Source organism: Panthera onca, chromosome E2 (assembly GCF_046562875.1).
Source record: "Panthera onca isolate mPanOnc1 chromosome E2, mPanOnc1 haplotype 2, whole genome shotgun sequence".
NCBI lineage: Eukaryota > Metazoa > Chordata > Mammalia > Carnivora > Felidae > Panthera > Panthera onca.
The window spans coordinates 34,267,381-34,525,020 of NC_138353.1; the positions used below are offsets into that span (position 1 = coordinate 34,267,381).

General features: G+C 52.7%; 6 protein-coding genes across 32 annotated transcripts in view; 5 read left to right on the forward strand and 1 right to left on the reverse strand.

The window, feature by feature from the left end:
• The window catches only part of ADGRG5 (adhesion G protein-coupled receptor G5), a 21,500-nt gene extending 13,633 nt beyond the window's left edge, over nt 1-7,867 (forward strand). For all 4 annotated transcript variants that reach the window (XM_060650683.3, XM_060650685.3, XM_060650684.3 and 1 more), the window contains 3 exons: nt 2,815-2,932; nt 5,574-5,851; nt 6,234-7,867. In XM_060650683.3, the coding sequence (XP_060506666.1) occupies nt 2,815-2,932; nt 5,574-5,851; nt 6,234-6,334 (497 nt within the window). In that variant the 3' untranslated portion in view covers nt 6,335-7,867. The remainder of the gene's footprint in view (nt 1-2,814; nt 2,933-5,573; nt 5,852-6,233) is intronic.
• Nucleotides 7,868-40,802: 32,935 nt separating this feature from the next.
• ADGRG1 (adhesion G protein-coupled receptor G1) lies at nt 40,803-80,173 on the forward strand. Of its 10 annotated transcripts, none has more exons than XM_060650675.3 (14): nt 40,803-40,912; nt 68,551-68,648; nt 69,403-69,840; nt 70,470-70,602; nt 71,175-71,322; nt 71,865-71,996; nt 72,354-72,470; nt 72,681-72,726; nt 72,970-73,073; nt 73,849-73,967; nt 75,576-75,844; nt 76,802-76,910; nt 77,307-77,575; nt 78,789-80,173. In XM_060650675.3, exons 2-14 carry the CDS (start codon nt 68,585-68,587, stop codon nt 78,917-78,919), a joined length of 2,079 nt encoding a protein of 692 aa, XP_060506658.1. In that variant the 5' UTR covers nt 40,803-40,912; nt 68,551-68,584; the 3' UTR covers nt 78,920-80,173. The 10 variants fall into 10 exon arrangements, with proteins under 10 accessions (XP_060506658.1, XP_060506663.1, XP_060506657.1 ...); XM_060650680.3 differs by having other exon boundaries at nt 40,810-40,912; nt 69,418-69,840; XM_060650674.3 differs by lacking the exon at nt 40,803-40,912 and adding an exon at nt 41,829-42,089.
• Nucleotides 80,174-83,526: 3,353 nt separating this feature from the next.
• On the forward strand, nt 83,527-113,439 carry ADGRG3 (adhesion G protein-coupled receptor G3). Of its 4 annotated transcripts, none has more exons than XM_060650667.3 (13): nt 83,527-83,700; nt 88,239-88,398; nt 100,165-100,300; nt 101,848-101,994; nt 102,852-102,986; nt 103,526-103,565; nt 103,762-103,835; nt 103,969-104,081; nt 105,228-105,443; nt 106,135-106,415; nt 106,611-106,704; nt 107,994-108,277; nt 110,148-113,439. In XM_060650667.3, the coding sequence occupies exons 1-13, from the start codon at nt 83,640-83,642 to the stop codon at nt 110,258-110,260; spliced, it is 1,854 nt and encodes a 617-aa protein (XP_060506650.3). In that variant the 5' UTR covers nt 83,527-83,639; the 3' UTR covers nt 110,261-113,439. The 4 variants fall into 4 exon arrangements, with proteins under 4 accessions (XP_060506650.3, XP_060506649.3, XP_060506651.3 ...); XM_060650666.3 differs by having other exon boundaries at nt 83,528-83,700; nt 103,735-103,835; XM_060650668.3 differs by having other exon boundaries at nt 83,528-83,700; nt 103,735-103,835; nt 105,258-105,443.
• Nucleotides 113,440-114,347: 908 nt separating this feature from the next.
• DRC7 (dynein regulatory complex subunit 7) lies at nt 114,348-135,995 on the forward strand. 4 transcript variants are annotated; one of them, XM_060650663.3, is made up of 18 exons: nt 114,348-114,420; nt 117,914-118,145; nt 118,545-118,719; nt 119,741-119,866; nt 120,626-120,820; nt 122,760-122,918; nt 123,763-123,981; nt 126,685-126,813; nt 129,112-129,184; nt 129,997-130,125; nt 130,311-130,439; nt 131,696-131,916; nt 132,703-132,918; nt 133,496-133,606; nt 133,696-133,806; nt 134,703-134,897; nt 135,482-135,621; nt 135,714-135,995. In XM_060650663.3, the coding sequence occupies exons 2-18, from the start codon at nt 117,949-117,951 to the stop codon at nt 135,805-135,807; spliced, it is 2,619 nt and encodes an 872-aa protein (XP_060506646.3). In that variant the 5' UTR covers nt 114,348-114,420; nt 117,914-117,948; the 3' UTR covers nt 135,808-135,995. The 4 variants fall into 4 exon arrangements, with proteins under 4 accessions (XP_060506646.3, XP_060506647.3, XP_078294940.1 ...); XM_060650664.3 differs by having other exon boundaries at nt 114,364-114,405; XM_078438814.2 differs by lacking the exons at nt 117,914-118,145; nt 118,545-118,719 and having other exon boundaries at nt 114,384-114,420.
• A 3,145-nt stretch (nt 135,996-139,140) lies between these two features.
• KATNB1 (katanin regulatory subunit B1) lies at nt 139,141-160,295 on the forward strand. 3 transcript variants are annotated; one of them, XM_060650660.3, is made up of 20 exons: nt 139,141-139,272; nt 140,421-140,725; nt 144,877-145,007; nt 148,306-148,423; nt 153,645-153,745; nt 154,359-154,400; nt 155,035-155,118; nt 155,340-155,455; nt 155,883-155,954; nt 156,116-156,266; nt 156,367-156,557; nt 156,672-156,802; nt 157,214-157,264; nt 158,131-158,198; nt 158,338-158,457; nt 158,548-158,697; nt 158,982-159,058; nt 159,139-159,213; nt 159,472-159,588; nt 159,891-160,295. In XM_060650660.3, exons 2-20 carry the CDS (start codon nt 140,686-140,688, stop codon nt 160,021-160,023), a joined length of 1,968 nt encoding a protein of 655 aa, XP_060506643.3. In that variant the 5' UTR covers nt 139,141-139,272; nt 140,421-140,685; the 3' UTR covers nt 160,024-160,295. The 3 variants fall into 3 exon arrangements, with proteins under 3 accessions (XP_060506643.3, XP_060506645.3, XP_060506644.3); XM_060650662.3 differs by having other exon boundaries at nt 158,389-158,457; XM_060650661.3 differs by lacking the exon at nt 139,141-139,272 and adding an exon at nt 139,287-140,293.
• Nucleotides 160,296-161,288: 993 nt separating this feature from the next.
• KIFC3 (kinesin family member C3) lies at nt 161,289-238,558 on the reverse strand. Of its 7 annotated transcripts, XM_078438816.2 has the most exons (24): nt 238,354-238,558; nt 236,591-237,098; nt 200,419-200,623; nt 197,714-197,856; nt 193,721-193,859; nt 190,481-190,683; nt 173,534-173,605; nt 173,329-173,394; nt 172,657-172,800; nt 172,280-172,519; nt 171,582-171,755; nt 170,773-170,920; nt 170,561-170,691; nt 169,299-169,410; nt 167,675-167,856; nt 166,759-166,863; nt 164,928-165,058; nt 164,252-164,375; nt 163,912-164,041; nt 163,592-163,821; nt 163,236-163,370; nt 162,761-162,869; nt 162,183-162,211; nt 161,289-161,993 (listed from the first exon to the last, which is right to left on the reverse strand). In XM_078438816.2, the coding sequence occupies exons 2-23, from the start codon at nt 236,819-236,821 to the stop codon at nt 162,207-162,209; spliced, it is 3,159 nt and encodes a 1,052-aa protein (XP_078294942.1). In that variant the 5' UTR covers nt 236,822-237,098; nt 238,354-238,558; the 3' UTR covers nt 161,289-161,993; nt 162,183-162,206. The 7 variants fall into 7 exon arrangements, with proteins under 7 accessions (XP_078294942.1, XP_078294941.1, XP_078294944.1 ...); XM_078438815.2 differs by lacking the exon at nt 162,183-162,211; XM_078438818.2 differs by lacking the exons at nt 162,183-162,211; nt 236,591-237,098; nt 238,354-238,558 and adding an exon at nt 204,473-204,580.
• Nucleotides 238,559-257,640: the final 19,082 nt, after the last annotated feature.

The following is a 257,640-nucleotide window of genomic DNA, read 5'->3' on the forward strand; positions in this document are numbered from 1 at the left end:
CACCAACACCTCCATCCCCTCCACCTCCACACCTCCTTCACCTCCGCACCTCCAACATCTCCAACACCTCTATCCCCTCCACCCCCAACACTTCCATCCCCTCCACCTCCAATGCCTCCATCACCTCCACACCTCCATCTCCTCCACCACCAACACCTCCATCCCTCCACCTCCACACCTCCTTCACCTCCACACCTCCAACATCTCCAACACCTCCATCCCCTCCACCCCCAACACTTCAATCTCTCCATCCCCAAAACCTCCATCACCTCCACACCTCCAACATCTCCAACACCTCCACTCCCCCCACCCCCCCAACACCTCCATTCCCCCCACCCCAACACCTCCATTCCCCCCACCCCCAACACCTCTATCCCCTCCACCCCAACACCTTCATTCCCTCCACCTCCAACACCGCCAACACCTCCACACCTCCAACATCTCCAACACCTCCATTCCCTCCACCCCCAACACCTCCATCCCCTCCACACACAACACCTCCATCCCCTCCATCTCCAACACCTCCAACACCTCCACACCTCTAACATCTCCAACACCTCCATTCCCCCCACCCCCAACACCTCTATCTCCTCTACCCCAACATCTCCATTCCCTCCACCCCCAGCACCTCCATCCCCTCCACGCCCAACACCTCCATCCCCTCCACACCCAACACCTCCAACACCTCCAACACTTCCACACTTCCAACATCTCCAACACCTCCATTCCCCCCACCCCCAACACCTCTATCCCCTCTACCCCAACACCTCCATTCCCCCCACCCCCAGCACCTCCATCCTCTCCACGCCCAACACCTCCATCCCCTCCACACCCAACACCTCCAACACCTCCAACACTTCCACACTTCCAACATCTCCAACACCTCCATTCCCCCCACCCCCAACACCTCTATCCCCTCTACCCCAACACCTCCATTCCCCCCACCCCCAGCACCTCCATCCCCTCCACGCCCAACACCTCCATCCCCTCCACACCCAACACCTCCAACACCTCCAACACTTCCACACTTCCAACATCTCCAACACCTCCATTCCCCCCACCCCCAACACCTCTATCCCCTCTACCCCAACACCTCCATTCCCCCCACCCCCAGCACCTCCATCCTCTCCACGCCCAACACCTCCATCCCCTCCACACCCAACACCTCCAACACCTCCAACACTTCCACACTTCCAACATCTCCAACACCTCCATTCCCCCCACCCCCAACACCTCTATCCCCTCTACCCCAACACCTCCATTCCCCCCACCCCCAGCACCTCCATCCCCTCCACGCCCAACACCTCCATCCCCTCCACACCCAACACCTCCAACACCTCCAACACTTCCACACTTCCAACATCTCCAACACCTCCATTCCCCCCACCCCCAACACCTCTATCCCCTCTACCCCAACACCTCCATTCCCCCCACCCCCAGCACCTCCATCCCCTCCACACCCAACACCTCCATCCCCTCCACACCCAACACCTCCAACACCTCCAACACTTCCACACTTCCAACATCTCCAACACCTCCATTCCCCCCACCCCCAACACCTCTATCCCCTCTACCCCAACACCTCCATTCCCCCCACCCCCAGCACCTCCATCCCCTCCACGCCCAACACCTCCATCCCCTCCACACCCAACACCTCCAACACCTCCAACACTTCCACACTTCCAACATCTCCAACACCTCCATTCCCCCCACCCCCAGCACCTCCATCCCCTCCACGCCCAACACCTCCATCCTCTCCACACCCAACACCTCCAACACCTCCACACTTCCAACATCTCCAATACTTCCATTCCCCCCACCGCCAACACCTCTATCTCCTCTACCCCAACACCTCCATCCCCTCCACACCCAACACCTCCATCCCCTCCACACCCAACACCTCCAACATCTCCAACACCTCCATTTCCCCCACCCCCAACACCTCCATTCCCTCCACCCCCAACACCTCCATCACTTCCACAGCTCTAACACCTCCATTCCCCCCATCCCAACACCTCCATCACCTCCACACCTCCAATATCTCCAACACCTCCATTTCCCCACACCAACACCTCCACACCTCCACACCTCCATCCCCTCTACCCCAACACCTCCATCACCTACACACCTCCAACACCTCCATTCCCCCCACCCCCACACCTCCATCACCTCCACACCTCCAACACCTCCACACCTCCAACACCTCTAACAGTTCCATCCCCCCCACCTCCATCACCTCCACACCTTACCTCCAACACCTCCAGTCCCATCGCTTCCAACACCTCCACCATCACCTCCACCTCTAACACCACCATCACTTCTTCCATCGTCTCCACCACGTCCACCTCTAACACCATCAACTCCACCACTGCCACTTCCATCACCACCTCTGACTCTAGCATCACCTTCACCACCACCTCCACCGTCACTACCATCCTCATCCTCGTCTTCACCACCATCTCTGGCGTCACCGTCACTGGCATCTACCACCATCCTAGCCCTTCTTTAGCATCTCTTGTTTCCTCACGAGTTCTCCCAACCCTCTGTCCCACTAGCCCGATCTCCCCACTGCTACTGCCATTGCCATCCCACCCTAGAGCCCTCACTAACATCATCTTGGAGAGCTGTCTCCTCTCAGACCTCCAGGTTACGGGCTTTGAAGCTGGACAATATGGCAGGGGCTGGGGGCTCAGAACAGTCCCTTTCCCTCCCCACTTGCTCAGTGGGATTCTGTCTTAGCAGCCCCAGGGACCCATGACAAGCCTTTCTCTGGGGTCACCTGACAGATGCTGAGAACTCTGTCTCATCCCTCAGGGGTCCCAGCCCTCCTGGTGCTGCTCCTTCTTGTTGACCAGAATTCAGTGTATGGACCTCACACAATCCCACTCTTCGACAGCTGGGGAAATGGCACGGGCTTCCAGAACCATTCCATGTGAGTACCTTCAGGGCTGTGGCAGGCTCTCTGGCTCTGGTGGAAGGACCCAGGGGCTCTGAACAGGGTGTGCTGTAGGCAGGACACTGGCTGTGGGGCAAGCAGGGGACCAGGGCTCAGAGAGGGGGTGGTTTCCAGGGGCCTTTGCCACACCTTCTGCTGGATCCCCGAAGCCTCCCGCAGAGGCAGGCTCTCGTCCTAGGCTGGCTAACCCTAGAGAGCCCTGGCATGAACTCTGGTGCTTGCTCATGGGCCTCCCAAGCCAGGGTAGCAGGCCCTCCACCTCCTGGCAGCACAGAGGTCGGCCCAGCGCCCCCTCCCGCTCTCAGACCTCACTGGGGGAGCTCAGCCTGCGCCTGACTCTGCTGTCCTTTCCCACCACCTTGCTGTGCTCACTCAGCCTCCTGCACCTCCTGATCTGTGCCTGGCATAGCACTGCCAGCCCACAGACCTTCCTGGTCAGAGACAGTGCTGCAAGGGCTGGGACATCCCAAGGACAGGGCTCACGTGTGTGTGTGTGTGTGTGTGTGTGTGTGTGTGTGTGTGTGTGTCGGGGGGCCTGGGGGTCTGGGGGGGGCCAGACTCTGTTGCTTCTTCCTGTGCTCTCGGACACTAACCTTTCTCTTGCTATGAAGTTTCTAACAGCCAATGTAGGGAGAATAGCTTAATAACCTCCCGTTGACCTAGCTCCAGTATTCGGCTGTCCATCCTGCTTTCTTTCCTGGCTGACACAAGCTCAGGACTGCTGAGGGCCAACTCTGTGGCAGGCCTCATGAATTATCCTGTTTAAACCTTGCAGCAAGGAGTGGGTCCTGTTGTCAGCCTCTGTTTACTGTTAGGGAAACTGAGGCACAGACAGCTGATGAACCCTGCCCAAGGAAACCCAGATGGTCAATGGCAGAGCTGGGACTTGGCCACAGGCAGGATGGCTCCAGAGCTTGGCCCCCCAGCCTCCAGGAAGTGAGAACTCTGGGCACCGAGTGGAGGCAGAGTGGGGTTTATTCCTCACGGAAAGGGTCAGGCTGCTTCGTCAGAGGAGGTGTGACTTGGGGCTCCTTAACCATGTAGTTTTTTAAAAAAATGTTTTAAGAATTTTTATTTATTTTGAGACAGAGAGAGAGAGAGAGAGAGAGAGAGAGAGAGACACACAGAGCACGAGTGGGGGAGGGGCAGAGAGAGGAAGACACAGAATCTGAAGCAGGCTCCAGGCTCTGAGCTGTCAGCACAGAGCCTGATGCAGGGATTGAACTCATGAACCACAAGATCATGACCTGAGCTGAAGTCAGATGCCTAACTGACTGAACCACCCAGGTGCCCCTCACCATGAGTTTTAATATAATATGTGCTGTGTGCCCTGCAGTGGGGACAGGAAGGACATTATTGCTGGGCTGTCAGAGCACTCCCCACTCTAAGGACCAGCTTCTCCCAAAGCTTCTTCCTTCTTTCTCCTTTCCCTCTCATCTGGCTTCGTGACTTTTATTCTCCTGCATTTAAAAGACCCTTCCTATGTAGATATGTGTTCCTGAACACAAAAAGCAATAACAAAAACCAACCTTGAACGTACTCCAGTGCCCGCTGACGGGACACTGGTTAGTAAATTGCGATAGAGCCACCCCTGCTGGATTGTCACACTGTGGTGAAAAGGAATGATCCATGACCACACTCAGTCCCTTGGATAAATTCCCAAGATCACATTCAAGAATGGTGGCTGCCGCAGCAGGGGCTCGAGCAGGCGACTGTGACAGGGACACAGGCATTGAGCCTGGGACTTCAAATCCCACCTTTGCCTCTTACTAGCGCATGTTCCTAAGCCAGAGCCTCAGTTTCCTCATCAGCAGGACGGGGATGGTGATGCACCTGCCTCATGGGGTCATCGTGAGAACTGAATGGGCTAATCCACGGAAAGTATGGGACACGGTGTCTGAGTGGGTAAAAGGTACCACCTGTCTTGCAGGTGTCCTGGGGAAGCAAAGGGCATGAAGCCCTCAGGGAGGGTCTAGGAGCAGGGCTGGGGCCACTGCCAGGCCTCTGCTCTTTCCTCAGTCCTCGGTGGCATCTTCCTGCTGTTTCTTCTCTGCTCCTCGGTCCACACGTCGCCGTGACTGCCCCTCCACCAGGCTGCCCCGACTTGCAACAGCTTGTTTGCTGCTCAGAGCCCAGCATGTCGGCCCAGTCTAGGTGGGGAGGGGTCCACTGCACAGAGATGCTGATTGGATGGTGATGACCTTGTGGTGGGTGGGAGGAGGAAAGAGGGCCCCCAGGCCAATGATCTGACAGTATCGTACAAGTTGGCAGTTTGGCTGGCCGTGGAAGGGGAGAGAGGTAAGACGTAGAAAGGAGAGGAAGAGTTTTCAGGTGGGCTAAGGCATGGAGGCATGAGAGAGCCCTGTGTGGCTGGAAAGGAGAGCTTGGGGGGCTTGAGGCAGGAGGCTGAGGTGGCAGGTGGGGCCTAATGTGATGGCCTGGCTGGAAAGCTGGGCCCAGAACTTCACCACACGTGTGGTCGGAAAAGAAACAACGGGTCTGGGCCAGGAGACAGGCCTAGGTTCGGGAGCCCATCCAGAGGCCCAGAGACCAGGATCTCCTCCCCACGCTGGCCTTGGGAGCCACACCGACCCTGAACTTCACCCCTCCTCTACAGATGCTGGGTGCGGAGCCGCTGGGTGCACAACATCTTGGTCATGGGCTATGGTGGCCTCACATCCCTTTTCAACCTGGTGGTGCTGGCTTGGGCGCTGCGGGCCGTGCGCAGGCTGCGGACGCAGGAGAAGGTGCCGGGCACCCGGGCCTGCCGAGATAGCGTCACCGTGCTGGGCCTCACCATGCTGCTGGGCACCACCTGGGCCTTGGCTTTCTTCTCCTTTGGTGTCTTCCTGCTGCCCCAGCTCTTCCTCTTCACCATCTTCAACTCGCTGTACGGTAGGTCCTGCGGGAGGCGTGGAAGAAGCCCCAAGGGGTGTGCACAGCTGCAGGTAGATGTTTAGCCCGAAGGGCTTCAGGCCAAGGGGGCGAGTCAGGGGCAGAAATCCAGCTCCCCTGCCAAGCTGGTTTGGGGGCTCCTTCTGCCCATGGGAAGGAGCATGTCCTTCTAATTGGCACAAAGGCACCTTCTGGCCTAGTGGTGGCTGGTCCTCCAGCTTCTACGCTCTGCCCCTTCTGGCTTCCAACAGTAAGGGGCCCTAAGAATGACTCCTGGGCCTCAAGGAAGCTCAGCTCACCCCCAGCGAGGAGATCCCTGGATTCGGGGTGGGGCGCCACGTTGCTCCTGCCAGTGTCCCCCTGACCAGTCTTTTGCTTGCAGGTTTTTTCCTCTTCCTGTGGTTCTGCTCCCAGAAGTGCCGCTCAGAGGCAGAAGTGGAGGCAGAGATGGAGGCGTTCAGCTCCTCCCAGACGATGCCGTAGTCTGGGCCCGCTGGCCCAGAACCCGTAGCCTCTCTGGCTGCCTGCAGCCCGAGACTCTGGCTCCCACCAGAGAAGGTGGCAGGTCAGCTGCTGGACACCAGAAGCCCCTGTGCCCTCCAGGGAGGCTTCCCTACCTCCATGGCTTCCCCGGGCCCAGAGGGCAGGGCATTCTGCCCCGGGACAGGTGCAACCCCGCTGGGGGTCAGCAAACTTTACTGGGGTGCCTGGGCCCAGGGTACCTGGTCAGGCCCATGGGTAGAGCACTGGCTTGGGAGTCAGGAGGCCATATTTCGAGGCTTGGCTCCGAGTCTTACTGTATGACCTTGGGCCTGTCATCTCCCTGACCCTGGTTTCCACATCTGTGACATGGGGCAGATGACTTCGGTCCTGCCTAGCCCAAGAGCTTTGTGAAGACTGAGTAAAACCAGGGAAGAAGGTCTTAGTGGGCCCCGTTACTTCCAACTGCCTGCTGGGGGCGGGGTCTCTGCCAATCTGCCCTGGATATTTCCTGCTGGGCCCTGCCACCTTCCTTCTGGGGAGGGCCAGACCACATCTTGGCCCAGGGTCCCCAGCCCAGAGCTGAGTCACACCCAGTGTCTGAGACCTCACCAGCTTATGCCTGAGGCTGCTTTTCCTTCAGTCCCCCCAAATTATGATGACCCACAACTCCAGGCCTGTTCTTAAAGATCAGGAAGTCCAGTCCTTCCCAGAAGCTCCTCCTCCAGTGCTCCCAAGACCCCTATAGGCCATGTAGAACAGAAGCTGGCGATAGGGCTTCCTGGGGATAGGAGGGCAGAGTCTCTTTCCCCTCCACCTGAGCCAGCTGGGCCTGTGACCTGGGTATTTGATGATCGGTTAGGATCGAATTTCCCCTGGTAGGCGTGAGGGTATGGATTCTAAACCCAAGCTAAGGCCACAGTTGTAGAGACCTACCTTGACCTATCTGTCAGACCAAGAGGGAGAGGGCTCACGAAGCCAGCTGCATTCCCAGGATGTACACCAGAGGGCACTGTTGGCCTGTGCTCAGAGGCCGTTGGCTCCAAAATCCATCTGGAAATGTCACCTGTCTGTGGACTTGACACACACGAGCTGCTGAGGTCCTGCTTCCAGAACTGCTCCTGCTGAGGGACCAAAGAAAGAGTTCTCACACCGTTTACATGGCCATTTCTCTCTTTTCCCAACGCAGCTGCCGGTTCTGGCTCTTCTGGGCATATCCGGCGCTAAAGCCGTGGCCTGGGGTAGGCTCTCAGGGCGCCGCCCCAGGCCGTCAGACAGGTAATAATGGCTGTGGAGGGCGCGGCGAGGGAACTGGAGCTGGATCCCTTTTCTCCCGGGGGGATCTTCTGCCCTCTGCTCATTTCTTGATGCAAATAACCCTTCTCTGGGTGGTGAGTACTGTGGTCTCTAGAGCCAGACTGCCTGGGCTCAGATGGCTCTGCCACTTGCCAGCTATGTGACAAGCCGCTCAAGTTCTCTGTGCCTCAGTTTTCTAATCTGTAAAATAGAGGTAGTAGTAGGGGTGCCTATTTTGAAGATGAAAAAAAAAAAACCCATATAAAGAGGCTTAGCGCGTAGTAAGTGCTCAATAAACGGTTATCATTGTTATCATTAGTGTTTTTGCTATTATTATTAACAGAGTCAACTGAGAGGGCACGCCATCACTAGGCGCAACCTGCTGTCCCTCAGCTTCATCACCTCCTCCCCCACTTTCCCTAGAGTGGCCTCTGCTCCGACTTCAGAGTGGCCCCCCACCTCTATCAGGGTGATGTGGGTCTCCATCCAAGTCCCCTGCCTGGGGTTGGCCCAGTCCTGAGTGGTACCAGGCTCCTTAGGCCTGGGGGAAGGGGGTCTCATACTAATGAGGGTGCTGAGGGATCAGGGCAGGTTCCCACTACTGGTCTCAGACAATTCTGGGTCTGTAGCCCAGTGAACAAGGGCCTTGCCTGTGACTTGGCCCACCCCACTAGTTCAGGCCCCACCTCTAGACCCTACCAAGCCCAGGGCTATATCCCAAGGGAGGATGTGGCCACAGTGACAAGGGGTCATTCTGGTCGTTCCAGAAAACAGGCCCAGGCATGTGGCCCTGAGCACCATGGGGATCAGTTCCCAGAAAAGCCCCTCCCGGGTGTGGGGGTAGGGATGAAGGAGACCTGCTGGACCTCCCTGCCTTCCCCTCACTCCCAGCAGGGTCCTGGCCTGGCCCAGCCTGGGGACTGGGCTCAGATCTCCGGGGGCTTGCAGGCCAGTGGGAAGATGGACCGGGTAGGATGACAAATGGATGCCGTGGGGCCGCAAACTAGAGGTGTCTGTGTTGTTTAGATGCTGCCGCATCAGGAAGGCACAGTGTGTGCGTGACGGGGTGGGGTTTGAAAGCAGGGTTGCCAGATAAAATACAGAATGCCCGATTTAAGAGACATATACTAAAAAATTATTCACTGTTTATCTGAAATTCAAGTTTAGCTGCGAATCCTGTAACTGTCCGTCTATCATGCTCCCCCTTTCTTTGGCTGTCTGGCAACCCTATTACAAAGGAGCATCGGCTTGGGAGTGCAGGGTATGCCCTCTTAACCCTTCAACTGTACCCCAGATGTGCTGACTGGGGAGCCCCTCTGCCCACTGAACACACCCTGCACACTCGGGCTGACTCAGCCAGGCTTCTCCTCGGTGCTCCCCTTACCTGCCAAGGTCGCCGAGAGGGCGCTCAAGGAGTCGGCCTTGTGCTGCACCCCTCCCCCGCTATCAACCTTGGCCCAGCCTCCATCCCTGCAGAGCCTCCTCCCCGGCCTCCCTGCCTCCCCATTCCCATCCTCCTTTCACTCAGAAGCCAGAGGGAATTTCCACCCTGCAGCCTGATCACGCCCTTCTATACTCTGTTCCTCCTTTTTGACAAACTCCTCACAGGAGCTTCAAAAGCCCTGGGGGTCTGCCCCTTGCCCTCTTCTCCAGCCCATCACCCACGACTCCTTCCTCATCCTCCTAGCAGCTGCCACACTCAACTCCTTTCAGTTCCTCGAACAGGTTCTTTCTCACTGCCAGGCCTCAGCACAAGCTGTTCTCTTTTCCCAGAACACTGTCCCTCAGTGCTTTCATTCGTGGAAAGATGAGAGCCCAACCCTGAGATCTCTGCTTTGCACCCTCCCCTGACCTCCTGGAGTCTGGACTAGGAAGCTGGCCCTGCCCTCCAGCATCTAGGGTGGGGTCTTCTCTCGCCTCCACGGCCCCTGCCCTCTCCCCTTAGCAGTAGTTACTTCTCTGTCTCCTGGTCTGTCTCAGCTTCCAGATTGAGAGCAGTTGGGGGACAGGTACTATGCTTCATTCACTCCTTCATTTATTATATGTCCATCACGTAATTGTGAGGCACAATCCAGACACTGTGCAGGTTGCTGACGGTGGCATATAATAAGCCATTTAACAAATAAATAGGATATCATTAGTGGGAACTCATGCGATTAGAAAAATAAAGGAGGGAGAGGGGATACAGAGGCCGGGGGCTCGGGTTTCAGCAGAGGGGGTTGGAGAATGAATCCAGAGGTGCTGGGGTGGGTAGGAGAGAGTCAGAGAGCTGGCCTGATTGGCTGGTTGCCTGGGGAGCCCCAAGGCCAGAGTCCTCTAGAGGTTTTGCCACACGGTGATAGTGATCTTTGGATCTAGGGATGGGGAAGATGGGAACTTGTATCTGTTGTGACGAAAAACTCTAAAGGGGGGCTGGTGAGGTGGTCCCAGGTTGGGAAGCCCTCGGCTCTTGGCAGGAGCAGAAGTAAACTCAAGGCAGAGGAAAGCTTCCCTCAGGTGGGCCAGGAGGACCCCTGCAGAGTAAGACTCGCTGATGAGCTTAAATACAAAACTTACCAAGTCACAAGAAGACAAGTTACCATGAGTGACAGCAGAGACAGGAAGCAACACACGAGTCCTCCAGGGTCAGAATACAGAGTGGCCACGTATGACATGTTTAAAAAATAGTTACACAGAGGAGGTTAAGCATCCGACTTCGGCTCAGGTCACCATCTCACAGTTTATGAGTTCGAACCCCACGTCGGGCTCTGTGCTGACAACTCGGAGCCTGGAGCCTACTTCGGATTCTGTGTCTCCTTCTCTCTCTGCCCCTCCCCTGCTCATGCTCTGTCTGTCTTTCTCTCAAAAACAAATAAACAAAAAAAAAAAGAAAGAAAAGATGAACATATAAACAAAGAAGGGTGAAGAGAGAGAGATTTGGGGGAAGAACATATGGAAATTCCAGGAGTGAAAGACATAATTTCAAAATCAAAAATTTAATCAATGGTAAACAGTTGAGTAGAGAATTTGTGGACCAGAAGTTGCATATAATGAATGCAGGAGGTGGATAATATGAATGAGAGATTAAGAGATACAGAGAATTGAATGAGAAGATCTTATATACTGGAGTCCCACAAGTAGAAGAAAAAGGGAATGGAGGAAAAGCAGCATTTGAAGACATTAATGGCTGTAAATTTTCTAGAAGCAGTGAAAAACAGATCCACAGAACCAGGAAGCTCAAAGTATCTCAAGCATAATAAAAAAAAAGAAATGTAAGGGTTACAGACATTTTATTGGAACCACAGAATGCCAGACGCAGAGAGATGTTGAACGCAGTGGGAGAGAAAGGACAAATCATCTCCAAAGGGATGACAGAACGTGAGCTGACTTCTCAACAACCAAAACAGAAGTGAAAACGCTGGAGAAGATGGCAGAACAGCATGGAAGTTGGGTTTTTTTTTTTTTTTTTTTTTTTTTTTTTTTTGCGTCTCGCGTCCATGAAATATAGCCAGACCAAGACTAAACCATCCTGCACACCCAGAAAACTGATCTGAGGATTAACATAACAATCTGCACAACCTGAACCACAGAACTCAGCAGGTACACGGTGCGGAGAGGTGAACTGGGGGAGAGAGAAGCTGTGGAGGGCAGGGAGCTGTTTTTGCTTGCGGAGAGAGGACGGAGACAGGGGAGGAGGATACGGGAAAAGCACCCCTCCCCAAAAGCAGCTGGAGAGAAAGTGGAAAAGTGGAAACAGCTGCAGGGACTGAACTAAAAAGAGAGAAAGGAGAAAGGAGAGGGTTTCAATTCCACTAAGACTCTGTAACAGGGGGAGCGCAGAGTCGGAAACTGCGCAGCTGATACCTGGCGGTGCTCTGGTGGGAAGGGCGAGTCCCCAGGAGCAGAGTGAAGTCTGGGCGGCCCTCGGGCCACATGGGGAGTGGTGGTTCCCCTGTTGGCAGGACATCGGGTAGAGGCTGTGTGGCCCCCGCCCCCACAGGCAAAGGTGTCAGCGGACCCGGAGAACAACCACATTCGCTGGTGCTGGAACAAGGTCGTTGGGGGTGAAGTCTGGTGCCAGAGGCGTGTTGTGATTTGCCACAACCCCTGAAACGCTGCTGCCACGCGATCGCGTGGACTTTTTCTGGGGCGGGCTGGCACCCGGCCGCAGTCTGGGCATCAGCAGCAGCAGCAGCACAGTCCCTCGAATGTTCCTCGGTGCGGCCAGCACCCGGCCATTGCTCGTGAGACCCTCCCGCGGAGGAGCGGAGCAGGCCAAACACAGTCCCTCAGAAGTAAGGGGTCAGGAAACACAGACTCATCTGACGTAAAACTCAGGAGGGAGGTGTTGCCTGGCAGCCTGATGGCTCACGAACAGTGAAAAAGCGGGGAGTGGACGAAAGCTGAAGACAGAGGACGGGTGAGCAATTGCTGATCGGGGAGACCAGAGTTCTGATACTAGAGACTGGGTAGCTGGGTGACGCCATTTTCACTGCTCCCGTGCATGCGCATACGCACCTACAAGCGCCACAGCAATCCTTCCCAATAAGTTAAGCAGCGCCATCTAGTGGAGACCGGAGCCATTACACTAAGCCCGGCCCAACTGGGACAACCTCACTCTTCAGGAATACAAGTCTCTCCACCTGCTGAGTTTACAGACCATAAAGTGCTTCACAGTTTGACTTCTAGGGGAAAACGATGTAATATCAATCGTATTTCGGTCTGTTTCCTTGTCCATCTATTCAATTTTCTTTTCTTCTTTTCTCTTTTTCGTTTCTTTTCTTTTCCTTGAATACAGAAAGAGAAAAAACTTACTTTTATTTTCAATTTTTATTAAAAATATTTTTATTTTTTCTACTATATTTTTTTACTTTTTTTGTAAATTTCTCAAATTCTATTTTACTTCCATCATTTCATTTTATTCTATTGCAGTGTGTTCATTTTTTTCAAATTTTCAAATATTTTCCTTTTTCTTTTCTTTCTTCCCCTTTTTCTCTAATCTATCAAGCTCCTTTCAACAGCCAGAGCAAAGCACACATAGGATCTAGCATCATTTATTTGATTTTGTGTGTGTGTGTGTGTGTGTGTGTGTGTGTGTTGTTTTTAATTTTTTAATTTTATGTTTTTTACCTTATTACTTCCTTCTCTCCCTTCAAAATGACAAAACAAAGGAATTCACCCCAAAAGAAAGAGCATGAATAAATGACAGCCAGGGATTTAATCAACACAGATACAAGCAAGATGTCTGAACCAGAATTTAGAAGCACGATAGTAAGAATACCAGCTGGAGTCAAAAACAGATTAGAATCCCTCTCTGTGGAAATAAAAGAAGTAAAAGCTAGCCAGGATGAAATTAAAAAATGCTATAACTGAGCTGCAATCTTGAATGGATGCCATGGCAGCAAGGATGGATGAGGCAGAACAGAGAATCAGCGATCTAGAGGACGAATTTATGGAGAATAATGAAGCAGAAAAAAAGAGGGAGACTAAGGCAAAAGAGCACGATTTAAAAATTAGAGAAATCAGTGACTCATTAAAAAGGAACAACATCAGAATCATAGGTGTCCCAGAAGTTGAAGAGAGAGAAAAAGGGGTAAAAGTGTTATGTGAGCAAATCATAGCTGAAAACTTTCCTAACCTGGGGAAAGACACATACATCAAAATCCAGAAAGCACATTCATCTAATGTTGCATCCCGTTAGATTCAACAAAAACTGACTATCAACAAGGTATATCATAATCAAATTCACAAAATAAGCAAGGAAAAAATCTTGAAAGCAGCAAGGGAAAAAAGTCCTTAACCTACAAGGGAAGACAAACCAGGTTTGCAGCAGACCTATCCACAGAAACTTGGCAGGCCAGGACAGAGTGCCAGGATATATTTAATGTGCTGAATAAGAAAAATATGCAGCCAAGAATTCTTTACCTAGCAAGGTTGTCATTCAAAACAGAAGGAGAGATTAAAAGTTTCCCAGACAAAAAAAAAAAAGGAGTTTGTGACCACTAAACCAGCCCTGCAAGAAATTTTAAGGGGGACTCTCTGAGGGGAGAAAAGATGGACAAAAAAAAAAAAAAAAAAAAAAAAAAGACCAAAAACAACAAACATTAGAAAGGACCAGAGAACACCACCAGAAACTCCAACTCTACAAGCAACATAATGGCAATAAACTCCTATCTTTCAGTACTCACTCTAAACGTCAATGGACTAAATGCTCCAATCAAAAGACATAGGATAACAGAATTGATAAGAAAACAAGATCCATCTATACGCTGTTTACAAGAGACCCGCTTTAGACCTAAAGACACCTTAAGATTGAAAGTAAGGGGATGGAGAACCATCTGCCATGCTAATGGTCAAACAAAAGAAAGCCGGAGTAGCCATACTTATATCAGACAATCTAGACTTTTAAAATAAAGACTGTAACAAGAGATGAAGAAGGGCATTATATCATACTTGAGGGGTCTATTCACCAAGAAGACCTAACAATTGTAAACATTTATGCTCTAAATGTGGAATAACCCAAATATATAAATCAATTAATCACAAACATAAAGAAACTCACTGATAATAATGCCATAATAGTAGTGGACCTCAACATCCCACTTACAACAATGGACAGATCATCTAATCAGAAAAATCAGCAAGGAAACAATGGCTTTGAATGACAACTGGACCAGATGGACTTAACAGATATATTCAAAACATCTCATCCTAAAGCAGCAGAATATACATTCTTCTCCAGTGCACATGAAACGTTCTCCAGAATAGATCACATACTGGGACACAAATCAGCCCTCAACAAGTACAAAAAGATTGAGATCATACCATGCATATTTTCAGACCACAATGCTGTGAAACTTGAAATCAACCACAAGAAAAAATTTGGAAAGATAACAAATACTTGGAGACTAAAGACCATCCTACTAAAGAATGAATGGACTAACCAAGAAATTAAAGAGGAAACTAAAAAGTACATGGAAGCCAATGAAAATGATAACACCACAGCCCAAAACCTCTGGGACACAGCAAAGGCGTCGTAAGAGGGAAGTATATAGCAATCCAGGCCTTCCTAAAGAAGGAAGAAAGGTCTCAGATACACAACCTAACCTTACACTTTAAAGAGCTGGAAAAAGAACAGCAAATAAAACCTCAAACCAGCAGAAGACAGGAAATGATAAAGATTAGAGCAGAAATCAATGCTATCGAAACAAAACAAAACAAAACAACAAAAAAGAAACAAACAAACCCAGTAGACCAGATCAATGAAACCAGAAGCTGGTTCTTTGAAAGAATTAACAAAATTGATAAACCACTAGCCAGTTTCATCAAAAAGAAAAAGGAAAGCCCCAAATAAATAAAATCAAGAATGAAAGAGGAGAGATCACAACCACCACAGCAGAAATAAAAATAATAATAAGAGAATATTATGAGCAATTATACACCAATAAAATGGGAAATCTGAAAGAAATGGACAAATTCCTGGAAACATATAAGCCACCAAAACTGAAACAGGAAGAAATAGAAAATTTGAACAGACCCATCACCAGTAAAGAAATCGAATTAGTAATCAAAAATCTCCCAAAAAACAAGAGTCCAGGGCCAGATGGCTTTCCAGGGGAATTCTACCAAACATTTAAGGAAGAGTTAACACCTATTCTCTTGAAGCTGTTCCAAAAAATAGATATGGAAGGAAAACTTTCAAACTCTTTCTATGAAACCAGCGTTACCTTGATTCCAAAACCAAAGACCTTACTAAAAAAAGGAGAACTATAGACCAATTTCTCTGATGAACATGGATGCAAAAATCCTCAACAAGATATTAGCCAACTGGATCCAACAATACATTAAAAAAATTATTCACTACGACCAAGTGGAATTTATACCTGGAATGCAGGGCTGGTTCAATATCCACAAAACAATCAATGTGATTAATCACATTGATAAAAGAAAGGACAAGAACCACATGATCCTCTCAATAGATACAGAGAAAGCATTTGACAAAATACAGCATCCTTTCTTGATAAAAACACTTAAGAAAGTAGGGATAGAAGGATCATACCTCGAGATCATAAAAGCCATATGTGAAAGACCCAATGCTAATATCATCCTCAATGGGGAAAAACTGACGGCTTTCCCCCTAAGGTCAGGAACAAGACAGGGATGTCCACTCTCGCCACTGTTATTCAACATAGTATTGGAAGTCTTAGCCTCAGCAGTCAGACAACACAAAGAAATAAAAGGCATCCAAATCAACCAGAGGAGGTCAAATTTTCACTCTTGGCAGATGACAAGATACTTTATATGGAAAACCCAAAAGATTCCACCAAAAACCCACTAAAACTGATTCATGAATTCAGCAAAGTTGCAGGATATAAAATCAATGCACAGAAATCGGTTGCATTCCTATACACCAATAATGAAGCAACAGACACAGAAATCAAGGAAACGATCCCATTGGGGGGCAGAGTAAGACCAAGGCTAAAGTGCTCTAAAGACCTTGCACTTGGGAGGAATGGGGGGGGGTCATCAATATATTGTTTAACATTAGGTATTGTTAATTAAATGTGCATGGTAAAACTTCAAGGATAATGACTAAAAAAATAAAACTGGAATGTATACATTTCACTCCAATAGAGAGGTAAAGGTAGGATAGGAAAACAAACACTTTGAAAGCTTTTTAAAAGGCTAAGGAAGGAGAAAACAGAAACTAGGGATACCTGGATGGCTCAGTCAGTACAGTATGCGACTCTTGGTTTCAGGGTCATGAGCTCAAGCCCCACATTGGACTAGGGGCCTCTTCAAACCAATAAATAAACAAACATCAACAACAACAAAAAGAGCAGGACTAATAGAAAAGGATAAACAGCTCAAGACAAAAATGCACAAAATGTGAACTGGCATTTCACGAATGATGAACCAGCTATGGTCAGAAAACACAGTGAGAGGCTTACACTCTCTGGTGACCAGGGATCTGGAAATGAAGACCACAATGAGACATTACTTTCTCCCCATTTGACTGGTAAAAAGTCTGATGTCTGGTGCTATTAAATGTTGTCGAGGATGTGGGTCAACAGAAACTGAAAATTGCTGGTAGGAGAGTAAATTGGTTCAAGCACCATAGAAAGATAGTGGGACATTTCTTTGTGAAGATGGACCCTGGCACACCTGCGTCCAAGGAATCCCCCCCCACCTCCCCAGATTCGAAGAGGAAGCCTCGCAGGTGCACCTAGAGATACATGCAGCTTGAGGATGTTCATGACAGCATTGCTTACAATTGCAGAAATGCTGGAATAATGTGGGTGAGTCTAAGACATGTGATACTGAGTAAAAAAATCAAGTCTCGGGGACTAGATAGAGTCTGATGCTCTTTTTATAAAGTGTAAAACCAACAAAAGTAAATAATATCCATGCGCGTACCCATACTAAGAGTAGTGGATGAAACCCACAAAATTCAGGAAGCCTCTGGGGTGCAGAGGTGAGGAGGGAGAAGAGAAGAGGGGGGCTCTGGAATTTGGATTTTATTTGAAGGTAACACAGGACGGGACTTGTTTCCAGGGAGAAGGCTGATGTAATTGTACTGTGTTTTTAATTTTTTTTAAACATTTATTCATTTTTGAGAGATGGAGAGAGACTGAGCGTGAGTGGGGGAGAGGCAAAGAGAGGGGGAGACAGAGAATCTGAAGCAGGCTCCAGGCTCTGAGCTGTCAGATCAGAGCCTGACACGGGGCTTGAACCCACAAACTGTGAGATCATGACCTGAGCTAAAGTCGGACGCTTAACAGACTGAGCCACCCAGCTGCCCCAAAGTTGTTTTTGTTTTTTTTTTTTTTTTTTTTTTTAACACAGGAAGGTGAGTGTAGAGGCAGGGAATTGTCACACCTGTAAATATTCAGGCTTTTCCTTTTCTGAGCCCCATTTTTTCCCTCATAATGGTGAGAGGAAACCTTTACTATGTGTACCAGATGCTCACTATGTGTAATAGCTCATTTAATTTCCCTAACAAGCCAGTGAGGTACATGGTTATTATCATACTTGTTACATCCATGAGGAAACTAAGTACAGAAAGGTTAAGTGACTCGCCCAAGGTCACACAGCTACTCAGTGCTGAAGCTGAGATCCAAACCAGCCTGTGCTGAACAATGAGGGGATGGAAGTGACCCAACCAGGTGACAAGTCCTGCTGTGGCGGAGGCTGTATGTGTGTGTTCATGCTGTGGTCCCACCCTGGATACTCAGAAAGTCAACCACAATTATTGTCACAGCAGGGTTTGTCAGAGGGGCAGGGAGCAAGGATGGGGGAATCCCAGACAACCTGGGTTCAAATCCTGGCTCTGCCACTCACTCACTCACTCACTCACCACAGCCCTTGGCCTCTCTGAGACTTAGCTTTCTCACCTGTAAAATGGAGATTGCTCAAGTTGTTACTTCTAGGGGTGAGGTGAGGGATCAGAGAGAAAAAGCTGTGAGTGGCCTGGTCTTAAGGGCTTAAATGTGGGCTGTTACTGGTCACCTGTCCACGTATGTCCTTGGCACTCTCTCCAGGCAATCTCTAACAGGGCTGGGCAGATGGCAGGCCTTCCACAGTGTAAGTGAACGCCTGGTCCACCACTGGACACATCATAGATTCTGCGGGCTGTGTCTAAGAACAATTTGATGGGAGCCTCAGCCTAGGAGCCAGGAGGTCAGGGTCTGGGGTGAGGGCGAAGGTGGGCTCCCAGCTGGCAGGGCAAGGCCAGGGTGGCTAAGCCAGGCTCTTGGGTGGTCATTCTTTTTTTTTTTTTTTTTTTTTTTTAATGTTTACTGTTTTACTTTTGTGGCTCTTCACATCTTTTTTTGTTTGTTTTTATTTATTTTTGTGAGAGGGGGGGGGGAGGGGCAGAGGGAACCGGGGACAGAAAATCCGAAGTGGGCTCTGCAGGGACAGCAGCGAGCCCAATGCGGGGCTCAAACTTACGAACCGTGAGATCATGACCTGAGCTGAAGCTGGACACTTAACCAACTGAGTCATCCAGTCTCCGGGATATCTGGGGTGGTCATTCTTATGGCAACCACCAGGGGTCACGGTTGGCCGTGTCTGCCTTTCTCCCTGGTCCCAGCTCCCTCAGGTGGCCTGCAGAGGGCAGCAGGGGCAGCCACCTTCCTGCTAGCTGCAGGGTGGGGCATTGGCAAAAAGAGTGCATTTGAAGCCCTGACCTACTTGGCTTCCATACCTCCGTTAAAGAAGAAAATTGGTAAGTCTGCCCATCCAGCTGTGGGTCTGTCTACCCGTCTCTGATCCACCAAACCTTTGTCCCTTTGTCTTCACCCGTCTGTTTGTTCATCCATCTTTCTGTCTGTCCATCCATCCATTTTTTTTCCCTTTATTTTCCATTTGTTCATCTATCCATTCATCTGCCCCCTCATCCAGCCATCCACCGGACCATCTAGCCATCCACCTGTCCTTCATTCATCCGTCTGTCCACCTGTCCATCCTAATGTCTGTGCATCTGTCTATTATCATGCTTTTATTCACCCATGTGCCCCTTCATCCATCCATCCATCCATCCATCCATCCATCCATCCAACATCTGTCCATTTACCCACTGTATATCCCACATGCACTGAGACCTTCTATACAGCCAGACCTTGCTCAGTCCTGGGTTTCCCCATGAAGGGAGGAGGTACCGTTCCTGCTTCCAGCACCCCCCTGCCAAGCTCACCATCTGGTGGGACAGAAGACAAACCAGGCAGTGATAAAATAGCATGATGTATGTGGACAGACTTGGGGGCTTGGCAAAAATGTCACATTTCATTATTATTAATTTTTAATTCACATTAGACCCTAATACCCCCTTCCCCTGCCTGGGCGGGACATTCAGTTTGTCATTTGTGGAGAAGGCCCTTGAGTTCAATGAAAATCTGGGAGGCTTATGTTGCTCCTAAAAGAAAATGGGGGAAAGACCTTCACCCCTCATCGTCACTGCTGGAGCCCTTGTTTTGGAGCCCATGGAATCTCTTCTATCGGCTCTCTCCCTGCCCCTCCCCAGGCTTTCTGGCCCAGGGAAAGCTTTGCTGGACGGAGGCTGACAGGCTGCATCTCAGAGGCACCCCAGACCTTCCTTCCAGCTGTCCCCAACAGTAGGAGCCTCTGGTCTCTGGCAAGTCCTGGCTTCGTTCCCTCATACCAGGTGCCTGGGTTGCAGGAACACCAGCCTCCCCATGGCCCAGAGCCTGGAGCCTGTGGGCTTGGCTGCTTCCTTAGGCAGGGTGTTGGGGCAGGGTGGGGGTGTAATCCAGCAGGGAGGGAGGCTTCTTGTGAAAGGGGGCTTCTAGCTGAGACCTCAGTCTTGAATAGGGTGAGACCGGAGGAGGGGAAGAGGTGTTTTGGACAAAGACTTGAGGTTGGGGGGCGGTGAAAAGGAGAGAAAGAGAGAGAGAGAGAGAGAGGGAGAGAAGCAAGTGGGTTTAGTGGGCAGGGTGGCAGTGAGAGAGGCAGGAGGGAAACCAGAGGAAGGAGAAGGGGCTCGGTCATGGAGCTTGGGCAACAGGGAGATATTGAAGGCCTTTGACCAGGAGAGTTCTTGATCAAGTGGTGTTTCAAAAGGGTCACTTCAAAAGGGCAGAGACAGGTTGGAGGGACAGCCAGGGAGGAGCAGCTGTCTCCGGTGGTCCTTGGGTGGACCCGAGATGATGCTGGGCCTCCCCACCCCCAGTGGTGCTGATACAGGTACAGAGAGGGGGTGAGGCTCTGAGAGGAGTTGCAAGGAGGACCCGCAGGGTAGAAGGCCTGAGTGGATGTTGTTTAGGGTTGGGAGGCATCAGAGCTGATACCTGGGGGTCCTGGGTGGTTGGAGTGGCCTGTCTGTAACTGCGGTGGGGCGCACAGGACGGGAGAGCAGGTGGTGTGTGAGGCAGTTTTACTGATTTAATCATTTTTAAACATTACAAAACACCGTGAATGTAGAGATATACACACAATTTAACAAAAAATGATAAAAGCCTATCCCTATGTAACCACCACCCCCAGAAACCCCCAGCCCCCTTTCTCCATTACACACCTCCCTGAGAGAGACATCCTGACACTTAAAAGAATCGCTTCCACACTTGTATTGATAGTTTTACCACCTGTATCTGCATGTCTAAACAATAGTTTGGGTTTTGCCTGTTTGGCAAGTTTATCGAAACAAAAGCCCACAGTCCTTCAACTCACACTGTATTTGCAGGATTCATCTGTGCTGTTGTGTGTAGTTTGCGTAGATACAGTTTGCGCATGCGTAGATACTGCGCATGCATGGGTCGGTAGATGCAGTTTGCGCATGCGTAGATAGTTTGCGCATGCTCATTGCTGCAAGTCATGAACCCAGTAGCGTCTTGCTGGGTGCGTTGCTTGCGATTTCCCACTATCGTAAGGATGCGGGAGCCTTCTCCTATGTAGGTGGTGGCACACGTACGCACGTTTTCCTCCAAGCTATGCATCTAGGAGCGGAATTTCTGGAATACAGGTCACATGTATCTTCAACCCTACTGCGTGATACCGGTGTTCTGAAGTGGTTGAACAAATTTCCCATCCAGCCTGGATGCGCATTCCCATTGCTCCCAATGCCACACTTGGCATAGCTAATTTCTGGCCATCTGCTGGGCATGGAGGGATATCTCACTGGTATTACAAGTTGTGTTTCTAAGGCAGTTAATGAGATAGGGCACCTCTTCATGCATTGATGGGCCAGTTGGATTTCCTTTTTTTTTTTTTTTTTTTTTTAAGTGTTTATTCGAATCTTTTGGCTGCTTTCTACTGGGTTGTCTGTCTTCATAGTGGATGCCTCTGGTGCCAGTGTCCCTCTGACTTCGGCCACTCTGTGGTGAACAAACCTCCCGCTGTCAGAAGGCCAGCCTTCCCACTTCTACCTCAGGGTCTTCTCCAGCATTGTGGAAAAGACTGGAATGGCAGGTTGATAGCTGGGAGGTAGTTCGGTCTCCCGACCTTCACACAAACAAGTCTGGTGCTCCCTAGGGGTTGTGGAGCCCCCACGGCCTTCAGTAGAGACCTGATGATGCCCTTATATTGGGGTGTCTGCTTACCCTGTCTTGCTCATTCCAACCTTCACTCCTACCTCTGGTGTCATCTAGATACACTGTTGCACCCAAGCCCTTGTCTCAGGTTTACTTCTCATCTTTTTCTTCTTGGTCAGTAGGAGATATTTATATATTCCGGACACTACTTCTTTGTCACTTTTTTTTTTTTTTTTTTTAATTTTTTTTTCAACGTTTTTTATTTATTTTTGGGACAGAGAGAGACATAGCATGAACGGGGGAGGGGCAGAGAGAGAGGGAGACACAGAATCGGAAACAGGCTCCAGGCTCCGAGCCATCAGCCCAGAGCCTGACGCGGGGCTCGAACTCATGGACCGTGAGATCGTGACCTGGCTGAAGTCGGACGCTTAACCGACTGCGCCACCCAGGCGCCCCATGTCACTTTTTTAAAAAATTTATTTATTTATTTTGAGAGAGTGAAAGAGAGTCCAAGTGGGGGAGGGCAGAGAGAGAAGGAGAGAGAGAATCCCAAGCAGGCTCTGTGTTGTCAGTGCTGAGCCTGATGCAGGGCTCGAACCCACAAACCGTGAGATCATGACCTGAGCTGAAATCAAGAGTCGGATGCTCAACCGACTTGAGCCACCCAGGCCCCCGTCCTTTGTCAGTTTTATTATTGCAAATGTATTCTCCCAGTCTGTGATTTGTCTTTTCACTTTTCCCCCTTGTAGTCTTTGGATGAACTGAAATTCTTTAGTTTAATGTAATGAATTACACTTTTCCTTTATGGTTAGTGCTTTTTGTGTTTAAGAACTCCTTCCTAGCTTCAAAGTCAGGAAGACATCTTTCTATATTATTGTCCAGAAGTTTCATAGTTTGTTGCTGCCAGGTCTTTTTTTTTTTTTTTTTTTTTAATTTTTTTTTCAACATTTTTAATTTATTTTTGGGACAGAGAGAGACAGAGCATGAACGGGGGAGGGGCAGAGAGAGAGGGAGACACAGAATCGGAAACAGGCTCCAGGCTCCGAGCCATCAGCCCAGAGCCTGACGCGGGGTTCGAACTCACGGACCGCGAGATCGTGACCTGGCTGAAGTCGGACGCTTAACCGACTGCGCCACCCAGGCGCCCCGCTGCCAGGTCTTTAACTCACCTGCAGTTGGTTTTCGTGACTGGTATGTGTTAAGGTAAAATTTTGGTTTTTTCTCCTGTATGGACACCCAAGTGTCCTAGCACCATTTACTGGAAAGTCAACTCTTTCCACATTGCCCTGAAATGCCACGTCGGTCATAAACCAGGCAGCCACATATGTGTGGGACCGTTGGTGTGTGTACCCCAGTCTGTTTTTTTATGTCCCAATTAAGTTTTAGAATTTTAGCTGGATTTTGCACATTTCTGGTTAGATTTATTTCTAGGTACTTGGTATATTTTGAAATATTATACATGGCGGTTGTATTAGTGACCTATTGATATGTAACAAATCACCCCAAAAGGTAGTGGCTACAATAAGAAACATTTATCATCTCCAGTTTTCATGAATCAGGTACCTAGCTGGATGGCTCTGGCTTAAGGTCTTTTGTGAAATCGCTATTAATTTGGTGGCTGGGGCTGAATGCTTGACTTGTGGAGGGGACCTATAGGGCTGTCTCACAACATGGCAGCTGGCTTCCCCTGGACAGGAGATTTGAGAACACCTAAAATGGGATCCACAGCCTTTTAATAACCTAATATCAGAAATGACATCTCATGATTTCTGCCACATTCCGTTCAGTCGAAGTGAGTTAACAAATACAGCCCACAGAAGTGGAGGGATGGCATAAAGGCGTGACTACCAGGAAGCAGAAAAATTACGTAGCCTTTCCATGCCTTAGTTTCCAGATCTGCAATATGGGGATGCTCATAATGGTAACTAGCTCGTGGAGTTAATAGGAGAACACACAAGTTACTAAATGCAACGTTCTTAAGAGTGTGCCTGGTGTGTACCAAGTGGTATAAAATCTGTTTTAAAAAATGGGATGATAAAAACTGTCTCATGTACCTCTGCAGGTTAACTGAAATCGTGGACACAATATATTTTTTAAATGTTTATTTATTTATTTTGAGTGAGAGAGAGAGTGAGTGAGCAAGCACGAGCAGGGGAGGGGCAGAGAAGAAGGGTGAGACAGACAATCCCAAGGAGGTTCCGCACTGTCAGCACGGAGCCTGACACGGGGCTGGAACCCACAAACCATGAGATCATGACCTGAGCTGAAATCAAGAGTCAGATGCCCAGGCGCCCCATGGACACAATATTACTGCTGTTCCTGCTCTGTTAATCTAGTGTGATGTCTTCATTTTATAGATGAGAAACTGAGGCCCAGAGAGGGCAGAGCTTCAGCCAAGGCCACCCAGCAGGCCACTGGCCCCCTGACCTGGAAAGCAGCGCTCCAGGGTTCTAGCCCAGGTCTGTCACCAGTGACTGGTTGTGTGACCGTGGCCTGGTCTGTTCTCTCTGGGCCTCGGTTTTCCTGTTGGTGAACCAACAAGGAAGGCTGGTCATTCCTCCACCTGCTCCCAGCTCCATCAGACCAGTGGGGGACACTATGACCAAGCCCCAAGGCTTGTGCTCGGAGGTCTGGGGCTAGCAGTTGCTGAGGTCACTCAAGGACCCACAGGCGCTGAGGACGTGCCGTGGAATGGTGAGTGGAAGCTGCCTTCTGGGAATCCACAAGCTTGAGAGCCTGTAGCCTCAAACCAACTGCTATCATACCTAGAGCATTTATGAAGGTGTTACCCACCAGCTGGCCTGAGTAAGCAGTTTCCCACGGGGGGGGGGGGGTGGGTGACAGGGCCACGGCTCGGGGTGAGAATTTGCTGCAGCCCTTTGGTCAGGTGGCCTCAGGCAGGCAGGCCTTCTCTGGGCCTCTGAGACTTCGGTCTTGCCTTCCGTGAGTTGAGGCAGGACACCAGGTTTCGGGCCTTGCACTCTGTGCCTCAAATCAGTCCCTGCCCTTCTCTGGGCCTCAGTCCCCCGTGAAAGAAATGGGATGGGGGACAGCGTGGATAAGGCTCCACCTGACCTGCCCACCAGGCATGTGTGACTGTCCCTCCTAGCATGTGGCCCTGTCTCCGCCGGCCGCCACTGCAGGGGAAAGGCAGTGCTGAGTGTGAGCACAGGGACCCCGGCCAGACCACCCTATGGTCTGAGCTCTCCGAGGGTCAGTGCTCCTCACCCGGGCACGGAGAGCGGCACCCACACGGCGGGGCTCGCGGGGTTCCCCGGGCCTGGCGCAGTGTCCGTGCTCCGTATGACAGAAAGCAATTCCCACCCCACCAGTGCCCCTCCCTGCCTCTGCCAGGCCTCAGGGGCTGGAGTCCGTTCCCAGGCCTCTGCAGGCCCCAGGCCTCCATCCCAGAGGGAGTCAGAACTCAGAAGAGGCCTTGGCCCCGGTTCCAGAGCAGGTGCTGGAGTCTCCTTCCCAAAGCCAGGGCTTCCATATCCTGCTGGGCCTCCAGGCCAACCCCCAAATTAGTTATCATTTAGTTAGGGCCCCCAGTCTGCAGGCAGTTAATTGCTCCCATTAGCAAAACAGGAAGACCTTAATGAACAATTAATGGATAAAACCGATGACTTCCAGAGCAACTTCTTTCAACAGAGACTGATTTTATTAACCACTTAGTCACTTGGACAAAGGCTGATATCTGCGGATTTGCATCCTCCAAGATGCTGGGAGGAAATACAGAGTCAGTGCTGTGCCAAGTGGTGTGGTGTGCAAATCCCACCTCATCCAGTCTTATAGTGAAGTACTATTTCTATTTATTTATTTGAGAAGCGGAGAGAGAGGGAGAGAGAGAGAGAGAGAGTGTGTCCCACGCAGGCTCCGCACTGTCAGCACGAAGCTGTGCTCAAGCTCACTGGAAGCGGGCTCGAACTCACAAACCGTGAGATCATGACCTGAGCTGAAGTCAGGTGCTTAACACTCTGAGCCATCAGGTGCCCCCGAAGTCCTATTATTATGCTCATTTTATAGGTGAGGCAGCTGAAGCTCAGAAAGGCTATTCTCTTTCCCAAGGTCACATAACTTAGTACAAATGGATCCCAGTGGGTCTGACTCCAAAGGTATTTTCCCCTTGAGTGGCCTCTCAAACACCAGTTTCCTTTTATGGATGGAAGGCTCCAGAACCTGTAAGCTAAGGGGCTGTTGACCAACTCCCTCATGGCCTTGCAGGGAAGACTTGTTTGGACTCACGTCTGTTTTCGTAGCAACTCCATTGCTTTAGTGATGAAGGAAGCCCTCAGGACCTCAGACATGCTGAGGCTGGCTGGTCCCCTCCAGGTCCAATCTTCAAGTTCCGGATTTGTCTCTACTTCTCACTACCTACCTCTTCCTTGTCTGTGGTTCTCCCCACAAGGCAATGATAATGTGGTTTTAGATGGCATAGGGAGATTACATTTTAATTTTCGTTTCATGTATAGCCTTTATTTTATTTTTTAAAAAGATTTTATTTTTAAATCTCTCCACCCAATGTGGGGCTCGAACTTAACAACCCCGAGATCAAGGGTGGCATGCTGTACTGACTGAGCCAGCCAGGCGTCCCTAGTTTTATGCATATCCTTTAATTACAGCATGTGACTCTGGTCACTTAACACAGTGATATTGCACTTTTTTTGAAAATCTATCATTTTGAATTACATTTTCAAAAAAATCAATAGACCTAAAAGAAAACATTAGGTAAATATTTGGCAGATTTGATTTCTAGATTTGGAAAAAAACAGTGAGAATGAACTTGCCTGCCTGAAGCTGGGGAGACCTGGTCTGGGTTATCCCTTCTCTTCTTAACCAGACAAGTCCAGGGAGTGGTTTGGCAGTTTCAAGAGAGAAGTCCTTTCCCAGAGGGGAAGCTGGCCTTCCTCCTGAGCCATCAGGCTCATGCTGCAGTGAGTTATTTATTTCTCTGCAAATGTTATCAAGATACTACATGCACATAGTTTAAAAAGTATCATGGTTGCCTGGGGGCAGGGATGGAGGGGAGGTTGACTGCAAAGGGGGCAGGAAGGAACTTTCTAGAAAGATGAAGATGTTCTATATTTTGACTTGGGTGTTTGTTGCATGAGTGTACACATTTGTAAGTCATCAGCCTGTACACTTAAAATGTGGAAATCGTATTATAGGTAAATAAAGCTGATTTGAAAACAAACTTAAAACCAAAGCCACAAATATTCATTTATGTTGGGGGCCACTAATATTTGTTGCTACGTCTGAGTTCTGAGGGCTATACTTTGCTGCACTAGAGTATATGCTGGTTCCCATTCAGCTATCATTTCAGCTGCTCCCAAAGCCACCATTTACAGAGTTCTGTCATGCCCCGGTCACAGCAAGCGTGCTTAAAATGTCAGAGAATTACATTTGGCAAAAAGATGTCACAAGTCAGACATGAAGTGATTGATTAATTAATAAATAGTGTTGGGACAACTGGCCCCTCCATTTAGAAGGAAATCAAGTTAGATCCCTACCTCACACCATACACACACACACACACACACACACACACACACGCACACACAAAGAGTCCACATAGATTAAAGATGGATGGATTAAATGTTAAAAGAAAATGATAAGAGTATTTGAGAGTATTAAAAGAAAATAGAGGGGTTTTTAAAAATAAAACCCAACCAGAAAAAGTCAAAACATGAAAGTCAAAGATCATAAGGCAACGTTACATTTGACTAAATGATAATAGAAAACTTTCTATGACCAAACACACTAGGAATTTGACTAAAAGGCATGCAGAAAATATTGTCTCATATGTATTAGTAATAGTAGTAGTAGTAAGAGAGAGACAGGGTGCAAGTGAGCAAGGGGCAGAGAGAGAGAGAGAGAAGCAGGACTCACCTGAAGTGGGGTTCGAGCTCACCCGATGTGGGACTCCAGCTCACAAACCGTGAGATTATGACCTGAGCTGAAGTCAAATGCTTAATGACTGAGCTGCCCAGGTGTCTTGCCTCATATGTAATAAAGAATGAGGATTTTAATATGTAAAAAGGTCCTATACATCAGTAAGAAAGTGACAAAAAGCCCAATTAAAAATGGGTAAAGGATATGAACATTTGCATCACACAAGAAGAAATAAAAATGGACGATGAAGTTATGAAATTACATGATTACAATTCGCAATTACAGATAGGAACGTTAAGACAATAATGTCATCCTTCTCCAGAGTAACAAAAGTTAAAAAACACTGAGGGATGCCTGGGTGGCTCAGTCAGTTAAGCTCCTGACTCTTGGTTTTGACTCAGGTCATGATCTCACGGTTTGTGGGTTCGAGCCCTGCGTCGGGCTCTGTGCTGACATCGTGGAGTCTGCTTGGGATTCTCCCTCTCTCTCTGCCCCTTCCCCCTCTCATGCTGTCTCTCTCAAAATAAATAAATAAACTTCAAAAACAAACAAACAAACAAACAAACATTGATACGGTATGGGAATATTAAAAATTTTTTTTTAAGTTTATTTATTTTTGAGGCGGGAGAGGGGTAGAGAGAGAGGGAGTCACAGAATGAGAAGCAGGCTCCAGGCTCTGAGCTGTCAGCACAGAACCCAATGCAGGACTCAAACCCACAAACCCCAAGATCATGACCTGGGCTAAAGTCGGGCGCTTAGCCAACTGAGCCACCCAGATGCCCCTTAAGATACTACCTTAAAGTGTAGCTACTGCAATTTAGCAGTACCTAGAAAAGTTTGAGCTGCATGAATTCTCTGTAGTTCAACCTGGCAATCTCTCTCTTAGAAATCTATCCATCAGAAACAGCCACCTGTGTGCCCCAAAATATGTGTTAATTACTGGAAAATAGATTTTACTAAAAATTGGAAACGGCCTAAATTTCCTTCAAAAGGGGTTTATGGAAAAATAAATTTTATATTCTGCACAATGGAATTCCTACAGCAATTAGAAAGAATGAACTAGAACTCTATCTACTGATCTGGAATAACATCCACCATATCTGGGCAAGAGAAAAGAAAGCAAGTTGCGAAACTATGTATAACATAGTAATCATATCTTTGTGAAACAATCGCGTATATGAGTGACAAGTATATAAAATAATAATAGCTCAAAAAACTGTGTACTGTCCATGTCAGCAGCACGGGGTTATTATGACCATTCCACAGATGAGGACACTGAGGCACAGAGTGGTTAAGTTACTCGTCCACGGTGGCACAGCTGGTCAGTTGCAGAGCCGGAATTTGAACCCCCGCAGCCCACCTCCACAACGGAGCATTTGATTTTATTTTGGCCTCAAAGGCCAACAATACTTCTGTTAACAACGATGACCTCTCAAAACAGCACTGGAGAGGCTGAGTCACTTTTTAATAAATACTTACAATAAATAGACACTAAAAAACACGAACTGGTAAAAAGAAAACCTTATCAAAAGGCCCAGTTTCCTGCAGACGCCCTCCTCAGACAGTTTTAGTTCATGTGGCCGTTACCTCCAGAGCAATAAATAACATGCATATACAGCTATTTATATAACATGCATATACAGCTATTTATTAACCTTGGGCATTATCTATTGACTTCTGCAAGCCCTGGAAAAAAGAATCAGCTTATCTTTTTTTCTCTCTTTTCCTGTTATGCTGCTGTTTGCGTTGGACCCTGGGGTGAGCCGTTCATCCCGCTGTTGCTAAGTCGAGGTCTGTTGAAGCTTGTGAGCTTCAATTTGACTGTGGTCAAACAAGGACTTACTTGTCCAAGGTCACTTCAAGGTGGTGATGGAGGGATACCAGACCCCTGGCCTGTGTATCTCCAGGGACTGGATGCTTCTGGGACGCCCTGTGGCCGGCTCACCCCATGGAGGACAGGGGTGCACTCCCTGCCTTCTCACTCTGCCAAGGTTCGGCAAGGCTGGAGCTGGGTGGCCCTAGCTGAGTGCCCCCCCACCCCGGTGTCCTCTGCTCAGAGGCGGCAGCAGGTGTGTTTGCTGAGCAGCAGGTGCGGCCTCCTGGTGTTTGACCAGTCAAGGCTTCCATTCTCCACTGTGCAGGGGCCCAGATCCCTGCCCCTGTGTACCTGATACCTCCAGAGGAAAGGCTGAACCAGTGACAGGCTGGTGAAGGGTTGGGCACCTAATACCCAAGACCTTTGGAAAGAAAGCACCACACTCCCATTCCTGGACTCTGGAGTCACCCGGTTGGAGAGGCTTGTGAAAAAAACATGACCAGTGCTGGGCATCATCCCAAACCAGTTAAATCAGGAACTGTGGTGGGAGGCCTTGGGTCTAGAATGGAGAGGAGCCCAGAGAAGGCTGAGATGTACCGAGGTCATGGAGCAACCATGGGATGAGTACGTAGCAGTCCAGGTCAAAGGCCTCTTTAGCCTGGAGAGAAGCAGGCTGAGTGGGGGCAGTGAGGAAATTTAGGGCTGGGGCAGCTTTGTGGCTGTGGGGATAGAGGGGGAGGTGGTTGCTCAGCTGAAGGGACAGCGGATGAAAGAGGCAGCAGAGCGGTGGTGGGGTCTCTGTGCTGCGGGGATCGCCTTCCTAGCAGGGCCGGGCAGGACAGAGACGGGAGGGGTGAGGGGGGCAGGCACAGCCATGAAGGGGCCATGTGGACCGTGCTCCAGCTGAGCCGGGCCACAGGCTGCTTCATCCTCAGCAAGAGCCGCGTGTGGGTGTGGGTGCGGGTGGTAAGTGCTGGGTGGTGGGTGCTGGGGGCAGTGCCCGTTTGGGGGATGCAGGCACAGGTGGGCTTCTACATGGCAGGGGGGAAGAGTCGGGGCAGGGCTCTGAGGCAGGGCGTGGAGGAGGCAGTGGAGGTGTCCGGGGTGCAGGTGGGGAGATGGGAAAATGTGGCAACACAGCCCCGAAGCCCAGTGCCGCCCCTCCCCCTGAACCAGAGCCCGAGCGGGCCTGGCACCCGCAGTCCCGTCCTCGGGGAGGCCCTGTGGACCCTGCCTTCTGATTCACGGCAGATGGGGCATCACATGAACCCATCATCAGGGACGCAGGCGCCCAGGGACCAGGCAGATGGCGAGAGGGAAGTGGGGCAGGGCTGGCACAGAGGGGTCCCTCGAACAGCGGGGAGGGGCTGGCTGGGCCTCCGCCTCTCCAGGCTTACCCTCCGCCGGTCGGCATGCCTCACCAGGAGTTCCTCGAGGCCCTTGCGGAGCCCTGCAGATTCTGGGGTCAGGCCCGGGCTGCTGGGGAGCAGGGCTGAGGGTGTGGCAGGAGTTTGGGACACCAGTATGTGACCCCTGCCGGGTGCCAGCCTGCCCGGGCACAGGTGGGCTGAGGCACCTGCCCGGGTCCCTTAACCTCCCAACTCTCCCTGGAGCCCAGTGGTTTGGCCGGGGCCGGAACATCCTGGCCCTTCCCGGCCTCAGACCCCACTGGGCCCTGGGCTCAGCGCTTTGCACACCCTTCATTCCTGTGAGGCACGTGCCCCTGGTGTGCCTGCTTGAGAGGCGAGGACCCTGAGGCACAGGAGGCTTACCCATGAGTAAGTGCTGGTCTTTGGGGCTGCAGAGTACGAGACGTCGTCCACTGTGCTCTCCTGGCCCCTCAGTCAGGAGGGGGCTCCTCGACCAGACCGGGCTCCGCGCTGGGTGCCAGAGGGCACGTGCCCCTGTCTCAAACCCCATCCCTGCCACTGCCGAGCCCACGGTCCGCTAGGGTGTCAGGACCCACAGAGACAGCAAGGCCGGTTTACCTGGGGAGAATCCTGGCTTCGTTCCCCTCTGGTTGTGTGAACTGGGGTGTCTGCCCCAGTTTCCTTACCTGGAAAAAGCGGATAGCCATAGTGTGTATGTTGGGGGGCAGTTGTGAACGTTAAGGAGTTAATGCAGTAAAGCGTCTAGCATAGCGCCTGGCCCGTATAGACGTTCGTCTTTGTCATATGATCTCCACGGCGGGCAGATGGGTGCTCTTGGTTCTGTGGCCACACTAAGCAGCAAGGGAAACTAGGGGATGATATTCTGAGGAGCTATGGGTCCCTCCTCTAGAAGGCACAAGTGGCTATTGGCAAATACCCAAACCATCTGACTTGAAATCTAGGGGTTGTTAGCTGGAGGCCCATGGATCGTGTCTGTCCCTAAATGGGTCTTGACTGATTCTCAAAGGGCTTTAAATCCATTTGAATGAATTCCCGACTTTTGACCATGTAGATGTCACCAAAAGAAAAAAAAATCAGATTTCTGGCTTCTCTTGAAAAACTGAAGAGTCAGGCTCTACGGTGCCCAAAGCCCTTCAAGTGATGGTTTGTTCCAGTTGAGGGTCATTTGAGAACGTGGGCCCACATTCTCCCCGCCCCACTTCTTACCTGCTCTCACTGCTTGGCTTGGCTGGCCCCTGAGGGCACTACATTTGTAACTCTTAGCCCGGCGCAGCCATCAGCTTCTGCGGACCGGGAAGCTGAGGCCAGCCGAACAGATCAGAGTCACCCAGTGAGCCTGGCCGGAGTTGGGACCCTAGCTGCCAGCCTGCAAACTCAGCTTCAGGGTGCTTTTTGCCACGCTGGTCTGCTGAGGCTTAGCCAAGTGCCCCTGTGCTCGGCGGGGAGGATGGCTCAGTGCTTAAACAAGTAGCTGCTAGAACACGGCAGGCCTGGGTTCAAATGTTGGTTCTGTCACTCTTCAGGGCAAGTAACCTGTGCTCTCTGAGCCCTTTATTTTGTTGTTTTAACTATGCAATGGGATAAGAACAGTCTGCCTGACAGAGTCATGGAGAGTTAGAGGGAGCTGCAGGGTCATTGGCATCTGACAGCGAGCACCTCCTTAAATTTTCTACCTTAGGTGCCTCCCTCACCCCACCACACACAGGACATACTTATCCTCGGGACAGAGCTCAGAAACAAGTGGAAAAGCCAACTGAGAGGGCGCGGCTGCCCCCATCTGTGTAAAAAGACGGGCTCCCCCTGCTTCCCCGCCTCCGGGGCTGGGACAGCCCCAAGTTGGAAGGGAGTTCCATGGTGCTAGCTGTGGCCGTGTCCATGCTGGGCTGCCCTGTAAACACAGACGCCCTCTCTGTGTCAGGAGCTTCTACCGTGTACCTGCTATTTCCTCAGTTGGAGCTGTCTTCTCAGGCTTAGTTCTGACACGGATTGGATAAGTTCAGAGACGCACCAATCACAGTGCCTGTCAGCTGTCCTAAAGGTAACCCCTCCAGGAGTGGCGGCTCTGGGGCCGGCCGCAGCGTCCCAGGAGCAGGCCCCACTACCCCCTCCACCACAGTCCAACATTGGGTTTCAGGCTCTATTTATATGCACATGCACATAGATACCAAGGTGTTCATTCTGTTCTGTTTTTGTTGTACAAACTACGTTAGAACAGCCATCGTGGAAATAATTCGAAAATGGGAAGAGCCCCCCACCATCCTAGCCGCTGGCTTCGCCTCCCGGCAGCTTCGCTGAAGCACTTGCCGTGGGTCACACACCTCGTTCTCTGTGGCTGCTCTCACTGAACCTGCACGACCGGCCAGTGACGTAGGGACAGGCTGCTGATAGGGAAACTGAGGCACGGAGCTGTCAGGTCATCTCCTCAAGTCACACTAGCTAGCATGTGATAAAGGTAAGATCTGAGCCTGCTCCGGTGTCCTGCATTCGCCCCACCCCTCTCCTTCCCCTACACCCCTGCCACCTTTAGGCTGGACATAACGTCGACCCCACCGTTCACTCCATACAGGAGCATTTCTGAGTAGCCCCTGGTGCCAGCCCTGCCTCAGAGCAGAGACATAAAACTCCTGAGACGGGGAGAGACATCACCTTCGTTTTCTGCTGATTTTCACTGAACTTACCAGTAAGAGCTATTTTGGTCACGGCCATATGACCGTGAGGCGAGAGTGGCCAACTGTCTCAGTTTGCCTCGGTTTCCTGGGATGCAGAGCTTTTAGTGCTAAAGCAAGGACAGTCCATTTGTTGCCCCGGGCAAATGGAGACAGTCGGTCACCCTAGGGGCACAGAGCACAATGTGCTTTCCGAGTCATTGCCTGGTGTTGGACCCCTGCACTCTTTCCCTTCTTGGCTGGTCAGGCTGGGCAGCCTCGTGACCCCAGCTCGTCACTGAGCGTTCTTCCCTCAGGAACCCCTCCCCGGGTGGGAGAAGATGGGCTTTGGGTGTGGAGATGTACGTGAGTCAACCCCACTCTCCTGACCGGTCCCTCATCTGAGTCTGCAGAGGGGGTCATCCAGGAAATTGGGACAGGGCTGAGGGCAGTGGCGAGGGCCTGTGGTGTGTTGGAGTCTGCTCGTACGGGCTCGTAGGAGTTGATCGTCAAACACAGCCACTATTAAGAATTAAATCACACGTGGGGCCCCCCGGGTGGCTCAGTCCATTAAGCGTCTGACTTCAGCTCAGGTCATGATCTCACAGTTCATGAGTTTGAGGCCCGCGTCGGGCTCTGTGCTGACAGCTCAGAACCTGGAGCCTGCTTCGGATTCTGTGTCTCCCCCTCTGTCTCTGCCCCGCCCCCCCCCCTCAAAAATAAACATTAAGAAAATTTAAAAAATATATTTTAATATATATTAAATGTACATGTGTATTACTTTCTAATTATTATGCCACATTTTGCTACATCCGTTGTTAAGGGTTGAGTTGTGTCCCTCCCTGCAATTCATATGGCAGAGTCCTACCTCTCAGTGCCTCAGGATGTGACCTTACCTGGAGACGGGGTCTTTACAGTGGTGATCGAGTTATTATGAGGTGTGTAGGGTGGGCCCTAGTTCCGTACGACCGGTGTCTTATAAAAGGGGACATTTGGATAGAGACACATCGGGAGAATGCTGCCTGAAGGTGAAGGCAGAGATCAGGGGGATGCTTCTTCAAAGCCGAAAACGCCAAAGGTGGCCAGTGAACCACTAGAGGTGAGGGGAGAGCATGCCACAGGTTCCCCCTCACAGCCTGCAGGAGGAACCAATCCTACGGGGACCTTGATCTTGGACTTCTAGCCTCCAGAACTCTGAGACGTTACATCTCTGTTGTTTAAGTCGCCCAGTCTGTGCTGCTGTGTCACAGCGGCCCCAGCACACTGATCGTGTCTCTGAGGTTACTGACGCCTACGGTTCTGGTATGGCAGAAATACCGTAGGATGCTGAGCTGTGGCCCCAAGTCCACGGTCAATGCTTGTATCCTGACACTGGCCACGTGGAGTACGTACACCACAGAAACCTGCAAACGCTACAGATCGGGCCCTGAGTTGCCCTTTTGTTGGCTGTCTAGCTAGACGTAAGGCGGGGGGAGGAGGAAATGTAAATCAGTCACGTTCGTTCCAGTGTCGTGTCTGTGGTCACTACATCATGAATAGCACAAAAGACTGAAAACGGTTCTCCCCTTCAGCAGTGTGTCAAAAGCCATGATCAGAATCCGCAAGGATTCCAGTATTTGAAGACTATTGTCCAGTTCTGCAAAAACACCACTCATGACCTTGATGGACGAGTGGGGTTCTGACATGTCTTTGTCATTTCACTTTTGTCTTGGCGGTGTAAAGGAAAACGTCAGCGTTGGCGTGCAAACAATACTCAGAGAGCCAGTTGTTACATTTTAGCAGCTCAGCACCGGTGGGGGCTGGAAGACCAGCTCCGGGCCCAAGGCTGCAGAGGGCTAATGGGCAGATGGACAGACAGACTGCTTGATGGACGGATGGCTGCTTGCCTTCTAGCTCTGTGGTTGGACTAGAGTCAGTGTCTCCGGCACGGAGGGCGTGGGAGGCCACTGCCCTAGGGTACTTCTGCGGGGTTCCTGCTTAGTGCCTGGTACCTCTCTCTCTTAGCTTCCTGTGGTAATGTTAGCAGCTGAACTCTTGAGCAGGGCTGGCCTGGGATGCAGGCTGGCCTGGGATGCAGGCTGACCCGGAAGCACCGGGTCCCGTCTTGACCCAGCCTTGACCAAGAGCCTTGACCTAATCAGGGCAGAGTCTAGTCCTTTGGCTACTCTCCCCTGAAATGTGTATTGATCCCTTTACTCCTGTTTAAACCCGCCCATGGCGTCCCCCTTCTTGGGGACGAAGATTGCACCTCCATCCTTGTCTTCACGGTCCTGCTCTTTGGCCCCATCTCTCCTGCCCCCCTGCCGCAGCCACACTTAGCAGCTGCCTCTTTCCCCAACTCTCTGAGCTCATTCCCCTCTCCATGCCTTTGCATATGCTGTTCCTTATGCCCCAGGCCCACTCTGTGCCCCAGGCCCCAACCTTTCCAAGGCTGGCTTCTCTTTATCCATCAGGACCTTGTTACAAATGTCACCCCCTCCAAGAAGACTTCCATGATTACCTGGCTAAAGCAGGTTCCCTGTTGCATGCCAGCTTTGTCCTTTTGGTTTTTGGTTTGGTTTCTTCGTTGTCCTTGCATTATATGTCATTATGTGTCTTCAGACATCTTGAATTAGTTGCTTAATTAATGACTTCATTGATTTTTTTTTATCCCTCATTCCATCACACTGTAATATAAGCGCTATGAAGGCAGAGGTGGTATCCGTCTCCTGTCCACAAAACCAGCATGAGGCCTGGCACTTAATGAGAACTTGCAAAAAGTTTGCCGAGCGAATGAATCAAATACATTTACTGAGGGGATGGATGACACAGATACGTCACGCTCCAACAGAGATGTGGGTTCAAACCCTGGCTCTGGCACTCATTAGTGATGTGCTCTAGGATGGGTTACTAAAGCCCTTTGGGCCTCGGTCTCTGTTCTGTAATAACAGTACCTCCTTCATAAGATGGCAATGGGGATTCAATGAGTGAATCCATTCAGTTTTAGGAAAGAGCCTGGCATGCACGGGGGCGCTCAAGAGAGCTGGGTGTTAGTGTTCTTGCAGGTAAAGTGCAAGACTTCCAAGGTTCAGAGACTCAGAGGCTGACTTCCTGTAGGAAAGGATGGGATAACTCCAAGAGGGCTTCCTGGAAGAGAGGACATTTGAAATGGGCCATACAAGGGGGTAAGTGAAATTTCTGTAGGCAGAGATGGGGGTGGGAGGTCTGGAGAGAGGAGGGACACTAGGTCCCAGGGAGAGACCTGTGGGCAAGTCAGTCCTACCCTGGGGTTGGATGAGATGCTCTTGATGCTTCTCACAGAGATAGACCCAGCACGAGCTGCCCTGTTCTCAGCCCGCAGCCTCCCTGCCCCCACGGCCTTGACATTTCCTTTGTACCCATTTCCTGTGTTTGGTTTGTACACAATGAAGGCTGACTCTGGGGAGACATGGGGAGGCCTGTCTGAAAATGCCCCAGGAGGAGGTGACTCATTTGCCCCACTACCAGCCCTGGTAGAACCGAGTCAGTTTGACACGGGGCAGACCCTCACGAGGATGGCTCCCACATGTCACGGAAGCCAAGGATGTGGCCTGAGGCCATTGCACTGACTCTTTGGGTTGCTCTCAGTCCCCTCACCTGTGAAGTGGGGGTGGACACTCCCCTGAGTTGCTGGGACAGTGAAATGAGTCTTGGCTGGCATCGTACATTTCAGATGGTTTCTGCCCTGGCTCCTCATGCCATTCACTTGAAAACACTGCAGGATGGGTCCTTTTATTCTTCCCATTTCACAGATGGGGAACACCGAGGCTCAGAGGAGGGCCCTGACCTGCTCTGCAGCATACGGCCGGTGGGTAGCAGCCCCAGAGCTGATCTCCAGAACGGGGTGCAGATGGGCGATCAGGTAGAGGCACCTAGAAGGTGGGAGTGACTAAAATGATGCAGGCGGTGGAGAACGAACTCATCAGAGGGCAGCAGGAGAACACCCTTGGCTGTCTCTCCACTTCCTTTCTCAAGAGCGGGAGCCCACTCAGCACAGTGAGGCTGGCGGGGCTAAAGAGCTGTGGGCCTGTACCCTCACATCCGGCTCTGGAGATCACCTTCTTTCGGATGTGGCCAACATGGAGGTAAGTGTTGCTCTCATTCTAATGGGAGGAGCAGAGGCCAACTCCACTCAACAGAGGGGCCACAGCAAGGACCAGAAGGGGCTTTAAAAAGGTCCGGAGCTTAGGGGCACCTGGTTGTCTCAGTCGGTTAAGTGTCAGCCTCTTGATCTCGGCTCAGGTCATGATCTCACGGTCCCTGAGCTCCAGCCCTGTGTGGGGGTTCTGCACTGACAGTGCAGAGCCTGCTTGGGATTCTCTCTCACCCTCTCTGTTCCTTCCCTGCTCTCTCTCAAAAGAAAAAAAAAAAAGTCTGGAATTTAAATCTGCGTGCCAGCCGCCGTTGGAAGCACTTTAACATTTTTCCATTTACTCCTTTCAACAACTTCATGGATAGGTACTCTGTCTGTCATCCCATTTTGCAGACAAGCAAAGCAAGGCTAAGGGAGGTAACGTGACTGGCAAGTGAAGCTGGCCCCAGCACCCGGGCAGCCCGCTCAGAGCCCCTCACCCAGTCGCCGCTATGTTGCCTGCCCTGTGGGCCCTGTGTGTCCCAAAACATAAGGTGCTGGCACCTAGTCGTTATCAGTTGAGTGAGCAAACACACAAAGTGGTAAAAATGGCCCATGTGAATTAACCTGTGAGTAGAAAGTGAGTTTAGAGACATGTAGTTTTCCCCAGGGATGTGGCAGGTGTCTTCTCTGTGACACCCCAGCTGAGCACCTCGTTGGTTCCCCCCAGAGATGGAGACCTCACTTCCTGATTTTGTGGGCAGCATTAGCTCTCACAGGGAGTGTGGAGGCTAAGCCTATGGTCCTCCTAGAGCATGAGATGTCAGAGCTGGGGAGCCCTTCATGCCCCTCCACACTTCCCACATGCCCAGATAAAGAAGGAGTCTGTACTGCCTGAGGCTCCCCACTGAGCAGGGCTGGGGCGGGAGAGCAAAGGGAGGCTGGGCTTACCCAGGGACAGATGAAGGGTCCCAGTCCTGGATCGGACCTCCTGGGTATGACCTCACATGTGTTACTTAACGCTTCCCACCCCCTACCCCTCACCTTTACTTGTAAAACCTGCAGTAAAAAGTGGGTCCTATCTCATAGGGTGGAGTGAGGAGGAGTCCTGGATGGGGGTGGGGCAGTCCTTGAGACCAAGCCCCCAGCCCCACACATACTCCTCAGATACCTCCTCTGGCAGGGCACGTTGCTGACCCCATCCCTTTTCCTCCGGAAGGCAAGCAGGGCAAAGGCATGTGTTCTCATTTAATAGATGACCTAAGGCACAGAGAGGTTAAGCAACTACCCAGTGCGCCAGCGAATGAGGGTGGAGCCCAAGGCTCCAGTCCCAGCCCCATCTGTCTTGGTCGGGCTTGGCAATTGCATCATTGTCAGGGGGCCTGAGGGCAGAGTAGGGTGCGGGTATGGAGCTTGGGTGTTGGGAGTAGGGGAGTCACCAACGGGTATACAAGGAGTCACTGGGACTCCCCTGGTGTCCTTATCAGGGTGGGTGGCATCTCTGGGGCTGTGGGTACAGCGTTCAGGGCCCTGGGGAAATCCTGGGGCTTTGAGAGTCAGGCCGTCTTCCCGCAGGCCTGTTTGTCTCTCTAGTGTCCCCTCATCTGTGCTCAGCCCATGGGGGTGGCGGGGGCCCGCAGCTTCCTGCTGAGCAAAGCAGGCATGCGTGTGTGCCCATGGACAGAGCAGAGGCAGTACAGCAGCTGGAAATTTGCCCAGGGAAGAGAGGTGAGGGGGTGATCTGAGGAACTCCAGTGGGTCTGAGCTGTGGCCAATAGATAGGGCCTAACCCTTGGGATTGGAGTTCTCTAACACTTGTCCAGACCTGGCTCCACCCCATTCCCTTTCTGTCCATCTCTCTATCCAGCTTTCTTTCACCTCCCTCCTCTCATGTCTACCTTGCTTCTTTCATTCAGCTCTGCCCACCTCCTCCTTGTTCCTTAGGTACGGCAAGTGCCCACCCACCACCGGACCTTTGCATGTGCTGTCCCTGCCACCTGGAATGCTCTCACTCCAGACATTGTGCAGTCGGCCTCCCTTGCCATGTTCAGCCCGTGCTCAGAGAGAAGTGAAACCAAGCCTTCTCTTCCATCTCTTTCCCCTCCACTTGCTTTACTTTGCTCCATAGTTCTTACCACTGGATGTATTTCACATTTATTTGCTTATTAATTAATTCTTTATCTCCCCCTCCAGCTCTAAGAGGGCAGAGATTTTTGCATTTTGTTCACTGATGTATCCCCAGAGCCCAGAACAGTGCCCAGCATGCAACAGGTCCTCAATAAGCACTCGCTAAATGCATGGCTGAGTCCATCCACCTGTCCGCTTTCCCACCTGCTCATCAGCCATTCCGTTGACACTTCCTCTGTCATCCACCAGTCACTCAGAATTTCTCTGCACCTGGGCCTGTGCCGGGGCTCGGGTTTGGTGACCTGGCAGGGCACACAGATAGAGAGGAGGAGAGAGGCAAGGAAGTTTCCCAGGGCACAGGGCAGTCCACAGCGGCACAGCATACAGGCTTTGTTGAATGAGTTGATGCCTTGGTGGCTTCCTGGAAGAGGTGGTAGCTCAGGTCTCAATACTAAGGATACCGGAGGTGGGGGCTGGAATCAAAAGTCACCTGGGGAAAGGGGTTCCTGGCTGTAAGAACCTTGAAAAGACCTCCGTGCCCGGAGAACTGGAGGTCTGAGGTGAGGCCAAAGGGTGGGGCTGGGGCTGGGGCTGGCCAGGCAGGCCTAGGGGCCAGTGGTCCAGGAGGAGGCTGGGAGGGGGTGTTCCCAGGGCCCCCATGGGAGCATCTTAGGTGGGGCAGAGCCTGCCTGGACCACTTGCCTCTATACCCCCGTGGGTTCCTGGAGCAGCTGCCCCCCACTCCTTAGGAAGAAGCTCCCATCCCTGTCCCCACCTTTTGTCTGACTCAGTTCCTGCTTTGTGTCCTGCAGGAGGCTGGATGTTCTGAGAGTAGAGACTGTGTACCCCATTCCCCATCCTCCCACCGCACCCCCTCACCTCCAGCCTCCAGCCAGCTGCGGTCTGCTGACTTGTTTTTATTATAGGCAGGTGAGCCTGGGCCCAGGCTTCAGGTGGGGCCTGAGCTCAGGAAGGAGGCAGGAGGGAACTCACAGAGGTGGTAATTACATATGATGGGGCAGTATCCCCCAGAGGTGACTCCCCCAGGCTCGTCCGGGGGCCATGGGTGGGCCAGCAGCCCACTCGTTCAGTAGAAGTGCCGAAAACCCACGGAAGGGTGAGGCCAGGGGCGAGGGTGCTCAGCACCCAGTGGGGCCAGGTCAGCGCCTGCCGGGAAATCCAGGAATGACAGAGGGAGGTGGCAGCCAACCGGAAATGGCAAGACAGGCAAGGCGGGGCCTTACCTGGGACAGCTTGCCCAGACAGGCTCCCGCTGGGTGCCCGTGAGCCCTAGGAGAAGGTGGAAGGGGAGGAGGCAGAGTCCGGCCATTGGCGCCTGGCGTGCCCAGACTCAGAGGTAAGAAACTGCTGTTGGCTGTTTATGGTGGAGGACGGGACAGGAAAATTCAGCAGAGTTTGACTCCCAGCCTGGCCTGCTTGACCTCGGCAGGCTCTCAGGTCTAGTTCAATGCCCTGAGGACATGTGGGAGGCCTGGCCCTTGGTCTGCGCAGGGTCCTGGGTTGATTCGGAGGCCCTGGCTGTCCTGAGGTCCTTTGCCGGGCAGGCGTGGTGGTCATTTTGGCGCAGGGAAGCTGGCGGGGCGACTGCATAAGGTTGAGGTCCAAGGTGAGGCTGGAGCCCTAATGCTTATGTGAGGAGGCAGGAGGCTGCACCCAAGGCCTCTGCCTGCTTCCAGCCACCCACAGCCTGTTTCCTCCTGGGATCCCAGGGGAAACCGGTTTGGGAGCAGGCTGGCCCAGGTTATGTGACTTTTGACAAGGAAGAGAAAGGCAGCCTCGCCCTGGTCAGCTGAGTGGAGGGGACTGGGACCATGCCCAGGATTCTTTGCCTCTCTCCGGACCCCTCAGGCCTCTGCGATGAGACCGCTATATGGTGGCTGAGGATACACGGGGACAGGAGAGCCGCCGTGGAGGCAAGGGCCCGGCCCCGCTGTGCCTCCTGGGCTCTAGGGCCAGGCTTTCCTTCTCTGGGTGGTTTCTGCACCCAGAGGGGGGCTGGGTAAGGGGGCTGGGCAAGGGCCACGGTCTGAAAACAGAGTGGAGCAGGTCCCCCCCCACCCCGTGCCCCCACCCCGCAGCCTTCCCGGTCTCCCAGTCCCACACATCAGCCAGACAAGAAGCGGGTTGCTGCAGATGGGAGGAGCCTGGCTCCTGGCCAGCTCTGCTCCTACCCACTGGGCTCCCTTGCGGTGTGTGGGCGGCAAAACGGGCCCCCCACGATCCCTCTGTTAATTAGCCAGCCCTCACTAGTGAGTGGCTGTCATTTGTGCTCCATTATGCCTCCCGAGCCAGCTGCGCCCCCGCACTTAGGGGGGACCCCGGCAGCTGCCTGGCTGCTGGGAAGGAGGCATGTGCAGAAGGCGGTGTTCCCGGGAGGCGCTGCGGGGCGCTCTGTGGGCTGTCCACAAAACATGTCCAACCCCGGCTCCTTGTTTTACTGAAAGAGAAGCCGTGCAAGCCGGATTCCCGGGTGAGGAAACTGCGGCCCCACCGTCGCACAGCCCCGTGCAAAGGTGAGATCCCGGGTCCTGGGGACCCTATGGCAGTCACGTGAGATGGCACGTAGTCATCGTCAAGACAAAGCAAATGTTGCCTCTTCGTACACTGCTGTGCCACCTGATGGGTACTCGCCAGACCTCTCCGGGCCGCATTTGCCTCCCTTGGCCCGGGAGCTACAACGCCCCACTGCTGGACCAGAGGCCTCTGGCTTAAGTCTTGGGTGTCCAAGCAGCTGCCGCCCAAACCTCACAGGCCAGGGCCCAGGGGGTTGCTGACAGAAGGGGCACAGCGGTGGAGACATCAGCTGGTGGCCTGTCCCAGCCCTCCCGTCTGAACAGGGAGGAGGAGTTAGAAGTCTCTTCCGGGTACTACCCCTCACCCCATTGAGGGAAGTTGCCTTTATTTTATTTATTTTTTTTAATTTTTTTTTTAAATTTTTTTAACGTTTATTTTATTTTTGAGACAGAGACAGAGCATGAATGGGGGAGGGGCAGAGAGAGAGGGAGACACAGAATCTGAAGCAGGCTCCAGGCTCTGAGCCATCAGCCCAGAGCCCGACTCGGGGCTCGAACTCACGGACCGCGAGATGGTGACCTGAGCTGAAGTCGGACGCTCAACCGACTGAGCCACCCAGGCGCCCCGAGGGAAGTTGCCTTTAAAAGAGAGCCTGGGGTAGTGACAACACCTGTTATTGCTGTGAGAAGGCCTGGTGTCCCCATTTTACACCTGGGGACACTGAGGCACAGAAAGCTCAGAGGGGAACAATTTGGTGTTGGGTTTCGTGCTGTGCTATTTGAAGGACTTTGGGACCATGCTGGGAGGCGTCTAGGTGGAGCGAGGGGCAGTTTGGAGCCTCCCAGTCGCTGGGTCTCCCCCGGGCCTGAGCAGGGCACCCGGGGTTCCAAGGGGAAGAGCGGTCCCTCCCAGCTGTCACTCTGAGGAGGGGCTGTACTGCTGGCTCCGGAGGCCAAGTGGGAAGGCGCCACCCAGCCCACCTAGCTCCAATCTCCGGAGCTACAAAGGGGTGGGGGCTGATGTTTACAGACGGCTAGGGCCTCCCTTGAGGAATCCAGGCCTCTACATGCCTGTCCCTGCACCTGTTTCCCATGGCAAGAGTGGTCTGGGCTGGCCGGGCATGGAAGTGGGGTGGGGAGAGAGCTTGGGGTCCATCTTTGGTGGGCCCATCCTTGCCCTGGGCTCGGGGGCTTCTGAAGGCTGAGAGGCGGGAGTGTGGCTAGAATGACCTTCCAGGCCTGTTCTGGCTGGATCCAACCCTCTTGCCAAGTGCGACTGGAGGCTGGGCTGAGGTCAGACATTCCGTCATGCCTGGAAAGAGGGGGTGGCAGCTCTGTCTACCTTCTGTCTCAGGCTGCTGGGCACCTAGGTGTGCCTGCCTCCTGGCGAGGTCAGCCGGGGTGGTCCCTGGATGCCCAGCCAGCCTGCACTCTGTAAGCATTTGCCTTCTGTAGCGGTCCCCTCCCGGCAGGACAGGAACAGGGTGACCGTGGGGGTGGGGGGCTGTCTGTCTGCCTGCCTGTCTGTGCTGGGCCCAAGGCCACTTCTTGATCGCATGAGGTCAAGATGTTACTGGAACCAGGAAGGAGGGACTGGAGGAGTTTCAGGCCTTGAAGTTAGATCCTGGCTCAAATCCTGTGTGACCTTGGGCTGGCTCCCTTTCCCCTCTGAGCCTCAGTCTCCTCCTTAGCACATGGGGCAAGGCCTCCTTGTTAGAGTTGTGGGAGGAAAACGCAAGTCACTTGCCTGGCACACCGTGCTCAGTAGGGGTGCATGGGTTCTGCGTCTCAAGCCTTCTGGGGGAAGGGGTGGAAAAAGAGCAGTGCTGGGGACAGGTGTAGACTCGGGAGCCCTGCTGGCAATCGGGGAGTGTCTTTTCCCTGACCACAAGCTCCAGAGCTTTTGAAATCTGATGCAGGTAAATGTGGGCAGGTGCCTCAGCTCCACCCCCAAGGGAGCCAGCTGGGTTGAGTCTGTTCTTGGAGCTCCAGATAAGGTCTCAGAAAAACAGGCGTGGAACCTGGGCTGTCTCTACCCTCCTGTGTGCCTGGCCTTGCCTTCCCTCTGGAAGCTGGCACCGACCTCTTACATCCCAAGCCTGGGCTTGAATCTCTGTTAGATTTGTCACATTTTAATGGCCTCCAGTGCCCCTTGCTCTCCCCAAGTCTTGGATATGTCGGACTCCCTGTTCCTCCTCTAGCCAGGGGATGAGCACGGGTGGGGGAGGCAGGCCTAAGGCACAGGGCACACAGCTCCCTTTGTGAGGGCGGCTGAGTCACATGGGCAATGCCATCCCTGCCGGGCCCTGGGGCGGGTGTGACGGGAGATGGTGTTATCATGGGGCTACAGCTTCCCCCGCGCCCGTGGCCAGGAGGCTTTCCCACGGGAATGAACCGGGAGGTGTCTGGGAGTACTGGCCACAAAGCACATGGTCTGGATCCCAGGACCCCAGGTTCAAGTCTTGGCTCTGCTGCTGATGTTCTGTGAGGCTTCGGGAAGGTTCTCTCTTTGAGCCTCAGTTTCCATCTCTGTTAAATGGGAACAATCACCACTGTTTTGTAGAGGAGATGCTGGACGTGAGCGGACTTCACAAACCGTGGAGGGCCAGGCCTTTGGCATTTGTGTTGACCTTATGATAACTGCAGCGACATTGGCCATTATTTGTCGAGCACCCTACTATGGCCAGGTGTGGTGCTCAATGCTTGATGAGGCCACTCAGCTCGCAAAGGGAGAAGCCTGGGCTGCAAGTGCTCTTGTCCAATAAAAACCCACTGCCATGCAGGTGACGGTTGCCCGTGACCCTTCCCACAGGTGGGCACAGCTCTTCACCGACTTTAAGGCTCACTCACATGGCCCTGGCTGGGGGCTGAGAGACGGAGAAGGGTAGAGCCTCTCCTCCCGGCTCTGTCACAGTGGGCTCCGTGGAGCTCGGTCGGCTTATCCCTGTCCTGGGGGCCATGCCTGGTCGCAGCCCTGTGTCTGTTTCATGTCCAGCCTGCTCTGGACAGTCAAGCCCTTGCAAACACATCGGGGGTGCTCATTCGTGCCTGGGCTGTGTTGCTTTATGCATGTGGCCTTGTTAATTATTATCAGCATTGTCTCCACTCTAAAGGGGAGAAGGTGGATGGCTGGAGAGACGGTGCCTGAGTCACCCAGCTGGCGGAGCCGGGAGGAGAAGCTAGTTGGCCTGAGCCCAGAGCCCGGGCTTCCAGCCTCTCCTCCATCCCTCAAAATGAAGACCCTTTTGCACCTTCACCTTCTGGCACTCCCTCCCCCTCCTCTGGCCTCTGTCACCAGTCAGTAATGCACGTGAGCTTCTCTGAGCTTAGGGGATCCCAGCCCTGAGCCCCTGAGCCCCAGCGATGTGTTTCCAGGGGCCTGTTGGAAGGCTCCCCCACATGTCACGGGGGCACCCCCATTCTGCCGTATCCAAGGGCACCCTCTTCCCTGCCTGCCAGCTCTGTACCCCATCCGGCACCCGCCCAATCTTCAAGGCAGTTCCTAACATCTCTTCTCTCCCTCTGTCTTCCTGTGTGTGGGGTAAGGGTCCTAGCCCTGCTTCTGGTCTCTTGGATCAAAGTGTCCCCCCAACACCTCCCTCTGCCTCCATGTTCTCCGCGCCCCACCAGACCTGCCCTCTGTCCGCACTGCCGGTGTAAAGCCTTAGAGTCCAAACCAGGCTTTTCCTCGCGGAATTACTCTGCGTCTCTAAAATACCAGTGGCACCCAGGTATTGGGGGGGATGAGATGAGAATGATCCACATAGAACAGAGCATCTTACACAGTGAGCCCTATGGACACAGTACCTATTAGCAGTCCTGTTATTAGTACTAATAATAGGTACTATTGTAACTAACAATAATTTACTTGGTTGCTCATTTTTGAGGCTGGGAGCTCTGCGATACCAGTAACGAACTCCCAACATCACCCTGATGTGAGCCAGACTCGGGGCTGGGTGGGCCTGCTGCCCGTCCCTGCTCTGGAGCCTGGCACAGTGCCCAGCACGTAGTAGGTCTCTGAGAAGCCCGGTGGTGACAGGGCAGACAGAGCTTTGGCAAGCTCTCTGCTACCCTGGCCGGCCCACCACATAGGCCTTTCCTGTGTGGCCAGAGTGGCAGCTGGCTCCTGGCTTCTGAGTCCCTCGCTCAGATGTCCAGCTTAGGGTGCCCCTGCCTCAGGCGGAGAGAGTGGCGCCCCCAACACTCCACCCACGTCCTGCTGGTCAGCACCCTCTGTGGGGTGTGTGTGTGTGTGTGTGTGTGTGTGTGTGTGTTTGTGTCTCAGGAGGGCCTGCTTCCCTGCCGGCGTGGCCCCCGGGGAACAGCTGAGGCTGCCCCAGCTACCAGTGGCCTGGCCCTGAAGGACAGACCTTGGAGACCCTGAGGCTTAGAGGTGGTAACTTGCTCAGGAACACTGCATGTCAGGGACCCCACATCCTTTCCTGGATAACTCACTTTTCTTCTCTGTTGTTTCCTGCCCCCTCCCCCCTCCCCCCACCTCGTCCCCGCCAGGTGTGAACTGCCCCCCCAGGCCCAGCAATGAGCAAGTGCCTACAGTGCCCGCCTGCCCTGGGCATCCGCCACAGGCCGCCAGGGGGCTGATCACTTGGAGAGCAAAGCGCTGCTCACTGGAAGCTCTGACATCAGGGCCTCCCTGCACCCCACCATGAGCTTTATTGCCTTTCTCCTCCCTGCAGCAGGATCTATGCAGGCAAGTGAGGGGTGCATTTCCCCCGCAGCAGATCCCCTGCCTCCTGGACTGCCTAAAAAACTTCCACTCGTGCTATATCACGTGACTTTTTCAGGTCCCTCTTTTAGAATGCAGATCCCTGCACGAGAGAAGGGGCCTACGGTGCCCTGAGCACCTGCTGTGCCCAGGCCCCACGCCAGAGGTCTGGGGAGGCTGGATTCACGAGTGGTCGGGAGAGCCATGTGCAGCCAGACCTCCCGGGCCTGCATCCCCACTCTGCCACTTCCCAGCTCTGTGGCCTTGGGCAAGTTAATTCCCTTCTCTGAGCTGCATTTCTCGGCCTTGTGCTCTCCCTTTGTCGTCGCCACATTCACGGCAAATATTTACTGAGGGCTCATCAAGTGCCGGGCACTGGCCTGAGCAATGTGTTTTCCTCCTCGCCACTGTCCTGTGGTGCTATGGTGATGGTGTGGTGTGAGGCAAGATTCTGGAATGTAGTAAGTGCTCAGTAAATGTAATCATTATTATTACTGTTCTTATTGCTGTCACCACTTACCCTCATTATGTTGTGAAATTCTTACAGCACCCTTGACTTGGGAGTCGTGTGGGGATGAGAGATGACAGGGAGTCCCTGCTCCACAGGGCGCAGGGCTGGCCATGAGCCATCCGAAGCTTCCTGACTCCTCGGGTGGCTATTAACCTTAGCTGTGGGAGGGAGCTGCTGACAGAGGCCAGTGGCCAGAAGGGAATGTAGGCATCAGCCCCAATCCCAGTTTCTCCCCTTGAGCTTTTGGAGCCAGCAGGAGTGATTCTTCACCCGGGCCTCAGTTTCCCCTTTGGCCCAGCAGATGTACTAACAGGGACCTTTCCGGAAGCCCCTGGGGTCTCAGAATCTAGAACGGGAGTCTTAGAATGTTGGAACCCGGGAAGCATCGAGATGAGTCCCTTTGCTGTGAGGACTGAGGCTCAAGGAAGTCTCAAGGTCAGGTGGTCAGTTGTGCGTGGCCTGGGTGGCCACATGCCAAGCCACTTGACACCCCCCCTCCCCCAGTGCCTTCCGCTCTGCCGGTCAGCGCCGGCTGCTGTCTGCTGCTAAGGAGCCTGGACTCTCCTTCAGGAAGGGGCAGTTGTCGCCTGGGCCTGAGGCGGGGCCGGGGTGGGGGGGAGGGAGTGCGGTGGGCAGCATCTGAGTGGCCTGTCACCATGGCAACCTAGCCTCTCTGCGGGAACTTTGGGGAGAAGAGCCCTGGGGAAGCGACAGATGGAGGGCAGGGAGGCAGAGTTATCCCCAGGCGGGGCTGTCTGTCCCCGAAGCCTGGCACCTGTCTGCCAGGATCGGTGGGTGGTGAGGCTGAGGTGCCCCCTTGCCCAGCGCTGAGTCATGGGCATCCCCCAGGGTCACCGCCTGAGCTCTCTCAGCCCTGCCCCCTCTGAGAAATCCGTGACTCACGTATGGTCCCGTCATCCCAGCCAAGCTAGGGAAGAGGGAGGAGCCCGACTAGGGCAGGAGGGGGCCGTCCCCCCACAAACCCTCACAGCCTCGCCGCCTCGCCTGCCTCCGCAGCTGCCTGCCCGCCTTGCTCTGCTGCAAGAGAGGAGCTGGGAGCCTCCCACACTCACCAGCCTGCCCACTGGGGGCAGCCTGACTCTGGCTGGGGGGCTAAGCCTCTGAAGTGGGACTTGAAAGGCGTTCCAGCTGCCTGGTCCCACACAGGACCTTTCTCCGGCACCAGGTACCAGATCAAGGGTGTGACAGCAGGAGGGAGGAGGGAGGTGTGCGGCAGAGGGTAGGGGGAGGCCTCTTGGGGGCAGCCAGCCCGGATGAACGCTGCTGTGCGGGGTCTCCAGTGTTGGGGGTAGACCGACAGGGAGGTGTCTGAGAAGGGAACGGGGCCCCACAGGATGGAATCTCTCAGAGCCGCCAGTCCTTTGTTAACAAGAGAAACTGAGGCTCAGAGTGGTATCGTCACAGGACCCAGCAAGCTGGGGTCTGCTCTCTGGGTTGTGAGACAACTCCCCATTCCTGCTCCCACTGCACAGATGGGAGAACTAAGGCTCTCAGGTGGCTTCCCCAACGTCAGGTACCAAGTCCGGGGATAAAGAACCGGGGTCCAGTCCGAGGGAGGACAGGGCTCTCGCGGACAGTTTTGCTCACAGATGTCCAGGGCTGGGTCCCGGGTCCCCAAGTGAGCCAGGGGCAGTCTGGCTCTTCACCACACAGGCCACTTTCGGAGGGAGGTAGTCCCGGCCATGGGGTCTGAACGTGGGGGTGAGAGAGGGTCCTGAGAACTAGGGGCAGATACATGGGGAAGTGGAAGCTGAGGCTGGAGCCCCCTGCCCACTAACCTCCAGACCCCGGTGCCCCCATCCGTGTGGAACTGATAGGGCTTTCTCTCCAGGTGCTACCGCAGCGCCCGCCCTGGGGGATCTGCTGGATCCTCTTCTTCCCTCTTCCCCAACCAGCCTCCTTCCTGCGGTGCCGAGCTGAGGTCTCTGGTGGCCCCACAGGAGGAACTGGTGCTCATTTTACTGAGGAGGGTTGGGGGGCATATACTGAGACGGGCGCCTCTCACCGTACTCCCCAATGCCCATCCTGCCTGGAGCAGTCCCGGCCTGGCCTAGGCGGGTGGGTAAGAACAGCCTTTGCAGCTCCAGAGGGCCAAAGAAGTTATTCACCTGAACATTTATTGAGCGCCTGCTGTGTGTATGATATCCTGGGGGTGGGGGCAATGAATGAGATAAACAAGGTGTCTTAGAACCCATGGGTGGCCCAGACCCAACGCCAGGGCCCCTGCCCCCTCACTGTGGGTACCCTGAGGGCGGAGGTGCTTTCTTGGGGTTGGAGACTGAGTGGGAAGAAGCATCTCCTGGCAGTGAGAGCCACTAGCTGCTGAGTTGGTTCCCCAGCCCAGGCCAGGGTCCTAGGGGACCTTCTCTGCCGACATCTAGAGGTTGGACTCGTTTTGAGGCCGGACCTAATCCCCCTTTGCTGTGGGGACCCCGGGGACCTGAGATACGGGTCCACCTCAGTCATAGCACCTTGCCTTGCCTCTCTCTTTGGGCCTCAGTTGTCTCAGCTGCTAAATGGGTGTGTAGGCATGATGATAGGTGCCCTGCCTCCTGTGGTCCTGGGGCTTGGCTCCGAGAGTGTCGGCTTGTGAAAGACACCACCCCAGGCCCAGCCTGTGAGGGAGACGCTGTGCCGGGCGGCCTGTGCACACTCTTGCTGCTGGCTTCAGGGCTCTGGGCCGCTGGGCAGGGGCTGGTCAGCCTGGCCGTGACACCCCATCTTGTCAGGGACACAGACAAACAAGATAGCTAGGACCTGAGGCTGAGGAGTGTCAAAATGTTGCCAAGAGGGGGAGAGAATTTTCTGGGCTGGGAGGACCCGGCTGGGCTTGGAGAGTGGTGGAGAGGGCTGGTGTGCCTCTGGGAGGGTGGCGCGCGGGGCCACCTGGGAGGGTGCCTCTGCGCAGGGCAGAGGCAATTGCATAGAGAAGGGCTCGGAATGATGCGAGCCTGGACATGGGGCAGATGATGGCACTGGAGACCTGGCACGGGTCACTTTATGGGGCCTGCAGGGCCAGGCTGGCAGGTCTCGATCTGCTCTGCAGAGGAGGGATGGCAGGATGACGTGGGCAGCACAGCAGCCAACAGCCAGGTCAGATGGGTGCTGGGTGGGGGCTGGGTGCTCTGGCTGTGACCCCGACAGGATGGGGAGGGCAGGGCTATGATGCGCCGTGGCCTGGCTGCCCGAAGCCCAGGCTGTAGGGCTCAGGGCTCTTGCTTGAAAGGCAGCTTCATGGCTGTGGGGATAGAGGGGGAGGTGGCCGCTCAGCTGAAGGGACAGCGGATGAAAGAGGCAGCAGAGCGGTGGTGGGGTCTCTGTGCTGCAGGGATCGCCTTCCTAGCAGGGCCGGGCAGGACAGAGATGGGAGGGGTGAGGGGGGCAGGCACAGCCATGAAGGGGCCACGTGGACCGTGCTCCAGCTGAGCCGGGCCACAGGCTGCTTCATCCTCAGCAAGAGCCGCGTGTGGGTGTGGGTGCGGGTGGTAAGTGCTGGGTGGTGGGTGCTGGGGGCAGTGCCCGTTTGGGGGATGCAGGCACAGGTGGGCTTCTACATGGCAGGGGGGAAGAGTCGGGGCAGGGCTCTGAGGCAGGGCGTGGAGGAGGCAGTGGGGGTGTCCGGGGTGCAGGTGGGGAGATGGGAAAATGTGGCAACACAGCCCCGAAGCCCAGTGCCGCCCCTCCCCCTGAACCAGAGCCCGAGCGGGCCTGGCACCCGCAGTCCCGTCCTCGGGGAGGCCCTGTGGACCCTGCCTTCTGATTCACGGCAGATGGGGCATCACGTGAGCACATCATCAGGGACGCAGGCGCCCAGGGACCAGGCAGATGGCGAGAGGGAAGTGGGGCAGGGCTGGCACAGAGGGGTCCCTCGAACAGCGGGGAGGGGCTGGCTGGGCCTCCGCCTCTCCAGGCTTACCCTCTGCCGGTCGGCATGCCTCACCAGGAGTTCCTCGAGGCCCTTGCGGAGCCCTGCAGATTCTGGGGTCAGGCCCGGGCTGCTGGGGAGCAGGGCTGAGGGTGTGGCAGGAGTTTGGGACACCAGTATGTGACCCCTGCCGGGTGCCAGCCTGCCCGGGCACAGGTGGGCTGAGGCACCTGCCCGGGTCCCTTAACCTCCCAACTCTCCCTGGAGCCCAGTGGTTTGGCCGGGGCCGGAACATCCTGGCCCTTCCCGGCCTCAGACCCCGCTGGGCCCTGGGCTCAGCGCTTTGCACACCCTTCGTTCCTGTGAGGCACGTGCTCCTGGTGTGCCTGCTTGAGAGGCGAGGACCCTGAGGCACAGGAGGCTTACCCATGAGTAAGTGCTGGTCTTTGGGGCTGCAGAGTACGAGACGTCGTCCACTGTGCTCTCCTGGCCCCTCAGTCAGGAGGGGGCTCCTCGACCAGACCGGGCTCCGCGCTGGGTGCCAGAGGGCACGTGCCCCTGTCTCAAACCCCATCCCTGCCACTGCCGAGCCCACGGTCCGCTAGGGTGTCAGGACCCACAGAGACAGCAAGGCCGGTTTACCTGGGGAGAATCCTGGCTTTGTTCCCCTCTGGTTGTGTGAACTGGGGTGTCTGCCCCGGTTTCCTTACCTGGAAAAAGCGGATAGCCATAGTGTGTATGTTGGGGGGCAGTTGTGAACGTTAAGGAGTTAATGCAGTAAAGCGTCTAGCATAGCGCCTGGCCCGTATAGACGTTCGTCTTTGTCATATGATCTCCACGGCGGGCAGATGGGTGCACTGAGGCCCGGAGACAACTTGTAACAACCGGCAGCAGTAGGGGGGGGAAGGGGGAGGATTGGGTGCTTCATCCTGCCTCCCCCCTGGGGAGAGCCGGGGCCGCCTGGGCTCTGGCAGAACCTACCCCTTCCCCCTCCTGCCTGACTTGTGCTGTGGTGTGGAGGTCAGTGGCGTGGGCACCGGGCTCTTGAGGGGCTGCAGGCTCGGGCTCAGACAGTCTGCGCGTGCTTGGCAGTTACAGGCAGGCAGAGATAAAAGCGTAGCCCCAGAGAAGCCGGCGGAGTCTCTGGGCATCGGAGGACAGGGCTCTGCATTACAGGGAGGCGGCCGGGGGCAGGGGCCTCGCTGTCTGGAAGCCAGCCCAGCTCCAGCTCCCTGAAAGAGGCTGGCGGTTTGCAGCTAATGGCTCCAGGCTGGCTCCCCAGGCTCAGGGCCACTTAAACTAACTCTGGAGATGAGCAGGACAATGACAACAATGAGAGACGAGAGAGACCTCTCAGATCTCTGCCCTGTCCTCAGGCCTCTGCCTTCCCCCTCCCAGAAGCCCTGGCCTTGGCTTTCAAGGCCCAGGGGGGGAGAGCAGAGGGCTACAGGGGCCCAAGGGTGCCACCTCCCTGGACCTCAGTGTCCTCGCTATACGTGGAGAGGAGAGTGCCACCCCCTGGCAGGGTGGTTGCTGGAATTTGGGGCAGCCGATGGGGGCAAAGTGTGTCCTAAGCACATTGTGCAGCTTTGAGAGGCCTTCCCTAAACCTGGGCTGAAGGTTTTGTCTTCAGGGCCAAGTTAGAACTAGGTTCCAATCCTTGAAAAGTGACCTTGAGCAGGAAGCTCTGTCTCTCAAAGCCTCATTACTCAGGCTGTAAAATGGGGATGAAGGTACCCGGTATCTCTAGGGGACCCTGTGGGGATTGGCTGAGACGGCTAAACACGTGGGGCCCCACGGGCAGTAGACCCCCACGTCCAGTTGTCCCAGACCTTTGCTCCTCCGTCATCCAGTTCAGCTGTTCCCCCAAGAGAAGCAGCATGGTGGCCCTGGGGCTGTCTGGCTTTGTCCCAGCTCCATCAACTGTGTGAACTTGGGCAGGTGTATTAGTCTCTCTGTGCCTTGTTTGCCTCATCTTAAAAATGAGGATGGCAGGGGCGCCAGGGTGGCTCAGTCGGTTAAGCGTCCGGCTTCGGCTCAGGTCGGGATCTCGCGGTCCGTGAGTTCGAACCCCGCGTCGGGCTCTGTGCTGACGGCTCAGAGCCTGGAGCCTGCTTCGGATTCTGTGTCTCCCTCTCTCTCTGACCCTCCCCCGTTCATGCTCTGTCTCTCTCTGTCTCAAAAATAAATAAACGTTAAAAAAAAAAAAATGAGGACGGTAATGGCACCTTGAGAAGGTTAAGTGAGCCACCAAATTTTAGGTGCTAAGTGTAGTGCCTGGCACGCCATAAGCGATCTTGTCATTGCCACTGTTCCGGGCCACCACCAAGACCTTAGGAAGCAACGGTGAGTTCATCCTGGAGCATTAGCCCCGTGCCCCCATGACATCATTGGGAAAGTCACCAGGTACCGGAGAGCCCGTGGGGCCTTGGACGCCCCCATCTAGGGGGGTCTTGATCTGCTGGCATGCATTCTTCAAGAATGGGGCTCCCTCCTGCTCTTCTCTGTGGCCCAGGGACTGACCCGCTTGGCCACTGTGCTGGGCCTGTACGGGGGGCCTGAGTTCAAGCTGGGCGGGTTTCCTAGGGCAGCACCCTGTGGTTACTTCTGGGTCCCTGGCCAAGTATGGCTCTCAGGGAGGGCTCTGTGGTTAGTACCTTGGGTCTCTGACCCTGTGGCAGGGGGGACAACTGCCCAGACCCACCTGTCTTCATGGTGACAGATGTGAGGGAGGGGTGAGCCCCAGGGGCCGACTGGAGCAACTGAGTCACGTTTGGCCTGGTGCCCTCTGCCCAGTGCTCCACCGGCTGTGTCACCATCTGGGCATGCGCCAAACCCTGGAGAGACTCATAACCGCCCCCACTCCTACCTAGGACATATGGTCGCACTGCCTACAAAGACCCTCGTTCAGTCCTGGGTGCTGCTGGCCCTTGGAGATTTGAATCCTTATCCACACTTCACAGATGAGGAAGCAGGTGTCAAGTTCCCTGGCCAGTCAGTGGCAGTGGGGGCCTGAGCACAGCGCTGGGCTGTTTCCCACAGCACCACAGATGGCTGCACCCATTTGCGGTAGTGAGCTCCCCATCCCTGCAAGTGTTTAAGTTTGGCAGGGAAGTGTAGAGGGAGCTTGAGCAGAGTGTGAATTTCTTCACGGCTCCTTCCAGCCCGGAGCTTTTCTGGCCGTGGGCGGGAGAGGCACCCAATTCCCACATTCTCCCCAGGCATTAAGTCCCTGAGCAGCCAGCCCACTGGTCATCCTAATGGCATCAGATGGTGTTTGTGGGCGGGTGGTGCCTCCACAGCCTTGCCTATCACTGTGCCCAGACTTCCACCATTAGCACCCATCCAGTGGCATCTTTGGGATGCTCCCATTGTCCGCCTAATCATCCAGCGCGTCAGGTGAAGGTGCACCGGCTGTGAGGGCATCGGGGCTCAGGGACCAACTGAGACAGGAGGCTGTGATGGAGGGGTCAGAAAGGGGGAAACCCCCCCCCCCCAATCATCAGGGAGCTGATGCTGTCCCTTGCTCTCCCTATCCCATGGACCTGTGCCTGGGTACGGGTGTTCCCAACTCTGCGGTTCTAGCCCCTCCCACACACTTGCATGTGACAGAGCCTCGCAAGAGAGCTGAGGGCAGCAGGCAGGGCCAGAAGGAGTCCTCACGTGCTTTCCTCAAAGCTGTATTTATCGTATGTCTGTGGCTGAGCCTGCCACAGCCTCCTGGGCCCTGCCGCCTATGCACACACCCCAGACCAGATGGACAGGGTCTGCTCTCCAGCTCCTGGGCTGGGAGCCAAGGACGCCCGGGTCCTGGTGCCTGGCCTGGCAAAGGGGGCTCCGGGCCGGGGCGCGGTACCCATCACTAGCTGCGGCTGGGAGGACGGCCGGTGCTTTCCCACGGACACTCTGCAGCAGGTGTCAGCACGCCTGGGAGTCCTGCCTCGGCTCCCCAACTTGGGTTCCCTCTTTCACAGAGCTGGAAGCCACAGTAACTGCCGTCCAGGGAGGGTAGGCGTGTTTGCAGACCCCATGGGTGTGGGCAGGAGGGGGCCTGGCCCCTGTTCCCAGGCTGTGAAGTTTTGGATGTAGCACAGCCTTGTAGACCTGCATATCCACCTCCCTAGAGTGGCTGACGCTTCCTCTCCATGTCCTGGAGATGCCAGGACTGGGGCCTGGGGGGCCACATGGAGCAACGGGGACAGTGCAGCTAAGGGAGTGTATAGAGCTGGATTGGAGTCCAGTCTTGCCAGCTGTGTAACCCCGGGCAAGCGACTTCTTCTCTCCGAGCCTCAGTTTCCTTAGCTGCAAAATGGGCATAATAGTGTCCCCTCCTAGAGTGGGCATGTGCATTATGGAAGTCAGGTGCAGTTCATATGGTTTGTGCACCCACGTGGTTCCCTTCCCTGCCCCAGCAGCCTTGTGAGTCTGTGCGTGCTGGCCCTTGGGATATGCCCACCCCCAGGTTCCTAGACCCCAGGGTCCTCCGTGGCCACAGACATGTGCTGTTTCCCATCCCTGCTCCACTTTGGGGAGCCCACAGGAGTCCAGATGGAAGTTAAGCATTTGCAGAAGTGGGAATGGGACCCACCTTCACTGGCAAATTCCTCCCTGGGCCCCCTCTTAGCCCTGGGCCAGAGGAGTGAGTGGTCAAGGGGCCTGATGTTAATAACTTTGCCTTTGTGCCAAGAGAAAACCCAAGGTTCGGTGATCACAAATTTAGGTGGCATCTCAGACATCATCTAATCTAGCAACTTTGAAAATCTGTTTTGGTCCCAATGATTTAGAAAAGGCTTGATCTTGCAAGCTTCTGCATTGTAGGACTTTTCAGAGCCTTTACCAGGCAGCCGTGTATTGAAGGAAATGCTGGGCTGGAGTTTCAGGTCCCATCCCTATTCTCAAGCTGTGCAGTCTTGGGAGTCCCTCTCTGGCCAAGCACTTGGCAGAGGTACGTATGCCCCTGATCAGTCAGACGCTGGGGAGTCGGGATGGCTCAGTGCTGGAACCCCCTGCCGCAAGTGACACTTTTGGCTCAAATCTGTAGCATCAGGAATTGGCTCCTGTTGGCAAGAGGCTTGGAGCCTGCCTGACCTGGTTAGAATCCCAGCTCTGGTCATTCATTCGTGTATTTAACGAGTAGTCATTGAGCGTCTACTGGGGGCCAGACTCCTGCTAGGGCGGGAGCTACAGGTGGTGAGCCAGACAGACAAGACAGGGTAAATGTTGAGAAATGGAGACCAAGTAAGCTAATTGGAGGATCATCTGACAGTGTTGAGTGCTGTAAAGTGAAGAAGATAAGGTGATACGGAAGAGAGTGATGACAGGGAGGATAATTTTGGTTGCGTAATCATGGATGGCTTCTTGGGGGAGGAGATATTTGAAGTAAGGACTGAGAAGAGAAGAAACCAATCAGAGAATGGGTCCAGGAAAGAATGTGCTATGCTTCGGGGAAAGCACATGCAAAGGCCCTGAGGTGTGTCTGAGGATAGAAAGAAGGCTAGTGTGTTGCCGAGTTGGTGAACTCAGCAGGGAGTGGGTGGCATTAAGGTGGAGAGAGAGTGGTGTGGGGTCACTAGCTTATTTATGCTGCTCCCTGAGCCTCAGCTGTCTGATTTGTAAAAGGAGCCTCATTTTTTGTCCCACACACCTCCATTCTGGTCATCAGTGTCAAGACCATTGTCAATGTCTTTGGCAGAGACTTGGCTCAGGGCGGCAATGACCTATGAGCTATTGTAGGTATTTTTGTCATCGCAAGTGCTTGGAGACTTTCGGTGGGACCTGGGATGTTTCGCCTCTGTTTCCCCGCTTGTCGCTGCAGTTAGTGAGCACCAAGTGTGTGTAAAAGGCCAGGGGGGCCCCATCTGCGTCCTCCCCTGGCTCCCCTGAACTGCAGCCCCCTGCCAACTCTTTTTAAGCACAGAATCTTCTGATCCAACAGTGACTCCCTTCTCTGGCCCAGCAGGCTCTAGAATCCTTTCCGGGCGAAGGTTCCACTGAGAACAGCAGCTCCTTTCTTTGCTTTCTTTTCCTCTTCCTCCCGGGGCCAAAAATAGTGCCTGAATGGGACACAGCTCTGGGCCAGCGGCAAGACAATAGCTGCCTCCTGGCTCTGGTCCATGGGTGGGGGAGGAGGTGTGAGGGTGCATGGGCACACCATCCCCCTGGCCCCAAGCCCTGCTGCCTTTCCCATGGCCTCTGCCAGAAACCACCGCAAAGCCCCTCTGTCCCCTTTGCATGTGATTGCCAAGGGGGTTCCCCACTTGTTCTGGGAAAGTGTTTATAGCTGCTTGGCTGCGACCCTAGCCCCTCAGCCCCCTGAACAGCGCCACCCTGTCTCTGATCTGCCGCTGCTCTGGAGCCAAAACTCCAGCCGAGACGTCTGTCCCTGGTTCCCTTCCCTGGCCTGTCTGGCACGTGGAGGCCACTCGTGCCTTTGATGTCCTTTCCTCTTTGACTCACTGGCTATGGAGGACTTTTTAGAGGTCACAGTGATGTGCCCTCTTGGGAGGAGGTGAGCTCCCTATCACTGGAGGTGATCAAATTAAGTTCAGATGTCCACTGGATGGGGGGCAGGATTAGTCAAGCATCAGAGGGACATTTGGTCTTGATGTCTCCATGTCTCAGAGGAGATCTTGGTTTGAGACCCACACCCCTCCTTTGCCAGCTGGGCGGCTTTGACCTGGCCACCTCACTTCCCTGAGCCTCTGCTTCCCCATCTGTAAGAGAGCTTCAACAGGGCTGACCTCGGAGAGTGGTAGAAATCGATCTCCAAAATGCCTGGCGTAGTATCTGGCACATAGAAGGGGTTTCGGAAGCTTTGCCTCTGTTCTCTTCCCTCCCCGCACTGGTACTTACTCTGGATCACAGAAAGGAGAGTCTGACCCACACCTGGCCCTCAGAAAACTCTCTGAAAGAAAGCCAGGGGGAAGCTCCCCAGCCCTAAGGATAACTCAGAAGGAAGATTCCTGGTGGGGTCTGGCAACTTAGGAAGGCTTCCTGGAGCAGGTGCCCCCCTAAGACTCTTCTAGGGAAGTAGGTACACATTCTGTACTTCTGACAGCCAATGGTTGGTGGGGGAGGCTAGAGGGGTGTCCAGCTTGGGATGAGGTCAAGGCCACAGACTGGTAACCCCCAGGGGCAAATGCAGCTGACAGTAAGCATCTTGGGTGACAAGAGTAGCCCCCACCGGCTCCTAAAAGGATTTGGTTTAAAGTCAGTGCTGACAAACTTAGGCAGGTGGCCTCCAGTGCTCTCTATAACCTCCTCCTGCCAGCTCTCCCTGCTGGACCCAGGGCAGCATCCGAGTCTGGAGACTTGGGTACCAGACAAGTTAGGGGGCTTGTGCTGTGCTGGGTCGGAGCCGGGGAGTGACGTAGTTGCCTTCCCGCAGCTGCCAACAGTTGCCAGGGAAACGGTTGCCAGGGGCTGCTGTCACCTGCGCCCCTTCTCCCGGGCCCGGTGGCTGGGGCTTGCAGCCCGTCTTCCCTGGCTGCCCGCTTTGTTTGAAGCTCCAGGGAGGGGGCAGGGGCTGGGGTGGCTCTGCTTGGAAATCCTCCTCACGGAGACTGAGCCACCTCCCCAGCAGGCAGCAGTCTGCAAGGGAGGCCAACCCTTTGCTCTCGCGTTCGCGCTCTTTATGTACTTGCAGTCCACTCGGTGCCACAAAGGCGGAGTTCCAGGTACGATTCTTCCCCTCCTCCTGTCTTCCCTCCATCCCTCTCACTCCTGGTCCTGCTTCCTTCTCCTCCCCCCCCTTCCCTTTTCCTTCTTCTCCCTCCCCTCCTTTACCTCCCCCTCCCCTGCTCCTCTCCTCCTCCTTCCCTTCCCCCTCTCTTTCTTCTCTCCCTCCATCCCTCTTCCCCATCTCCCCTTTCTCCCCAACACCTATAGCTGATGGGTGGGGTGGGGGTGGAGCTAGGTGGCACCAGGGACGCTGGGAGAGTCACAGATGCTACGCTAAGAGGGATTCGTCAATTTGATTCGAGAGCGGCTCAGGAACAGGGAGGAATGGTTGAGAGTAAGGGCCCCACAACCCTCCCCTCGGTCACTCTCTGGGCTCCACCCCCAATGATTAAAGATAAGTCTCTGAGAGGTGTTGGGAGGCTGTGTCCCTGGCTGGGCTGGCAGGAGCCATGCTCCATGATGGGCATGGGGGTCCCCTGGACCCTCAGGGGAAGGGTGTTCAGCTAACCCCAAGGAAACACATTTTGGAGCATCTCTTCTGTGAGTTTTAAAGAGAACACTTTTCTAGCAGTCAGGTAAGGTCAAGGGGAAATGGGCTGCAGGAACCAGAGCATCCCTTCTGGAGCCAGGTCCTGGGAGCAGCATCTCGTCTCCACCACTCGCTGGCTATAGGTCTCAGTTTCCTTATTTGTCAAATGAGCATAATGGTACTTGTCTCTTAAGGTTTGGGAGAGGATGGGGGTTACTTTGGGTAAAGAACTTAGAATCAAATCTTGCGTTTCCAAAGAACTTAATTCATGTTGCCTTTGTTACGGGAGGTGGCGGGCACACCGCCCTTGAGGTGTGCGAATGGGGGTGGAGGACCCTGCGGTCCTGGGTGGTGCCTGCCATGGGAGCAGCAAGCTGGATGCGATCCTGGTCGGTGCGTCCGCTGCCCTTCCCCAGAGGGGGCTGGTCCCTCAGCCTTGACCAGGCCCCCAGCCTTGTTGGGGGAGGAGGCTGTGTGTCCCGCTGTCCTCTCAGCCAGGAGCGGGACCGGAGGAAGAGGGAAGAAAGGGAGGGTTGGTGGCTGGCCTTCGAAATGCAAGGGTCCTATACCCCGAAGACGGGCTTTCTGCCAGGCCCAGCCTAGCTGACCTGTAGCCCCCAGAGCAGGGAGGTAGCTGTGCTGACCTCGCAGGCCTGGCCTTGAGCAGTGTGGGAACACAGATGGGGAAGGAACATTTCAGCCAGACAACTGAGGTCTGCCTGTGGTTTGAGAGGGAAGAGAGTCTGGCCAGGAGGAGAGGGGCCCAGCATCTTCTTTGTTCCTTTCTGTCACCTGGGAGCTAAGCCCTGCCCTTCCCTGTAAGCATCCTGAGGGCCTGGGCTATAAAGAAGACGGTGGTGGGGGGGGGGGGGGGGTGGCGGCAGGGCCAGGGCTCACAGTCAGCCACTTAACAGTGGAGGAAACTGAGGTTCAGAGAGGGGACAGGCTGGCTGAAAATTCCAGGGGCCAGGTCTGGACCTTGCACATCTAACTCCCGCCAACTCTGCTCCGGGAGTCTGCATTCCCTGGGCAGGTGCCGACAGTGTGTGCCCTGGGGTCCTAGAGTCCAGCCTCAACTGCTCCCTGGGGACAGGGCCGCGGGGAGACTTGACAGGGGGCCGCACAACGTGCCGGCAGCACGGAGCTGGCACCAGGGTCCCTGGACTGCCTTTGGGAAATCCTGGCGCCTGAGCCCAAACCCAGCTTGGGCCAGATCTGGGACTCTTCTGATCTCTTCTCTTCTTTAGGTGGCAGGTCCCTATAATCCATTCTCAAATTATAAGAGGCTTTAATTCTCAGCTTCTAAAAGCTCTGGCGTGTTCATTTGTCTCTTTCTTTCTCCCTCTCTGCCCTTCTCTCCCTCCTTCCCTCTCAATTCCAGCCTTTTAAGTGTCACTTGAAGCGAGGCTGAGAGCCCCGCTGGCTGTGGCTGACTTTAATGGAATGGCTAACCTGGGGACGGAGCTGGCAGTGTCCCCTTTCCTCAAGAGCTGCTGCTGCCAGCCTAAGGGAGGTGGGATGGGGCCTCACACACCTCCAGCTCCCTGGGGACCTCTTGCCTGGAAGAGTCAAGGATGGTGATGAGTTGCCCTGGGGAACATCACAGCCTGAATGGCTCCCACAGCCCATCTCAAGCTAGCTAATGGCGTAAGAGGGGAGGGGAAGGGCTGGAGGCTGGAAGGGAGGTTGCTGACAGGTTTCTTATGTGTGTGGAGTTAAGATTTTTGAGAGCAACATGTTTCTCATGTTGACAACAGGTGCTCATGCTAAAAAGGATACACCATCACGGTGGGCTGGGAAACTAAGTCCAACCAAGCTCTGTGGATTTTCTTTTTGCAGGACTTATCAGAGCCTTTGATGTGCTAATACATAAGACCAAACAGGGCCTGCAGCATTTCTCTAACTGGGAACTAGCACTTCTTAGAAAGTACTCTGGCAAGTTACTGCTTGATAAAGATGGGGAGACAGTCTCCTCGAAGGGATAGGACTCTGGAGACCACAATGACAAAAAGCATGGCTTTGAGGTTGGGAGGCCTTGGGTTTGAGACCTGGCTTGGCTGCTTACTTGCTACGTGATCTTAGGCATCACCTAACCTCTTTGAACGTCACTTTCATGATCTTTAAAGTGGGGGTAATGGGGAGACTGGGGGGCTCAGTCGGTTAAGCATCTGACTTTGGCTCAGGTCATGATCTTGCGGTTTGTGGGTTTGAGCCCCACATTGGGCTCGCTGCCGTCAGTACAGGGTCTGCTTGGCATCCTCTGTCCCCCACTCTCTGCCCCTCCCCACTCTCGTGCGCTCTCTCTCTCTCAAAATTAAAGAAACATTAAAAAAAAGTGGGGGTAATGATAGCACTTGCCTCACAGACTTATGTTGGGGGCTGAGTGATAATTTGTGCAATGCTTTGCACGATGCCAGCACAAATTGAGCACTTGCCAAATGGAGCTGCCGTCCTCCCTGTCCTTGGATTCCGGGGTTCCTCCCCCTGTGCCAGACAGACCCTGTTCAACCCCACCCGCCATGTGGCGTGGGGCCAGAGTGCGGGGGCAGTGGGGAAAGGGAGTAGAGGCCCGAGGCCCAGGGCATGAGATACATCTCAAGGCTGGCATCAGGGAGGAGGACTCGTGTGTGGAAAGGCTCGGAGGAGGGAACCCCCAAGCCTGGGCTCGCCTCTGGTCGAGTGGCAACTCTCTGTTGGACCCCCTGAGGCCTCTTAAGTGAGTGTTCTGCTCACAGGCTGCAGGGTGTGTGGCTTTGGTAACTGGCTCTTGGGGAGGACTCAGTGTCCTTCTACGTGGACAGACCCTTTCCTTCCCCCCTCACAGGGAACTCTCTGCTTCTCCCCTTCCTCGGAGAAGCCGCGGGGAGGTGGGGCTGTGGGGCTGTGCGGGCAGGGTCGGCCCTCCGGCAGGTCGGGTGCGAGAATGTCAGATTCACCCCAGGCGGTGAGTGGGGCAGTGAGTGGGCACAGCCTTGGCATCCGCCAGCCTCTGGCAGCCAGCAGCTAGCTTCATTTTTACTCTCCTTTATTGTAGAAGAGTTCCTGACACCTGAAGTCACTGTTTCCCCCAGCCATCCCAGAACACCCTTCCAGGGTGATCCTCCGGCCTAGGTGGTCCCCTAGCTTGACCACAGCCGCCTGTTCCCAGCTCCCAGTTGGGGAACGGGAGCAGAGGGAGGAGACAGTGAGCCCCGGCAGAGGCTGGAGGGCTGGGCGAGGAGGGGGCTGTGGCCCTGGGTCCCACTCAGGACTCCGGGGACTCGCCCTTTGATTTGTTGGATACATGGTGTTTCTAAGTGAGATTTACTTTTTAATGATTTTTTTAAATGTTTATTTATGAGAGGTGGGGGGAGCGGCAGAGAGAGAGGGAGACACAGAATCCGAAGCGGGCCCCAGGCTCCGAGCTGTCAGCACAGAGCCCAGCATGGGGCTCGAACCCTCAAACCACGAGGTCATGATGACCTGAGCCGAAGTTGGATGCTTAACTGAGCCACCCTGGTGCCCCAGTAAGATTTACTTTGATCAAGTAATTTGGAAAGCACCAGTGGAGGGTCTTCAGCCCCCCCCCCCCCAGCCCACCCCCCACAGAGGAAACACCTGCAGGCGTCTGCTCTCTGTTCTGTTCTAACTGCCTTCCCCGCTGCCCTTTGAGGTCTGAGCAGCCCTCTGTTCCTCCCCCACAGAGCTGACCTGCCCCCACTCCCAGCCGTCTTCGACTTTCTCCTTGCTGCTCTGCATACTTGCACTCGCGTGTGTGCACACGCATTCGCATTCGCATGCATGCTTACACTCGCAAGGTTTCATGCTCACCCACCCTCTCCTTTTCCCTGTCCTGGGTCAAATCCTTCTTTCCTAAGCCCCCTGCACGGGGCTCAGGGAGGTAGCCCGAAGCACCATGCTGACCCCCACCTACTGGAGAGCATCTAAGGATCCAGGCTGGAGCTGGAAAGCCGAGCTGGGTCCTCTCCCTTCTGTCCCACCCCCAAGGAGGGCCAGATGGGGCTCACGCCCGAAAACCCACTCCAGCGCTCCCCTTCCACCCATGCCCTCCTGCTCCCTTCTGTCCTTTGGGAGGCCCCTTCCAGGTTCCTGGCACCCTGCTAAACGCCAGGTGAACCGCAGAGGAACACGACATGTCCTTGCCCCCAGCCCAGCCATTGCCATTCAGCGGCTGAGTGATCTGGGGCCGGGCCCCTGTTGTCTCTGACTTTCTCTGTAAAACACGGTTACTGTTAGCCCAGGCTTGTCACCCATGATTCCAAGCCCTCGGAGTCTCAATCCATGGGATGCTTGTTAAAGCCAGACTCCCCACTCCCACCCTGGACCTGCTGCCTCTGATCCTCAGAGTGTGGGGCGTGTGAAATGCATTTTAGTGAACTCCCTGGCATGGTTCTGGCCCTCGGGCGAGTCTGGGCACCTCTGGAATGAAGTCTTGTGGCATAGAATGGGGAGGACCATATAGAATGGGGAGGGCTCCCCCTCCCCCCAGGAACACATAGTTAATTCTGGTAGGGACTGGGCGGTTGGGGAACACTTCATGGGGAGGGTGTGTCTTAACTGAGTCCTAGTAGGTGGGTTGGGTCGTCCTAAGGATAGGGCAGGCATTCCTGGTAAAGGGTCAGTCTGGAGGTGGCACCGAGGTGTTTGCGGTCATCAGGGTGTGTGACGGGAAGGAGGAAAGCAGTGGGGGAGCAGGTCTGGGCATCAGCCCAGCCGGATATGTTGGAGAGGTGCCTGCCCAGGAAGGGTTAACCCCAAGCCCGATCAGGTCCTGTCCACTCAGCTTCCACCTCCATCCTCCGAGGAAATGGGTTTTCCAGGAGCCTGGACTGGGCCAGCGGTGACTCGTGGCTCTACACGGATGGCAGAGGAAGTGACTCAGGCCCCGGGGGGGAGAAAGTGAGCCACGGGTCCCCTGCCCGCTGCCCCCTCCCGCATCGTGAGGATGGGCAGGGCTGGGCCTGAGCTGGAGCCAGGCCTCTTCTCTTGGGGCCAGCAGGGCCCGGGGGTGGGGGTGGGGGAAGTGTCAACTTAGACGAGCCGTGGCCACCCTCCACTAGTGTCCTTGGGGACCTTGGGGACCCTGTGATGCTAACCCATTGTGTTAAGCTGGGCTGGACCGTTCTGTTCTCTGCGTGTGTTTACGGAAGGCCTGAAGTCAAGGGCAGCCGCTCCAGAGGGGGGGAGGTCTCTCCTGAGGTTTGGCCCCCAAACCCCCTCTCCCAGGCTGGAATTGTCTGCACTGCCGGTGGTCTTGGCCACCCCCCTCATTTTTCTCTCCTTTTTTGAAGGGAGGGGGGAATCTCCCAAAGCCAGGGGAGCACGTATCTCTAGGACCTCTGCCTGTACCACTTCTGCGAGGAGCCCTCCAGAGCGAGACCCAGGCCTGTATCTTGGCTCTACCTGGAGTGACCTTGGATCGGACGGCCCTTCCCTAGCCTCAGTTTCCTGGTCTGTAGAATGGCCAAACGGTAGGACCAATCTGACACAGCGGCTCTGGGGATTTCACGTGACAGCGCAGGTGACCCCACTGCAGAGATCGGCGTGGTGCTGCTGCTGGGATAGCCCCCCTCGGCTCCCCAGTCCTGGCCCAGTGCTGCGTGAGGTTTCACGAGGGTCTTGCCTGCGGGCCGATGGTTGGTTTGAGGAGTACTTGGTGGCCAAACCCTGTCCCGCTCTGCCGGTCCACAGCTCCCAAGGCCAGGGACGAGGTTCTGTCCACATGGTCTGTGTAGAGGTCCACGTAGGGGCCGCTGGTTGCTGAGTCTGGGGTTCAGCCTCCAAAGCACAGGATCCCTCCCTCCGGGCTGAGCCAAGTGGGGGGCACCCAGGGTGGTGACTAGGGCATTCTGCAGCCCCACGGGAGGTGCTGGGAGAGTGTGGCCCCCATCGAGGATGCTGATGTGGGCTGCGTGGGGTGGCGGGTGTGTGTACAGGGGGCAGACGGTGGGGAGCCCCCCTGCCCATGGGCAGCGGGGGGAGGGAGGGAGGAGGGTGTGATGAGATGGGCAGTGGGCGGGGTTCTCTGTTGCCCGAAGTGGGGATGGGAAGGTGCTAAGTGAACAAGCTGGGCAGTGCCCTCCCCCTTCCAGGTAGGGGCTGGAATCTTCTCATTGTCCCCAGTCCCACTCTCCTATCTCCTATCTTCTGTTCTGTGAACAGCCTCGGGTCCAGGCTACAAGGGTGGGGTTTCAGTCTCCCCATTGCACTCCCGGATGGGAAGTTTCATGCTCTAAGAATTTCCTGTCAAGGTGCTCTGGAGGCTGAGCTGGCCAGGGCCACAAGGCAGGGGGCATGGAGGGAGGGAGGGGTGGGAGGAAGGCCGGGGGTTGACTTAGGGTCAGGCGTTAGCTGGTCAGAAAGCACACAGAGTTATTTATCTGACACCCATGGCGCCTACCATATGCAGGGTCCTGTTCTAAGTCCTTTACAAGCATCAGTTCATTTGCAGGAGGCCCAGAGAGGGAGAGTAAGTAGCCCGAGGACACACAGCAAGTGAGCAGGAAAACTGGAAGTCGAACGCAGACAGTCTGGCTCCAGAGTCCTCTCCACTGCCTGAGAGTGGGTTAAAGGAAGCCAGGCAGACCCTCCCACTCAAATCCCCAAAATGTCCGTGGGGACAACGTTGTCCATTTTGGACTGGCTGTTGAAACGGCTAAGATGGAGTGGAGACGAGCCTGGAAGTGTCAGGGTCGTGCAGCTGGGCCTGTATCTGTGAGTCCCTTCCATGGTACTCTTGGGGGTGCGGCCTCGCTCATGCCCCTCCAGTGACTAGAAGTTCTCTTCTTCGTCTTGGCCTTTTTGCTCTTGAAGCTCAATCTGGGAGGGTTGGTGCAATGTGGATGATTCTGCGCTGTCCTGGGCCCTCGTCTACCAGTAGTGGGAGCTCACTCTGAACAGTCAGCCGGCCAAAGAGAGACATGGATTTTGGCGAGCTCCATCCTTGCTTGCTGGGTCGTGTCAGGAAGCCATTAGCCCTCTCTGGGCCTTGAATCCGAATACCATAACATGGAGATTTGGACCAAATTCTCAAGTGACCCGTCAGCTACGAATTCACAAGTGTAGAGCCGTGGCCACTGTGAGGGGGGCTGCCTGGAGGAGGTGACATTTGGATCAGGGATCAGTGTTAGACAGCAACAGGGACTGGCAGAAAAGAAAGGGGTCCGGACATGCTGCTGTCTCTGGATGCTGGGTTTCCTCCTGCTGGCCTGAGGTGACAGGAGGCAGTTTCGAAAGGAGGCAAAATGCTCAGAGAGAACACAGGGTGAAATCTAAAAAACCACAACGTGGGTAACAGTGGCCTTTCCCTAAAACACTTTCATATGTGTTAAAAAGAACATTGTTTTTAAAAAGTTTATTTATTTTGAGAGAGGGTGCACGCCTGCCACAAGCCGGGAAAGGGCAGAGAGAAGGAGAGAGAATCCCAAGCAGGCTCCGTGCTGTCAGCACAGAGTCCTATGCGGGGCTCGAACTATGAGATCTTGACCTGAGCCAAGTCAAGAGTCAGATGCTGAACCAACTGAGCCACCCAGGAGCCCCTCATATGCTTCTTCTGAGAGGTCCTGTGATGCCACTGAGGCAAGATGATGACACGGTCTGAACTGACAAGGTCTAAAAAATTGGGGTTCCCTTATGCGTGGTGGGACATAGGAGCCTGGCTCTAGTTTCAGGGGGCCAGGTTAGTTCAAGGAAGGAGACAATGAGCTCCTGCCGGGGCCACCTGTCCCTCGAATGCTACCCTCAAATATTCTGTCTGAAAGCCACCTCATCCTGGAAGCCCCCCTTGGCTTCTCCTGAACTTAGACTCCTTGGGTGCACCCAGTTTTCTAGGCTTCCCTTTGTCTGGCTTGTGACGGATGATTGTATCTGCAGCCACAGCCATATGCAGGTACCCATGCAATGAAGATGCCTGTCTGTGCCTGTCGGCTCCCAGCTCAGTCACAGGGCCAGCTGGCAGTGGTGAGCACCAAGCCACCTGGCATCTCTCTCTGAGTGCCAGGCGTGCGGGTTCCCTGCCAGGCCCCACAGTCCCGACCGGGTGAGGAAAGCCCTGGCCTCTGGGTAATCTTGGCCAGGTCGTTTAACCCCTTGGGCTTCAGATTCCCTGTCTGTGAAATGGGCCAAGAACGGGGCCCACTCCACGGGGTTGAAGCGAGGATTAATACAGGCACAGAGGTGCGGTGGGAGAGCACAGGCTGGCAGATTGGCTCTCGGCCAAGAGATCCTGGGGATTCCGAGGGCCCACTCCACGCTGGGGTGGAGCTGGCGGGGGGAAGCTGGGCCGTACTGTCAGCGTGTCCTTGTCAGACTGAACACGCTTCGGTGTTTCCAGCTGTGGGGGAGGGGGTGCGGGGGAGGGCTGGGACCTGGCTCCCCCTGGTGGTCATGACAGGAAGCACCCTTTTCCTCTGTTCCCTGCAGAGGGCGCTGTGGGTGCACTGATGCTTCACTCCATTTCCCTCACCCCTCCAACCGCCCGGCCTTTGTCCCACAAGCTCAGTGCACTCGGCCCTGTGGGTAGAGATGGACCAGGGGCTCCCTCGCTAGCGGAGGAGGGGGTACACCATCCGGCACTGCCTGGAGGCAGAGGAGTCCCTGGCCAGTAGTGGGAAGCAAAGGAGGCCAGGACTGACTGTAGAGGGAGGTGAAGAAGGCTTCCTGAAGGAGGTGTCCTCTGAACTGGGTCTTGGGGATGATGATGGTGAGGTTCCTGGAGGAGAAGCCGGAGGGCCCCCTTTCTCCTGCATCTCCCCCAGGCCTGGAGGGGCAGGGTGGTGGGGGTGGTTCCAGGTGGTCCTGGGAAGCCTTTCCCACCAGATTCTGGCCAAGATTACCCATCACTGCTGGGTCTGGAGGGAAGTCCTATTGGCCCCATTTTCTGTGACTTACACAGGGTCGTGCAGCAAGTGAGGGGAGGAGCCAGGACTTGAACTCAGCCGGGCTCTGGACAGCTGCCACCCCTTGATGCTCAGCTTCTGGCAGCTCTGGCGAGGTCCACGGGCTGTATCCACACTTGCTTCCCCACCTCACATCCCACACCCACCCAAGCTACACTGGCTTCCCCCTCTGCAGGGCCGGCCCAACCACCTTGCAGGGCTGGCCCCAGCTAACACTCCTGGCCTCTTTCAGGCGGTGACTTCTCAGGGTGACTTTGGGGAGCAAGATGGCCACCCAAGTGCTACTGCAGACAGCACTGCTCCTGCTGGGTCTGCTCTTCCTGGTTCAAGGTAGGCTATCTTGGAGACGCTGTGGGACCGTTGTGATTTACATTAAAATGCCCCCATGTCAAGGACAGCTGCCAGCATATCCACGAACCCCTTTGGTCAAGCACGGGACTTTAGACACAGTTTAGCAAGTGGATGGTATCTTGCAGAAAAAGGGACCCCTTCTTTCTGGCAGATGCAGCCCCACAGTGCACAGTTTGAGATGGGGAACATGGATTGGGTTTTGGCCCCACTCACTTCTGCAGCCAGAACATCCTTGTGCAGTACACAGCCTGCACAACTGTCTATGGTAGGCATGGCCTCAGGAAGTATTTTATTGCCTTTTTTTTTTTTTTTTTTTTTTGCCTTTGGGGCACCCGGGTGGCTCAGTTGGTTATGGTCTGACTCTTGACTTCAGCTCAGGTCATGATCTCACAGTTTGTGAGTTTGAGCCTCATGTCAGGCTCTGTGCTGACAGCTCAGAACCCTCATGGGATCTTCTCCCTCTCCATCTCTCTCTGCCCCTCCTCCTGCTTGTGCTCTCTCACAAAATAAATAAATAAACATTAAAAAATTGTTTTTGCCTTTGAAATTATCATTACTTTTTAGTTCTTTTCATCATTTGTGAGCAGGGCACATTCACATTTTTGTAGACCTTGGAGGTATAGGCCCGTGGAACATGTGTGAGTCCCAGGCACCGGGCTCCTGTATTCTGGGCCGAAGGCCTGCCCCCCTCTTCTGCCCCTGGCTGCTCCCTGCCAGAGAGTCCCGTCTATAGTCTTTCCCTCCTCAGGTGCCCGTGGCAGGAGCCCCCGTGAAGACTTCCGTTTCTGTGGCCAGAGGAATCAGACAGAGAAGAGCAGCCTCCATTACAGGCAGACATCAGACCTGCACATCTCCATCAAGAACTCCGAGGAAGCCCTCACGATCTACGCCCCCTTCGCGGGAGCCCTCCCGACCTCCCGATTCTTCCCCGACCCCAGGGGTCTCTACCACTTCTGCCTCTACTGGAACCGCCATGCTGGGAAATTTCATCTTCGCTATGGCAAGAGCGACTTCTTGCTGAGTGACCAAGCCTCTAGACTCCTGTGCTTCCGGCACCAGAAGGAGAGCCTGGCCCAGGGTCCCCCACTGCTCGCCACCTCTGTCAGCTCCTGGTGGAGCCCCCAGAATACCAGTCTGCCCAGTGCTGCTGGCTTCACCTTCTCCTTCCACGGTAAGGCGACCTCCAGGCAGAAGGAACTTGCGCAAAGGCCTGGAGTCTGGACAGTGGCCTGGGCCGCAGAGCTTAGCTTTGTTCCCGGGCACTGGGGAGCCATTGAAGGTGTCTGAGGAGGGGAGGGGTGTGATCCAAGATGTGCTTCAGGAAGTTTGTGGGAAGGTAGGGGGTGAAGGTAGAGGGGCAAAGTCCCATCCAGAGGCTGCAGGGAAGGTCCAGGCGAAGGAAGATGAGGCTTGACCAGGGTGGGAGCAGAAAGAATGGAAAGACAGGACCGGGTGTCAGGAGCCAGAGGCCACACAAGCCCCCTGCCCACCCCCCCCCCCACCCCAAGAATCCTCCTGGGATGGGCCCTCTCGGCCCAGGTGTGTAGGCAGAAGGACACCTGGGTAGCTGTGTCCCAGCCTACCCTGCTGGGGCTGGAGTTGCGGGAAGGCTCCGTGTGGCAGAGCCCCCATCTGGCTGGCTTCTGGGTGACCTTGGGGGACTCCACCCCACGTCTTGGAGCCTCAGTTTCATCCTCCGTAGAACTGGGGTTGGAGGGCTTCAGAGTCATGTGTGGGTTAAATGGGAGTATGGCACCTCCTTCACTAGCCTCAGGCCTGTCTGTCTGTCCTCTGCTCCAGATCCCCCCCAGAAGGCCTCCCACAATGCCTCGGTGGACATATGTGAGCTGAAAAGAGACCTTGAGCTGCTCAGCCAGCTTCTGAAGCACCCCGGAAAGACCTCGAGGAGGCCCTCGTCCACCCCTGCCAGCCAGTAAGCGTGGCCCCCAGACCCAGAGGTGGGCAGGACGGTGACCTGGAGCAGGAGACAGGATGGAGGAAGCCTCTCCTGGGGCTGGAACATTCCCTTCATCTTTCCACCTCCTCCCGGAGGAATGGACATACAGCCCTCAGGCCAAGCCTTTGTCAAAACTATCACACTGAGTCATCCCAGGACGGCCACCCAAGCCCTCTTCCCCGCCAAGAAAGGAGACCTGATGGGCCCGTTTGAGAGCTTGGCAGACTGAGGCCCAGAGATGGGCAGGGCTCCTCCATGGCCAAGAGGGGGTCAGTCCAGGCAGAGCTGGGCCCGGAACCTGGTGCTCAGGATAGCCTCCCCTTTCCTGTTTGCTCTGATGATCCAGCTTCCTCTCACCCCACCCCTGCCCCCCCGCCCCCCCTCCCACAGGTTACTCTCTCCTGCGCCAGCACCAGAGGGCTGTTTTCTCTCCCTCCCACCCCCCACCCTCTGCCTGCCTCTTTCCGGTGTATCTGCCTCGTCTCCCCTTCTTGCTCCGTCTCCCTACCCGCCTTGATCAACCTCTCCACCCCTTCTCCCCCTGCTAGGCAGCTGCAGACCCTGGAGTCGAAGCTGACCTCTGTGAAGTTCACGGGGGACACCCTGTCCTTCGAGGAGGACCTGGTCAACGCCACGGTGTGGAAGCTCCAGCCCACAGCCAGCCTCCAGGACCTGCACATCCACTCCAGGCTTGAGGTCAGGAGGCAGGGGCCAGGCTGGCCGGGGCAGGAAACAGATGTGGAGGCGTGAGCACTCTGGGAGCCAGATGTGTGCTGACAAGGAAGGTCTCCGGCCCAGGGAATACCCTGTTAGTGGCTACCCCATGGCAGAGGACCCTCCCCAGGGGTGGGGACAGAGGTGGGGGGGACCGGCATCAGAGGTTCCTATGGCACCCCCATGTAAACAGAAGACCAGTCCCAACATGCCTGTGGGTGCGCCTCAGTCTCAAGGCTGCCCCTTGAGGGGCTGGGAGCTGGGAGTCCTCACATCCTGCCACCTGGGGTGCTGTCTGCAGCACTGGCCTCTGAGGCCCAGACAGCACGACACTGCGTGAATCCCCCTGGAGCCCTGGGCTCTAACCACAAGGCTCCCCAGCCAGCGCTGGAGCCAAGGACAGGAGGGCTTCCTGAAGGAGGTGGGCTTGGAGGTGGCAGCATCCAGGGAGGTGTTGGCAGTGTGTGTCCAGGAGACCTAGGAGCCCACCGCCGGCTGAGCCCCGCAGGGACTCTGGTTCGCAGGAGGCACAGAGCGAGATCCGGGAGTACTCGGTGCTGCTGCCCCGCGTGCTCTTCCAGAAGACCAAAGGCCGGAGGGGGGAGGCTGAAAAGAGGCTGCTTCTGGTGGACTTCAGCAGTCAAGCCCTGTTCCAGGTACGGGGCCCACATCCTCGTGCCCTCCCCTGGGGAAAAGCGGTCTCTGTGTGGTGGGGAGGTGGAAGGCAGGCGTGGAGCCAGGCCCCGTCCTCCGCAAGTCAGAGCCTTTCCTTGTAAAGTCAGAAAATGGACCGTGACGTGCAAATCTCCCCCGGAGAAGGCTAAATTATGTTGTTTTCACTACAGTGTAAATGACTACACGTGCAGGAATTGTTTACAGAGGGAGCCTCCGCATGTCGGAGCAGCGTGTGGGAGTCTAGAGAAACCAGGAAATTCCTTGGCCTTTCTTCTCAGCCTTCAGGCCTCACCACCACCCCCGACCCCCCACTTTTTTCCCCCATCCCATATATCTAGGACAAGAATTCTAGCCAAGTCTTGGGTGAGAAGGTCTTGGGTATCGTTGTGCAGAACACCAAAGTAGCCAACCTCTCGGAGCCTGTGACGCTCACCTTCCAGCATCAGCCACAGCCGGTGAGTGGGAGCAAACCAACCAAGGACACGAGGGTCCTTCCTTTCCTGCCCTGCCTTCTGAATCACTCACCTTTAACAAAATGACCCGCTGGCTGAGGGCACCAGACAGTCAGGTGCAAACGGGGTGGTGGCCTGACGCTGACTTCCTCAGCCTGGCCCAGAAAGGAGAAGACTGTGATGGGGTCCACTCTTCCTTTCTTGTCCCGGCAGAAGAACGTGACTCTCCAATGTGTATTCTGGGTTGAAGACCTGACATGTGAGTGTGGAGGGGTCCCTGAACTGGGCAGGCATCTGGAGGAGAAAGGGGGTCTCGGAGGGTGGGGAAGATGGGGTTAATCAGGGAGGGCTTCCCGGAGAAAGGTGAGCTTTGAAGAAGGAATGACGGCAGAGTGGATGTTTGCAAAGGCTTGGAGCAGTGATGCGATCGTGCGTTTCGGGGGTGTCCGGTGGGGTCCTAAAGGACTGGGCTTGATGAGAGCCCCACGGAACCCCTCCTCAGTGAGCAGCCCGGGGAGCTGGAGTGACGCGGGGTGTGAGACCATCAGGAGAGAGACGCAGACGTCCTGCCTCTGCAACCACCTGACCTACTTTGCGGTGCTGATGGTGAGCAGTGCCCCTGCCCCGCAGCCATACCATGGGCTGGATGCCAGCCACTTTGCACATACATGTTGTTCATTCCTCACACTAACCCCCGAGGTGCCTCCTGCCGCCGTTCCATTATATAGATAAGGAAATCTAAGTTCAGAGAGGTTAAGCAATTCACCCAAGGTCACACAGCTAGTTAGTAAAAAAGCTGCTCTTTATTCCCAAATGTTGGTGCATGATAAAAATGCAGAGCCCTGGCCCTAACTGAGAATTCTAATTCCACAGGCTGGGGCAGGGCCACGAGTACATTTCCAGTGAGCCCTCAAGGGGATACTGAGGCCCATTGTGGAGGCCCTCACAGCGGACTTCAGGGTTCCCGAGGGCACAGAAGCTTTGTGTCCTAGGTTCACCCTCCCAGAATCTTGGGACCCAGCTTCTGTGGGATCGGAGTGGGCTTCCAGCTCTCCCGGGTGTGGGGTGCCCAGTCTCTCATGGGAGGTTCACTCCGGTGACGAAGGTTGTAGAAAAACAAGGAGTGCCGGGCCGGAGAAGGGATCCCCTAGTGGAGGGTTCTCGACCGTTGTGAGGACGTGGTGAACGAAAAGTACAGACCCCTACCGCCACCCCCACCCCCCGCCCCCCGTCCGAGTAACGCACTCACGGGGCCACGCTCTGCTCAGGTTGGGGTGGCGGTGGTTCATAGACGCCTGAGGCCCACCCCTCCCCCCGGGGCAAACCCTCAGTGTCGAGTTGGGGACGCTGAGGCCAGCCCTGGCCCGTGTCATGGACCCAGGTCGCCTCCGTGGAGGTAGATGCCATACACAAGCACTACCTGACCCTCCTCTCCTACGTGGGCTGTGTCATCTCCGCTCTGGCCTGTGTCCTCACCATCGCCGCCTACCTCTGCTCCAGGTAGGGCCTGGCAGGGGCGGGAAACAGGGAGGGAGGAGAACCTTCATTCCGGGATCCCACCACCCCCGAGGCCCACCCTGGGGACTGGCTTGACCCCCCCGCAAAATGTGCCTGCGGTTGCAGGAGCCCTGGGAGGCGCGGTCAGCTGGCCCCGGGGGCTGTACGTCCTGCTCAGATCTGTGGTGTTGGGGCGACCTAGCACTTACGATCTTCATTGTCTGCCAGCATCGAAAATCGAGAGGGGTGATGTAAAACTCTCGATTTCTGCGTTTGAATAATCAGATGTGTCACTGCTGGAGGCACATGATAATATGATGGTGAGCTTCCCACGTGCTACACACTGTTCTGAGTGCTTTACGAGCACAAAATCGCTTCAGTCTCACAAGGGCCTTATGAAAGAGAGCGCAGAGAGGGTAAGTGATGACTTGCCTGCGGTCACACAGCAAGGAAGTGGCAGAGGCGGCCTTAACCCCAGGCAGGCTGGGTCCAGGTATCTGATTCTGCAGAACCCCTGCAGGCATTCGAGTTTGACAAAGCCTCTCCCATCCCCCGATGGAGGCTTCTGTGAGTCCACGGCCGTCACTTGGGTGCCTTGAGGCAGAAGGTGCCCCATGGGAAGCATTTGGTGGAGAGTGCCTTCGCCCATCCTCAGACCGGCTGTGTGGACGGGTCCGGACCGTCAGTGCCAGGCTTGGCCTAATTTGAGGTCCACCTGCAGTCAGGGCCTGGGCCCGTTTGGGCAGAGGGCAGACACTCTGAACCCTGTGGGTGTTCTCGACTGGGAGGAAGGGAGGGTGAGCTGTGTGCGTGCGTGTGCACACGTGAGCCCACAGCTGTGCACGCGGTGGGTGACAAGGGACAACTGGCAGGCTCAGGGGAGGGCAGGGGGCAGGACCACAAGCCTCCTGGAAGCTACTCATCAGTCACAAAAGTGCCCAAGGACAAGGACAGGAAACCTCAGGGACTGAGCATTTTATCTGTGCCAGACGCTTTACCCTGCGAAGTGGCCGTCCCCCCATTTCATAGATGGGCAAACTGAGGGTGAGGGGGAAGGGACCGGTCCAAGGTGGTACCAGGAGTTAGGGTGGGTGGGCGAGGCTGTTCTGTTGTGCCCGCTGGAACACGTGGTGGATGGTGCCAGGCAGAGCGCAGTTGGGGGCGTGGGGACCCGGGGAGGAAAGGCCGACAGTGCCCTGGATCATCAGATCCAGACACACACACACACACACACACGCACGCACATACATTCACAGCCTCACAGACGCATGGTCATGCAGACAGACAGGTGGACACAGCACATGGGTGGCACGGATTCTCCAAACACAGCAGCAAATCCAGGGTCTTTCCCCTCCAACTTTGGGAGCCTCTGGTTGACTCTCGTGGCTGGATTTGTCTCACTGGCTCTGTCTGGCTAAATCTGCTGTTACAGGTGCACACGGTGCCTCAGCCTGTGGCTGCTGGGCACAAGGTAGGTGCACGGGGACAAGTGGGGACGACCTAGCTGCAGCCATAGGAATAAGATAGGGTGCGAATGTGTGTGCCCTGGGAAAGCTGCCCCGACCTTCCCAAGCTGGCCACCAGGGTGACCTGCCCCCCCCCCCCGCGCAGGAGGAAGACTCGGGATTACACCATCAAGGTGCACATGAACCTACTGCTGGCTGTCTTCCTGCTGGATGTGAGCTTCCTGCTGAGTGAGCCCGTGGCCCTGGCAGGCTCCGAGGCTGGCTGCCGGGCCAGCGCCATCTTCCTGCACTTCTCTCTGCTCGCCTGCCTCTCCTGGATGGGCCTCGAGGGTTACAACCTCTACCGACTCGTGGTCGAGGTCTTTGGCACCTATGTCCCTGGCTACTTGCTCAAGCTGAGCATCGTGGGCTGGGGTAAGTTGGTAGAGGGTGCTGGTGGGCCCTCCGGACCTGCCTCTGCTACGTGGCAAGACCCGGGCACCTGGTTCCACTTCTTTGCTTACCTCTTGGACTGCTCCCTCACCGTTTCCTTTTACCCACCCACCCACCCACAGGTGTTCTTTACCTGGGCTGCAGGTTAAGGTCCCCTTTAGGAAGATGAGATGGTGAGCACTGCCCCAAGAAACACATATTCTCCACATTGCTCACTCTTTTGAAAGGGGGGTTTGCTGACATAGCCACCACGTATGGATGTGCAGGTTGTGCACTGCTCAAAGGCACCCAGTTGGGGGTGAATGGACTGTAATCCAGTCCTCCACTCACCTAAATCACCCAGGCTGGAAGTGGCTCTGTCTGTGGATCCTCTGAAGCTTCAGGTAACAGATTCCCCATAGCTCTGGCATCTGTCCTTGGCTAAGACAACCCAAGTTACCTATAGCCCAGACCTCTCAGTCAGGCCTGGGCCCAGGGACACATCACAAGTGGATGTTGCACAGGCCCGCCAACCTCCGCACGTCCCTGACCCAGTTTGCCACTCCTCTTGTGTTTCTCATCTGGCCCTTGTTTGGTTCACTCCATTGATTTACATAAAATTCCTTCAGAGCTGGCTCTGTGTCGAGATGCAGGTGTTTGGTGGTGGGAGACCACTTCTGGAGAGCTCTCAATCTCCAGCCCATGGACAAGGTCAAGGCCCAGTGCAGGCGCTGGGAGGCCTCCCCTCCCGGTGTCCCCTACCTCTCCCTGTGATGTCCTGCCCCTCAGCGGGGACGCGAGGGCCCTGTCTCCCACGGGCCCCCAGGATGGTGGGGGGAAGCAGGGCTGGGGCTCTCTGTGGGAAACCCAAACTGGAGCGGGGGGAAGGGGAGGGTCCGAAGGCCTTGCCAGAGGGCAGGGGAGGGTGGGAGATGGAACCCTATGCTCTGCTGCCCTCAGGCTTCCCCATCTTCCTGGTGACATTGGTGGCACTGGTAGACATGAACAACTACGGCTCCATCATCCTGGCTGTGCACAGGACTCCAGAGAGTGTCATCTACCCTTCCATGTGAGTGGCTGTGTGCAGCGGGGGCGGGGAGAGGGGCCTTGGGGTGCAGAGGCCAGAGAGCGGCCTGGGCCTGGGCCACGCTGAGCAGGGGACTCCTGGGTGCCAGGGCTGCTGGAGCCCCGCAGTGGCTGGAGGGTCAGGGAGGGTGAGCACAGGCCTGGAGTTGCCCATCGCTCACCAGGTGACCTCGCGCAGCGCCTCGGTTTCTTTCCTTTGGAGCGGGAATATAGGTTGGAGCGGATGAAGGCACGAATTAAAAAGAATTAAAAAGAAAATAAGCCCCCCCGTGAGTCAGTCACAGCTCCCGGCTCTGGGGATCACTGTGGTGCACACCCATGGCCCAGGAAGCACGGTGCGGCCCCGTCGTGCGCTGAGCCCTCCCATCTCCGCCCGCAGGTGCTGGATCCGGGACTCCCTGGTCAGCCACGTCACCAACCTGGGCCTCTTCAGCCTGGTGTTTCTGTTCAACACTGCCATGCTGGGCACCATGGTGGTGCAGATCCTGCGGCTGCGCCCCCATGCCCAGAAGTGGCCCCACGTGCTGACGCTGCTCGGTCTCAGCCTGGTCCTCGGTCTGCCCTGGGCCCTGATCTTCTTCTCCTTTGCTTCTGGCACCTTCCAGCTGGTCGTTCTCTACTTCTTCAGCATCATCACCTCCTTCCAAGGTAGGCACGGAGAAGACCCCACCCCTGGCCTGGGCAGGGTGCCTGTATGTGGAGCACTGGGCAGGGAAGATCTGACCCAACCTGAAAGGTTCACTTCTCTGGGCCTCAGTCTTCCCATGCGGAAAATGGGGGCATCCTGGCCGTAGTTGACAAGTCTTTATTGAGTACCTACTATGTTTTGGCCCTATGTTAAGCCTTGAACTGGCTGGGTCAGGGCCTTCCCTCCATGGAGCTCATCTCTGGTGGGAAAGACCAAGCATGACAAGAAATCATCTGAGGGGCCAAGCAGCCCCCTGCTTGCATGGACCAAGCAGCCATCTGAGGGGATCTCGGAGACTAGGGCAGTAACAGCGGGTGACGTGGTGGGCAGACCATCTGGGCTGGGGTGGGGGTCGCTTTGGGGAGGGTGGCCAGGGAGGCCTCTGTAGGAGGTATCTGAAGACAACAGAAGGGTCCAGCCGGGGAGAGATCAAGGGCCTTGTTACTCTGTGTGTGTTCCTTGCACTGTGGGCGTCAACACTGTGGGAAGCCTGCTAGCAGTGTGGACGTGCCGAATCAGATCTACATTGTAACAGAAGCCCAGAGAAGGGTGTGCACGCCACAGGCTGAGGCGGTCCGGCCTAAGCAGAGTGGGCCAGGCCAAGGGAGCAAAGGTTTTGAGGCTGGAATTTGGTCGTGTGTTGAAAGAATAGTGAGGGGGAGCGAGGCAAAAGGGTTAGTGGGGGGGGAGGGGCAGAAGGGAGGTGGTGAGGGGAGAGGAGCAGAGGGGCTGGGTCACAAGGGCCTGGGCCTGAAGCCACAGGGTCCCTTCTACCTGCACCCCTCTACCATCCCCCGCCCTGCCATGACCGACCAACAGACAGACAGACACATGCACATACACACACATCCCCCTCTGTTCTGGCCGAGAGGTACTTAAATGGGTAGGCTCTGGAACCTGAACACCACTGTTTAACTCCTGCCTCAGCCAAGTCCCCTTATCTCCCTGGGCCTCAGTTTCCTCATTTGTGACACAGAAGAGTAACCAACAGGCCTGACCTCATAAGGACCTCGTGAGAATAACATGAGACGGGGCCCAGGGAATCACACGGTTTCTAACACGTAGCAGGTGCTCCCCTGGATCACATGGGTGCTGGTAGGCTGGGGAGGGAGGACGGAGAAGGGCAGGGCTGCCCCCAGCCTGCTGACCCTTGTGCCCCCCTGCTGCCCACAGGCTTCCTCATCTTCCTCTGGTACTGGTCCATGCGGCTGCAGGCCCGGAACGGGCCCTCCCCTCTGAAGAGCAGCTCGGACAGCGCCAGGCTCCCCATCAGCTCGGGCAGCACCTCGTCCAGCCGCATCTAGGCCACCAGCCACCTTCCAGGAGCTGTGTGAGGAAACCAAGTTGCGGCCTCTCCTCACCGCCGCCCGCCGCCCCCGCAGCCAGGCCGGACACTTCAGGGTCAGCCGGAGACTTGAGAAGAAGGCCCAGGGACCTCAGAGTGAGGGGACGGTTGCCCTTGGCAGTCAGACCCCCAGGCTGGGCCTTCTGAATTGGCCTGCAGACTGCTCGGCTCTCAGGTCCAGCTCACAAGGGGCTGAGGAGTGGGACCGTCCCGCTGCTGTCCTCGCTGGGGCTGAAGGCTGTTCTTAAGTCACCGCCGCTGGGCCCGGCCCTCGTGGCTGGTGATGGGAGCCCTCACAGCCCGAAGGTCAGGTCCCGGGCCTGTGAGGCCCGGTGGCAACCTTGGTCCTGTGCCCCCACCCAGGACAGAAATGTGCCATAGCTGTTCTGTCTCTGGTGATCACCATGAGGGCGCTTGGCCGTCCTGTTATTTTAGCCTGAGAGTGGTACTCAGGGCATGTGGGGCTGGGGCAGAGCTTTGAGCCAGACCTCTGGAGGAGAGCCCCCTCCTGGTCAACATCACCTCTACCTCGGAGCCCAGGGCCCTCCGTCATCCTCCCCAGCCCTCCCTCTCCAGCCCTCCGCTCAGCCCCAGGGGATCCCCTGGGGGCTCCCAGGCCCAATGCTGTATTTTGGGTTGTGGTTTCCAAGAGCTGCCTGGTGCCTGCCGTAAACCTCTATCTACTGCACCGACTTTTGCCTGCCCTTGACTCAGGCAGAGTATAGACATTATGGGCTGGGCCAGGTCTGTCTGTCCATCTGGGCCTTTCTATAAGCTGCATCACCCTTGCTCACCACTGCCGAGCCCATCCCTCACAGGGGCCCTCAGCCTCTCTCGAAGCCCTCTTGTGGCAAGAACTGTGGGGCACAGCAACGCAGAATTGTTTCTGCCCCAGTGCCCCAGACGACTGAGACGTGCTTCCCCTGGTGACCCTGGCCTACAGCCCAACGTGCTCCTAAAGGGTCGGAGCTACAGGTGTAGGGTTAGCAGAGCCATCATTTCTTGCTGGGGACCCAGGAAGACTTCCTGTAGGAGGCAGCATTTGATCTGGATCTCCGCCTTAAAGATGTGGAGGCCTTTCTTTTTAAGTACTGCTATCTCATTTGTCTTTTGAATTTAAAGAAGTAGATGTTTGTTGTAGAGAATCTGGAAACTGTAGAAGAGTACACAGAAGAAAATAAAAATCATCTCTTGTTATCACCTAACAAACCAATGTAAACAGTTTGGAGCACTTCCTTCTGAGCTTCCTTCTGTGCTTCTATTAAGAGTCACTGATACAAACACCCTGGGGCCAATCGGGAAACAGGAATGAGAGAAGAAGGCTGCATGTGAAAAAGAATCAACCGCTGGAAACTTTATCCACCAGGACGAGTGGGGGATAAATGGTGACTTGGCGTCAGTGTTGGGGAAGCAGTGGGGATTGCTGGGGTCTGTGGTGGATTAAAGATTACAAGCCCGATGCTGAGGGAGCCACTCAGCTCCAGTCGCCTACCACCACGCAGGGATGAGGACCCAGGTAGCCAGACCACCCTCCTTTTATGATAAATCAGAAACCCAGGGGCGCCTGGGTGGCTCAGTCAGTTAAGCGTCCAGCTCTTGATTTTGCCCAGGTCATGACCTCACAGTTCATTAGTTCGAGCCCCGCGTCAGGCTCTCTCCCTCTCTCTCTGTCCCTCCCCTGCTTTCCCTGTCTCTGTCTCTCTCTCTCTCAAAATAAATAAATAAACATTTTTTAAAAAGGAAGAATAAAGAAATCCAGGCTGTGGGGGTACAGAATCCCCTGGTTTAAAGATTTGGCTCATCCAAAAAATTCACTGGCCAAAAGAAATCAGCCTTGGGACTGAATTCAGCCCTTGGCTGGCTGCGTGATGTATGCAGCCAGTGTGTGGGCCAGTGTGTAGTTGATGGGCTGCAAGAAGAAATGATCAGACTTGCCTCCCATCACTACCTCCAAACTGGTTGCGTCCAGCCTGCTGTGCCCGTGCCATGGCACAGGAGAGGCAGACCAGGTAGGTTTCTGTCCCCACTCAGTAGAGAGCACTGGCGAATGGTCACTGCTACTTGCATCCAGGTCTCATAGCCCAGCGCAGGTCCATCCCAGGCCCTCCCTGAGCTTCCGCCCTGCACAGTCTCCTTCCTCATCATCTGGCTGCTCCAGGGGGATCACGGGCTGGGGAAAATGGCACCAGGGTCTGGAGTTGGACGGGACGGGTGCGAAGCCACCTTAGCCGCCGGGGGTAGACGGGCAGTGCCCTCTGATGGCATGAATGTGCGATCTGGGGACCTGCAGGGACCTCAGCACATGGGACCTCCTTGCACCTGCCTCTTTTCCGAAGCTCCTCTGTTCCTGTCCCCTCTCTCATTGTCGTCTGCCTCCACCTTTCGGCAAGTCCTGAGGACAGGGGCAAGCCTTGCCCGCAGTGACCTGCTTGGGCAGCTCAGGGGGGTCAGAGCCAGCTCCCTCCTCGCGGACTGCTCAGTCTCTCTGAATGAGGGTCACTTGGGGCCCCGTCACTTGGCTAGACCTTGGGGGGGGCACCTCCCCCCATCCTCAGGAGGGAAAGAAAGGACTCAGCCCCCTTCCCCAGGCAGATGGCACTCCCTTCAAACAAATTCTCCCACTTCAGAGAATTCTTGAACATTAGGCTCTGGCTTTGAGGCTGGCTCAGGTAGCAAGGAGGGGCCTCTCGAGGGTTGGATCCCATCTACTTAAGACAGGTGCTAGATGGGCCCCCTGATGGTCCTTATTCCCTGAGCTATAGGGCCTTGGACAGCAGGACCGCTGTTCTCAGATGGACATGACCAGGTTTGCGTGTGGAGACATTGCTCTGGCATGAGAAATGGATGGATGGAAGTGACTAGAAGGTGAACGCTGGCCAGGCCTGGCCAGGAGGCTGGAGCCCATCTGGAGCCACGGGGACAAGCAGTGGAAGTGGCAGAAAGGGAAACTGTAGTTCCATTTGCCCTGGGCTTTGGGGGTCCCAGGGCTTTGTCCATGGCTCCAAGGCAGTCCCCAGCCCCGGTGGGGCCCCGGAGGGGTAGCCCTCTGGCCCTGCCCAGCCATCTTTTGCCACTTTCCTAGAACCCTGGTCCTGTCTTTCCAGGTGTGCTGGATGGTCTTGGTCCCTTCTTCTGGACCCTTCTTCACAAACAGGCACCTGTGAGCCCCTTTGAGGGCCCTGGCACCAGGACGGGTTTCCACGGGGGACCCAGCAAGTCCGCACTTCACAAAGCCCTTGTCCAGCCCTTGTCACCTGGCTGCAGCTGGGAAGGAGGTGGGACAGGCCCAGTGGTTCCTGTCTGCCCCGAAGCCTTCCCTGCAGAGGAAATGCCTGGGGCTCCATGCCAGATTCCCACCTGTCACCCACGCCCCATGAGTGACCCCGACATCCTCTCCCCAACCTCCCCCCCGGCCCCGCCAGGCCCAGAGGGCCCAGTGGGGGACTGAATCCTGTCTAGACACTGTCTGGGAGGAAGGGGAAGGGGCCAGGGAGGTGGTCCTCAGGCCCTCGAGGTGGAGCACGTCCAGCTCTGGCCGTGAGGTGGGAGATGCTCGTCCTGATGCACCTTCTTGGTGGGATGCTCTCGGACTTTGATCTTGCAGTGACCGTGGGACCATGCCAAGGGCCCTGGCCTCATCTGCACGGCTTCCTTGGAGTCCCCAGAGCTGGAGCCTGAGTGGTCAGCCCCTCCCCTTCCCTCATGCTGCACTCCATGTGTGTTTGCTGCCCCCACTTCCTGTCTGGGCCACCCGTGACCAGCCAGGCGATATGACGGTAATTGTGAAGAACTGACAGTCGTGTAAGGAGATAGTGACGGTGGCCACCCCCCCCCCCCCTACCCCGGCCTGGACAATTCCACATGCATGATCTCATGAGTTCTCCGCATGTCTTGTGAGAGGCCCAGAGCAGCAGACAGCTCACCCGAGCTCACCCAGCCAGGAAGTGGCCAGGACAGATGTACGCCCAGGCCTGACCAACCCCAGAGCCCATGCTCCTGCCCACCCCATCCCACATCTCCTGTTATCCAGTCTGGTAGGAGGCAGCGTGGTGCCGGGGCCTCCAGGGCCAGCCCTCTGCTGCTCCCAGGACCCCAGCAGTCATGGCCTTGATCCTGGTCTCGTTCAAGCCATAAGCATGAGTGAAGGAGCCTGAGTACCGTCCCAATCCCTGCAGCCAGGCTGTGTGCCTGGTGTATTACAGGTGTCCTCAAACCCCAGCACGGCTCTCTGCCGCAGCCCTATTACTGTATTTGCCTTACAGAGGAAGGAACAAGCTCAGAGAGGCCCCCAGCTTGTGAGAGGAGGGTCTGCGCTCGGTGTGCCTGACTCTAAAGCCTGTGCCCCTCACCATCTCCGGGCGTCCGCTTGGGCGCGGAGGCCTCTGCGGCCGCTGGACCCCAACTTCACAGCGCCCGGCAGCGTTCCTGGGTGGGTGCAGCGGCCCCCTCTGCAGGCGGTCGCAGAGTGGGGGGGAGACAGGAGGGCTGGCCAGTTCCCCACGCTCACCTTTCACAACCCAACTGATGGTGCCATGGAGCAGGAAGGCTGAGAAAGAGGCCACAGGAAGCCGTGACGCTGCATGGGGGGAGGGGGTGGAGGCAGGCCACACAGCAGAGCCTGGGGACAGAGGGACACATAGACACCGGGCTCCGGCCAGTGCGGACAAGGCTGACCAAGGATGGTGACACCCGGGGCCCTGAGGGTCCTGTTTCTCCTGCTCCTCCTGCTCTGGGCCTCAGGTGAGCGGCTGGTTCCTCATTCCCTCTTCCCGAGCCCGGGACACCGAGGGATAGGGGCCGGGGAGGGGGAACAGTCGGGGTGTCTTGAGCATGTGTGTCCAAGGAGACCATTCTGCCAGCCTCTGCATCTTCTCTCACCTCATCCTGAGTTAGACGTCGTCATGATGAACTCGAGTCAGCGCTGGGTCTCAGGTGCTCTCCTCCCTCCCCTACTCTGGGCTGTGGCTTCCTGGCGGGCCTGGCTCTGGGACACAACTGGGCCCTGCGCACGCTCATATCCAGCTGGCCTCTGAGCTCCCGGGGGAGGGGACAGGACGCTCTGGAGGCTGAGGCCAGGTGGGGCTTGCACTGAGCTCCCCCATGGCTCCCCCTGCCCCTGCCAGCTCTCCTCTCCCTGACCCGGCAATGGCTTCCTAGTCTCCGGTGAGCCAAGCCGGGAACAAGGCTTCCCGCCCCTCACCCGCTATCAGCCTTGCATATGTGGTTGTTCTCCAGAGCAGTTTGAGGACCCCAGGTCTTGCCCTTGCTGTACTCTCTCCCGGGAAATCTGAGCCCACACCTGGCCCACCTGGCCAGCTCTCACCCTCCTTGGCGCCCTGTGATGTCTGCAGTGACCCTCTCAGGCAGAAGGGGTGCTCCCAACTCATGCCCTGTGTGCTCCTCCTGTTTTGTTCTTTAGTGTTGTTATTTTACAAGTTTTTGAAGTTTATTTTGAGAGGAAGAGAGGGAGAGGCAGAGAGAGAGGAGAGAGAGAGTGCCAAGCAGGCTCCATGCTGAGAGCACAGAGCCTGAGGCAGGGGCACAATCCCACAAGAGTGAGATCATGGCCTGAGCAGAAATCAAGAGTTGGACGCTTAATCGACTGAGCCACCCAGACGCCCCATTCTCCTGTTTTGCTCTTGACTCAGTGAGTGGCCTGCATGCCGGTCACCTTACGTGTCTGTGCAACACGAGGTCATGTGGCTTTCATGGGGTCATGGAGTCACATGGGGTCAAGCTCTTTGGGCTTCAAAGAACCTTTTTCTCTTCAATGTTGGGAGATTCGGCAAAGTGCAAAGTTCAGTCGACTCAAAAAAGGGGGGGGAATGATGATGTTGTCCTCCTGGCAGAACAAGCTGTCAGGCAGAACGCTTCACAGATTGACCCCCTCCCCGGCCACTACGATAACCAGTGGTGGCTATTGTCCGGTCTCAGCGGGCACCATAAGGACCCCGGGCCCTTCACAAGAGCGGTAACTACGCTGGTTGGGGCTGCGAGGCTCACCACAGTGACTGGGTTTATTCTTTGGTCGATGTGGGAGCTCCTGTTTGGGCAAAGCGTCAGCCATTTGAATAGTATGAGGAGGCCTGAGAGATTTATATGTTTATATGTAAAAGTAATTCTCCTTCTTTTGTGGATATTTATGGGTTACTCAACATTGTCTGCTCCTTGATTGATTCATTCGATAAACACTGATAGTGACTTCTTCGCAGGGCCAGGCCCTGAGCCAACGAGGCTGGGCTGTGGCAGAGAAAAGCAGTCGCCTGATGCTGAGCTGTAGGGAGGGGCAAAAACCGCCCTCTGACTTCCGGCCTGCTTCCCACTTGACCATGGATCGAGGTGTTCCTGGAGGCCAGCTCCTGGGGCAGATCAGGATGGGGAAGTGTAGTGTAGGTCTTGAGGTGGGGACTGTCATCATCTCACATGGGCTTGGTTCAGGCTGTCTCTGTCTGGACTAAATGCTTCCAGTGTCTTCAAAAAATATTCACACAAGAAGATATTTAATCATCTTATCTGCCCTCGCGAAAAGCTTCACATACACGACTGTGCTAACATTTTGAGGCAGGCAGGAAGGCGGCTATGTTAACACCCGCCGGGGTGCCACCTGTGCCCAGCACCCATTTGGGACTCCTCGGGCACAAAGAAGGCTAGGATTACATAGAGAATGGCACCCCCACTCCCTTTCCCTCTCCTCTCTCTCCCCCTCTCTCTTTTTCCCTCTTTTCTTTCTCTCTTCCTCCTTTATTTAAAAAGCAAATGTAGATCATATTATACACATGCTCATTGAGCATTTGCTTCTTCCCATTAAACGGTGTCATGAATATTTTTACAATCTAACAGAAAGTTAAAGTTTCTTTATAGGTTACTTAAAACACTGTCATCATAGATCTGATTATTATGAAATCCACTCTAAAATGTAATTTTTTAAAGTTTATTTATTTATTTTGAGAGAGAGAGATGGCGCAAGTCGGGGGGGGGGGGTCAGAGAGAGAAGGAGAGAGAGAGAGAGAGAGAGAGAGAGAGAGAGAGAGAATCCCAAGCAGACTCCGTGCCTCCAGTGCAGAGCCCGACGCGGGGCTCGAACTCATGAACCGGGAGCTCATGACCTGACCTGAAACGGAGTGTCGGATGTTTAACCGACTGAGCCACCCAGGTGCCCCTAAAATGTAATTTTTAAAGCCCTACATTACTCTAACTTTGATCTGCCATTATCTGTGTCTCTATCTTAAAAATTAGCTTGTTTCTTTTATTGTGAAAGTCATGTTGTGTGTGATTTCTTGAAAAAGAACCCACACACCAGAGAAGGGTACAAGTAATGAAAAGTAAGTGTCGCCCCACCCACCTCACCCTTAGCACCTCACGTCCTAGAGGTAGCCTCCCCATAACCGTTCCTGGTGTGCCCATCGGAAAGGCCAAGGTGCACAGGTTGTCAAGACACCCCCACAAATGGACAACGGATAAAACAATGCAGTTCACAGGAAAAAACATACAAATAGATGCTCCGACTCCTTCTTAAGTTAAAACAAAAATATAATTTTACTCCTCAGGTTGGCAAAGGCTTGCAGGTTTGGGGAAGTCTAGGGTTAGGAACATGTGGGTCCATAGCCACTCCGTTTGCTGCAGGTAGAAATAGGTGCATCCCCTTTAGAAGGAAATTTGGTAACACCTACCAATTTTTAAAAGCTCAACATTTTGACCCAGAGATTCCTATGATAGCAATGTTTTCTATGAATTCTTAACACAAGCTGACAAAGAGGTAAGCAGTGTTGTTCAAAACAGGAAAAAAAAAAAAAAAGAGCGACAACCTTAAAAGCCGGCCAACAGAGGAGCGGTTGAACAAGGGTCACAAGACCCACCTCACGGAAGGAACAGTGTTCAAGTGTCCACAGAAAGACACGATCGGCAGGTGCCGACGTGGAAAGCTCTTCAACATATATTGCTGAGCGATCCCAGTCACGTGCATTTTAAAATGATTTATATCACAACACTCGCCTACACATAGGAAATTTCTGCAAGGTTGTGCAGTAAATTGCAAAGGGTCGTGAACTCTGGAGTGTGACCTGGGAACTGCAGGGAGTTTTACTTTTCATTTTATGTCCTTGTGTACAGTTTAATGTATTTTTTATTTAAATTTTTGTTAATGTTTATTTATTTTTGAGAGAGAGAGAGAGAGGTACAGGGCATGAGAGGGGGAGGGGCAGAGAGAGAGGGAGACGCAGAATCTGAAGCAGGCTCCAGGCTCTGACCTGTCAGCACAGACCCTGGAGCAGGGCTCGAACTCACGGACCGTGAGCTCATGACCGTAGCTGAAGTTGGACGCTAAACCGACTGAGCTGCCTAGGTGCCCTGTACGGTTTTTTTAAAAAAGAAAACAAACCTCTGTCCGTGTATTAACTTTGTTGAGAGACAGGTAACTATGCATACATATACATACACCCAGCATAAACACACAAATACATAAAGAGTCGGTTTTACAATGAAATTCTCACCTCCTGGAATAAGGAATACTGACTCTCTGTACATCTACGATGAGCGATACCCTTCATGTGTTTGAACTCTACTCCTCCCCCAAACTCACAAGGAAGGTACTATTAGCCCCATTTAGCTGATGAGAAGATGGAGCCTCAGAGAGTTTAAGTGGAAACGTAACAGTTTAAGTGTCCCTGAGGTCACACGGCGAGTAAATGACTCAGAGCTTCCATTCCATGCCCCGTGCCAGGTGAAAGGGGAACTGAGCGAGAAGTCACGGAAGCTGGTCTGTCGTCCCAGAGCTGCCCCCCAGCTAGCTGGTGACCTCACTCAAGTCACTGTGCCCCAGGGGCCCTCAGTTTGCTGTGTTCTTCCCCTACCCCAGGAGGTAGCCTGTGAGGGTTGTAATGAGAACATGGGGGAATAAGGCAAACTGAGACAGAATATGCCCAAGGGTTATACCACTAGGCCACAATTGCAAGGGCTTTGGAATGTCTGATATGGAACAACTGTGGAAAGCCCAGCAGGCTCCCTGGAGGAGGTGGTAAAGGGTAATAGGAGCCATGTGCCAAGCCCTTTGTACACACTTTCCCCCAAAGCATCCCACCGGCCCTGTGAGGTCAGGGGTAGTAGCTCCTTTTGCTTGGGAAACTGAGCCCAGCTCAAGTGCGCTTAGTTAGTGTAGATGGTTGGAGCTGGAATTTCAGCCCACGTGACCAGACCCTGGGGCCTGAGCATCTTACCCTCTACCTCTCGCCCTTGCTGCCTCCCTACCCAGACCCTTCCCACCTTCTGCATCCCTCCTTCAGGTATGGAAAATTCTGAGATCCTGGAGCAACCGAGAAACGTCTGCCTGGGGCTCATCAATGAGGGCAACTATGAGTCCTTCTACCTGGAGAACACAGCTGGCTGCTTCACAAAATGCAGGCAGTCAGGGAATGAACCCTGCGACCTGAAAAACTTACAGAGGTAAGGGGGCCCTCTGAACTAGAGCAGGGATCTGGGGCTCCTTCAAGGGTGGCAGGGAGGCTGTTAGGAAGAGACAGAGCTATCAGCCCCCACGGCTCCAGAAAGTGAGGCTGCCCTCTCACCTTCCCACCCCGTTGACACCCACATTCCCTCCAATCTACTCACTGAGACCTTTCTGATCCAGGGGATGCAGGGACGAATCAGCCCCTGTTCCTACCATTGTGGAGGGTCAGACAGGGGCCCAAATGATGATGACTCTAGAGTGTGGTCAGACAAAAGGGTGGACAAGGTGCTGGCTTAGCTCAAAGGAAGACTGCCAAGGCTTCACGGAGGAGGCAACTCAGGAAAAGGCTTTGAAGACTCCATGGGAGTTTTCTAATTGGACCCAAGCAATGTTAGGGGCTACAGGCAGCAGAACTTCAGGAGTGTTGGGGGGGAGAACCACACTGCTTTGAAATGTGAAAGAGTGACATTCTGGGGATGCAGGCAACAATGGGGAGGTGGGCTGGGTAGGGGAGAGACTAGAAATATAAGCAGGGACCAAAGTGTGAAGGGTCTTGTAAGTCGTACTAATGTGGGAGGAGGCAGAGCAAGGACAGATTTTTAAACAGAAGAAAAGCATAGTCAATTTCGCACTTTAGAAAGATCACTCAGGTTTCAGGGAAGGATACAAGGGTGGTGGTGCAGGAAGAGACTTGGACCAGGATGCAATCACAGTGTCTGCGTAGGAGTGAATCACCTGGGTAGGTGCTAAATCACCACCAGCAGCACCAATTGGCTCTGTGCACCTGGAAAGGAGGGATGAATTAGAAACACTGTATGACGCAGAACCAGTAAGACCAAGAGACTGATAAGGCCAAAAAATTAGAGAGAGTGGGTCGAGGGAGAAGGGGTTTAGAATACATCTCTAAGAATCATCTCTAAAAATTTTTGCCTCTCTCCCCTCCAATCAAAGCTGGCTATAACTGAATTCTTCTAAGATATGCAGCACAACCTCATAGCTGGCACTCAATTCATGCTTGCTGAAAAAAAAAATGAGTGAAAAGCCTGTGTTCTCAGGCTCGGTGTTAAGATGGCAATCTGATTGAACTATGTCATTTCAGGGGCCTGAAAACACTCCCATTCCCACCGGCACCTGCTTCAGTAGCTTCTTAGCTCTGGGAGGCTATTCAGGGATAGCTTGTGCTCTCCTGTCTGTGCTCTTCTATGATGGGGATAAACACTTTGGAAAAAGCAGGGGCTCTGGGATCAGAAGATGTGGATTCTGTTCCCAAGTCATCAGTTAACCAAGTTACCTCCTTTATCATCACAACCCTCTGAAGTGGGTCCGGCCATCAACTCATTTCAACATAGGAATTTAGGGAGAGGGCACAAACATTTTGTCCATAATAGGGCCTGTTATGAATAACACTGCCATGAATTTTTAAAATAGATCTTGCCATCAACATTTTCGTACATGTCTTTTCATGAACATATACACTCATTTCTCTTGAGTAAATACCTAGAAGGGAATCGATGTCAAAGGTATGATGAATTTTAGTAAGCATTGCCATAATTTTCCGTGGTGGCCATATCAGTTTACATTCCCACCAGTAATGTGTGGGCATTCCAGTTATCCCACACCTTTGCAATGCTTGGTATTACCAGTCATTTTAAGTTTAGCCGTTCTGGAAAGGATATAGTGGTATCTCATTTCTTTTTATTCATTTTGATAGCTTTACTAAGGTATAATTTATGTACCATCCAATCTATACATTGTTAGGGTACAGTTCAATAATTTATGGTATATTATGCAGTGTGTGGAACCATTATTATGATCATTTTAATAACACTTGCATCAGCCCCAAAAGTACCCTCGTACCTGTTTGCAGACAATCCCTGCTCATATACCCAGGCACAGCCAACCACTGATCTGCTTTCTACCCTATATATTTGCCTTTTCTGGATATTTTCCATAAGGGACTCATACAATATGCTGTCTTTTAAATCTTGCTTCCTTCACTTACCATGGTTTTGAGTTATATTCATATATTAGCATGTATCAATAGTTCTTTTTTTATTACTGAGTAATATTCCCTTGTGTGGACATACTACATTTTGTTTATCCATTCATCAGTTGATGGACATTTGAATTATTTCCAGTTTGGTGATTATGAATAATGCTGCCATGAACGTTTGAATTCAAATCTTTGTAGACATATGTTTTCATTTCTTTTGGGTAAATACCTAGGAACAGAATTGCAGGGAGATCTGGTAAGTATATGTTCAGCTTTTTAAAAACTGCCTGACTATTCCTCAAAGTGTATCCTTTGCTTTTCCATCAACAAAAGGACTGCGGGTCTAAAAATCTTTGCAACCTTGTCAGTTGCAAATCCAGTAAGTGTGAGTGGTATTTCACTGTGGTTTTAATTTGTGTTTCACAAATGACCAATGATGTTGAACATCTTTTCATGTGCGTATTAGCCATTTGCATCTTTTCTTTGGTGAAATGATTATTCAAATATTTCCCTCATCTTTCATTAAAAAAATTTTTTTAATATAATTTATTGTCAAGTTGGCTAACATACAGTGTATACAGTGCGCTCTTGGTTTTGAGGTAGATTCTCATGATTCATCGCTTACATACAACACCCAGTGCTCATCCCAACAAGTGCCCCCCTCAATGCCCATCACCCATTTTCCCCTCTCCCCACCCCCCCCAATCAACCCTCAGTTTTTTCTCTGTATTTAAGGGTCTTTTATGGTTTGCCTCCCTCTCTGAAACTATTTTCCCCCTTCACTTCCCCCATGGTCTTCTGTCAAGTTTCTCAAATTTCACATATGAGTGAAAACATGTGATATCTGTCTTTCTCTGACTGACTTATTTCACTCGGCATAATACCCCCCAGTTCCATCCACATTGTTGCAAATGGCAAGATTTCATTCTTTCTCATTGCCAAGTAGTATTCCATTGTATACATAAACCACATCATCTTAATCCATTCATCAGTTGACATTTGGGCTCCTCCCATAACTTGACTATTGTTGAAAGTGCTGCTATAAACATTGGGGTACAAGTGCCCCTATGCATCAGCACTCCTGTATCCCTTGGGTAAATTCCTAGCAGCGCTATTGCTGGGTCATAGAGTAGTTCTATTTTTAATTTTTTGAGGAACCTCCATACTGTATCCAGAGCAGCTGCACCAGTTTGCATTCCCACCAGCGGTGCAAGAGGGTTCCCATTTCTCCACATCCTTGCCAGTATCTGTTGTTTCCTGATTTATTCATTTTAGCCACTCTGACTGGTGTAAGGTGGTATCTCAGTGTGGCTTTGATTTGTATTTCCCTGATGATGAGTGATGTTGAGCATCTTTTCATGTGTCTGTTGGCCATCTGGATGTCTTCTTTGGAAAAGTGTCTATTCATGTCTTTTCTTCACTTGATTATTTTTTGGGTGTGAGTTTGATAAGTTCTTTATAGATTTTGGATACTAACCCTTTATCTGATATGTCGTTTGCAAATATCTTCTATTCCATCCATTGCCTTTTAGTTTTGTTGATTGTTTCCTTTGCAGTGCAGAAGTTTTTATCTTGATGAGGTCCCAATAGTTCATTTTTGCTTTTATTTCCCTTGGCTTTGGAGATGTGTCAAGCAAGAAATTGCCGCAGTTGAGGTCAAAGAGGTTGTTGCCCATTTTCTCCTCTAGGATTTTGATGGTTTCCTGTCTCACATTTAGGTCTTGCATTCATTTTGAGTTTATTTTTGTGTATAGTAAGAAAGTGGTCCAGTTTCACTCTTCTGCATGTTGTTGCCCAGTTCTCCCAGCACCATTTGCTAAAGAGATTTTTTTCCATTGGATACTCTTTCCTGCTTTTTCAAAGATTATTGGCCATACATTTGTGGGTCCAATTCTGGGTTCTCCATTCTACTCCATTTGTCTATGTGTCTGTTTTCATGCCAATACCATACTATCTTGAGGATTACAGCTTTGTAGTAGAGGCTAAAGTCCAGAAGTGTGATGTCTCCAGTTTTGGTTTTCTTTTTCAACATTACTTTGGCTACTCGGGGTCTTTTGTGGTTCCATACAAATTTTAGGATTGTTTGTTCCAGCTTTGAGAAGAATGCATGTGCAATTTTGATTGGGATTGCACTGAATGTATAAACTGCTTTGGGTAGTATTCACATTTTAACAATATTTCTTCTTCAAATCCATGAGCATGGAATGTTTTTCCATTTCTTTGTCTTCTTCAATTTCTTTAAAAAAATTTTTTTAACATTTATTTATTTTTGAGAGAGAGAGAGAGAGAGACAGAGCACGAGCTGGGAAGGGGCAGAAAGAGGGGGAGACACAGAATCCAAAGCAGGCTCCAGGCTCTGAGCTGTCAGCACAGAGCCTGACTCTGGGCTCAAATCCATAAGCCGTGAGATCATGACCTGAGCCAAAGTCGGACGCTTAACTGACTGAGCCACCCAGATGCCCCTGGATTCTATATTGTTTATTTCTGCTCTGATCTTTATTATTTCTCTTCTTCTGCTGGGCTTGAGGTTTCTTTGTTGTTCTGCTTCTAGTTCCTTTAGGTGTGCTGTTAGATTTTGTATTTGGGATTTTTCTTGTTTCTTCAGATAGGCCTGGATTACAATGTATTTTCCTCTTAGGACTGTCTTTGCTGCATCCCAGAGGGTTTGGACTGTCATGGTTTCATGTTCATTTGCTTCCATATATTTTTAAATTTCTTCTTTAATTCGCATTTATTCTTTAGTAGGATGTTCTTTAACCTCAATGCATTTGGACGTTTTCCAAACCTTTTCTTGTGGTTGATTTCAAGTTTCATAGCATTGTGATCTGAAAATATGCATGGTATGATCTCAATTCTTTTATATTTATTGAAGGCTGTTTTGTGACCCAGTATGTGATCTATCTTGGAGAATGTTCCATGTGTACTTGAGAAGAATGTGTATTCTGCTGCTTTTGGATGAAAAGTTCTTAATATACCTGTCAAGTTTCTCTGGTCCAGTGTATCATTCAAAGCCATTGTTTCTTTATTGATTTTCTGCCTAGATAATCTGTCCATTGCTATAAGTGGAGCATTAAAGTCTCCTGCAATTACTGTATTCTTAGCAATAAGAGTGCTTATGTTTGTGATTAATTGATTTATATATTTGTGTTCTTTCAATTGGGGGCATAAACATTTATAATTGTTAGCTCTTCTTGATGGATAGACCCCATAATTCTGATATAATGCCCTTCTTCGTCTCTTGTTACAGCCTTTAGTTTAAAATCTAGTTGGTCTGATATAAGTATGACTACTCCATCTTTCTTTTGACTTCCAGTAGCATGATAGATGGTTCTCCAGCCCCTCACATTTAATCTGCAGGTGTCCTCAGGTCTAAAATGGGTCTCTTGTCGACAGCATATAGATGGATCTTTTTTTTTTTTTTATCCATTCTGATACCCTATGTCTTTTGATTGGAGCATTTAGTCCATTTACATTCAGAGCTACTATCGAAAGATCTGGATTTAGTGTCTTTGGGTTATCTGTAGGTTTCATGCTTGTGGTGATGTCTCTGGTCCTTTGTAGTCTTTGCAGCACTCCACTCACAGAGTCCCCCTTAGGATCTCTTGCAGGGCTGGTTTAGCGGTAAAGAACTCCTTCAGCTTTTGTTTGTCTGGGAAAGCCTTTATCTCCTTCTATTCTGAATGACAGGCTGCTGGATAAAGGATTCTTGGCTGCATATCTTTCCTATTCAGCACATTGAATATTTCCTGCCACTCCCTCTGGCCTGCCAAGTTTCAGTGGACAGGTCTGCTACTACCCTTATGTGTTTATCCTGGTAGGTTAAGGCCCATTTGTTCCTAGCTGCTTTCAGAATTCTCTCTTTATCTTTGTATTTTGCCAGTTTCACTATGATATGCCATAGAGAAGACCTATTCTTGTTGAATCTGAAGGGAGTTCTCTCTGCCTCCTGGATTTGGATGTCTGCTTCCTTTTCCAGATTAGGGAAGTTCTCAGCTATAATTTGTTCAAGTACACCTTCTGCCCCTTTCTCTCTCTCTTCTTCTACTTTAACTCCTATGATAGGGATATTATTCCATTTCATTGAGTCACTTAGTTCTCTAATTCTCTCCTTGTGGTCCAGTATGTTTTTTTCTCTTTTCTTGGCTTCATCATTTTCCATAATTTTATCTTCTATTTCACTTACTCTCTCCTCTGCCTCTTCCATCCTTGCTGTCACTGCATCTAGTTTATTTTGCACCTCATTTACATCATTTCTTCATTCGTTGTGACTATTTCTTAGTTTCTTGATCTCTGCAGCAATAGATTTTCTGCTGTCTTCTATGCTTTTTTCAAGCCCAGCGATTAATCTTATGACTATTATTCTAAATTCTTGATCAGATATATTGTTTATGTCTGTTTTGAGCAATTCCTTAGCTATCATTTCTTCCTGGAATTTCTTTTGAGGAGAACTCTTCCATTTCATCATTTTGGCTAGTTTTCTGTCTTTACGTGTTTTAATAGCTTGTTATGTGTCCTGCACCTGTGAGCACTACTATATTAAAAAGGGGTCATATGCCGTCCAGGGCCTGGCCCTTCAGGAGGTGTTTTTGGAGTGTGTTGTGTGCTGTCTGTTGTTGTGACTCTGGTTGCTTTATCTCTCTACTCATAGTGGTGGTTTGGACCTTCCATCAGGTGTGTTTTGATTTGTTCATTGAAGTAACCCTGGAAAAAAAATTTTAAAAAACGGGGGTGGTGGTTGCAGAAGAAGCCTTATCCCATACAAAGAGAGAAATGACAGGGGTGGGGAAAAAAAAAAGAAAATTGACCAGGGAGAGTAACTATACAACTTAATCCAGAGAGAGAGAGAGAGAGAGAGAGAGGAGAATAAAGAAGAAGGAGGTACAGAAGAGGTTTAAAACAAATAGATTAATTACGTCTGCTTAAACAAACCAACGGCCAGAGTAACCAGACTAGAGAAGGGAAGAAATAAGAAGACGAAAAGAAAAAAATATATATATGTAATAAGAATTGACCAAGAATTAAGTCAGAAGATGCAAAACCACTGGACTGATATCTGATGGTGCCTTGGAACCGGTGGCTGTGCTGGTCTGGAGGAGGGGCCGCCGGGCGAGGTCAGTGTCAGTCTTGCTCTGGTAGATACACAGTTACCAGGCATGGAGGGGTGTGGTTTGGTGCAGGCAGGTCCTGCCTCCACTGCCAGCCCCCTGTCTGTTCCTGAAGCCCCACTTTGTTGGTGATGGGAAGAAAAATGGTGACACCCCAGTCTCTCCTCCCCGGACTGGGTGACCCAAACCACTCTGTTCAGGCCGTCCTCACAGTGCTGTGCAAACGTGAGCAGGCCCATTAGTTCCACTCCACAGTCTCCCATTCCTCCCAGATGCTGGGATGCAAACCCCAATGTCTTAAAGGATCCCGCCCCGCACGCCCTGGTTCCAGGATAGTGCCACTCCACCCAGCCGGCAAAGGGTCTCTGGCTGGTGGGTGCAAGCAGGGTCTTTTGTCCTTGGAACAGCTCTTTGCCTTCTTCCCACTGCCCTCCAGGGAGGGGATTGCTTTCTCCGACCGACCGCAGACTGCGCCTCTGAGCTGGCTACTGAGCCCAGGGCTGGTTCCCCTCCCCGCAGGCATGTGAACTGGGCAGCTGGCCCCAGTCTGGGGAAAACCCCAAAATTAGAAATTGGATCTTTTTCTGTTTTTTTCCGATCCCCGGTCCGTAGTTTTTCTCTTGTCCAAATACAATCCCACACTTCCACAGCCTATCTTTCTCTTCCTTTTGTCTCTGCACAGAAGGGGATCCCTGCCCTCCATTCCTACACCACTTGTCTTATCTCTCCCAGTTCACAATCATGCACCTATGGCCCGCCAAGTTGTCCCCGTGGGCCCCTAGAGACGTTTCTGTCACTCTTCAGCCCAGACTCTTGGAATTCCAAATCCTCTAGCCTCAATACTGCTGCGTTTGAGGGACAAGAGAACTCCGGGTCCCCCTACTTCTCTGCCCACTGTTGACCTGCCCACCTTTCCCTCTTCTTTTAAATTGGGTTTTATCTTCTCACTATTGAGTTTTAAGAATCCTTTCTATATTCTGGATGCAAGTCCTTTATCAGATGTATGATTTACAAATATTTTCTCCCAGTGTATGTCTTGTCTTTTTGTTTCTTAACGATGTCTTTTGAAAATCAAAAACATTTAATTTTGAGGAAGTCAAATTAAAAATTTTTTTTACATTTACTTATTTTTGAGAGACAGAGAGACAGAGCACAAGTGGGGAGGGGCAGAGAGAGAAGGAGACAGAATCTGAAGCAGGCTTCAATGCTCTGAGCTGTCAGCACAGAGCCTGACGCAAGGCTCGAACTCACAAACCATGAGATATGACCTGAGCTGAATTCAGACGCTCAACTGACTGAGCCACCCAGGAGCCCCAAGGAAGTCAAATTTAAATGTGTGTGTGTGTGTGTGTGTGTGTGTGTGTGTGTGTGTTTGATATCATATCAAAGAGATGTTCATCTAGCTACAGATTTTTCTAAGTTGTCTTCTACAAGTGTATATGGTTTTAGCTCTTATAATTAGGTTATGCATTTGGAGTTAATTTTTTGTGCACAGGGTGAGGTAAATGTCTAACTTTATATTATTATTAGTTATTATTAATTTTTGCATTTAGATGTCTAATGGTTACAGCACTATTTGTTGAAAAGAATTCTTTCTCCATTGAATTGTTTTTGGAAGGGCATTCCATTGATGGGCTAAATGGAAGCTTTTGGAATGTCTTCTCCCAACCAAGATAGTAAGCCAGAAACCAAACTACCTCCCTGGGGAGAACTGCAGAGATTCATGTCACCAGGAAAGACTTGAAAGATGCAGGGGTGGTGATGGCTCCCATAACTCCATTTACCTCACCATAAGTCAGGTGGGTGTTGGAGAATGACTCTGGACTGTCTTACACTAATCAGGTGGTCACCACCAGCAGCTGCTGTCCAATTGCAGCTCCTGTCCCAGATGAGTACGGTTACTCAAACAAATCAACACACCTCCCTTGGAAGTGGATATGTAGCTACTCCATGGCCAATGCACTTTTTTCCATACTAATTTTCAAGGGCTACTGGAAGCAGTTTACTTCTACCGGGCAAAGCCAACAGTATACTGCACAGTTTCCTCAGGGCTATGTCAGTTCTCTTGATCTCTGTCATATAGTTCACAGAGACCGTATTAATCCTGACATTCTATACAGCATCACTCTGGTCTGCTTTATGGACAACATCATGTTGATTGGATCTGATGAGCAGAAAGTGGCAAGTAGTTAAGATGCCTTAGGAAGATGCAAGTGAACTAGAACATGGGAAATAAACCCCACAAGAGTTCAGGGGCCCCTCCCTTCAGGGAATTTCCTAGGTATTCAGAGGTCTGGAGAACATCGAGATATCCCCTCCTAGGGAGGTTAATAAAAGGAAAGCTGTTGAAACTCCCACCACTTAATGTAAAAACAGGCACAATGTGGGAAAACACGTATCATGCAAACATGAACCAAAGATATCTGAGTAGCTATGTTAATAGCAGACAAAGAATATGATGTTTAAATGGGTATCAACTTTGTAATTAAAAATTCAACCTTACATATATGCGTTAGACTTTTTGACTCTATGTTACATTTCACAACTAAAACAATTTTTAAAAGTGCTCTGGAAACTAGATCAGGAAATCTTCCCTTAAGAAAGTGAATTGGGAGCAGGGCACCTGGGTGGCTCAGTTGATTAAGCATCCAACTTTGGCTCAGGTCATGATCTCAGTTTGTGAGTTTGAGCCCCACGTCGGGCTCTGTGCTGACAGCTCAGAGCCTGGAGCCTGCTTCGAGTTCTGTGTCTCCCTCTCTCTCTGCCCATCCCTTGCTCACACTCTGTCTCTCTGTCTCTCTCTCAAAAATAAATAAACATTAAAAATATTTTTTTAAGTGAATTGGGTTGTTTTGTGAGGTCAAAGATTTTTAAACACACACACACATACACACACACATAGAAAGAGAGATACAATTAAGTGCACAAAAAATATTGAATTTATTTTATTTGGTAACCATGAAAATCACAATATTTTTTGTATAAAATTTTAAAGGGTAAATAAAAAGCTAGACTCAGTGTAGCTCAATCAGTAGATTTCGACAACCTCACCCCACTGTTTCTAGCTGGATGGTGTTCTAATTGCCTGCCCCACCTAAACACATTTGCACATATTTGCAAGGGTTACTCTCTATAGTGTGCAATATAAAGCCTCCCTTTTGTCTCCCTGGCAGGCTCTCCTTAGCTACTCCTTTCCAACAGCCTTGATCTGGTTGTATCTGGCTGTATCCCCTTCTCTCCCATTGCTACCTCAGCCCTCACGTATTCAGAGTTGCTAAGGAAAGGTAGGCAGCACATCTCAGGACCCCAGCTTAGGAAAAGGAACTCTGGTCACGGGGATCTTTCAGTACCATGGAGAGTAGGGGGGGATGCGGGGGGTGGGGGTTGCTTTTAGCTGATGGCAAAGGGGCTGTGATAAAATAAATGGCAATTAACTTTTGTGTTCTCTGTACTTCTAACACTGGTTCAGTGCCCATAAGCCATTTCCCATACAGTTCAGCCTTTAGAGGGCGAATTCCCAGTATGTAGGCAGCGCTCAATAAATGTGAGTTGGCACTCATGCCACGCAATTATCATCCTACTGTTTGAAATACTCAGAGGATTACATAAGGAAGATATACAAAGGCCACTAAGTACATGAAAAGATGCTCACCACCATTAGTCATTAGGGGAATGCAAATTAAAACCACAATGAGATACTACTTCACACTTACTGGGATGGCTATCCTTGCAAACAAACGAACATAAAATGAAAATGTCAAGCGTTGGCAAGGATGTGGAGAAACGGAGCCCTCGAGCGTTGGTGTGAAAATGTCAACTGGTACAGCTGTGGAGAGCAGTTTGCCACTTCCTCGAGAAGTTAAACACAGAACTACCATATGACCCAGCAATTCCACTCCTAGGTATATACCCCCAAAGAATTCCAAACAAGTCCTTAAGCAAAAGCTTGTACTTGAATACAAGCAGCCCTGGGTATCATAGGCAAAAAGTGGAAACAAGCCAAATGTCCATCAATGGATAAGTGTATATAGAAAATGTGGTATATTTATAGAATGGCCGTTTTATTCATCCATAACAAGGAATGGAATACTTGCACATGCTTATACAACATGTAAGAACCTTAAGAACAGGCTAAATGAAAGAAGCCAGACACAAAGACCAGATATACAATTCCGTTTATAAGAAACTTCTAGAACAGGCAAATTCATAGATTAGTGTTTGCAAGGGGCTGAGGGAAGAGGGAAAGGATGGCTGCTTCATGGGTAGAGGGTTTCCTTCTGGAGGGATGAGAATGTTCCAAAGTTAGATAGCGATGGTGGTCACACAACACTGTGAATGTATTTAATGCCGCTGAATCGTGTACTTTAAAACGGTTAAAATGGTAAACTTTACGTTACGTATATATTGTTACCAAAAAAGACAAACACATAAACTATTCAGAGGGACTACTGGCCGGAATCTCCCAGAACGAGCCTGGCTTGCTCTCACGACACCCTGCTTCTCCTGCCGTGATCCCAGGGTCTTTTCTTTGATATTCTGGGTCATCCCTCCTCCCCCAGGAACCTGATGGTGGCTTCCTCGTCATCCAGGCAGGGGACCAGGTGAGTGCGTAATCCCAGCCTGCAAGACTCTATCTATTCTCCCTGATTCCCGGCCCTTTGCAGATACTGGCTGAAATACGAGTTCCATCTGGTGGAGAATCAGATGGGGATAGTGAATACGTCTTTTTTGAAGGCTGTTGTCCAGAGTGTCAGCACCAACATCTCAGAAGACCTGTTCTTCTCTCTGACGCCTTCCCAGGTGAAGAGGTCCCTGTCCCTGTTGGCTGTTTCTGGCTCCATTTCCCTCAGACGTATTTTTCAGAATTCTGAGAGACTACTGGTCTGTGCTTGGTGCCCACCAAACTAAATCCCTCGCCTGTCCCATTTGGTAGTGCTCTGCCTCTTTGCTAATGGGTGCTAATGGGTACTAGGGATGAGTGGATCCTGGTGACAGATTACCCAGGGTGGAGAAAGACGCATAGGGAAGATCATCAAATTGAGAGTCAGGGCATCTGGGTTCCAGTCCTGGGCTCCCCACCCCCTCCCTAGGTGTCTTCCAGGAAACCCCTTCCTGTCTCTGGGCCCCGGAGCCCTCATCTGTAAGATGAGCACTAAGGCTCCTCCAAGGTCAGAGGTTCCCTTCTGCCCTCCCTCCCAGGGAACACATTTGAAACCAGGTAAAGGCGCACCTCACCATACTGCAAAGGGCCCCACAGGCAGACTCTAGATTTACACTGGTCTGGATTCAAATCCCGGCGCTGCCCTTTACCAGCTAATGTGATACTGAGCTCACGACCGAAATTTTCTGAGCTTTGGTTTCCCCAATCTGTAAAACGGTGACAGTAGTGCCCACTTTCAAGGTTATGGGGGGAGCAAGTGAGATAATGCACAGGGAGTCCTGGGTGCAGGGACTTCACTCCCTTAAGGAGGGAAGCTGAGGATGATGTTCAGGCGGCAGACAAGTTGGCTATCATCAGGGTACTTCTAGGCCTGTCTGGAAAAGGAGCGATGAAAGAGAAGACCTTTCCCAACCCTTTATTTATGTGACCCAAGCAGCTGAGCCCTCTGCTTGGGGGCACCCGCTGGCCCCAGAGATCACCCCCATGTTCTTTGACAAGGGTCCAGATGGGAAGGACAAAGGTGGGGCTCTCGCCTCCTACCCTTAGCTCCTCCTGTTCCAGTGTCCACGGGGTGCTTTTGAGGCAGGACCAGTTGGGACCCGGCTGCAGCCCAGTGGACCAGTGAGGTCAGAGAATGAACAAATTACCAATGAAATTTAGTATTTTAACCATTCTCAGCTTTTACCAAATATGTTGTCAGGCAGGGGGGAAATCACATTCTATGTGTTTTGTATTCTCTGCCTCTGCTCTTGTGGTCTCCCTTTCTGGGGGACTTTATTCTTTCCAGTTATTCCTGCTTCAGAAGCCAGACACCATCACCATAAAGCCCTACGTAATTACAAGGGCTGGCAGGAAGCTGGCCGACCCTCCTTCACACTTGTAAACTGAACTTCACCGACTTCTTTGGGTCTGACCCTGACGAGTGGCCACACAGGCAACTTGTTAGCTCCATTCTCCATATTGGGAAAACTGAGGGTCCGTGAGGCTGGGGCTTGTCCAGGGGCTCACAGTCTGGGCAGAGCAGAGCTTGCAGTGTGCCTCCAGGTGTCCTGCCTCTCAGAGTGATGCCCTCGGGCACCACCCCTCCACCCAATACCTCAGTTTCCCCTCCCAACTAGGGGAATGGCAAGACGGGTGTGTTGGAACCCTGGGGGAAAGACGGGAGCTGCAGGGTCTGTGGTTACAGGTTCCAAGGCCAGTGACAGAGGAGGAGCATGAGCCCCCTGACAGAGTCCGGCTGCCCCGGAGTCTCTTTGAATCCCTGCAGGACAGCAGTTCGGTGGTCCGGCTGGCCATCACGCTCCTGGACATCGGTCCAGGGAATCTCTTTAAGGTGAGGAGAGGCCTGATGGAGGCTCAGGGCAGCTCAGTGGGTCAGTGCTCAGTTCACCAGGGACCTGTGCCCCAGCTTGCCCTCTCTCGGATCTTTGCTGTGGGTCCCAATGGGGATGGAGGAGGTGATGAGCCTCCGGAGAACGTTTCTAAAGCAGCCCAAGGTCATCCCAGACTTCTGTCCTCGGAGTCTGTGCACTGCAAACTCGCACTGGTCACACACACTCAGATGTTTGGACCCCACGCACCAGTGTCCTTGGTTGGACCTGTACGTGTATCCCAAGCATTCATGTCCCCTTGTGTGTCCTTGTGGATGTACAGATGCACATATTCTTTCAGATTCCTGGTGTGTATGTAATCGCGTGTGCTCCTGTGTGACCGTGTCCACACAAGCGAGGGTACCCAGGTTCTTGCAAATGTGTACCAGGCATGCCTGTCCAGAGGTGTGTAATCCACTCACGTGTAGACACAGTGCACGATGAGTGTTCCTATGGGCCGGTGCTCACCCCCCGTAGGCACCCACTGCCCTCCAGTGGGACAGCTGGTCTTTCTTCTAGCCCTACGCTTCTCCACCTAAGTGGGCAGAGGAGCCCTGGGGCCAGCAATGGAGAGCTGTTGGCCGCATGGCTTTGTGACCGTTTGGCCTGGGGTGTTGGGCTCACTGGGGTCCAGCCTGGGCAGGGGACTACAGGGAGCAGCAGGAGGAAAGTCGCCCATGATCCCTCAGTCCCCTGGTCCCCTAGCCACAGACTTTACTCTCTAGGCAAGGGTGATGGGTCCTGGGTGTTCCCAGGAACCCCCACAGAGTTTGGTTGGGACAGCCCCTTCCTAAGCCCAGCTCCCCATCTCCCTCCACAGGGCTCCGAGCTCAGCCTGGAGGACAGCAGCAGCGTGTTGAACAACCGCGTGGTGGGCTTGAGTTTGGGCAATATATCTGTCAGCAGGCTGGCTGAGCCTTTGGAGATCACCTTCTCCCACCAGCGCCCACCCTCTGTGAGCCCCCAGTCCGGGCCTGGCAGCTACTAAGGGGCAGACAGGCGGGTGGTCACCCACAAGCACACAGGCAGACATGCATAGGACTCTGCACCTCCCATCCTTCCACAGCCACCCGGCAGAAGCCGCAAAGACCATACACATGGCTGTGCCCAGGGACACATGCCACCTGCACACGAATGTCCATTTGACCCCCAGGTCCCCTCGCACTCGTGCTTTTGGGCGTGCACATAGGGCCTGGCAAACCCACCAGCATGCCACCCACATACATGCTCCCTCAAAGGCACATGCACACAGACATGCAACCCTCCCACTCACAGCCCCGCGCCTCTCACGCGCTGGTCCACAGCACTCTAAATGGTGCAGTCCGTGGTCCTGTGTGACCCATGGGGTGAGCCTTGCTTTCTACCCAATGCACACTCAGCGGGGGGCGGGGGGGCATGCTGTCCTCTCCCCTCCTCTCCCCACACTCTCCTCGGCCCTCTCTCCTCTCCCAACCGCCCCATGCCTCCACCCTGATATCCATTCTCTGGTTTCAGAACATGACCTTCAGCTGTGTATTCTGGGATGTGACTAAAGGTAGGCAGGGAGAGTGCGGGCTCCCTTGGCGAGGTGGGGGGCAGAACGCCACCGGCAGGGCCCCTCCCCCTCCCTTCCTTCCTCTCTGTTCCCCTCCCCTCCTCTCAGGTCCCCGCCACTCCCCCATATTCCCATACACTCTCCTATGTTCCCCTCCCTTCCTCTCCAGGGTCAACAGGAGACTGGTCTTCCACAGGCTGCTCCACAGAGCTCAGCGCCAAGAGGACTGTCTGTCGCTGTGACCACCTGACCTTCTTCGCTTTGCTGCTGGTAACAGCCCACCCGCCCTGATCCCAGCAGTTCTGGAGGCACCGAGGCTGCCTGGCAGGGGCCAGGGGCTTTGGGATGTGTGGGGCCTGGCCTCTGACTGATGCGGTTCCGGTTCCGGGGGTGTTGCCCACAGAGGCCGATCTTGGACCGGGCCACGGTGCAGGCCCTCATTCGCATTTCCCAGGCTGGCTGTGGAGCCTCGATGATCTTCCTGGCCTTCACTGTTGTCCTGTATGCTGCCCTGAGGTGGGTGACCCCCCTCCTCCCCACCCCATGTCTCCCTCTTGTCCTGAAAGGCAGGAGAGGTGCAGGCTAGAAAGTACACTGCTTGTGCAGCATTATAGATATCCTCTCCAAACCCTAGTTTCCTCATCTGTAAAATGGGGTTGGGGGTTGAAATGTGTCAGAGTTATTTCAGTTGAAAGTGGCAGGAACTCAAAGTCACTCAAATATAATGGGGAATATGTGCTTCCTGTAAGGCAGCCTTCAGGCATGGTTGGATCCAGGGGCTCAAAAGACTTGCTCTCCCTCTGCTTCTCCCAACTTTGCTCTCTCCTTTGTCAGCCTTGTCAAGCAGCTTCTTCACACTCAGGGAGTCCCAGCCTTGTCTTCCTAAGCAGTGAATTTTCTAAACAAAGTTCCAGAATTAAAGCCTTTTTCTTTTAACATTTTATTTTGAAATTGTTATAGACTGACAGGAAGTTGCAAATATACTACATAGAGTCCCACAGTTTTTTTCCAGTGATAACATTTTATATAACTGTAGTATTAATACCCAAACCAGGAAATTGGCATTGGTACAGTGCTACTAACTAGAATACAGTTTCCACAATTTTTTACATGCATTCCTTCCTCTGTGCACATGTGTGTGTGTGTGTGTGTGTGTGTGTGTGTGTATGTGTATTTCTATGCAATTTTATCCTGTGTATACCAGAGTTGAGTTTTGCTCTAAGCTGAACCATTTGCCCATGATGGAACAGGTCACTGTGGTCAAGGGGTGGGTTACACTGATTGGCCAAGCCAGGTCATGTGCCTGCTTTTATTTGAACTAACAAAGGGTCTACCTCAGCCAAACTGCAGGGCTGAGAGCGGGAAAGGGGGTTCCTCAGGGAAACCCATTCCAGAAGGAGGAGTGGGTGCCGGACAGGCAGAGATCACTGGCCTGTGCTCAGGTTCTCTGGGTCCAGGCCATGGCCGAGGGACCCACAGGAACTGTCGGCTTGAAGGAGCCTGTGGGAGCAGCCACATGCCCCAGCCTGCCCTGGACCCCAGCCTCCCCACCCATGACTGACCTGGAGCAGCCCTGGGGTCTCCTGACTCGGTCTGGGGCCCTCTGACTGCCCTTTTCCACGTGCCTCTCTGCCTCTGTCACCGTGCGGGCCTGGGCTGCAGCCCCCAGCAGCCCCACTCCCTCCGTCTCAGAGCAAGCCGTGAGTGTAAGCGGTGCCACCCCTGTCCCCAACCAAGCTCCCGCCTGGGACACAGCCCCCATCCCCAACAAGCTGAGCATGACCTGCCAGCTGGCTGCGCCGCTGGACCCTGTGAGCCCGGCTTGGAGCGCCAGAAGGAATCGTCACCAACTCTCGAGGGTGGGCCCTGGCGTCTCAGGTGAGATGCACATTATGCCTCATGCTCCTTTCCAGGCAGCCCTGGGCTCTCATCCCTCCAGTGAGAGCCCTGGGGATCTGTTTGCTAGGAATTCAGAGTGTGAACTCCACGGACAGGGAGTGAGCCTCCGGCCCTCTCCGGGCTTCATTCTCCCTACTACGTCCCAGCCTCCTGCACCCGTGCCCAGTCCCGCAGTCCATCTACTCACTCAACCAAATGCACGCAAGGCTGGCTCCGGCCTACTGTGCTAGCCCGAGGTCACAGCCAGAGAGGAGGGGGGTGGCTACAGTGAGCTGCAGGAAACTTCCAAATCAGCCTGGAATAAGTGGCAGTCAGAGACAGCTTCCTCAGAAGGAAAGGCCCAGGGAAGTTTTGAAGGAAGAGTAGGGAAAGGCATTGAGAGCAGAGGGAAGAGCAGGGGCAAAGTCCGGGAGGTGTGGAAAAGCAGAATGCGCTCAGGGAATTGCAAGGAATGCAGTTTGGCCAGAGCATTGAGTCAAGGGATGAGGCCAGCAGGATCCGGACCCCACAGGACCCTGAGGGCCATGAGATGGCTTCTGCACCTGAACCGGACAGCATCCACACTCCAGCTGCTGGCAGGGGCGGAACAGAGGAGGTGGAATGGAGAGGCCGTGGTGCCCCATGGGAGCCGCGTCCTCTTGCAGCCTCTCATTGGCCCTTCTCACCCCAGGTTCTACCGGCAGCGGTTCAAGTCAGAAGATGCCCCCAAGGTCCATGTGGCCCTGAGCATTAGCTTGTTTCTCCTGAATCTAGCCTTCTTCATCAATGTGGGGCATGGCCGTGAGCGGTCAGATGCCACCTGCTGGGCCCGGGGGGCCATCTTCCACTATTTCCTACTCTGTACCTTTACCTGGATGGGCCTGGAAGCCTTCCACCTCTACCTGCTCGTCATCAAGGTCTTCAACACCTACTTTGGGCACTATTTCCTGAAGCTGAGCCTCGTGGGCTGGGGTAGGTGCAGCTCAGACAGGCAGTGAGCATGGCTGGCCCTGGGAGGGGGACAGGAGGGAGAGCCGCCTAGGGCAGAGAGGGGGCTCCCTCTGTTGTACAGGCTCAGGACCTGGGGGATGGGCCGCTGGAGGGGATTTGGGAGGAGGACAGGCCAAGGGAGCCCAGCAATGCCGCAGCCCCTCCTGTTGTGCACAGGCCTGCCTGCCCTAATCGTCATTGGCACTGGGAGCGCCAACAGCTATGGCCACTATGCCATCCGCGACAAGAAGAACATGGCCACGCTGGAGCTGTGAGTGGTGGCTGTGGGAGCAGGGGTGACATCAGGTCCCTGGCTGCACATATCTGGGCCAGAGGGATGTGGGGAGAGGAGGGAATCCTGGGAAGAGAGACTGAGTAAGTCAAGGCAAAGGATCCTCCAGCTAGCTCATGGCCTGGAGTGGTAAACTGAGGACTGGATGGAGAAAGCTCAATGAGACAGGGGGTCTGAAATGGAGGAAAGCGAGCTGAGGCAGGATGCCTTGCTCTAGCCTGGGCCACCACCGGCGCATATGGTACCTTTGGGCAAATTTAAAAAGGTGCTCTGCCAACCTGTCATGCCAGGGGCTCAGCCCCACCTGCCCCCTCAGCCAGCTGCCCTTGTGCAGGACACAACCTGCCCAACACTGGTGACAGCCCTGGTTCTCTCTGGACTCTGCCTCTGAATTGCTGTGTGGCCTAGCCTGGCCCCTCCCAGGGCCTCAGTCTCCTCATCTGTACAATGAGGTGTGATGAGCATACTCTTTCACACCCTTTGCCCTGCAGTGCGTGTTGCACGGGGCTGAGCTGAGCCTCCCCCAGAGTGCCTTCCCCGGGGCCATGGCTCTGTGCTAAGAGAGGCTGGTGGGGCCTTGGTCTTGTTCCCAGGACCTCAAATGCAGGGGCCACAGGGGCTAGAGAGGTAACATAAGCGCACGCGGTGGCCCAGGGGGAGACTGCGGTAGACTGGCAGTCACACACCCATCTATCGTCCCTCTGGAGGGCATCCACAGAGCTGCTGGGTGTCGTTTTACAAGAGAAGCAGAAATCTGGATGCTTACGCCAAGCCTCCCACTTTTTAAAGGGTGGTTGTTAATTCAATTGTTTAACAACATGATATGGGGCAAATGAAACGTGTCTTTGGGCCTAAATTTGCCCCTTTGCACTCGCTGGTCTAGGAAGAATTTTATTTTTATTATTTTTTTAATGTTTATTTTTGAGAGAGGGACAGAGAGAGAGGGAGACACAGAATCTGAAGCAGGTTCCGGGCTCTGAACTGTCAGCACCCACTATGGGGCTCAAACCCACAAACCGCGAGATCACGACCTGAGCCGAAGTCGGACGCTCCACCGGCTGAGCCACCCAGGTGCCCCTGCCCTCGCTGGCCTAAAGAGATGGCAGACAGGAGCCTTTTGACAGCCCCTTCCCAGGAGAATAGGGCGTTGGCGGGTAGCAGTGGGGGAAGGAGTCTTCTTGAGCACAGAAGGTCAGTTAGGGAAGACTGCGTGGGGCTTGCTGGACAGGGCCACCTCTCCGACCCCAGGGGCCATCTACTGCCTCCAGGTGCTGGTTCCGTGAGAAGACCGCTGTCTCTGCCCTCTACGTCACCGTCCATGGCTACTTCCTTATCACCTGCCTCTTCAGCGCTGTGGTCCTGGGCCTGGTGGCCTGGAAGATCTTCACTCTGTCGACTGCCACAGCAGGCAAGGAGCAGGGACCGAACTGGAAGGGAGTGCTCACCGTGCTGGGCCTCTCGAGCCTGGTGGGTGTGACCTGGTGGCTGGCCATCCTCACGCCCCTGGGCCGATCCACCATCTATGTCTTCGCACTGTTCAACTCCCTGCAAGGTGAGGCTTCTGGGCCAGGGCGGTGGCGGGTTGCCTCACCTGCAAGGGGTGCTTTGGGGGCACGGGGAGGAGGCAGACGGCGAGAAACAGGATTCCACTCAGGCTGGCTCAAATCAAGGGCTCTCCCAAGGACCCCAGGACGGGCAGGCTGACCGGCCTCGTGGGAACGGGTACCAGAGTCAGGAAAAGCCACCCAAACCAAAGCAGATACCGCCTCCATCTTTTTCTCTGGAGCTGCGTGTAGTCTCTCACCTTCTGTCTGTCCCTTCTGTCCTCTGTCCCTTCTGTCCCTTCTGTCCCTTCCTACCCAGGCTCGCTGATGGCTTCTTCCACCCTCCGTGACCTCTGTCTAGGGAGGGTGCTCTGATTCAGTCCGGTCCATGTTTTTAGGAGAGTCAAGGATCAGACTGAGCCATCTTGGTCCAGTCAGCTGTGACCTGTAGGGCAGGGTCACATGATGTGATGGCCACATGACATGGACAGTCTATAAGGAGTTGTGCTGGCAGAAGGAAGTGATTAGCGGAGGAAACGATGGGTAGGTGTGCTCCTTGCTCCCCACCTCGTCCTCCCTCTGATTTCCCAGCAGAGGAGAAGGCGCCCAGGGTGTGGGTGATGGTCCCCCCATCCTCTTCGCTCCTCACACTGTGCCATACACACAGCTTGGTAAATAATTAATGTATTTATTTTTGAGACAAAGAGCGAGAGAGTACAGGGGACGTGCAGAGAGGAGAGAGAGAGAATCCCAAGCAGGCTCTGAGCTGTCAGCACAGAGCCCGATGTGGGGCTCGAACGCACAGACCACGAGATTGTGACTTGAGCAGAAGTCAGATGCTTAACCGACTGAGCCACCCAGGCACCCCCATCTTATTTTTTAAAGTTTTTAAAATGTTTACTTATTTTTGAGGGAGAGAGTGAGAGAGAGAGAGAACACAAGCAGTGGAGGGGCAGAGAGAGAGGGAGACCAAGGATCCGAAGTGGGCTCCACGCTGACAGCACAGAGCCCAACTCGGGGCTCGAACCCAGGAACCGTGAGATCATGACCTGAGCCAAAGTCAGACGCTTAACTGACCGAGCCACCCAGGCATCTCACTAGACTTCATAATGAGTACCTGAGACAGTACTTGTGGGGGACACAGTAGGCCTTCGGTCTGTGCGGACTCTGTCAGCAACAGCAGGCTCTCTGAGACGATCCCGGGGGAAGAAACAGGAGCCCGCATCTGGAACATCTGGGGCTGGGGAGGCACACACCTTGAAACTAGATTATATCATTATTCTTCTGGAGGTCGCTCTTAATATTTACGCCTGAACGCTTTGCCCTACCGAGTTGTCTCAGCTGAGTGTGCGGGTCTCAGTCCATCTCTCTTCCTCCCAAACGCAACAGTCCCTACACTTCAGCTGCCCTGGAACGCTTCTCAATAGTTTATCGTGGTTAAAACTTGCGGTGTAAATTCCTTTTAAGCACACACAAAGTTTTAACTTTTCTATCAATTTCTGTACTTGCTACACTTCCAATCGCTCCCACCTTCCCCCTTCTTCCTGCTGGGGTGCATCCTGTAATCATCCTTCGTGGAGGGGGGTAGAGGAAGGTCACTATAATGGTGGCTGTTCTGTATGTCTGAAAATGCCTTTATCCTGCTCTTTCTTTTCTGTGATAGATGTACGCATATGTGATTTCATGGCCTCCGTTTTTCATTTCCAAGATTTCCATTTGGTTCTCTTTCAGGGGTTGGCTTCATTTTTGCCTGATTTTTCCATACGTTCTTGAGCTTTTGCAGTGGAGAGATTTCTCCTCCGGATGGCCGCCAGCCAGGCTGCCCAGCGCCCTGCCGGTCCGACCCCGAGCTCATCCAGTCCTTCTCCTTTCTGACAGGTGTCTTCATCTTCTGCTGGTTCGCCGTGCTCTACTTCCCCAGCCGGACTGCCGTGTCCTCCTCTTCTGGCACCGCCAGAATTGACCAGGTCCACACCGCGTCTCAAGAATAGGGGGCCTCCGTGGGGTCAGGCTGGGAGCTGGCCGCACATTGTGGACTCAGCTCTGACTCCCTGTGTGAACTCAGGCTGCTCCTTGCCTCCTTCTGGCCTTCAGTTTCTATGTTTGTACAATGTGGCTGGGGAAGGGAGGTGTTGGGGGCCAGTTTGGGCCACCTGGCCTCAGTGGTTTCATCCAGATACTTCTATGGGTCCTAGAGTCCACAAATCCAGGATTGCGAGAGTCTGAAGACCGCTGCCAGCATAGAGCAGTGCCCTCACCTGTACCTGTACCTGCACCTCCTGCCTACAGAGCAAAACAGCTTATCTCTGCCATTGGCCACCTCTGGTTGTAGTCACAGGGGACTCTGTTATCAGAATTGCCCCTTGAAGGAGTCCCGGCCTCTCCTCTTCCTCCCTCTTACCACTGCCCTCTCACAACACCACCCTCTGGCTGCCTGTCCTCAGGCACTGGGACAGTTGTGCACTAGAGGTTTGGGTCTATCTATGCAGAGGAGACCCTGCCACCAGGGACCGCCCACCCTCCAGCTGTCTGGGGACACTGAATTTCAGAGAATGCCACTTACTCAATAGTGGGTGTGATACCATAAGCAGGCTCCCCTCCCCACCCTGACTGCCACACGTGTGGCCTGACCTCTGATCTGCTGTCATAGTGGGGTGGAAGGCAGATGGTCCAGAGCTCCGCATACCTGAGGGCCGAGGGGCAGGGCAGGGGAGAGGGCTGGGCTGAGCAGAGAGAGCGCAGGCGTTGCCCCCAGAACCTGAGCTCCTATCAAGCAGGTCCATCAGCCTCATTCACCGGTTCAGCCCAGCCCGAGCCTGGCACGTTTCAGGCCCCAAATAAATATCTGTTGTCTGAATAGATGGATGTGTGAGTTTGGCATCAGCCTGCATGGTTCAGAGCCAGGGGAGTGTCTCAGGCCAGGCCCGGCTTGGGTACGTCACCTCCAGTGGCTGGGCCTCCATTTCGCAACTGTTGCTGGTTTCCTCAGTAGGAAACAAAAGAGGCAGAGATAAGAGAGAGAGAAAGCCAGCTAGAGAGAGGGAATTAACAGATAAACTAACACAAAGAAAGAAAACAAGAGTGGAGGGGACAGAAAGACAGCAGCCCCCTGGCCCGCCCCACTGCCCACGATCACGCCCCAAGTCTAGCCTTGAGTTCCGAACCACTGGGGACATCTCACCTTCCCTACTCACCCCCACCCTCCCCAGTGGGCTTGGCCAAGGTCAAGCACCTGCTGTAGGTGAGAAGCTATTGTTATCAGACCGTCCCCCACAGCCTCTGGGCCACCAGCCATCTCCTGCTCCCCGATGGCTATGCTGAGTGGACGCCCTCCCTTCTCCCTCCTCCCGCCCAACAAACAGATGAAAGACAGGAAGGCAGGGGCCCTCGCTTTATGCAAGTTGCTGTGTTCCTGGAAGGGAAATTCTAGGGTGTGGACCTTGCATCAGCCGGGCCACAGTATATCAGTTTTTGTGGACAAACTTGGTGGGTCTGGGGACTTACTTTTTTTCACTGACACCAATTTCTCACGCTGAAGGTCGTGGCCCTCTTACCTCAAAGTCTCAGAGTTTCTGAGCACAAACCTTTGTATTCCACGGCTGCTTCATTGTCGGACAGGCCTGCCTCTGCCACTTAGGGGCTGTGTGATGTTGGGGTGTGTCGCCTCACCTCTCTGAGCCTCAGGTGCCCCATCCATAGAACGGAAATCATCAAATTCTTGCCCTGACTTGAGAGCATTAAGTGAAGGCACAAAAGTAAAGTGCCGGGTACAGACACGGCAGGAATTAGAGACCTCTGAGGCTCACAGAAAGATCAGGTGGAACCCTTGTGTGAAACGGGAACCTTTGCGACCTGTGTGTAAAATAGGAGAGGTGTGAACGTTAAAAATCCCTTCCAGATTCCTTCTACAGCTCTGCCGAGTAGACCAGCCCTGTGTGGGGAGGAGAAAATGGAGGCCGGGAGATGTCTAGCAACCTGCCCAAGGCTATTCTCCAAGCTGGGCTGATGCAGAGCGAGGCTTCTCTGGGTTGCTGATGCTTCCTCCCAGAGCATTTCCTGGGTTCAAGAATTATTGCCTCAGTCCTGGCCCCTGAGTCTCAGCGGAAACCCCGGGCTCTGGCTTTCCCAGTCGGACGTGGGGGCAGCCAAACCACGAGTCCCAAACGCGCGGGGTTTCCTGGTGCAGCTGGAGAGGGAAGATGGGAAGACGGGGTCGATGGCAGGGATGTGTTCCTTTTCCAGCTGGCTGTCTACCCCAGGGCCAGGCAGGGGCAGGGGGGCCGGGGTCAGTCATTACTTGGGGTCACTGCAAAAGTGACTCTGAGTGTCCAGCTGAGCATGTACTAAGGCCAGGTGGAGTGATGGCCAAAAGGCACCCCAAGGCCCGGTGAGGATGGATGGGGTTCCACTATCACCACGCGATCCAGTAGCAACCTAGGAGGTGGACAGCACCATGGTTAAAAGCACAAACTCTGAGGTCAGCCTGTCTGGACTAAATTCTTCCTCTGCAACTGGCCTTGGGCCAATTCCTCACCTACTGAACCCATAAAGCAGGGAGAGCGGTAATTGCCCCACGGAATGGATGAGGCTTCAAAGAGATAATGGCGGAGAGCCCAGTGCCCGGACCCCCAGCCCAGCATGAAAGTGACTAAGCCAGAGCTTTGCTTGGGCCACCAGCTTAAAAAACAGAGGAGGTAGTAACACCGTATCACTTACGTGAGTCAAAAACAACAACGTGCAAAAGAATGCTCATTTTGAAACAAAAAAAAAATGTATCAGAATGGCTGCCTATAAAGGTCAGAGAATGGGGTGGGGCGCCGGGGTGGCTCAGTCAGTTACGTTTCTGACTCTTGATTTTCAGCTCAGGTCATGATCCCACAGTTCATCATTGAGCTCCGCATCAGGCTCTCTGTTTGGGATTCTCACTCTCCCCCTCTCTCTCCCCCTCCCTCCCTCAAAATAAATGAATAAACTTAAAAAAAAAAAAGAATCAGATAATTAGAGTGGGTATGAGGATAAAAAGGAATAAAGAAATATACAAAAGAAATGAGACTAGCCTGACACACCCCCTGTTTACTTTTCGCTCCTCCCTGCCTGCCCTCACCCCAGGCGGATTCCTCAGGGGTAATTGCAGGGCACACGGTCCCACGACAGTTTGATTTATCCTTCACACTTTATTTTTCATGACTGCATAATATTCCAGCCAGAATTTAAAATCATGATTTATTATTGAGAATTGAGGTTATTGCTATGTTTCCCCCAGCAGCAGCAACTGTGTAAACTTGTCAGGACAGTGTTTCTCCAGAAGCGGCCCCCCACACCCCACAGGGTGCTTTACAACTTTTGTGGGCTCCTTCCTCCAATAACAAAAGAGTAAAAATATATTTTTTTACCTCATCGGTACAAAGACGAATACAATCCAGAGTGGACTCATAATTATATACTTATTATTAGTCTATTCATTTTTTTTTCTGAATTTGAAAGCAATTAGAATTAATTTTTATAGACCATTAACCTTCTGGATAAGTTTTCCCTGTCCCATGAGTTAGACACTAAGTCAGAGGCCCAGGGTGGACTAGAACCCAGGCCTCAGCTAGGCAGGCTGGTTCTGTGGTGTAAGTAACCCCATGGCCAATTTTAAGCTGTTGATATGACATCACTGAAGAGAAGCTGGGAAGAGATACAGAGGAGCTCACCATTGCCTATTTCCATTAGAGAGATACAATAGTAGCAAACAACTCCAAGAACATACATGCTAGAGAAAGGTAGTAAAATAATTAACAAGTGATGAATTTTGAGTGTTAATTACCTTTGCTTTAATATAACCTATTTATTTACAAGTTTTTCTAATTTAATGTGTAATCGTGGCTGTTTGTCAACGGGCTTGCAAACATTTCTGTAATTTTAACAATCAGATCTTGCAACCTGGCACGAACTGGCTCCAGCCTGTCGCTTGCTGAGGGACCTATAGCAGGTGGTCTTCCGGACCGAAGCCGGGACAGTGACAGACTACATTTCCCAGAGGCCTCCTCTCCCAGAACCTGTCCTCAGCTTCCGAAAGCTGTTACCATGGAGATGGGCTAACAGATGGTCCGGGCTGTTCTCAGAGGGGTGAGGAGGGAGCCCAGGACCTGAGGTAGCTGGTGGCAGGGTAAGAAGTAGGGTGGTGGTGGGAGGGGGCTTTTTCTGCTTGGGGGGCTTCCAGCCCTGATCTTTCTGGGGAAGGGGTGTGTGTGTGTGTGTGTGTGTGTGTGTGTGTGTGTGTGTGTAGGCTGCTGCCAGGGACGGGTGCAGAAAATGGCCTGCGGGTTGGGGAGGGCCTCTGGGCAGGGACTGCCCTCCCCACACTGGGCTGTAGCTGAGGAGGCAGTCTGGTTTGGGGAGTATTTAGCTCAGCTCCACCTCTGATAAAGGTGTTCTGTGACCTTGGGCTCAGGGCCCATCTCAGTGCCTGTCACAGTTGTAACCCTCTGCAGCCTACAGATACCTTGGCCTTATCCCCATTTCTATCTTTACTTACCTCTCCCACTCCCCGACCACCCCCCCCCACCCCCGCCTCATCCCTTCTAGAACTTTCCCATCTCAATAGGCCCTTAAGTGACTGGTTTTCAAGGCCAGAAATATATGGCTTCTAACCCCAGATCTGCTACTTACTAGCTGTGTGACCTTAGGCACTGCACTTAACCTCTCTAGGACTCAATTTTTTCATCTGCAAAGTGGGTATCATAGCACTGTCTGCTTCTTAGAGTCCGTAATGGGAAAACTCAATTCAGTGTCCTATCTCCTGTGTTTCTCCTTTACTACTCACACGGGACACTTCACCCCTGACACTTCTGGTCACCAAATGTGTGACTCACCAAGCAATTCTCTGTGAGCTGGGTGTCCTACAACGTAACTCAATTCTGACACTATCTACCTGGAGATAGAATCAGACCCCACAGATTCAGGGCTAAGTCCCACAAGATGGCCTGTCCACCTCAGACACCGATCTCAAGTAGTAGGTCCCTAGGTTTACCCACAACTTCTGTCTTCCTTGGTTACAAATTGGAGGTTGGTGCCCATGACGCCTTCCTCAGGTTTGATTAATTTGCTCAAATGGCACACAGAACTCAGGGAAACACTTACTTGCATTCATCAGTTTATTGAAGGACCCAAAAAGGATACAGATGAGTAGCTAGATGAAGAGGTAATAGGGTGAGGTCCGGAAGGGACCTAGGCACAGGAGCTTCCGTCCCTGTGGGGGTGGTGGTGTCGTATGGGTGGATAGGTTCACCCACCTGGCAACTCTCCAAACCCCCTCCGGCTGGTATTTTATGGAGGCTTCCTCATTTAGCACCATCAATTATTAACTTCATTTCCAAACCGCTCTCCTCTCTTTAGAGAAGTGGGGGGTCGTGGGGCTGAAGATTCTGAGCTTCTAAGCATAGCATGGCCTTTGCGATGACCAGCCCCATCCAGAGCCCACCCAGAGTCCCCTCGTCAGAATAAAAGATGCTCCCTGTGCTCTCATCACTCAGCAAATTCCAAGCGTTTCTGGAGCTCTGTGCCAGGAACTGAGGCACAGACCAATACGTAATTTTCTGGGATCTCATTGACTCATTGCAGGATGTGTGGGATTATCTCTGGGAAGCCCTTAGCACAGTGCCTGGCACACAGTAGGTATCGGGTACACAGTAAGCACCTAGTGATGGTTATTACTGTCCTCCCTGTGGAGGAATACTCTCTGCGCCCAAGGGGCAGACAAACAGATCTGAGCATTGGGCTGTGCTGCGGGGCTGGCAGGCACAGTGGGAGGTTTGCCTGCAGAGAACTGGGGTCCTGAATGAGCCTGCTAGACACAGGCCTCCACCGTGATGTCGGCCACCTGGGCCTCAAGCGGGCTGACCTCTAGTAACAGGTGCATTACTGGGTCCTGAGTCCTACAGAATGTCAGCATGGGACAGAAAACATCTGTCTCTCCTTTCATGTTGCAGAAGGGGAAAATGAGGCCTAGAAACGGGCAGGGAGTGGCCCAAGGCCCCAGCAGAAACTGATGGCACAGCCAAGTTCTCCGTTTAGCCAGGCTGGTGGTCAGTTTGCCTCCCCAAGAAGCTGAGGCTCCAGATGGGGATTGGAGTGGGGAGGTGGGCCCAGCCTTTACCCCCTGGTCCCTTTTGCCCCCCCTGGATCCTGGCTCCACCCAAATCTGGGGAGACCCTGTTCTTTTCTCCCTTGTTCCCACTCCACCACACCCTGGGCATTGGGTTGGTTTCCCTCCCCTCTGGACCTTTGCCCTGTGTGCCATAAAGAAACGGGACATTTGAGGTAGAGCACTGCAAATACCAAAGACTGTAGCTGGAGCCAGGAGGCAGGAGGCCATTGGATCAGCTGGGCTGGTGTAACAGGAACCCGACATGGCCACTGCCATAAGCAGAGCCTGGATTTTCTCACATGACGGGAAGTCTGGAGGTGGCACTCAGGGCTGCCAGGGTTCCGTTTGGGACCCCAGATCCCCCTGTCTCTCCACTCTGCTGTCCTTAGCAGGCAGCTTTGGTCCTCATGTGTGGTCATCTCACGATCAGGCATTGGCTGTCCCACCTCCTGCTTTATGCAGGAAGAAGAGAAGGGCAAACAGTCCGTGCCAGCTGGGCCCTGCACTTTACCATCCGACAACTTGGACTCACATCTCAGTGGCCAGAACCGGGTTCACATCGCCGAGGCCACCCCCAGCTGCAAGTGAGGCCGGGAGCTGAACATTTCAAACCAAGCACATTGTTGCCACCAGTGAAATTGGGGTTTTGCCATATACGGAAGAGGGGACTAGATCTTTGGGGAGGCAACTAGTGGTCCACTACAGTGAGGCTTTGCCTTGTGGCTGCGGGTAAGGGCTTCCCTAGGGCACATGAGCACAAATGTCATCTCAATGTGGCTCCCCAAAAGACCTCCATCCTGTGGGCTGACAAAGGGCTTGGCCCGGAGAGTACAGGCTATGTATGTCACATCCCACACACCTGCCCCCTGGCCGGGTGTCCTGCCCTTGCCTTCTCTGTGCCTCAGCTCCGAATTTGGTGATGTTACTTTTTTTTCCTTCCTTCTTTATCCTTTCATTATATTCCATATCACCTTACTGTTATGAATAATTTTCCAATTCACTTGTCCGACTTAATAAGTATATCTTAATAGGAAACTTCATAATACCATTGTAACCCCTATGGTATTAGTGTTGCTTGCCATAAAGAGAAGGTACTTTCAGAAGAAAGAAAGAAAGAAAGAGAGAAAGAAAGAAAGAAAGAAGAAAAGGAAGGAAGGAAGGAAGGAAGGAAGAAAAAAGAAAAGGAAGGAAGGAAGGGAGAGAGAAAGAAAGAATGGAGGGAGGAGGGAAGGAGGGATGGAGGGAAGGTTGGCAAGCAGCATTAGTAAGTTTGGACCAGGACCTACTCTGGCCTTGACAATAGCTTTCAACCTGTGGCCTGCTGTGTCTTTGTTTTTAAGAGAGGTCTGCACATGTCAGAAAGGTGTTACAGGCGTGCCAGCATCAAGCAAGACTCTCCCCAATAGAAGTTTAAGAGGGGCTTGCTTGTCCCCCCTCTAAACCACCTCCCAGAGACACAGGTAGTCTTGGTGGCTGAAGTGGGCCATTCTGAGTGCATTTATCCCTCCCACAGACATTCCGCCTCTAGGCAGCCAGAGACGTGCCAGGATGGAGGTCCTGAAGGAGAAAGTGGAGGAGGAGGAGGACGCTGAGCGGGAGGAGGCGGCCGTGCGGGCTGAGAGGGGCGAGAAGGTGGTGAGGCCGATGGAGGTGCGGAGGGAGGAAGCCCCCATGACACAGGAGATGCTCAGAGACCTGGAGAAGAAGCTGTCAGACATTGAGATGGCCATCCCGGAGAAGCTCTCGTGAGTGCCAGGGTGGGGGTTTCGGGCCTGGCGGCCCTGATGAGGGTCAGACCAGGGCTGGGTGAGAGAAGAGCCAGACAGAACGGTGGCCCTAGGGCTGGGAGGCAGGACCGGACATAGAGGGAGGCAGATATGAAGGAGGGCTCTGCTTTCAATCGGCCTGGTCCAAGTCCCCTCTCTGCCCCTCACTAGCCGTGTGACCCTGGGTGAGTCATTCAACCTCTCTGTGCCTCCGTTCCCGTTTCTATTTAAAAGTGCACAGGATGATGATGCTTCTAGGCAGCTGTGAGGATTAAATGAGGAAAGGATAGAGCCAACGGCAGCTAAGGTGGGTTGATTGTTCCCTGTGTGCCAGGCCTAGCCTCACACGGACTAATGCCACCCCTCTTACGGGCACAGGACCTTTACCAAGGACACTATCGACACCTCCAAGCTACCCCTCTCCTACCAAAGCAACACGCTCAAGGAGGAACACTTGCTGCAGGTGGCGGACAGCTTCTCCCGCCAGTACAGCCACCTGTGCCCAGACCGCGTGCCCCTCTTCCTGAACCCACTGAACGAGTGCGAAGTGCCCGTAAGGTCGGGTCGTGGAGGGCAGGGCAAGGGCTGGAGAGCAGAGGGCGGAGGGAGGTGGGCCAAAGCTCATGGGTCAGAGTTTATATCTGGGGATAGCATAAATCCGAATGCCAGCAGACCTCAGCAGGGTCGATGTGAATCACCCCTGGGGGCCTTTGGGGGCCTGGAGACCCCACACCAGCTACGGGGCAGCTAGACACCTGGTGCAGTCTCCAGCCCTGGACCCCAGCTCTGTCCAGGGAAGGGCAGAGAAATAAGATGAGATAGACTGGGACCCAAGCCCTGGCCTCCTTCCCTCCAGCCCTGTAACCCAAGCACGTCCTGAGTGTCTCTGGGCCTCAGTTTCCCCCATCTCTAGGTGGAATGGCATAGGATGAATGCAAAGGTTGCAAAACAGCAGCTCACAGGCTGATAGGGACCCACACACTGTTTTATTTGGTCCACATGGTAATTTTTAACATTGGTATTAGCTGCCAGCATTTGAAACTCAGTGATTCCCATACAGGTCCCAGCTCCCGCTTCTCTTGATCTGGTAACCCCAGGTGTGCATTTCCCCTGGAGCAATCAGCGGGCCTGCACGGGTGGGGCCATGTGACATCCTATGCTGGTGGGCCTTCTTGAATCTACAGGGAGACCACGGAGGACTGGGCCATGGGCCCTGGGGTGACAGCAGCCGCTCAAAGGGGTAGCACTAGCTCCCTCACACCGGGTGGTGGTCAAGAGCCAGACAGGCCAGATCTGCTACTGACTGTGAACCTGAACAAGTCAGCTCACCTCTCAGAGCCTCAGTTTCCCCATCTGCCACTGGGCCTGACTTACAGGGTTGTTGGGGGATCGGGAGGTGGTGCCTGGTCTGGCAGCACTCAGCAGAGCACAAGCTTATTTGGCATCTGGGCTGGAGGGGCAGAGGCCTAGAGAGCCTCCCCACCCAGGGCTCTGGCTTGCTGGGAGTGCTGGCCTCCCCCCACCAACCCCCAGGTAGAAAGCCCTCCGGGGGCCTGTGGTCTCTCCCCTTGCAGAAGTTCGTGAGCACAACCATCCGACCCACACTGATGCCCTACCCTGAGCTCTACAACTGGGACAGCTGTGCCCAGTTCGTCTCAGACTTTCTCTCCATGGTGCCCCTGCCGGACCCCCTCAAGCCGGTAAGCCACCCCTGGCTGCATCCTTAGGCCCATGGGACCTAGGAGGGGAAGCCGGGGATATGGCGAAAGAGGCTCAGTGAGGCTCACACCACAGGCCGTAGTGCATCTGGTCTGAGCCCCTCAGAGACCCCTCTAGGGTGGGGTGGGGAAATGGGCCCAGAGAGGGAGGGCCACTTGCCTGAGGTCACACAGCAAGCCTGGTCTCCTGGCTCCTACCTCTTTGCCTCCTTTGCCTCCTTCTGCCTTCAGAGTCTTCCTCTCACGACTTGAAGAGGTGAGAAAAGGAGAGAGGGGAGGGCCTTGCTGGTTGTGACCCCCAGCCTCATCTTTGGGCTTCTGTCTAGCTCAGTGTGTTTCCCACTGATCATGGAGGGAGACAGGGAGAGAGGGATAGATGCACAGGGAGAGGGGAGAAAGGCAAGATCCTTCGATCAGAAGAAGTGAGGACAACTTTGGATAAAACCGTAAAACGACCAATCAGAGAGCATTAGACCAGAAGCTTCTAACTAGTCCAGATGGTCTTTCCTATCAGGAAGTCCACAGCCACTTAAAATTATAGGCAAATGTGGATTGCAGTTTCTACACATGGTCGAGGTTTCCATCCCATTCTCGGTAGGCTCTTCGGCCTGACAAAGGGGAGGAGCCTGGGGTGGGGAGGGGTCCCGCATGCGCATTGGCCCTAACATCAGGCTGCTGGCCGGTGGGAGGACAGGTAGGGGTGCAATGGGGCGGCTGCGCTGACTAGCCCTCTGCGGCCAGCCCTCCCACCTGTACTCCCCGACCACCGTGCTCAAGTACCAGGAGGGGAACTGCTTCGACTTCAGCACGCTGCTCTGCTCCATGCTCCTCGGCGCTGGCTACGACGCCTACTGTGTCAACGGCTACGGCTCACAGGACATGTGTCAAATGGACCTGACGCGGGACGTGTGCCCGCTCACCGTGAAGCACCAGGAGGTACGGGGGCTCGTGCTGCCCCGGGCATCCCGCAAGGCGTGCCATTGGTGACGCAGCGCGTCCCCTCCCTTCCTGCCCCTTCCCGGCCCCACAAGCAGCCCCCCGCTGCCCCGGACTTCATTCACGCCGCCGGTGTGTCTGTCCTGGTGTGTCTGTCCCGGTGTCTCAGCACACACAGCCCGGCTCCCCGAATCGCTGTCCTCCTTCCCTTGTCCTAACTCACTTCCAAGCGGCTGTTCCCCACCAGGTGAATTCTGTGACTGCCGCCGGCTTCCACCGGCTTCTAAAGTCAGTCTCTCCCAGATTTATCCTCCGTGTTTGATAAAAATCCCCCTAGCCGTTTTCATGTAAGGAAAAAAACAGACAAGTGGGCATTTAGTTCGCTCTCCTCCCCACCCCCCTCCGCCCCACTATTTCCTCCCAATTCAAAAGACCCCTTTTTAACAGCAAAAAAAATTGTCACCAACTCTCCAGCAGGTGGTGGGTGTGTTTTCGTATCTGTTGACATGACAGCTCCCAACTGGCCAGAGGCTGCTGTGAACACAAGCGACGCTCTGAAATGAATTTAATTTTAGGATTCCAAAAGCATCTCTGCATTTTGGGAAATAGCCACGGTACAGACAGAAAATGCTATTGGGGAACTGGATTGACTCCAGGGCTCTGTGATCAGAGTTAAGCCCCCGTGGGTGTCTGCAGCTCAGGACAGGGCATCGAGGGGCCTGGGGCCTCCAGCACTATGCATGTGCACCTGTGTCACACCTGAGCGAGCTCCCAGGGGCCCTGGGGCTGGTGCTCTGCTGGAGGGAGGCACCGGGTGAGAGTCTTGCTCTCGCAGGTCCACCTCCCCCCGGAAGATGGAGCGAAGGCCGCCTTGCCTTCCGCTTGGCTTCCGCAGGCCTGGGAGCCCACACTCCGGCCTCTTACCCCAGCCAAAATGTTAATAATTAAAGTGATAGAATAGCTACTAGATGCAGAGAACTTTCGGGTTTAATTTTTTTTTTTTTTAACGTTTATTTATTTTTGAGACAGAGGGAGACAGAGCATGAACGGGGGAGGGGCAGAGAGAGAGGGAGACACAGAATCGGAGACAGGCTCCAGGCTCTGAGCGGTCAGCACAGAGCCTGACGCGGGGCTCGAACTCACGGACCGCGAGATCGTGACCTGAGCCGAAGTCGGACGCTTAACCGACTGAGCCACCCAGGCGCCCCAAGAACTTTCGGGTTTACAAACCGCTTTCACGTCCGTTGAGGTGGCTTCCTCTCACAACAGCGCTGTGTGTTGGGTGTTATCTCTCCTATTTCACAAAGTATGTAGAGATGAACAGAGAGATGGACTAACATGGCCGAAGCCACACGGCTGGTGAACGGAGACAGGGGCTGAGGCCCCACCTGGCTGATGGGCAGCTGCGGAGACTGGCCATTTTCCCTCTTCACTGTGGCAGACCCCCTCCGCAGCCTCTGCGGTGTTCTTCCCTCTACACTGTGCTGACCACCTGGCACACATTTGTACACGCGTGCGTGCATGCACACAGGCTTTCTTCTCCTTCCTAGCCCAGAAGAGTCTTTAGGTCAACACGAAACACCCTCCAATGCCAGAGTCTGGGAAGTCCGACTCCTGACAATTCTCCCGCTTTCTGGGTCAGATCCAGATCATAGCTAATAAGGGCAGTGGGGGGCGAAGGGGCGAAAATCTCATCTCCTGAGCTCTGCCGTGCCCGGCACCTCCCGTGGGCATTTTCCTGTCTTTAGGTCTCAGAACAAGCCCGGGAGAAGGTTCTAATTCCCGTCCCATTCTACAGAAGAGCCTGAAATCTGGGAATGGGAGCTGAGGCTCTCGCATTTAGGGCCAGAAAGCCTGGGGACTCCAGGAGCAGCTGTGACCTCCTGGTCAGTGGGGTGGGCGATGCAGGGCCACTGATCCTTCTCTCGTTGGGAGACAGGTGGTCCAGGAGGAAGAAAAGGTACCACCTAAGAAGTACGCCATTAAACCGCCCAGGGACCTGACCAGCAGGTTCCAGCAAGAGCAGGAGACAAAGAAGCTGGAGGAGATCAAAGCGGAGGAGGAGAGGCAGCTGAGGGAGGAGGAAGAGCGCCTCCTGGTGGGTCCGCATCCTCAGCCCCTGCACTCAGTCCTCCGGGAGAGGCCGCTGGCAACTGTAAACCGACACAGATCCGCACACCCGGGTCTGCATCCCCTCCTCCCGCCTCACCATCCCCCACATCAGTCCAGCCATGTGGGAAGCTCCCACTGGTGGTCAGCCAGCTTCTGCCACGGGTTTCTAATGTCAGAGAGCTCTGCTGCCTGGAGCCAGCCTTTCTGTGCTGGACCCTGGTGTCCTCCTTGTTCCAGACTCTTTCCCTACCTGTATATACTCCTCATCCATCCTCCCTGGTTCCCCATCATCCCAGGTCTGGATCCTCCCATCCATCCTCCCGGCTCTCCTTCCATGCATCCATGCATCCACACTCTCATCTCCCCGCCCCCCCCCCTCTTTTCCTCCCTCCCTCCCATCCTTCGCTTCCATATAATATCTACTAGCATCTCCTGTGGTCCAGGCACTGGGGATACAAAGAAGAACATGACACAGTCACCCTTCTTCCAGAGGGAAGAAGACAAAGAGGCCACACAGTACCCCTCCACCTTCCTTTGGATGATATCTCACCCAGAATCACAACGCAGAAAGCCAGTAAATCCCAGATACTTTGGGACTCCAAAGGGCCCAGTTTGTAAACTACAGATAAACTCAGACCATCCCATTTTACAGATAAGAAAACAGGCTCAGAAGGGGGGTGATGTCCTCAAGGTCATGCAGTCAGCCAGTGCTGCCGTCAGGATCAGAAATTGGCTCGCCTGCTGGTTCCCCAGCCCTGGGGAGATGTTTGGGCCCCTGACACCCCCCCTTCCCACCCATTGGCCCATGGTCACCCACCTTTCCTGTGCAGGATGTGGAGAAAGCAAAGACTGACCCCCTGCATGGCCTACGTGTGCACTCCTGGGTCCTGGTGTTGTCGGGGAAGCGTGAGGTGCCTGAGAGTTTTTTTATCGACCCATTCACGGCACGCAGCTACAGCACCCAGGACGACCACTTCCTGGGCATCGAGAGCCTCTGGAACCATAAGAACTACTGGGTCAACATGCAGGACTGTTGGAACTGCTGCAAGGTACTGGGCCAGGGGGCGGGGGCGATGTGACAGGCACGGTCGGGCTGGGGTGGGGGGGTGTGCTGGGGGAGTGACCTGTGGGGTGAGCTGGCCACCACCGAGCTTCAGACTTTCCCCATTAGCTGAGTCCCCATAGCCCACTCCTTTGTCCATAAATAACCATTCTAATATGATTATTGTCTCTCTTTTGATTTGTGTATCCTTATAAAAAGTGGATTGTTAGTTTATATGAGTGATTTTTTAACGTTTATTCATTTTTGAGAGATAGAGACAGAGTGTGAGTGGGGGAGGGGCAGAGAGAGGGAAACACAGAATCTGAAACAGACTCCAGGCTCTGAGCTGTCAGAACAGAGCCTGACGCGGGGCTGGAACTCACGAACTGCGAGATCCTGACCTGAGCTGAAGTCGTACGCTCAACCGACTGAGCCACCCAGGCGCCCCTATATGAGTGATTTTTTAAAACAATGTATTAAAGTGTAGAAAAATATACTCATGCAGAAAATATACTCATCCTAAGTGTATAGTCCAACGAATTCCCATGAATGTGTGTGTAGATATGTATACACACGTGTGTGTGTGTGTGTGTGTGTATAAAATTCAGTGCCACTTACGTAAGTTAAAAATACATGCACACGTTTGGGGGAGAGGGAGAGTCGTAACTGGACACAAAAGGACTTTCTGGAGTGTGGGCAATGTTCTATTTCTTAATCTGGGTGCAGGGAACCAGAGTGCATTCAGTTTCTAGAAATTCATTGTGCTGTACACAAATCAAATGAGACACAAGCTCCAGGCTCCACATCCTGTGCTCTTTTGTTGCTTCCAAATTCCTCCATTTCCGACCAGGCCAGTTTCCCAATGGTGGATCCTGGGCCCTTTGCCCCCTATTCCAAGGTGACTCTGTCCAAGGGGACTGCTGTCACCCCTGTGGCAGATGGGCAGAATTGACGCACCTGTGCCCCAGTGCAAGTCACCCTGTGTGGAAGTCAGATGTTCTGAGGTGGGGAAACTTCTGCCTTGAGCGAAGTGAGGATCAGCCCAGCCCCCCCTCCCATCACCACGCTGGCCTCTCAGCCTGATTCCAGGCTTGGCTCTCACTGACTTCACAACGTTGTGGGGTAGATGTGCAGTAGATGCTTAGAATAGTCCCTGCCTGTTCAACAAATGTTAGCTATTGTTACTCTCATTTTACAGAAAGAGCTTCTACCCCACCACACAGATAGAGCAGCGCCCAGACTGCCCTCCCCCAGAGCCCAGGCTCCTAACTGCCATGGTGGTCAGTGCCCTCTAAAGGCTAATGGACCCTTAGAGGCTGCTTACAGTCCTCCTTCGCCCCCTCCCAGACTGGACTGAAGGTCCTTCAGCCTCCCCCTCCCAGCATGCTCTGCACCAGTGCCAGGAGAAGGAAATCTGTGGCAGGGATAGCACAAGATGATGAGATGAGGTGGAGATGGAAGGGTGGTCTGGTGGAAAGCGAAGCCAGAGAGGCTGTACTGCATCACCAAGTGAGGCCATGAAGAAATAGATCATGACACTGGCTGTCACTTCTGCCAGGGGAGAGTGGGAGCGGCTGCTCTGTTCCTTCGGACGACCCTGAAATGACATTGAGAACGGGGAGCCACGCGAGGCACCCACACAGAGACTGGCTGGTGCAAACACACCCCAGGCTCACGGACGTGGTGGTGGTCCATTCATGGATGCTTTCTCTGTGGAAACAGAACTTTAAGTTAAAGTATCAGAACACCTTACTACTGCTTCTAGTTATCAAGGTGATGGAATGGAGGATGTACTTTAAAGAAATACAAACATCTGTGTGGTTAGCTTCCTCTCCTCTAAGCCTTGGCTGTCCGCAGTCACTACTACATCTGTGGGCAGTTCTCTCCCTCCCTGCCCTCCACCATGTTCCTCGTTCCTCTCCCCCGACCTCCCAGCTAGAGCAGAGTAAGAGCCCCCCAGGACTCAGGGTGGTCTCAGATCAGAGCTGCCTTCGGGACAGCGTCATGTTGAAATCCTTTGTGGGAAGCTATTCTTAAGCCTTTGACCTCCCTCTGGGACACTGATTCTGGGGGTGTTGGGGTCAGGGGGTGCCATCCTGGGGAGGTAGATTGGGACATTGAGTGCCCCCATCTGCTGGGAGTTATCTGGCAGGTGAACCCAGGGTCAGGTAGGCTGGGCTGAAAAGGTGAGAGCCCGCCCCCCCCCCCCCCCCCCCCCCCAAGGAGGAGAGATTCCCGCCTGCCTCTTCTATACAGTTCTGCGTGTGCGTGCCTGGTTCCTTTCTCCCTGGCACGGGTAGAAACCGTGCATTGGCCCTTTCTCAAACCCACCATTTCCCCGTCCGTAAAGTCTTGCTGGCCTGCATCTGCTCTGAACACCACCTGGGACACCCCCTCCCCCGCCAATGCAGCAGGATAAGCCCCATATCCAGGACCGTCCCAGGCCAGAGAGTGGCCAAGTCTCACAGAGACCAACAGCGGGATTGTCTTCTCAGGGAGATTGGACAGCGGGGCTGGCTTCAGTTTCCCTGTTGAAATGAGGAGGATGGGCGTGGCCTCTGAGAGGTGGCCTGGAACCGACATTCTGCCCCCCTGAGACCCTGGCCCAGGTCCCTCCTCTACTCCGGATACGGCTGTTCCCTGCTACCGCGTGGAACGGGAGGGGGTGTGCTGGCGGTGGGGTGCACTCAGATGATCCTTCCCCCACCAGGACTTGGTCTTTGACCTGGGAGACCCTGTGAGATGGGAGTACCTGCTCTTGGGGACCGAGAAGTCTCACCTGTCCTTGACTGAGGAAGAGGAAGATGGGTTGAATGATGACGACGATGTGGAAAACCTGGTGAGTCTCAGCAGCGCGGGGCTGGGCGGTGGGACGGGGTCTTCACGCCCTGTCTTGCTTCAGGCCGACCTGACCCATGTCCCCCACCATGTGTATGTGTATTGGTGGGGAATGTTCCAGACAGACTAGTTATAGATCCCTCAAAGCAGAAGGGCCTGGACCCTGCTCTCATTTTACAGATGGGCAAACTCGGGCCCAGGCAGGTCCACTGACTTGCCCGGGACACCCAGTGGGGTAGGGAAGGGCTGAGACTTGCATCCATGGCTCCTGCCCCACACACAGCCCGCCTTGGTCAGTGGTTGCCCTGCTTCTGTTAAGAGCATGTGCCCTGCAGTAGGGTGATGGGACCATGCCCACAAGCCCTGGCCTCACTTCCAGACCTTCCTGCATAGCCACCACGGTCCCCCTCACATGCTTCCAGGCCTTTCTCTGTCTGTCTAATCAGCCCCTTGGCCTCGGGCCTTCCCCACGGCATCAGCATCCCCTCTCCTATATCCTGGCCGGGGGCCTTCCAGGCAGGTCCCCGTGAGGACCCGTGCCTGGAGGTCAGGGGCCCAGAGGCCTTAGCTGTTGGCTGCGACACCTTGGGCAAACTTCCCAGTCATGGAGAGCTTCATTTTCACCATCTGTGTGTAAAATGGGGGAGTGGGGTCAGTTATAGTACCAGTGTATCAGTTTGCTAGAGGTGCCATGACAAAGTGCCACACACTGGGGGGCTTGAACAACAGAAATTAATTTTCTCACAGTTCTGGAGGCTGGAAGTCCAAGATCAAGGTGTGGGCATGTTGACTTCTGCTGAAGCCTCTCTCCTTGACTTGCAAATGGCTGTCTTCTCTCTGGGTCCTCGCGCGGTCTTTCCTCTGTGTGTGTGTCTTAATCTCATCTCACAAGGACCCAGTCACGTTGGATTAATGGCCTAGTTTTAATTTAACTACCTCTTTAAAGATCCTGTCTGCAAATGTAGCCACATCCTGAGGTACTGGTTTTGGGGCATGATTAGGGGGACACAGTTCAGCCCACCCCAGTAACATTCGAATGACCCTAAGTGCCAGGAGACACTTAACCTGAACTAACTCGTCCACGTCTTTACAACCACCTGGTGAGGTGGGTGTTCGTATGATCCTTCATGATTATCATCATCCCATTTTACAGACAAGAAGACTTAACACAGGGGTGAAGTAACTTACCCAATGGTAAATGGCCTGTAAGTGACAGAGCTGGGGCTTGAACCTGGGATCTGACAGTCTGACTCCCAAATTTGGGTTCTGAACAGTGACTCTGTTCTACCTCTTGGGACTGCTCAGGGACAAAAGGAGACCATAGGTACGACGAACTTGTCTCATCGTCCTCATCTCTGGAGACCAGAGAGCCTCCGTGTGCCCTAAATCCTGGGACACAGGCGCCCCCTGCTGGCCTCCAAGGAGCACAGATTAGATGAACAAGAGGCAGAGGTGTGAGCCATGTTTGTGGGAGAACAGTTTTACATTGAGAAAATCTTACCCACGTTTCTGTGGTTACCTAGCTTGAGAACCATTTGTGTAGACCAGTCCTTATTTTACAGATGGGGAAACTAAGGCTTGAAGAGGGGGAAAAAAACAGTAGCTAGGCAGTGCCTCAGTGGTTTATGTACATTCTTTTTTTAGTAAATGTTTATTTATCTACTTTGAGAGAGAGAAAGAGAGCATGAGCAGGGGAGGGGCAGAGACAGAGGGAGAGGGAGAGAACCCCAAGCAGGCTCTGAGCTGTCAGCACAGAGCCAGACTTGGGGCTTAATCCCAAGAACCGTGAGATCATGACCTGAACCGAAATCAAGAGTCAGACGCTTCGCCGATTTAGCCACCCAGGCATCCCTGTATATTCTATCAGTTAGTCCTCCCATGGGGTCCAGTTAACAGTTAGGCAACAGGCTCAGAGCAGTTAAGGGACTTACTCCCCCAGGACGCCAAGCTGGTGTCAGATGGAGGGTGGGGCTTGGGTCCACCTGACTCCAGAAGCCCCTTTCTTACGGAAGGATGCGTAGCTGTTCCTGGTGCCCGTGCTGACTGACAGGAGGTGGGGCACGCAGGGCAGGGGATTCCTGTCCTAGCCAGGCGGTCAAGGGAGGGCTCCTGAGCCACCCCTCTTCCTCTCTACCTTGGGTCACGCCAGGTCAGAACCGTCCGTGACCTCTGGCTCCCCTGGGGGAGCTGATGGCCACTGTGGCTTGGCCCTGGGGGGCAAGACAGAGGCTCTGCCTCTAACTGCCGCTCCAGGGCCCAGCCCTGACCAGAGCCTGCCCCCTCTGCCCTCTCCCAACAGGGCAAGGAGGACGAGGATAAGAGTTTCGACATGCCGCCCTCATGGGTGGAGCAGATTGAGATCTCCCCAGAAGGTATATGCACGTATGTGTTCACCCACCTCCCCAGGACCTGTTCGGGGGGAGCCAGCCGAGGCTGCCCCAGCCCCTCATTTCCACCCCTTCTGCCTTCTGTCGCACCCTCGTCCTTCCTTCCTGCTACATGCAGTAGCTCTGTGGCCGAGGGCCTGACACCTGGCATGCGGGAGGGGGCTCAGTCAAGCTGCGCTGGGTGACACAGGGTGGGTGATAAAGGACAGGGGGCCAGGATGCAGTCATTCCCCTCCCGCACCCTCCCTGCCAGGAGGAGGCCAAGCATAGTACAGGTGGCACAGGGGAGTGGAGGTGTCAGGACCAGGAGGAGCAGGCAGAGAAAGCAGGAGGGCAGGGACACTCGTGTCCCATGCCGGCATCTACTGGGTGCTGAGGTGCCTGTCTGGGGGTGCCCAGACCCACGGCGAGGGCATGGGCTATTCTAATAGGTGGGAAGGGCTAGAGGGGGCTTCATGGGAACCAGGGGAGGAACACCCGGCCCAGCCTCCCGGCAGAGAGTGTTTCCAGCAGGGAGACCTGCACAGGCCAAGGCCCGGCAGTGGGTGAGTGGTGTGGTAGGTCACAGCTCCCACGGCCAAGCTCAAACCTGAGAAGTCCCCCGGGGCAGAGCCACCCTGGTGACCACTTTCCTCCATCTCCCTGCAGTGGGCTGGGGGCCTGGAGTTAAGCAGACAGCACAGCGGGACAGCGACTAGATGAGTGGCTGGGGAGGGCGGGGAGGGTGGCCCTCCGGTCCCCCCACCCCACCGCCCTGATCTGGGGAGGAGCGACCCCAGCCTGCTCTGTTTCTGCAGCTTTCGAGACCCGCTGCCCAAATGGGAAGAAGGTGATCCAGTACAAGAGGGCGAAGCTGGAGAAGTGGGCCCCATATCTCAACAGCAACGGCCTCGTGTGCCGCCTCACCACCTACGAGGACTTGGAGTGTAAGGGGGGCAGCCCCGCCCGTGGGAGCAGGAGAGCCGGGGTCCCCAACCCGGTGTGTGACCCCGGGCACGTCGCTGCCACTCTCTCGGTGTGAGTGTGGGCCCTGCCGGCCTCTGTGCTGGGCAGGTGGACGGAGGCCAGGGGAGCCGGCCTGGCTGCACCAAGCACCCATCGCGCCCCGCAGGTACCAAGACTTTGGAGATAAAGGAGTGGTTTCAGAATCGGGAGGACATGCTGGAGCTGAAACACATAGACAAGAGCACAGGCCTGAATGTCGACTACTTCAAGCCAGGCCACCCCCAGGCTCTGCGTGGTGAGTGTACAGCTGGGAGCCCCGGGTGGGGACGCTTCTCATTCCTGGAGCAGCCTCCATGTGGCTGGCCTGTGCTGGGAGGAGCCAGTACCCAGGCGTCCACAGGGCTCTTAGGCGGCAAGCAGTGTACTTCGCCTCTGCCTCCCTGAGCAAATCAGATGTGTGGGAGGTCAGGGGAAGTGCAGAAAATCCAAGGAAATGTGACAAATGTCCCTCCGGGAAAGTCAAAACCAGGGCCGCGGGGCCCATTCTGTGGCTAGGCCTAGGCACACAGTTGGGGGGGTGGGGGGGGGGTCACATTTCCAAGGGGTCAGAATGCTGAGCAGTAAAACCAATGAATGTGCTCCGCAAGGACGATGCAGCAGGGGGCGGAGATGTGGCCATGAGCCCCAGAGTCTGGGAAGTGAGGGAAGGACATGTGTTGTCAGAGAATCAACAGCCCTAACCCAAGACTCACAAAAGAAAAACACAGTGTCAATATACATCTTAAAAAAATTATCAATCTCACTTGGTAGTTGAAGTGAAAAGAAAGAAAAGGAAGAAAGGAAGGAAGGAAATCCATAAGGGACCATCTTATGAGCCTCATGTTGGCAAAGATGAAGAAAATGGTCCTACTGGGTGTGAGCAAACACACTTGCCCCCTGTCACTGTTGGTAGGACAGAAAACTGGTGCAATGTCCCTGGAAAGCAGTTGGGCAAAATAATCAATAGTAGCTTCCAACGATGCTTTCTAAACAAATTTTTTAAATGTTTTTTTAATTTATTTTTGAGGGAGAGAGAGAGAGACAGAGCATGAGCAGGGGAGAGGGAGAGAGAGAGGGAGACACAGAATCCGAAGTGGGCTCCAGGCTCAGAGCTGTCAGCACAGAGCCCGACGCGGGGTTCGAACCCACGAGCACCAAGATCACAGACCTGAGCCGAAGTAGGACGCTCAACTGACTGAGCCACCCAGGTGCCCCTCAACTATGTATGCTTTTTGACCAGCAGTGCTACTGCTGGTATTTGTCCTGAGCAAATAATGGGCAAGAATGAAAAATGCATGATGCAGATGTTCAACATGGTGTCATTTATAATAACCAAAAGGACAGAGGCAACCTAAATACTCAGCAGTAGGGGGTTGGTTACAGAACTCATGGTCATCCATGAGCATTCACGGGCATGCCTTGTCCCTGGGGTCTGGGGTTGGGTTCTCAAGCCAGTGGCCAGAGCCCCTGGTCTCACCCTGCTGACCTCCCGGACCCCGTCTCCCACTACAGTGCACTTGTACAAGTCTATGCAACCTGAAACGGACCGCATCATGGAGTTTTACGACAGAGCCCGTGTGGACGGCCTGGTAAAGCGGGAGGAGACATCGAAGACAATGACGGAGTATTACCGAGGACGGTCTGACTTCCTCTCCTATCGCCATGTCAGTTTCGGGGACAGGGTCAAGAAGTTGTCTCTGAACAGTGCAGAGTCAAACCCCCGGCCGATTGTGGTGAGCACTCACTGGGCCTGGGGATAGGGTGCCCACTCTCTTCGGCAGGCTGAGGTGACCCTGGGATGGGGACAGCTCTGACTCTGGAGCTACATCTTTCCCAAGTGCCCTCTCCTGTTTTACAACCCTGAGGCTGTCAGATGCCAGGCTGTGCCTTCAGCCACTGGGCCATGGATGTGTTACTTACTATTATAAAAAGTGCACACGCGTGACCAAACATTTAGAAAATATGGAAAAATATAACAAGAAAAGTAAAAATATTTCGGGATGGTATCTCTCAGATATTGCCATGTGTTAATAGGTTTGCTTTTGAGAGTCTAAGTCTAACTGAGGTGTGTGTGTGGTGTGTGTGCGCGAGGGAAGGTAGAATCCGTGCATCACTGACTTAACATTAAATTGTGCGCTTTTTCCTCTACATCATTACAAATTATTTGGCAACTGTGTTTAACGGCTGTATACCAAAGAGGCTCTTCCTGGAAGTAAGGGATGTTTAATGATAAAGCAGGGTGCTTGGAGAGGTGGTGAGCTCCCCATCTCTGGAGGTGAGCAAATAGAATCTTGCGGAGAGAGCTAGAGAAGAAATGCTGCACCATACAGGGCTGAGGTGGCCGGGTGCTGAGAACCCACGGAGCCAGAGAGCCACTGTCTGGCTGGGAAGGACTGCTCCGTATAAAGTCCCAAAAGCCCCCAAAGCCCAGTGTCCGATTGTCCTTTACTTCCACCCTCAGGGGTGTGCACAGAGAGCCCCTTCCCCACCTCCCGTCCTATCATGATCTGGCCTCCCAGAAAATCACAGAGCGGTTTGCCCGCAACCCCGAGCAGCCTGCGGATGAGGATGTGGCGGAACGCGTGTTTCTGATCTCGGAGGAGCGCATCCAGCTGCGCTACCACTGCCGTGACGACCACATCACGGCCTCCAAGCGCGAGTTCCTGCGGCGCTCCGAGGTGGACCACAAGGGCAACAAGATCGTCATGACGCCCGACATGTGTATCAGCTTTGAGGTGGGCCTGGGCGCCGTGGCTGGCCCGGGTGGGCCGGGTGGGTGAGGAGAAGTTCCCGGGGCCCTCTGTGCCATCCCAACGACTTGGGGAAACTGGGATGGAAACTCATGGTTCCCAGCCCGGAAATTCATCTCTGCCCCTTGGGAAGATCAAGAGCTCCCATCTGGGGACCTTCATCTTGGCAGCTCCTCTGAAAATCTGCCCTTTTTCCATCAAGAAAGGCAACCCAGCAGGCTACTCTCCTTACTCGTCCTCCCCCCAGTCCTAGACCAAGCTGACCCCACATCCCGGACCAACACTGGAGTAGGAGAAGGTCCTACCACCTCTGAGGAGCTGGCTTTCCTCACTCTTCTGGCACATTCCTTAGTCCCTCTGAGCTTCCAGTTCACCTTCTTTTATAATCTATACTTTCATAGATGAAGAAGCTGAGGCCCAGAGAGGTCAAGCAAGTTGCTTGTTGTCACACAGCTAGAAAACGGCAAGAGAAGATTTGAACCCAAGCAGTCTGGCTCCAGAGTCTGCCCGTGACCCTAGCCATTGCTGCTTCTCCTTGTCACTGTGGTTGTGGTTGTCCCAGGTGGAGCCCATGGAGCACACCAAGAAGCTTCTCTACCAGTATGAGGCCATGATGAAGCTGAAGAATGAGGAGAAGTTGTCCAGACATCAGGCCTGGGAGTCGGAGCTGGAGGTGGTCCCGTGGCGAGGGTGGGTGGGTGGGTGGGAGGAGGCAAGGGTAGAGGGTGTCTTATCCATGCCATCCCCCGCTTTCCAATTTAGGTGCTGGAGATCCTGAAGCTTCGAGAGGAGGAGGAGGAGGAGCACAGGCTGACCATCTCCATCTATGACACCAAGCGCAACGAGAAGAGCAAAGAGTATCGGGAGGCCATGGTGAGCCTCATGTCCTGGCCCAGGCCCTGGCTTTTCCTGGACACCGCTGCCCCCCAGGCCTCCGGGACAGTGAGGACAATCAGGGACTCTGCCAGGGAGCTCCTTATGGGGGACAAAGCTATTGACACCACTGTGGTCCTCCTTGCTGTTGAGCTGACCGTTTCTGTGATGAACACCAAAGGGTGCTCAGGATCCAGAAGGTCTCCCCCCACCTCCAGGGGCTGTGGCCAAGCCAAGGCCTCTGCCGCATGGGAAAATAATGGAAATCGTGTACCCACCTCCACCCAGGGCTCCCCTCAAGGTCAGGACCTGGGCCGGTAGCCCCAGGGAGCCCACTCTGGCCACAGGCCTGAGTTCTCGGGCACCTGCTGCACAGGACTTTCGGGTGATACCCTCGGGTTGCAAGTCCCAGCTGGGTTTTCGAGGCCAGCTTCTAAATCTCCTTCACCCACCAAGTGTGGAGATTTCTGAAAATAGTTTGGGGTTGTCGAGGCAGGACAGGGCATTAGACCACTCACTGGTTCTCAGCCGATACAGGCTAGAAGACCGGGGGTGAGAAAGAGAAAGAAGGGAGTTATTGGCAGTTTTTGATTTACCGTTACTATGATCACCATTTATTACCATTTATTGAACAAGCACCGGCTGAGCGTTGGTTATTTCCTGGGGCTCAGGCAGAGAGATATGAATTCAAGTATGCAGAGTTGGCTATTACCGACTGTGACCACTGCTACGAGGGCCAGCACGAAGAGCCCCTCCGTGGGCTCTGTCCCAGCAGCACCGGGCCCTGGGATCTGGATTTAAGGCCTAGTTTTGTGTTGTCACATGTTGATGCAGAGCTGGTCGGGAGGTCTCTGCGGCTCCTGCTCGTCCAGCTGACCCTCCCCCCCACCCCACAGGAGCGCGTGATGCATGAGGAACACCTGCGGCAGGTGGAGGCCCAGCTGGACTATCTGGCCCCCTTCCTGGCACAGCTCCCGCCGAGCGAGAAGATGACACGTTGGCAGGCCATGCGTGTCAAGGACGAGTGCCTCAGTGACTTTAAGCAGCGGCTCATCGACAAGGCCAACCTCATCCAGGCCCGGTTCGAGAAGGTGCGGCCAGGGCCTGGGCAGGGGAGGGAACCTCGGCATCCTCGTCCAGAAAATGGACCCGGGGCTGTCTGCTCGCCATCGCCACACTTTTGAGGGACCAGTGAGGGGGAATGAGTCAATCAGTGCTTGGAATTTTCCAGAAGACCGAGTTGTCCTTCCTCGTTGTTTGCTGGGTGGAAGTGGGGAGGGAGGGGTGGAGGGGTGGGGGGTGGATGGAGGGGTGGTACATTATAACAACCCCTAGTCCTCGCTGCATTTCATATTCAGCTACGTGCCATGTAGTTTCCATGCATTATCTCCTTTAACCTGCACACAATGCTCTCTGGTGTTTGCAAGGGTATACAGTGCCCTTCATTCTGCAGACAAGGAATTGGAAGCTCTGAAAATATTGGAAACTTGTTCACCAGGCTCTCAGTCTTGAGGCCTGCTCCTCATGAACACGACACATCTCTAAATGTGACCCCCCACTGGCTCCCACGCAAGACATTGTGTGGCCCCTGCCTCTGCCGCTCTGGCTTCTGTGGATGGTGGTAGCAAGGCCGGCCCTCATCGACTCCTCTGCTCTCTGCTCCCCATGCCCACAGGAGACCCAGGAGCTGCAGAAGAAGCAGCAGTGGTACCAGGAGAACCAGGTGACCCTGACGGTCGAGGACGAGGACTTGTATCTGAGTTACTGCTCTCAGGCCATGTTCCGCATCCGCATCCTGGAGCAGCGGCTCAACCGGTGAGGGACGGGGGAGCCGGACAAGACCCTTAGGAGGCTGGAGCAGAGCGTTGTGAACCCTCACCACCTCCTGTTCCTGCCTCTGATTTCAGGCACAAGGAGCTGGCCCCGCTGAAGTACTTGGCTCTGGAGGAAAAGCTCTACAAGGACCCACGCCTGGTGGAGTTCATGAAAGTCTTTGTTTGATGCCCACCATGGGGCCTTGGCCAAAGCTGCCAGGGCAAGAAACCTCCCCCACAGCCTGGCCCCTGTGCCCCCCACACCCGGAAAATGACAGTCCACTTGGGCGACCTCACTGCCACACCGCCTCCCTGTGGCTCTTTCTGTTCCTGCTTCTCATGACCTTCCCCTAAATAAACACACTTTGAATTTGCTGCTTGCACCTCATGTTTAGTCTTTATAGCCTAGGGGCCACCCCCTGCCCACTCACCTTGGCCACCTTCCTTATTTGCTTCCTGTCCGTCTTTCCATTGGAATGTTGAGTCTTTGCAGCACCTCTGCAGATGGTCCCACAGCCACCTTCAAACAACTGGTTAGATCTCAATGTGGCTAGGGTGGCCCAGCTCACAATGTGGGAATGGCAAAGCCAAGGTGCATGCTCCAGGACCTGGGGGCTCCATATTAGACTGCCAGGAACAGCCCCCAGCTCCTCTTCTTACCAACTACTATTTAGCCATCTGTGAAATGGGATGGCGTTGTTGTCTTCCATAACACTTGTAAATCAGAGGGCTGGAAACGGCACTTAGAAAGCACTCAATGTTAGCTTAAAAAAACTCAATGTTGTGTTTCTTGGCCAAGAAACACATGAAAGTGTCAAATTCATTAGTCATCAGGGATATGAAATGCCACCACAAACCCACCAGTATATATGCCATGAATACGTGTCAGGAGGATAAGAAGCAAATGGAACTCTCCCGTAGCTTTCCCAGTGGAAGGGTCAATCTGTACAACCACTTTGGAAAACTGGAGGTATCTAGGACTAAGCTTTGGCCCAACAATTCTGCTCCTAGTTTCCACTCCATCCACCCATCCACACATCCATCCACGCTCCCCCATCCGTCTATTTACCCGCTCATCCAATGAACAAGAATGATGAACAACTCAACCAAGATGCACATATACATCCACTAAAAGGCATGTACTAGAACATTCATGGCAGCACTATTATTAGTACCAAGCTGGAAAGAACCCAAATGCACATCAAGAGTAGAATGGAGACATATATTGTGAGAGATTTTTGTCATAACTGTATGGGAATGCTCCTGGCTTCTAGTGTGTAGAGCCCAGGCATACTGTTAAACATTCTACAATGCACAGGACAGCTCCCTGCTACAAAAAAGGATCTAGCCTAAAATATCAGTAATGGTAAGGTTGAGAAACTCTACTTAGGCTCAGTGAAAATGCATGAACTGTAAGCCACATGGAGATTCCTCATATACAATATCAAAATATTTCCAGATACAAAAAAGTACATGCTGCCTGATTCCGTTTATATGGGGGGGAGGGGGGACCCAGACAAATTAATTGATGGTATTAGAATAATCACTGCTCTTGGGGTGTAAGGGTTAGTGAATGTGAGGGAGCACCATGGGGGGCTTCTGGGAAGTTTGTAATGTTCCTGACCTGAGCATGTTCAGTTTGCGAAAACTCACTTTGACACTTAGAGTCTATGCCCTTTGGAGCATGTGCGTGATACTTCAGTACAAAGTATTTTAAAATGCTGATCCTGAATCTAATCAAGTTTTAACTTCCAATTTACAGGAAATTCAGAGGGAAAGAAACAAAAATAACACTAGAAGGAAACAGTGAGACAAAATCATAATGTGGGACAGTCTACAAGGTAAAAGTCCTGATCAATCTCTTCAAAAGATCAATGTTATTTAAAAAAAAAAAAAAAAAAAAAGTTGGACTGGAACAAAATGAGTTAAAGAGCCAGGTGTGGTGAATCTTGTTTCCTAGCTAGAAAAAGTTTTACATAGCTTTTGGGGATGATTGGGGAAATCTGGACTGCATGTTAGGGAGTTATTAGTTTGTTGTTGTTGTTGTTTTAAATGTGGTGATTTAATGTTTATCAGGACCAAAGCCTTATTCTTAAGAGGTATGTGCTCAGCATTTTAGTGCCACTGAGGGCAAAATGTCTTGATGTTTACAACTTTTAAATCACTCAGCAAACATACATACACGAACAAAGCAAATACGGAAAAATGTTAGCAAGTGTCGGATTATCCACCAGGTGAATTGTACTATTAAAACTATTACACATCATTGTAGAATTCTTTGCAAGTTTTCTCTGGGAAGTTTTTCACAATAAAAAGTTGAGGGGAAATACAGAGTGGTCAGCTTTGATCAATCAGATTTTATTCTGCTCATCTAGTCCTCTTTTGATACCTCTCTCCACCCACTTCCCAAAAGTACAACGTGAGGGTGGACCCTCTGCCTCTCTCTGGCAGGGGGTGCAGTACCGTGGAGAAATCCGCAGACTTTGCTTTAACAACAACGGTTCAAATCCGGACACCATTCTTTTTTATCGTGTGGCCTATTACAAGCGCGTTAATCTGGACCTCAAGTTTCCTTATCCGTAAATCGGAACAGGAATTCCTACTTCTTAGGATTGTCAGGTGCGTTACAAGAGATCAAGCTGCCCTGAGCTGCAGTGAGCGGCTGGCGGATAAACGGGGAGGTTCGGGGGTCTTTAGGCACCAGGCCCTGGGCATCACCACTGGGCTCGAGTCCCTAATGAGCGGTTCCTAGGCGGCCTGGCCACGTGTGGGGCCCCGGCTCCAGCCGGTCACGGCCCTTCCCTAAGCCTTTCCTGCCCACGAATCAAATGAAGCCAGTCTCTCTCCGATTTCTGGTTGGTGGTGCCTTTAAGGTGGCAGCCCACACATCCATTCACCGACGCCGGGCGGTGAGGCAGCACCCCGGATCTCCACTCCCGGCTCGCACCCGGGATCAAGCTCCGTCTCCCTGAAGGTCTCCAGTCCGAGCCAGAGAAGAGAAGTAAAGTTCTTAGACCACCGCAGCACCGCCCCCGACTAGAGGGAAGGAGCAGGAACTACAGCAAAGTGATAAAACTTCACCTCCTCGCCCCCCTCCAAGATGGAAGGTCCGTGGCTTCACGCTGCTCCCGATGTCCCCTCCCCATTGGCTATTTGGGAACTGGGTTTTCCAATAAGGCTTAAGCTTATTGGTTAAATTGGGACGGTTGCTAAAGCGATTGGCGCAGCCGGCATTGGGGGGCGGCTCGAAATGCTTTCAAACGCGAATTAAGTTTGAGGGAGAGAAGGAAAGCGGAGGAAAGGGAAAGTTTGAGGTGGAGGCGGGACCAAGGAAATGACAGCCCTCATTGGTTAATTAGAAGCTGAGGGGAGGCTCTTGAATTCTCCTTCCTCGTGATTAGTCCCAATTCAGGAAAAGAGGGCGGGTACTTAGGAAAAGCGGCAGAAGCGCCTTCTTCGATTGGTCAAGCCTGGCTGGAGGTGGAGCGCTCGCGGCGGCTCATTGGTGAGGGTGGTGAGGAGGGCGGGGCTCTGAGCCGGAGGTTTTGTTGTGAGGGTCGGTTGTCAAGCAGCGGCCAATCAGGGCAGGGGATGGAGGCAAGTGGGGGTCGCGCCTGGAGAGGAGCCTCGGCCTCCGGAGCCTCAGCTGCAGGTGGAGTGGGCGAGGGGGCGAGGAGGAAAGGGGGCCTATGGGCCTTGGACCGGGCCACTCCAGGCCGGGCCGAGCCGTGCCGTGGCGGAGAGAGCTCCGGGCGGGGGGAAATTGGAGCCCGTGCCCCGCAAGCCGAGAGGAGTGGGAGGATTTGGCGAGGCCGTGGGACCAGCCCCAGCCTCGGGACGGGCGGGACTGGCGGGACGGGCTTGGGGGCCGGAGGAGAAAACCCGGGAGGCCGGAAGCGGAGCTGGGGGTCTGCAGGAGGATGGGCGGTGAATAGGGACACTGGAAGCAGGAGAGTGAATGAATGGGGGGATACTGATAGCAGAGTGGGGAGGGAAATAAAGGGGGTCTGGCGAGGCAGGGGTCAAGTTAGGGAGCCCAGGAGACAGGATATGCACGGATGGGGGACACAGGCAGCAAGGAGAAAGGGAACAAACGGCGGACTAGAGAGGCAGAACTGGGGAATCCAGGAGAGAGGGGACGGACAGGAGAGGGTTCATGGGAAAGAGGCTTGGAAGAAAAGGGTAGAAGGCTTCATGAGGTGGCCTTTTAGAGTTGAGGAGTCATACCGACTCATGCCCAGACTGGAGACCTAGTTCCCAGTCTGTCCTTGGGAATTGCCAGGGCCAGGAGTAGTTTCCTTGCCACGAACGGAGGGATTGGACCCTCGGGGCCCTCTTTGAGATTCTACCCAGAGAAGACTTAAATGCCTGTCTCTGGAGTGCCTCTCTTGGGCCCATAAGCTTAGCCTCTGACTCCACCCCCTTGCCATAGCGTCAGACACAGCAGTCATTCCCAGAGATCTGTCTGAACTGCGGACATGTGGTCTTCCCCGCCCCACTGCGGCTGCTGCACTTCAGGCGGCCAGCCTCGTGGAACAGAGCCTCCTCCCATCCCATCATCCCGGCATCTGGGAGGACCTTTTTTCCCTGGGTCCCAAGTCACCCTGCCTGAGGTGCCTCCTCCAGATTCTCAAACTCGATTGGCAGTGCAGCTCCTGGCTCTGGTGGCTTTGGTGGGTGTCTCTTTGTCAAGTGGCCTTGGTGATCCAGGGAGCTGCAGCTGTAGTTCTGCAAGCCCAGAGTTTGGCGAACTCATACCAAGTGTTTTCTAACAAGCCATCGTTTCTGTCTGTGTTCCAGCCCAGGGTTGAGCTGAGATGGCTCAAGCCTGACATTCCACAATCCAGGATCCTGACGGGCACACACAGGCTGCTGCTGTGGCTGCTGTGAATGATTTAAAACCAGGAGGCAATCCGGAGCTGAGAGTCGAGGCATTCCCTCTGCCTGGATGTGTGGGAACTCCTTGCCAACTTGATTGGCGGATCCTGGGGGGGATCCACCCCCACCCCTGGAGGAAAGCACAGTCTATTTTGTGGGCAGAGCTTCAGGTGCAGCCGGTTGAAGGATGGCCACCCCTGTGGTCACCAAGACAGCCTGGAAGTTGCGTGAGTGATTTTCTTTTTTTCTTGCTCACCCCGTTTATTCTGTTAGCTGCTTGTTGCTGGAGAGCCAGAACCCCCAGCTTTGTCTCCTGTTCTTGGCACAGAGAGAGACTCCCAGCTTTGCAGTAAGATACACCAGGAGGCAAATCATGACTTTGGCCCTTCTTAGCTGGGTGACACTGGGCAGGTGACTTAACCTCTCTGAGGCTTAACTTCCTGTCTGTGTAGTGAGATGATCACACCTACATTCCAGAGTTGCTGTGAGACCCAAGCGAGGTGATGAACATAAAAGCAGCTCTCAGCGCAGTTAGGCTGACAGGCGGGATTAGAGAAACGCCAAGAGGTGTTCTTGGCATTTGCAGACATCTCACGAGTCAGGCTTCCCCCATGAGGTGGGGCATCTTGGAGCGGGGGTGGGGGTGAGAGGGGAGGCTGAGGGATGCTGGCAAAAGGGTCTGGAATGTGACTGAGCAGCATCACCCATCTTCACGTTATTCTCCACTAGCAGTTCTAAACGTTTTGATCTTTGTACCTCTTTATACTCGTAAAAATTGTTGAAGACCCTGACGGCTTTTTGTTTATGGGAGTTATCCATATTTACACGTTAGGAATTAACACCCAGACATTTTAAAACACAAGCATATACAGTCAAACATGCCATTTGTGATGATGTCATCACATGTCTTCCCCCCCAAAATCCCATGTATGCTTGTGAGCAAACGAGAGGGTAAAAGTCACGTACCATCTCGGTGTTATTCTGAAAATAGTTTTCTCTTGGACCCCTGGAAAGGATCTTGAGGATCCAAAGGTCCCTCTGACCTATAATAACTGGTTGGCATAGATTTGCTGTGCCCACACTGGTCACCTTTGGCTATGAGCTCTCCCTGAGCTGTTTTCGGAAGCTGTGCAAGGCTCCTCTGAGCTGTTTTCAGAACCTGGGCAAAGCCCTTTGCTGGATCTTAGTGTCCTCATGTGTAAAATGAGAAGTTTGGGCAGTTTCAAATTGTTTTTAGCCCTAGGGTTCTGGGAGAACCCTGTTATGGACTCCCAAGGAGAGTACAGTTTGGACAGAGTGGCTCTGTAATTTTGGGGCTTATATATTCCCTCATAGCTGGTCTTTCCTGAGCATAGAATCAGGCACTGAGGAGACAGTCCAGAGGGGGGGTGTGGCGTGCAAAATAGATGAGGTCCCTGTGCAACGGGGCTCAGAGCCTGAGGAGAGCAACAGGCAGGAATCAAATAACCACACCCCTCCATTTCTCCTTCTCTGATTCCAAGCTGAGACCTGTGCTTCAAGTCCATTAACTAGATAATGGTCAGGGTAGGGGAGTGCTGTAGGCTGCCTAAATAGCACGTACAAGGGCCCTGGGGCAGGAAGCTCGGTATGTTGGAAGGGCTCAAAGAAGGCTGCCGCACAGCAGTGGAGAGAGTGTGTCACATGAGGCTGTTGGGGCCTTTGGGGGCACTTGTCCACGGGACCCCAGCCCTTCCGAGGCCCTGGCTTTATCTTAAAGGCAAGATCAAGCCATCAAAGTGTTCAAACAAGAGGTAATATGATCAGGCATGTCGGTTCTGCTGACAAGTTCATGTGCATAGCAGCCGCCATGAGTATAAGCTGTCTGAAGATCCCAAAGCCAAATGATCCCTGCTCCTTGTGGCTTTAGAGTCCAGCAAAGATCAGAAGGTGCTAGGCCAGTTTGGGTCATTGAAACCCAATTCTCTGCACCTTCCATTTAGGATGCAGATCCTCAGCACCTCTGTCAGAATGCAGTGTCCCCGGCTCTAGCTGGGACGTGGGGCCCAGGTTGTGCCAACTGAGCTTGAGAAACTGGCACAGGCCTGGGCCAGAGGGTGGAGCAGCAGCCATCAGCCTGGCCTGCCAAGAGATGCTGTGAGGAATTTTATTTGTTTGCACTAAAATTCGGTACCCAGGCCTGGGCCATTGGTGGTTGCTGTCCTTCAGGCCAGAGGGAGAGTTCTTAGGCCAGTGCCCCGTGCCGAAGCCTCCTCTGCCTGGTGCCCATGGTGTACCTCCCTCTCCTGCTGGTCCCCGGCTCCTCCAGGGGCTCCCATCAGGCCAGAGACCCTGGTCAGGCTGCTTAGAGTGAGCTGAGCCCCTCTAGAAAGACCCAACCTCCACATCCTTCTTACCCCAACATCTGTGGTTCTTCGAGAGGGATGCCATGTCCCAGGACCCGTCTGATCAGGCTATAGCATAAACACAGGAACCTTCTCACTGTCGTTCCCCACATTCTCCCCAGTGCTGGGCCTGGAGCAGCCGCCCAGGAAACATTTATATATGAATTAAGGGGCAGTAGTCCTGAGGCCCAGAGAGGGGTGGCAGTGTGCCCAAGAAAGCCCGGTGAGGTGGAGCCCAGCCAGAGGTTTCCCTGGGAAGGGTGAGAGCCAAGGTAGACACCCAGGCCTTTAGGTAGGTCACAAGTGGAGGGCAGTGCATGCAGGGAGTGTTTTCAGAGAAGGGGAGAAGGCCCAAGGCTTGGGAACTGAGTGCTCAGGGAGAAGGTGGGTGCTCTCTTTCTGGGTTGGGAAGTCACTAGGTCCCAACAGAAGCTCTTGAACGGACAAGAGTCTGTGGCCAAAGCCCCAGAACACCCCAGGGATCTGTCCCTACAGTGTCTAGAGGACAGAACTGCCTGTAGTTGAGATGCAGATTAGGGAGGGACTCAGCTCCCTTGAGTCCAGTGATGGGGTTCCCGAGGCCTCCGCTGACACTTGGGCCTCTGCTGGGGCTGGACTCAGCCTGTGCAGGGCTTTGGCCGGGCGGGGCCCTGGGGTTGCGCATCATCTGTGACAGTGAGCCTGGGGTCTGGTCCTCAGGGCAGTTTTGATGACATCCCCTCTGAGCCACACTTCCTGACAAGCAGCCTTCCTAGGCCCCATTTCCCACCCGCCCTGTGGTGCGAAGCCAGTGCCACAGAGACCCCCAGGCAGGGTGGAGGCCGGAGTGCAGGAGAGGCCCTCTATGCAACGACTGCAAGCCCTTTTCCTCAGCGTCACCCAAGCCGGCCTCCCGGTTGCCTCAGGGCGTCGGCATTTTGGGGTTTTCCCTATGCTGGTGTGGGGAGACCTGTCCTCTGTCTTCCTCATTCCCAGGAGGAAGTCACTTAGGGCCTGGCTTCGAGGCCTGGGCTGCCTCTTAGCTCCTTGCTCATGTTTGTTCCCTTTGGAGCACTGATAAGACCCTCTGTGGTTTACGTCTGCTTCCCCCCTGCAGCTTCAGCAGTCCTGGCTAGGGGCCCTCATGGCTGCCCACCGGGGCCATACCTCCCACTCTGTCTGGTCAGCCCTCACTCCCACCCCTCACACCCGGGCCTCCCACCCTCAGGCAGCCCACCCGCCTATGGCTGCCGGGGCCCCCAGTGCCCACTCTCTGTGCCTTAGCCTTGCTAACAACCACTGAGCACGGCTTAACAGAATGTTCTCAGGGAATCCTCAGCAACTCAATGAACCAAGCACTGTTATTACCTCCATTTACCAGAGGAGGAACCCAGCCCTCAGAGAGGGTAAGTGACTACTCTAAGGCCACACAGCCTACAGTAGCAGAGCTCAGACCAGAACCTGGTCCATGATTCTGAAGCTGCGGGCTGAAGCCCTGGGTGAGCTCACTTGGAGATAGCTTGTCTAGAGTTGACCTGAATGGTCCAAGTATGTTCTCCAAAGTGGGTTTATGTGTATAGCAAGCAGCCCCAGAGAGATGCTTAGGTGGTATGTGGGTCAATATTTTTTCTTTTAATAATTGTTTTTGTTTTGTATTATAGATTAGGTATAATGAACATATCAATCTCGTGACTTTATGAATTTTACCGCTTAATTGTCTTTATTTAGAAAGAGCTAAATACAAAAGGCAAGTCATTTTTTTAAGTTGAGCATGGTAAACATAAAAATACTATCAGTTTATATGCAGAAAAAGGAGAAAACCGTCAGGCTGGAGTGTGGGACAGGAATGCCTAAGGTTGAGAAATAGTCACTTCTGCCTCAGGTGCAAGGCCTGTCCTAGCAGCCAGGCCTCGGCTCATGGCAGGGTGTCTCCAAAGGGGAGCTGTAGTGGGCAGAGCCCTCCGCCTGGGCTTCACGTGCCGGGACCAGGGGCCGCCTTCTCTGAATGCCTTTTCCTCCTGTCCTTTCTCGTGTAGAGGAGATTGTTGCCCACGCCAGCAATGTGTCCTCACTGGTACTGGGCAAAGCCTCCGGGCGGCTGCTGGCTACTGGTGGAGATGACTGCCGTGTCAACCTGTGGTCCATCAACAAACCCAACTGCATCATGGTGAGCCTCGCTAGCCTGCGGGAAACAGGACAAAAGCCCAGGGAGGGGATGGGCTTGGGGAGCAGGGTGGGGTCGGGCCTTGGGGAGCAGGTGGCTTTGCAGGCTCTGTCAGGTCTAGGGCACCCGGAGGCTAGGGGGACACAGCACGACATCAGTGCCCACCTCCCCGGCCCGCAGCCATCTGCTCAAGGGAGGCCCAGGACAACCCCGGATGGCTGGGACAGTAGCTAGCCCTCAGGAATGGGGAAGTCCCCTGCTGGTGGACAGAATTCCGGGGAGCCTATGTGAGAAAGCTAAAATAAGCCCATGGGCTCAAGATTGAGGTTTGCCCACTGGCCCATCCGCCCACCTGTCAGCTGCGCTTGGAGGTTACTTTGAATCATTCCCTGTCTCCTTCCACAAAAAAGATTTGAGGGCACCAGGTTGAAGCTGATTAGCGAGCTGGTTCTTTAATAACACTTTCTCCCTGTCACACAATGAATTCATTGCCCCAAACTGCCTCCAAAACAGGAATACATAAAGGAGGAAAATACAAAAATGAATTACATCTATTTCCATCATCCAAAGACCACTACACTTGGTATTTTGGTCTATGCCCTTCTGGGTGCTGATACAGATACATATACAGGCATACACATACACACGTGCAAACGTGCACACATGCGCATCATGGCAATATATAACCATATATTTTTGGAGCACTATCTTATTCCTCTGCAGCCTGGAAAGATAACAGTCTTTATTGTTTGCGAGCATTTTCCGGTGTCAACAAATATCCTTCCACAGCGTGATTTTTTTTTTTTTTTAATTTTTTTTTTTTTAACGTTTATTTATTTTTGGGACAGAGAGAGACAGAGCATGAACTGGGGAGGGGCAGAGAGAGAGGGAGACACAGAATCGGAAGCAGGCTCCAGGCTCTGAGCCATCAGCCCAGAGCCTGACGCGGGGCTCGAACTCACAGACCGTGAGATTGTGACCTGAGCTGAAGTCGGACGCTTAACCGACTGAGCCACCCAGGCGCCCCCACAGCGTGATTTTTAATGACTTCCTGGTATTCCATTGTAGGGATGAGCCGGAATTAGCTTAGCCATTGCCCTGTTCCCGGCCTAAAGGTTATTTCCAGTGCTGTGGCTCTGCTCAGCCACAGAGGGGAACATCCTCATCTACCTCAATCTTTGAACAGATCTGCGATGGTTGCATTATCTGAGGGTGTGCACTTTTTAAAAAGCTTTCGAAACATATTGCCAAATTGCCCTCCAGAAATCAATTTATATTCTTGCCAGAAGAATGGGGACATGCCCTCTCCACCCCACCCCCCCACGACCTTGCCAGCGCAGGGTATTAACATTCTTATGATTCTTGGCCACTGAAGATAAAGATAAGGGATAGGAAGTGATTTTTTTTTTTTTTTTTTTTTTTTTTTTTAGTAGAAACTTAATCACCTCAGTATTTCTGTGAGATGCAGCCAAGAACTGAGATCCAAGCTGAATCAGGGCCAGGGTAAAGAACAGAATTGAAATTGCTTTGTTTCGCTTCACTTTATTCTTGGGATTCAAGTGTGTCCTACCCCCACCCCCAAAATGCCCAAGTAACACATACTGATTGAAAACGAATCAATAAAGACCAACCAAAATGGACGTGAGGTGACCCCATGCTCACGTCCCCTGCCAGACGGCGGGGAACCCCCTTCTTACGCTGGGGTCAGCCTGCAGGCCTCCCCCCATGTCTCCCCTGCTTACACACTGCATGCCAGGCCTCTCAGCTCCTCACGCCCACCACCTTCTTGCTCACCTTCGGATTCAGGCCCATGCTACGCCCCCTATAGACGGTCCACTTTTACCTATTTGTGTGTTTCTGAGTATGTGTGAGCTTCGTATAGTTCAGTATCCAAATGATCCAGGGTAAGCAGTGAAAGGTCTTCTTTCCTCCCCTGATTCCCACTTTCTTCCCTACGGACCACCACAGCACAGTTTCTGATTAGTTTATATCCTTCCAGAATTTTCCCCCTTCTTGTTTTTGTTTTTGTTTTTGTTTTTTTAATATACAGACAGTATTCTGTATACACCGTTCACCTTTTCTCACCTGAAGTGTCATGAAGATGAGTCTTTATTATAATTCGGACGGTTCCCTCATTCATTTTTATGGCCAAGTAATAAGTTTTCTGTTGCATGGAGGACCACAGCTTAGCTGACCAGTTTCCTCCGATGGGCACTTATATGGCTTCTAGTCTTTTGTGTAAAAGATTCCCTGTGGTGAACGACCTTGTGTCTATTTTGTTTGCCATGTGTTTGAGCGCGTGCAGAGGAGGCCCCCAGAGGTAGGGTTGTGGCATGCAGGGAATGTGCATTTCTAAGTGTGGACATATTTTGCCCACTGGCCCCCCATGGAGTTTCTACTCATTTATACTCCTACTGGTGACGTCTGTGAATCACACAGGCTGCTTGTGACTGTCTGGCCTTTGGGTAGTTCTGCTGGGGAGCAGTTTCCCCTGCCATCTCCACCCCTCCCTCGGAACATCGTCTTAGCAGACAATGATGGAGTCACCACTGTGCCTCGAGGTGGCCAGTGCTGGGCGGGGAGTGACAGATGCCATGGACTTCACATTCCAGCCTTCTCTCCAGAAAGCTGGAAATGCCAGCACCTCCCACCCCTCTAAGGGGCTGGGCTGGGACCTGGCTTAGCCCTGACCCAGCCCTGCCCCAGCCCTGCCCCGCTTTGGCCTTCGCTGAGTTGGATGAGAGTTTTTAACAGTAGAGTCACTGCCAAGCTCTCTGGGTTCCACCAGCCCCTGCCTGGGAGTGTGGCCGGGTTTTCCGCCAGGGGCAACCCCCGGGGATCCAGGCATTCCAGAGGGGTGAGGTGTGTGCCATTGACCAGCCGGGCCTCGGTTCTGTCAGGGTTTCTCCTCCTGAGGAGCATGGCTGGGCAGAGTGGGAATGGAAGCAGAGCCCAGGTGGAAGCAGAGCTTAGTGATTTGGACTCAGGGCTGGAGGGTCAGCGGCTCCCCTGTAAGGGGCCCAGGGCCATTTGGGCAAACGATGTCCTCATCTGGGGCACACCGGGCAGCGGGAGGGGTTTGGAGCGTGACCGGGCTCTGGCTCCCTTTGGGCCCTGGAGGCCGAGGCCCAGAGAAGTGGCTGCCCAGCCTGCGTGCGGGAGAGCCTCGGTGTGGCTCCGTGGAGCACAGCCTCCCTGCTGAGCCATCTCTTGCTGATGCCCTTCCTGGGGAGCCAGAAACTGGGGCAGCAGCGGGGGCTTCTCCACACAGTGCCCTGAAGCTGCTACCCTCTCTCCACAGAGCCTGACAGGTCACACGTCCCCAGTGGAGAGCGTCCGCCTCAACACCCCGGAGGAGCTCATTGTGGCCGGCTCCCAGTCGGGCTCCATCCGCGTCTGGGACCTAGAAGCTGCCAAAAGTAGGCATCTGCGCTTGCTTTCCCCACATGTACGCCTGCAGTCGTGTTGTCTCAGGCTCTGCTATGAGCTGCTTCCTCCGGGAAGCCTGTCCTGACTCTGTTGGGTGCTTCCCTCCTGGAAACCTGACCATACCGGGTGGCGACTGCCCGCCCCCGTGAGCCCCGCAGCAGCGACGTCACTGCTGCCTCCGGGTGCTGACGCCCAGGAGGCGCCCAGGAGATGTCCTGGACACCTGTGGATGGGCGGGTGGGTGTCGGTGTGGATTCAGAACCTGGGAGAACATCAGGGGCTACGCGAGACACATGAACAAGTGTGGGGGCCCGTGGGGGGAACCGGGGTGCGTGCGCCGTGACGTGGGGGCGCCGCCTCTCAGCTCTGGGCAACCGTTGCCGGCAGGAATGGGGCCTAGGGCGGGTAGGTCTTCTGTCTCCTTGTGCTCTGTTTGTATGAACTTGGTTTTCATCTTTATAGAAGTTGTACAGAGCTTAAAAAGCCAAATGCCGGCCATTCTCCAAATAATCATGACGGAAATGAGAAGCCTTCACCTCACTCCTTCCCATCCTCCAGGGGCCTCAACCTTCTGTCCTCCTGCCTCGTGTCTCGCTACCTCCGCTTTTCTGAGGAACATGGTATCGTGGCAACTCCCGTCCCTTCTGTGCATCTCTTGCTGCCTTCCTCCCACGGAAGTCAAGGAGTTAGCTCTGTGACGGGAGCCTGGCTGCGCCAGAGTCCACATTTGCCATCTTCCTTGGTTTTCTGCCTCTTTTTGCTGGAGCACGTTCTTTCATAGCTCACGGAGAGAGTGTGCGTGACGGGTTCAGTTTTAGAGACCATCCACGGCTGAAAATGACTTTATTCTACCCTCATCCTTGTTTATTTATTTTTTAGAGTTTGTAGAACTCTAGATCGGAAATAGTTTTCCCTCAGAACTTTGAAGGTGCGGCGACATCGCATGTTAGGCTCCCATTCGGTGGCTGTTGGGAGACGCGTGCCGTTGCCTGGGTCCCGTATCTGCTCGCAGGCACTTTGTCCCGGTGTCCTGAGGTTTTGCAGTGGTGACCCTTGGTCCTATGCTAAATCCTTGCTGGGATCTTTCAGTGTGTAAACTTGCGCCTTTGCTTCCGGGCCACGTGGGGCGTCTTGCCTTCCCTCAAAGTGGGGGCTGCCACATGGCAGCCTGGGCCCAGTGTTGCCAGCTGTACAGACTTTTTATTTATTTTTTTTGCCTTTTTTTTTTTTTTAACGTTTATTCATTTTTTTTTGAGACAGAGAGAGACAGAGCATGAATGGGGGAAGGTCAGAGAGAGAGGGAGACACAGAATCTGAAACAGGCCCCAGGCTCCGAGCTGTCAGCACAGAGCCCGACGCGGGGCTCGAACTCACGGACCGCGAGATGATGACCTGAGCCGAAGTCAGACGCTTAACCGACTGAGCCACCCAGGCGCCCCGCCGTACAGACTTTTTAAAGAGAAGCTGGGAATCTGGAACTTTCAGTGGAATCCCCCCCGTTTCTGACAGCTAGTTCAGTATTTTTGCAGAACACTATGGAGGCCAACAGTGAGAGGTCCAAGTAAAACCTGTTTGCTCGCTGCTTTTTGCCAGTGTCCAGCCTGGACCTTCCAGCATGTTGGGCGGAGGCCCTCCGGTACCTGAAGGACAGGAGAGGAAACTGTGGCGGGGGTCTTGCTGAGGTTGCTTTTTCCAGAAGAGAGCCCCCTTGCCTGGTTGAGACCCAGAGGTCTTTCTGGGCCTGTCCTGCGGTGTGTGCTCGACCTCTGCTGTAGGACAGCAGCCATCAGCCACGCGTGCCCAGTGGCCAGGTTCTCTGTGCTCAAGAATAGCGGTCTTCTTACGTAGATGGTCCTCAAGAGAGATGTCGCCCCTGGGCCTTTTGGGTGATGCTTGCCCGCCCGGTGATGGGCTGCACGTGCAAGACAAAGCCCCTGAGATAACAAACCGGGGCTGCGCGCTTAGTGTCTCCACGTGCGTTCCCGCTGCCCGGCCACACGCGGGAGCCAGGCAGGGCATGCTGTGCTTGGGTGTTGCTGGACTCCGGGGCCCAGGGAGGAGCAAGCTCCGGCTGGCTGGGCTCCAGCTGAGAAAGCAGAACGGCTCGGGCAGAAGGCAGTGTGCCTGGGAAGTCTCTACCTGAATCGGAATCCCAGTGGACAGCACCGGCCATTCACCATCCACTGAGGAGCAAGGGACAAAAGGGAGGAGCCAAGGGTGCCACGCTTTCTCAGCCGTGACTACTTCACACGTGAGGGAAATGTGAGGAGCTGGAGGCAGGCAAAGAATGAAGACCGACGACCCGTGGGATTCCCGGGCCCTGGGCTCTCAGTGTTTGCTACTCTACAGGGAGCTCATTACAAACACATGGCCCAGACCTCACTCCCAGAGAACCCGATTCAGTAGTGGCGTGGGCCCAAATCTGGCTCTCAGTACGCTTCCAGATGATTCTGACGCAGAGCCCCCTCATTTGACACATGGGCGAAGCGGGGCCCAAGGAGGGGTGGCTGGGGTGGCAGAACTCGGGACTCAAATCCTGGCATCAAGACTCCCGTCCTAGTGCCCTTCACCCTGCCACTCGGGGGGTTCGATGCTGGGACGGAAACCTGCCGTCAGCAGCCTTGGCGGGAAGAGCTAAGACCTCAGGCCGACCTCCACCCCTCCCATCACAGCTTAAGTGAAAACAACGGGCCAGTTGGCGTCCCAGGTGCACAGGGGCTTCTAAAAGGGCTGCCTGACTGTCACGTGGGTTGCCTCGAAAGGCAGCCCATCACTGGAGGGTTTAGGCAGAGGTCGAACGGCTACTCAGCTAGGATGCCTTGGAGGTCCTCACACCGGGCAGACGGATCCAGGACGCCCCTCCACTCCGCAACTCCGGGATCCTGTGACCGAGCCCTGCAGTAGCAGGACTTCCAGGGGCCCTCCCGGGACAGAAGAGCAAGGGCAGAAGTCACGCCAGAAGAATGTGGTCCTGCCTGCTTTCCACAGCGCAGCCAGAGGGCAAGGGTGGGTCGGCCCAGCCATCCCACAGGAAGGTAGCCTGCGTTTTGCGAATCTGGCCCACACAGGGGTGGAACCGGCCACATCCTCTCGGGGCAGGGCTGGAGTTTGGAAGCCTTGCCGTGGGGTGCAAAGCAAGTGGGCTGGGAGGTGGGCGTGGCCTGGAGCAGGGGCCAGCACCCGTCTGTACCCTCCGGCCCCGGATTTGGCCAGCAAAACAGCCCCTGAGCCCCCCGTGGCATGTGACGGCTCCGGAGAGTGGGGAGAGGCGGCCGCTCAGGTTTTGGTGGTTGAATTAGATAGGCAACAGATGTGGTGGTTGAATTAGTCAACAGATGTCAACAGATGTGTGCCTCGTCACACTCTGGAGGAGCTAAAAATGGGTTGGTCCCAGCTTGGCGCCTGACAGGGCCTGCTGCAGAGTGGCAGCGAGTAGGATGGGTGGATGTGGTGGGCAGGGGGCGGAGGGCTGCACTTTGACCTCAAGGCGGATAAAGACCGGAGCAGCTCATTTGATCCTGCCCTTAGGTGCACCTGGCTCTGTGTTAGGAGCCATAGACGAATGAGCGCCCTTGACTCAGGTAAAGGGTCACGTGGTGAAGCATGCTTCTCAGGACGCCGATGCCTGCTTTAAATTCTGGCTCTGCGCCCTGCTGACCGGCCTCAGGCAGGCTGCTTCACCCTCTGAGCCTTAGGTCCTCGCCCACCTCCTGTTGGTGTTTGGGGGCAGTGCTAATGTGCTGATGTCATTCAGGCTGTTCTCCACACACCAGAAGTGCTCAGCAGATGTCCTGGGGACGAGGGAAGCGCCCAAATGGTCATGGGCACTGAGGAGTCATCACTGGCGTCAGAAGACAGAGAACCAGGATATGTGCTCTGAGGCCGGAGGACGGGCGAAGGTTCCATTGGGGGGACAGAGGAAGCAGCTTTCGTGCAGAAAGGAATTACAAGAATAACTGTAGCTGGCATCATCGAGCACTTACTGCGTGCAGGCCCGTGCTAAGCACCTTATGTCTACTTTCTTAACTCTGATCATGACCATTACGAGGCTCAGATGGGGGTAAGGGATTGCCCAGGGTCACGTAGCAAGCAAGGAGCAGAGCCAGACTGCTCCCTTTTCTGTCTGGCTCCAGAGTCCTGCACCTGGACCTTGAGGGAAGGAGGCAATCATACACTAGAGTTTGTTTAATTGACCTAGTACTTGGAGCTCAACTCTCTTGTCCCTAAAGCATTATGTTTGGAGTCTGCTTGAACACCTCCAATGGAGAACTCATTACCTCACAAGGCAACCTTTTCACCTTGGCTCAACCTAAGGATGGCTGGATTCCACACCCCTTGGCCCCTACACTTATGGGATGATCAGTTTCATTCAGGTGGTGAAATGATAAATCTTTTAACAAGCAAGACACTTGAGGCCAGAGACAAGAAGCAAATCTGAGTCGTGCCGGAAATACTCTGAGATAGAAGCACAAGGTTTGCCTGAGGGTCGGGCTGGGCCTGGCCACCGAGCTGCCTGCAAATGCTTGACGGATGGGAGCCGAGGTTCCCCACGGCAGCAGTCATGTCCTCCTCGTGTTCTCAGTTCACATGGCACCCGTCCCATCCTCACAGCCACCCTCCAGCCGGTGTAAGGACCACGGCCACTCCAGGCATGCCCTCCAACTGCCCTCATTGGGGCCTTTGCCCCCCTTTTCCCTCTGCCTGATATCCTCCCTCATCCTCCACCCACTGATGTCCTATTCAAATACCACCTCCTCCAAAAAGCCTTCCTGGATTTCTCTTTTCAACCAGGCAGCTTTTCCCCCAGCATGCACCTCTCCTGCACCCCTCTTCTGCCTCAGCTGTGGCCGGAAGGGCCCAGGAGAGCGTAAGTGAACCGAGTGCAATAGTTGTCCGGCTCTGCTGACTCTAGGGCAGCGTCCTTGTGAGCACACACTGGGACGAGCCCAGGGGCGTGAGCTACAGGGAGCGTGCACTACATTTCCTGGGGGCTTAGGTAATGACAGAAGTGGCTTCATCTATCAGGAGGAAAATAGGAAAATCAGTCGGCGTGGTAGGACTCTGGTTGATCTGTCTCCCTATTTTTAAAATCGCTGTTTGGGTTTGCTGTGTGGTTACCACGGAGGCACACACACAAGTGAACGTGGCAGCCCTTCCCCCACTGGGTGTCTCGTTCACCTCATGCCCCGTCTCTGCTCTCTTCCTTGACAGTTCTTCGCACACTTATGGGACACAAAGCCAACATCTGCAGCCTGGATTTCCACCCGTATGGCGAGTTCGTAGCCTCAGGTTCCCAGGACACGAACATCAAGGTGCGACACTGTTATGTGCCCTGTGTCTCCTGCTGGGCCAGCAGTGGGCCCTGGGCTGTGTGTCGTACCTGAGGACGACACAGGTAGCTTTTGGCTCTGTGGGGGGTGCGTCTTCCCTCTGGTAGTGTCTGCACCTTCCAAGGAAGAGGGATGTGGAAACACTTGCCAGACATTCTCAGAATGCCCAGCTTTGGGGCACCTGGGTGGCTCGGGCAGCTGAGCATCCGACTTTGGCTCAGGTCATGATCTCATGGTTTGTGGGTCTGAGCCCCACGTTGGGCTCACTGATGTCAGCATAGAGCCTGCTTCGGATCCTCTGTCCCCTCTGTCCCCGTGCCCCTCCTACTAGCTCTCTCTCTCTCAAAAAGAAATAAAAATTAAAATGTAAGATTTTCAGCAAAAAAAAAAACAAAAAACCTCACCTTTAGTGAACAGTTTCCAGAACCCTGTCGTTTTGGGGTATAATGACCTGGGAGTGCCTAGAACCCCTCTCTGCTCATGGCCGCACACCGTCCTCTGAGCTGGGCACCAGGACTGAGCTTGGCCCCTCGAGGCCAAGCCCACCTTGGTAATGACCTGTCCTGACTCTGCCCCTCTGCTCTTCTCCCCACAGCTCTGGGACATCAGGAGGAAAGGTTGTGTCTTCCGATACAGGGTAAGGAGGGCGCCCTTTGTCAGTCATTCCGCGAGCACCATGCAGGCGTGGAATATGGGGTAGTGCCCAGACCCTGGCACGGGGGGTGGGGTGGGGGCGGAATTCTGTCCCATATGGGTGACGATGTGGGAAATGAGGGTCCAAGTGAGAAACGTGAATCTAGAGCGGAGCAGGAGTGCTGTGGGCGGTCCCTCTGGGTCCCCCGCTTTCCATGACTCCTCCCAGAGCCATATTTACCAAACTGTGCTCCGTACTCTGGCTTTGTAGGCAGATGACAGGTGTCATTAGGTGAAAAGCATTCCTGTTCATATGGGTTTGGAAGCACTGAGTTTAGTAAGTAATTTTGGACGTTTTTAGACCCTTGACATTAAGAGGGGACACGTACCTCTGCAAAAAGAGGCATGAGATAGGTTGCTTTCCAAACTAATATGAATGACCGATAAATCTGGATTTCCTGGAGCATCCTGCAGGACCGGAAGTCATGAGTGCGTGAGCAGTGTCCCTCTGTGACACCCTCCGTGACCCCTCCCTCACAGGCCTGCTCGTCAAGGGCGAGGTGGAGCGGGATGGTGAGGAGGGAGGCCCGCTGGGCCTAGGCCCCTACGGTGAGCTCGGCGCTCTGTCCTCTCCTCAGGGACACAGCCAGGCTGTGCGGTGTCTGCGGTTCAGCCCCGACGGGAAGTGGTTGGCATCGGCCGCAGATGACCACACAGTGAAGGTAGCTCCTGGCCTGACCTGGGCCTGGGGCGGGCTGAGGTCTGCTGATCACTCTTGGCCTGGGTCCTCCGCCATCCCCCCCACCCCCAGTCGGGCTCGAATATCCCAAGCCTGTCGAGAGCGGAAGGCGGCTCATGGATAAAGAGCCGGGGTGGGAATAGAGGGAGAGCGGGCAGACGAGGTCCCAGGCCGGGTCCTGACCTCCCTCCCGCCCTGCCCCAGCTCTGGGATCTGACTGCTGGCAAGATGATGTCCGAGTTTCCTGGTCACACGGGACCTGTCAACGTGGTGGAGTTTCACCCCAATGAGTACCTCCTGGCTTCTGGCAGCTCTGACAGGTGAGGAGGAGCAAGGCCTGTGACCCATGACTGCCACCTCTCATCTCTGTCCTCTGTGTGTGTTTCTCTGTCCCAGTCCATCTTTGTCCTGAGGTGTCCTATGCCGGTGATGCTCTGTAGACCGAACTGACTTCCGGCCGTGCCAGGGTGGGGTCCTGGTCCCATCTCACCCCCAGCCCTGGTTCCCGGACCCCAGTGTCCTGGGCCGTCATGGCATGTCCAGATCCAAAGCCCATGCTCACCTCCCACCTACCAAGGCCCCTCGCCTGCCTGTGTAGGGTCAACCCCTGGCCCTAGGCCTTGCTCTTGGTGGCCACAACCCAGAGGGATGGGCGTTTGCAGAGAACCGGGCTTTCCAGGCCCCGGGCCCGCATGCAGGCTGGCACGGGGCCGCCGGCTCCCCGGCACAGCCTGGCTGCCTTTGCAGGACCATCCGGTTCTGGGATCTGGAGAAGTTCCAGGTGGTGAGCTGCATCGAAGGAGAGCCAGGGCCTGTCAGGTGCGCAGGCAGCTGGGTGGCGGGTCTGGGCCCTCCTCCGGGGCCATGGGATGTGGGTATGGGTGGGCCTTTCCTGTCCCCGCTTCTGCTCCCTCTGTCCGGGGCTCCCCACAGCCTTCCTGGACTTGTTGGGACCCACGGCCCACTCTCGCCTGGCCCAGGAGCGTCCTCTTCAACCCCGATGGCTGCTGCCTGTACAGTGGCTGCCAGGACTCTCTGCGCGTGTATGGCTGGGAGCCCGAGCGCTGTTTTGACGTGGTCCTGGTCAGCTGGGGCAAGGTGGCCGACCTGGCTGTCTGCAACGACCAGCTGGTGAGAGAGCACCCACCGCCTCCCCCTCAGGCCCTCACGTCTCCCCCCAGCCCTGCTGGGGTCCTGCCCTCCCGTACCCCAGCTCTGCCACTTCCTGCAGATAGGTGTGGCCTTCTCCCAGAGCAACGTCTCCTCTTATGTGGTGGACCTGACGCGGGTCACCAGGACAGGCACCGTGGCCCAGGACCTTGTGCAGGACAGCCGGCCCCTGGCGCAACAGTCAGCCCACCCTAGTGCCCCGCTTCGGCGCATCTATGAGCGGCCCAGCACGGCCTGCAGCAAGCCGCAGAGGTAGGGTGCTCAGGCCCCAGAGGGCTCAGGAGGCGGGCCGGCACTGAGAAGGCTTTGGGGGACCGGCCCCAGCTGGCCGGGCCGGCCTCCTATCGGCTCGGCCCCGCCCCACAGGGTGAAGCAGAACTCGGAGAGCGAGCGCCGTAGCCCTAGCAGCGAGGATGACCGGGACGAGCGGGAGTCTCGGGCCGAGATCCAGAACGCCGAGGAGTACAATGAGATCTTCCAGCCCAAGAACAGCATCAGTGAGGCCCGCCCCCCGGCCCCTGCCCAGCCCGGGGCCCCCATCTGTGCATGGAGGCCAACGGTGCTTTATGGGGGACGGTGTGGATGTCGCTGTGCTTCCGAGGCTTGATTCCCAGCTTACACCTGGAACCCAGGCTCTGTCCCAGGTCTTCAAGGCCCCAGCAGAGGCCCCACGGTCACTCATTGCCCCAGCCCATCCCGAGCAAGGGAAGGCCCCATAGGGGCAAATAGATGGGAGGGCGCAGGCCTGGGGTTTCCTGGGACCAGGAACAGGGTCACAGGTCTGCAGCTGTGTGTGCACCTGGGGACCACCTTCTATCCCCTGTGTCCCAGGCCAGCCCGGCTCTGAGGGCTCAGGCAGGAGCCCCAGGCTGGCCATTATCAGTCCCCAGCCCTCCTTGCCTCTGCAGGTCGGACACCACCCCGAAGAAGTGAGCCCTTCCCGGCACCCCCCGAGGACGGTGAGTCGGACAGTGGAGCTTGGCCTCCCAGGGTCACCAGCTCCCCAGGCCTCATCTGCCGTGGCACCATCTCCAGTTTTTCTGGGCTCACCCAAAAGCACCTGCTGTGCGCCGGCCCCCTGCTAGGCCCTGGTGATGGAGCATGAGCAAGGCGGGCAGGTGCTCCCCCCAAGAGCCCACACCCTAGGGAGGAGGACAGACGGCAGACAGCCACACTGCTAGGTCTGCGGATGGGACGTGCTGTGGAGGCAGGGGTGTGGTGTGCTGAGGGAGGGCCCCTGTGGGCCGGTGGAGAAGAGAGAGCCAGGAAAAGCAGCAGGTGGGAGGGAGGTGGGAGGGGGGCGGGTCTTGGGGTCTGGGAGCCGGAGGCCACCCCCCACGTCCCTCCCCTCCTCCACCTGGCTTCCTCTTCAAGGGGCCATTTCATCATTCGCCCTCAAGGTGGTATTTCCTGTGCTTCCCACTCACCATCTACTCACTGCATGTCCCCCCCCCCCCCCCCCCCCACTCCATTCCCAGTGAGGTGACAGGATGGCCACTCCTGGGAACTCCCTGGGTCCCATCCACACACTGTACCTGATGCCTGCTTTCTGCCAGACCTGTGGTGGAGTGGGTGGAAAGGGAGGGGACAGGTCTGACCCCCACCCTCAGGCCTTCCCAGGAGCCTCCCACACCTAACCCGCCCCCCCACCCCCATCCCAACCCCCCACTGCTGATGTCTCCTTCCTCAGCTGCCCCACTGGTTTCTGCCCATCTCCCCCAGTTAACAGGCGCCACCCAGAGGTCCACCACAAGGCCTGCCTTCTTCCCGCCCGTCCCTCTGGCCTGACCTGACCCGACCTAGAGACCTTTCTCTTTTCCTCCAGACACGGCCACAGCCAAGGAGGCGGCAAAGCCCAGCCCACCCATGGACTCGCAGTTCCCGGTGCCAAATGTATGTCTAGGTGTAGAGGGTGCAGTGTGGGGCTGGGAGAGGGGCTGAGGTCCCCAGCGAAGGTCGGGGCCTCCCGTGCCGGGGTGGGCAGACAGGGAGGCCTCAGGCTGGCTACCCGCTGAGCTCTGGACCCTACCAGCTCGAGGTCCTGCCCCGGCCCCCGGTCGTCACTCCCACTCCCGCACCCAAGGCCGAGCCAGCCATCATCCCTGCCACCCGGAATGAGCCCATTGGGCTGAAGGCCTCTGACTTCCTGCCCGTGAGTGGGGGTCCAACCTGAGGGTGGGAAGGAGGCCCATGGGCGAGGGCGGAGCTTCACTGCCAGCACGTGGGCACCCGTCCCACACAGGCCGTGAAGATCCCCCAGCAGGCGGAGCTGGTCGACGAGGACGCCATGTCGCAGATCCGCAAAGGCCACGACACCATGTGCGTGGTACTCACCAGCCGCCATAAGAACCTGGACACCGTGCGGGCCGTGTGGACCACGGGTGACATCAAGGCAAGCACCACCTTTCCCCCAGGTGTTGGGCTGGCCGAGAAGAAGGCTGCGCAAGGCGGGGCAGTGGGGCTGGGTGGCCCCTGTCACCACACTGGCTGACTTCATGTCCCATTCTGCCACCATCGTCATCACAAGCTGCCATTTGTCGAACACCTCTTGTGGGCCTCACGGTCATCACTTTAGGTGCAGTCTTGTTAACACCGCACGACAAAGTCCATCACACCACACCCAGGCAGGGGCCGCTGTGTCCCCGGTCCCCTCTGACAGGTGCTCTCTTTACACAGACGTCGGTGGACTCAGCCGTGGCTATCAATGACCTGTCGGTGGTCGTGGACCTCCTCAACATTGTCAACCAGAAAGCGTAAGTCGCTGTGGTGGACGGGGCTGGCGGAGCGGGCCGGGCCGGGTGCTAAGGGCCCATGTCCCCCGCCCTCTCCCCAGCTCCCTGTGGAAGCTGGACCTGTGCACCACGGTCTTGCCGCAGATCGAGAAGCTTCTGCAGAGCAAATATGAGAGGTAGGCGTGGGGAAGCCACAACTGCCTCACGGCAGGGATGGGAGGGGCAAGAGGCTCCTTCGGGGACGACGGGAAGGACCCCAGGGCTGGTGCCCGTGTGAAGCGGCTTTGCAGCTCTACCGTCCCCGCCAAGTCGGGAGAGGCCACGCTGAGAACAAGCGTGTGCTGTCCCTGTTCCTCCGTCTACCCCTCTCGTTGTGGACCTTGCTCTCTGTTTATCTTTCTGTCTGTGGCTCCGTCATTCATCTGCCTCTGAAGCTATGTCCAGACTGGCTGCACCTCCCTGAAGCTGATCCTGCAGCGGTTTCTGCCCCTGATCACTGACATCCTGGCGGCCCCACCATCTGTGGGTGTGGACATCAGCCGGGAGGAGAGGTGAGGGGCCCAGCCGTGTGTCGGCATTGGGATGTCGGGGTCCACGGGCCTGGGGGCCCAGCCTGCTCAGCGACGGCCTTGCTATAGGCAGCCTATAGAGGAGGTTGTGCCTGGAACAGTGGCTCGGCCGTGTTACCCCCGTGGGATGGGGGTGGCTGCAGACCGGGCTCCGTGGCCTGCTCTGCCCTGAGCCCGGGCGTGGCCTGGATGAGTCCTGCGTCCTGGCCTGCCTCCAAGAGGAGGGCGGGAGTGGTCTGACAGGAGAGGCCCTGGCACTTCAAGCGCTACCTCTCTGCCCACAGGCTACACAAGTGCCGGCTCTGCTACAAGCAGCTGAAGAGCATCAGTGGCCTCGTCAAGAGCAAGTCGGCTCTGAGTGGCCGCCACGGCAGTGCCTTCCGCGAGCTGCACCTACTCATGGCCAGTTTGGACTGAGGAGCTCTTGGGTCTGGCCTCAGCCCCCACTCCTGTTCCCTGTGCACTCCTGGGCCCGTGAGCCTCTGCCTGGCCTCTGCTGCAGCCCTGCGGCCATCCTGGAGGTGGTGGCGCTGGCCCACTGGCCACCTGCACAGCCCTGAGCTCTCAGACAACTTCTCCCCAGCAGTGGTTGCCCAGCTTTGCCAACTCCCGCTTCTTGGGGCAGCAGAGAGCGCCCTGGGGCTGCTGCTGTAATTTATAAGGCGGATTTTATTAAATTTGTAACTATTCCCTGGTTGGTTTGCCTGGAGGGGCATTCTCTGGCCACGTGGCTCTCTCAGGCCCAGGGCTGCCTGCCTGGCCCCTCACGGAGGAGACAGCTCCCCCTCCTGGAGGCAGTGCACCAGGCAGAGTGGCCAGCAGGGGGCAGCAGATTACCAGGCCTGCAGGAAGGGGCAAGTTCAGACCTATGGTGGGGGGGGGGGGGGGCAGCAGCTCCCCCCTTTCATGGCTCAGGGAAACAGGCGAGGGGTCGCCCCCACCGGCCCATCCCTTTATCTCAGCCACACCCCCAGCTGTCCTGTGGGTGCCTCCAGGGCCAGCCGACAGCTGTAAACTTCAGGGTGCCAGGACCCCAGCCTCACAGGTTGGCTGCCACAGAGCCCACCTCCCTCCCCAAACCACTCCCCCTTCTCTGAGAGGCCTCCAGGGACAGGACTGGAAGGGCAGCTGCCCTGTCCTCCAATGAGGGCTCTGAACTGTGTTCACTCCCTGCAGGACCCCCCAGCACTGATCCCTTGTGCTCCTTGGCAGCAGCTGGTAGATTCGCCCCAGTTGGAGAGGGGGCCCCACTGAGCCCCTGTGCAGTCCCCCTCAAGGCCAAGACCAGGTACAGGCTGACAACCCCCATGGCGGGGGGGTGGGAGTGGGGAGTTACTGAGCTTGTGGTTGGGGTCCGGTAGCACTGGGAGGAGGGTGGCACCCACCTACAGCTGGTCCACTTAAGGGGCAAGGCCAGGACCGAGGGGAGCCCGGCTAGCCCAGCCCTACCGGCTGTGGCTCTCAAGCCTTTGAAGAGCCATGGTTTCCCATCTTCTAGGATGGAGGCGATAACATGTGTGGGTGGGCCAGTTGTGACAAGGGTGGCCAGGGGGCACTGGACCTACTCGGTCATGGCCTTCGGGAGAGGCCAGGAGGGCTGTGGGTGACCAGCTAGCAGCGTGGAGCCAAAGGCTCATCCCCATAATCTGACCAGGGCCTCACGAGACCAACTGAGACCACACTTGTGTAAAAAGGTTTTTATTTTAAGTAAAAATGGCTAAGCTTCCAAAAGTTCTTAAATAGGATTTCAAAGGGGGGAAGATGTCAAGAGGCCAGTGAGCAAGGAGAGAGCCTGGTACCAGGCAGATGAGGGGAGCAGCAGAATCCCCGCCCACTGGCCTCCTGCCAGCCATAAATACAGGCCGGCCCTCGGCGGGGAGGGCCGTGCCCCTATGTACACCTAGAACACTATGTACATGTCCAGCACAGGGCCCGCGTGCGGCCAGGGCTGCCCCAGGGTGCCCACCAAACTGCCCGGGTGTCATGGTTCCTGTGCCCCCCGGGGGCTCCTCAGCACACCCACTAGAGACGGGCCCGGCAGGCGGGGGAGAGTCCGACCAGGCTGGGCGAGAGGACCACCTTCCCGCATACTCCTGCCCTCCCCGTGAGGGCCCCCTGATGGCCCGGGCCTGCCAGGCAGAGTGGTCCATCCCTACCCTTCCGGCCTGTGCCACTTGAACCCACAGCCACGGACAAGAGACACCATTTCCTTCTGAGCACGTTTCTCATCTCTGAGTGGAGACGGGGTAGAAGAGGTGCCTCCACCCTGGCCTTTGCCTCCTAGGCTCCCAGTGCTACAGCAGGAGCGGGCCAGCAAGGCCTCACGACCCAGTCCCCGGTCTGGTAGGGTGGACACGTCCATCACACAGGCACCGGCCTTGACTTCCCTGCAGGAGGGGGAGGAGGGGTTCGTCAGCCTCTGTGCATAAGGGCAGGAGGGAGCCAGGCAGAAGCGCACAAACAGCAGGCAGCAGGACAGACCCAGCCCTGAGCAGCCATCTCCCCGGCACAGCCCTGCAACCCAAGATGGCCAGGCAGGTGGGCAGGTAGGCCCGGGCCACTGGCCCCACACTCACCTGGAGACTCTGCAGCCCCAGCCGTCAGGCTGAAATCAAAGCAACAGGCGTCTCACTGGTGGGCTTGCCTTGGGCCAGGACTCCCCAGGATCCTGCTGCCCCTACCTCTTTGCACTGTAGCACCTGCCAGGCCCTTCTGTGAGTGGGGCCAGGCAGGGGGCTGGAGCTCTGCATTCCAGTCCTACAGCCGGGCTCACTCCTCACCCGGGACACGGGCTGGGCCCTGCCCCCCACCCTCCCTAGGAGCCAAGGCCCAGAACAGGGGGTTCCTGGCCTGCTTTGGAAGGTGTGTATTGCTGGAGCCCTGCCTGGGAGAACTGGGTCCTGGGCCTCGAGTCAGCAGCCCCGCTAGGAGCCCGAAGGGCTGCTTCCTCCTTATACTATTCCCTCTCCAGGGAGCCTGTGCTTTCCCATCTGTGAAATGGATCTAGCACGGTCTGCCCTGACTACTTCCCAGGGCTAGAAGAGGTGGTAAAACAGGTTCTGGATGAGTTTTATAAACTTAACCAAAAAGGAAAACAAAAAGTCCATTCAGGCAAGGGCAGTCCAGTGGCTATCCGCCTGTAGGGGAGGCTCACCCACGGGCTGCAGCTTCCTCCGGATGGAGCCTGGGCGGCTGGTGGTCCCGGAGCTGGGGGCTGAGTGTGCTCGTGCCGAGGGCTGTGGGGTCTGGCAAGCCGGCTCCCACTGTGGGCAGGGGTGAGCAGGTGGGCAGGGGCCGTGGTCCTGGCTCCCCGCCTCCACCGTGCTCAGTTAGTGCAAGAATTACATGAGATAATACATGCAAAGAAGAAAATGAGTTATAACTGAGCACCTGTGTGCCAACCTGCAACCGGCCCCCCGCCCCGGCAACCAGCTGGGGACCTCCCCAGGTTATCTCTGAGGTCAAGGCGAAATATTCAGACCAAGACTCCCAGGTTCAAGTTCTAGGTCCACCCCCTTCTGGCATCTTCCCCTCTCCCGCCGCTCTAGGCCGTCTCCCATCCCAGATCCTCCTTCCTGCCCCTGACTTGGCCATGCCAGCCCAAGCTGGGCCCGTGGCAGTCACCATACCTCCAAGTGCTCCTGGCTGGACCAGGACCCGAGCTCTGCCCTGCGGGACCCAGGGCCCAGCTCCACAGAGCGCACCCTCTCTGCAAACTTCAGGGAGTACAGCGTCTCGCTGGTGTTCTTCTCCACGGGGGACACCTAGGGGACAAGAGAGCTCACTCTCCACCCAGGCCAACAGGCCTCCCTGACAGAACTGGAGGGGGCAGCATGCTCACTGACTGAAGCTGCAGAGGACAAGGGTGTCCCTTCCCTGCACAGCCTGATGTACGGGGGCCACAGGGGGAGGGGGTCCCTGGTCACGGTGCCGGCCAAGCCCGACACACGAAGGGCCACCCTGCCTGGCCAGCCGAGGCCCTCACCTGCACCACCATGAGGGTCTTGCTGTCTCCACTGAGCGAGTCCTGCAGCAGGTAGGTGAGTTTGGAGTTGCGGAAGGGCACGTGGCCCTGGCGGGAGCGCAGGGCGGCGATGACGTCCCCCAGGGCTGACAGCGACTTGTTGATGTGCTGCGCCTCCCGCAGGCGGCTGCCCTCAGCCCCTGACTTGCCCACACGCTCCGAGCCGGCCAGGTCCACCAGGTTCAGCTTCCCTGTGGGGAGGGTGCCGGGCAGGTCGAGGCCGCCCCAGTGGGGGCAGGTGCCAGGGGTCTTCGGCCAGGCCGCCCGGCGCCCTCACTCACCCGTGGTGCGGAGGCCCGTGCTGCAGTCCACCCCGCGCACCGTCACAATGAGCAGGGCGTGTGAGCGGGAGCTGTGCTCGTTCAGGTTGGTGAACTCGGTCGTGCGGTTGGTGTGGCCAAACTCAAACACCTGGCAGGGAGCAGGGAGCAGGGAGGGCGGAGGCACAGGGGTTGGAGTGAGGTCTTCGCAATCACCCTGTCTCCGAGGAGGCTCACCCTACGCACTTTACAGAGGAGGAAACCTGCGGACAGGCTGCATATGTCCTGCTCCCGCCCGGCCCCACTTACGCGTGGGGGCCTCCCCGGCACTTCCCCGCCTCCAGGTGCCCTGGCCTTGCACCTTATTGATGTCCTCCACGCTCTGCACCCGGAACTCTGTCAGCCCCGGCACGTACAGCTGCCCGCTGCCGTCTGGGCACAGCCGGATCTCCAGCTTCTCCTGGGGCTCCTGCCCCAGCAAGTCCCTGCGGGGACAGACGACACGGTCACTCCCTCCTCCCGCTTCTGCCTCTGCTTGCACTGTACCCCGCTCCCCCATCACCTGGGATGTTCCCCCACCCCATCACACCCTGAGGAAGCCTTCCTTAACCATAGGGCTAAGCCCCTCTCTCCTCCAGCTCCTCCCCTGCACTCAGTCTGCTGAGGGGCAGAGGCCAAATGTTCCCCCCAGTCTTGTAGTGGCACTACTCCCGCCCCCACGATGCACGGAGCTCTTGTGGGCAGGGCCCCCCAAGTCCCTCACTCTCACTTATCACCACCTGGTGCAGCCTGCAGGGAGACTGGGTAGACTCGGCAGGAAAAGCAGCACCTGGGTCTGGTCTAGGGGTCCCGGGGGGACTGAGAGCAAGGCCGCCTCCCTGCCGCCTCCGGTGTGGGGCGGGGGCCGGGGACCACCCGATCCCTGGGCTGATCCGGACACGTAGCCCCGACTCCGACATTCGTCACACACAGCTCTGCATGGCCCCGCGGACCACAAAGCCACTGGGCGGGCCGTGCCCCGCACCAGAACCGCCCACCTGAGGACCTCGTTGTAGATCTCGGCAGCGCTGACGGTGATGGTGTAGTCCCAGTCGGACGCCTTCTCCTGCACCTCGGAGAAGAGCAGCTGCAGGGCCCGCTGGTTGATGCCTGGGTTCTCAGGGGTCCCCTGGGGGCAGAAGCAGGGCCCCAGTGAGCCAGGCCTCTCCCCACCACAAGGGGGTGCCGTGCAGATGCCCAGGTGGTGTCTATGGCGACCCCTCACGGGCCAGCCTCCCTGTCCGTGCCTAGTGGTCTGCCCCAAAACGCCCTCCACTAGCTGCAAGCAACTTTATCGCCTTGCGCCTCAGTTTCCCCACCTTTCCACAGCACTGCCCTGCCAGGACCAGCCTGAGACGTAAAGCAGAGGACTGGGTGAAGCACCCGGCGCGGCCCTGCACAAGGGGCCGCTGAGCACCAGGTGCACACCTGGTCCTGGGGGACCACCTGGGAGGGGGCACTGGGAACCTATGATCTCCGTGCCACCGCCTAGAGGGTGGCTCACATCAGGGAAGCCACGAGCTGGGCTCTGTGGGTGGCAGAAGGGGGGCACAAGCAGAGGCACGCGTGCCCTGAGGCCGGATGGGCTGGCCGGCCCTTCTAGAAGGAAATCTGGAGTCTTCACCTGAGCGGTCACCTCCCCTTAAGTAGCCCACCCACGCCCCTTCCCGTCTGTTGCTCAGGCCTCCTTGCCAGGCCTCAGTACCCCTAGCATGCTCCAGCCTCACGGCCTCAGCCCTGCTGTTCCTGGTCCCTGAATGCTCTTCCCCACACACCCCCATGGCTGGCTCCAATGCCACCTCCTGGGGAGATGGCTTTATCTTCCCCACCAACACCTGATCTGATCCCTCCCTCACTGCTGATTCCTCATAGTCAGCTCTAAGTTTTCTCCCTGGCACCTGCCAGGACACAGCTCGATGTGCTGTGAGCACTGAAGCCTCCCCACTGGTGGGCTGGCTCCTGGGAGCAGACACTCTGTGGCCAAACTGCCCAGCGCCCAGAACGGCACCTGATGTACATGGGCCTTGGCAGGCACTGCTGGAGGAGAGATGTTCCTGGGCGTCACCCCAACTCTGAGCACCCAAGATAGGGTTAGGAGCCCCCCCAAACCCCTAGCTCCCCCACCTTGCTTGGCCTGGCCCCCACTAACCAGTCTTCACGAATCCCAGAATGAGGGCAACAGTGGGGCCCAGACTGGAAGGAAAGAGCCATGATGACAGCCTGTCACCTAAAGGTGCCTGTCTAGCCTTCTCACCCCCCTCCTCAGACACTGGGACGCCTGTCCTCACCCCTTCCCAGAGAACCACACAGCACCCTCTCAAGAGCCAGGCACATGCTAACAAACCAAAGAAACCCCCAAGGGCCGCCTTCCATTTTTACCTCTGGTTGAGATTCTTCCTCCCCTCAAAGCTCCCATCTCCCGCTGCCCTTCCCGGAGGGGGCTTGGCCCCAGCAGCAGAGACTGCCCTCCTCCATCCCCATACCCCAGGGCCCAGCATAGGGCAGCCATACGGCAGGAGCCCAATAAATGCACATGGGTGAAACAAAGGTCCATCCAGGGAGATGCAGAGGCGGTCTGCCCTGGGCTCTAACCTCAGGCAGAGACCCCTCTGGTGCCAGAGCTTGTGGGCATTACACCTGCCCCTCCAGAACCACAGGGGTCCATCCCAAGTCCACCTGAGCAAGGTGCCCCTCTCTTCAGGCCTGGTGCCCCAGGCTAACACAGATAACCACCAGCTCTGCTCCTGTACCAAACAAAACCCGTAGACACAAGGGCAGCGACGGGGTGGGGTCCTCACTGAGCCCCTGCCCCACGCAGCGGGTACCCACCTCCATCGTGTAGGTCTTGCCGGCACCCGTCTGGCCATAGGCAAAGATGCAGACGTTGAAGCCGTCAATACAGGAGGTGATCAGGGCTTGTACCTCCTGGAACACCTGGGGAGGTGACATGGGATGGAGATTGCAAGCCCCCCCTGGGTCACCCACCATTTCCAAGTCCAGCCACCTCCCCTGACCATTCTCTCCTTCAGTAACAGTACAACGCATATTGTTACTGGCGAGTGGCTCGCTGGGGAAGAATTTCTGACTAATAAGTCACTTACAATAGGCATCAGTCGAGCTGCCAAGACTGAAGGGAAGACAGGGCAGTGCCTGCTGCCCAGCCCTGGAGCTCAGGGGCCCCCACCTCTACTTCTCCAGCACCAAAGGAGTGCTCAGTGAGTTGAAGGCAGAGGGCAGCGTGTGCCCGGCACCCAGAGCCTGCCTGTACACCAGCAGACAGGGCGGGGCAAAGGTAAAGCCCAGCACAGGGACAGAAGGGCACAGGCAAGACAGGCCTGGCTGGTCAGCTAGGGCAGAGATGAGAAAAGAAGGATGCTGAGACCACATGGCTCTCACAGGCCAAGGGTTCCACAGTGGGGCCCAGGAGCAGCGGGGGAGTCCCTAGGCAGACCAACATAAGTGCACCCGGCTGGAGAAGCAACGCCTGCCAGGGTCCTGTGGTTGGGCGGGGCCACGTAGGTGCCACAGGCTGTGCATGAGTCTCCCTCCCTGCAGAGGCTTCAATCTTAGCTTCCCACCCTCTTCTCTCCTCCAGTGGAGGGAGCAAGGCATCCCAGCGCCCCACGCCTCCCCATCGTGTCCTCCCCACTCTTATACTTCTTTCGGTCCATGCTCCCATCATCTCTCCCTGTATGTCCCCCCACCCTCCACTGCTCTGTCCCTTTCCCCACAGGGCCACACTCACGTCCTGCTGTGAGGCCCGCGGGGAGAAGACCTTGTCCAGCTCAAAGGACACAGGCTTTCCTTTGTGCAGTAGGTGGATGATGGAGTCATCGTCAGCATCGAAGGTCACAGCATTGGTCGCTTCGGGTCCTTCTCCGTCCTCTTTGGTGACTGGCCTGACACGAGCAATCACCCGGATATTCCCTGGATTGTGTGGGGGAGGAGAGAAGAGTACAGGCTGGGTCAAGATCAGACTGCCTCTACACTGGCATCCTCTGGTGTCCTGAGCAACCCAGCGGCTCAGGAACCTGCTGCCTTCTAAGCAAGGCCCCCCAAGGAAAGGTAGCCCACAAAGCTGTGATCAGTCACTCACACTATCATGAATTCAAGTATCAGTACCCTTTCTTCCTGGGCAAGCCAGCTGAGAGTGGGAGCTTCACACTGGGGACAGGGAGGAAAGGTCAGTTGTGGGGCTCAAGCCCTGTGCCCAATCTGGGTGGGATACCAACGTTTATTTATTTTTGGGACAGAGAGAGACAGAGCATGAACGGGGGAGGGGCAGAGAGAGAGGGAGACACAGAATCGGAAACAGGCTCCAGGCTCCGAGCCGTCAGCCCAGAGCCTGACGCGGGGCTCGAACTCACGGACCGTGAGATCGTGACCTGGCTGAAGTCGGACGCTTAACCGACTGCGCCACCCAGGCGCCCCTGTCTGGGTGGGATACCAAATGGACGCTCTCTCTGTGTCTGGACTTCAGTTTCCTCTATACGATAGGGCTTGGGTTCCAGTAAGCCAAGAGACTTATTCTGTCATTCTAAAAGGACACCATGGATGCCAGGACAGGGCCTGGGAATCAGGCAGATAGAACCAGGCAACGAGGCAGCCCTGGGGTGTGTGGGCACATAGATCTGATCGCTTCAAGCCCTTCAGTGGGATCGCAGTGGAATGAAGAACAAACTCCCCACTACAGCCAGAATCTTCACCTTCACCTGTACACTCCACCTCACCATCCAGGTCCAAGGTCTGGCTGCACCTCCTCCGGGAAGCCCCCTGACACGCTCGACTGTCAGACACTAAGGGGCTCTGAGAGCCCCTCCCCAGCCCCGGTAACAGGGGCAGTGTTGAGGTTCTCTGGGTGATTAATGATCACTGCTGCCCCAGCTGAAGCGAGCACCGTGAGGCCAGCGACAGCATCTATGTGGGCTCGCGGCCATGTCTCTGTCTGGAACAGCACCTGGCACACAGCAAGCACTCCCTAGACCTTTGTGTAGCAAACAGGTACCCTCAAGCTTGGCCAGGCCGTTGGTCAGAACAAGCGGCATACCAGCCACCCCCACCCAGTGCCTCAATAGCCCACCTGGCCCCTCGGGGCCCAGGGGTCACCTGCCATGGGCACTGGGGTGAGGGCTTCGGAGTTGGACGGATCCAAGTCCAGATCCAGGGCAGACCGTTTACTAGCCATGCGGGTTTGAGCAAGCTCCCCGACTTCTCTGGGTTTCCGGATCTACAGAGACGGAGCTACAGCAGCCCCTTGGTGGCAGGGCACAGCTCCAAGGAGTGGTGCTGGGCTGGGGGGAAGGGCAGCTTCACCTCCGAGCCAGCTTGGGACCCCTGTGCCAGGGCCCCCCAGCACCCCCGGCGGTCACCTTTCAGCCGCACGAGCTCATTGTGGCACTTCTTGCGCAGCTGCAGCTCCCGGCGGTACTTGCGCAGGAGCTCCTGGTTGTTGCTGTTGACCTCCTCGATGGCTTGGCCGATCTGGTGGGGGGTGCGCAGCGCTGTCACGGGCTGGCTCCACCGACCCGGCTTACCACGCTGCCTGCCACCTCCCCACCGCCACCCAGCGGCTGCTCACTGCCTCCCGCCCTGGGCTGAGTACTTGATGTCTGCTGTCACAGGCCAACTCTTTCCAGTAGCCCCTGTGGGCATGTACTGCTGCCAGGCCCATTTTACAGAGGAATAAACTGAGTCTCAACGAGGCTTATTGCTCTGCTGATGAGCAAACAGCAGGACTCAGCCCTCACTTCACAGCACTAGCACTTGACTACAACAAGATTCAGCTGGACCCAAACTCCAGCTCCACCCTCAAGTAGCTGGGGGGACCTAAGGCAACCATCTCAGTCGTCGAGCCTCTTTTTTCTCCTCTGTAAACTGGGGAGAACACCATCTATTTCGCGGATCTGTAGGACTTGGTAGGTACGGACCTCCACGTTACACTTCACAAGGGAAAGGACCAAAATGCAGACCGCGCATGCAAATGTTGCCCTTCGTTGGGTAAAAAGGGAAGTGTGTACATGCACGCAAATACATCAACAGGCTTCATCGTGCTCAGAACGCTCGGGGGGTAAATTCTGACAGACATTCGCCTCTGGGGAGCAGGCCAGGGTGGCAGAGAGAGGCCCTTCCTTTCCTTCTGATGCTCTTCTGCATAGTTTGAACTTTCTACCACGTCCATGTATTATTGACATAATTTTTTTCACAGAAAGAGAACTATTTTCTATTCCCAAAATATATCAGTCTCTACCCTGCAGGACTGTTGTACAGATTCAAGGAGCTGACAGCTATAAAAGGCTTAGCACGTAGGAGGCACTTAAGAGACGCTGGCTATTCTCATACTGTACAAGTATAGCTTAAAAAAAATCAAAACTAACAGATGTAAGAATATGTGCAGCATGTTTGAGATATAAGAATACATGTAATATGTTTGGTTTAAAGCATCACAATAAGGCAAATACCCAAATACCTGCCCCTGACCAGTGTGTTTTTCAAACAGGGTCTGGGGGTGGCAGTGTGTGGGTGAGGCAGGGGGGCTACTGTCCGGGGGGCTTCACCGCATTTTGGAACGGAGCCCTGGGCTCCAGGGCCTCTCCCAGCCTCCCCCGTCCCCTCAGCCATGAGCTGCACTCACCTCGGCCTTGACGCTCTTGAGAGCCTCCTGCAGGAGCAAGGGGAAGCCACGCACCTGCCGCTTGAGCCCATTGTAGTCGTTGGTGAGGGTCCGCAGCGCTGGCTGCAGCGTCAGCAGGTTGGTCCGGACACCTATGGGGACACAGAGGTATAAGGTAGACAGGGGGAGGGACTACGGCACGGGGCAGGCCAGGGCCCGGCCAGCCGGCTCACCTGCCAGGTTCTCGTGCACAGCCTTCATCTCCACCTGGGCTCTGGCAAAGGCCTCCTCGATGGCCCGGTTCTTGTCCTCCTCCAGGGACTGCATCTCCTCCAGCATCTGCCCGTGTGCCCGCTCCAGCTCTGACTCGTACATGGCGATCTGATGGCCAAGACCAGAAGCTCAGTGTGTGTTGTGGGGGGAGAAGCTCAGAGGGGGGGGAGGGAGAGCCAGAAAGAAGCCCCTCACCTACCCCACAGCCCACGCAAGCAAACACTGACCCCTACATGTACACATAGACACACACACAGACACATAACACAGACACACACACAGGAGAAGGGTAGATGGCCATCTCGCTCCTCGAAAGGTCTGGGAGCTCCGTGCAGCTACTTCCTTGCATTACCCCCGGCACCAGCCTGGGTCCTGGCACATAACAGGTGCACAAGCTACAGGCCCCAGAAGGGCAGGGGAGAGCACTTGTTATACAGTAGTGACCAGGGTTCCTTTCTAAGAACGTGTGCGCTAGACCCTGTGTGAGGAACCTTTAATGATTATGTCCCTGAGCCCCACTGGGAGGGGAGTTCTGCGATCCCATCATTTTACAGATGAGGAAACAGACACAAACAAAACTTGGCCTTGATCACACAGCCAGCAGGGAGAGAAGAGACCGGAACCCAGGCGCGTCAGACCCTGGAGCGCTGACCCGCCATACTGTGTTGAAGGCCCGCCTCTGGCTTTCCAGCCGGGCGTGCGCATGCTCTCTCCAGCCGGGCGTGCGCATGCTCTCCCACAGCTACGAGCGCCCTCGCAGCCCACGCACCTGCGCCCGGAGCTGCGCGGTCAGCTGGTGCGAGCTCTGCAGCTGCTGCTCCATCTCCTTTAGCACCTGCCTCTGCATGGCCACCTGCTCCTGCAGGTGCTGGTTCCGGGCCTGGGACTCGCTGAGGGCCTGCTTGGTCTTGGACGACTCCACTTCCACGGTCTTGATGACATACTGTGAGGGGAAGGAGGGACGGGCGCGTGGCGGCGCGTAGGTGCCTCGACCTCACCCGGGGGCCCTGAGACGCAGCTGGCCTTGGGAAGGGACCTTCAGGGACATCCCGCCAAGAGCCCCCAGAAAAAACTAGAGAGGCCTCGAGGTACTGGCTTCCCAGGATGCTGCAAGGGCCTCCTGGAATGCTCTCATCTAATTAGCCCACCAAGAGCCTGGCTGTGGCCCCAGCCTGGGCACAGGACAGACAAGAAGGGCAAAGATGAAGGTAGAACCTCGCGGTGCGTCACATCCATGCCTGGCACGCACGGGCACCTCAAGCCTCAGTCACCAGATGCCCGCTACGCGCCTGGCCCTGGACAGCAAGAAGAGGAAGGGGCAAGACTAAGGGCAGACCTGCAATGATTCCTTCAACCACCTGCCCCTCCTCATTCACCAAGACGCTTAAGCCCCTCCTCCGGGAGGCCCCGCCCTGGGCACGGGATGGAGAGGGCGCTCCCAAGGCCCTGCACGTGGCCACGGCTCACCTTGATTGGCGGTGACTGGGCCCGCAGGCTGGCGATGGTCTCGTGGCTGTCCCGGAGGCGCCGGCTCAGCCGCTCCTCCTCCTGTGCCTTCTCGGCCAGGCAGTCCTTGAGCCGCAGCTCGACCTCCGCCAGCCGGTCGGTCTTCTGCTGCACCTCCAGGTTCAGCTCCGAAAGCATGCCCTTGTTCTCCACCACCTCCAGCTGCAGCTGTGACAGCTTGTCCCGGAGCTGGGCGCTCTCCTGCAGGCAGGCGGTGGCGAGCGACGCCGGGACCCAGGGAAGGACAGACAAGCGGGCAGGGGTCACTGTGAGGAACTGGGTCACCGTTGGGGACTGAGCCCTCTGGGACCGGGTGGGGCCGGGGCCAGCCCGCTCACCTGGCTGTGCTCGCAGCCCGTGCAGGGGGCCACCGGCTTGGCCCGCAGCTCCTGCAGCTCTGCCTCGAAGCGCCGCATCTCCTGCCTCAGCCGTTCATTCTCCACCATCAGCAGGTCCCGGTGCTTCTCCAAGTCCGTGCCTCCCTGTAGATAGCCGGAGCACAGGGGACGCATGTGAGGTGGAGAGGGTTACCAGGGCAGGGTAGAGAGGAGTCAGGTGGGGAGAAGGAGAGGGAAAGAGAAAGGCGGGAGAGGGAGGGAAGAGAGCAGGAGCTCCAGAGGGAAATGAGAAGACAGGAGGAAAGGGGAGCTGGAGGGACGGACTTCACCCCGCCCCGTTCATTCTATTTTCCTGAGTGTGAAAGTAACAAGAAAGTCGTATTTATACACAGAGATCACACTCCTATTTTACATCAGCAAACGAGAATTAACCTCCCTCCCTTTGGGGGTCACACGACCTCTGAGGACCTAGTGAGTGGAGACAAGTATTCAGGGAGCATCTCCCAGGCAGGATGGCAGTCTGATGGGCATACGGGCAGCCCCGGCTTGGGCTGGAAGTGAGGGCCCTGGAGAGATGGGGTCGCACATCCCATCTGGAAGGGTCAGTCTGCATGAGACCCGGCCAACCCCCGCCTCCCCCGCCCACCTTAGGATGGCAGTGTTGAGCCTCACCAGCTCTGATCGAAGGCGGCTCACTTCCTGGGCTTGGCTAATGAGCTTCTCCTTCAGGTTTTCCACCTGCCAGCACAAAGCCACAGTCACGGTCACGGTGAGCCTTGTTCCTCACCTCCAGCCCACACCCAGGCCTGATCTCTCAGCCCCAGCCCTCCCTGTGTTCAAGCATCAGGCCACACCTGGGACTCCAGGTGACACACACCTGCCCCGTCCCAATAGCCTTCAGCACCCTCTCCCACTTCAAGACCCAGGTAGCCTGGGCTCTCAGGAAAGTCTGGGGAGCAAGCAAAGCAGAGGTGACCCGTGTACCACCAAGCCCACGCCAGAGGCAGCTCCCTGGGAGACTCAGAAGGCTGACCTCAGGACGCCTGCCTTGCATCGGCCCCTGCATCTACTTAGGTATTTGTAATTATATATATATATATATATATATATATATATATTCCTTAAAAAGGCTTCCAAATTGTATAAACTCTAGGCTCTACAAAACCTGGATCAGTCCTTGCCCAAGTCCTAAATTTTTCCACTTCAAGTGGTTCCTGGTGAATCTGCCTGTGGAGACAGGTCTGTCAGTGACCAGGGCACATCTCAGACCTGTGTCCACCCCAGCTCCCAGCCTGTCTTGCTGGAGAGCCATGGCCAGCAGAGGCTATTAGAAAGAGGAGGGGTGCACGCTCTGTGAGGAGGCAAGGGTGGCCTGGCTCAGCCAGAGCCCAGGGTGGGTGCAAGCACGATGCCAGTTCCGAGAGTGCACATCCCAGGATGGCGACCCTCCCCTAGAGCTGTCCCCCCGCTGGCCGTCCTCCTCACAGGCCCCAAACCCTGGTTCTCTATCAGCCCACCTGCAGGAACCTCTCGGGAGATAACCGCAAATGCAGCCAATGACTTTGGCACCAGCATTCATTAGAGCATGTTTGGCGGTTTTCTTGCAGAACATTCTATGAGGACCATACCCTACCATACCTCACCTTGAGAAGGCACAGTGAGAGTCAGACTCACTCGGCGGGGGCTTAGGAGAGGTGGGTTTTACACAAGCGGACCACGAAGCGCTAGGTTCTTATTACTAAGCGACAGGTGACAAAGTCCCCTGCCTGCAGGGGCCAGCCAGGGCCAGGTAAGGCAGGTGAGGGGCAGTGTAGGATTGGACACCTGCTATCCACCCCTAGGAGGCAGCCACAATGCACTCCCTGCAGGCCGCGGCCAGAGACACGCAGGCCCACGTCTCCAAACGTCTGACCTTTCAAGACAGGCCAAATGTTGGGATTTGGGGGTATGTCAAATCTCCCCACTTTACATGGCTGAGATGTCATCAACAGTGTGTGAGTAGCATGGGCAGCATGCAGACCAGGCCTGTGCCACCTCCGATGCCCCCTTTTGCTGAGACCCTGGTGGAAGGAGCACTCAGATCCCCCGGCCTTAGAGGGGAGTGAGGGACACCTCACAGAAGGCAGCCTTTCATTCCTTGGTGGTGAAATCGGGACTAGCGTGAATCCCCAGCATTAAGGGAATGGTTACGCAAGTTATGGCGTATGTACACGCAGACTAGTGCGTAGTCGTTACGGTTAGGGTTAGCAAAAGTTTTAAGTGACTTGGAGAAAGGCTCACGAACATAGTTAAGTCTAAAGTCCGAAAACAAAATTGCGATGTAACACCAAGAAGCAGAAGTCTCTGGACTGTAGAATTCTGCCAAATTCTTTATGCTTTTCAGTAACTTGTAAGCCTCAAAGAATACGTACCCCTCTCATACACACTCCCCCCATCCTGATATAGGTGGGTCTACCTCCTTTTAAAAGGTTGAGTCCCCCCACCCCCCCTTCCTTCCCTCAGAAAGCACCCCAGGAAGATCCACTTGCACTGAACAGGTGCCTCAGACAGGCTGCTTCCTCAGCACCGGGCTGGGTGTGCTGGGACCTCGCCACCAGCACTCAGCCCCAGATGCAGCGAGAATGGGGTTTTCCAAGTGCTTACTTGCGGGGTCAGGATGCCTGCCTGCCACCTGCCTGTAGCCCAGGCTCCTGCTCCTTTCTTGCATCACAATCAGAACTCTGGGCACTCCTAGGCTCTACCTGGAATTTCTGAGGGGTGCCCCAAAAGGAGGTGGCTACAAAATGGGGCAGGCTAGGGGTGAGGGTGAGGGGTTGAGGAAGAGGCTATAAAAGACTCCCTTTGTCAGAGATGTCAGACAGTCATCTCCTGGCTTGTCTCGGACAGCGGGGGACATGGCCCACCAACACAGCAGTGTGGCCTGTCAGGCACCAGTCACCGCCGTGGTGCATGGTGACCGTGCCCCGGCCAGCCAGCTGCATTTGGGGCTGAGAAGTCAGGATGTGTGCTGCTCAGGAGTGGGGCCACTGCCCTCTACCCAGAGGGGTCTATTTCAGGAGCGGTGAGAGCAGAGAGCGGGGTGCTGAGGGTGAACCGGACCAGCGAGGAAGGCCTTCCACAGGAGAGAGCCCCCAGAGGCATCCTGTCCACACCCGCCCGGGCTCTGAGTCAGCGATCGTGCTGGCATCTATCCGCAAAGAGGGGAGGGACCTTCTCTATTACTCATCATAAGCCCCGACCCCGGCAGGTGACCAGCACGCAGTAGACACCCAATGAACACTAGAAGTGACAGCAGACAAGCGGCATGCACACTCCTGAGGGCAAAGAGCCAGGCCGAAGGGGAAGCAGGTCCCCGGCAGGCTGCTGTGATGGTGCCCAGGAGGGTATAATGTCAACCCCAGGGCTGACCAAGGGACCAGGCTAGATTTGTGCAGCGTCCCTTCCCAGGCCCAGGCTCCTTGTCAGCCGGAGAAACTGGGTCATGGGCCTGGTGCACAGGGCCTCAGTGGGAGCGGGGAGCCGGGGCCCATCTGACACGAACCCACATTTCCATCTCTCAGCAGAAGTGGGTCCAGTAGAGGGTGGGGCTGCCCTGCGCAGGTCTGTGTTCTCAGCTGTCTGCTCCCATCAGTGGAGACAACCTGCTGATTACCTCCCCACCTCCCACCAAGCCTGGCTCTTGATCACCAGCTGTCTGTCCTCTGAGGAAAAGAGGGCTCTCCCAGTGGCGAGACCAAGGCGTTGCTGAGCTGAAAAGGCAATAGGTCCCGGGACCCAGAACACCCTGAGGAAACAGAGGCCAGAGGGGCGGCCCCCAGAAGCACCCCATCCCGTCACCAACACACTCCCCCTCTCAGGACATATGGCTACATGACTGACTGTGCCCATCTGGCCCCATCCACCCTGCCCTGCCCACTGCCAAGTTTTCACATTCAAGTCCTTCTGCGAGGGGCAGTTGGGCACAGGGGTTCTCAGGCCTGACTGCCCAGCTTTCTAATATAGACATCACCCTACTCGCCGGATAACCTTGGAAAAGTCTCAACTTCACCATGCCTCTTGCTTTCCTCATCAGGACAGTGAGGCTACCCCTACAAGGATGTCCTGGGCATTAAGTGAGATTAAATGAGATAACGTAAGTAAAGCGCTTAGGACAGACCCCAGCACACAGCGAGTTCTATTGTTAGAATAAAGGCCCGTGAGAGCAGAGATATCTGTCTGTCGTGTGGGTGCCGAATTCCCAGTGCCTAGGACAGTGCCTGACACATAGCAGGTGCTCTGTAAACACATGTAGGAAGAATGAGTGCACAAGGGGCTGGGTAGAGCAGGGTCTGTGAGAGAGGCTGTCAGGCAGGGTGGGGCCAGGAGGGGTGCTAGAGGCTGGGGCACCACTGGGCACCAGCAGGAGGACACTCACTTCTGCCAAAGGAAGGAGCTGCTACAAGGCTCCAGGCATGTGGGTGCCACGTGGGACTGTCGGGCCAGAGGTGCCACGTCTTCCAAAATATTCTGACAAAATAGGAATTCCAGATCTTTATGTGAACTTATCTAAGGTTTAAAAATAGGCAACTGGCTCTGGAAAACAGTGTGGAGGTTCCTCAAAAAATTAAAACTAGAATTACCCTACGACCCAGCAATAGCATTACTAGGAATTTATCCAAAGGATACAGGAGTGCTGATTCCTAGGGGCACATGTACTCCAATGTTTACAGCAGCACCATCAACAATAGCCAAAGTATGGGAAGGGCCCAAATGTCCATCAACCAATAAATAGATAAAAAAAGATGTGGTGTGTGTGTGTATACACACACAATGGAATACTACTTGGCAACAAGAAAGAATGAAATCCTGCCATTTGCAACAACGTGGATGGAACTAGAGGGTATATGCTGAGTGAAATAGTCAGAGAAAGATACATGTTTTCACTCATATGCGTAATTTGAGAAACTTTACAGAAGACCATGGGGGAAGGGAAGGGGAAAAAATAGTTTCAAACAGAGAGGTAGGCAACATAAGAGACTCTTAAATACAGAGAACAAACTGAGGGTTGATAGGGGGGTGGGGGGGATAATGGGTGATGGGCATTGAGGAGGACACTTGTTGAGATGAGCAATGAGTGTTGTATGTAAGCGATGAATTATGGGAATCTACTCCCAAAGCCAAGGGCATACTGTATACACTGCACGTTAGCTAACTTGACAATAAATTATATTTTAAAAAATTAAATAAATAAAATAAAAATAAAAATTGGCAACGAATCTGATCAATAAAAAAGGAGGCCAATTAGAACTAATAAACTCAGCAAAGTCACAGGATACAAAATCATTACGTAAAAATCTGTTGTGCTTCTACACAATATCAATGGACAATCAAAAAAAGGAAATTTAGAAAACAATTCCATTTACAATTGCATCAGAAAGAATAAAATACTTAGGAATAAACTTAATCAAGAAGGCAAAAGATCTGTACATTGAAAACTATAAAATATTGCTCAATAAATTAAAGAAGGCACTGATAAATGAAAAGATCCCAGGTTATGGATTGACATATTGCTAAGATATCAATACTACCGAAGGCGTCCTCCAGATTTAATGCAATCCACATCAAAATTCCAATGGCATTTTTTGCAGAAATAGAAAAATCCACCCTAAAATTCATATGAAATCTCAAAGAACCCCAAATAGCCAAAACATACTTGCAAAAGAAGAGAAAGTGAGAGGTCGCACACTTCCTGATTTCAAAAGTTACTACAAAGCTACAGCAATGAAAACAATAAAGTACTGGCATAAAGATCATACAGATCAACGGACTAGAATAGAGAACCCAGAAACAAACCCTCACATGTGTGGTCAATTGATTTTTGACATGGGTGCCAAGACCATTCCAGGGGGAAAGGACAGTCTTTTCAACAAATAGTGCCAGGAAAACTGGACATCCACATGCAAAAGAATGAGATTGGACCCTTGCCTTACACCACAGACAAAATTAACTCAGAATAGATCAAAGACCTAAATGTGAAAACCAAAACTATAAACACAGGGGAAAACCTTCATGGCACTGGATTTGGCAGTGCTTTCTTAGATCGGACACCAACAGCACAGGCAACAAAAGACAAGATAGATAAATTGAGCTTCATCAAAATAAATAAAACCTTTTGTGTATCAAAAGATACCATCCACAGAGTAGAAAGGTGCTCTGTGGAATGGAAAAAAATATCTGTGAATTGTATACTGATAAGGGGTTAATATGCAGAATATAGAGAGAACCCCTACAACTCCATCCCAAAAACCCCAATTCAAGACAGGCAAAGGACTTGAATGGACATTTCTCCAAGGAAGATATACACATGGCCAATAAGCACATGAAAAGATGCTCAATATCACTAATCATTAGGGAAATGCAAATCAAAGCCACAATAAGATACCACTTCAACCCATTATGATGGCTATTAGTTAAAAAAAAATAACCCTCAGAAAATAACAAATACTGATGAAAATCTGGAGAAATTAGAACCTTTGTCCCACTGCTGGTGGGAATGTCAAACAGTGCACCTGCTGTGGAAAACAGTCTGGTGGATTTCTCAAAAAATTTTAACTGGAACTACCATGTGATCTAGCCATTCCACTTATGGGTATTTGCCCAAAAGGAATTAAAAGCAGGGTCTCAAAGAGATATTTGCACACCCATGTTCATAGCAGCATTATTCACAATAGGTACAATGTGGTAGCAAACCAAGTGTCCACTGATGAATGAAAGGATAAGCAAAGTGTGGTATATCCATACAATGGAATATTATTCTGCCTTAAAAACAGGAAATCCTGCCATTTGCAATAACATGGATGAACCTGGAAAGCATTATGCTAAGGGAAATGAGCCAGTCACCAAAAGACAAATACTGTGATCCCACTTATATTAAGTACCAGGAAGAGCTACATTCATAGAGACAGGAAGTAGAATGGTGGGTGCCAGGGGCTGGAGGAGGGGGGAGGGGGAAGTTAGTATTTAATGGGAACAGTTTCAGGTTTGCAACATGAATAACAATGTGAATATACTTAATACCAGTGAACTATACACTTAAAAATGGTTAAGATGGGAGGGGGAGCCAAGATGGCGGAACAGCATGGAAGTTTTTTGTGTGTCTTGCATCCATGAAATACAGCCAGACCAACGCTACACCATCCTGCACACCTAAAAAAATGATCTGAGGATTAACACAACAATCTGCACAACCTAAACCACAAAATTCAGCAGGTACCTGGCACAGAGAGGTGAACTTGGGGAGAAAGAAGCCGTGGAGGGCAGGGAGCCGCTTTTGCACACAGAGAGAGGATGGAGGCGGGGGAGGAGAATATGGGAAAAGCACCCTCCAAAAGCAGCTAAAGAGAAAGTAGAAAAGTGGAAACAGCCACAGGGACTGAACTAAGAGAGAAAAGAGAAAGAAGAGGGTTTAAATTCCATTAAGACTATAACAGGGGGAGCGCGGAGTCTGAAACTCCGCAGCTCGATACCTGGTGGTGCTCTGGTGGGAAGGGCGAGTCCCCAGGAGCAGAGTGGGGTCCGGGAGGTTCTCGGGCCACACAGGGAAAAGCGGTTCCACTGCTGGAAGGACATTTGGTAGAGACTGTGAGGCCACCTGGTCCCAGCAGACCCCAGAGAACAACCACATCGCTGGTGCTGGAACAAGGTCATTATGGGTGAAGACTGGTGCCAGATGTGTGTTGTGATTTTCCATAATCCCTGAAACACTGCTGCTACACTATCTCACAAACTTTTTCTGGGGAGGGCTGGCACCTGGCCACACTGTCTGGGCACCAGCAGCAGGCACGGTCCCGCAAACATTCCTGGGTGTGGCCGGCACCTGGCCATTGCTCGGTGAGACCTTCTGCAGAGGGAAGAAGCAGGTCAAAGCCACAGTCCCTCAGAAGAAAGAGGACGAGAAAAACAGCCACATCTGAGACAAAACTCAGGAGAGGGTGCTGCCTGGGGCTTGGTCACAGACTGTGAAAAAGCGGGATGGGGGGCGTGGAGGGAAGCTGAAGACAAAGTACAGGTGCACGATTGCTGATCTGGGAGAACAGAGTTCCGATACTAGAGAATGGGTAGCTGGCTGACGCCATTTTCACCGTTCCCGCGCATGAGCATACGCACCTACAAGCGCCACCACAATCCACCCCAGTAAACTAAGCAGAGTCATCTAGTGAAGAACGGAGCCATTACACTAAGCCCCGCCCAACTGGGCCAACCTCGCTCTTCAGGAACACAAGTCTCTCCACCTGCTTAGTTTACGAACTATAAAGTGCTTCATAGTTTGACTTCCAGATGAAAATGAAGTAATTGCAGTGGCATTTCAGTCTGTTACCGGTCCATCTATTCAATTTTCTTTCTTTTTCTTTTTTCTCTTTTCCCTTTCTTTTTCTTGAATACAGAAAGAGAAAAAAATCATTTTTATTTTCAATTTTTATTAAAAATATTTTTCTTTCATTTTTTTCTACTATATTTTTTACTTTTGTGTAAATTTTTTCAAATTCTATTTTACTTCCATCATTTCATTTTAGTCTACTTCAGTGTATTCAGTTTTTCAAATTTTCAAACAATTTCCTTTTTACCCCCTTTTTTCTCTAATCTATCAAGCCACTTTCAACACCCAGACCAAAACACACCTAGGAGCTAGCATCATTTATTTGATTTTGTGTGTGTGTGTTTAATTTTTTAATTTTAATATTTTTTTAATTTTAATTTTTTCTAACTCATTAATTCCTTTTCTCCCTTCAAAGTGACAAAATGAAGGAATTCACCCCAAAAGAAAGAGCAGGAAGAAACGACAGCCAAGGACTTAACCAACACAGATACAAACAAGATGTCTGAACCAGAATTTAGAATCACAATAATAAGAATACTAGCTAGAGTCAAAAATAGATTAGAATCCCTTTCTGCGGAGAGAAAAGAAGTAAAAGCTAGTCAGGATGAAATAAAAAATGCTATAACTGAGCTGCAATCTTGAATGGAGGCCACTGAGGCAAGGATGGATGAGACACAACAGAGAAGTACCAATACAGAGGACAAAATTATAGAGAATAATGAAGTAGAAAAAAAGAGGGAGATTAAAGCACGATTTAAGAATTAGAGAAATCAGTGACTCATTAAAAAGGAACAACATCAGAATCATAGGGGTCCCAGAAGAGGAGGAGAGAGAAATAGGGGTTGAAGCGTTATGTGGATAAATCATAGCGGAAAACTTTCCTAACCCGGGGAAAGACACAGTCATCAAAATCCAGGAAGCACAGAGGACTCCCATTAGATTCAACAAAAGCCGACCATCAATCAACAAGGCATATCATAGTCAAATTCACAAAATACTCAAGCAAGGAAAGAATCATGAAAGCAGCAAGGGGAAAAAAGTCCTTAACCTACAACGGAAGACAGATCAGGTTTGCAGCAGACCTATCCACAGAAACTTGGCAGGCCAGAAAAGAGTGGCAGGATATATTCAATGTGCTGAATCAGAAAAATATGCAGCCAAGAATTCTTTACCCAGCAAGGCTGTCATTCAAAATAGAGGAGAGTGAAAAAGTTTCCCAGACAAACAAAAATTAAAGGAGTTTGTGACCACTAAACCAGCCATGCAGGAAATTTTAAGGGGGACTCTCTGAGGGGAGAAAAGATGAAAAAAAAACAACAAATAAATAAAGACCAAAAGCAACAAAGACTAGAAAGGACCAGAGAACACCACCAGAAACTCCAACTTGACAAGCAACATAATGACAATAAATTCATATCTTCCAGTACTCACTCTAAACATCAATGGACTAAATGCTCCAATCAAAAGACACAGGGTAACAGAATGGATAAGAAAACAAGATCCATCTATATGCTGTTTACAAGAGACCCACTTTAGACCTAAAGACACCTTCAGATTGAAAGTAAGGGGATGGAGAACCATCTATCATGCTAATGGTCACCAAAAGAAAGCCAGAGTAGCCATACTTATATCAGACAATCTAGACTTTAAAATAAAGACTGTACCAAGAGATGCAAAAGGGCATTATATCATAATCAAGGGGTCTATCCACCAAGAAGACCCAACAATTGTAAACATTTATGTTACAAATGTGGGATAGCCTAAATATATAAATCAATTAATCACAAACATAAAGAAACTCATTGATAGTAACACCATAATAGTAGGGGACTTCAACACCCCACTCACAGTAATGGACAGATCATCTAATCAAAAAATCAACAAGGAAACAATGGCTTTGAATGACACACTGGACCAGATGGACTTAACAGATATATTCAGAACATTTCATCCTAAAGCAGCAGAATATACATTCTTCTCCAGTGCCCATGGAACGTTCTCCAGAATAGACCACATACTAGGAAACAAAACAGCCCTCAACAAGTACAAAAAGATCGAGATATTTTCAGACCACAGCGCTATGAAACTCGAAATCAACCACAGGAAAAAATTTGGAATGGTAACAAATACTTGGAGACTAAAGAACATCCTATTAAAGAATGAATGGGCTAACCAAGAAGTTAAAGAGGAAATTAACAAGTTCATGGAAGCCAATGAAAATGATTATACCACAACCCAAAACCTCTGGGACGCAGGAAAGGCAGTCATAAGAGGAAAGTATATAGCAATCCAGGCATTCCTAAAGAAGGAAGAAAGATCTCAGGTACACAACCTAACCTTACGCCTTAAAGAAGTGGAAAAAGAACAGCAAATAAAACCCTAAACCAGCAGAAGACAGGAAATAATAAAGATTAGAGCAGAAATTAATACTATCAAAACCAAAAAACAAATAGTAGAACAAATCAATGAAACCAGAAACTGGGTCTTTGAAAGAATTAACAAAATTGATAAACCACTAGCCAGTTTGATAAAAAAGAAAAAGGAAAGGACCCAAATAAATAAAATCAAGAATGAAAGAAGACAGATCACAACCAACACAGCAGAAATAAAAACAATAATAAGAGAATATTATGAACAATTATACGCCAATAAAATGGGAAATCTGGAAGAAATGGACAAATTCCTAGAAACATATACACTACCAAAACTGAAACAGAAAGAAATAGAAAATTTGAACAGACCCATAACCAGTAAAGAAATCGAATTAGTAATCAACAATCTCCCAAAAAGCAAGAGTTCAGCGTCAGATGGCTTTCCAGGGGAATTCTACCAAACATTTAAGGAAGAGTTAACACCTATTCTCTTGAAACTGTTCCAAAAAATAGAAATGGAAGGAAAACTTCCAAATCTTTCTATGAATCCAGCATTACTTTGATTCCAAAACCAGACAGAGACCCCACTAAAAAGGAGAACTATAGACCAATTTCCCTGATGAACATGGATGCAAAAACCCTCAACAAGATATTAGCCAACCAGATCCAACAATACATTAAAAAAATTATTCACAATGACCGACCAAGTGGGATTTATACCTGGGATGCAGGGCTGGTTCACTATCTGCAAAACAATCAACATGATTCATCACATCAATAAAAGAAAGGACAAGAACCACATGATCCTCTCAACTGATGCAGAGAAAGCATTTAACAAAATACAGCATCCTTTCTTGATATAAACCCTCAAGAAAGTAGGGAAAGAAGGATGATACTTCGAGATAGTAAAAGCCATATATGAAAAACCCAATGCTAATATCCTCCTCAATGGGGAAAAACTGAGAGCTTTCCCCCTAAGCTCAGGAAGAAGACAGGGATGTCCACTCTCGCCACTGTTATTCAACATAGTACTGGAAGTCTTAGCCTCTGCAATCAAACAACACAAAGAAATAAAAGGCATCCAAATCGACCAGGAGGAAGTCAAACTTTCACTCTTCACAGATGACATGATACTCTACGTGGAAAACCCAAAAGATTCCACCAAAAAACTTCTAGAATTGATTCATGAATTCAGCAAAGTTGCAGGATATAAAATCAATGCACAGAAATCGGTTGCATTCCTACACACCAATAATGAAGCAACAGAAAGAGTAATCAAGGAATCAATCCCATTTACAATTGAACCAAAACCCATAAAATACCTAGGAATAAATCTAACCAAAGAGGTGAAAAATCTACACACTGAAAACTATAGGAAGCTTATGAAAGAAACTGAAGAAGACACAAAAAAATGGAAAAAGATTCCCTGCTTCTGGATAGGAAGAACAAATATTGTTAAAATGTCGATACTACCCAAAGCAATCTACATATTCAATGCAATCCCTATCAAAATGACACCGGCATTCTTCACAGAGCTAGAACAAACAATTCTAAAATTTGTATGGAACCAGAAAAGACCCCGAATAGCCAAAGCAATCTTGAAAAAGAAAACCAAAACAGGAGGCATCACCATCCCAGACTTCAAGCTATACTACAAAGCTGTAATCATCAAGACAGTATGGTACTGGCACAAGAACAGACACTCAGATCAATGGAACAGAATAGAGAACCCAGAAATGGACCCAGAAATGCATGGCCAACTAATCTTTGACAAAGCAGGAGAGAATATCCAATGCAATAAAGACAGTCTCTTCAGCAAGTGGTGCTGGGAAAACGGGACAACGACATGCAAAAAAATAAACCTGGGCCACTTTCTTATACCATACACAAAAATAAACTCAAAATGGATGAGAGACCTAAATGTAAGACAGGAAGCCTTCAAAATCTTCGAGGAGAAAGCAGGCAAAACCCTCTTTCATCTTGGCTGCAGCAACTTCTTACTCAACACATCTCCGGAGGCAAGAGAAACAAAAGCAAAAATGAACTACTGGGACCTCATCAAAATAAAAAGCTTCCGGACAGTGAAGGAAACAATCAGCAAAACTAAAAGGCAACTGACAGAATGGGAGAAGATATTTGCAAATGACATATCAGATAAAGGGTTAGTATCCAAAATCTATAACTTAATCAAACTCAACCCCCAAAAAACAAATAATCCAGTGAAGAAATGGGCAAAAGACATGAATAGACACTTCTCCAAAGCAGACATCCAGATGGCCAACTGACAAATGAAAAAATGCTCAATATCACTCATCATCAGGGAAATACAAATGAAAACCACAATGAGATACCACCTCACGTATGTCAGAATGGCTAACATTAACAACTCAGGCAACAACAGATGTTGGCAAGGATGCAGAGAAAGAGGATGTGTTTTGCATTGCTGGTGGGAAGGCAACTTGGTGCAGCCACTCTGGAAAACAGTATAGAGGTTCCTCAAAAAATTAAAAATAGAACTACCCTATGACCCAGCAATTGTACTACTAGATATTTATCCAAGGGATACAGGTATGCTTTTCCAAAGGGACACATGCACCCCAATGTTTATATCAGCACTGTCAACAATAGCCAAAATATGTAAAGAACCCAAATGTCCATAGGCAATCAAAAAGAATGAAATCTTGCCATTTGCAACTACATGGATGGAACTAGAAGGTATTATGTTAATTGAAATTAGTCAGAGAAAGACAAATATCATATGACTTCACTCATGAGGACTTTAATACACAGAACAGATGAACACAAGTGAAGGGAAGCAAATATAATATAAAAACAGGGAGGGGGATAAAACATAAGAGACTCTTAAATGTGGAGAACAAACAGAGGGTTACTGGAGGGGGTGTGGGATGGGGGATGGGCTAAATGGGTAAGGAGCATTAAGGAATCTGCTCCTAAAGTCATTGTTGCACTATATGCTAACTAATTTGGACGTAAATTTAAAAACTAAAATTAAATAAATAAATAAATAAACAAATGGTTAAAGTGATAAACTTTCTGTTGTGCGTATTCTACCACAATTTTTTAATGGTTAAAAAGAAAAAAAAAGGCAAACAAATCAGACATACTTGAAGGCTAGATCTAGTCTACCAGCCTGTGGTCTCTGAGCAGTTTTTTAAGCTTCTGTCTGGAGGTTCAGGGGCAATAAGGTGGCGGGGGGGGGGGGGGGTGGTGGCCAGTCTGGGAAGTGTAACACTGGCAGGGCCTTGGGAGTGTGGAGGCCACTGCTCCAGGCACATCCACAAAAGGGGAGGGGAGCTATAGCATGTGGCCCAGGGGTATAGTTGCCAACATCAGGGAGGGTCATCCAGACCAGCCGCGGTCTCTCTCCTGTTGCCAGACCAAGACCAGTGGCCTCTGTGGCTTGGGTCCTCCTGAGCACCGAGGACCTGGGCCCGTGTGCTCCCCACAAGGAGCACGGTGGGCTCCTGGTAAATACAGCTATTGCCATCTGACACTTATCAGTGCATAAGCCTCAAAAGACTCCCACCGCCCCCACAAGCCCAGGTTCCAACAGTGATAATGGCAGCCCCATTTCCTGAGTCAGCTTTGCCAGCATGGCACAGGACTTCCTGAGATCACCACTTCGAATCCCCAATTCTATGAGGTAGACACTATTATCATCCCCACTTTATAGGAAGAGAAATTGAGATTCCAAGAGATTAAGCCTTAGTTAAGGTGGCTTTTTATATGCCCTTTTGGTGCCAAGATTATGGCCACAGGGATATCAGGGTCACCAAGGATAATTTGGAGGTTGCCAAGGACTTGGTTTAAAGTGTTTTCAAGTCTGACCAAGAACTCTGACATGGTTCAGAGTGGGGTGGGGTGAGGTGAAAGCCTTAGTTAAGCAGCTTGCTCAAGGTCACCTGACCACTAAGTGGTGGACCTAGGATTAAACTTGGGTCTGAGTGACCACCCCCACTACAGGGCCCTCCAACTCAACTACTAGGCTACCGTGCCTTTCAGGAAGAGCCACACCCAGAAGGCAAGTCTGGAAAAGGTTGGGAATAAGGCACCATGACAGTGAGGCAGAGTGTCCCCCACGGATGGGCTTTTCTTCTTAGAGGAGGAGGAAGGTCAATCTGTGTCAAACCACAGTGAGGCAGACAGAAGACCAGAGCACGCGGAAGTGATACCTCACGAGGCATTAGCACTTTACAGTGTATCACCCATTTTTCTGTCGTCTCACAATTGATCTGTCCAATAACCATGAAGCAACATGGATTAGTCCCAGTTTAGAGAATGGTAAACGAAGGCACGGAGAGGAAGTCACTTCCTACCGCCGCACAGCTAGCGAGTGGCACAGCCAGGACTAGAACCCTGTTTGTGTGGTTCCAAATCCAAAACTCTTCCCAGTAAAGATGGCGGCGCTGGCAGCAACAACCACAATACTGGATCATCTCATCAGGTTCTTTTATGTCCACTTGACAGATGAGGAAACTGAGGTGCAGAGTGGTAATTAACCAGCCCAAGGTCCCACAGCTGAAACTGAGTAGTGTCCAAAGTCAGGATTTGAACCCGGTTCCCGGCCCATGTGGTTGAACATAGCTCCACAGAATCGGACCTTCCGAAGAGTAGCTCAGGGACCTGGAATTTCAGGTGCACCCCCTGAAGTTTTCAGAAAAGAGCTGGCAGTCAGGAAGTTCAAGGATAAAGCCTGAGCAAAGACGGAGAACCATTCTGAATTCTCTCAATCATCCAGAGGGGCCGGGGATGGGAGAGGACAGGGGCTGGGGATATCTGCAGACCTGGGGGCACAAAGACAACCAAAAGGCCAAGATCCTTCACCTTCAACTTCCCCTCTAAAAACTAAGCCAACTTTGCTAATGAAAGGGAAAAAATGTTTTGTTTTTTTTTAAATTCATTTAAAGTCACAAAAGGCCACACATGGTTATGATTTCATTTACATGAAATGTTCAGGAAAGGCAAGTCCACACAAACAGAAAGCAGATCTGCGGTTGCCAGGGATTGGGGGGGGAGGGGGAAAGGAGGGTGACTAGGCTTTTTTAGGGTGATGAAAATGTTCTGACATTGGATGATGGTGATGGTGGTATCACCATCTCAATATACTTAATATATTTAAATTGTACACCTTAAAGGGGTGAATTGTATGGTATGTGAGTTATATTTCAGTAAATCTCTTTAAAAAAAAAACAAACTTATTTCAAAAATTAACTGCCTGGACAGTCTATCTTGGAGAAGATCAGGGAAGGAAGAGCTACGGATAAGCTCTTGCCACGGGCCAGGCATGCCCTGTGGGGTGGGCCCTGGACGAGCCCCCAGTCCCACAGGGCTACCCAAGCTTTGGTTCTGCCGCTATATCTTGCTCCTCCTGCCACAGTCCCTTTGCACAGACTAGACTATTCCCTTAGCTCAGAACCCACTTCCTCTGCTTTGTGCCAGACCTTGGCTCCAGCACCACTTTCTCAAGGAGGCTGTCCCTGACCTCCCCGCCAGGCCCTGATGTCCCTCACAAAGGCGTCTGGTACAAGCCCTCATGCCCTGTGTGTGTGCCTACCCACAGAGCCCTTGTCGCTCTTCTAACTTCACATGGGTACATGTAACAAATGTCTGTCCTCCCTTAGACCATAGCCTCCACAGGCCAGAGCACACCTGCCCACCTGGACATCCCCAGTGGTTAGCCTGGTGCCCAGGGCACACCGCGCACTCAGCAAACAGCTGAGGGAGAGAGGCAGGCGGGCACCGAAGGAAGCAACAGTGACACAAAGCTAGTGTATCACCCTGCCTAGAAGAGCCCCTGAGAGTGAGGCAGACAGGCCCAGAGGCAGCAAACAACGGGGTCAGTGTATGAAGGAGACACAGGGCACTAGGGATGCCCCAAGGAAGCCCACCTAACCCAGCAAGGAACAGGTGGTCAGAACAGATAGTTCTGGAGAAGAGGATACATCTGTAAGCTGGGGAAAAAATCCTACATTAAAAAATGCATAGGGGCGCCCGGGTGGCTCAGTGGGTTAGGCATCTGACTCTTGATTTCAACTCAGGTCATGATCTCATGGTTCATGAGATCGAGCCCTGCATCGGGCTCCACGCTGACAGCATAGAGCCTACTCAGGATTCTCTCTCACTCTCTCTCTGCCCCTCCCCTGCTCCCTCTTTCTCCCTCCCTCTTTAAAAAATTAAAATTAAAAATGCATAAAAAGAATCTGCTGCTCCCTGGAACTGAGAACAAGTCACAGTATTCTGTGATGTCTCCCCAAGCAAAAGGTCCACATGGTGGGTAACCACAGAGTAAGAACCTGGCTCCAGCTGAAGGCGGGCCCGTCAACAGAGTCCTGGGCCCACAGCTCAGGGCACAGATCCAAGGCAGAGATGATGTAGAGAGAGAGTGGGGGGACCTTGGGGAAGTGGGGAAGTTCAGACAGACACAAAAGACAGACACTGACCATGGGTGTGGGGAGCTGAACCTCTGGAAAGGGGCCTCGGGGCCCACGTGCAGGTGGGGAAGGAGGGCCCACGGTCAGTCCCACAGGGCATGCAGCCGAGGTCCCGAATGTCCTGACCAGCCGAGGAAGGAGACAGCACTCGCCAGCATAAATCTGAGGCCCTCTCTGGCTTCCAGAGTCTGAGTGCTTCTCCTCCCGCATGCACTCACACCAGCCTCTCCTTTCCTACCAGTTTTCCCTGGGGTGACCACTGCAGTGACTTTTGTCCACTTGGACTGCCCGGTCCAAGGCACCGAATAAGATGGGGTCGACTCGGCACCGGCCTGAGGGCTGGGAGCGACCCCGTACCTCCCTGCTTCCCTCACATCTACACACACAGCCTGTCACTCCTGGAGAGGCACGTCCTGGTCCCCCAGAACCACGAGGAATGGGGCACAAGGATGAGCAGGATGGGAGACCCAGGCCTCTGACTCTTGCCACCTTGCCCTCTCATGCATTCCTGAGCCGAGAGAGGAGACCCTATCTGTCCATCACGTCGGCCGCCCGGTGGGCTGGTTCCAGGCGGCCCACGCAGTGTCCTCTGATCTGCTCCACGGGGGGGAGTGGCCTCTGCCCATCCCATCCTCCCCAGGTACCTGATTCTGCAGCTGGGTGGATGTGGCTTGCTGGTCACTGTCTCGGAGGGCCAGCCTCTCCTGTAGGGCTGCCAGCTCCTCCTGTAGCCGGGCTTTCTCCTCCTGCAGCTGGGACATGGCCTCCACCATCCTATGCACCATGGGGGCTGCACCTGGCGGCCCCGCCAGGCTCGAGCACCTCCCGCTGCCAAAGAGCCGCCCACCTATGAGCAAAGTAGTGGCCGATCAGAAAGGACAGCAGAGGACCCACCCTGGATGAGGAGCGGGGGCCCGTCACGGCAGGGCAGACCGTCAGGGATGGGGAGGGGATGCGAGCCAGCGGGGCGAGGGCTGGGGGCGGCAGCGGCGTGGGTTGGCCAGGGGCAGGCCCTGGAGGAAGCCGCTTCAGCGGGCAGCTTCTGGGAGACAGAATTGCCTGGATAAGGACTGAGGCAAGAGACTTTCGCCCTAGACTCCCTTCAAAGTATGTGTCCGAGGTCTGATGGGCGATACCCTCCCTGTGGCCAGGCCGCAAGGAATCGCAGCTGAGAAAGACATGCCTTCTGGCAACAGCTGATTAAGAGTCCGGGGTTCTCTACCCAGAAAACACTATTCTTGGGGGGAAACGTGATTTCTTTAAACCCCAAACCCCCTCTAGAGTACAGAAGAGAGGCAGAGGCTCCCCAGCCTGTCCCCTGACCTCTGCAGGGAGTGGTCACCTGCACACAGAGAAGGGGCAAGGGGAGGGTGTGCGTGTGCAAGGGGCAGCCAGACCAGGACGCACAGAGACAGACACAGCATGTGAGCAGGAACACAGCCAGGCCCGCTCTGGGGCCGACACCTGCGCTGAGCACAGGGACTGCACAGGCACGACAAAGTGATAAATACCAGGGGGAGAGGGTGGTACCTCAGCCTGAATCCTCCTCCTCCCACGGCCTTCCACTGTACTGTCACCAGGAGCAGGAGAGAAACAGATAGACTGACGGAAGGACAAAGACAGAATCAAGGGCCACGATGTGACAATAGGGCTTGGGATGCCTGTCATAGCTTGCCTGGAGGATACCAAGAACGCTCATGGTCTCTGAAGGTGGGGAGCAGGCAAGGAGCAGGGGGTGTGCAGGAGTGGGGTAGAGGAGAGGCTCTGAAGGCAGGAGATCTGCCTCTCCCCTTGGGCAGCCTGAACTGGGACCCAACCAAAGCCCCAGGAGGCAGAAAGAAGGGTCCAAGGTGTGACAAGTGGCACCTGCTGTCTCCAAGCCTCCAGTCTGAGGGCAGCCAGGCTTCGGGGCTCCCCCACGCTGCATCCCAGGAGCCAGAGCCCTATGGGGCAGGACTGGAGGGCTCCCAGACTCTGCACCTGAAGTCACGCACCCTGCTGGCAGCTTCAACCCACCGGGAGGCAGCAAGTGCGCTCACTGAGACTTCAGAGAAGCCACAATAGAGTTTCCGGGCTGGGTGGGATGTCACAGCCCTGCTCCCAGGAGGGTAGACCCTGAGGGATCTCGGGCCCCACTCTCAAGAGGGCAAGTAAAGCACACACGGGCTGGCTTTTCCCTTCCTCACAATCCCTTGGAATAGCTTCAACTCGAGACCCTCTGGAGAGCTGGAGCAGGCTCAGTTACCGGTTGGCCAGTGGCCCTGGCAGTGTGGCCTGCATGTGACACAGCATGCATATCATACACAGTTGGCCAAGCTTCTGCTATCTGTTCTAGAGAGAGTGAGGTCAGGTGGATACTTCCAGGCCCGCACACGGGGCTGCCATGAGCAGCATGTGACCAGCGTGGCCCTCAGCCCTTTGCAGACTGCCATGGTGTGGTGGGGAACACACCAGGGCTCTAGGTCCTGAGAGCTCGCTCTGCCACCTGGGAGATGGGGGTGGGGGTGGGGGGCTTGGGGTCTTCCTTTGTGAAGTGGGGACAATGGTCCCAGTGAGGCAACCTTGGGAAAGAAGCCTGGGATCCATGAAGGATGCATAGGAGTGAGTGAGCGTCATCCCACAGACCATAGGGCTGGAACAAGACACAGAATAGTCCTTCTCGTCCAGGACACTCGTGAAGGTTCTGAGATGCCCTTGGAGCCCACACGGGGGTTCATCGTGACCCCAGCAGAGGGGCACAGCCAGGGGAGCTGAAACAGGGCCTAGAGAGCACTTGCTAGGGGAGAAAAGACCTTGAAGAAGCTAAGGGAAGGCCAGAGGAGGGAGGGAGAGGTGAGGTCAAAGAGGCACTTGGGGGCCAGGGAGTGAATGGGACTTGGCCCTGAGAAGGCCACATGCCTCTCAGCGGGTCGGATGTCAGTGCAAGTTTTAAAAGACGACATGCCTCAGAGACCCTGCCTGCTCACTGTGCCTAAGGCTCAGGAAGACGTAAGTCTGGCCCCAGCCCCACTGACAAGGCTCAGTCCTCCCCCTTGACAGAAACTGGTCTCTCTCTTCTCCACAAACTGGGAGAGCCGATCTGACTGGCTGGACAGCTCACCCCTTCCCAAGTCCTGTCTGCCCACACCTCAGCCAGACCCCAACACCTGTCCCTGAATGCCAGACAGGCGACTGCAGCTCTGGGACAACCCCAGAAAAGGGAGTGGCTCCTTCCACCACACAGCAAGTTCAGAAACACAGATCCACCCCTGGTGACGGGAGGAGGAGAACAGGGGAAAGACCAGCTGCTTTTTCTCCACACAGTCTTGGCCTTCCTTTTGGGCTCCTGAGGATGCTTTTTCCCCAATTACTGAGCTCAGGTTTCCCTGAGCTGGAGAAGCCCCACAAAGGGGGTCCATAGAATCTTCCAGAACCAGTCATCCTGGTCAGAGAAGAATGGAGCCACCGGCTCCTCGACCCTGGCCTTGAGGGAGCAGAGCAAAGCCCTGTCCTAGAGCCTCTGGGTCCCTGACGCATCCACAGATAAAGGGGATGGGGTCAGGCTTCTCTCCACAGGCCGTGGCATCTTTGAGGCTGCCACCCTTGGCGTGCTTTTGACAAGCACTGGGGAAAAGACAAAAAGCAGGGAAACTCAACCCCAGCCCACACGGGCCAAAGCCTCTTATCACTGGTGGGGCCCTGCGGGCAGTGGGAGGAGGGTATCCCTGGAGTGGGATGGGCAGGCCGGGGTCTCTGAGTTCCACGTCAAGGTGGCCAGGAATTGGCTGGGCCACCTCCAGGTGAGGAGGACAGGGTGTGAGGACAGTCCAAATGCCACAGCAGCCTCCCTGCCAGTGCCAGCTTTAGCGAGGGCTATTCCAGGTTGGCGGGCAGACCTCCTTTACCTGTTTTCTCTACATTCATGGTGCCACCAGCTTCCTGGGCCTCCCGGTCCCGCCTGGGGCCCGGCGCCTGCCTCTTCAGGAGCTTCTCTTCTTTCGTCCCCTGACTCTTGTTCTCGCACCCCTTGTCCAGCAGGGCTTGCTGCCAAGACACAACCAGAATCCTCACGTGAAGGGGACTACAGGCAGGAGGGGACCCCCTTGAGCCTGCGGATGGTGTGCTCCTGGAGCTGGGAGCATCCCGGGCACAGGGACCCTGCCCTCGCTGTGTGAGTGGGTGAGGACAATGAGGCCGGGGTCTGGAAGGAAATGTGCCCAGATGCCACGACAGGACAGTGGCAGTGCATTCTCTTGGCCCCCATCTGGCAGCCAGCTATCTGCACCGGCAAAGAAGGTTCTGGGGCACTTAGAAGTTCTCAGGTGAAGCTCACTGGGCTGTCCCTGCAGGCTCTGTGGGGCGGGAGTCACCAGTGCAGCAGCCTACTTGCTGCGGGCCCACAGCCCCACCATTCGCAGGGCTGTCCAGCCCCACCAGGCACACGGCAATCTCAGGGCAACACCCCCCACGATGTCAGCTGCCCCCAGCTCGAGACTGCCAAGAGGGGGACACACAAATCCACACAAGCAGGGGAAGCCCATGCCCCCCATCTCCTGGTCAAGGAGAAACCGAGGCCGAGAAGGAGGAACAGACAGGTGGACAGGCAGGGAGAGAGAGAAGGGAGGGGCAGAAAGAGTCATCTGGAGACGATCACCTGCAGCTCACACAGAAAGACATCCAAAGCAAGCCGCAGAACCGCATGCAAAGTGCAATCCCATTTGAGGATAAGAGAAATAAAACAGGCCTTGAAAAAAATCTGGGGAACTGTATAAACAATGGTTGTCTCTGGCAGGTCAGGTGACGCAGCAACTAGGAGGAGAAACGTGCATCATTTAAACTTTTGGGGGAGTAAAAAGAAACTAAGAGAATGTGGGGGAAAAGGGCAAAGAGTCCTTACATTTCACTTTTTAGCCTTATAAGCATCTACAGTGTTCTGTTTTGGTTTTTTTAATGTCAACAGAAATTATCTGGGAAGGGGCATTACAGACACTTTTTTTTTTTTTTTTTTTTTGAGTTTTATTTATTTAAGTCATCTACACCCAACAGGGAGCTTGAACCCACAACTCCAAAATCAAGAATTGCACGCTCATGCGACTGAGAGCCAGCCGGGTGCCCCTACAGACACGTTTTTGGTGTCTTTGTGCCCACTGTTTTGGAAACAAAAGACAAATGTTCTGTCTAAAAGAACGTTCTGAGTCCAGAGTCGGCAAGAGCTGGGTGTGAAACACGGCTGCGCCTCAGGTGAGCTGTGTGGCTCTGGGCAAGTTACTTACCTTCTCTGAAGCTTCATTTTCCCCATTCTTACAAGAGAAACAGTACTAGCCCCTGATGCAACTGGTGTGAAGGGGAACTGCAGGAACCATGCAAAGTCCTCAAAGCCTCTGGCACACAGAAAGGGCTCGATATCAGGTAGCCACTAGCATTGGACTTTTTCCGCACTCTTCCTTTTTTTTTTTTTTAACTTTTGTAACCCCAAATCCAATAAACAGAATGGAAAAGAGGAAAAGAGCAACATCAGCAGCCTCGTTCACCGACTCTGACGCCCTCTCTCTCGACCTCACCTTCTACTTGAGAAGGGAAGGTGGTGAGCACAGTCTCTCATATGTAGGAAAATTCCCCCCCCCCCCCCCCCCGCCGACTTTATTTTGTCCCCACCCTTTGACCAACTGCCACACCATCACGAGCAGGCTTGTCAGCGGTGGCGGCAATGGCAGCAGCTGGAAGTTTCCAATTGCCGACCAGAGCAAAGGTCACGCTATTTCTGGCCTGGTGGCCAAGCCACAGGAAGGGCAGCCGGGACGCCAGGGGGGTTGGGGATTTCTGCAGCACCTTCAGAGGAAGCATCTCAGGTTTTAACTACTTGAGAGGCTGGGGCAGGGGGGAGGTTCACTAAGCCTACCTGCTCATCCCACAGTGCCCGGGTCCCTCCTTCAGCCCCACATCCCTGTCCTCGAAGCAAACTATAAACACAATGGAGCTTCATGGGGGCCCAGAAGGACACCAACATGGAAACTGGTTGCTTACAGGAGCTTCTCACAGATTCTCAGCAGATCTGCTGACCCCAGGACTCAGCAGCAACCACAACCCAACACCCCATAATCAAAATTCAAGAACAGAGCCACCGCCCAACTCAAGGCAGCCGGTTTCTGACCACCTCCCGATTTAACTACCAATGGCTCAACTCAGAGGAAAAACAAATGGCTTCTCCAGTTTCTTTAACTGTTCCCACACCAGACCTGCTTTTCTTGCAGACCTTAACATAAAAGAAGGACTGTTTGGTTCGGTTGGCAGATGAACCACACAAGAAGGGCCAAGAAAAGCCTTGAAGCCCAAGACTGCTCCTGAAGCCACATCAAGCTTTGGGCCACATTCAGATCAGGACTCGGGGCCACACGCCGCCCAGGCCCAGGACTTTCATCTGCATGAGGGAGGATATGCCCTCAAAGGGCACCTGGGTTTCCCCTCCCTCCTGCCCCCCATGTGCCCATGTCTCTTCAAAGTGAGCCCTCTTGTGTGCAATCTTTCTTGGGCAGGGTGCTTTGCAACCCGCCCAAGTGACTCTGGTCATTCATCCTCCATCACTGTGTCAATGGTCCTTGTCCAGTTTGCATTCATACACTTGTGATCACTTGATTATTCTGTGGCACGCCTGCCAGGCTGTCAGGTCTATTTCTCCGCTGGGTTATGGGCCAGCACCTAGCGCAGAACCTGGCACAGAAGAGGCACTTCCTAAATATCTGTACTCCTTTAAAAAGTGCAGTGCCTGTGCCGTCCTTAAATTATTCAAAGCCACAGTTGTGAGAATGCATCGATATTTAAGTAGCTCATTGCAACCAGAAATAATACAGAGCACCAGTTAGATAACCTATGGTAAACCCTGAAGTAGAATATTATGAAGCAGTTCAAAAGAATGGGGTAGTTCTCTGTATACTGACATGCATGAAGAAATCACCAGATTTCCTGTCGAGGGAAAGAGCTAGTCACAGAATAATTTGTAAAAATAAATAATAAAATTGTATAAATATAATTAAGTGATTATATAGGAAAGATACATAAACACCAAACTCTTAATAGTGGATTTCTCAAAAGATGCAGGACTAGAAAAAACATTCAGCTTCGAGATGTTATATCCCTGTGTGAATTCTTTTATACCATACGTTATCGAGCACGTCATGCTTAGCTATTCAGATCCCCGCTTGCTGTGGGACCAGTAGCAAGTTACATAACCTCTCTGGGCCTCCATTACTTCATCCATACAACTCCAATAAAACAGGAGCTGTGTCTTGAGATTGTTACGAGGACCATGAGTACTAATGTGAGCTATATAATACATGGCACCGGTGCCTGGTTCAAAACCAGTGTTCCATAAATAGCAGCTATTATTACTATCATTATGTATGATCTCTACAACCAAATATGCAAACATATATAAAATTTGTCTTTTGAAAGTCAGTTGGTGATAACTGCGAGAGAAAAGAATCCAAGTTTTAGCAAAGTCCTCTGTCTGGCTTTGGATCCTCACGTTAAATAGGAAATACAAGTATTGCCCCACGGACAAACATGCTGAGTAGGAATTAACGGCTACCCCAAAACCTGCCTGTTTTCCTAAGAGCTTCTCAGCGAAGGCCCCGCAGTTCTCACTTTAACGCCTCAGCCAGGGTGTGGCTGAAAGCTTTCTGTCATCTGCTCTGTGATTTTTCCTGAGATAACCCAGTAAAGCAAACTGCTCCATCCGGGCTCTGCGTGCTGTGAGAAGCTTACCAAGGCAAGTCCCCGGCTCTCTCTCAGTGCTCGCTTCCCCAGAGGGCCTGCTGGGGACCCCGCTGCTGGGAGCTCAGAGGGCGAAGACACATCAGCCTGGCTTGGGCCCTCACCTTCCCGAAGGCCCCAGTGCTTACCTGCACGGTCAGGTAGAGCCTGTGGGGGCTCCCGGGGCCGGCCCAGTCCACACTGAGGGCCCGGCACTGAGCTAGGGCCGGGCGAGCTGCACTTCGGGCACTGGAGTCCTCGTCACCGCTGACTGGGGTATCTTTTCCACGCCCTGTTCCGGGACAGAGAGTATGGGTAAGATGCTAGGCCCCTGGCTGAAGACCGCTGGCCAGGGCCCTGGCTGAGTTCTGCTTCCCCTCACTCCGGGCCGGCCCAGGCGCGGCCAGCAGGGACTCACACGCCCTCACACGCCTGACCTACTCAGAGGGAAGGCCTGGCACCAGGCAGGGGCTGTGCTCCTTTCTTCCCAAAAGCCACCCCAAGCTTCTCCTCAGGAAGGCACCCAAGGCCTCCGGGGCAGGAGGGGTGCTCCCCGCCCTCCACAGTGGATTTTGGGGCTGGCGCTCGTTCATGAACACCCTCTACAGAGAGCAGCAAAGGGAAGCCGACACCAACCTGGCTGTGCCAACCTTCACAGGAGGTGCACCCCAGGGCTGTGGTTTTATTACCAAGGCTGCCTCTAGGTGGCAATTTCTCCCCTGCCTTCATAAAGACCAACCCCACACCGGGTGGCCTGGTCCCTGCAGCCTCCAAAAGCATCTTCGGGACCAGCTAAAGCATGTCCCCTTGAGCCTCTGACACACTGCCTCCCTCATTGGATGGGGGAAAGAGCTGAGTGGGGTATGGGTGTCCCATGCACCCCACCTCAACCCCCCACCACAGCTCGTGAGGTGGGATGGGATGGGAAAGGGGGTGCACCTCACAGGGGCAAGCTGCAGAGCCACCGCGCTGGGGGGTAATGATACCCTGGGCCAAGCGCTTCCGAGACCTTAATGCCCTTCCCGATCCTTAGTTTCTTTGTCAGGAATATGGGGATAAGGAACCAAGCTCATAGTCCCGTGGCGAGGGTTAAACGGAATGACACATGTAAAACGCTCACTCTGTGCCAGGTACACAGAAAGTGGCCACAAATGCAGGCCATCAGGACCACAACTGAGAAGGGTTAATAACATGCCCAGGGTCACGCTGACCCAGTATTCCAGTCCCATGTGCTGACCCACCACCCTCTGTTTGACTATCCCTCTGAAGGTAGTGATAAGAGTGGGGGTGGAGACAGAGGGGCTGGGGTGGGCAGGGGAGGGGGGGAATCAAGCTGGCTGGAACCCTACTCAGTGGCAGGCACTCTGCTTAGCATTTCACACACAGGATTTCGTTTGACCTTTGTCTTAAATTTTCAAAGTGGCTAAGTCTGTATCTTCATAATACTCATTTATATGCATGCATGCGCACATACACAAGATTGGAAGGAACTATATAAAATGTTCACTAACGATCTTGTAGGTAATTTTTATTTTCTTTTTTATACTTTTTCTGGGGTTTTCTGTGTTCTTGATTTTTCAAGGGTTTTTTTAGTGTTCTATAATGAACCTGTTTTCATCTTTTGCTTCTTGTTTTCTTTTTGCTCTTTTCTTTTTTTCTTTTTTTTTAACCAGAAAAGCAATACTCATTCATATTACATTTGTAATCCTTAGGACAACCTTGTGGAGTACATCTTCATCCCCTTCCAGACAATTGAGGCTATCTGACCCAAGAGCCCAAGCTTTTTCCAGAGACCCCCGGGGCCATCCCCAGCCTCACCGTCCCCTACAGAGAAACTCTGGAGAGTATCACTCTGGCTGCCATCAGTGGCACAAATGTGGTGGGAGAGAGGGAACTGAACAGGAGTTTGCTGTGTGCCCTCTCTGGGCCTCAGTTTCCCCTTCTGTACATCAGAGGGTTTGGATCTGATGGCCCAGAGGGAATTTGCTAGTTCAGACAGGCTGGTAATCTACCCCTCTTCCTCTGGGGGTCAGAACAACAGACAGCAAGCCTCTGAAGACATCTTGACTGAAGACCCCTCTGTCCCTCCACACTTCCAGGATGACTTGCCCCAGCTCAGCTCAGGAGACAGTCATGGGGCAGTGCACCAGACCCGATGATCCAGTCCGCATTGGAAATCAGAGGTGCCGCTCACTTATTGGCGTGTGAGGCACCAGGGGACATGACCCAGAAAGAAGGACACTCCCCCAAGGGGCAGCAGGGGTCCAGACTCAAACTCCTTCACTGCCCACTTGCTGTCGGGGCCCCCACAGGATCCGCCCCAGATGGCACCTGAAACCCAGCGCATGGCACCCAAACTCCGCGGGGCCACGCTCCCGCGCGGCTTCGGTCCGCTCCTCACGTCCCCCGCGGGCGGGCCGGCCGCGATCAGGTGTCAGTGCCGCGCCGGGCACCGGGCTGCCACTTCACCTACCTTGTTTACCAGCTGCGGGCAGAAACCGGAGCGAGACCGCAAGCGCTCGGCCAAGGACCAAGGACGGGCCGCCCGCGCAGCGCCCCGACCCGGCTGGCCGGAGATCGTGTGGTTTGGGCGGCGTTGTCCCCCGACTCCAGCGACCGCGTTGAAGTTTAACTCGGCGTCCAGGACCTCTCTTTACAGGCGGGCGCGGGGCAGGAGCGCCGGCGAGATTGACGCCCCGACTCCGACTCCGCGCCGGCCCGCGGGCTGCCGGGCACCCTGTAATTACCTGACAGCTCTGACTGAGCCTAGGAACTTGCGAGAAAGCCCGGCCTCATCGCTGCTATCTGGAGGAAGGAAGGGAAATAAAGAGGCATTTTAAAAATGCGGACTCACCAGTTCTCAACCTCCCCGGGCCGGTGTGTGGGAAAGGGCGGGCGGCCGGGCTGGCGGGGGCGGGGCGAGCCATCCCGGGCTCGGGCTCCCGGGCCCGGCCCACTCTCCACAGGCCGCGCAGCGAGGGCGTGGCTCCCAGGTTCCACGGCCGGCGAGACGGGACCATGGCCCGGGGCTCAGCGGCCTCGTCGGGGCGCCGGGCAGCCTGCGGACAGAACAGGGGAGGCGAGACTAAGCGGGCTGGCCGGCACCCCGGGTGGGGGGTGGGGGGGCAGATCGGAGCCCGCCATCCGCAACAGGGTCACCTGTTACCCAGAAGGGCAGCCCCGACTGCAATTCCACCCCCACCCCTCCCGCCATCCCACCCCAAAGATCCCCGGGGCTTGTGGGATAAAACAGACAGAACACGGCACCATTTCGGGGTGTTTTTTTTTTTCCAAGTAGGAGGCTCAGAAGTGGGTGAGGAGCCCGTCAGGTGTGTCTGCGGCACACTGTGGAGACCTCACATCTCAGCCCCTCCACGGGAAGCCTGGCAGCCTCCGCGCCAGGTCACAGCCCCACAGGGAGGAAGCAAAAGTCAACAGCATCTCTATAAACGTAATCAGACCGGGCCTGACTGTGGCCAGTGACAAGCTAAGCTTATATATATCAAATTCTTTTACAGTCCACTCATTCATGTATTCAACTAGCCTTCACTCTGTGGCTACAACTTGGCAGGCAGTAAGAGGCAAAGATTCATTCCTTCTTCATTTAATAATTATTTATCTGGTGTCCGCTGTGTGTCAGACACCTACCAGGGGTCCTCTTTGATCTGGAGAGATGGGGCCTCAAAGCTCCCTGTCAGGAGGGTGGTAAGCACTTCAACAAACCTTCACAATCAGAACAGGAATGCAGGGAAGCACCAGGTGGTATGGGAGAATGGGGGGGCAGGGGGTGGGGAGCACTGGGCTGGATAGAAAGCCCCAGAAGTCCCTCATGAACTGAGCAATAGGACAGACTTTTAAGCATTCACTACACGAGTCTTTATGGAGCACCTATCGTGTGGCAAAGCAGCTGTGAGGGCATTTAAAGTACCAAGCTACAGTCCCAGACTCAGACAGTGATGCCGTTAACAGAAGAAGTCAAGTCAGCTCAGGGAGGTGATGTGGAATTTGCTTTTGGTTTTAAAATGGGAGTTTCAGGCACCCAGGGACTTCCTAATGGTGCCACTTGGGCCGCAGACTGCTTTCTACCAGACAGTAAAGATTATCTGGTTGATCGGTGTCCACTCCCCTGACCCTGGATGGCTCCCCAGGGTGGGGCCCACAGAACGATCATCTGTGCAGCCCCACACCACCCAGCCTGGAGCTGCAGCAACACCCACACTAAGCTCCGGGCAGTGGCTTGATGGGTGAATGCCCTGAAATAAATGCAGACAGAAGCTCAGGCTGCATCTTGGAAAAAAACAAGGAGACTCGGAGGTGAGAGGCTACCGGGCGTCCCAATGCCACAGGTGAGGATACAATCACTAAAGGTGATACTAGAGGTAACCAGAGCTCACTCTGGGTGGTAAGGAAAGCTGGAGAAGGAAGGTCAGAGGTGACAACGGCACCAGGCAGGTGCAGAGTCCTCAGACGTGACTGGATGGTGAGTGGGAAGGAGAGGATGGTCAGTTCCCAGCGAGTGACGCCACAGAGAGCTCAAACTGGAAGAAAGTGGCTGGGGCTCTTGAAGGGAGCATATCAGTGGAGCAGGGCAGAGGGCAGACCTGGGAAGGCCCAAGAGGTGGGCGGGGCTAAAGGAAGCCGCCACTTCCTTCTCTTTGGGGAAGTTTGGCTAGGATGAGGAGGAGAGGCTGAATTCAGAGAATGTGGTATTTAGGAGAGATCTGAGCATGCTGGGTCAACAGAGCCAGGAACAACCGGAGCACGGAGAGACAAAGAAGAGTTCAGGGCTGGGTGGCAGAAGATCTGGTGACCGAAGGTCACAGAGCTGAGCTCTGGAAGAATGCCAGGCTCCTGGACTGAGGAAGACAACTTGGAGGAAGCTCCTGGGTACAGTGTTACTGGACTATGGTCCACAGGACAGGGCAGACACTAATTCAAATATGTGCACCGGATCCCACTGAGGAAAATGGATGTGGACCAGTGTGGAGTGGAAGGAACCAGGGGGAACAGCCAGATGTCCTTTGCTCCAGATTGCTTGGCATGGAGCTGGGCACACGACCAATGCTGAGGACCAGCTGCAATGGGCAAGGAGGGAGAGAGGCTCCACCTACATGCCAAAGCCACCGGATAGGTGAGATGGGCATTGAAGGTCGATTCCACGGGTGAGGGAGAAGACTTTTAAGGAGATCCTCTAAGTCTGAGGGGTGGAGACAGGAGGAGACAATATTGCTGTGGCTTTCTGGAAGGGAAGTCAGAGGAGCAGCCAGGAAGATATCAGGAAGAAAGAGGAAGGGTGTGTGCAAGATCCTGAAGAGGAAAAAGCAGCTGAATTTAGCAGCCAGAAGGGTGGGAAGGTCAAAAGTATCCAGGACTCAAATAAGCCCAAGGCTGGGGCTTCTACCAACTTAGGACTCACGGGGTGGGGCAATGGGGACAAGTAGTGGAGTGGCTATGACCAAAAACTGGTTCAGACCCAGCTTGGCCACTTGGTAGATGTGTGACCTTGGGAGAATTACTTTGCCTCTCCATGTCTTACTATCTCCATCTGAAAATGGGGAGAACTCCACCTTATAGGGTTGGTATAAGAATTAGACAAAGCATATATAAAGTGTTCAGAACAATACTGGCATATACAAGGAACTGAAAATCTTTATTTTTCAGTGATCTCCCTCTCTCCAGGGATGAGTGAATGCAAGGGGGCTGGCTTGGAGAGAGGAACAGATTTGCCCCTCTTTGTTTAGGCTATGGCAGTAGAGTGCAGCCCCCGCTGCCCCAGACCAGGGATATTGCAATGATTGAGGGACAGATTTGACAACTGCCCAGATACTGCTGCTGGGGAGGGCTTAGTCTTTCTGGGGGAAAAGGTCAGGAAGGTTGGACAGAGGCTGGGCCCTCCCCTGCACATAGTCACACGTCCTGGGTTTTCCAGGACAACACAGACTTCAAAACCTCGGCTCCATAAGGACAGCAGAACTCATCACCCTATGTCCCTAAAGTCCAGTCACTGCAAATACAGGGCCCCATTCTGAGGCTGCATTCCTTGCAAATGACTCTCTCTGGCCAAGGAGACAGCTACTTTATCAAGGGCATGGGGAGTGTGCCTGGGCAAGGAGAGGTGCTCACTCAGCCTCAGGGCTGGGGAAGGTGAAAGGTCAGGGACAGCTGACCCACAACCTTGAGACAGATATGTTGGGGACTGGGGGAGTACTTGAGAATTTAAATACAGCTTCCTCTTTAAAATCTTCCAGGACCAGGCCCTTCACTGCGCCAGAGTTCTGCTCTAACTCACAACAGGGGGTTGAAGGAGGTGGCTTCTGGCTTGCTCTCCCTACTGGGATCCCCTAGGCTGCTGCTGTCAGTGGCTCAATTCCCTACTGCCCAGGAGGGCACTGGCCCAGGCCCTCCTGCCAACCTCAGGCTGGCCTGCCCTCCCCCTGCCCTTCCAGGGGGAAAGCGAACTGCCCAGGGAACGTACATGGTGGGAAGGCTGGAAACTGCAGCCTTCAAGAGATCCTTGGGGGTACAGGAGGATCTCTGTAAAGGGAGGGGGGTGCGCGGACGGGACACGCGGTTCCCGCGGTAGGTTCCGGCTCTCCTGGGCCAAAGAGATTGGAAGGGGGGCGGGGGGGGGGGGGAGGGTCCCGAGGCTGCTCGGACCCCAAGGGCCGTGCTTCCCCAGGCCGTGCTGTGGGCAAGGTCCTCGGCTCCGGCTGGACGGCGCGGGGGGCGGCTGGCGACTGCGCAGGGCTGGTTCTCCGGCACCCGGCCTTCCCCGCGCCCCGCAGCGGGTCCGGGCAGGGGAGGGGGTCCTGCGGACAAGGCGGGCCCGGACGCGGCGCCCGTAATAGCGGACCCGGCGGACCCCGAGAGCCCAGCCCGCCCCCCGCCCGCCAGGGTCCCCCACTCACCGGCCTGGCGGAGGCAGGATCCCGGCGTCGCCGCAGAGCCCGGGGCTCGGCCCGACCCGGCCCGCCGGCGGGAGGCAGCTCCACGCCGCCGCCTCCTCGGCCCGCCCCGCTCCCGCCCCTCCCGCACACTTTCCACAGGAAATGATTAACTCGGGCCGCGGCGCGTTCCCATGGCAACCGGCTCTTTCCCAGGCGGGGGTCGGCGGCGCGCGCGCGCGCTCCCGCTCACTCTCCCGCGCGTGCTCACATTCACACGCGCGGCCGCCCACTCGGCGGCTGCCTCTCCGCTCCGCCCGGATGTTCCCGCCCGGCGCCGGGGTCCCCCACGCCCGGCACACATTAGTGCACACGTGCGCGCACACCCACTGGTGCACACGGAGCGTCATACGTGCTTGTGCTTTCGTGTGTGGGCTCTCGTAAGCCAGAACACATCTCCCTCACACATGCCTTCACACATGCTCTAGTCCGCACACACACACACATTCAGTTCTCACACACGTCCCCACGCTAGTCCTACATACGTGCTTTTGCAGGTAAACTTCCACTCCGACACGCGCACATCTGCTAACCCTCGTACGGAACTTTCGCACACACTCGTTACTACTCACACTTAGGCTTCTCCCGTGCTGCCCTTCACAAACTCCCATACGCGAGCACGTTTTCTTGACATCCTAACACACACGCTTTCACACATGCTCTCACACACTCTAGATGGTACATGTGTACACTTCCACGTTCTTATTCACTTTACACACCCACTCACGTTATGGTCTGGCGCTCAGACTCATGCCTTCCCACAAATGGTCTGCTTGCTCCTTAGTGCACATATCTCCTTCTTCCTGCTCACACACGTTCTCTAACACTGTAACATACACATCCTTTTAAACCTGAGTCCACGCTTTCATACACACTTCTCACACTCGGGTTAGCATGCATGGGTACGCATGCGTGTCACACGTTATCACTCCTGTTTATGCACACATGCTCTCACTAGTTCTAGTAAGGATACACATGCCAGTTGCCTCCCCAGCCACAGCACCACCCCCAAATTAACGTCTTCCAGTGCTTAAGATTTTTCAAAGTAAAATATTCCTTTGAGCTCCAGTGAAAACACGTCCAGAATGCAACCACTCAGGAGCAGGCAGCGGCTCCCAGGGTAGCCCAGAAGTCCCTCCTAATGTCTCAGAAGAAGCACAGGGGAGGCCAGGGAGCCGGCCAGCCAAGGAGAGACAGCTGACCCAGAGGAGCTATTCTGTTCTTTGTCTCCCAAACAGAGGCGGCATTTTACTCCAGAGTCTGCAGCAGTATTCTCCCTCCAGGGTGCAGAAGGAGGAGAAAGAAGCTCAGAAACCAGCCCAGTGCAGGCTGATGGTTCTGCAGATAATCGGCAAAGGGTGGGCCCTTGGCTCTTTCCTGCTTCTCAGGTCATGGCCCAAGAGGTGCAAGGAGGGATTGGAGTGGGGCATTCAGATCAAGGAGAGTTCTATCTCCTGCCGCTCCAGGCACTGGGCTGGCAGTCAAGAATCTCAGCCGGAAACATAGCCAAGGTCCTGGGCCTCAGATTGTTCTGGATGCCAGAATAGGACACTCTCAATCCCCCTACTGGAAGTGGGCTAATGTGTGTTTTATTTTCTGAGACACCCAAGTAAAGGCCCAGAAGAGGATAAATGTCACTCTCCTGGAATGGTTCCTTGGAGAGTTACAGATTTCCAACTAAGAACCCCAGATAACCTCCCAATAGGAGAGAAGGCTGTAATTTGAGAATTACCTTCTCTGAACCCCCTGCCTGCCCTCCAGACAAGAGTGGTCAGGGGGACTGCAGGGTTGGATGAGGGCAGCATTTCTCTAGAATCCTGACTAAGTATCTCCCTTTGCTACAGTCTCTATTATTCGACTGAACAAGGTTGTTTGTCTTTAAAGTCCTCATATGAAACTGGAGGCCTTGTCTTACTTGCAGGCTGGTACAGTGACATTAACTGCAGGTTCCTTCCGACAAAGCCAAAGACAGATTTTTAAATTAATAATAACACTTATTGTTCGTTTTCTCTGATTGCAAAAGTAATAAATGTTCATTGTAACCATAATCCCACCCCCTGGAGATAAGTGCTGCCAACATTTTAGTAGTCTTTTTTTTTTTTTTTTGTATGCACATAATAGCTACCATTTATCCAAAGCTAACACTGTGCCAGGCACTGGGCTAAGCTCTTTATAAACAAGATCCCATTTAACCCTGACCACCCTAGGAGGTGGACACCATTATATCCCCAGTTTTCAGGAGAGGAAACTGAGCCTCCAATAGTTCATTCACAAACCCAGTGTGTGACAGAGCTCATAGGATAAATGTACCTTACACACATAGGTATGTGTGTATGTATAATACATAGTACACACAAATAATACGATGATATGTAATGAGTTTCAGGTATCAGATGCAAGAGTTTATTAAGATCAAAGCACCAAAGAAAAAAAGAAAATTGAGGTATTAGATGGACACATTTTTGGAATTCTCACAAAACTCTGACTTGAAATGTAAAAGCAAATTGCTTTATGATTGTTGGAATTTAGTTTAAAATATAAAATGTCACCAAGGACTACATACCAATGACTTCAAGGTCATTTCTATGCCAGAAACTTCACTGATGCCTTGATATGGAGGCTGCTAACTCTCTCCTGGCCACAGGGAAGGTAGAGATTTGCCAGAAACCTGGCCATCCCAATGCTGAGGTCCTGAACCCAGGAGTGAGGACTTTTCGGTTCAGCCTTCGGCCTTGACCTCCTGCCCACCTTCTGGCAGAAATATAGAAATATAGGAAGGGCCACACAAGACACAGTAGGCAAAATACAGCAGATCCATATTCGTATCCACCCTGCCCTCCAGCCGGGGGACGGCCGCACCATCTCTGTGTTCAAAGAGCCTGAAACTCCTTCACTCTCAGGTCTGTGTCTGAGAGGTAGCCAGGAGCCCAAGACTTCTACACCCAGAGGGAAGTAAAGAGGGGGAATAACATGGATTGGGTTTGATCTGGTTCTCACAGTAAGCTAGAATAAAGCACACCTAAGATTTACATGATTTTCCAGTTTTAATGATTGACCTTGAGATTCAATCACCTCCAGGCCTTTGCAATGCTGTTCTCCCTGCCGGGAAGGCCTCTCTCCTTCCACCGACTCCCACCTGCCTCCACCCACCTGGCTGACTCCTGCTTGTTCAAGTCCTTCAAGCTTGGAGGTCACGCTCTTTGACCCTCCCAGGCAGTATATCTCCTGACTGCCCATCCCCCCACCACACCACTACACTGGATTATAATGGTCTCTTTTGTCTACACTGCTCTGGAAGGGCAGGGCCCTTTCCTGACTTGATCCAAGGAAAACCCCTACAGTGCCTGGTATCGCGTAAATTTTCATTGACTACGTTAATAGATTACATATAATTCAGAGGGAAAGAACAGGTACTTTAAAGCATTTGCAGACTTTCGTCTTGCGTAAGTTAATGATAATTCTTATCAAAAGGAGATAAGAGATAAATCCTTAAACAATTATTTCAATGTGGTCAATAAGGAGCACCCTGCAGTTATGAAAAGTATATATCCTTGCACGATTCTGGGCAACAGTTTCTTGAAGTTGAAGAGCAACATTCTAGAGTTAGGAGTCAAATATTTAAGCAGTCCTGACTCAATTAGCCACTGTTTTGAAGCCACATGTTCCAATGCCCCTGAAAGAGTTTGTTATGGACAGCGCAGAAAGAGCTGGGGAGGAATCCCATGGAGGATCCCGTGGGTTCTGAACCCAGCCCTGCAATCATGAGTTTGACTCCCAGCTGCAGGACTTGGCACCTTAACCTCTGAGCATATTGGGGGGTGGGGGTGGGGGGAAGGGAGGGCTTGGTTCTTGGCTCACACCTGCCAGCTTTCAGGAAGCCACGCTCCTCAGTGGACATGAAGGGGTGGGGGCTTGGACAACCCTTGGCTGGTCTGTAAGTTCCCGTCGTTCTCATCTGCTACACACTAAGCTCTAGGCACTAGGTGCTCAATAGACACTTGAACAATTGGTACCTTTCTCTCTCCTCTCCCTTCCAGCTCCCTCTGTGCACCGCCCCCTCCCCCATCCCTGCCCAAGGGTGCCTTCTTTCTAAAAGCTGTATTAACAGAGGAAACAGTTCTCCTATTTACAAAAGTCTCTGCAGGGAACCAAGCAACTCTTCCCTCAATAAAACCACCTTGCCCTAGAATGTCTAGACAGTGACTACCTTTCTGCATTTGCCAGGGAGATTGAACCCAGCAGTGCTTCCTTGGGCTCTCAGGTGAGGGAAAACTGAAACCTCTTCCTGACCTGAGAAAAAATTTGGCAGATACCTCTCCTGGCACTCCAGCGTGATAAGCAAACAGAGGGTTTTTTTTTTCCGTTATCATTTCCTGTAGTCAAAAAAATGAGAGGAATGCAAACACTGAGAAGATATGTACTCATGCACCAGGTAATAAAAAGATTTAGCAAGAATGGCCATGAGAGATCAGCCCTGTCCCTGCCCCTCCTCCCTGAGTCTGCACATCCTGCCTGCCTGCCATCCAGAAGCTGCCTGGTCTTCCTCACCCAAACGTTCCCCACCACCCCCTCAACCCCTGACCCCGCTTCGCTTCTTGCTCCTAAATCATTCTAGCTCCTTGTTCGAAGCCAAGGCATGCATTATTAACATCGTTCCCACTTTTTTTTCAGCTTCTCCATTCATTTTTACCCATCTGCTGCAAATTCTAGGTGGCTGGCATTTTTTTTAACTTCATTTTTTTTTCCAGCACAAATGTGGTAGAAATCAAGAGTGGAAGGAAAAAGAAAAAAGAAAAAAAACAGATCCCACCACCCTTACCTTATTGTCATTGGCCCAGGTTTTATTTTCAGTATTTGACCTTGAGCAGACATTATTTCCCTATTAAGGAGAGATGTGTAGGAAAATGGTTGAACCTGGGTTTAGGGGTCAGGTAGTCCTGGGTTTGAACCCTGGCTCAATCACTTCCTCTGTGCCTCAGTTTCTTCCTGTGACAATGGAAGTAGCCCTGATACCTAACCCTGTGGATCGTTGTAAGAGGTAAACATGTGCCCGCATCTGGCACGTGTTCAGTAATCCACAAACACTAGCTCAGGTATAGGGGGAGGTAAAGCGTGAATGCAATTTTCTACTTTGCCTTTTCTCACTTAAAATCATATAATAAGCATTTTCCGAGTTATTTGTTTCTACTATGTCCTGCTCTTTTCTGAACTGCATGCCCCAGACTGAAGATAAAGCCAGGTCCCGATCAACTTTGGGATCCCAGTATCTGGGGACACGCCCAGTGCTCAGTAAAAATGACTGGAAAGAATAATCACTTTCCTTTTCCTTCCTTCTTTCTTTTTTTAAAGTAACCTCTACACCCAATGTAGGGATCAAACTCACCACACCAAGATCAAGAGTCACATGCTCTACCGATTGAGCCAGCCAGACACCTGGAAAGAACAATCATTTTAAATGACTGCATAATATTCCCTGAATGGCTGTGCCCCAACTGAGCTGATCGTTCTGTGAGGTCAGATATGTGAGTAGCTCCCAAATGTTCACTTGCATAAACAGCCTTGCTGTTGACATCTCCCCACACGCAGCCTGTTCATTCCCAGGGGAAGGGGTGTTGTTAATTTCATAAATGCTTTCTGAATAAAGAATCTGAGCATTTTTTTACACATTCTAAACATGTTGCCAGATTGCCATCAGAAGGGGCCGTACCAAATTTACACTTTACGCTGTCGTTGGTAGCAATTTTGACGAGAACTATTCCTTACGCTAATTTACAGTTTTTCTCCTGGATCTGAGATTCCGGCCCCGGCTGGTTCCCCTGTGCAGCATGAGACATATAAAAAGATGTCTGAATGATGGCTGTCAAGCGGGGAGGAGTGTCTGCTTTGTTTGCCAGTGTTGCTGTCTGCTGGGCTGGGCCGGGTGGGGCTGGGAGCACTGAGTCAGTGCACCCTCTCCCTGCCTGCTTTTTGGCCCCCAGACACCTGCCCAGGTGGGTCTCGGGCCATCCCACAAACCTGGAAGATTCCTTTCAGGTGACCCTTAGTGTTACTAAGGTTATCCCTGCTCTGACACCAGCCGGGCACTTCTCTGTGGCTTCTTACAGTAAGTCAGTCCGTCACTCCTGGAAAGAGAATCCCTCAAGAGGCTCTGGGATCTGCAGTCAGCTTTCCATTCCTGGGGGTGGGAGGAGCGGGGGGGGGGGGGGTACACAGAGCAGACTCCAGGTAAGGGAAGCCGTGTGCTCTGCAGCCACAGCTCCGGACCACCCAGTCAGTCCCTTGGCACTGCCGGCAGGCATCGCTCGCCCAGGTTCTGCGGCAGCCCCGAGGTCTCCACCCCCCCCACCAACTGACTCTGGTCCTCGCCTCTGGGGGTGGCCCTTGTTTGCAAACAGCCACAGGAAGTTTTGACGCTGCTGATTAACCAGACTCCCACGGCTCTGCATTCTTAGTCATTGTGGCAAGTCTCAACCTTCCGCCTGCCCCACCGACATCACCAGCTTCAGGTGACAGTGACGGCGAAGAAATGACTAGGAGTTCGCTAGTTTCGGTGGCCTTCATCCGTCATCTTAGGGATGGGGGGGTGGGGGAGGGGGGAGAGAGAACCACCACGCATCCCAAACAACTGGAATGCACACAGGGCCTGGAATGCCACAGCGGGAATTTAATCTAAATTGATTCGGTCTGCCTGTGCTGAGAGACAGCTATGTGTTATGAAAATGAAAACCACAGGCCCAAAATGCAGTCACTTGTGTCAGAGGCCCTGTATCAGTACACCAAGACTTAAACTTGATCTGACTACAGTTTCCATTCCCTGACCCCCAAGAATGTAATCTGTAACCAGGCAATATAGGAATTTCCTGGTCATTTCCTGGTCAGCACCCCTTCCGGACACCTTAGAAAGGTGACCTTGCCTAACACTGCATTCTTTGCTAATAATTTCCTCTTTTCTCGTTCCCTCTCTGCCTTTAAAAACCTTTCTGGTCTGTAGCTCAACAGGGTTCGTTTCCATTTTCTAGTTGGGATGCTGCCTGATTCACCAATCATTAAATATTTGATCTTTAAATTTATTCAGATGAATTTTGTTTTTTATTTATATTTTTTAAAATATTTTTTTAAGTTTATTTATTTTGAGAGAGAGTGAGAGCAGGGGAGGGGGAGAGAGAGAGAGAGAGAGAGAATCCCAAGCAGGCTACGCACTGTCAGCCCAGAGCCTGATGCGGGACTCAAACCCATGAACCGCAAGATCATGACCTGAGCCCAAGTCAGACGCTTAACCGACCGAGACACCCAGTTGCCCCGAATTTTGTTTTTTAACAGTGCCATGCACTGGGCTGAACTCTTTACAGGAAGGATTGCCTTCGGTGTCATTTAATCCTCTCAACAACACAGGAAATGTTATCATCCCATTTTATAGATGGAGAAACTGAGGTACTATGTTTTAAGAATGGCTAGGGGGAGGCCCATGCATGAGTAGGGGGCAGCTGTGGGGAGATGGCTTTGGGCGCTGCAAAAGGCAGGTACTCTGGGGCAGGAGCCCTTGTTCCCAACCACTGAGGGACCTTGCGCAGATTTCTTCCCCTGCTCTGGCTCTCATGTCACTCCCTGGATAAATGGGAAGGGTGGGCTAGTGACCTTTCCGGCACCAACGCCACGAGGCAGTGAGTGGGCAAGATGGAAGGGATGACTCCAAGATTCTACCCGCAGAAGCCCTGGGCCAAGGGAGGGGTCGTTCCAGCCTGGTTCCAGCTTCACTGTTTACCAGTCACTTCACAAGTAAGTGCCAGTAAGGAGTAAGGAGATTAGTGGTTAGGGGCGGGGGTGGGGATGGGGAGTGACTGCTAATGGGGTTCCTTTTGGGGGTGATGAAATGTTCTGTAATTAGATTACGGTGATGGTTGCACACCCCTGCGAATATGCAAAAACCATTGCATTGTACACTTTAAATGGGTGAACGTTATGGTATGTTAATTATATCCCAATAAAGCTGTTTAAGAGAGAAAGGAAAAAAGGAAAGTAGGAAGGAAGGAAAGGAAAGAGGAGGGCAGGAGGGAGGGAGGAAGGAGACCTGCATAGAGGTTGGGCCAGAGCTGTCTCTGGGATTTACCTCCTGGGAGTGGGACCCTCGGCACCCAGCCCTTCCCCGGTTCTCTCTCCTCCAAGTGCCCACGCTCCAGAGCCTAGGGAGGGTGTCTGTGAAGAAGACACCCAAGTGGCAGGAGATGGCTCCATGTTCTAACTGGAAGTGTCAGGAGCTCCTGCTGTCCTTGAAGGCCGAAGGACCCGTGAATGAAAGAGCAGGCGCAGAGCTGGAGGAATAGGGGAAGCGGGGTGGGGATGCCAAGAAAATGGGTGAAAGCCAATGCAGAGGGAGGTGTCAAGGAAGAGGCCCTGAGCTGGGGCACAGTGTTGCTCCGATCTGGAGGGCCCAGACACAGACCCCGGCTGGGAAACGTGGGGCCGGCCAGGGGCTCTCTCTCGGTTGCTTGGAACCCTTGTGGCGCGCCAGCAAGCGAGCACAAGAGACACCTGCGGTCCCGGGCGCCACCTGCCCCCCGCCCCCTGCAAACCGGCACCGCTGTCTTCTGCTTGGCAGCAGTGGCCAACAGTCCGATGCAGCTGTCCCAGAGGCAACGGCAGCCCAGACTTGACGCCGAGCCAGGGGCACAGGTGCAGGGGACCCAAAATGAGGGCAAAATTGGTCTGTAACAGGCCGGAGCCCAATCCACTCCTGCTGTTAGGGCAGCTTGCTGTTGAAAAAGGAGACGCTCAGAGGGTCTGGGAGCCACGGCCTCCCGGTGGAAATCTCCAAAGGCAGACGACCTTGCAGGCGCCTCTCCCAGACAGACCTCCCCCGGCTCACATCCTCTTTACGTGAGCCTCCTGGGGCAAATGGAACTGGACGGCCAGTGCCGTCTGGTCCGGGCACCCCTCACCCGGATGGGCTCAGTCCTCTGCAGTGGGCTTCATCACAGGGAGGAGACCTGAATGCTCCCTCGGCATAAAAGCCATGCTGGGCCTGGCCTACAGGCCGAGGGGGAATATACCCCAGCCCTGGGCTGAGGGCCCTTGCCTGCTTCTTCCTACTAAGGGGTGCATTGCTATCGGCCCCACTCTGTACCTTTGACCCCAGGCGGCTGGCTCCAGAGTCCAGGTCTTGAACCACTGCACCATACTGCCTCTCAAGGGTGCTGTCAGTGTGCTTTTGGTCACCTGTGTTAATTCTCAGCATGCGTTCAAGGCTCTTTATCATCCACTGCAGCTGACCTGCTCAGCCCTCTCTCTCATCGATCCCCCCAAGGCACCTCTCTCTGTTCCTCGAGTTTACCGTGTGTCTATGCCTTTCACCTTTGTACCTCCATGATGACAGCCCAGTGGAAATATCACCTCCATGGCGCCTTCCTGACACTACCCAGTCAGAATTCCCCCAGGACCACCGAACCTTCCCTTAACTCAGTGCGCTGGGTCAGAGCTTGTGGGGAACTTATCAGGATCCTCCTTTGGGCATGGAGCTCCTATGCTGTGTGACCTTAATAAGGCATCTGATGTCTCTGAGCCTCGTTGTCCTCATAAATGGCAGCCGTAATAATAATAAATATTATGATTTCTTAAGCACTATTATGATCGGGGCATTATGTGCTAAGTACTTTATGTACATGATCTCATTTAATCCTTCCAGCACCCTAGGAAGAAGGTACTATTGCCTCATTTTACAGATGCAGAAACCATCACTGTTGTTAGGATTACCACCACTAACATCATTGCCATTCTTTGTCCCGAAGCCAAGCACGAAACAGATACTCAAATCCTGATCCTTAAGTTCAAATGTGGTGAAAACGGGAGGGGACTTGAATAGAAAAGAGTTCCAGAGGAAACAGTGCCCTCCAAGCGCTCCAGGGTGCTCAGCCCAGCCCTGTCCCGGCTGGGATGATTCCATCTTTGGAGGCTGACGCCAGCAGATGGTTGAGGCTGGGGACCTGGGGTGGGTGGCCTGTTTTCACTTCTGCCATCAACCCTGCCTTTACAGACAGAAACAGACCCTGCTCAAACCCGCCCTGCAGCGTTCGGAGCCCCTTGGTGAACGGGCCTCCCGGGTGGATGGTGACTGAAGCTCTGAGGGTCCTGGGAGGTTGATCGGGGGCAGAATTCTGCATACGTCTATAATTAAAATAGCTTCAGGGTTGGTTCTGCCAGCTCAAAGAATGCCCCGTGTCTTCGTGCTCCAAGCTCTGAACACCCCAGTGAATTCTAGGACCCCCACACCCCCCACCATTTCTCAGAAGCCCTAGGGGCTACTTTGCAAGGATCTTTGCCATTCACCCCCACCTGCTGAGCTGGGACCACATCAGTGGTCCTGGCCTGACTGTTCAACCTGAACATCTGAACCCCCTCACCAGGGAAGCTGGGGCCGCCCCCAAAGGGGTGCTGCTGCCTCTTGACATTGGAAACACAGGTCCAAAAGCGAAGGTCTAAAAGCGAAGCACACTTCTGAGAAACACTCCATTCGTGGCAGGGAAGAGGGGAGAATGGTCCGCAGTCTCAACTATGCCTGGCCTGGTTTGTCCCACAGTAAGGCTGCCTGGGTTCATGGCGTCACAATGTTTTGGCTTCCCAGAAACACCCCCAAAACCCCCACACTCCTTTCTTTGCCACTGCCCCACCCGGGCACACAGGCAGTGCTGGGCACCCAGACTAAGTCCATGTCCTGTGGTGAGCTCTGCCCCGGGGCCCCTGCGTCCATGTGATAGACTCAGCTGGGCTGCCCCTGCCCAGCAGACTGGCTTTTCATCCTTGAACTTCACCTGGGGTGGTCAGGACTCCTGTGCCTTTTTCTCCCTGAAGCTTCCTAGGCCCTGATGTAAATTATTGGACACAAACAGGAAGGATGTGGTCAAACTCTGTCACCGGCCATTTGACCTGCTCCTAATAGTCATTCACAAATGTGCCTGGTGCCGTTGGGCAGAGGGGAGGGAGGGCGCCCGCCACTTCCAATAGCTCCTCACGTCCTCAAAACATCCCCATTTACAGCAAACAGAGGCCCTAAAAGATAAAGTGGCCAGTTCAAAGAAAGTGCCAGAACCAAGCATCCAGGCCACTTCTCTCCCCTGCCCACTCTTACCTGAAACCCAAACCCAGACCCAGAGGCCATGACAGGTCCCCAGGGAAGGCGGGGCCCTCCCTCAGTTTCTTCAGAAGGAGGCCTCAGAAGACCCACCTCCGTTGCCGAACAGAAGCTGGGCAGGAGGCAAGGGTTCTGCCTACACAGGGGAAACTCTGGGCTCGGTGAGTCACAGCTGACATTCCTCGTCTACGCGTTACAAAACCACAACGGGCTGTGGAGTGACAGCCGGCTGCTCAGGCTGTCGGAGGAATGCTGTTGCCAGACAGGTTTATGAGGCATCTGCCGAGATGGGCTCCAGAAACCAGACCTGGGCTCTTGCCACACCAGGCGGCTCCCAGGAGGCCACGGCCACGGGGCAGCCACCACCCCTCCCCACAACAAGGGCTCATGGAGACCCACCCCCAAACCTCAGCATAACCCCTGAGATTCATGGGAGCCAGCCACCGTCCCCACAGGCAGCCACCCCATCCAGGCAAAGGCTTTCGGGGACCGTGGCCTGGACAACCACCCCACCCTCACCCCTATCAAGACTGGAGGGCAGAGGGGCGCCTGGGTGGCGCAGTCGGTTAAGCGTCCGACTTCAGCCAGGTCACGATCTCACGGTCCGTGAGTTCGAGCCCCGCGTCAGGCTCTGGGCTGATGGCTCAGAGCCTGGAGCCTGTTTCCGATTCTGTGTCTCCCTCTCTCTCTGTCCCTCCCCCGTTCATGCTCTGTCTCTCTCTGTCCCAAAAATAAATAAACGTTGAAAAAAAAAAAAAAAAATTAAAAAAAAAAAAGACTGGAGGGCAGAGGGGTGGCAGGACTCTCCCCCAACCAAGTCTGTAGCCATCACAGAACCCACCTTGAACCATTACTACAGAGATGATAAGAATGTTAACAATAATACGTGTCCCTATGCCCAGCACCGCACTGAACACTTTTTCTGGATTATCGCGTATATGGATTTCCGGTGGCTGCTGTAACAAATTACCACAACCTGGGTCTACGTGGTGTTCTCCTCTTTGTGTGTCTGTATTCTTTGTCGAAATTTCCCTTTTCTAATAAAAGACGTCAGTCAAATTGGATTAGGGCTCATTCTAATCTAGTATGAGCTCATCTTAACTTGATAACCTCTGCAGAAAGACCCTATTTGTAAATAAGGTCACATTCACAGGTTCCAAGTGGACACGAATTTGTAGGAGACACTATTCAACCCAGTACATCACCTGTGATTCTCCCAACAACCCCATCTTACAGGTAATAAAACTAAGGCTCAGAGAGGTTAAGCAACTTGCCCAAGGTCACACAGCCAGGAATGGAACGCAGTCTCTCTGATTCTACAACTCACACTATATTGTGCCAGACATCCTCATCACCATCTCCTCACGGGGGCCTAGTGATTCAGTGGCCACAAAGCTTCTCCTGGCCATCGTCATGTTTTCCTCTCACCAGGTCTTGAGGGCCTGGCTTACAGCATATGGAAATGGAAGCTCCATTAGTTAACTTGACCAAGGTCACACAGCTAACAAGTAGCAGATTTTGGGACCCCAGGCCCAGCACTCCCTGTTACATAGGCTCCAAATGGGGGTCTCACGGGAACATTCCAAAGCTCTGCCACGCCAGTCAAGGCCATTTGCCTAGCGTGATCAATGCCCATTCTGTGTTTACTTCAGCTACACTTACCGAGCCCATAAAAGGTATTGTAAATCTGCGGCTTAAATTCACCTCCTCAGGTTTCACCCCTCGTCCCAGACTGCTGTCTGCCAGCAGCAAGGCCAGCTGTTCAAGCGGTTACCAAGCGGAGGCAAACCGGGTCAAGACCGCAGAAGGAGCTCACAGCCCACAGGTGAGCCGTGGAGCCCCGCCGCAGCAAGAGATACAGTGGGCACCGTCCCTCCAGTCGTGTCCAGACAGGAGGGGTCACGACACAGACACAGCCCACCGTTGGCCCGGCTCCAGGCACAGTGCAGCACTTTCCGCTAATCCTCACAAATGCCCCACAAGGTAGGCTCTGTTGGTTCCCCCACTTTCCCGGAGGAGGAGACTGAGGCTCCGAGGAAGCTCACTCTGCTGGCGAGTGGCCAAGCCAGGACTTGGTCCCAGGCCTCTGAGTCCAGAGCCCCAGTCTTGATCTCTGCAGAAAGTGCGCTCAGGGACGGTCCAGGGCTGCGAGCATGACCACTGATGGGGGAGCACCTTAGAACATGCAAGGGATGTGGGGGTGGGGGGCACTGGAGGAGGATTTGAAAGAGGGAAGGCAGACTGAGGACCAGCAGCCGCGGGAGCCAGTGCGCTCCGGGCCATGCAGGGCAAGGGGGTGGGGGGACACAAAGTGGTGCAGGCCGGAAGGCAGGACCCTGGAGGACCTCTCCTCTGATCCACCATGAAAGCCAGAGAGGTCCTAACATGAAAAGCTAGACCACATCACCTTCCACCTTTAATGCCCCAGTGGCTTCCCATGTTGCTCACAACAGAATCCAAACTCTTTCCTGTGGCTCTGCAGGGCTGGTTCCAATGACCTCCTTCAGCTCAACTCAGTTCTTGCTGTTTAGGCTTCCTTCTTGTTCCCCAAGCATGCCACCAGGCCTTCGCATTTACTGTTCCCTCTGCCTAGAATGCCATTCCACCAACTTTGTGCATGCTAACTCCTCACCCTCAGAATCTCAGCTCTGCTGTGCCCTCCCCACGGTGCCTTCCCTGGCCACCAATCCAGTATCAATAGTCCCCAGTTATCATCTATCTAATCCCCGCCTCTCCGATTATCTTTCCTTCAGAGCACTTTCCCTAACCTGCAGTTGTCCTGTTTATTTATTGTCCGCTCCTTAATTGTCTTCCTTCAAGAAGGTAAAGACTTTGTCTTGTCCCCTGCTTCCCCCCAGCACCTAGCACGGTGCCTCCCACAATAGCGGGTGCTCAGTAGGTATTTGTTGAATAAATAAATGCTTGAATTCAACAGAGATATAGAGTCACAGATGGATCACCCGAAGAAAGCCTGGGAAAAGACCAGGCCAGCAGCTGAGATGGCCCTTGAGCGGCCCATGAGGCCAAGGCCTGAGTGGAAGCCACTGGGGAAATCGGGGAGAGGTGAGGAGTGTGTGAACCACGAGAGACTGCCTGGCCACAAACAAGGGCAGAAACAGGCAGAAAGGAGGCTGTTTTCTCAACAGCCGTGCAGACCAGACCTTGTGGCCAACCAGTGGGCAGATGAGACCACGAAAAGTCTGGTAAGAAAAGTTACTTGTTAGGGTGACAAACAAAAAGTAGGTCCCAACGCATCCTGCACGCTTTCACTCACTCATTCCTTCATTCATTCATGAGTATCGAACACCTGTCAGGTGCCACCCGTGAGGAGAGCTGCTCTGGGGGTGGGGGGCAGCGGCGTCAGGGACGGGGATAGGGTAAAGGATGCCTGGGGCTGCCAGAGGGACTTCCTGGAGGAGAGTGACCAGACCCCCTGAGAGGATGCTCTGCCTCAGGCTGCAGCTCTGAGCAGAGGCAGAGGCAGGAAGGGGAGCCATGTGACCCTCTGCTGCTCCAGCTATAGCCACAGACACGGAGACCTGACCAGGGAGGGCCCCTTAGTCCACGTCCTCCTCCAGCCCATAACATAACTTGGATGAGGGGGCAGGGGTGTTTAGACTCAAAGGTGAACTTTCATCCCATAATCCTCTGCACTCATTTGCATGCAATCTCTCCAAGGCTCCTAAAGCTAATTGCCACCTTGCATCTTACAGGCCCGGGGGAAGTACAAGGGTCATCCTTCTTATCTCCATAGGTGCTTGGGGGAGGGTTCCAGGTAGGGGATGGTTGGAGATCTTACAATAATTTGCTGACCTCATTGCTCGAGAAGTTAAACAAAAACAACATCTGCAAATAAAGACCAAGAAAATTCCCCCAGGGCACAGTGGCCCAGTGGTTAGGAAAATGGGCTCTGGGGTTAAAATCAGGGCCCACCTCTTGCTGGTGGAATGACCTCAGGAGAGCCCCCAAACCTCCTTGAGCCCGTTTCCTTGGTGCAAAATGGGGATATAACCGTTGTCTTTCAAAGGGCTGTTGAAGAGATAAATGACAACGATGTGTGTGAGAGCCCGGTATGGTAGCACTTACTAGGAGCGAATTATGGGCCAGGCATTGCTAGAGGAGCCTTCATTCTGTAAAGAAACTGGCCTAGCCTCCCCCAGAAGGTCAATGTCATGAAATACAAAGAAAAACTCAGGAATTGTTCTTTTTTTTTAATATTTTAAAAAATTTTTTCTTTCATTCTATTTTAAAGCTTATTTTTGAGAGAGAGAGAGAGAATGAAAGCACAAACAAGGGAGGGGCAGAGGGAAAGGGAGAGAGAGAATCTCAAGTGGGACTTGATCTCACGAACTGTGAGATGATGACCTGAGCAGAAATCAAGAGGCAGATGCTTAACTGACTGAGCCACTCAGGGGCCCCAGGAACCATTCGAGTCAAAGGAGACTGAAGGGACATGGCAGCTATAGGCAAGACCCGAGCTTGATTTCCTTTTGCCATAAAGGGCATTATGGGGACAATTGACAATTGACAATTGACATTAGATAGTAGAATTATCTTCAGCAGTAATTGGCTGCTTGTGACCATCATACAGTGGTTATAAAAGAGAATTTCTGGGTTTTAGGAAATATATACTGAAGTATCATGTCTGCAACTTATTCTTAAATTTCAGAGACAGAGAGGGCGCCTGGCTGGCTAGTCGGGTAAGTGTCCGACTTCAGCTCAGGTCATGATCTCACATGATGAGGGTTTGAGCCCTCATCGGGCCCTCAGTTGTCGGCACAGAGCCCCTTTCGGATCCTCTGTCCCCCTCCCTCTCTGTCTCTCCCCGGCTTCCACTCTCTCTCTCTCAAAAATAAATAAACATAAAAAACACTTTAATTTCAGAGAAAGGGAGAAAAGATATAGCAAATGTAAAATGTTAACACTCATGGGATCTAGGTGGAGGGTATCTCAGAATTGTTTGTATTTTTCTTGCAATTTTTCTGTAAAATGTCTACTTATGAAAGGGAAAGAAGAAGAAATGCATGGTCCTTGCCTTCGGAAGGATGCAAAGTTCTGGCATAGCCCCCTGCCAGAGGGGAGCATGTCTCTCTGGTGACAGCCTTCCGGGGAGGGTGATCCCCTGTCCGGGATGGCTCGGGACTGTCCTGGCTTTAGCCCTGAATGTCTTGCATCCTGGGAAATCCCTCAGTCCTGTGTGAACTGTGATGGGGGGGGGGGGTCACCCTATTTCTGGGCCAACATGTGGGTGAATACTGCCAACGCAAGGTGAGCCTCTGTGGGTCCAGTGAGCCTCCCTGCAGAAGTGGGGGGCCCTGCGGGCATAGTTGCTGTGAGCGAACACAAGACAGGCCAGACATCTCATCTCACTCAGCAAGAGCCGGGCCCGAGACTTACAGGCAAATAAAGTTTTGCCTCACAACAGGATCTCAGAGTGGTCAAGCGGCCCTTTGCCTGGATCACAACTGAGGCCCCAAGAGTAAATTGGAGCCTATGGTGAGGCCAGCCCTGCCCCACTGACGCCTCCTCACCAGGTTCTCACTCAGCCTCAGGCAAATAGTTAACCTGCATCTGAAGCCTACTCAGCTGTCACTGTGACCAACTGGAACCCAACTTGTGAAGGATGGACGGATGTCCTTAGTCTGAGCTCTGGCTCCGTCAACAGGGCACTTCATGGCTGAGGAATGTGGCCTACAGCACCACTCACCCCGGCCCAGCCTGCCTGGCAGGTTGATGACTGCCTGGGGCCGGGCCCTTGGGCACGCAGGTGACCTCCGGGGGACGTTGCCCCTGAGTGAGGTGGGGCAAGGCACCAGAGTCAGTCCTCAAGAGTCACTGCACAGTTCCCTCCTCCCTGTCCTTCCCCGACAGATACTGAGCATCTGCACTGTGGCCTCCCAGCCTCGGAGGGCTCTGAGACAGGTGAATGGAGTTTGCACACCAGCTTTGAGCTCCATCCATGAAAGTCTAGATGCTGTGATCATGACAAGGATACGAGATTGCACGCAGCAGGCTGTTAAACACCGTGCAAGGGAGACGCCACTGCGGAGCCAGCTGTGAATCAAGCTTTGACCTCGGCCACCTTCTTAATTTAGAGAAGCAGCAGCTGCCCACCCAAATTAGCTGCCCCCTGTCCGGCCTCGGTTCCGCCATTCACATGCCTCTCTCCACTCAGGGTCTTTTGCAAGCCAAGTTGGCATGTTGCCCTGTGGGGCTGTTTTCTTGTTTGACTGCCTTAATGCCACACGAGTCCAAACAGTACAAATTCTGGTGAAAAGCAAGACTCCCCCTCACCCCTGACCTCTGTCCCCCGATCTGCCTCCTCTGAGACAATCATGGCAACCAGTGGCTGGCAGATCCTTGCCAGAGATAGACCCCATACATAAGCTCCCACAGATGTTAGCACAGCACACATATCACTCTGCGTGCAGGAAAAAAAGCACGCATACTTTGCTTTTCTTACTTAACCCTCTTGGAGAGCCCTTTACATCGCACAGAGACTTGTCCCCCAAAGGCTGTGTATCTTTCAAAGGGTGAATGGACCCAGTTGACTTAACCAGTCTCTGTTGATGGATAATTGAGCTATTTCTAATCTTTTAGATTACAATGCGTCCAAAAGGAATGTCCTCCTGGATGGATCTTTGCTCTCACAAGTAGTCGTAGGTATTCCTAAAAGTGGAACTGCTAGCGTTTTAAAATTTTCGGTAGGAACCCTCAACCCCTTGGAGAATCTAATGAAAAATAAGACACCTCTCTCCAGAAAAAAATCTAGGCAATTTTTTTTTTTTTTTTTGCATTGAATTTCTGGACGGAAGCTCACAGACTCCACATTAAGAAGTCTTGGTGTAGGGGAGGGGTGCCTGGGTGGCTCAATGGGTTGGTTGAGCATCCGACTCTTGATTTCTGCTCTGGTCATGATCTCGTGATTCGTGAGTTTGAGTCCCGCATCAGGCACTGAGCTGACAGCACAGAGCCTGCTTGGGATTTGGGATTCTCTCTCTCCCTCTCTCAAAAAAATGAATAAAAGAAGAGGAGGAGGAGGAAGAGGAGGAGGAGGAGGATGAGGAGGAGGAGGAGGGGAAGAAATCTTGGGTTAGGGAAAAGAATGCATGTAAGAAAATTGCATCTGACCACCACCTCTGTGTGTGTGTGTGCGTGTGCGTGTGTGCTTTGATTCGGTCATTAAACAGGAAGCAAGCAGTTTGTTCTGCTGACAGTCACAGAGACAGCTAGCACAATTCAGTTCAGATTCCAGAAGTCAGATTCTTTATCACGCTCCATCCACCACGGTACATACCTCTCACGGTTGTCGTTATGCTCCTTGACCTCAGATTTCTAGAATGTGGCTGTTGAGCAGGAGTGTTGGGCTGGGGCTGTTCCTCACAGCGGCCCACTGAGGCGCTGGGGCCCCGGGGCTTCCTGCTGACCCTGCCTGCAGCTGCCGCCTCAGGGCTGTGAAACCAGACCCTGCGTCTGGAAGGCTCGGGAGCTCACACGCTCAGTTAGGTATTAATATTTTATGGCGGCAGCCAATAAGGACTCAGGGTAACAAAAGTGTCTTCGGGAAAGCACTATACAGAGAGCACATTGTTTCTCATTCGGGGTCCACATCAGAAGAAAGGGAGTCCACGAGAGAAAATCTATAAGGAAGCAGAACCGAGAACAGCCTATGGCTGGTCGGTCTAATGTCAACAGGCTCAGGGTCTGATTTTGGTACCCTTGGGAGACAGGAGCTTCCCTAGGGCAGTGGCCACAGGCCACATCTTGGTGTCCAGCTGGCTCTAAGCCTGAGGACACTACCCACAGTGAAGACATAGCAAGTGCTAAAGCCAGAGAGCCAAGGACCCTGGCTGACGGTCTCCTGGGCCACTCACCTCTCATGGGGCCATATCCACAAATCTAGAGCAGAACCCAAGAGCCACCCAGTGCCTGACACGGAGGAGATACTCAAAACCTATTATCCCTTCCCCTCCTTCCCCCTTCGCTCAAAGTTCCTGGAGTTCACCATGGTTGGGTCTCCTATATTCCCTGAGCTATGAGCCTTCCTGTGGACACAGAACATGTCTCTCACACTTTAGAGAGGAAGAAACTGGAAACTCCCACTCCTGGAAAACTTCATGTAAGTTCTAGAAAGTTCCATCCTGAATGCTAAAGCCTTCAGGCCTTAGCTAAAAGGCTAAAGTGTCAGTGGCTTGTGTACCAAGAAAAAAAAATACCTACCATCTACTGGGCACTCACTATATCCCAGGTAGCAATGTAAGCATCTTAGATGTGTTAACTCATTTATCCCTCCAAGGTAAACTCTAGGAATATCTCATTTTTCAGGTAAGGAAACTGAGGCACAAACAGGTGAAGTACTTGCCCGATGTCACACTACTGGCAAGCAGTGGGGCCTACCGCTTTGCCCACGGACCCCTCAAGGGCTTTCCTGTGAGCAGTCTCTTAAGGAGAATGGAGGAGAAAGCAGCTTCCTGTCCCTGCCTTCTCCCCATTACTTTCATCCTCGTGATGGATTCCCCCACATAAGCCTGTCACTGAGCAAGTGCTTTACCTGCATCATCTCATGTCACCTTCGCAATTGCCCTGTGACGTAGGAAGCGTGGCCATGTCCCTCTCCCTGGTGAGGAAGCTGACACGAAGCGACCTGCCCAGCAACTCCGTGCTAGAGCCAGGATCCGTCCCGGGGCTGTGCCATCTCGAAAGGCCAGGCCCTCGCTGGGCACTGCACAAGGCAGCCCACGTGCAGACGTGGCCGCGAGGAGATGGAGTGAGTGGGGCAATGGCCAAGGAGGCATCGTGGGCGGCAGGAGGGAGGTTTGTGGCAAAGCCTTCTCCGTGTCTCTGCCAAGAAGATGTGCTAGTCATTGTCTACCTGAGGGTGGCACCCTGAACAGACAGCCTCGGGTGGGGCCCGGTGCCTCTGGGCTGGGGTCCAAGCCTGGGTTCTTGTCCCAGCTCTGCCCGGGCAGATCCAGCCTCTTCGTGGGTCTGGGTGGAGGGCAGCCTCTGCCGACCCTTCCGGCCCTAATACTTGGTGATGCAGGAGTGGGAAGCAGGGCGGACGGCATCAACCCTTACCCACAGTGACCTTTTAGCAAATGCCTGCGGAGCAGGCCCCTCCCCAGGGTAGTTACTCAGCACCCCTCCACAGCAAGCACCTCTGAGCACTAACCAGATGCCAGGTGTCATAAGGCAACCTCCACGCAAGCTCCTCGCTATGGATTAAAGCACTGTCGCTACACCCATTTTATGGATGAGGAAACCGAGACTTAGGAAAGTCAAACGGCTTGCTCAAGGTCACCACAAACCTAGTAAGCCCAAGGCCGACTTATCCACTAGGAGCAGTGGGCACCATGCTCAGGGCCCGCGGTACTTTTAGGGGGCCCATGAAAATGTTTCAATTTCAGTGAAAAATCAGAAGGAAAAAATAAACTTTCAGGATAATGAAAATGTTTTCATATATAACATTAATATATTCATCTTTACGTCAATGTAGTAGCAGATATATTTTTACATTTTTCTTTTTTTTTTAATGTTTTTTGAAATTTATTTTTGAGTGAGAGAGAGAGAGATAGAGCATGAGCAGGGGAGGGGCAGGGAGAGGGAGACACAGAATCCGAAGCAGGTTCTAGGCTCTGAGCTGTCAGCACAGACCCCAATGCAGGGCTCGAACCCACAAACCATGACATCATGACCTGAGCCAAAGTCAGACACCCAACCCACTGAGCCACCCAGGCGCCCCTAGATTTTTCTTTTTAGTGGAGTAAGGGAACCACAAAGGCAAAAGTGCCTGGGACTCACAAAAGTCGTCATGCCACTCTGAGTAAGCAGCACCTGAACCCAAATCTGTTCCCTTCCCAAGGCCAGAGCCCTCAAAGAAATGCCCCAGCCTCTCTCCCAGTGTCAAAGGAGCAGCACTCAGGGTGATCCTGGGAGCTGCGGTGTGCACCTGTCCCTGGGAGGGCCTCAGGCAGAATGGCTACTTGGCCACAGACGCTCACCCTGCTGGCCACTCTCCCTGGTGGGCAAACTTCCCCAGCTCAGCTCCTGGCAAGGACGGTAAGACCAGAGGTGTCACATCTCAGGGGCAGGTCATTCGGGAAGAGAAGGTGAAGAACAATATAAGTCCCTGGAAGTTCCTGCCTGGGAGAAGCAGGGGAAGAATGACAAAGATCATCCAGAAGAACATTCCAGCTTTTCTTCTTCACCCAACAGAAAATAGTAAACAGCCTGGACCAATGGTAGAAATTGTGTCTTTGAAAGTTCAGGTATAGCCCAGGTAGACAGAGAGCCCTAGTTTTGGATTCACACAGATCTGGGTTAGGGTCCCTACCCTACCACTTAGTTTGCTGTGTGACCTTGTGAAAATTACTTTACCTCTCTGACTCTGATTTCCCCTCTGGGAAATGGTAATAGTAACAATCCTGCATCCCCAGAGGGTTGCAGTGAGAACAGTCAGATGCTTCCTGTGTAGGAAATGCTTGCTGTATTAAAAAGTGGTTGCAACTAAAAGCCAGAGGAATATTTATTTTGGGGGGAGGAAAAAAAAATTGATCCCAACATCCCTAGGGCTTTGGGTAATTGGAATGCTATGGGCTTTCCCGGGACATAGATACATTTAAAGAAGCCACCAAAGCTGCTATTACTGTGAGGTCAGCCTCATTTTCCCTCCAAGTCTTTGAGGGCACCGTTTAAACAGGAGATAGTCACCTTGCTAACAAAAGAAGAGGGTTGTGTCCAATTAAAGTGTCACCAGAGTCGGAAATTCACCAGCCCTGGTGACTTACGCCACACTTGAGCCTCGCAAGTCCAGGATTACACAATGTCAGGCTGAAACCGTGAACTAGAACAGAGGCCTGAGTGATGAGCAGAGCTGAGGGTCCCTTTCGGATGAGCAGCAGGCGAGCCTGTCTCCCACCAGGCTTGGTGCTATGGTCAGAACCACATCTGCGCGCGCCAGGCAGGCTGAGCCCCGCTCACCCCACGTGGGCCTTCTCCAAGTGTCCCCTCAGGGCTTGGCTGTAGGCAGCCTCCTCAGGTGACAGCACCCCCCCCCCCCACCCCGAGTGGTGCTTCTCCAATTACACTTGAACCACCTGGGATGTTGTTAAAGTGCAGTTTAAGATTCAGTGGGGCTTGAGACTGTGCATCTCTGATAGGCTCCCGGGTGATGCTGATGCATGAGGGCAAGACCTTCCTCCGGGGCTGCCCTCCATGTGGTCGACCAGGGGACCCTGAGCCGTCTGCACTCCAGAGCCAGCTGCACTACTCTAGATCCTCATGATTTCCCCTTTTTTTGCTGGGGGATGGGGTACAAGAGGAATTAAATAGAAACATTTGTGGCGGGATAATTTACTGAATGGCTCATTTTCGTCCTTCCAGAATGCCCACATCCCAACCCACACACCCGTTGCAGGTAGCAAGACCCTTTGGAGCTGTCTTGCCGCAGAGATTTTAATTTATTCTTTTATTTTGAAGATTTTTTTTTTACATTTATGTATTTTTGAGAGAAAGAGAGACAGAGCGTGCACGGGGGAGGGGCAGAGGGAGACAGAGACACAGCATTCGAAACAGGCTCCAGGCTCCAGCTGTCAGCACAGAGCCCGATGTGGGGCTCGAACTCATGACCCAGGAGATCATGACCTGAGTCAAAATCGGACGCTTAACTGACTGAGCCACCCAGGCGCCCCAATTTATTCTTTAATTTTGAGAGAGAGAGAGAGAGAGAGGGAGAGGGGCAGAGGGAGAGGGAGAAAGATAGAATCCCAAGCAGGCTCCGTGTTGACAGCACAGAGCCTGATGCGGGGCTCGATTTCCTGAACCGTGAGATCATGACCTGAGCCGAGATCAAGAGTCAGACCCTCAACCAACAGCGCCATCCAGGCCGCCCACCACAGAGACTTTAAAACTACAATGAATTGCAGTAGTCAGATGCTTCTCTTTTAAAAAGAGAAGGCTCTGGGTAAAGACAAATCCTCTGCTATCACCCCTTCTCCTAAGCCTCTTCCTTAGGATTCCCCTTTTCATGCTTATGGAAAAGTATTTTTATTTAATTTTTTTTTTAGAAAGAGAGAGAGTGAGAGCACGTGCCCCCGCAAGCAGGGGAGAAAGGCAGAGGGAGAGAGAGGGAGAATCCTAAGCAGGCTCCACACTCAGCACAGAGCAGCCCCAACGCAGGGCTCAATCCCACCACCCTGAGATCATGACTTGAGCCAAAATCAAAAGTCAGACACTCAGCTGACTGAGTCACCCAAGTACCCCAGGGAAGGTATTTTTAAAGAGGGATTTTGGCAGAATCCTCTTGGGGTGGCTTTTCTCTTCTTTTTTTACAAAAACATAAGCCCAGGGGAGCATGGCTGGCTCAGTTGGTGGAACACGTGACTCTCGATCTCGGGGTTGTGGGTTCAAGCCCCACATTGGGTGTAGAGATTGCTTAAAAATAAGATCTTAGGGGCACCTGGGTGGTTCAGTCAGTTGAGCGTCCGACTCTTGGTTTCAGCTCAGGTGATGATCTCACAGCTTTGTGGGCTCGAGCCCTGTGTAGGGCTCTGTGCTGATAGCACAGAGCCTGCTTGGGATTCTATCTCTCCCACTCTATGTGCCCCTCACTCACTTGTGCTGTCTCTGTCTCTCTCAAAATAAATAAATAAACTTTAGAAAATAAAATAAAATCTTAAAAATATATGTATAAGCCCAGAGGCCCAGAATGGGGGAGGGTACCATGGCTCCCCTTCCCACCTGTGCGAGAGGGGGTGGCAACAGGTAGCAACGGTGCCACAGGGAAGTTTGGGGGCCTTTGGCCTCCCTATCAACTCCACCAGGACCCCTCCCTAATTCCTGAACATGGACAGCTTAGTCAGAGCACTCTGGGGATGCTGGGGCCATGCGCCCTAGGGGATTCCCTGAGCTGGGGAGGAAGACCGTGCACCTGCTAAGGCAACAACCAGGCAGAGCTGAACCTCAAGGAGAAACTTCCAGCCTCGTAACAGGCTCCCCACCCCAAGCCAGCTCCACCTGGAAGCAGCCCCCACGGATCCCCCTGGGGGACCCAAAGGCTGGAACAGTTACAATGCCAGCATCAGAAATGGTGACATAGAAGGCGCAGAGCCCCGACCCCTGGCTCTGGTGAGTTCCCCATTCTGGAGATACCCGGAAGGGGGAGGGGCTCCAAAATCATTGAGAAGGAATTTATGGCCACCCTTCTTCAAGGGAAATTGGGGACAGAGCTAGACACCTTCAATGACAATTTTAATTCCTTCTTTTAAGTGTTTTTTTTTTTTTTTTTAGTAATCTCTACGCCCGACGTGGGGCTCAAACTCACGACCCCGAGATCAAGAGTTCCATGCTCTTCTGACTGAGCCAGCCAGATGCCCCTTTCAATACCAATTTTTAAAGTGTTTTCATACTCATGGCATATACTTAGTTTAACGATTAGGAAAGCAGTTACCATTTTACTTTCAAGTCATACGCGCACTGTGGCTTATAAACACGTTACTGAATATACTGTCTGATTAAAACAATCGCTAAAGGTTACCATCTGTTAAACTAATCTTTTAGCGTTGTTTCCCAGGGGAGCTCTCCTCGTTTCAGTTGTTCTATGCCCAGGAAATATCAGTTTATCATGTTAATTTATTTATTTTGAGGGGGGAGGGGCAGAGAGAGAGGGAGACAGGGAATCCCAAGCAGGTTTCTCTCTGTCAGTGCAGAACCCAATGCTGGGCTCCATCTTGCCAACCCTGAGATCATGACCTTAGCTGAAATCAAAAGTTGGACACTCGACCGATTGAGCCACCCAGGCGCCCCGGGAAACATCAGTTTAGTTTGTCCCTGAGCAAACTGCACTCCCTGACAGTTTAAACAACGTATGAATGAATGAATGAATGAAGCAAAGGTTATACACATTATACAATTCATTCGTTATTCAGTAAAACATTCACCTTGATCTCTTTTTTTTTTTCAAGAGATAAAATTCTGGAATCTCTGTGAAATCAGAACACCGGGTGGTACCCGCGAACGGCTGTTACCTATTGGCATCTCTCGAAGCCACTAGACTCCGCAGAAGCAGCAGATAATTAGCAATATTCAGGCCTTCTGCTGCTACCAGGCCACCTGTTCTTCCCCAAGGAAGTCCATCTAGGAAAGAGTGGGAGATACCTGCCTGTGATAGCAAAGCTCAGGAGGATAAAAAAAGCAACAACAAAAAAAGTGTCCTCTTTCCTTTCCTCTTTGCCAAGACTGACTGGATCCCTGCAGGGCCCCTCCGCCCCATGAGTAAGAGAGAGGAAGATGCCCTCTTTTGTTCTAGCCACAGTCATGGGAGAATGCTGCCTTTTCCCTCAAGGCACTTCAGCACCAATATCTGAGTAGGTGATAGGCCATTTCGTCATCAGAAGGTTTTGGCAACAGAGGGAAAAAAAAATCTTTTAAAAACAAAACAAGGGGTGCCTGGGTGGCTCAGTCAGTGAAGCGTCCAACTTCGACCCAGGTCATGATCTCACCGTTTGTGGGTTCGAGCCCCATGTCGGGCTCCGTGCTGACACCCCAGAGTCTGGAGCCTGCCTTGGATGCCGTGTCTCCCTCTCTCTCTGCTCCTCCCCCGCTCAGGCTCTCAAAAATAAATAAACATTTCAAAAAATTTAAAAAACAAAACAAAAACAAAAAACCCCACACAATTTAAAAATATCACAATCAAATAATAAACATTGAAAAAAATTTTAAAAACCAAACAAACACAAGAAAACTCACACAATTTAAAAATATCAAAGTCAAATCAACCCCTTTATCCACCGGGAGGGGGAAGACACGAAAGTGTGTTTTACTGCATCCCGGCTCGTCGTGAAAGAGGAAGCTGGAACGCGTTCCAAAAAGCAGCCAAAACACTGGTGTGGCAATTGGGAGCACGAATCTTGCAGCTAGCTATATGACAAGCTGACAGCACAATTTTCCTTTGTGGATCTTCTGAAATAACCAACATGACTATAATAAGAGCTATCATCTATTGGGTGCTTACTATGTGCCAGCGTTTTCTCTGGCCTTTCATGAAATTCTCAGAACAGCTCAATGAGGGGGCACTACTCAGCCCGTTTTGTACTAACCGAAGGAGTAAGTGACCTGCTCAGAGTATTGTGGCCAAGAAAACTCCATTCCAACCCAGGCCCTTGCTCCTCACGCAGGTGGCTCTGGACGCCAGAGCCTGGACGGGTGCACAGGTCAGTCTTGCGGGGGAGTGAGGGGGACACGAAAGCTGCAGACATTATCTTACCAGTCTTCATCAGAGTCCCCTGGTGGGGCTAAGAGCATTCTTTTTTTTTCTTGATAAAGAGCTAAGGCTCCCTCTCCAAAAGTTGAATTCATGCACGGTCGAAAAAGGAATTCATGGCAGAGTTTTCTGTTCTTGGGCTGAAAACTATATCTCATTGAACTACCCCAAACAGGCACAGAAAAATCACAAAAATGTGCCCTCTTGCTCCAAAAGCATTCTTCCAGCTTTCAGCTCAGTCCTTTAAAGACAACGTCATCTGCGTGTATTATGTGTATTTGTGAATGTGTGCATGTGTGGATGTGTGTGTAAGTGTGTGTTTGGAAAGGGTGACAGAGTTGGGGAAGCAGGCAGCAACTCAGGAATTCAATCAGCTCAATAGGAAAAAAAAAATCACAACACTGAAAATGTAGCAGCAAACATGAGATTGTGTTGCCACGGCAACCATTTAATTGACATTTTCATTTTCCCCGCATTTGTTCCGGGCAGGTGTGGACAGATATGCGTCCTCAAGGAATGTGGGAGGATGAGGGTGTGCCCATTTGCCTCGGTCAGAGTTCACGATTGGGGGGCTGGTACTGCCCCCAGATAAGGTCCTTGGAATCGGGGTCTTAGACAGTCGGCACAGAGAACCCTGTGTCAACCATGACAGGCAGAGCATCATCACCGTGTAACAGAGGTGGAGACGATGGTACTCGTGACCTTCTTCATTGCCTGGATGGGATGCTGAGGCTCTGGCAGATGGTCATACAGAGTGACTGAGGCAGAGCCTGGTTTCAGACCTGGGTGGCTATTCCATGTTGGCTTTGCTGAACTGTGGTCAATTAACAGGGGTTGGCGGTGGGGGGGGGAGGGGTGATGAGGCAAGGAGGCAGCATGGCACAGCCTAAACCCACCAAAAGAACAGGGCCATCTTTGATATACCCAAACAGCAATCATTTTCCCCACCAGATGACGCATTATCAGCAAATCTGCTGCCACTGAACAAAGAACAGAGAAACGGGAATATCCTCCAGCCCGGCGATTGGAGATGGAATTAAATGAGGATTTACCTGCAGGAGCAGCTGATGTTCTAACTACAAACCTCCTCCGAGCAGTCTGTGAGATTTTGAGTGCACGTGCCCTGCAAGCTGGATCCCAATCCCGGAGGCAGCCCTGGCTGGGCCCTCGAAGCCTCCACGCACACAGAATACTAAACACACCCCGGGAGTTCCCGACACGGCCACCTGGTTACAGCCCTGCCCGCACTTGTCTGCAGCAATTTCTCTCCAAGGCGAGGCTTCACGCATATCTGTTACCCAGCATCTGAACACACAGTGTTCGCAAAGCACAGCTCCGCGTGGGAAAACATGAGCCGTCAGCAAATCATTTCTGTGGGGGCAGGAACATCTTCAGGCGGGACTAGTGCTTGGATGACGTCCCCGTAAAGAAGGAAGGGGCTGAAACTGCTATGATGCTGCAGCTTCCATTTTCCATAAAGCAACCTGCTTTCTAGAAGCCCATCTAGGTTAGCCAGTGTCATAGCTTGGCTTAATCCCTTTCTTCACAGGCTTGGGCGTTGTTATCTTTGCTCCTGAAACCACTCCTGAGCTTTATAGTTCCCGCAAAATCTCATCATAAAAAGATCTGCAGCGTCCGTGGTGTCGTTTGAACACCAAACAACAAAAAGGCAGCAGCACTGCAGGCAGGTGCATGAAGCTCTTGGGGCAAAGGGTGACTTGGGTTGAAATGGTCTCTGGGAAATGTGGGGGTGGCCTAAAAAGCCCAGTGGGCCTCCTCCAAAAAACCAAGAGCAGGGGACCTGGCTGGCTCAGTTGGTGGCAGAGCATGCGAATCTTGATCTCGGGGTCATGAGTTCAAGCCCCACATACAGGCTAGGGCTTACTTAAAAAAACAACTGAGGGGCCCCTGGGTGGCTGAGTTCATTGAGCATCTGCCTTTGGCTCAGGTCACAATCTCATGGTTCATGAGTTTGGGCCCCGCATCGGGCTCTCTGTTGTCAGCGCGGAGCCTGCCTCGGATCCTCTGTCCCCCACACCCCTGCCTCTCCCTTGCTTGTGCACTCTCTCTCAAAATAAAAACATTAAAAAAAATAGTGAGAGCAGCATTCTGGGAAATAACCCTTATTCTGGGGTGGTGCCTACCTCCTAAAATATTAAAGGTTATTTGTAATTGTCTCTGTAAAGGAAAGGCCAAAAAAAAAAAAATCTATAAATAGGACACCTCCCACGTTGTCATTCCCTAACTTTATTTTAAATGCCTTTGAAGTTTATTTTAAAGTATTTCCCAAGGGGCGTCTGGGTGTCTCAGTCGGTTCAGCGTCCGCCTTCGGCTCAGGTCATGATCTCACAGAATGTGGGTTGGAGCCCCGTGTCGGGCTCGGTGCTGACAGCTCAGAGCCTGGAGCCTGCCTCGCATTCTGTGTCTCTCTCTCTCTCTCTCTGCCCCTCCCCCATTCATGCTCCCTCACTCATGGGTGCTCTCTCTGTCTCTCAAAAATAACTAAACATTAAAAAAATTGTTTTTAATTAAAAAAAATTTTTTTTAATTTTTTTTAATGTTTAGTTATTTTTGAGAGAGAGAGACAGAGCGTGAGCGGGGGAAGGGCAGAGAAAGAGGGAGACACCGAATCCGAGGCAGGCTCCAGGCTCTGAACTGTCAGCACAGAGCCCGACGCGGGGCTCGAAGTCACAAACTGCGAGATCATGACCTGAGCCGAAGTCGGACGCTCAACCGACTGAGCCACCCAGGCGCCCCAACATTAAAAAAATTTTTAAGCACTTCCTGTGACTTATAAATTTAGGCATTTTGGCTAACATTATTATTTGATGCTTGATACTCAAATGTAATCAAAGTGTTGGGGCGCCTGGGTGGCTCAGTCGGTTGGGCGACCGACTTCGGCTCAGGTCATGATCTCGCGGTCCGTGAGTTCGAGCCCCGCGTCGGGCTCTGTGCTGACAGCTCGGAGTCTGGAGCCTGTTTCAGATTCTGTGTCTCCCTCTCTCTCTGACCCTCCCCCGTTCATGCTCTGTCTCTCTATGTCTCAAAAATAAATAAACGTCAAATAAAAAAAAAAATTAAAAAAAAAAACAAAAACAAAAACAAAGTGTCAAGCTTGTTTACCCAAACTTATTTCAATCTAGGTTTTGGATTTTTTTTTTTTCCTGAACCTAAAATTGCATGATGCTTGTGCAACACGCATTTGTCCACCTGACATTTTCTCCATTGCTTTAAGTACTTTTTTTGCGTCAAAACCTTTTACCACGGACAACGCACTCTTAGCTATCTTACAGAGATCCCTTCAGCTGATTCCCCCGTCGAATTGTCCCCTCCCCCGTCCTCTTCTCCCCAGCCTTCTCAGTCTCAAGAAATGGCCACCGTCGGGGCGCCTGGGTGGCTTGGTCGGTTAAGCGTCCGACTTCGGCTCAGGTCATGATCTCACGGTCTGTGGGTTCGAGCCCCGCGTCGGGCTCTGTGCTGACCGCTCAGAGCCTGGAGCCTGTTTCAGATTCTGTGTCTCCCTCTCTCTGTGACCCTCCCCCGTTCATGCTCTGTCTCTGTCTCAAAAATAAATAAACGTTAAAAAAAAAATTAAAAAAAAAAAAAAAAAAGAAATGGCCACCGTCACTCAAATCAAAATCCTGGAGCGAGAACTCATTACCCAAACCCAAACCCAGTTGTTAGCAAGTCCAGTGGGTCCTGCGTGCAGGATAATGTTAAACCAGACCACCGCTCACCATCCTCATCCCAGGGGGCTTTGGAAGTCGCCTCACTAGGCTCCCTGTGTCCCCCAGTCCTCCTCCCACGAGGCAGCCAGAGGGACCTTGTAAAAGCATAATCTACGGCTTGTCACTTTATTCAGGTTTCATCAAATATTTGCACACTTCCTCCGGGCCAGCACTGTTCTAGCAATTCCTTGACCTTGCTAGACGTCTCGTGCTTGTCAGGGAGGGGATGACCCCCGAAATTAAAGACTAAAACGTAGACTGTGGTGGAGGATAAGAAGTGCTGTGGAGAAGAACGACACAGAGGAGAACCATGCAGCGTGGTGAGCAGCTGACCTCAGTCCAGAGCTTGAAATGGCGGGACTGCACCTTTAGGTAGGGTAGTCAGGGAAAGCGTCGCTGAAAGGGGCATTTGGGACCCGGAGAAGGTGGGAGAGCGGTCCAAACCATACCTGGGGGGAAGAGTTGCAACCCTCCGGTGGCTCCCTATCACGTGAAAATAAAATCCAAATTCCCTACAACCGCCCTTGAGGTCCCATAGGACGTGTCCAGTGCATCTCTCTAATGCGCTCTGCCCTTTGTTCTCCAGCCACACGGGCATCTCTCTGGGTTGTCACCCTGCCAGGTTCCTCCCCACCAGGGTCTTTGCTGTGGGTGCTCCCCCAGCTGGGCCACCCCATCCACCCCTCCATGTACGCATACCCATCCTTTATCCTTCTTTTCTCAAGGCCGGCTCCTGCCCATCCTCGGGTCTTAAAGATGTCACCTCCTGGGAGAGGCCTTCCCTGACCAGCCCAGCCTCCCTCAACCTGCTTGCTTTCTGTGTTTTATTTTCATCAGGGCTCTTATCACCATCTGAAATTGTTTCCTGCCTGCCTCAGCTACAGGGAATGCAAGTTCTCGGAGAGAATCGTGGTGGCCTATTCACGGCCTGGAACGGGGCCTGGTTCAGAGCAAACGTTCAATACATATTTACTGAGTGAAGCAATCAATCAGTCACGGAGAACTAGTTACCAAACTTGTAAATAATTAATGAGATCCCGGGCAGCAAATTGGGCGTCACTCAACAACCAATCAACCCCTGTCTCAGGCTCTGCCATTTTATCAACAATAAGGCAACAACAGCAACTGAAATAAAAATTCAATAACTCCATCTCATAATTCAATTCAATAAAAGCAGTTTAAGAACACAAGTCACTTGGGCATTTATTCAAAGCCCTTGGCATTTGCTATCTCTTTTCATTGTGACAACCCAGTGAGATGGTCCGTCACTCCCATCTGAATAGGGTCCAGTCACTGAGGTTTCAGAAATGTTTTGTGACTTGCCCAGGGTCACACAGCCAGTATAGGGCAGAGCCAATGTCCTCATGCTGCGCCACACAATTGTATTCAAATTCCTCTAAATAAACATCATGGAGCACTCACTGTGTAGGAGAAACCCTGTGAGAAAGAGTGTCAAAGACAGATGATCTCGTAGGCAAATTGAGATGTTTCAGATAAAAGGATTTTCAATGAATTCTGAACTACCTGACAGAGATCCAACTGTAGTATAGTCAGAAGGTGAATATAAATCATTTACTGAGCGCTTCCTTTCCACCAGATCCTGCGCTACGCACTTCACATGTATTGCCTCATTACTGTGTGTTATTATCCCCACTTTACAAATGAGCAAACTGAGGCATGGAATGATTACGTAACTTGCTCAAGGTCCTAAGGCCAGGCAGTGACGGAGCTGGGTGCTCAACTCAGCCTTAGCTCAACAGATACTCACCACAGGAAAAACCTAGTACTCCGTGAAATCTCGTCAGTTGGCAGGAGTTTCTGTACAGAAGATACTAGATATACTTAAATCTGGCCACCTTGAGACGTGTTTGCAGGACTTGAAGGAAAACATCCATGCTCCTTTCTGGAGAAGGTTATTTCCTTTATCTAAAGACAATATAACCCCCTTGGCAACATCTGGTAGCCATCCTTACCTGTAAACTGTGGCCCGTTGGCTCTGAGACCAGGATGCTTCCTAGGGAGGGGGTTTGAAGCTCGGCAAGAACAGCTCTGCTGGAGATGCAGGGTCCAGGCCAGTGCCAGCCGTGACAGCCAGGGGCCTCTTCCTGGCCTGCACTGGGGTCTCTCCCCGCCTCCCCTCTCGGCCCCCTCCACAGGACCCAGCTGTTCGAGCTCAGCCACACCAGGGCTGGAACCACAAACATGGCAGCCTGTGGCCCGGCTTGCTCTGTCAGGCTGTGGGAGAAGAAGCTCCCAAATTGGAGCCTGTAATAGCCTGTGCCCTGGAATTTTCTGCTTGGTTCACCAATTCCTCGCTGGACCAGACGTAGCTTTGGTGCTGAACAAGGCGGCCATTCAGTCTTTAGTGCGGCAATTAAAAGGCTTTGAGGGCAGGATCTCCTTCAGCCTCCAGGGACCGATTTGGGTCGCAAGCAAGGGTCCTGAAATGTTGTCTTCTGGGTTTTCTAGCCAGTGTGTCTCCTTTGAGGTCCATTCAGTTTTGAGAAGAATTGGTATTGTGGCAGAACGGGGCGGGGCGGGGGGGTGGCAAGAATAAAGTTAATTAGGCTCCTGACATTCAAGTGGGAACGCAAGATGTCCACAAGTGAACCCTGATTCTCATCTCCCCCCAAATCCTGCTTCACCCCCAGCCTTCCCACTCCAGCTAATAGTAGCTGCCTCCCTCCCACGACTTGTGGACTCCTCCTTTCTTTCACACCACCACCTCCACAGCTCCCACCTTCCCTGCCTGACGCCTACAGTTGGCTCCAGGCCCTGACTCACTACTGTTACGTCTCGGCTCGGCAGCCAGACCGTCGTGCTTAAATCAGAGTCGAATCAACTCACTCCTGCTCAGAGCCTTTGATGGCTTCCATATCCCTTGGGAGTAAGTGCCCGAGTCTCACAGGGGCCCTCGAGGCCTCTCTGCTCTGAACTTGCCACCGCTCTATGCTCCTCCACCCTGCTCTTGACATCCACCGGGCACCCTCAAGGCCTTTGCACTGACTGTTTCCTCTACCTGGATACCCTTTCCCCAGATATCCACATGGCTCAGATTCTTTTCTCAAGGAGATGGAGCCTGACGGCCTTACCATTCCTCACCCCCTTCTTCCATCTTTGCCCTCCCGTGTCCCCCACCTTGCCTTAGTTTTCCCTTCATAGCACTCAATACCCCTGGCATGCTAAATGATATACTTAGTTGTTGTACCTAATGTTCAGGTCTGTTCTTCTCTATGAGGGGGAGTAAGTCATACAGGGTGGGGATCTTTGCCTATTTTGTTTGCCGTTGTATCTCAGGCAGCCGTACAGAGCCTGGCACGTGGAGGGGGCTCGGTAAAGTTGTGACAGGAAGGGGAGGCCCTTCGAGACACAGCATTTCTGTCAAACCAAGATGAGATAGAGCACAGAGGAAATGTTTTGGATTGTCCAACTCTTCAGGGAGCTTAGAAGGGAAAGAGGGAGTGAGGGAGGGGCTGGAGACCAGGTAAACACCCTCTCCCCCCACACAGCGACTTATAAGCCTATGCCCACCCCCACTCCAACAGAGAAGGGAGGTCCTTGACCTCTAGGGGCCCTTAGCTAGGTGCAGGGAGAGCTCCACCTGTGTCCCTGGATGGGGCTGGGCAGTGGAGGACTCCCTCCACCCACTGGGTCCTCAGTTGGCAGGGCTCCTGGCTCCAAACCCAATATCAGGCTGAGAGAAGCAGACAGAGAGGTAGGGTACATCTTTCCCTACCTGTGGCCTCCCAGACGCCTCCAACCTGGACACCAGGCTTTCCAGGCAGTGAGCTTTTCTAAATAAACATGTTGATTGCTGAAGAAAGAGAACGGTACAGAGTGATCCTAGCAGAAGCGAGCTGTCTGCAGGTGCTGGAATATAGTGTCCTGCTGGGAAACGTAGCCTTCCAGGCCGGAGCGGCCCCGTCTCTTGCCCGACCCATCCTGGCCCCAACTCTTAAATGAATCTGGTCACAGACAGCCGGTCTCCCTCCTCTCTCTCCCTCTCCATCTGGGTGTTAAGGCGCAAAGCAGATTAGAAATGTCACTCGCGTGGCTGGCCCCAAGCTGCACCGTCGGTCCACACTCGTTCCGTTCCGACAGGTGTAATTTCCTTCCCCAAACAAACACTCAGGTGTTGGGTTCTGAAAATCTTCTCCTTATATGAATTTCATGAGCCCAACTATGACCTGGGGTAACTCTTTTATGAGCAGAACAAAGAAATGATCAATCAAAAGGAGTTTGTTTTCCTTTGCGACTCCGAATAGAGTCTGTACGTGCAGAACACAGATGGGACCCACCCAGCCTTCTGTTGTAGGCGGGGCAGGTACATCCTGTAAGAGGGTCTGCCGAAGAGATGAGCGTGTAAGAGAATTTTAAAGCTTCTTTTCCTTCATCTTATTGTTCAAGAGTATATATTTCAGATTAAGGCCAGATGCCAGAAGATTCCTTCACAGAGCAATTTTGAAATACTCTGGGGGCACCTGGTTAGCTCAGCCAGTAGAGCATGAGCCTCTTGATCTCAGGGTTGTGAGTTTGAGCCCCACGAGGGGTGTAGAGATTACAAAAAAAAAAAAAAAAAAATTAACTTGGGGCACCTGGGTGGCTCAGCCGGTTGAGTGTCCGACTTCAGCTCAGGTCATGATCGCACAGCTTGTGAGTTCAAGCCCTGCATTGGGCTCTGTGCTGACAGCTCAGAGCCCGGAGCCTGCTTCGGATTCTGTGCCTCCCTCTCTCTCTGCCCCTCCCCCGCTCATGCTCTGTCTCTCTCTCTCTCTCAAAAATAAATAAACATGAAAAAAAATTGACTTAAAAAAAAGAATCTGAAAACTTATTGTTGTAGCATCTTTGTCTTTAAAAATAAATCAGAAACCAAAGTTTTAATATTAAGTCATTTTTTTATCCAATACCTCAAAATTGCCACACATTTGGGGGAGTCTACTAGAATTATTAGCTCATTTGTGTCCACTTGGGTGTTCATTTGTTATTTTGATGCCCTTGGGAAGTAAGAGGTGTCTGGGAGTCATTGTTTTCTTTAGTATAAAGCTGGGAGTGAACAAGATGTGATTTATCTGATTGAAGAAGGACCACACAGAGAGATGAAATTCAGGACCCATGTTAAGACGCCTAGTGAATCTCATTTTCTATTCTGTGTGCAGACCACCAAAGCATCTCTCTCACTAAACAGATACCCTAAGAATCACTACATAGTGTTTTTAACAAAAAGATGCACTGCGTCTTTATGCTTTATGATACTTTCAGGCAGCCTGAAGGAAAAACTGTGGAGGTTCAGACGTAATTGTTCAAGTTTGTGAAAATTCTGCTAGAAGAAAAAAAAAAATCTAAAGAATTTAGATTCCCTGGAGACAGTGATCTTCAACTTTATTTTGTGTAAGGAAATAGTCACACAAAACTAAGCTTTGTAAGAATTCTATGATGATTTAATGTCATCGTTTTCTCCCCTCGATGAAACATGAATCCAAAAGTCCTAAAATGGTTCTCCCCTCAGATTCGTGATGAGTAACCCACTTTTTATGTGCTTTTTAACGAGCAGAAAACAATAGTACTGAGTGATCAGAGGGTAGGAGGGATTAGCAGAGAGGTTAGCAATAAGCTTTAGAGGTTTATACCTATAGCTCCATTAGTCTGAAACTGGGTCTCCTATTGGTGGAGACAAAAACCCTATTAACCAATTCAAGGCAAATACCATTAACAACTTCTTAGTAATTGGTGGTCCCAGCAGAAAGGGTGAATTGTAAATAAGCCCAGAAATGAAACCCAGGTTTTCACTCATCAATGTATTCCTTGCAGATCGGGTTCATTGCGACAAATTACCTTGTAGAAAATGATGAGGCAAATTTACACCAGATCAACTGTGATAAACTTCTCTGCGTGTGTGTCTGTGAAGGCACTGTCTTTGCCGTTACTGATGGAATTCTGTTAAGCACTTATTAATGTGCTCGGTGGGTACGTAGTGGCACTTTAAGAATCTGAAGGTCAGGGGGCGCTTGGGTGGGCTCAGTCGGTTAAGCATCGGACTGTTCATTTTGGCTTAGTTCATGATCTTGAGGTTGTGAGATGGAGCCCGAGTTGGACTCTGTACTGACAGGGTGGATCCTGCTTGGGATTCTCTCTCTCTCCCTCTCTCTCTCTCTCTCTCTGCTCCTCTCCTACACCGCTCCCCAAATAAATAAACTTTAAAAAAAATCTGAAAGTCAGTATAGCCTTTTAAACTACAGTTAGTACCTTTTGTCTTATGAAGGGAAGGACACAAAATTCATGCTTCTGGACTAGAAGATGTTGGCTAGAGTTACCTTTAAAGTTCCTCACAGCATGACGTCAAAATTCAAAGGCTTTCACTCTTGTTTGTAATGGGAATTTTTTTTAAGGGGGAAGCTTTATTTAGGGAGAGAGAATTTTCTTTTCCTCCTTCACTTAGTGATGAAAATCTTGGGGCGCCTGGGTGGTTCAGTCGGTTGAGCGTCCGACTTCAGCTCAGGTCACGATCTCACGGTTCGTGAGTTCGAGCCCCGTGTCAGGCTCTGGGCTGACGGCTCAGAGCCTGGAGCCTGCTTCCGATTCTGTGTCTCCCTCTCCCTCTGCCCCTCCCCCGTTCATGCTCTGTCTCTCTCTGTCTCAAAAATAAATAAACGTTAAAAAAAAATTAAAAAAAAAAAAAGAAAATCTGAGTAAAACACACTGGAAAAATATCGGGACGCACCTGAGATTTGTGACGTCTTTAAAGAATGAGTCATCCATTGTGCTGGGAACTCAGCAGGACATTGTCAGTCTAGAAATTCATATGCTTTGGTTTCAGGAAATTTCCTGTGTTATATCTCTGATATTTTCCTTCCCTCCACTTTCTTGGTTTTCTCTGGAATTCCCTTGGATCCCCCTTTGGCATTCCTAATTTGATTCTACCTTTCTTTTCTCTTCTATGTATCATCTCTATCTTCTTGTTCCAGCTCCTGAGAAATTTCCGCAACCCTATCTTCCAACGTACCTATCGATTCCCCCACCTCACATATTTTTTTAAGTTTAAGACAGAAACAGCATGAGCAGGGCGGGGGAGAGAGAGAGGGAGAGAGAGAGAATCCCAAGCAGGCTCCACACTGTCAGCACAGAACCTGATGTGGGGCTCACACTCATGAAACTGTGAGATCATGACCTGAGCCAAAACAGAGAGTTGGACGCTTAACCAACTGAGCCACCCAGGCGTCCCATATTTGTTTAATTCCCCAGAGATTTTTCTTGTTTTTTGAATATTTATTTATTAATTTATTGCACTCCAAGCATGCAATTGTGTCTCATCTCTCTGGGACTATTAATTATAGAGTTTGGGTTTTTTCTTTCTCTGTCTCCTGCCATCTGGATTGCCTGTTTTCTCTTTCTTTTTTCCTGTTTGCTTTGTGTTGGTATCTATTTGTCAGCCAGACTTCCTATTAGATTATTCTTGACTCTCTGTTCATATTTACAGATGGAGTATTACAAAGGCAATTGGAAGCTGTCTGTGTGGGTGGAGCTTCTGGTTGGAGGACTTCCTAACGGGTGATGGCTGGGACGTTTCACTGGAGAGACTCGATTGTCAGTTTTATTAGGTCCTTTCTCTTGAGCTGGTCAATTTCCCCACAAGCAGATAGTCCCATCTCCTGCAGAGGTTGGATATAATCCTGGGTGCCGGTATTCTGAGACCTGAGAGAGAAGGAGGCCAGAGGTCTCATTGTTCAGAGTCAGATTTTGACTTAATCCCTGTTTGGTGTTCGATGCCTCATCAGCCCACTCCTCCATGCCAGGTCTTTCTAAGTCCAGATTTCTTGACACCTTTTGTCCAATGTTTGCCCTCTTCTATTATCTCCATCCTTATAGGTTTTTACATTTTACACCTTTTACAGTCATTTCATTCAGGTTCAGGAAGAGATGGAAATAGATGCGTATGCTCAAGCCCTTATGCTTAACTAGAAGTCTTACACATTCATTTTTACTTCAAGGGGGTTGGTGCAATGCGCATTCATGTTAGGAACAATAATTGTTCCGTAAGTTCCAATGGCCCCAAGTGGGAAAGAGTAAAGAAAACACACGTGCCAAAAGAATTTTTGCATTCCACTTCAAGTGGTGGAATATCTATTCTAAGTGGACTGTGCAAAGTTTAAAATTTTTTTGTAGAATATTTCTTTGAATAGAAAATCTAGAACTTTTTTGTATAGAACTAAAACTAGCATGCCCTCATATATAAATAAAGAAATTTTTTGTACAGGAGAACTGTACAAAGAAATATAATGAAACATCTAATAGATAAATTTAAATGGTATACAAAAAAAAAAAATGTCCAAATAACCTAAAAGGAAAGGTAAATAGAAAAACAAAAACTGGAGAGGATAATAGAAAGCAAATAATAAAACGGTAGACCTAAGTTCAAATATAACAATAGTTACATTAAACGTAGATAGTCTAAACATATGGATTAAAAGACAGAAACTGTTAAATTGGAATTTTAAAAAGATCTAACTATGCTGCCTGTAAGAAACCTACTTTACGTATAGTGATGTAGGTATATTAAAAGTGTAAAGATGGAAAAATATATAGCATGCTGACAGAAAGCTGGAGTGGCTACAGCAATATCAGACAAAGCAAATTTAGAGCAAGGAAATTTCCGGGGGAAAAGACAGACGTTGGATAATGATGAGAGGGTCAACTTACCAAGAAAATTTAACAATCTTCACTGCACATGCACCTGGGATCAGAGCTTCAAAATGCAGGCAGCAAAAACTGATAGAACTAAAAGAAAAAAATGGACAAATCCCAAATTATAGTTAGAAACTTCAACACATCTCTCAGTAATTAATAGAACAATTGGCAGAAGATCATCAAGGATATAGAAGTGAGTATCATCATCAGCCAACTGACTCTTATTAACATTTATGGAATATTCCATCCAGTAACAGTAGAACACACATTCTTTTGAAGCGCCCATAGAGGGTTCTCCATGATTGACTGTGTTCTGGGTCATAAAACAAACTTTAATAATTGTTAAAGAATTTAAATCCCATAAAGTATGTTCTCTGACCATATAGGAATTAAACTAGAAATCAATAGAAAATATCTGGAAGATCTCTAAGTATTTGGAAATTAAACACATTTCTAAATAATACATGAATCAAAACCGAAGTCTCAATAGAAATTAGAAAATACTTGAAATGGAATGAAAATGGAAACGCAACATACGAAGTTTGTGGGATGAAAATAAGAGGTGCTTAAAGGCAAATGTATAGATATTTACATTAGAAAAGGTCTCAGTCCTGAAAGCAAAGCTTCCACCTTAAGAAACAAGGATAAGAATAGGGGCACCTGGGTGGTTCAATTGGTTAAGTGTCCAACTTCAGCTCAGGTCATAATCTCACAGTTTGTGGGTTTGAGCCCCGCATCAGGCTCTGTGCTGACAGCTCAGAGCCTGGAGCCTGCTCTTGACTCCGTCTCTCCCTCTCTCAAAAACAAAAAAAAAATTTTAAAGAAACAAGGATAAGAATAAAATAAATCTGAAGCAAGCAAAAGCAAGAACATAATAAAGAGCAGAAATCAACAAAATTTAAACTGGAAAAATGATAGAGAAAAACGAATCAAACCAAAAGCTAGTTTTTTGAGAAGATCAATAAAACTGATCCACTTCTACACAGATGGACAAAGGAAAAAAGAGAGTAGCCAGAAATCACCAATATCAGAAATGAGACCCCCTGCCCACATTTCAAGGATAATACTAAGGAAATATTACAAACAACTCTACTCACATAAGTTTGACAACTTAGATGAAATGGACCAATTCCTTAAAACCACAAATTACCAACACTCACCCGAGAAGAAATGGACACACTAAACAGTTACATATCTGTTATAAGAAATTAAATTTACAGTCAAATCCTTCTGGAAAAACAAAACCAAACAAAACAAAAATTCAGGACCAGATGTTCACTGGGGAATTCTACCAAACATTTAGAGAAGATGTCACACCAGCTCTGCACAATCTCTTCCAGAAAACAGGCACGAGACACCTCCCAAACACCTTTATGAGGCCAGCATCACGGAAACCAATGAGCCCAGAATTTGGTATTAGTAATATCAGTAACATTTCATATGTCATAAAATCCATTTTCTAAAGATAGGTCAAGGCTTTACTTTCCAGGTAGGGTGGCGCAGGCCCACCCTCCCTGGTGCTGTGTGTCTTTCCAAGGAACTCCAGAGGGAAGTGCATATTATGCTGGTTGTTGCCAGCCTCCCCAGGAAACAGAGTGAACCTGAAGGCCAGGCATCAGCATCCCTGAGACGCCAGCCCTCCCTCCTTGGGAAAGCGTATTTCTGAACCTTGCTCTCAGTCCCCTGACTTCAGCCTGGGCCTCCTGAGATTCTTCTTTCATTTTTCACTTCCCAGAGTCTCCTTGGACCCCACCTCCCCTGCCTCCCCCAACCCCAACAAAAATTTCCTTTCTCTGCCCTTTCAAATTAACTTAACACTTAGCAAGCAGAGAACAGTAGTTTAGTTTGGTCTCAGAGCCTCGCTGCGCAACCTGAAGGTCCATTGATGAAATGTCCCCAGGATGAAGCGCACGCTTCCGCTTGATGAAACTTTCTTTTCCCCAGAGTTCAGAAGCAGCTGAACAGCTTTTAGGTTTGTGTTTTGTCATTGTTTTTGTCTCATTTGTTTTTATTTTTTCCTTCCTGTCCCATAGTAGACGGACATGCGATGTTGAGTTTTGTGCACCGCTCGTAGAGAAATGGAGTGCACAACGTGGCAGCCGGTATTGTCTTTCTCTGTTATTCTGCTCCTGGTGGGTCGTTAAACGCCGCTTACTTTCTACTGCTCACGAATGCACAAGCACACCTTTTTTTTATCCCTCGCTCCCTTGAAAATTTTAAGAAAAAAAAATATATAGCTGAATTCTCAAAACAAACTTAGTGTCCATTTGTATCAACAGACAAACGCATAAATAAATTTTACCAAATATTCTCTGGGTTTATGGAAAAGAAGGTAAACAAACAGACACGTTTGCTTTACCTTCTTGTAGTCTTAAAGTAATACGTAGGACCATGGCCACCTCAAAGTTAGATTTTCTCAAAGCCATGTTCGCCCTCCCTACCGCTTTTGCTGTGGTGGGCAAAAAGATTCAGAGAGGAGAGACCAAGCCTTTCCAGAAATGTCTTCACTAAAGACACTTATTTTCCACACACCAAAAATAGTTCACTAATGTGTGCTCTCTGCTTATTTTCCCTGCTTCCACTTCCAAATTTGAGAAAAGTTCGGCAGAGGAGTTAAAATGGCATGCTGACTTTAGTTAGGAATAAAAAGGGCAGTAGTGAAAGAGATACACTAATTATAACTGTTCGCACCCCAAGCTTTCAGAAGCTCCCCCAGGGGGCTCATTCATCCCTGCCGAGCTGCTACAGACCCCAAGATTATGTTGTCTACACTGGCCTTAGAAATTCCCCCACTCCGTTCCCCTTCCACACCCTGAGTGGTAGACAGTGAGAATGGGGGAGGGGGGCGGGGAATGTGTAGGTAACTAAATACCCTGAACTACTGGTTTCATTTCAAAATACATGACCTATAAAACAACAAACATGCAAACAAGTAAACCACGAGTGCGGCAGATGAAGGGCTCCTCATGCCTACCAAGGAAATCACATAAGGGCAGAGTGAAGGGTAGAAAATCAAACTGGGCATACGAATGAAATTAACTTACGTGTTTGCACTCATCACCATGCTCAATTCATCTCAACGTCCTACCCTCTGATTCCTCCGATGACTAACTTGTCGGTCTCCTAGATCACACGGGGTCGACTGGGGCGAAGAGCATCCCTGGAAGCTCTCAAGGAGACGTCACCAGTGGCAGGAAGAACCGTGGTCCAGGGAGCTGGCACTTCCCCAGCAGTCGCTGGTGATGTGGCACGTTCACCATGGTACAAAGGGGGCAGGGCGGGCACAAGGGTACAGCGTGAGCAACATAACCTTTTCCTACAGGCAAAGTCGTCTCCAGCTCAGGGAATGGCAGTACGGTAGTGTGTAAGGACCATCAAAGAGTGAGGATGAGCTTCGGGGTGCAAATCCTGGTGGGCTGGGCTATCTCGGGCTGCCTGTGTCCGGGATCTCTTCTGTTGTTCCTCACGCGTCACCTCAGAGACGTTTCCCTTAACCTCTTTCTAAACTAAGTACAGTAAAACCTTGGTTTGCAAGCGTAATTTGTTCCGGAAACATGCTTGTAATCCAAAGTGCTTGTATGTCAAAGCGGATTTCCCCATAAGAAATAATGGAAACTCAGACAATTCATCCTGCAACCCAAAAATATCCATATAAAAATGATTACAATACTGTCATATAATACAAAATAATAAAGAAAATACAAAATCTAAAGAAAAATAAACAAATTAGCCTGCACTTATCTTGGAAAACGTTCGTGGCTGGTGTGAGGGAGACAAGAGAGAGGAGGGTTATTGTGTAGGACGACTTTCACCGTCATTAACGCAATCACTGCTATCTATTGGCTCAATGGAATCTTTTTCTTTTCGTGCAACTTTAACAGGGAACCTATGCAATGACACTTGCTTTTGCCTCCTTTTGAGGATTTTGCAGAAATGTGACATTGCAGTGACAATCACCCACAATCCCGCAGTGAGAGAGAGAACCATTGGCTCAGTTGTGAGGATGTGATGTTCGGTGTCACTCGTATTGCAAGATTTCGCTCGTTTATCAAGTTAAAATGCATTAGAAATGTTTGCCCATCTTGTGGAACACTCGCAGAACAAGTTACTTGCAGTCCAGGGTTTTACTGTGCTTAGTTAATGCACGTGTGAATGATGGGGCCCACAAGTGAGTTGAATTTCCTCCTTTGTAATGAGGACAGTCAATGGGGGCAGACCTACACTGAGCCCCCATAATGTGCTGGCTCAGAGTGAGGCTCTGAGGGTATGGTGGGGAGCCAAAGAGAGGAGCTGAGGTGAACTTTCTTGGCAGGGGAGGATCCCCGAGGATTAGAGACGAAATACTAAAAATGCCTGACACTGGTAAGGGAGTAAGCCCTCGATAAATAGGAACTTTTATTACCTCTTAAAGGAAACACCGAACTTGGAAATCTATGCAAATGAAACAAAGAAATTATTGTGTGCTTAGGACATTTTAAGGGTCCTCATTTTTTAAAAATTTTTTAAATGTTTATTTTTGAGAGAGAGACAGACAGAGTATGAGTGGGGGAGGGGAAGAGAGAGAGGAAGACACAATCTGAAGCAGGCTCCAGGCTGTGAGCTGTCAGCACAGAGCCGTCACGGGGCTTGAACTCACAAACCATGAGATCATGACCTGAGCCGAAGTCAGAAACTTAACCAACAGCCACCCAGGCGCCCCTCAAGGGTCTTCATTTTATCCAGGCCTCTGCTTCTCCTCTTTCCACCCACAGCCCCTCCCACCCCCATCCTCACCCCCAGGACACATTTGAAATGTAATTCCATTCACAGGACGTTTAATTTGAGTGATGTTCGCAGTAGTAACAAATACAATTAGTGCTTGAGTAGGACAAAGGGAACACAGGATGGCTCTGGACTTGGAGATTCTTAAAAAGACAAGCCCCTCCAGGGGAAAGTGGCAGCTCAGAGCCTACCCAGAGCAGCCCCCGTCAATGGCCCCAAAAGTCCTGCCCCTCCAGCTACAAGAAAAGGTCCTGCAACCCACAAGGTGGGCCACTTCCGGCTGGTCTTGGTCGTGGTGGGTCCAGGAGAGAGAAATAATGTCTTCAGTTATCAGTGGTGGTAGCCAGAAGAGAAAAGTTCTGGTGGAAGCAGATTCGGACAACTAAGAGGAAAACATCAGTAGCATGTTCCAGAAGAGGAAGGAGATGACAAAGGGGGCCAGGGGAGGTCTGTTTCTCCCTAATTCTTATCAGGCAGTGCTGGGGGAGGTGGGGAACAGGGGTTCTCCATCCTTTTATCCTTTTATGGGGGGAGTGCTCTATGGGAGGATTTTCTGTTCTTTAATTTGGAATGCCATTAAATTGCATTTTAAAAATATTTCAAAGGTGTCATCCAAGTAATATGTGCATTTAATTAAAAATTAATTTCATCAATGCTTCGTAAGTAAATCAAGCACGAGACCTGTAACAAGCCTCTAAAGATATTGGTTACAACCCGAATCACCTTGGATGAGGGCTTCAGAGTCTGTTCCCTGCTTCCAGGATTGCCAGCCACAGCTTTGCCCCTGCCCTTTGGGCTCAGCCACAGCCTGCAGTTCCCCAGCAAGCCACCTTCCCCCATGCTCTCTTCCCTGCCTCCCATTTCTCAGCCTACAAGCCCTTGTGTCCTTCAGCCTCTAACATTATCTCCCCCAAATCTTCCCTTTCAGCTCCTCAAGCAGCTGCTTGCACATTCCTCCAAGTGACCAAAGCATACTATAATCACCTCTCTTATAGCATCTTTGATTTAGGGTGTGATTTTTTTTCCATTTCTGTATTTCTTAAGAGAATATGAATTCATAGAACCCTTGTCTAATTTTTTTTAAATTCCCAGTGCCTAGCATTGTGCAAAACAAAAGGTAAGTATCCAGGGGTGCCTGGTTGGCTTAATTAAGCATCCAACTCTTGATTTCAGCTCAGGTCACGATCCGAGGGTCATGGGATCATGCCCCAAGTCAGGCTGCACGCTTGGCGTGGAACCTGCTTAGAATTCTCCACCACCCACCACCAACTCTCTCTCAAAATAAAATTAAAAAAACAAAAACCAAAAGGTGAGTATTCAATAGCTGCTTTGTAGATGTATGAATGAGTGAATGAATGAATGAATGAACGGTACCCTGCAGATGCCAGAATGCTCCTTCTGCAAATTGAATCTGACCATGTCTCTCTCTGAATTACATTCGTTCCCGGGCTCCTTCTCTGGCAATGAGTTTACATGGGAGCTGTTAACAAACAAGAAACAAACAAACAAAATGAAGTAGCAACAGAAGGGGAGAAGTGGAGGGGACTCTGGCAAATTACTTATTTTCACGGAGTTTCTATTTCCTCACTCGTGAAACAAAAGTGCTGCCAGAAGGAGCTTTAAAGGAATCTTCCAGTTCTCCAATTACAGCTGGCCGGGCTCCAGAACAACTGTTCTCCTGAGTCCTTGCAGCTATAACCCGAGTCTTAGCACCATCTAGTGATAAAGAGCTCCAGTAGCAATGGGGAGAAAGGCTGGGGAATGGGGACCGACTGTAGGCTCAAGAAGGAAACCCTGAGCTTAATTATTTTATAAAGCAGCAAGAAATTAGGTCAAATGTGAAGTTAGCCGAGAGGCCCAACTTGGGTGACTCAGAGTCCTTTCTGTTGGTGATGGCTTAGTGAGTAAATCTCAGAACACGTAAGAAACAGCCAACTAGGATCCTTAAAACATGAAAAAGTCAAGAAAACAACACCTGTGTGCTGTGGCCCACTTGTTCCTTTATTAAGTTACCGCTTGTCCCGATTAACTCTTTTCCTTGGGAGGAAATGTACTTTTGAGGAACCAATGGTGTAGAACTCTGAAAACCCAATAAAAGCACAAATTATTTCATTAAGAGAATATATGTCTTTTCAAATGTCTTTTTTTTTTTTTTTTAACCTTCACCAGAGTGTGATGAAAGAAATGTTAAAAATCCCGGGTGCCTGGGTGGCTCAGTTGGTTAAGCCTCAGACTTTGGCTCAGGTCATGATCTCAGGTTCATGAGTTCAAGCCCTGCATCAGACTCTGCACTGGTGGTGTGGAGCCTGCTTTCAATTCTCTCTTCCCCTTTCCCATTTGAGTTCTCTCTCTCTCTCTCTCTCTCTCTCTCTCTCTCTCTCTCTCTCTCAAAAATAAATAAATAAACTTTAAAAGAAAGTCTTTAAAAAGAAGAAGAAGAAAGAAATGTTAAAAACCCAAACATGTCAGGGCACCTGGGTGGCTCAGTCGGTTAAGTGTCTGACAACAGCTCAGTTCATGTTCTTGCTGTTCACAAGTTCGAGCCCCATGTCAGGCTCTGTGCTGATAGCTTACAGCCTGGAGCCTGCTTCAAATTCTGTGTCTCCCTCTTCTTCTGCCCCTCCCCTGTTCATACTCTAGCTCTCTGTCTCTCAAAAATAAATAAATGTTAAAAAAATCCAAATATGGTTGACTAGTAATATAGAAAATATTAAAGACAATTCTGGGAGAAGGAAAACAATATCAAAAACTTCAGTGCTTATGGAATGCTCGTGGGCACATCCCCTTAAAACTCACCAAAACATTTTATCAACCTGATCTTTGTTTTCTAAATTACTTTCTGGTTGTCAAAAGCAAGACTCAACCAACCAATGGAACAAATAAACACAGGTTTTTGTTTTTGTTTCTTTTAATCGAAAACTGAAGGAGAATGATGCGGTGTCTTTGCTGTATGATCTGTCCCCAGGAGCCGTGCTCCTGAGACCACCTTCTGGGCAAAGCAAACATTTTTTTTTTTTTTAATTTTTTTTTAACGTTTTTATTCACTTTTGAGACAGAGAGAGACAGAGCATGAATGGGGGAGGGTCAGAGAGAGGGAGACACAGAATGTGAAACAGGCTCCGGGCTCTGAGCTGTCAGCACAGGGGCCCGATGCGGGGCTCGAACTCACGGGCCACGAGATCGTGACCTGAGCCGAAGTCGGCGCTCAACCGACTGAGCCACCCAGGCGCCCCCAAAGCAAACATTTAAAAGGGTGGCTGCTTTACAGACACTTGAGGGAAGACGGGCCTTTGAGTGGGGAGCAAGACTGACCGGTCCTATGTATAAACTGTCTCTGAAGGCAGATCCCATTGTAGAACATAATCACATTCTCCAAAAAGTAATCTACGTCTGCAGAGTGCACGACTCTATAAACCTGTTCCCACTAACTGCTTACTGGCTGACATCTACTTACATCACTGACATGCAGTAATTATTATTGCACGACCCCAGAAACACATGTAGTATAACACTGAAACCAGACCATTCCATGTAGGGACCGTATCTTCCAAACCAAAACCAAGGCCACTTGCATTGACAAGAACGTATGTGCACACTGACGCAAAGGGGGAAGCGGGCCCTGCTAGGGCATATCATCTCTGCATTCTGTCTTGGGAAATGTGTAATCTAGAAGTGTCTGGAAAAGGCAAAAACTGCAACCAGAAAATGACTTGGCCCCTTTCTGACTGGAATCAGAATGAAATGGGCCAGATTCGGAAGCAGCTTTGAAGAAAGAGAATGACTGGCCGGGTGCAGTTGGTTCAGGCATTAACAACATAAAAGAATGTAGCAGTTATGAATGATGGACTCAGGAGGCAGGTCTGTGCCTGATTTTTACATTTTACCTGCCATTGAATATATGCCTCAACCTGTAAGCTTATTAGAGGTATCTCTTTTATATCTAATACAGTTACATAAAAGACCATATGTTCTATTTGGATCAGCTCAGTTTTACCTGACAAATTCAAAAAGAGTTTCACAGGTACAGGCTTGAAAAACAAACTCAAAATAAACAAAAAATTTAAATTCTAACAATACTCAAATAGGTCACCAAAGCACTTGGGGAGAAGGTCAATTAGCTCAATGCAAAGTCATCGGCTTCATAATAAAATCCAACTAAGGCAAACCCCTGCAATTAATTTCATGGGGACTTAAAATATATTAGGTTCTTGTGAAAAATTACCTTCTGGACTGGCACCCATTGAAATGTAAATGTGTTCTTTCTTTAGTCTCCAAACTCCCCCATTTTTTTTCCTCCCGAAATTCCATTTGGAAACTGTGTATCTATAGATGTCACAGTCATTACCTCTTTTTTGTTGATAAGTGTGCTCTGCTTAGAGGTTTTTATAAGAGTTATCTTTCCTGTAATGAATACTCAACAATTCAGGCCAGTCTTTTCAGCTTGCTGGATGTAAGTGTCCCTTGATTAATGGACCTGTCAACTCGATCAGCGGTTATCATATGACAAAGGCTCAGCCTGAAAAATGTCACTTCTTATCCTGGCTGCCCAAGCACTTCTGGTTTACAAGCTTTGTGCACCTACCAGACGTACCTAGTGTTTCATTTGGGTTTGGTTAATAATAAAGAAAGTTACATGAAAGTAGGTAATTGAACTACCTAATCCAATAAAAATAATTTCTTTTGTTCAAACAATGTGCGTCATATGATGGAGTGTGGTTTTTGTCTTCCTATTTTTTTCACTTCTGTCAGCTGAACTGCTACCTAACCATTTACATCAATGTATAGATCAATATAAACAACATTCATTTTTGTCTCCATTCTGCCTGGAGTTAAAGCCTGGCAAGAATAGAGTTGCTTGGGAGGAAAAAAAAAAAAATCAAGTCCTTAAATGAAATTATTCTGCTTTAGTAAGTCAAAGACAGAGTATCCGTTAAAATTAAGGCTGTATGCTTTGAAAGTCAATTTTGCATGTGCTTTTATGTGGTTGGAATCCATTCAATGGAGGAATCGGAGCCCTGAGATTATAAATGAGCAGAATTATGGGCAACTCTGAGCCTCTGGATGGACAATATTCTTTTTTTTTTTCCCTAAAAGATTTTATTTTTAAGTGATCTCTATACCCAACATGGGGCTCAAACTTACAACCCCAAGATCAAGAGTCACCTGCTCTACCGACCGAGTCAGCCAGGCTCTCCTAGATAGACAATATTCTTCAAAAATTACATAACTGTCTGGATAGAATAAATTTCAAGGGTATTATGAAGACCAATGTTCCCAAAGTTATAAAATAGTGGACTACCTCAGCGTGTTCCACAATGTAAATAAAGGAAATCACCAAATGCCGTGCTGGGACCCCAATAAAAGAAGGAAAGCAAAAAACACATTGTCTCAATGTCTGGGGATATATATGTATATACTGTAGACCTCAAAAGAAACAAGGACTAGAGTATGGCATATAATTTCCTTAACTATAAAAATCTAAAATGTTCTTAAATAATAAGAAAGGGAATAGAAGCCTAGAGCCAAAATAGCTAGACACAGCATCTCATGGAAAGTAAACGCAGGATGGTGTTTCCAGGGCTGGTGGAGGCTGGACCAGCCAGGCCAAGCTCAAGGACTTGAGGACTAGGATGAAGCAGGGACACTGAGGTCCTATAAAAACCAAATTTGAGCAACATCAAGACTAAAGGTCAAAAACCCAATAAAGAACCAATTGCAACATAGGAACGTTGTGGATGGCATTCACATTCTAATGGCCTTGAGGAGAGTGAGTCTAGGCTGAGTAATAAAATCCTCAACCGAATACGAGGAAGAAAGCAAACTGTGGGGGCGCCTGGGTGGCTCCATTGGTTAAGACTCTTGATTTCAGCTCAGGTCATAATCTCATGGTTCGGTTTGTGAGCTCGAGCCCTGTGTTGGGCTCTGAGCTGACAGTGCGGAGCCTGTTTGGGATTCTCTCTTTCTCCCTCCTCAGCTCACAAGCACGTGCTCTCTCTCTCAAAATAAATAAATAAACATTTAAAAAAAGAAAAAATATTTTTGAAGAAAAGAAGAAAGCTCATTGAAGATACTGCAGATATCCAGCTTACAAATGCAGGGAGGATGAAGAGATTTAAACACGCATTCAGCAGAAACTGAAGTTCATGATGAAATAAAACATTAGAGAAACCCACAACGTCTCTGGAGCTGACCACTTCATTGTTTCATTTTGCTGCTCTAAGAGAGCAACGGACCCTTCTACCAGATACTCTACAAACACCAAAAAGAAATGCCAAGGAGAACCACTCCCAACCCCCAAGCACCGGAGCACTGAGTGCTGTTTCTGGTTGTGTTATTCACTGTCCCAGCATTTGCTGACAATCTAAGAGAAATATTCATATTTCTCTCATGTTAGCAACCTTGGGCATGTATGGTTAGGCTCCTGCTGTTTCCGGCAGGTGGGTGCCCTTTGATTTGCTTGTAAGCAAGTCTGTGAAATTCTGTGATTCAGCAAGCATTATTCCTTGTTTCGGTTTACTGACTCCAGGGGCATTACTCATAGCTGGAAGGATTACCCCAGGTTAATTCCAATCTGGATCTTACAAAGTTGTCTGATCTCCTTGTCTTCCAAAATCTCTTCTCCATTGTTGTCATACAATGTTCCAAAGGGGTAATTTAAAAGGGGATCTACCTGTGTCTTCAGTTCTGCCCTTTCAGATAAACGTGGTTTCCGATAAAATGCAGAATATTATTTTTTGGTACAAACTTTTGTGGCTCATACTCCTTCCCAGCAGCTTTCTTTCCTGCTAAGTGCTGTTCATTAGAAATTTTCCCAGAGTCATCAATATATTTTCCTCTGTAGAAATGAGGCAAATCTGATTTTAAAACCTTTTGCTTTTAAAAACTTTAGGCTTATCTATGGAAGTTTGCAGTCTTATCTGAATTATTCTTTCGGACTCATCTGGAAACACATTGAATTCTTTTGTCCCTTTCTTTAAGGAGCAAAAACACTTTGGTTTCAGAAACTTGGGAATGTGAAAGGGGGGGTTGACCACAGCAGTCTATATGCACGTTTCTGTACACACTGGTTATGGGGAAATACAACTTTCCTGGATTTCCCGGTGCTAATGCTCTGGTAAAAGCCCTCGCCTCCTGGGGCCCTTCACATGCCATGATAATTAGATCTGTAGTCATTAATCTAGTTGATTGCTCTTCTAAGAGGATGGGAAAGTTCCTCTTATCTCAGGGAGAGGGCCAAATGGCTCCAGCTGGACCCAGGGCCCTAGGTTAAGCCCCAAGGCACAGGAAGACTGCAGTGCTACATCTATAGGTAGGTATTTACATCAAAAGGAATGAAGTCTGAGAACTTGGAGAATCTACAAGGTGGTAAAACAGACATCGAAGGTGGTCTAGCTCCTGGAGAGACTATTTACACGCCAAAGGGTTGGATTTAGGTTTCAGACCCATTAAGTATCCAAGGAGAGTCTTTCAAAAAGGGAGGTGAGAGCTATCTCCTTCCTCTTTATGAGCAAGAACCATTACTTTTCCTGGCACAGGACATTTGACCCCTGGTGAGAGGTAAGTTCTGGAGGAACTGGGGGTGGTGGTGATATACTTATTTCTTACTTTAAAACGGTTAATAAGAAATCTGTCTCAGATCCAGAACACCTTGTATGTGTGCATTCAGGATAAAATTAATAACATTGAACATTAAAAACCAAACACTGACAGACTGGGTTATTAGACTGTGGTGGATCTTTTCCCTCCTCATCCACCAGTTACAACCAGCTCAGGAGAAGGGAGGGAGTAATATGTCCAATCACAAGCATAGTCCTGCCTTTCTAGGCTGGGAGGTGCCCAGAATGCCTCAGGGCCAAGGTCAACAATAGAGGCTGCAGCCCTTTGTGGTGCAATTGGTCTGAGCTGAGTGGAGTTGCTAGGTGAGATACAGGACACCCAATCAAATGTGAATTTGGGATAAATAACAAATAATTAATAGCATAAGTATATCCCAAACATTGCATGGGCCATACGTATGCTTTAAAAACAAACAAACAAACAAACAAACAAACCTCCATTCATTCTTCATCTGAAACTGAAATTTAACTGGGCATCCTGTGTTTTTATTTGCTAAATTTGACACTCTACCATGATGACAGTGACCTCTTGGGAGATACCAGCAACTCATGTCCATTGAAGGAATAAATTTATTTATTTGTTAAAGTTTATTTTTGAGAGCGTGTGTGTAAGCAAGCAGGGGAGGGGCAGAGAGAAGAGAGAGACAGAGAATCCCAAGCAGGCTCCACACTGTCAGCACGGAGCCCAATGCCAGGTTCGATCTCACCAAGTGTGAGATCATGATTTGAGCCAAAACCAAGAATCAGATGCTTAACAGACTGAGCCACCTAGGCGCCCCTGAATGAATAAATTTAAAAGGCCACATAGACCTTTCTTTTCATTTCTGAAGGGATGTTGGAGACTGTGCTCAGATACTGAATCCGGGAAATGTTGACCCCCATACCTTATGTGTTATGGACCGAAGGTGTCCCCCGACCAATCCATGTAAAGGCCTAACCCCCCAGGGTGGCTGTGTTTGGAGATGAGACCTCTGAGGAAATAATTAAGGCTAATGAGGTCATAAGGGTGGGGCCTTGAGCCAATAGGGGTGGTGCCCTTATAAGTAGAGATAGCAGAGAACTCAAGCTGTCTCTCCATGCACACAGAAGAAAGGCTTTGCAAGGACAGTGCGAGAGCGGCCATCTGCAAGCCAGAAAGGCAGCTGTCACCAGAAACCAAACCTGCGATCTTGGGTATTCCTGCTTCCAGAACTATGAGAAAATAAATTTCTGTCATTTAAGCCAGTCAGTCTGTGCTTTGTCATGGCGGCCCGAGCAAACCAAGGCAATATGGGTACAGTGAGCTCAGCAAACATGCACTGAATCCTCTCACGACCACCCTGAGGGATTGTTTTCTCTCTCCCAGCTTGGAGATAGAACTCCTAAAGCTCAGAAAATGATAGGACAGTGCTCAGCACATAGAAAGAATTTTTAGAAATACTCATTTAATGAATGAAAGTTACCCAGCTGAGGTGGCACTGAACGTCTGTCACAGAGGCGGGATAGCGGCCTCTGGGGTCTTGTCACTGTTTCTGCCTCCAGCCCAGGGCTGCGGATTCCCTGAGGATAAATCCCTTTGCCTGAGCACGTTTGGATTTCCTCATCTCTAATTTGGGTTTACTAATTCCCGGCCTGATCACCTCACAGCAGCACAGTGGGCAAAACTAATTGAAGGAGAAGGCTCTTCCAACAAGGAGGAGCACAATCAACTGTGTTCTTAGTCTTACAAAACACAGCAGGCAGAGGCAGACCAGTCTAAAGTGTTGTTATCGAGGAGGGATTGACTCAAGGTTCGCTGCTGCCGCTTCCTTCTGCAGGACAGGAGAGCTGGGAGGAACCTGTGGGAAATGCATCTTAATACCCAAGTTCTCCTTGTGGGGTAAATCACTGCCTCCCAGTGGGTCTCCCATCCACAGAGAAGCATTTGAATTTGATCTTGGTCAAAACAGCCTCCTCTCTCCTCCGTTCCCTCCTCTGAAGGTCTC

Coding starts and splice junctions, on each gene's coding strand:
- KIFC3 (XM_078438815.2), bottom strand. CDS start 236,821: ATGTTTGTGGTTCCAGCCCTGGTGTGGCTGAGCTCGAACAGCTGGGTC. Junction 197,857..200,418: donor CCCGGGGAGGTTGAGAACTG/GTGAGTCCGCAT, acceptor GTCCCGGAACAG/GGCGTGGAAAAGATACCCCA. Junction 162,870..163,235: donor CCAGCCAGGAGCACTTGGAG/GTATGGTGACTG, acceptor CCCTGCCCACAG/TGGGAGCCGGCTTGCCAGAC.
- ADGRG3 (XM_060650666.3), top strand. CDS start 83,640: ATGGTGACACCCGGGGCCCTGAGGGTCCTGTTTCTCCTGCTCCTCCTG. Junction 101,995..102,851: donor GTCCAGGGAATCTCTTTAAG/GTGAGGAGAGGC, acceptor CTCCCTCCACAG/GGCTCCGAGCTCAGCCTGGA. Junction 103,566..103,734: donor ATTCTGGGATGTGACTAAAG/GTAGGCAGGGAG, acceptor CTTCCTCTCCAG/GGTCAACAGGAGACTGGTCT.
- ADGRG1 (XM_060650675.3), top strand. CDS start 68,585: ATGGCCACCCAAGTGCTACTGCAGACAGCACTGCTCCTGCTGGGTCTG. Junction 68,649..69,402: donor TCTGCTCTTCCTGGTTCAAG/GTAGGCTATCTT, acceptor TCCCGTCTATAG/TCTTTCCCTCCTCAGGTGCC. Junction 75,845..76,801: donor GCTGAGCATCGTGGGCTGGG/GTAAGTTGGTAG, acceptor TGCTGCCCTCAG/GCTTCCCCATCTTCCTGGTG.
- KATNB1 (XM_060650660.3), top strand. CDS start 140,686: ATGGCCACCCCTGTGGTCACCAAGACAGCCTGGAAGTTGC. Junction 153,746..154,358: donor CCCAGGACACGAACATCAAG/GTGCGACACTGT, acceptor TTCTCCCCACAG/CTCTGGGACATCAGGAGGAA. Junction 156,558..156,671: donor GCCTGCAGCAAGCCGCAGAG/GTAGGGTGCTCA, acceptor CCCGCCCCACAG/GGTGAAGCAGAACTCGGAGA.
- DRC7 (XM_060650663.3), top strand. CDS start 117,949: ATGGAGGTCCTGAAGGAGAAAGTGGAGGAGGAGGAGGACGCTGAGCGG. Junction 132,919..133,495: donor ACATGTGTATCAGCTTTGAG/GTGGGCCTGGGC, acceptor TGGTTGTCCCAG/GTGGAGCCCATGGAGCACAC. Junction 133,607..133,695: donor CCTGGGAGTCGGAGCTGGAG/GTGGTCCCGTGG, acceptor TTTCCAATTTAG/GTGCTGGAGATCCTGAAGCT.